Raw genomic sequence first — 231,717 nt, 5'->3', positions numbered from 1 at the left:
GAAATGAGATCTGGTGCCCTCTTCTAGCAGGCAGGCAGGCATGCGGGCAGAGCACTGTATAAGTAATAAGTAAATAAATCTAAAAAAAAAAAAAAAAAAAAAAGAAACAAAGAAAGGAGGAAGAGGAAGAGGAGAAAGTGCTCAGTTTAGAAGAATGACTGAGTTGTGTATATGAGGCTCTGGGTCTAATTCCCAATACTAATTTTTCTGGTTAAACTATGAACGTGGCCCAACCTAGAGTCACCTGGGAAGAGAGTCCTACTGAGTGGGTATCTGGAGCTGTTTGGCCTACAAGTTTGTGAGGAATTGTGGGACGATTCAGCCCACTGTGAGCAGCACCATCCCTAGGCCGGGTCCTGAACTGAATATGAAGTAGCAAGCGGGCAGCATGGATGCATTTATTTCTCTCTCTTCTTGACTGTGGGTGTGATGTGACTAGCTGTCTGCATTCCTCTCACAGCCCACCAGAAATGATGGACTGAGACTTGGAATTGTAAGATAAATAAACGCTTTTTTTTTTACCAGGGTATTTTATCATAGTAACAGAAATGAAAATAAAAAATACCAAATAAAAAGAAGGTTAAGGCACCAAATATAAATCCAAGTTTAGCCGGGCGTGGTAGTGCACACGCTTTTAATCCTAGCCCTCGGGAGGCAGAGGCAGGTGGATCGCTGTGAGTTCAAGGCCAGCCTGGTTTACAAAGTGAATCCAGGACAGCCAAGGTTACACAGAGAGACCATGTCTCAAGGGGAAAAAAAAAAAGAAAAAGAAAAAGAAAAAAGAAAAAAGAAAAAGAAATTCCAGTTTAGTTACTTTCTGTGAGGCCTCAGGAAAGACACTTAACCTCTATGAGTCATGTAACCGCTGGCAATCGCCACCCGTGCCCCAGTTCCCGAAATAACAGCTCTGAGACTTTATTATTTATGAATAAATGCCTAGGCCATAAGCTTTGGCTCATTTGACGACTGGCTCATATCTTATATTACCTGTCTATTCTAGCAGTGTATGTTACATGGCTGGTTACCTCTCCTCGGTTTCATGTATCCATCTTCCTTGGAGTCCGGTTCAATCTCCCACCTCTGACTCCATCCTAGAGCTCTTCTCTCTCCACCAGGACCCCACCTCCTATTTCCTGCCTCAGCTAACAGACCTCAGCTTTTTATTGACAGGTGATGCTTCCACGTAGTACACATATTTTTCTCATCTTTGAAAAGGGGATTATAATTCCTGCCTCATTGGGAGTGGCTGGGAGGGGGTTAGTGGCATGAAAGTCCAAGTACAGGGTCTAGTTCGCAGGAGACACTCCATGGATGAGAAAATGGATCAACAACCCTCCCCCAAAAGTGTGCAACTTAGAATCTGTTTAAAGAAATAACATTTTAACACTTTCATGCATTTTGTGTTATCTTTTACAGCTATAAGTGGTACCAGGAATAAAAAATGACATATGTCCATGAACAAGTATGACTCATGGTGAAAATGTCTAAGAATCAATTACTGGTTCCAACATCAAAGAAGAAACAGTTGAAAGATGTAAAAATGTCCCATAGCCTCGGATGTGCCAAAATTGCTGTGTGGGATAGAATTCTTAACTGACGATAAGATTCTGTTCAATCACAGTAGAAAACAAAATAAAACAAAACAAAAACTTCCCATAGGATCAGCTGAAGCCAGGCATAATGCCACACCTCTGGAAGCCCAGAATTCAGGAGGTGGAGTCAGGGAGATCAGGAAAGCAAGGTCATCCTTGCCTATGTAGTATATTTGAAGCCAGTCTTGCCTACACAAGACCCTGTATCAATACAAAGAGCAAAACTGGGTAACAACAACAACAACAAAAAGCAAGTGAGAAGACTGCTCATGGCCTTAAAATCTGGAGGCTGACCCCAAAAGCTGAGTCTCTAAACTCCTGTGCTAAGGTACCAGAGCTTGCCCAGATGCCTCCCTGCTGCTGAGGCCTACCTTTCCATCTGGGAAGATGCTTGCCACTCCCACACAATCCTGCAGCTCTCAGGTCCAAGCCCACCGGCTCCTGTCCTCTGCTGGCGCTGCCCCAGGCGCTGTCCAGTTGCTGAGAAGCAGCCGCCTCCAGGCTTAGAACTGGACTGGGAGCTGTCCAGCTTGAGGAGTGGAGCATGGAGGACCTTTCAGAGCAGCTGATGCTTACAGAGTCTAGGACTCGGAGCCTCTGACCCAAGACACCTGAGCCAGGAGGGCCCTTGGAGGCCATAGCCTAGTGTGCAAAGGAAACAGCTGAGGCCCAGAGAGGACAAGGATTGGCTCAGAACATGTCTGATCTATGGTTTCTCTCATGTCTGTGTACTGTGAGCTTCTACTACATAGAGTAAACACGCATTCACCATTGTCTATTGGAGTGCCTGGATACCATAGACCATGGTATGTGTTTACATAGTCCTTTCTCTAAAGGCGCTTTTTATCACTATCTTGCCTAATTTTTATCACTACATAGTGACTCACTATGGTAGCACTATTATCATTACCTACCCTCTCCCCGCCACCACCACCCCCCCCCCCCCCCCCCCCCGCCCCAGATACAAGAGGCAGGCACAGAGACACATGAGATGGCAAGCCCCGGGGGAACTAGCATCAGTAACGAGAGCAGTGTGCTACAGAAGGGTAGTCAGGGAGGGAACATCTAAGATGGACAGGAAGGAGACATTCACTAGGAGGGAGAGGAGGGGAGACGACACTATAGGAGCCAAAGGAATGAGTGCAGCAGGTACATGTGGCCCATGGCCGGTGGCAGAAGGGTAGATAGAAATCGTGAGTAAGATAGGGTGGTCCAACTCTCCTCTCAGCACAAGTATGTAGAAACAGAGCTTGCTCGGGAGTTCCCCTGAGAGTGCTCTTGAGGGGTATGGCTCAGCTCTCCAACTGTTTCCTTCCAAGCGAGAGTGCCAGCTGTCTCTCCCCATCTCAGCCCCCAGGACTGGGGTCCCCTGACCTCTGTTAGAAAGACTCAATGGGATAGCTGCCAAAACTCAAACCCTCTAGCTATGCCCATCACTAGAGTGATGGGCACACCTGCCTCCTTGTGTACGCGGTTGGGGGTTGGGGAAAGTATGGTTAGAGAGAGAGGGCTGATGGGAGAGAGAGCATCTCATCCTTTACAGAACGTGGCTCAGGATGGGGCCTGCAAGGAGGTAAAGAGACTTTATCCGTCATCTTGCTGGGCATTTCACTTCACTCCAAACACTTTACATGTGCTACTGTTTTGGTTTTTGAGACAGAGTCTCAAAGCAATCCTCCTGTCTCAGATTCCCAAGGGCTGGGATGGCAGGTGTGAGTTATCGCCTTTGATACCACATGTGCTCTCTTAGCCAATCTTCCTGACAGCCTTCACTTTACAATGTGGAAAGTGAGGCTCAGAGAAACGAGATAACCTGCCAATTCTTCCACAGGTTGTTCCCAGTGGGATACTAAAGCAGACCGGAAGTGAGGGGACTCCTCTGCTTAGGGACTTCCCTTCCACGCACGGCCTTGCCCACCTTTCTCGGGGTACAATGAGAAACTACCATCCAACCCTCCTTCCTTTCATCTCTTGTGTAGGACAGACCTACGAGGAGGTCTGAGTTCCCAGCAGCTCCTGCCAGCTCCCCTCCCCAACCCCCCCCCCCCCCCACAGACACACACACACTTTTGCTTCCAGGCGTTTGTCTAATGGCCTTCTGCTCATCCCATCCTGTTTCAGAGTCTGTTTCTTGGAAGAGCTGGGCTGTCACAGCAGCACAGCAAGTGGTGGCTGCCTGGGCACAGACCGCACAGTACACATCCCCCCTGCATGGCATGGCGTCCTCTGTGGCACAGTTGGACGCACCTGGAACTCACTGTGGAGTGCCTGCCTGGCTTTCCTTCAGCTCGCACATGGCAGAGTCCTTAGCCTTCTTCCCTTCAGCAGCTCCTGCCTCCTCCCAGGAGGAGTAGCTGGCTGGTTCTGGAACTGCAGAGAACCCCATGTACCTGCTGCTTCTTGCTCTCCCCTGGACTCCAGACTGAGGAAGTGGATCTGTGTGGGCTTATATGCCCCCTTGGAATGCGTCTTCACGCCTGTTTTACATCTGTCTCTCTGTTTCGGTTTTTATTGTGCCTCAGGGCTGAATAATTCTCACTACAGTGATAATGTTCAAAAATCTCCTGAGCTCCCACAGTCCCTATAACCTGAAAACAAATGAAACAGGAAGTAATCCCACAGATGGTGTAGACACCCACAGATGGGGAGGAGAGCATGGTTCCTAAAAGGCTGCACAAACAGACTCTTTCAGCAAACTGAATCAAGCTTTATAAACACAATCCTGAGTCTATAGCTTAAGTCTCCTTTTGTCCCCTAGATTGGGAAACAGAGTGGTACCAGACAAATATTTTCAGTGTGAAAAAAATTATTATCTTTAGTGGAATCATTTTGTGAGCTCAGAGTTCCTCGTGATTGGTTTCTGGAAAGCCAAATATATTATTAGCCATCAAATGGGTAAAATGAAGCAATGATGTTATTCCCTTTCACTTTTGGAAGTCTATAAAGGGACCACTGAGTTCATACCATGAAAATAATGACTTCCAAGTAGCCATGGCTGTTCCAGGCAGAGGGGATGACTGGGGCCATTTTTAGAGTCATGAGTTGGGAGGTGGGAAGACACCTGGACGAAAACTCTGCGGTTCAGCACTGGAGAGATGCTGACTATGCAATCCTGAAGACCTGCTTTTGGACCTCTGGCAGCCACATAAAAACACAGGTGTGGTGGCACACAATTGTAACCTCAGTGCTATGTAGGGTGAGTATGGGAGGATCCCTGGGGTTCACTGTCCAACCAGTCCAGCCAAGACCATGGGCTCACGGCTCAGTAAGAGACCCGGTCTGAAAAACTAAGGAGGAGGATGACCAAGAAAGGCACACAATATTGCCTTCTGACATCCAAATACACCCAAATTAGCATATACATTAGCCCACACATGAATACACACATACATATACATGCACACGCATGCTGCCTTTGTACATCCTGATACCAACCGCCACAGTTTATATGTCCTGGTCTAGTCAGTGATCACAAGTGCCACTCCATGCTGACCTTACCCACAGAGTGTCAGGCCTAGATCAGCAAATGAGAAGCTGCCAAGGAATCCAGCTGAAGCTCAGAAAAAAATGGGGCTCATGGAGCAACTGGGTGTAACAAGAATGAGGAGAAAGGGAGGATACTAAAGACACAGGTGCCCCCTTACCCCAAAAGAGTGAGAGAGCATGGTTCTTGAAAAGCTGCATAAACACACACCACATATTAAATCAAACTTCATAAAAAGAACTCTAGATGTATGATTTAAACCCCAGCTTTTGTTCTCCAGACCCAGATAATACACACTGTGTACTGGGTAAATGTTTCTAGTGTGATTGACTGACTAACGGAGTCACAGTATAAGCTAAGATTTTTGTATGACTTATTTCTGAGAAGCATAATATACTATGGAAATAGCGCACGCACGCGTGTGTGTGTGTGTGTGTGTGTGTGTGTGTGTGTGTGTGTGTGTGTATTCCTAACATGATAGCCTGGCCCAGGCCATGCTCTCTTTTCCTGAATGTGCTTTTTGCTTGTTTTTCCTGACCCATCAACTAGCAACTCTCCACCTATTGTTTTCTTAAATTAGTCTTTGTAATACTATTGACAGTGAACAGAAAAAGCCCCTCTATAATCCAACTATTCCACCCAAGAAAGCAGCCACAGACTACAGCAGCAGCCATCCTTGTCCCTGGAATCTCCCTTCTCCCTTAGACAAGGCAGCCAAGCCCAGATACGACCAACCAGTATATACCAGTTTGAACCTCAGGAAGTCAGTTCTTTCCTTCTGCCAGAAGGGTCCTGATGAAGACTCAGGTCACTGGACTTGGTGGCAAGCATTTTTTCACACTGAGCCGTTTCACAGACGCCTATTAGTCTTAACAACAGATCAAAGGAGGTTTGGAGAGGTGGCTCAGTGGTTAAGATCACTAGCTGCACTTCTAGAGGACCCAGTTCAATTCCCCAGGCTCCCAGTGGCGGCTCAGAACCATCTGTCACTCCACTTCTAAGAAATCCAGTGCCCTCTTCTAGCCTCTGTAGGTACCAGGTACACATGCAGTACACCCATACACATAAAATAAATTATTTTTTTTAAAGCGTTTCAAGGCTGAATGAGGTAGATAAGTTGGCAAGGTGCTTGCTGTGCAGGCCTGAGGACTGGAACTTAATTCTCAGAATCCACGATAAGATCCCTTATCAAATCCCTGAGCACACAATACATGCCTCCTGAAACAGGAGCCATAGCAAGATCAGCGCATGCCTGGGAAGATGAGCACGAATCAGAACCAGGCAAGCCTCACCGAGGCTCAGCGCAGGATGGAGCAGGATGCAAACACCGGCCAGGGTGCCAGACATCATGTGAGACACATACCGCTATAAGGCCACGTTTCCTTGCTGCATTTTTAAATAGTTGAGAGCCTATACACCATGTCACGTGTGAACGGGACTGGGAGCTACATGAAGTCCACCTGACCTAGCAAAGTCGTTGATAAGTATTTCAGTCAGCTGGTGACAATTTCTAAGCCAGCAAGTTTGAAGGAGAGGAAGTTCTAAATCCCATCCTTCCGCCTAAGATAGTGGGGACTTATCACGCTCATGTCCTTGTCTACATGTAGCTTATTAAAGAACAGATACGAAAACATTGTCACGGGGCCTTGTAAAGTATTTAAGCAAAGGATGGACACCAGCAACTAATGATGGGTCACAGAGGATCCAGATGATCGAAGAATTGGAGTCAGTGCTTGACCAAGAACCACACAGGTGAAATACACCTGCTCATACCTCACGTTAGATTTTCAGTCAGCCAGTATTAAACTGACCAAACAACCACCCTCCGTGGCCGATTAATAAAATGATCCTGAGATAATGTCTCCCAGTCATTAGGAATCCTGTCTTCCGATATAATGTAACCAACTGAACCCATGTGTGTTTGATGGGTCACCATTGTTAATAGCAAGCCATTGATGGCAGAGACCGGTTCAGTTGATAATATGGCACTCAGTGAGGCTCTCATCACTGGATCTTCAGGCATTGTCAGTAAACACCTGCCTGAAATGAAAGGCATTGTCTCTGTGTTTTGTAGTGCCATCTTTAGTGATCGCTTGTAAACCTTTTCCCTGTACCGATCAGGCTACAGAACCTCGCCCGTCTTTGGTCTGCCTTGTCTCCCTGGGAAGATGGCTGGGGAGGAAGTGTGCCTCTTCTGATACAGTGTCCGGCTGATGAAGTATCACATGACGAAAAGTCTGAAATAGTGTGACCAGTTAAGAGTCCCTGTTCTTCCTAACCCTCAGGACCAGAGGGTCTCCAACTGTGCCAGCTTTCCTGGATTTCATAAGTCTGTGATTCACCCTCTTGGAAGACTGAAAAACTACCCATCAATCAAGGTGTTAACCAACCTGCAAACACTCCTGTTAAGTCTAGTATGGACTACCTGTGTACCAAAGAGTTCTGGGTGAGCAGCCCTATATTCAAATGTCCCAAATCATTTATCTTGTGTGGTGGTTGCTGTGGCTTTAATGAGAAATTCCTTCCATAGACTCATATAACTGATCTCTGGGTCCCCAGCTGCTGGTGGCATTGTTTGAGGAGAACCTTTAAAAAGTAGAGGAAGTGGGGCTGGAGAGATGGCTCAGAGGTTAAGAGCACTGACTGCTCTTCCGAAGGTCATGAGTTCAATTCCCAGCAACCACATGGTGGCTCACAACCATCACTTCTGGCCTGCAGGCAGAATGCTGTATACATAATAAAATAAATAAATCTTAAAAAAAAAAAAGTAGAGGAAATATGTCACAGGAAATGGGCTTTGAGTCTTTATAACCTTGCTCTACTTCCTGCTTTCTCACCCATGCTCCCCCCCTCCCCCGGCCCACGCACCCCTACCCCACTTTGTGCTAACAAAATGTGATCAGACAGCTTCCTGTTCCTCCTCTCAGGCCTTCCCTGCCATTGAGGACTCCAGCTTTCTCGAAGTACGAGGCAAAATAAGCTATCTCCTCTTTAAGTTGCTTCTGGTTGTGGTGTTTGATCACAGCAACAGAAAAGTAGTAACCAATATAACAAACGGTCTACTCAGAAAAGACATTACTGAAGTCAGAATCCACGTCCTCTCCAGGCATATGTCACTGAAATCATCATATGAAAAGTGCATGGGTGGAGCCTAACATTTGAGGACACGCATGCTAACTATGAGTCACACCACCAGATGTGATGCTGACTGTGGGCCAGTCCCCAGGTTTTGATGGGTGTCCCTTGGGGCTAAGAAGGCACTGAGGAGTTTCTTCCCGTATGTTTCAAGTGCTGGTGGTGATTGAGCATCAGTTTGGCATCTTGTGAGACTCCTTCATCCTTCTGACTTGTGTGTCACAATCGGTTCCAGTGCAGGGCGCCTCCCGGGCCTGGACCATCACCAAATAGGCCAACCTAGGTGACCAGCAAGCTTCCCGGGATCCAGTTCTCTGATCTTCTTATCTCATCAGTGCTGGGATTTTAATTGCATTACCATACCTGGCCTTTTGTGTGGGTTCTGTGTTAGGATTCTGACCCAGTCTGCCTGTGATGTCATTGCCTACCTGCCACTGGGCGTGGCCCTGCCCAGGGCTATAGGAAAGGACAGACCCACCTGGCCTTCCCTCACCTCTTCTTCTCTTCCTCATCTTCCTCTCTTGCTGTCTCTATCTCTCTGCCTCTCTGTCTTTCTCAGGGGTACCCCTCCCCCTTTCTGCTCTCCCATGCTCATTTAATAAACCTATCTATGTACTACCTGCTGAATCTTATTTTTTACGTCATTAAAATTCTGGGGACTATAAGGCAAGCCCTTTGTCAACTGAGCTTTGGTTTTGGGGGGTTGGGGTATTGTTTTTGTTATTGGTTTGGTTTAGTTTTGGGGTTTTGGCTTTTTTGGTGGTTGTTTTTTGTTTTTATCCGGGGTCTAGCTATGTAGCCTAGGCTGGCTTCAAAACCACAATCCTCTTTTCTCAGTCTCCCAAGTGCTTGTTCCATTAATGCTTGGCTCTGCTGAGTCATTGTTGGTGTGTGTGTGTGTGTGTGTGTGTGTGTGTGTGTGTTGTATTCATATGCAGGTACATTAGGCTATTCATGCCCACAGTTCAGGCTAAAAGGGTGTTTTCTTCCTTCTCTTTCTACCTTATTTTTTCCCATAGGGTCTCTTGCTGAACCTAGAGCTCACAGTTTTAGACAGGCCAGTCAGCCTATCTCCAGATCCCACTGTGCCATTCCATTCCCAGCTTTTATGTAAGTGCTGGGGACTTGAACTCAGGTCCCCAGGCTTGCACTGTACTCACTGAGCCACCTACCCAGAGGCGCTACTGAATTTTTGAGCTGGTTGGTTATACAGCAATATGTGTTAATAACTAGTAAACAACATGACACATGCTTAACAGTGGACAAAAAATAGAAACTACAGATATTCAAAAGAAAAAAATAGGACAAAGAGACACCCATCACCCAGAATAAGTGCTGTTAACACTGTGGTGCACGACACAACTCCTGATGATTCTGTACCCCATGGCAAAGGTGTCAGCACACATACTTTTAAAACTTCATTTTAATACCAACACACTGTAAAAGCACCTTTCTAAGCCTGTGAGCATGTCAGCGTCACCTTCTTAGCCCTCCTGACAACCCCATGAACCAGGTTCAGAGAGGCCACCTGATTAGGTCAAAGTCACACCTCTGGGCACAGAGGAGTCTTGTGTAACTTCAAGCTTAGCACTTATTCCACCTGGTCAGTTCTCTCGGGGGGGGGGGGGGGGGGGTGCTTATTAGCATTTTTGTCATCTGCCAAAGTCTGCTCATCCTCAACAAGAACAAAGCAAAGCCTTTATCTTATCTGAAGGAGAGCAGCAGGGGTCAGTTTCCTCTGTTCACTTGATCCTGAGCAGCACCCCACTCCAGGGCCTGAGCCAGCTTGCACTGCAGGTGACTGGGAAACCTGGTTTCTGGCTGGATTGGAGGAAGGCAAGAGATAAAGCAGCCTCCCAGCTCCACCCCCCCCCCCCCCGTGTGTGTGTGTGTGTGTGTGTGTGTGTGTGTGTGTGTGTGCACTCCTCCTCTTGTCTCTGTACCTCTCACACATCCTTCCTCACCCTCTCTCTCCCATTCCCCCTGGTCTCTGCTTTCTCTCCCCCCCCTCAGTCTTTCTCCCTATGTATCTTCCTCCCTTCCCTCCTCAACCTTCTTCCTCTCTCTGTGTCTCTTTCTCCTCCTCTCACTTCTTCTTCCCTGTTGCAGCCTGCTTGCCAGACAAGCACTCTCCCACTTAGCAATGCCCCATCCTGGGATGTATTTTCCGAAGCCCAGATGTTTCCAGGGCTATCAGCACATTCTTGTGAGCAGGACTGAAGCACACAGTACTTTCCCTTCCTGCAGAACAACTAGCCTAGGAGCGTCTGGCAGTAACCTGAGAGAGAAGCCCACGAGGCCGGGCTGCATTGCCAGCTGCAAACAGCTGCTGCAAAAGGGACTCCAATGGAGGTTGGAGAAAGGAGCACAACATGACCAGATTAACAACTGTGGTTATTCACCTGAGCAGAAAGCCAGGACTCAGAGACGAATAACCTCCGTCTTCTGGTCGCCAGAACACTATGTTTTCTCATCCGTAGGATGGGGAGCCTATTGAACCCTCTCTTCTGACACAACAAGACAAGGCTGTTGCGAGGATGGGATGAAATAAACAGGAAAACTCTGCAGACCCATGAGGGCAGGAGACTCCCAGAATCCCAGCAAGCTGGACCTCCTTGGGCAAGCTGAGGAGCCAGGACATATTGGTCCTCATCTAATAAGCCGAGAAGTAGCCTGGCTGTGGAGAGCCAGATGGGGAAAGACTTGACTCTGGAGAAACCCTAGAAGTCCTCAGAGACTAGGCCCAGTCACAGGAGATGGTGTGGAGAGGCTCCCTGGGCCATCCAAGGTCGCATAGTTGGAATTCAGTCCAGTCCTCTTTGGCTCTGAAGCAGGTGCCCTCTCTGCCTTCCGCAGCCTCTGTGTCTGGGTTGCCTTGCTCTTTCTCTTCCTACAGAGAAGCTGCACGTGATATAAGGTTGAGACAGGAAGCTGGGCATGGTGGCACACACCTGTAATCCCAGCACTCTGGAGGCAGAGGCCAACCTGATCTACAAAATGAGTCCTGGACAGTAAGGGCTACAACAGGGAAACCTTGTCTCGAAAAACAAAAAGCAAAAAAGAATGAGGCAGATGGCCGTTCTTCAGCTGGGCAAGCTTTTCCATGTCCTACCTGTAATACATACAAGGACTTCCTGTCACTACCTTCAGAGCCCAACAAACCTGCCACCGAATTTCCCCAGTGGTGTGACTTTGGGTGATTTAAGGAGCTTTTCCAGCCTTGATTGTTTTGTCAGGGAAAGGGGTACTTACTTTTCAAAAAGTTTGTGGGGGCTGGGGAGATAGTGAGGCATGAAAACTTGAGTTCAATGCCCAGAACATGCGAAACGAGCCAGGTGTGACAGTGCATGCTTGTCATCCCAGCACTGGGGACGCAGAGGTTGGGGTGTCCTTCAGTTTGTGAGCCAGCGACGCTAGTCAAACCAGTGAGCTTCAAGTCTATGAAGTGGCTCTGTCTCATAAGACAAGATGATGTCACCTGAGGACATATGACATTGGCTTCTGGTCTCTGTATACATTAACACACACACACACACACACACACACACACACACACACACTCATAAAAGTGGCCATTTTCACAATGTCTGGCAAACAGCAGGGAGCAAGCATTCCCAAGCTGGCCAGAGAATTGGTGAACCATGTCTCCAGATTCTACACCCAGCCCCACAGCTCTAATTTTCTCCTCGGAACTATGGAACAATTTGGTGACTTAACTGACTCTTGTCACCAAGGACACCTACAGGTTGAGTCCACGGGGAACTTCTAGGCACAGCCTCCCTCCCTTAAGATCCCAGTTGCCAAGGCTGCTTCTCACTGAGACCAGAAACAGGTAGGCTTGCTCTTCCCCTGGGCTGGAAGCAGTGCTCTGCGGACAAGGACGGCCCTGGTGGCCATCCTCCCCGCCAGACACACAGGGGAGCCGTGGGGAATCTGCCAACCAAAGCCTGGCCCAGAAGCTGCTCCCCAAACCTAGTGGCCTGAGCTCCACAGTTCTGCCCCTGGAGTCGGCAGAGAAGAGGGGTCTTCAGAGAGCTGCCCAGAGAGGCTGAGCCCTCCACTGCAGACCTGGGGACCACTCTACCCCGCCCCCCAAAAAACATCAGCAGAATTTGAGATCATGCTGGAGGACCCAAGTTAGAACCTGGGAGCGTCTACTGCCCTGCCGGGAAACCCCATCTGAGCTTTTATCCACCTGCACATAAAGCCTTTATCTCTGGGTACCACACACAGAGACGGTTCCTACTTCATCTCCCAGCCCCTTCATGATGACAACGCAGCCACCAGCACCAGGCAGGGAGCCAGCTGCAAGGCACTTAGGAAATGGGCTTTGAGTTCAGAGGAAAGAAACTCAGCTGGACTCTGGGTGATCGCAAGGATACCTGGGCGATCCTTGTCAGACTCCTTGTTGCTGTCACAAATACCTGATGAGCGTAACATAACAGGAGACCTGTTTCAACTCCCATTTTCTGAGGTGTCCATTCAGGGCCTGCTTATCCCACCGCTTCCAGTGCTGCGGTGAAATGGAGGGAGCGTCTTTAAGCAGAGAAATGCTTCTCCTTGTGCCAGCTAAGAAGCAGAGAAGGGAAAACAGGAAGGGACCAGGGCAAAATAGAAGGCCATGCCCCCAGGGACCTGCTTCCTCTAATTCGGCTCTACTTTCTCCCTTTCACCACCACCACGTAATGCTGCCATCTTTTTCTTTTTCTTTTTTTTTTTTGGTTTTCGAGACAGAGTTTCTCTGTGTAGCCTTGGCTGTCCTGGACTCACTTTGTAGACCAGGCTGGCCTCGAAATCACAGAGATCCGCCTGCCTCTGCCTCCCGAGTGCTGGGATTACAGGTGTGCTCCTCTGAACCCAATAAGAAATCAAATCTTGATCCGTAAGCAAGAGGCAGAAAGCAGACTGAGCATGGCTGAGTCTTTTGAAACCTCCAGCCACACACCTCCTCCAACAAGGCCACACCTCCGAATCCTTCCCAAACAGTGCCACCAATGAAAGGCCAAGTATTCAAACATATGTGTCTGTGGGAGCCATTCTCATTCAAACCATCCCAGCCCCTCATCTGGAAGCTAGGTTCTAGTACGTAAGCCCGCGGGGGACATTTTACATTGAAACAATAAGTTCACAGGGGTAAAATGAGCAAGGGAAGGTTAGGAGGCATTTGAACTGTTTATCCTGTGATAAGAACCTGCCAATAAAATAATACAGGTCTTAATACTTTAAAGACAAAGGGCAGCTAGCATTGTAGCTCACTTGGTAAAGTGCTTGCCCAGCATTCGTGAGGCCCTGGGTTCCATTCCCAGCCCCACATGAACAGGGCATCGTTGTACACAAGACTTAGTCTTTACTGGCTGAGCCATCTCACTAGCCAGGCCTCAAGTATTTTAGATAAGGAATACTCAGTCTGTATACACGTATTATGTGTTTGCGTTTGAGTCATAACACACATGTCGCTGTTAGTACTCAGCATGTAAACTTGTAATCATTTGCAAAATATAGAGCAATATATAAACTAACTATACATAGGATCTACAAATTCTATATCAATATGAGCTATGTATAAGTTAATGTGTGAGTACCTTTCTCTATATACTTCTCTGCAGTGCTGGAGACTGCACCAAGGGCCTCGTGCACAATACACAGTGTCATGCCATGGGCTGTACTCAGTCAGAAGTGAGTTATCTTTCAGCCATCCTGGACCTTTTAGCAGCATGACAATTGGAACCCAAGTCCCTTTGGGATGCAAACCTCAGACTCTTAGAGGCTAGATAGGTTTGTGGCTTGGGTCAGAGGTCAGGGAGTGACACATGAGGGAGTTTAACTTCCAGAAATGGGAGAAAGGGTATCATTAGCTACTTAGCATCTACTCTGTACTGAGCCAGAGGTGATTCACAGATCGTGTGTGTGTGTGTGTGTGTGTGTGTCTGTCTGTCTGTCTGTCTGTCTGTATCTGTGTGTATATGGTGCATGTGTGGTATGTGTGTATCTGTCTCTCTGTGTATATTTTATGTGTCTATCTGTGTGTGTGTCTGTATGTGTCTCTCTGTATGTTTCTGTATCTGTATATGTGTGTTGTGTCTGTATCTGTGTGTGTCTGTGTTGTCTGTCTGTCTCTGTGTGGTGTGTGTGTGTGTGGTATGTATGTGATATGTGTGTGTCTGTGTCTGTGTGTGTGTCTCATGTGTCTATCTCTATGTGTAGTGTGTGTGGTGTGTGTGTCTGTATGTTTCTCTCTGTATGTGTCTGTATCTGTATATGTGTGTTGTGTGTGTGTGGTGTGTGTGTCTGTCTCTGTCTGTGTGTGGTGTGTGTGTGTGTGTGGTGTGTGTTTCTGTCTCTGTCGTGTGTGTGTGTGTGTGTGTGTGTGGTGTGTGTGTGTGTGGTGTGTGTGTCTGTCTCTGTCGTGTGTGTGTGTGTGTGTGTGGTGTGGTGTGTGTGCTCACTTTCTCCACCTGTGCTCTGGGAAGACACTGGTAACTCTTGAAGTTGCTGCCTACTAGACTCTTTCAGTTGATTGGCTCTTTCTGTACTCACAACTGTCCATCTTTAAGGCCATGCCCCCATTTTACCACTTAGAAGCCAGGACTTGCAGAGATGACATTTATGTCTCTCCAAGCACTCCACGGTAGAGCCAGGACTCACTCCCAGTCTATCAGAATCCTAACCCTGAATTTCTCCTCTCTCCTTAAGCCTGGAGATCGTGGGAGAGATGATTCCATCACACCTGCCCCTGGAAGCTCCACAGTACTTTCTTTATTTTGCTGAGACAAGGCTTCATGTAGTACAGACTGGCTGGGTCCCAAACTCAGCATGTAACAGAAGATGACCTTGACCTTCCGATCTTCCTCCTTTACTTCCAGAGTGCTGAGATCGTGGGTGTGTGCTGCTACTCCTGTGTATGTGGTGCTGAGCATCCAGCTCAGCCTCATGCACCCTAGGTAAGCACCGTGCACATTGGACGTGGGAGGTCGGACATCTAAGGCCAGTGTTGTTCTGTCCCAGTGTTGACCTCTAGCCTGGCCTAGAGCCAACCAGGAAGGGCCATAGGGAAATTGGCTCCTGGAAAATTTTCAGTGAGACTTAAGGGGAAAAGCCTCAACTTTAGGAGAAAATTCCAAAAGAAATCGTCCAATTAAAATTCTTCCTATGGTGTAGGCCATCCCAGGACATCCAGGGTCATCTCAGGCTGTATGTGAAGCAGGAGTAAGTCAGACTTGGACCCTTATCTTGGGAAATTGAACTCCATTGTGAAAGAGTTTCCCTGTGCAAATTTTTAAGGAGTTTTTTAAGAAGTCATTTTATTTATGTGTATGAGAGTTTTACCTACACGTATGTCTGTGTACCAGTTGCCTGCCTGGCATTTGTGAAGGCCAAAGGAAGACATTGGATGCCCTGGTACTGGAGTTATAGACAGTTCTGAGCCACCATAGATGATGATGATGATACGAATAAAATCTTAGTCCTCTGGAAGACAAGCCAACACTCTTAACCTCCGAGGCATCTCTCCAGCTCCACTCTGGATTTTTTCCAGAAACTAAGGTGGGATTTTCAAGCTCAAAGACCTTAGGCCAACCAGTAGGTGCCGATCTGGGAGGCTGAGCAGCACGGAGCTTCAAGCCTGGGTTTCCTCACAAGTCAGCTGGGTGAGTTAACTCTCCCAGTGTTAGTTTCATTATTTCCCAAGGTGGGGAATATTAACTTCAAGTCGATAAGATGATGGGTGGAGACACTTGGTGTGGAATGAGTGCTTAGTCACTGACTGAGGGGTCACAGCAGGTGCCACCCCTATAGCAGCACAGAAGAGCAAAGCACCATGAATTTGTTGCAAGTTTCATGTGACATTGAAGTCATCATAGACGAAGACCCAAAGACTTGGAAGAACTCTCCATTTTTCTTCTCCGTAGGCTCAATGGAGAATGGACTAGCATGTAGAAGTGGAATTGGGCAGAAGTGCCAGGTCTTAATGGTAACAGAAAGATATCCAGCAAAGCTTGCTTGTTCAGATCCCTAACCTCTGCATCGTTCCCACCCGCTCACAGAGGCCAGACACCTGTCATCTGAGTGTCTTCGGGGAAGGAAGGTAAGCGTGGCCTTGCTAGGGCTTTCTCTTTGTTTCTTCCTTCCTTCCTTCCTTCCTTCTTTTCTTTTCTTTCCCTTTGGTTTTCAAGACAGGGTTTCTCTGCTTAGCCTTGGCTGTCCTGGAACTCACTCTGTAGACCAGGCTGGCCTTGAACTCACAGAGATCTGCGTACCTCTGCCTCCCAAGCGCTGGGATTAAAGGCATGCGCCACCACTACTCCGTGGCCTTTCTAGGTTTTGTGGCTTGTTTATTTCTATGACTTCCTGGGGAGAAGTAAAAAAAAAAAAAAAAAAAGGAAAAAGATGGGGGGGGGGCTTCCAATATCTCTCACAGGTACTTAGCATGCCAAAGCTGAGCATTCGGGGTGTCATATTCCAATGCCCACACTTCACGTGGCCCCATCCCCACCCTGTGATGGTCTACTATCTAGGGACAAGGTATGGCTTGAGTGGTCAGCAGCTGTGATTACCACAGGAGACTTGTGCAAGACTGGGTGCATTACTTTTCCATCACTGGGAGGGTGTATCACAGGTCTGGCTTCTTGCCAAGGATTACAGACAGTTAACAGCTAGTAGGAGGGGGATGGGTAACTTTCTTCAATGGTACAGTTGCCCACACTCTCATAAGTAAGTTCAACTAAACTCCCTGGCTCACCGAGCTACACAGGGATAGAATCGTTTGTTTCTGTCCCTGTGTAGATGAGGACTTTCTCCTTCCCTTTTCTTTGTGAGCCTGACTTTGACAGCCTTTTAGCCTGGCATGAGGGTGCACGCCTTTAATCCCAGCACTCGGGAGACAGAGGCAGGAGGATCGTTGTGAGTTTGAGGCCAGCCTGGTCTACATAGTGAGTCCAGGACAGCCAGGGTGACACAGAGAAACTTTGTCTCAGGGGGAAAAAAAAGCGTAACAGCAAAACTCTCCCCAGCTCGCTCCCTTCCTTACCCCTTTCTTTATCACAGAGGGTGCTGGTTCTTGTCAGAGCTGGCCCGAGACCTGGACAACAGTCTCAGTGCACCTAGAGGCCTGGCAGCGTTCTGGGTGCTTTAACCAAAACCAAAGCTGGATGCTGGAGCAGAGCATCCGCTGGGTTATCTGGGACTGGCTTGAGCAAGTGATAGCATCATTCGAGCCATTTTGCCAAGTGGGGCTTGAACTTGAGGTCAGCGGCCTGAAGTCAGTGGGACAGAGTTCACCACCTGGGGGTACTCAGGGATTGGCAGGGATTAGCACTCTGCTCTGGGCCCTGCTTCTAGGCTCAAGGAACATCCTTCTCCAGGAAGGCAGAGAGACCTTAACTAGTATTGGGAAAAAAAAAAACCTATGAGGTGCAGATCATATAAAGCAACTTTGTCTGGGACTATGGTGTTGTATTAACCTTTAAAAAAAAATAGATTTTAAATAATTTGGTAGTGTGTGTTGAGAGAGAGTGTGTGTGTGTTTCTGTTGTGTTTGTGTGTGCCCGTGCCTACAAAGGTCAGAAGAGGGGGCTGGATCCCTTGTATTTGTGAGGCACCCAGCCTGGGTGCTGGGAGCCAAACTCCGATCCTCATGGCTGAATAGTAAGTGCTCTGAACTGCTGAGCCGCCTTCCAACCCTGCATTAACTTTTACTGGGTCCTATATAAACAAGTATCTGTTTCCTCCAGATAGGATACAAATGAGAGACCAAAGTAACGATTCTGGCAAGGTGAGCCAATGAGTGAGGAGTTACAGGAGTGTGAATGATCTCCAAGCCACCAATCACATCACTCCAGCATGGACGGTGATTTCCACAGCTGCACAGATGGAGTCTCTCCTTCAGAAACCTGCCACAGTTAATAAACTGAGCATTCCCCATGCGCCTCTGGGGAATTGTTGCATAGAGCTGGCAGGGAGGCATGTATGGCTGACATCACAGGTGAGGTGAGGGCGAGGTGACCTTCCCTTTAACTTCCTTCTGTGAGGGAAAAGCAACAGGCCTGATCTTGGGAGTCTCTTTTGGTGTATCACAACTGCTCAGATTGTATAGTGATGGCTATTATGTATTCTATAAAACAGCGTAGGGGAGGCAGGACAGTCTGGTTCCTGCTCCCTTCCCCCACCCTGGTCAATAGCTGCAACTGCACAAAATCTCATTACTTATGCTGGGGGCAGGAATGTACCATAGGCAACACTACAAGGAAATGAAGAATTGGAAGGTTGGGGTTGGGGGGTGCACGATAAATAAGAAAATACTAATATCTCATTTACTCAGAGTTTTTCAGGCCAGTTGGAATGGTGAATATTCAAATGCATAATAGACAAAGTATAAATGAGAAATTCCCAAAAGGAGTTACAAATTCCCATTACATAGCTAAACACACACTCAGCCTTATTTTCACATTAGTGAAAATTAAAGTGAGATTTTTTGTCATTATACTTTGGGCTCATTTTGTGGAAGTCAATATTTGTGTTTCTGTATTTTTAAAAAATACAAGTTCTAAACTTTCCCCAACATTTAAATGTAGTGAAATTATGAGAACTTGGAGGGCTTCGCTTATTTTTTATTTTTTTCCAAATTTTCTATACTAAGTGAAGTTGACTCTCCCCTATTCATGGGCAACCAACCTTTGACCAAAAACATGGCAGGAACTCAGTGATAGTGCTTGCCTGTACATACCAGGCCCTGAGTTCAATCCCAAAACTCCGTGAAACAGGGTACAATGTTTCATGCTAAGGCAGGAAGATGACATGAACGCAAGACCTTGAGGCCAGTCTAGGCAACATAGTGAAACCTTCTCCATCAAAAAGACTAAAAAAAGTAAAATCCATCTTTACTGAACATGTGGGTTCTGTGTGCATGAAGACGTGATGTGAGTGCAAACGCGTATGTGCTGGCCAGAGGCCACCCTCAGGAATCCTTCTCAGGAGCAATCCACTGTGTCTGTCAGTGCCAGAAGCTCACCAAGGAGACCAGGCCACCAGCCAGCCCTAGGGGGTCTGTGTCCCTGTCTCCATCACCTCAACCTTGGGCGTTGTAAGTAAATGTGCTACCATACCTGGATTATTTTACATGAGTTCTGGGGATTGGACTCAGATCCTTAGCAAGCAGCCTTTTACCAACTGAGCTATAGTCTCAGGGCTTATACAAATCTTGTCAGTATTCTCTAAAGAAAATGGTGTAACTACTGTTTGCATAAAATTTGTGTCACATTAGGCATTATAAGTGATCAGGAGCTGATGGGAGTACCCAGAAGGCTGTGCAGAGGTTATAAGCAAATGCTGCACCATTGTAAAAAAGAAGAGACTTGCAGAGCTGAGAATCTCAGAAAGACCTTCCTGTGTCTCATGTCCCTTGTCAGCTCCCTTACCTCTGGGTACTCTGTGGGTGCATGATCCTTCCCATGGACCCCAGAGGTTTGTCCTTGAGAATGGGCCCTCCTAAGTATATTCCTATCTTACTCTCAGTAACGGAAACAACTTGTTGTAATGCTTAAGGAAACATCAAAGAGGATAATTTCTTATTTTTCTTTTTCCAAGACAGGATTTCTCTGCAGTAGCCTTGGCTGTCCTGGACTTGCTTTGTAGACTAGGCTGGCCTCAAACTCACATAGATCCACCTGCCTCTGCTTCCCCAAGTGCTGGGATTCCAGGTGTGTGCCACCTCACCTGGCTAAAGAGGATAATTTCTAACTCAGAGCACAGATGTCACCAAACAGGACCAGGGGTATTTGAACAGACAGCATGCCTCTGAAGCATTGAAAACTTTCCCACAGTGACTAGCCCTATGTCAAGGCAAGAGTCCCTGAGCAGAAGATTAAATCATGTGCTGCAACATTCTGTAGGGAAAGGACAAGGCAGATGGGCCTGAACAGACTGGCCTCACACTGATGGGGCACAGGATCCAGGATCAAGAGGCATTGCCCCAGCTTGGCCTCCTTCTGATAAGTCATTCCTCTCTGTGGCTACTTTCTGAAGATCCCTGAGAGCAGAGAAATGACAGTAGTGACCAGAGCCCCTTGGCCTTCAGAAGGAAAATCAGACATGCAAATAATTCCCCCATCAGAACCAGGAGAGTTGGCAGGGCCATCAAAATGACTGCTGCCCTCTACTGAGCATGTGCATATGCCAGCCTTGCTCAGCATCTTCCTAGCCACTGGTCCCCATGGACAGATGCTTCTCCAGGTTGTAGGAGGCAACTCTCCTGAATGGACTTCTCAGTAATCAGGGCTGCCCTGGAGCCAATGGAGATGGCGGGGTTAAAGGGGAGTAGGGACTGCCGTCTGGAGGGACAGAGTTTAAATTTGCTTCCCTTCACTTTATTCAAACAAGACAGAAGAAGCAATGGCGCTCAGTTGGCAGAACACTTGGTGTCCTAGTTCCCTTCCCGTTGCTCTGACAGACGCCATGACCAAAAGCAATGTGGGGAGGAAGGCTTTATTTTAGTTTGTAGACTACAGTCTATCATCGACGGAAGTCAGAACAGCAACTCAAGGCAGGAACTAGAGGCAGGAACTGAAGCAGACAGAGGAGAAACACTGCCTATTAGCTTGGTCTCTACAATTTGTTCAGTTTACTTCCTGCCCAGGGGTGACACTCTCACTATGCGCTCGACCCTCCTACATCAACCATGAATCAAATAAAATGGCCCACAGACTTATCCATGGGCCAATCTGATGGGAGCAGTTCTTACTGAGGGCTGTAGTAGCAAGTTAACAAAAGCTAACCAGCCTATTTGCCCAGCATGCAAGAAGCCTGGGTTTGAGTCTACACATTGGACAAACCAGGCATATTAGGGGCTTGCTTGTAATCCTAGCAGTTGGCAAGGGAGAAGCAAGAGGACCAAAATTCAAGGTCATGGCTAGTTACACAGTTGAGTTTGAGGCTACACGAGACCCTATCTCAAAACAACAACAACAACAACAACACACACACACACACACACACACACACAAAACCCTATAAGTAATTTGGCTTTGAACAAACAGTGCCAACATGCCAGCTGTAAACCAGGCTGTTCAAACTTGAAGCCTAGAAAAATTATGGCCATAACTCTAGAGACAGACAAGCAAAGCACAAGAATATCAGGATTGTCTTACCTTCCAGAGCCTGCACTTACACCTGTTTCCCTGTCCCTGTTACAGCTTCCTCTGGGACACAGGTGCTGTGACCTCAAGGTGTCTGACAGTAGTTAAAAAGGGCCCTGTAAGACTTCTGGCCCCACTTCACACTTGCATGCCACCAAATCACATTCCCTACTCAGAAGAACTCACCTCAACCTTGGCAAAACAGACATGCAGAGTTTCGGAGCCCAGTCCCACCTGACACATCTACAGCACAGCACAGCTCCTGCTCCTATGGCTCAGAGATCATTGTGGAAGAGAGGGCGGAAAGACTGTAAGGACCAGAGGAACAGGGAGTTTGCTGTTAGAGTGTGTCTCTAGAAATGTCAGAAGTGACATCCATGCAGTCTCCTCAACATAGCTGCCTAAACGTAACCTGGATAAGGATGACACCAAGAGTCATGCTGATGTGAACAGGGAAAGTGTGCGAGGCCTCACCCTACACAAAGGAACAGAGGCAACTAAGGAACACTGAGGGTGAGCAATGGTCTTCCCCAGGGAAAACAACAGCAACTGGCTATTCAATACCAAAGGGTGAGCTCCTGTGAGGCTCATCTTCGGGGTGTCAGTGATGGGGAGCTATTGTGAGGCTCATCTTTGGGGAGTCAGTACTTTCTTCTCGCTGCTGCCTCTAGAAACTGAGCCCATGTCATCAGGCTTGCACAGCAAGTGTGTGAATCTCACTAGCCTTTGCTTTATTAAACACACACAAACAAGTAACATTATATTTCCTGAGCACATTGTATTTATGTATTTAGGAATATTTACACACACACACACACACACATACACACACACACACCACCACCACCACCACCACCACTACCAGCAGCGTCACCAATAACCACAATTAAAGAAAAAAAGAAAAAGAGACCATAAATTTGAAAAAGTGTGTTTGTGTGTGTGTGTGTGTGTGTGTGTGTGTGTGTGCGTGCGCATGCATGCATGTGTGTGCATGGAATGTAGCGTGAGGAACAACAGGTGAGCTATAATATAAGTTCAAAGGACATCTTTCAGAAGTCAGTTCTCTTCTCCCACTTCTGGATCAGAGGCAAACAGGCCTCTGCAATCTGGAGTTAGGGCCTGCAGGTCCCTGTGGCTGGGAAATGGTAGCTGTCATGCCTGCATCCCCAAGGGATTAGAAAATGTGCAGCCACAGTTTGGCATCATCAAATAACGGGAGGTTATGGGCTTTGTTCCCAAAGTCCACCAAAGACCAAAGTGCTGAGAAACATCTGGAAGGAATCCACAGTAGTCATCACAAACATTGTGCAACTGTGGTTCCCAGTAAGTCGCATGAGCAGCCCCACTTGAAAGCTGAGTCCCAGGGACAGCATAGCGACTGAAGGGTTTTGCACATCCTGGGCCCACACAGAGCAAGGATGTCACATGAGAGCTCACCATCAACACTGACAGATGACAAGCTCAGAGGCCCAGACTATAAGGCACTCTTAAATCCACAACCTGAGATCAACCAATCAGAATCAAGCAAGCCCAGGCAAGCCCACTCAGCAGATTCACACACTGGCTGTGCAAGCCTGATGACCTGAGTTCAGTTTCTAGAGCCAGCAGAGGAAGAAAAGTCCTGACTCTCCAAAGATGTCCTTTGACCTTACATTGTAACATACCCATGTCCCCTACCCTATACTCCATGTACACACACACATAATAATAATAATAATAATAATAATAATAATAATAATAATAATAATAGTAATAATAATAGTAATAATAATAATTTTAATTCAAGCAAGCTGGACACTAAGCTGAGTCGGTAGAACGCTTTCTCAGCATGCACACATCCTGGGTTTGATGCCCAGCACCCTGAGAACTGGAAACAATGGTGCATACCTTTAATCTCAATACTTGGCAGCTGGAGGCAAGAAGATCAAGAGTTCAAGATCAGCTTTGGCTATATATCAAGTTCAAAGCCAGCCTGCACTACATAAGATCCTGTCTCAAAAACCAAAACCAAGCCAATTGAATTTTTAAAGGATTATGGCAGTTATACAGTTCTATATAAAATTAACATCTATTGCTCATTAACATTTTTACTCGTTTTACCTTTGTTTCTGTTGGAAAACAAAATATATAAATTACTCCTATTTTGTTACTTTAAAATATGTTCATCTTGCATTGTTTTTAATGCATACATTAAAAATTTTCAAACAGAGTATGGCTAAGATCACTAACTTCCTTTCTTTAAATGCCAGGGAGTCTTCTTGAATGGAGGACTACAGTGAATCTTTTTATCCCTAGAAGGAAGGAAACACGTGTGTACATGCATGTGGGACGCAGCATGTGTGAAGGCCAGAGGACAACTTGCTGAAGTCAATCGTCTTCTCCCATCGTTTAGGTTTGTTGTTGTTTTTGAGACAGGGTCTCACTACGTAACCTTGGTTAGCCTGTAGCTCACTCTCCTGAGTGCTAGACTTAAAGGCATGCACCACCACGCCTCACTTCCTGGCATCATTTGGATCCTGGAGATGAAACCTGGGATTTTCCTATGAGCCATCATGATGGTCCCCCAAAGCAGGGTTCTTTTATTTTGTTTCTTTGAGACAGGGTTTCTCTGTGTAGCCCTGGCTATCCTGGAACTCACTCCGTAAATCAGGCTGGCCTCAAAATCAGAGATCCACCTGCCTCTGCCTCCCAAGTTCTGGGATTAAAGGCATGTGCCATTACCACCCAGATAGGTTGTTTTTTTTTTTTTAAGCAACCATCTGTTTAAAAAGAAGAAATATATATGTGTGTGTGTGTCCCCATATAGCCACATTTCTGTGTAAAATATATATTCATATATAATCTTATACAGAGATGATTATATTATGTCCATATGTATAAAATTTAAAGGACTCACAAGTAACCAATAGTGAACATTTACAGCAGTAGATGTTTTCTATATGCCTTTTTTTTTTTCCAGTTTTTTGAGACAAGGTTTCTCTGTGTAGCCTTAGCTGTCCTGTATTCCCTTTGTACACCAGGCTGGCCTCGAACTCAGAAAGATCCACCTGCCTCTGCTTCCTGAGTGCTGAGATTAAAGGCGTATGCCACCACACCTGGCAATTCTACATGCTTTATATATATATATATATATGTATATGTATATATATATATATATAGTGTGTGTGTGTGTGTGTGTGTGTGTGCGCGCGCGCGCACGCACATGTGTACTGGAGACTGAACCCAGAATCATGTGCTTACAAAGCAGGCACTGAGATAAACACCCAGGTTCCTGTTTTATACTTGAAAATTATTTTGCTGACTATGAAAATTAAAACATTTAAAAAATCTTGGCCGATTCCCCACAAAGCCTATGCAAAATACTAAAGCAGCCTCTCAGGGTGTTGGCCTGTGGTTTGTTGGTTTGTTTGTTTGTTTCCCTAGAACCCTAGAACTTCCATTTTAGGAACCTGGTACACCCTAGGTGTTGGAAGAACTGCAGGATTCCAGATCTCAATGTGAACGTCCCAGCCCTTGCAGTGCCACCTGGTGGCCATGGTCTGGTATGGTTCCAAGCTTTTCTCAGAACTATCTTTGGGTGTGCCTGTGACCTTGACAGTGGGCAACAAGGCACTGCGCCCATAAACAGGCTGAGGTTGGTCCCAGCTGACACATGATGGACATCCAGGACTGCCTGGTGTGGGTGGTATGCCATGCAACTCCTGAAGTTTCGTGACCTCTGTCCCCAAGGAGACCCTCAAAGGCAGCTTACAGTAACAGCACAAGGACTTCAAAGTCCAGAGCCAAACCCTGGCTCCACTCTGCGAGCCTTGCTTAGTGCAGCGTAATTTCTAAGCCCTCTGCGTTATCATCTGCAAAGGTGGTATGCACAAGTCAGGGGAACCACACACAAGAGGTTAGAACAACGCCTTCGTATGGCAGGGTCTTGATAAACACAAGTTCTCTTCCTAGTATTAATTATTGATAATCATCTAGTTCTCTCTGTATCCAAGAAAACAGCCTGGTCCCTAGGCAGGCTCAAGCCTTGGAAGTATTGAGGAAGAAGTCTGTGTGCTTCTGGTGTTTCTAAATCCTTGCTTTCTTCTTCCTCCTCCTCTTCCTCCTCCTAATTACATTCTTTTTTCCTTTTTTTTTTTTTTCCCAGAGAGGGTTTCTCTGTGTAGCCTTGACTGTCCTGGATTCACATTGTAGACCAGGCTGGCCTCAAACTCACAGAGATCCACCAGCCTGTGCCTCCCAAGTGCTGGGATTAAAGGCGTGTGCCACCACGCCCGGCTACCTTATTTTTTTCTTTAATGTGTATGTGTGTGTGTGTATGTGTGTGTGTGTGTGTGTGTGTGTGTGTGTGTGTGTGTGTGTGTGTGTGTGTGTAGGTCAGAGGACAATTTGCAAAAGTTATTTCCTTCCTTCCACCGTTTGGATCCTGGAGATGAAACTAAGGCCATCAAGCTTGGCAGCCGGCGCCTTTACCCACTGAGCCATCTCACTGCCCCCCTCCCCTCCCCCACCCCCGTTTCTTCTTTAGTTCGAGGTCTGGCCATGGGGGAGAGCTCAAAAGCAGCTGCAGCCCACAAGGAAGGGCAGGCAGCCCTAGTGCTGCCCAGGTGCTCCATCCAGCAAGACTGGCCTGGGAAGCAAAGCTCAGTCCCTGTCTCCAGGCAACCCACTGCCTGAAGAAGAATCAGAGAGATAGGAAATCACAAGGAATACGCCAGAAGTTGGGGGCACTCAGGAAAACTAATTGTGAAGTTGGCCATCTGTTCTTGAAAAAGTCTATGAACCTATTAATCTCTCATCCACAGCATCACAGTGCCTCTTCCCTTTTAAATCATCTCAAAGATGCAGAGCCCAGGTTAGAAAGATGGCTCAATGATTAAGAGAAATAACTGCTCTTCCAGAGGACAAGGGTTCAAGTCCCAACTTCCTTGTCTGTAACTCCAGGTGATCTGGTGCCCTCTTCTGGCCTCTGTAGGAACTGCATACACATAGTGCACAGACATATGTATAAACAAAACACCCATAAATATTAAGAAGAAAAAAGATGCAGGACCCTAGGAAGCTATGTTAATTTTGCTTTAATATGGAGTCTAATGTAGCTCAGGCTAGTCTTGAACTCACTATGTAGCAAAAGATAACTTTGAATTCCTGGTCTACTTCTTCTGCCTTCAGAGTGCCAGGATTGCAGGCATGCACCCGCATACGTGGTTTATGTAGTGCTGGGGGCTACTAAGGCCCTTAGGCAACCAGTCAACTTTCCATTGCTGTGACACTACCTAAGATAATCAACATAAAAGGAAGAAAGGTTTATTTGGGGTCACAGTTTGGAAAGTTTACGTCTGTCGTTGCTTGCCTCTGATGCTTTGGGGTCTATGGTGAGACAGCACATCCTGACAGAAGCTTCTCACTATATGACAATAGGAAAGCAAAAAGACAGAAATAGCCAGGCACAGTACACACATGGAATCCCAGCCCAGGGGAGGCTGAGGCAGGAGGGTTGCAAGTTCAAGGCCGGCCTGAGGTACATAGTGACACTTTGTCTCCAAAAAAAAAAAAAAAAGTGCCACTCTCCTCCAAGCCTTAGTTTCCTGGCCCATAAGACAGAAGCCAGAGCCGGGTGGTGGTGGCGCACACCTTTAATCTCAGCACTTGGGAGGCAGAGGCAGGTGGATCCCTGTGAATTCAAGGACAGCCTGGTCTACAAAGTGAGTCCAGGACAGCCAAGACGGCACAGAGAAGCCCTGTCTCAAAAAACAAACAAATGAAAAAAAGAAAAGAAAAAAAAAAAACAAAAAAAACAAAAAAACAGAGACCAGAGCTTTCTCAGAATTGCTGTGAGAACAAAAGGTAAAGAAAACCGGGTGTGCAGTTGGTGTTTCTAGAACGCAAACCACAGGGGCGAGAGTGGGTGGGCAGGACCTCAGTTGCTGCTCTCTAGCGAGGCTCCTTTGCATTTGATGGCAGCAGGCAGCTGAAGGGGCCAGACAGGTGGGAGCGAAGGCACTTTGCAGCTGGGCAGTGAGGTTACTTAATCAACCACAGCTCACAGAGTGTGCAGGATGTGGGGCCGCGCCCAGCACGCAATGAGGAAAGGCAGAGGACGAAAAGCAAGAGGCATGTCATGGCAAGGGGCTCGCTCAACACACATTTGCTGCCACCAGAGTGGTCAGCAGAGGCAGCAACACTGCGGGGACTTCATCCCCTTTTTGCAATTGCTCCAGGTCACTCACTCATTTTCACATTTATGTTTTACTGTTGCTCATAGGCGTGGTTGTTATGACAGAAGCCAGTTTCTGAGTGCAACACACTAAGAGGCGGCATGCAGTAGCTAACGCACCTGAACAGTCATAAAGAGAGTTTCATGCCCATTTTACAAGTGGGAAAACTAAGGCCCAATACCCTGGCTTTAAAAAAAAAAAAAAATCACCCTGGCAAGAACTATCATTCAAACTCGGACCTCACCTGACTCTTAAGCAGTACCACAGGCCCAGGCTGGAAGACATTTTCTTCTTTTTCTTTTGCTTTTTTTGAGCCCAGGTCTCTCTACGTAACCCTGGCCAGAACATACTACATAGATCAGGCTGGTCTTGAACTCACAGAGAACCACTTGCTTTTGCCTCCTAAGTACTGACATTAAAGACGCATGCCAGCGCATCCTGCTGGAAGACACTTTTCAGGGAACAGAGGTAAGCACCTACAGGCTTTGGAGGAGCAGGGAAGCCCACTGCTTGGGCAAATGTCAGGTGGGAAGCGGGAAAGAGACATGCCTACTATCACCTAGCAGGGGAGCATGGGGGCAGGTACCACACCCCTGTATCAATGCCCTTTCGCTCAGCAAAGACCTCAGCTGTGTGCTAGCAGTTTTGATGGAAACTAATTGTGCCCTGGCCTCTACGGCCCTAGGCCTCAGGTTTAAGCAAATCACGGTTTATCCTGGTCCCTCCACTCTTGGTCTAGAGATGAGCATGGAGAGGAAAAAAGGCTTTGCTGTGGTTTCAGAACACCTCTGCTCACTTCCTCACTCCCTGCAAAGCCACATGCAAATCACTTTTCTTGATCCTGTGACTAAACACCTGACCAGAAGCAACTTAAAGCTAGGCATGGTGGCTCACACCTTTGATCCCAGAACTTGGGAGGCAGAAGCAGGCAGATAGGCCTCTGTGGGTTTGTGAATCTCAGGCATGCCTGCCAGGGCTACCTAGTGAGATCCTGTCTCAAAAACAAAACAAACAACAACAAAACAAACAAACCTAAAACAAACAAGCAAACAAAACCCCGTGTTTGTTTGGCTTACAGTTTGAAGCGATACATTCCATCACGGCAAAGGCGTACAAGCAGGAGTGTGACGTGGCTGGTCACATCGTGTCTGCTGTGTGGAAGCAGAGACAGACAAATACTGGAGTTCAGCTAGATTTCTTGTTTTACAGTCCAGAGCCCCAGGCCCCGGAACCGTATCACCCACAGCTACGGTGGGATTTTCCATCTCCGTTAACCTAAAGTCTCCCCCCACTGACATGCCCAGAGATTTGTTTGCTAAGTGATTCTAAATCCTGTGGTCAGCTTGGCAAGTTTACTATCGAGGTATCCATGGGTAACTTTTGTCTGATACTGTCAGTTCAGTAAACATAGTAAAACCTCTCTGCCTCCCCCCTCGGCATGAAGTGGGATAAAGAAGAAAAATTCTGGTCTGTTTAAACTATTCAACCTGTTGGGAAGGTGAGAGGCGTGGGTCCTGCCATTCCCCACCCCCCACCTCCCCCACATAGAGGCCTGGGCTGAAGCATCAAGAGCTCTGCAGAGACATCACAGATACTCTAGAATTCCTGGCTCAGTGAAGCCACCCAGGCGGCAGGCCAGGGCCCTGGGTATTTTCAGCTTCCAGCAGCATCAGCAAGGTCTGAGGGACAGGAGCCTTATTGTATTTCAGGTGACCCAGGCACCTGGCCAGCAGCAGGACCAGAGGGGGCTGCTGTCTTTATGCCCTTGTCTGGGCCTTTCCTTGCTTCTGCTGATCCACAGGGCCAGGCCACGGGGAGGGTTGAGGAAGGAGCATCTTCTAAGCTAAACGGGCACTTTCTAGAAATGGGTGGCAAGAGAGACGGGCAACTTTAGATGGCCCTAAAGTGCTTGGGAACCAGCGTAGGACCCCTCATCAACTCCATCCTTTACCCGGTCCCTTCCTAAACACCCTAACAAATGTTTCTTTCTGAACACCGTGCCATGCAGTAAGGTGACCAAATGTCCAGCCGCGCACTGGACGTACCTAGATGTGCCATTGTTGAGAAAATTTCTTCTTTAGGGAGATTTAAACAGCATCTACTCTCTCTTCATAAGGTTCCCATGGCAAGCCAAAGCATAGTTCACAGTGAGTTTATTGGGCTTCCTCATGGAGCACGGCTGAGGGTTACTGGCCGAATCGTGAGTGATCCAAAGTCTTCAGCAAGCTTAGATGCTGGCTTCTCACAGCCACATCCTCCTCAGCGTCTGTTCCCTAACACCTATGGAGAACGTCAGGCCTCATGTAATTACAGTAGAATTGCATACACCCGGCTGGGAGGTGTGGCTGGGATCTCAGGTGGGGCGCAGTAAGCCTAATCTTTTCCCTCCTTCTGTGAGGGGTCGTCAACAGGCCTGATCTTGATGGGGAGGGTGGGGGTGGGGGAGGATGTGCCTTGCCACAGGCGCGGCTGACCCATGACGTTGACTGTGGTGGTTTTGCTTAGGGGGCCGTCTTCTGCAATAGCTCTGTCCCATGAAAGCTCTCAGGCCCAGGCAAGCTTGGACAGTTGGGTGCTCCGCTTGAGAGCGCTGCTGGCAGTGTTTCCCATTCGCCCTTCCATCCATCCTCCAGCCGATTCCTTTCCGAAGATGGGCACTGAGGCCTATCCGCCTTGCCCACAGCTGTGTAAGCTAATAGGCGAAGAAGCTGACACAGGAACCCAAAATCTATCTGGCTCCATCTGTTCCCTCCCTAGCTCAGGTCCTTGCCTGTCTCCTTTAGATTACCCCAATAGCCTGAATCGTGCCCTCTACAGGCTGCCCCACCCAGTCCAATATGTGCAGGCACCTATGGAGTCCAGAGGTTAACCTTGGGTGTTGTTCCTCAGAAGCCTCATGTATATTTTATTTTATTTTATTTTATTTTTTGAGACAGGGTCTCTCACTGGGACCTGGGACTCACCAATTAGGCTAGGGTTTCTGCCTCCCTAGTGCTGGGATTAGTTCATACATGTTGCCTCACCTGTCTTTCTTGTGTGGATTCTAGAAACTGAGCTTGGTTCTCATGCTTGAGTTGCAGGCACCTGACAAACTGAGCCATCTTCCTAGCCTCTCACATTGGCTGTTCTAAAGTGTCTTAGCAGAATCTCCCAAGCAACTTGATAAACACGTCCCCTCCCCCCCAACACACACTTCTAACACAGGAAGGACCAGGTGATTTAAGAGAATGGTTTCCACTTCTGGCCAGAGACCACACTAAGAAACGCTGATCTGAACCCTGGCTCTAAGAAGATTCAGCCCCGCACCACCGGGAGGCTCAAGGCTACGTTCGAAGCCTTTTTGTCCAGTGCCGTCAGCCCCACGGGGCTCTCTACCCAAGCTTGTCCTGCCACCCACATCCTCAGGAGGTATAAGCTCTTCTCCTGGGTCTCTGCTCAGGCTGGTCCTGGCTTAGATTCTGCAGACCCTGTACAAAGGCAAGGCCTCTTGCCCTTCAGGTGCGTCTCCAAAGCTCAGCAGAGCGAAGTCTCCTTCCTCAGCTCCTGGCTTAGTTCCTATTTCATCCAGTCACTAAACTGTGGGTTCCTGGGGGACTCCTGTTCCCACTTGTGTCTACACATTTGTTAAGTGCAAGTGACTGCCGAAGACAGAACAGGGGTGATGGATGGATCTTTGGGGAGATAGATTTGGGCTCAACCAGAGAAAGAACCTGTCAAATGTTGTCAAATGTGAATAATTTGGTACCAGCTTCTTCCCCACTCCCCCGCCCCCCAAGACAGTGTTTCTCTGTGTAACAGCCCTGGCTGTGCTGGAACCAGGCTAGCCTACAATTTACAGAGACCCGCCTGCCTCTGCCTCCCTAGTGCTGGGATTAAAGGTGTGCGCCACCGCACCAGGCTTAATATAAGCGTCTGAGGGTCCTGTCACACTGCACACTACCAAGCCTCGGAAGCCTTTGTTTAGGTCATAAACTGCCCATCTTAACCTCCTTCTCCCGCTCCCGCGTCTTAGCAGGCAAGCATGGTAAGACCCTTTGTCGGTGGCCCTCGCTGACGGGATACAGGGAACAGCTAGAGAGGACAGCTTCCTGTTCAAGACAGCCTCCTTGTCACCCCGGAAGGACAAGTTCCATCTTTACACATTCATCCTGCCATCCTATGCCCGCCTTACAAGGCTGGAGCAAGTGGCTTATTTACCAGAGATCTACAGCCACTCTCCAGCCCGGGTTCCTGGGAAAGCAGGCCATCACTTTACAGCAGGGGTAGCCAATCTTTTGACATTACAGCATGACATTGTGATCTACAGATGTGCTGGGACACGTGGCGTAGCTATCCTGGGGCATATGCAGCCCGTTGGCTACAGGTCAGACATGCTACAGTCACATATTTATAGTGTGTGTGTGCATGTGTGTATGTATGTATGTACATATGTATGTATGTGTATTATATGTGTTTGTGTACACGCATATGTGCACATGCGTGTGTGCACATGCTACTATGCTTACATGGAGGCCAGAGGTTGCTTCCTTCCTTCTACCATGTGGGTCCTGGGGACCAAACTGATATTATCAGACTTGCGGGCAAGCACCCTCAACTCCAGAACCTTCTCAATGGCCCTGGGATGTGCTTTTACCTCCGACACAGTGCTTGAAGCCTCTCGTCCATGGCGCCTTCCTAGATGCATAGACGTGCATAAATGCTCTCCGGTCCTTTCCCATCTGCAGTTGGGAAGGAACCAATAAAATCCATCCCAACCTTGAATCCTATGACCCGGGACCACATTCTCTGGGGTAAATTTCACTGTTAATATCAGATAAGCTTGCAAGACTCTGTGGGTTACACTGTGGCTAAGCAGATCAGCTCGTGTGCCTGGTTATTTGCTGCCTGACTGAAGAGAGAAGGGAGAATTTTCCAGAATATCTCTTACAGCTTGGTGGGGCCTTCCAGGGTTAGTGTTGAGTGAAAGAGTCTGATGAGGTCCTACAGTTTATACCGTTCAGGAAAGTCTGCCCTGCTTCCTCCCCCACCAGGAAATTCGCCCTCAGTTCCAAAGCCCACAGCTTCATTATTGCAAAGGTCTGAGAAAGCCACGACCCAGGACCCAGCTGGGGAGCACCAAGGTCTCAGTTTGACGACCTCTGTCAGCCTGGAGCTCTCAGGAGCTTTCCTGTTTCCGTTCCTTCCCGTGTTAGCCAAGGTTACAACCTTCTGGAAGAATGCAGGGTCAGCCAGCTGGGCTGCAATTTCCTCTCCCTGTGTGTGAAAGGAGATATGTCCAACTGTGACTACACAGAGCCACGCATCCTGTGACTCAGCAGATGTAAGCGTCCTCAGTCCCATCCCCTGGAACATCAAACAGACAACTTCAGAGCTCTGATACAGTTGCCACAGATGCTGCCGAGCCTCAGTCCCATCCCCTGGAACATCAAACAGACAACTTCAGAGCTCTGATACAGTTGCCACAGATGCTGCCGAGCCTGGACTAACAGGTATCTCCCCCAGACTCTTTTTTTTTTTTTTTTTATTCTTTTTTTGATGTTTTGAAACAGGGTTTCTCTGTGTAGCCTTGGCTGTCCTGGACTAATTTTGTAGGCTAGCCTGGCCTCAAACTCACAGCAATCCACCTGTCTCTGCCTCTGCCTCCCGAGTGTTGGGATTAAAGGTGTGCACCACCACAGCCCGACCCGCCCCCAAACTCAGGCTAACACTGAAGACGGTCACACTTACCCCTGTCTATCCCAGTGCTGGGAACTGAATCCAGGGCTTTGCACATTCGAGGAGAGCACTTGGCCACTGACCTAAGCCCTCGCCCGTGTTTGAGGTATTTTTTAATGGACTGTATCGTGTTTACTTCCTCTAAAGTCATATATGGAACTCTTAATCACCTGTATTTCAGAAAGTAACAATATTTAAACATAGAATCTTTATAGGGGTCAGTGGATAAGACGAAGATATGGAATGAGCACTGATCTAACATGACAGGTAACCTTGTTTTTGTTTTTTTTTCACCTCCCCCCTTCCCCTTCCCCCTGCCCCCCTCAGCCCCCCCCCCTGCTTGGGACAGGGTTTCTCTATGTAGCCTTGGCTGTCCTGGACTCACTTTGTAGACCAGGTTGGCTTCAAACTCACCTGTCTCTGCCTCCCAAGTGCTGGCGTGCACCACCACCTGTATTCAAAAAAAAAAAAAAAAAAAAAAAAAAAGACAAAAACATCTACCAGGAGAGATGACAAACTAAGGAGAGACACTTCAGAGAAGCCAATGCTACTGACACCCTGCAGCCTCTAAAGCTGAGAAAGTAAATTTCTACTGCATAAGTCACCCAGATTCTGTTATTTTGTTATGACATTTTCCACTAATGCAATACCACCAACAAAAACAAGGAAACGGAGCAGAGGAACTTGATGGAGCCACGCTTCAGTGGCTGACTGCTTGGCTAGCACAATCAAGGGCCAGTACTGCGAGAAAACAAAAGCAGAAAAGCAGACCCCTGAGCAGCAGCCTGTGCCCACCTCGCCCCTCCCTCATTGCAGCTGCCCTAAAGTACAGTGTTATTATGTATAGATTTTGCACCTAAAAAAAAGTTACCATACTGTATGTGGTTTTCCAGGATTTTCTCTTTCTATTTTTCCTTTCCTTTCTTTTTTTCTATTTATTGCCCACACACACAGACAGAGAGAGAAAAGTAGAAAGAATGTGAATTCTGGGTAAGCAAATCTGGGCTGGGATCCAGACCCCAAGTGCTCCAGCTGGGAGAAGGCAGACAGTTCTCAACTTTGCTGAGGCTCACTTCGTCCTCATTATAAATGGAGCTCATTTCTCTTACAAGGAAGGCCGTGAGCAGGGCTAGAGGAGACCGCCCCACCGACACATTGCCCCCTCAAAATCATTGCCCGCCCCCTTTTGTTGTTGTTTTTCTTTAACTGAGGATTGAATGGCAGATCTTACAATATCATTTTGTCCCTAGATAATATAATCAACTGTTTTCTAGATTAAGGCCTAGGGCTGGGAGTTGCTCAGTGAGTTAAAGGGCTTAGAAAGATCCCTGTCCACCTATCCGCGCGCGCGATGCCCGATTGGAGGGCAGCAGTGGGAGGGAGGGGAAAACCAAGAGGAGAAAAGCGTGAAGGAAGCTCACCAACTGTGCCCGGGGCCTTTGAAATACCAATTAGCCACTGTTGGAAGCTTTTCTACTGTTATGGTCCCTAAGCCTGTAATGGTTTGCTGAGAACGGGACCTTCTCAACAGATGCCAAGCGCGAAATTTCGGGGGTTGCAGCAACCGTGAATAGAACAGTATGGGGCTGACATCAGACTGAGGGCGGAGCCGGGTGGGCTGACTGGGAAAGAAAATTCTCTCAGCCTCTGGTAGTTGCTGTTCCTTTCAACAGCCCAGTTTTCACATGTGCCTGCTTTGATTTTTCCATGGAGCACAGGGCTTGGGTTGTCTTTCTAAAGACCTCCTGGTTTGCTTGCTTATTTAGCTGTGACCTTCGTTTGCTTCCAAAATATGCTGGGGGTTTTTTTTTTGTTTGTTTTCTTTAGTTGGCAAGTAAATGTATGATTGGAAAAGACAAATGGGATCTAAGATCTGCAGTCAGGGAAAATAGTGAGATCGACATTAAAGCATAGTGCATGCTAAAATATTTATTTATATGTGTGCTTGTGGGGTATTAATGTGGCATCCAGCAAGCGCACAGGCAGATGCTGTGGGGCTGACACTTCTCTCACAGAACGCGGTTTTCATTTCAGCCTTGAGGTGTCAGCTCATCAGCGCCTCTCCCACCTCAGAGCCAAGGGAACACATCTGTCTCCCTTCAGTTCATGCATCCATCTAGCAGAGGGAGGCCACAGGGACCCGGCAGTGTGTGTGGGGGCAGGGCGGGGTGGGGCGGAGCATGGCCTCCATTTGCTGTGCTTTCCTGGAACTAGAGCCATTCTGTTCTTGGGGCACCATTTTGCTCTAGATCCATGAGGGAAGCCTGGCTGACTCTTGCCATGTGGTTGAAACTTACTGTTGACCTCGAGTATGAAGGCGCCAGCATTCAGGAGACAGAGAGAGGCAGGAGGGTTTAAGGGCAGCCTGTGCTAAATAAGACCCTGTTTCAAAACAAAACAGGGGCTAGTTAGAGGCTCAGCAGCTGAGGGTGCTTACTGACAAGCCTGACGACTTGAGGTCACCTGAAATCGATCCCCAGGACTCACATGGGAGAAGAGAACTGCTTCTCGAAAGTTGTTCTCTGAGCTCCATATGCATGCCATAGAATATGCACTCCCACACACAAATCACCAATCAATAATCAATGTAAAAAAATATACAAAGAAAAACAAAATCCCTCACTGTTAACAAAAGGAATTAATGCCATACTCACCCCTCGGCTTTCCATTCTTCACATGCATGCACTCACGCACACACACGTACACGCATGCACTCACGCACACACACGTACACGCATGCACTCACACACACACACGTACACGCATGCACATAGATGCTGTACTTCCTGGCTTATTTCCTGAGCTCGACTCATTCACTCACCTTCCCGACTTCCTTCTTTGCTTTCTTTCTTTCTTTTTCTTTTTCTTTTTTTTTTTTAAGACAGGGTTTCTCTGTGTAGCCTTTGCTCTGTAGACCAGGCTGGCCTCAAACTCACAGCTATCCACCTGCCTCTGCCTCCTGAGTGCTGGGATTATAAAGGCGTGTGCCACCACGCCCGGTGTAACAAAGCCATTCTTATGGGTTTGTATGCAGTAGAAATTTCCTTACTAACTTCACTCATCTTTTTCTCGTCTTTCTCTCTCACTTCCCCTAGTGGGCCCTTCTTTGCCCTCCTCTGTCTAGACTGTTAGGCATGCCCCTGGCTCTCTTGTGTGTGGTTGACAGGTCAGTGGTTTGCCAGCACTGGCATAACACAGTGCCCCAGACTAGATCGCTTAAACAACAGAAGTTTATTTTCTCACAGTGGGGACCAGACAGCTGAGATTCCGAATGGGTTGATTGCTGGCCTCCACCCCCATCCTTCGGTTTTTTGAGACAGGGTCTTGCTATGTAGCTCTGGATGGCCTGCAATTCAATGTGTAGACCAGGGTGCCCTCAAATTTGTAGCATGATCCTCCTGTCTTTGCCTCCCAAGTGTTGGGATCACAGGCTTACAGCGCTGCATCCAGTAGCTGGCTTTTTCTAATGCCGCTCGACTGGGCTTGTAGATGCCATTTCCCCACTGTGTTCTTTTTTTTGTGTCTTAATCTCCTCCTCCTCCTCTTCCTCCTCCTCCTCCTCTTCCTCCTCCTCCTCTTCCTCCTCCTCCTCCTCTTCCTCCTTCTCCTCCTCCTCTTCCCTGTTGCCCAGGCTGTTTCTAATCCTGGGCTCAAGTAATCCTTCTTCCTCAGGGTCCCAAGTAGTTAGAATTTACAGGTCCTACTGCAGTACCTGTGGCTTACTTATGGTAAGCCTTCCCCATATCCCAGTCTGGACTTGAACTCATGGCAATCCCCCTGCCTTAACCTTCTAAGTGCTCAGATTACAGGCCTGAGAGACCATGCCTGGAGGAAATCTCCTCTTATTGTTGTGTTTTAAATTTGTATGTTTGCATGAGTGCCTGCACATATGTGCCTAGTGTCTGTGGAGAGCAGAAGCCATTGGATCCCAGGGAACTGGAGTCACAGGAGGTTGTGAGCTGCTCCTTGTGCGTGCTGGCACTAGAACCTGGGTCCTCTGCAAAAGGAGAAACTGCTCTTAACTAGTGGGCCATCTCTCCAGCCCTCAATTCTCCCCCTTTTTGTAAGGATATTAGCCATACCATATTAGGGTTTGCCTTGATGGCCTCACTTTAATTTAATGACCCACCTTATCACTCCATCTCAAGGGACAGTGATTGTCTGTGACACTGAGGGTTAGGGCTTCAACTTATGAAGTTAAGAAAGCTACAAGTCAACTCCTAACAGGAGGGCTGACAGCGTGCTGGTGGATGGGTCACAGCTTTCTGTGATGGGAGGAGGGGGGCACTTTCAAGGGAGGATGCAGAAGGCCCACATTTTGTCTTTAAAAAAAAAAAAAAAAGGCTGCTCAGAATCACCTCGTGAGGTTCTGCCCACTTAGCAGCCAATCCCTGTGCTCCCCAAACTTGGGGTCTTGGGCTATGGGAAACCAGATGGAGATAGCCCCTAAAACAACCAAGCATTAGATAAACAAGAAGTTTAATAATAAAAATGAGAAAAAAAAATTATAACACAGCGGGCTGGCAAGAGGCTGGCAAGAGTCTGACGCTGAATATCCCGCTGGGAAGTCACAGGATTGGTCCCTCACTCTAGAGATTCTCTTCACTCACATGTCCTAATAGGGTAGGCTTCTGTCTTCCTGGTATGACTGCTGCTCCGGTTGGTTCTGAACTCTGTCACCTTGTGAGGAAAGCTGCCTAAATCTGACCTTTAACCTGTGGTAAAAAAAAAATAATGATATTCCTTTACGTCCATTTCCTCGGTCCACACCCTGTCCCAGCTTCTGAGGATAGCAGATGGTGAAAGCCACTTTTCTGGAGAACTTAAAGCTCGGGGAATGCTGGAGGCTTCCCACCAGGAGACGGCCACAGCTCCCAGGGTCTCCTGAAGGTTTCGAGTCCTGCAGACTCCTCTCTCTTGCAATGTGCTCAGGAACACAGAATGTCTGGATCCTGGTGACAAGCAGGGTCCAATAGCTTGCACAGAAGGGACACGGACCTCCCTGGCAGCCACAGCAAGCCGGGCCAGTTAAGAGGTACTGCTCCTCCTCCGGGGGTGAAGGGCTTTCCTCCTGGCGATGTCCTCCTCTGTGTCACTCTCGCAGTTCCTCTGGGGAGGGGGAAAAGAGGCTCAGGGCAGGGCATCGTAGGGTGACATGACTGGAGCAGCCTCAGTTCATACACCCAAGTGAGGGGCCTAGAAGCTGGGGGAGGTGGGCCATGTCAAAGGGATGCCCTTAGCTCTCCATTCCAGAGACCTCTGCTATACACGAAGGGGGCAGGACTTGAAATAAGGCCACACAGTCTGCATTGAGGCCTCCTTCTTGGGGCATCCATGGAAAAACAGGTGCTGGGGGTCCCAAGTATAACAGTGAAAATGTCATCTGGTGCCACTTGTGCCTGCCAATAGTTGAGGCCACTTGGAAATGTAGTTTGTGAGGGGCATTGTGTCTCCTGGGCTCAGACTGTGGGGAAGTGGTTGATTGGCCATCACTCCAGGCCCTTGGCCTCAACTGGTTTACATCAAGCCTTCAGCAAGCTTCTCTGCAAAGCCTTTGGAAGGGAATGACTTCTGAACAAAATGTAACCAGCCAGGATCAACCACCTAGAGGTTATAATCTCTTCCAATGGGTCCCACTAACCTAAGCTAAAAATCACTGATTGTTGGAAGATGTTTTGTTTGCTTAAAATATAAAGTTTTTTTTTTAATTTTGCATGTGTGCCTGAGTAAATGCATATATATGATATGCATGTAAATGCCCGTGGAGGTCAGAAGAGGGCGTTGGATCCTCTAGAATTGGAGAGACAGATGGTTATGAGTCACCATGTAGGTTCTAGGAACCAAACTCGCGCCTTCTGCAAGAGCAGGAAGCACTCTTAACCACTGAGCCATCTGTCCAGCTCCAGTTAAGAAATAAATCAGATTTAAATGAGTATAAAAATGTTTCATCTCTATCCTTCCTAAACAGAAACGTTCTCCGCCCGCCCCCCCCCCCACAGGGTTTCTTTGTTACACATAGCCTTGGCTGTCCTGGATTATCTTTGTAGACCAGGCTGGCCTCGAATTCACAGCATCTGCCTGTCTCTGCTTGCCGAGTGTTGGGATTAAAGGCATGTGCCACCACACCAGGCTAACAAAAGTTCTTGTCATTGTCTTTCTGGAAAAAAAAAAAAAATTTAAAGAAGTGCCAATAGGAAAAGCCATATAACATGTGTGTGGGACCCAGTCTGTTTCTTCCTGTAGGATAAGTCACTGAGCAGGTGGTCAGGATTTCTGAGTTAAAAAAAAAAAGAAAGACACAAGAAAGAAAGGCAGGCAGACAACAATGTTTTTGTAAATGTAGGAGAGAAATTTAAAATCTTTTACATCCCTTTCGGCCACTACATCATATCGAGGCAAAAGGTCCAGAACTTATTTTGAAAGGCACGCCTGCTGCCTGTCGCCTGTCATATACTCCTCCAGGCAAGCCTGAGCCAGCAGGAAATCTGAGGTCAAAATCAACGTGAGCCAAATACATCCTGGACCAACTCTGACTAGGACAACAAAAATAACTCAAGCTTTGCCGACCAGCGACTTTTTGGTATGAGTCAGAGCCAAACAATGAGAGATAAGCTGGATAAAATCGCCCATGACAAACAGGGGTTCTCAGAAGCAGCGAAGTCAGTGCCCTTCGAAGTCCGTGAGGCTGGTGGCCATAAGAGGGACTACTGAAGTGTTGAAAAGCCACATCAGCCTCTAGAGCAACCAACTCTCAAGTTGTGGCAAGAGCAGAAATAAACAGGAGCTCAGCCTGAAGGAGGAGGACCACAAAGGTCATGCTGGGGCTAGGGGAAGGTCAGGGGTATGCTGGGAACATCCCAGGGTGTGAGCCCACTCTAAGCATCTTCAGTTTACACAGGATGACTGCCAGCCCCTTGCTGAGCAAGGAGTCACCTTTTCTCCTAATTTATGCCTTCCGGATACTCCTGCTGTCTCCACTCAGTGAGCAGCAAGGACGATCTCGCCAGCACGCCTTGAGCACTTACCCACCACGCATTAAGGACAGGCCTAATCACTATCCAGCCATAGAGGAACTGTCATTACCCCCACTTTACAAATAATGACATTTGGAAGAGAGAGATTAAGTAACCTCTTCAAGGCCACACAGCAGGTAAGTGGCAGATCTGAATTCTGGAAGACTGGCTCTAGAGGCCATCCCATTGATGAGCATATGGCCATTATAAGCTTTTAGTATAAACATACACTAAAGGGTCAAGGACATAGCTCAAGAGTACAGCATTTGCCTAGCATATTAAAAGTAACATATCAACAACCATTATCGTTAGAGGCCATCTAAAACAAAAGAGAAAGGGGAAATTGCTGAGGGGATAATAAAGCAGCAATTCTAAAGAAGAGCCAGGATTGTCAGAAATGAACCTTTTGAGGTACGGTGGTTTGAAATAAGGTCTCAAGTCATCTAGGCTCACCTGTACCTGCCTGCTGGGATGTAGGGGTACACTATCATACTTGGCCAGAATAAGTTTTAGATGGTCTATGGCACTCATTTCCACAGTCCCCAGGGGGGCTGCTGGGCCTCAGGTAGGGCTGTGGTGGAGTGGCAGCAGTGGTCCCTTAAAGAGGCCATGGGAAAGGACGGATCCCTGGTGGCTCCTCAAACATCGCCCTCCACTGGCCGCCCTGCAGCCTTCAGGGCTGAAGAGGGCAGGACCTGAAGGACAGGCTGGAAATAGTTACTATGCTCCTCCCCCCCACTCCCACAGTCCAGGAGTTGTGCCCAAGCAGAGGGCTCTGCGCGCACTCACCAGGTCCTCGCTGGCCCTCAAGTGCACCTTCTTCATCAGGGAGCGTGTGAGGTGGTTACACAAGGAGACAATGCTGAAGGACAGCTGAGGGAAGAGAGAAGAGAGCTGCCAGGTGACGTGTGCACAGAGACCTGGGGAGAAGCAGGGAGCCCCGCTAGGTCCCTGCCCTGAGCCCTGAGCCCTGACGCACCTTCCACCGCCTGCGGACATACTGCTTCTTAAAGTTTTCCAGGTTGACCACGGACTCCCTGCGCACCATGGCTTGCTGGTTGTCCACTGGCTGAGAGACAAAACAGAGTGACGGTGTCAACTGGGTCTCAAACGGCAACTACCCATCTCCCCACAGAATCCTGGACTACACACCATCCTCAGCCTGCCCCTGGTACCTCCTCCTCCAGAAAGGCGTGCAGTGGGGGAGGTCGAATGTCACAGTAAGGGTGATGCTACAAATGTCTCCTGCCCAGAAGGTATCCTGGGTGCCCCGGGCTATTATTACCACAGTGCAGTGCATGCATATACAAAGAGAGAGAGAGAGAGAGAGAGAGAGAGAGAGAGAGAGAGAGAGAGAGAGAGAATGGGGGGGCAGGGGGAGGAGCCATCTCTCAGTGAGAAAAGCTGGAAGCAAAAGCCATCAGTATCACTTTGGAGAGAGGGTCATTTTGTGGGATGCCTCTGGCTTTGGGGAGATGCATGCCTGTCGGCAGGTGTGGCCCTGGTACTCCTCTAGTATTAGAAATGGAAGGAAATAAGCGACACAATGGGGTGGGGGTGGGGCAAGGGGCGTCAAATGAGAACAGATACACAGTGGTCATTCATTGCCCGCAAGGAGCCTGCGGTGACTTCTCTGGGCCTCGGCTGTCTCATGGAGGGTATGGACGTTATAGGGCAGAGCTGGTGAGACTGAATGAAGCTGTGGGTATAAAATACTTAAGGCAGGAGCACGCTGCAAACAGCAATAATCTGACTGCCGTTGGCCTCCTCAGTTTCCTTTTTGCAAAATAGTAAAATAAGGGTTTCCTAGGTGAAGAGGGAGTTTGGGGACTTCTGTGGACATCCTGAAATGGTTTGTCTATTTTGAGTGTAACCTGTATCGTGAACGGTCAGAGCAGCCCCATGCTTTCGTTTAATGACATCTCTTTATTTACCAGTGGGAGTGGGGGGCAGATGTGTGTGGAGGTCAGAGGGCAGCTTGTCTGAGCCGGTTCTCGCCTTCTACCAGGCAGGTCTCAGGAGGAGAACTCAGGCAGTCAGGCTTGGCAGCAAGGACTGCCCTGCCGAGCCATCTCTCCAGCTCCAGCACCTTCCCTCAGGGTGTCTGGAGGTCCTAACACGCGAGCAAAACGACGCATACATCTTCCCTACAGGGAACGCCATCTTTGGCCAGGTACCCAGCTTTGGGAGACATGCCCATAGAACACTGAGGAAGGAAAGGACCTCCCCACCCAGTCAGCCAGACCAACCTCAATAAGTGACAGACATCACAGCCAGGTCACCTTTATGTCCAGAGCAGCATGACTCTTAAGAACCAAAAAAAGTGGAAACAACCGAAAAGCATATCGGCCAGTGCACAGATAAATAAAATATGACATGTCCATAAAATGTGATACTAATTAGGAACATTAATCACGAAAACAGGTAATATATCTGTACATTTTACAACATGAATAAAGTTTGGAAATGTGTTAAAAGGACAAAGCCAGACAAGGTCAACTATGTGTGATTCTATTTGTATGAAGTGGCCAGAACAAGCTGGGCATGGTGGTGCATGCCTGTAACCCCAGCACTTGGGAGGCAGAGGCAGGTGGATCACTGTGAGTTCAAGGCCAGCCTGGTCTACAAAGCAACTCCAGGACAGCCAGGACTACAGGAAACCCTGTCTTGAAAAACAAAACAGAAAAGAAAAGAAGAAAGAAAGAGCCAGAACAGACAAATAGAGAGAGATAGGAAATAGATTAGGTAAGTTACTAGGTGGGGCCAGGAGAGAATGTAGAATAACTATGAAAAAAAAAAAAAGTTCCTGGGGCTGGAGAGACGGCTTAGCGGTTAAGAGTGAATACTGTTCTTGCAAAGGATCAGACTTCGATTCCCAGCACCCATGTCTGGCAGCTCACAACCACCTGCAACTCCAGCTTTAAGGGATCCAATGCCTCTGGCCACCTCGGCAACCTCGGCCACCTGACTCACATGCACCTTCCCCCTCCATATACACATAATTAAAGATAAAATGCAGCAAGCACTCCTGCCTGCTGAGTGACCTCTCCAGCCCCAAGAATATGCTTTCCTTTCGGGTGAATGAAAATGTTCTAGGATTAGAAACTGACAGTGGCTGTATAATCTTAGAAAAATATTAAGAACCAACGAATTGCACAGTTTATGATGTATTAGTTATGGAAGTAAAAGTGTGTGTGTGTGCGTGTGTGTGCATGTGTGCGTGTGCGTGTGTGTGTGTGCATGTGTGTGTGTGTGCGCGTGTGTGCATGTGTGCATGTGTGCGTGTGTGTGTGCATGTGTGTGTGTGTGTGCGCGTGTGTGCATGTGTGCATGTGTGCGTGTGTGTGTGTGTGTGTGCGTGTGTGTGTGTGTGCATGTGTGCATGTGTGCGTGTGTGTGTGTGTGCATGTGTGTGTGTGTGCGCGCGTGTGTGCGTGTGTGTGTGTGCGTGTGTGTGTGTGTGTGTGTGCGCGTGTGTGTGTGTGTGTGCATGTGTGTGTGTGTGTGTGTGTGTGTGTGTGTTCCAAGGACAGTTGATAGTGTCCACAGATTCCCAGCCCAGGATGATTCCTCAGGCCCGTGTGGCTGTTCCCTTTCTGTTTTGACAGCCTGTGATGCGGAGGGAGGCAACCCACAGCCTCCTCAGAGCTGGTCCTCCCTAACCCCATTCAGAACACAGCTCCACTCTTACTTTCCCTCATCCACCAGGCACCAGAAGGAAGCCAGTGTCCACTGCCATCCGCACAGCGTCGGGCTGGCATCTGGCAGGGCAGGGATGCCTCACCCCAGACTCCCAAATATTTCAAAGCCTAACTTAAGCATCTTCCAGGAAATTGTCTTCTCTGATATCACCAGAGCCTCGCATGCTCTTTTACTGTGTATGGAACTTATCGTTGTCAGCTTGACAGTGGGGGTGGGGGTGAGGGTGAGGATGGGGGTGGGGGTGAGGGGGGTGTGGGGGTAGGGGATGGGGGGCCTCCCATCACTGGAAAGCAACCTGAGGACACCGGGATTTGCTCTGTGTCTGTGTCTAGACCTCCAGTCCATCCTTCCCTCCTCCACAAGCCCCTGCTTACTAGTTGCATGACTGAATTGATTCCCTGAGCTACTGACAAGACAGACTGGAATAAAGTCCCAGGACCCGGACCAACAAGATGACCCAGTGGGTAAAGGTGCTTGCTGCCAAGCCTGATGACCTGAGTTCAGGCCTAGGTTTCACATTACAAAAATTGTCCTCTGTTCTCCACATATGGACCATGGGACACTTGCATGGATAGCTACATACACACCACACACAAACATACACCGATCTCTCACACACACATACATACATACACACACACACACACCAAATAAACATAATAAAGAAATCCTAAACTTGGACCTGCTCACACCCACTAGTAAGAAGCCCAGGACACTTAGATCAGCTATCATAATACCAGTGGAGGTGCAATTCACTCAGCCATAAATGACCTTTGAGCCTAATCCAGTAGGGTGTATTTGTTTCTCATAAGGAAATCTGAACCACTGAGAGAGAGAAAGGACTGGTTCTTGTGTGCTTACTAATGGGCTTCCTCACCTAGCAGAGAAATGGTGATTCCCACCCCCTGCACCCCACCCCACCCCCATGCCCATAGCTAGAGAACAACATGAAAGCTAAGGAAATCCTATTAAGGAAAACCCCACTTGCTACTGGCTCAACAGTCATTCATGGAGCAGAAAGGCCCAGATAGAGTGTCACACGAAGCTACTCCCAGAGCTATCAGCAGGAGGTGACAGAATTACTTCTGGGGCCACTCAAGGAAGAGGCCACCTAAGCTATGACTCTGTCAGGCTGGCCTTTCCTCATTAACGGGCTCCTTGGTTGCTAAGAGCCTCTGAAAAGGCTGATGCTGTCATCGCAGCCCGGGGAGGTCAGAGGCACATAAATTCTGCAGTGAGACCAGCTCCCAGAAGGAATGTGGCATTGTTTTCGTTGAACTGGGGCTGTGGGGCTCTGCCTGCTTCCTTCAAAAGAGTGCCCATCTTCCAGGCTGTCACTGATACCAGGGAGCCCGGGCAGTCCTGGCAGGCTCCTAGGAATGTTTGGTGTCTTGAAAAAAAAAAAAATGTCAGAAAGGGAGGCAGGAAAACAGAAAGCTGTGGCTAGGGTCAGATTTTTGTTTACACAGATGCAAATGTCTTTGAAACAGGGGTGTATCCTAGGGTCTGAAATGGCACCTACAGAACAGAGAGGCAGCGGCAGCAGCTGCCACCAGCCCCAAGATGTGAGAGCAGAACTATGGCCCGGCAGTGACTTTCCTCTCAATTACAGGGCTTTCCATAGGAGCTGCAAATAAATAGACTGTAGCATTCAAAGCCCCCATCCGTGTCACCCTGACAGCCTCAGAGGCCACAGAACTCCAGGAGCACCCACTTTTCTCTCCTGTCACTCTGGGCCTTGTAGACTTCCCTTCTCTCAGTTAAGTGTCCTTCCGAGAGGCACCTCCTCCTGCCCCTTTGCTGGCCCTTTTGCTGGCTGGGGCTTGGGCCCTGCTGGCAAACATCTGTTTTCCCAGGAAGGTGTAGGTGAAATTTCTGTGGGTGTCTCTGCTCCCTCCTGCCTGGGTCGGGTGAGCAGAAAGGCTGGGTGCTCCCGAGCTGACCCTGCAGCAATCAAACAATGGGGGGAGGAGCCGCAAAGGTACTTCTCCGTGTTTTTCTGTTAGGTTTCCGCACAGACCCGTGGCCCTTGTTTTAAGCATCTTTACCAAAGCAGGCCTTTCTGTTTTCTGAACAACTTTTGTCTCTAAGAAAAACTTTCCAAAACTCTCCCTCTCGTACCCTTGAGAGAATTTGAAGGTTTCAGCTAAATGTCGTGTGTGAACTGTGCCCAGGGCCCTGATAAGAGCAAACCAACAGAATGCAGCAGCCACCCTTGCCGTGTGAGCACAGATGAGGTTTACGAGGAAGGCACGAATCGCTGATTTCCTCAGGTATGACAATGACAAGATGCTTATACAAAAGACACAACCCAGTCGGGAAAATGCTTGTGTCACAAATGTGAGGATTTGAGTTCAACCCGCAGAACCCACATAAAACTCTGGGCACAGGGGCATGCACCTGTGACTCTAGTAACAGAGAGATGGAAGGAGGAGACACGTGGAAGGCAGGAAGCTCAATGGCCGGCTAGCTGACTTCTGGGTGAGGTTCCAGGAGAAGGAGAGAGACTGTCTCAAAGAGTGGGAGGCACCCGAAGAAGATCCTGCCAGGTGGCACGCACCCTTAATCACAGCCTGTGGGAGAATTGTGAATTTAAGGCCAGGCTGGACTATACAGTGAGCTGTCTCAAAAGAGGTGGGTGGTGGCGGGGAGGGTTATAAGGTCGAGGTCAGCCTGGTCTACAAAGTCCAGGACAGCCAAGCCTAACACAGAGAGACCCTGTCTCGAAAAACAAAACCAAAAAACAAAACAAAACCAAAAAAAAAAAAAAAAAAAAAAAAGATTTTAAATACTTCAAAAGAAGCTGGAGCAGAAGATGAACGAGGTGACTGCCCTGGACTTGACCCCTGCTGAAGCAGAGCGTGACACACGTAATTCACCATACGTAACTCCTCCATACGTTTGCATAAGTTTCGAGAATTTTCCCTATAAAAGTTACACACACACACAAAAACTCTTTTTCATCTCTGTAACCTCCTTTTCCCCCTTTCACTCAACAGTTCCAAGCTCCCAGCCCAATCTGGGCCCAGCTCTCTAGATTCTAGGCAGAACCTTCTTCCTAAGGACACAGGAGGAAGCAGATGTCCCCCATGATGTGGCGGCCACCCAAGACTTCTGCAGTGCTCCGCTGTCCTTCACGCACTGCCTCAACCATAACTCATCTCTACTGTGTCACGTACCGCTAACTCAGCAGTTCTCAGCCTGCGGGTCACGACCCCTTTGGGACTCAAACAACCCTTCCATAGGGGTTGCCTGAGACCATCAGAAAGCACAGATATTTCCATCGTGATTCATAGCAGTTAGCAAAATCACAGTTACGAAGTAGCAAGAAAAATAATTTTACGGTGGGGGGATCTGTACAGTAGGAGGAGCTGTGTTAGAGGCTCGCAGCATTAGGAAGGTTGAGAACCGCGGTTCTGACTGATCGCTGGCCAAGCCTTTCCCATCTCCAGGTTGACTGGATCCCATCAGCCTGGACTGATTATTTTTTCCACACTGAGGTAATTTTTAAAATGTTTTTATTAGCACATATTGGTTTTGTTTCATTGACATTTTTATACATTACATAAGGCATTTCAACCACATTCACACACACACACACACACACACACCATTAATCTTTTTCATCTCTCCTCTACTCTCTAACCCCCTTCCTCTTTCTGACTAGTGCCTCTCTGGAGGGGATGTGGGTGTGTCCCAGTGAGCTTCATGAGTGTTGTCTACGGGAGCCTGGATGGGCTCAGCGGCTCACTAAAGAAAATCTCTCTCCCTATCAACCAGGAACTAAGCACAATGCGCCTCTTAGTCAAGGGTTGCCAAGTCCTTATCTGTCACCTCCCACTAGAGCCAGCACACAATGGGTGTTTGTTCAACTGGGCTGGCCCCTCCGATATGCCCGCTTCTCCACTTCTCCAGGGCCAAGGACCTTCTCCACAGGCCAACAATTTCACAAAGGAGAACAGCCATTCAGTTCCACAGACATTTCTAGAAAGTTGACAGGGTCATCCTATCTTGGCACAGAGCCACCTCAAGCTGGACTGTAAGAAGGGAAGCCACCACTGTCATTGTCACCTGCAGAAGGAGAAGCTGAGGAGGCGTCTCTGGTTCTTCCTGCCATGATCACTCTTGCTGCTCTGCTCCAACGCTTTCTTGTCAGCCTTCAGAGTCTGCAAAACCATCCACTACCAAGTGTGGCCGCCTTTCCTGACATACACAGGGCAGCCACGGCTGTATCTGCCTCAGAATAGTGGCTGCCTGACCAAGAAACCACCTCCCGGCTTCCTTGGAAACTGCTTTTCGCAGACAATGCTACATACCCTCCCTACCCTCTAGACAGCCTAGATGGGGTCTGCATTGAGCAGAAAGCCAAGCTTTAGTTTATAGTTTGGTAAATTAAAAATCCCCCATGAGGGCTGGGAGATGTCTTAGTCAGCCAAGGGCTTATGGCACAAGCTTGAGGGCCTGAGTTTGACCCCCATGTATGGTGATGTGTACTGGTATTCCTAGTGCTTTGGAGGCCTAAAGAAGCCGATCCCAGGGGCTCAGTGGCCAGCCAGCCTGGTCTAAGTGGTACCAATGAAAGTCCTTGTCTCAAAAAACAAGGTATAGCCGGGCGTGGTGGCGCACGCCTTTAATCCCAGCACTTGGGAGGCAGAGGCAGGCGGATCGCTGTGAGTTCGAGGCCAGCCTGGTCTACAAAGTGAGTCCAGGACAGCCAAGGCTACACAGAGAAACCCTGTCTCGGAAAAAAAAAAAAAAAAAAAACAAGGTAGAAGAGCTGGGTGTGATTATGCTTGCCTTTAATTCCAACACTGAGGAGGCAGAGGCCAGGAAATCTGTGTGGTGGAGGCCAGCCTGGTCTGTATTGTGAGCTTCAGGTTAGCCAGCGCTGTACAGACAAAGACTCTCAAAAATAAACCAAGGAAGAAGGTTCCAGAAGAATGACAACCAAGTTTAACAACCGGTTTCCATATGCACATACATACATGTTAAATGTACCTGTACATATATGCACACCTCATACACAAGTACAGCTTCCCTAAATGCAGAAGCTTTCGTGATGGCAAAGGTTCACAGAGCGGTTTGCTGATGGCTTCCTTCCTCTAGGTCCCAGTGAAGCACTCCAGTCCTCCCCCCCCCGCCTCGTCCCCTCCTGCCATGACACCCCTGTGCTCCAAATGGCTCTTAAAATGCCAGGTGTGAGAGCTGGGTGTAGTGGCACACGCCTTTAACCCCAGCACTCAGGAGGCGGAGGCAGGTGGATCTCAAGTCTGAGGCCAGCCTGGTCTACAAAGTGAGTTCTAGGAGAGCTAGGGTTACGCAGAGAAACCCTGTCTCAAAAACAAACAAACAAAAAGACAGCTGTGATCCTGAGCAAACTGGTCCACTGACTGCATTCATTTCACGGGCCTCCTCAGACACCCCTGTGCATCATCAGGTTGGGGCACCTTAGAAGAAAGGAGTTTGTGTGGCAGGTGGCACAAGAAGGTCACACAGTCTTCTCTAAGCTCCCTAAAAGTCTTGGGGTACTTTTCTCAATTCACTTTGTCTTTGCACAGTTAAGAGTCTGGCTCCAAAACATCTAAAGGACTCGTGGTCGCTAATGACTGGCCATGGACACAGGAAAACTTCACTGTTGGGGGGCAGAGGGAAACCACTTCTGGCTCTGAGCCAGCTGAGAGGCTGGCCAGCTGTGTGGCCTTGGATAAGTGCTGTCCCATAAACTGTAATATGGGGAGAGTATTGGGTAGTTCCCCTCTGAGGAATAAGAGAGTAGCTGATTCCACAAACCCAAGAAAACCGGCTCTTCCTGCCTTCGCCATCCTCCATAGTCAGATCACAGCAGCACTCAGCTTCTCCTGCATTTACTTTGGCCTTCAGAGAAGCTTCCCGCAGCATCTTTGCATCTATGGCCTTCCTCTCCTTAGGAAACCCCAGGTAAAGGTCAAGGTCTGCTGATGCAACCAAAAGGACTTTAATATTCATGGTATTTTGTACCAAGCAAGTATGGGACATCCCACGACAGGGCACACAGGGCTTTGAAGGAGCTGTAGAGCCATTTGTCTTTAGGATAAGGCACAGGGTCCTGCAGTCTTTCATTGATTCTAGGATGTGCAATGTCCGGACCTCAGACAGCAGCGGTATCTCCCAATCAATGTGCATCTCATCACTGTGGGCCTGCAGGGAGGCAGGTCATCCAGAGAAAAGAGTGCACACAGCATTGGCGAATCAGGTGGGATTACCCAGCCTTTGACTATGGGGCACAGCAGTCCCTGCTTGAGGGTCTTCTGACTTACACCAACGTGGTCCAAACCCAAAGAGCGAATGCTGCAGAGGCTTGACTGTTTCATCTTCCCCTAGAATCAGAGTGGAGCCATGTGTGTTTCCTGCTGTCTCTTCTACACAGCGGCACTGTCTCTCATTCGCCCTCTTGCTGTGGAGTATCTCCCAAAAGACTGCCTATAATGGATTTTTTTCTTTCTTAATTGTCCATAAAATAATCATGCATCCTAAAATTGTGGTTTCTTTTATTTGATTAGAATAGTTTCTATTACAGTTATTATATGTGATACTTTAGATGATCCAGCTTGCTAATTAAAAAAAAAGATAGGATTCTAGCCAGGCGTGATGTCACATGCCTGTAATCCCAGCACTCGGGAAGCAGAGGCAAGAAGAGCTCTGTGAGTTCAAGACCAGCCTGGTCTACAAAGCAAGTCCAAGATAGCCAGGGCTACACAGAGAAACCCTGTCTCGAAACAGACAGACAGACAGACAGAAAAGCAAAAGTAGCATTCTAAAGTTTGATTTTATTGGATAAAAATCTAGTCTGAGCTGCCTGCTGAGAACCTCTCCTTTAGCACGGGCCCAGGACCCACCAGTGGCTTCTGGTGACGCTGGGAATAAAGGCAGAACCCCTCAGGCCAAAGCGCCCCCCCCCCACGGTTCTGCTGGTCCTCAGGCCTCTCTATTCTACATATATACCCTCCCTCTCTCTCTCCTTTAGTTTCCATACCATTCTCATCATAGAATGTTGGCTTGATTGCCATGAGGGACGCCTCTCTCCCTGGTTTGCTTAACTGACCACAGCCCCAGTGTGGGTCCCTCCCCTGAGCAGATCAACTACCTCTCTCCCCCTCCTCTTCCCCTCCTTCTCCCTCTCTTCTTTCTTCCCATCCTCCCCCCACCCCCATCCCTCTTCCTGCCCCTCTCTCCCTCCTTCTCTGCAGCCCTTATAGTGCCACCTAGTTCTCTTTTATAGCATAGGAGCCAGCTGTCGTCCTGCAGTTGTATAGCTCTTGACTAATCCTAGATTCTGTCGCTCAACTGAGAACTCTGAGGAAGCAGAAACCCGGCTCGATATTACTTAACACCACATGCCCAGACTCAAGTCAACTTTGGAAACTGGCAGGTGCCTGCTAAACATGTCTGAATGGATGGATGCACTTGGGTACCACACACCTCCTCCTCAAGCAGAGAGTAAGTCCCTAAAGTCCAAGCAGTTAAGGGAATCAGAAAGAGTGGCAGACTCATCAGAAAGCTCCCACTTTTATCACTAATGTGGCACAGGACAAGTCACATTCTTGTGCCTCCCAAAGTTCCCTGGGGTTTCCCAGACTCCAGGGCACACTAGCCTAGTATACAGGAACAAATACCCCCTGCTGTGTGCCTCTTGTCTTCATCCTCAATGTAAAGTCAGCCCCTTAGCCGCTGGCATCCAAACTGTAATACCAAGATGGACATTTACAGCTAAGCCTTACTAATCTCCTTCCTCCGTACCTCACCTCAAAGATGGACACCCTGGGTTAGCAAGTGGCTGTGAGCTCCTATGCCACTCTCCTCTGCACCAGCTTCTTCCTCGGTTACAGGGAAATAAATAGCAATAATATCACCATTCACTGTCTCAGCTCTCAGAGCCCCGCCCACCCTGAAACACCCTGTATATCTCAGGCTGGCCTTTAACTCCAACCCCGTATGCAGCCCGAGACTCTGAACTCCCAATCCTTCTGACTCCTCTTAAGGACCAGGGATAGAGAAGTGCACCACCAAGCCCAGTTTATGCTGGGCTGGGCATCAAGCCCAAGGCTCTGTGGATGCTAGGCAAGCACTCCAGAGACAGAGCTAAATGCCAGCCCCTCATCTCACAGAGTTCTTTAAGGACCCAGTTAGGTCACAGACATAAAGACTCGATGAGTGAGAAGGCAATTCAAAAGAAAGTTAATATTTTCTCTTAAAGCCCCGACTCTGTACCAGGGAAAGCACCCTGCTGGGTGAGCTGTTCTTAGTTATGTCTGTCTTTACCCAAGGTCTTCACTCAAGCGGCCGTGCAGATGGAACGTGAGAGGTGAGCCGACCCATCATCATCACCCAGTTATCAGGTACCCCACCCCCCGCCAGAGAAGGATGTGCCGAGGGGATATTATTTTCTAATCGTTCCCACAACTGAGCTGGTTTGCCAGCGCCCTCTCAGGAAGCCAGGCTGGTGAGGGAGGTGCAGGGTAAGCCACTACCTAGCGCCCCAGTGGCCGTGGGGCCCTCTATAGGGTGCTGAAGGCAGCATACACACACCCTGCAGGATAATTCCAGCTGGACGCCCCAGAGAGGGGAAGGCAGCATTTGTCTACAAAGCGCTGGGGGCACTCTACTGACTGATCCTGGAGCTCAGAACTTCAAGCCGGCCAGGATTTCCTCCACGGGTGATCTGTTGGGCAGCTCCAATAGGGACTCATTCGTGTCCCAGCGGAACGTGGAGGCCAGGCTGTGGCCACCTGTGTGCTCGCTCCCCAGCTGGAAGCTGCCCACCAGTTCCTGCATCCATTGAATGTCTGCAGAGAGCTGCTGCTTCAGAGTCTCAAACTGCACCTGCAGATGGTCTAGCTTCCTGGCCACGCCCCCGAGGCTGTCCCCTGTGGCCCGGATGTCTTCTCTCAGGAGCTTCTTCAGGGACTCGACCTTGCGGAATTCATACTTGAGCTGGGACAGGCTGTGCCGGGCATCCTCTTTCTCTTCTCGGTACCAGGCCTCCTTGTCGTTGTAGATAGAGACCAGGGACTCCACGTCATCCCGCAGGGTATCATGGGCTCCCGCCAAGGCGTGGCATCCCTCGTCCACCCGAGCCACATCCTCTACCACGTGAGCAAAGCGTTCGAAGTTGACGTAAGTGTTGTTGGGGGGCATGCTTGAGTGGCATTTGAGGGTATACTCTCTCAGGCGTTTGGTCTTCAGCTGGACAGGTTGTGTCTTCCACTGCTCAGGGGCTCTGGCTTCTCTTTTTGACTAGTAGGTGTTCGGACAGAAGAACCAGAATATGAACATAATATGTGCTCCACAGGGCCGTCCAAGCTGCAGGCAGAAGGCACACACATGGCCTCCTAGGCATTCGCTGCTCGTCTCAAGACATGGTAGGTAGGGAGAGCCAGAGTGAGGCTAGCATTCCCCCCTTTCCAATACACAAGACCAGGAGAAACATTAAGGAATGTGAGGGATACTGCCTGCATGCTCACTTCAGGGCAGAGGGTTCTCTGGCCATTAGGGAGGGTCAACACACACATAGAATTTAATAGTAGCTCACACAGACAAGCAGGCTACAGTCAGGGCTCTGCAAACATCCACTCAAGGGCTGAAACATGCAGGCTACGGCAGGCAGAGGAAGGCTGAGGGTATCTGCCTTTCAGGAGACCTGCAGCCTTGTCAAAACCCAGCACTCTCAGCAGAAAGGAGGCCGAGAGGCTGTCTAGCTTTGGGCTCTGGACACATCAAAACCTAGAAGATGACTGACCTTCCCACCCTCCAAGGAGTGAATGACATTTTTAGAATTGTCATCTATAGGCTTCTGTGCCTCTGGCCTACACGAAGACCATCCCCCTGGGCCTTTGCAGTGAGCAGCAAAGGTCATCTGGGGTTCAGAGGTGGGGTTCAGCTCATCATCCCACAGGACTGGGGCTGGAGCCTTGCCCCGAGTCGCTTCATCTGCTTCTCACACCAGACTCCAAGACCCTGGAAGCCAGTGGGCCCTTCACTACCAGCAGGGTTAGAGGGGGTTCACTTTCCGCCCTGGCCCTCCAACAGGAAACAGAATTGTGCTAACAGGGTTTTGGCTTCTCTTCCCTACCAGGTCTCAGGACCCAGTTCCTGAGGCCGCACGGTGCCTACAGAAGCTACATGACTGACTTATGTGTCATCCTTTAGTGAGAGCCTGGAAGTCAGAGAAAGAAATACACCTGATTACAGAGTCAAGGTTTTAGTTGCCAGCGATCTGTCTACAACCCGATTTCTGCAGTGAAAAGTGACAGAGACATGACCCTGATAAAGAACATTTTATGAGACGGCCTCTGAGGAAAAAGTGTCTTCACTGTGAGGTCTCACTGGCTCTCTGAACCCACGGAATACAACCTTAAGGCAGCACAACCCTATTTTATGTATTTATTTCTGTTTGTTTTTGTGGCGCTCTGGGTAGAACTCACAGCCTCATGCAAGCGAGGCAAGCACTTTAGCACTGAGCCAGCGTAACCTCATCTGAACAAGCACAGGCCCATGGAGGAGCCTCGGCCAGTACCCGAGACCAAGCAGAGGCCACGTCACAGCTGTCTGTAGCCGCAGCCAGCCCTGGGAGCAGAAGAGGCGCCTCCTGCTCACTAGCATTCACCGCCATGCGCTTACCGTGATCCAGGGATGCCTGAGAGCCTCTTGGATCGTAAGCCGTTTCCTACAATGAAGAAGAGGAAACAGATATAGCCCATGAGGACACTTGCTGGGAGAGGCAGTCAGTGTCTCACCTTTGTTGACAATCTTTGGCCGTGCCATCAAAGCAGTATGGATGCAGAGATGGCTGAAAACCGCCTGCATTTCCAATACTCTGGGGAAAGTGATCCCAGCAGAAACCCCAATAGAGAAAGCTCACTGCCCAAGCCCTCAACTTCAGTCCCAACGCTGAAGGGCCAACTGCCCCAACTCCATTGAGCTCCCAGAGTCCTCTGTTTTGGTGTTTGCCTCCCAGGTCTCCTCCCTGCCTTTCTTTGTTCTACATGCACTCAGGTACCCCAACCCTAACCCTTCCCTAAATAGGAATATCGGGGCTTCTGCATGTCACAGGACCCCACTCTGGTTCTTCCTGAAGCCTGTGAAAACCAGAGGACATAGCCCTCTACAGTCTCTCCTGTCCCCTGCCCATCCAGGCCCTTCTCTGATGCTCACACAGAAGTCATAGCTCACTACACAGTTTCTTTACTGTCCCCTCCCCTTTTTTGGCCATACAGCCTCATGCCTCAACCCGGGACCTGAAGCAGAGGCAGGATTATAGCTCACCTCTCTGGGCCTGCCTGCCTGCACGCTCAACTTGAGCAGGCTTCAAAATGCTCATAGTTTAACCTTTCAAGCCGGAGTCCTGCATACATAGAGGGAAGACTGCAGCTAATAACCCCTGCTTTCCAAACACGCACACACATGTAAGTAAGCACGTAGGTGTGTATGCTCGTGCAGGCAAGGTCATTTGTATTTTTGCAGGAGGAGATGAAGGCAAAACAAAACAAAAGGGAAATGATGACATGAGTGCCAAGTCACGGCCCACAGTGACATTTCTCAGCACCAGACCAGACTGGACTACGTGACACAGACGGCAAAGTGAGGGCAGACTGACACAGACGGCAAAGTGAGGGCAGACTGGCATATCTTGTGACAAGCCAGTCTCTCTCTGTCCTCTTACCGGGTCTCTTTCACAAGAAGCTTCCGAATGAAGTCCTTGGCCAGCTCGCTTGTCTGGCTGAAGAATTCCTCATCGAAGTCGTAACTCACAGCAGTGATGTTTGCCAGGGTCTCTTGCTTTGTGTCTCCCAGGAAGGGGGACGCTCCGCTTAGTCTGAGCACAATAGAGAAAGAACCAGGTGACTGGGGGCGAGGGGGAGAGGAGATAGGCATAGGAGGAAAGGCCTTGGGGAACCCCAGCTTGTTCTGTCCAGGCAACCAAACAACGGATTTTGGGTGCAGTCCAATGCAATTCACTTTCCGAACCTCCGACCGAGTCCCTGACGCAGGGAGACTGTGTTTAATGGACTCGGAAGCTAAGAGAAGAGAAACGGTCCCTGGCAGAACAAAGTAAAATAAAGAAGGGGCCAGGCAAAGAACTTGGGGAGCACAGGGAAATGGGGGCAGTTGAAGTTTGCATTGACTCTATCTTAAGGAATGACTAGCCCGTCGGCAGTTAGAGCAGCCCCAGGAAGAACTTCCAGACTCAGGGAGCAACGTGAGCAAAGCTTGAGAGGCACAGAACGTGTGCAAGATCTCACCCCCTGCGGGGCTTACAAGGTTGTATCGTATCTTGACCAGCCTTTATTTGAATGCCCCTTGAGCACTGGATGCCTCTACTCACCCTGCCACCCCAACCCCGATATGCCCTGATATGCACAAACCCCATCCATGCGCTGCCTGCTGGGATTAACCACTTTCGCTCACCAATTAGCCATCTTAGAAAGAGCAGCCACTTTGGACTTAATTTCTAAGTCCCTTGGCACATTCACTCTGGGCTGAAACTTTTGCTGTTTCTATTCACCTAAGACAACTCTTGGCAGCCATTTCCCATCCCTGCCGCTGCTTTCTTAGCCAGGGAGACCGCAAGGTGTGCTGGGAAACTCCGCAGCGTTCCGTTTGAATCCACCCCTGCCGCTCATTAGCCGTGTAAGCTGAGGTAGGTTCTCAACCTTTCTGAGACGCCGTCTCCTCACTTAAAATGAGGTCAACAGCAGCCCCCACGTCATATGATTGGCATGGAGAATAAATGTATGTGGAACAGACTGGGCAGCTAGGCGTGGCACGGTAAATACCGGTGATCCCAGCACTTGGGAGATAGAAGTAGGAGAAGGAGAGTTTAAGGCCAGCCTGAGCTACATAGAGGGAGTCTGTCTCAAATGATCAAGGGAAGACTGGGCATGACAGCGCACACTTTTAATCCCAGCACTTGAAAGTGGAGGGGCAGGGAAGAATATCAATGCGAAATTAGAAAGGTCTCTATAGAGAGTGCTAGGCCAGCCCCCAACCCCAAAATCAGTGTGCATGTGTCTCAGGCATGGAGCGCTTGCCTAGCAGCTATGAGGTCTTTTAGGTCAATCCTGAGCCCTACAAGAAATACACACAAATGCCCTGTATAACCCTCATCCGTACTAGTTTTTCTACAATTAATAATCATTATTTCTGTCATTGATAAAACATAATAACCCTCTGGGAGCCCTAAGTCTCTTGTTTCCATAAGACCAGAAAGTGGTGTTCCTACCCACTTCTTCTTTCCTATCTGGGGAGTTGGTTTCATTCCATAACTCCTAGGTCAAATATATCTGTCTAGCTGTCTGTCTGTCCGTCTACCAACCTGCCTATCTCCTGCAATTCTAGCCTTCCCCTCTGTGTTCCACAGAAGTGTGTCCACTCCTCCAGTGTAACCACGCTCCCACAGGGCGGTACCAGCTATGTGGTGTGTCTCCCACAGACTCAGAGCCTGGGACAAGCACATCCAACTCTCATCCATGTCTGTACCCTGCGAGCCCGGCCCGGCACTTCTGACAGAACAAGTTTTCTTTCTTTCTTCCTTCCTTCCTTTCTTTTGTTTGGTTGAGTTTTTTTGTTTCTTTCTTCCTTTCTTTCTTTCTTTCTTTCTTTTTTTAAGATTATTTATTATGTATACAGATCTCATTATAGATGGTTGTGAGCCAACATATGGTTGCTGGGATTTGAACTCATGACCTTTGGAAGAGCAGTCAGTGCTCCTAACCTCTGAGCCATCTCTCCAGCCCCTCATTTTGTTTTTTAAGACAGGGTTTCTCCATGCAGCTCTGACTGTCCTGGAACTCTCTCTGTGGACCAGGCTGGCCTCAAACTCATAGAGATCCACTTGCCTCTGCTTCCCAAGTACCGAGATTAGAGGTGTGAGCCACCACTGGCAGGCTATAGAACAGGTTTTCTTTCTTTTCTCTATTATTTTATTTTTATTTGTTTTTTGTTTTTTGAGAGCTGTGTAACAGCTCTGGCTGTCCCAGACTCTCTTTGAAGACCAGGCTAGCCTCAAACTCACAGAGATCTGCCTGCCTCTGCCTCCCAAGTGCTGGGATTAAAGGCATGAGCCCCCACACCCAGCATTAGAACAGATTTTCAATGAAGTTTTGTCAGCCAGGCCTGGTTATATTCTATAATCCCAGATCCTCGGGAAGCTGAGGGAGGAGCATCACAAGTTCAAAGCCAGCCTGGGCAGTTTGCTAAGTCTCTATCTCAAAAAAAAAAAAAAAAAAAAAAAAAAAAAGGAAAGAAAGAAAAAAAATTAAAGGGTTTTATTATAATATATGTAAATATATATGAATTCATATGTAAATATATATGAATATAATCCAACGGTAGCACATTTGCCTAGCTATGTGCAGTTACTCTAGGTTCAATTCCTAGTGCCACAAAAATAAATCAATAAAACCTTGTCTCGAAAAAAACCAATAAATAAATAAATAAGTAAAGCCGGGACGACACAGTAAAACAAAACAAAAATAACATAAAATAAAACAAATCTCATCAAGGTCAAGGATTCATAAGAAGACTGTTTACCGCTGTAGAATTTCTTTATAGCTCAATATGAAAACTAGAATTCTAAAGAGGCCCAAGAATTAAGTACAAATAGGTGACAAATTCCTCTGGCTCTGGAATAAGAGAAGAAAGGTCCTTGGCCTTTGCTTTGCACCAGATCCAGTTGGGTTATTTAAAAGGCACCTAGGCCATGGCCCTACCCTGGTGATTCTAACCTAAGGGATATAGGGTGGGGCCTGGGCCAAGATAGGAATTAAGAGACCTGCCAAACAGCCACAGTTGGGGGCCTCAGCGGCAGCTGGGGAGTCAAGGTGCCTCTGGACAGAGCTCCTCAGCTGGGGAACACTGGCCCTGCCTGACTTTAACCAGGGAAGTGCCATGAAAATGGTATGCTCTACGTGGGCTATGGGAGGGAGGAAAACTTCTGGGAAGCACTGAGGGGCTGAGCATCAACTGACCTGCCCGTGTGATAAAGCAGAACCCAGGAAACTTGTACAAGGTAGCTCATCCCACCCTGCTTCCTGTGGCAGGAAGTCTGTGATTCCTAGTTCTCTGATAAGAAAAACAGGTCCAAAGGTTAAGTACCTGTTCATGGCTGCACAGAGGGAAAGGAACTGCAGTGGTATCCTTTCCCAGATGAGGCCTAGTGTACATGCGCGCGCGCGCACACACAGACACACAGACACACACACACACACACACACACACACACAGGAAAAACAAAACCTATGCAGGAAAAGAAAGGAGGAGAAAGGAGAGTAAATGGCCTGGGATGAGAAGAAAGGACAGCAGCAGGAGGCGCCTTCAGGGCTGTCACAAGGATTCTGGTAAAGTAACACTCTCACAGTAAACATGCAAGGCCTGTGGAAGGCTGAGCAGAGCAGCCGTAGCTTGCCACAAAGAACTTTAGAAGTGGGCTGTGTGGGAGGGAGGGCTGCTCTCCCAGACTCCTAACCGGTCTCAAGTGTATGAAGCAGAGCTCAGAGCATATCCTTAAGGTGCTGAGTAGACATGACTCATCTACTGCTGTCCTCCCTGGCCCCTCTCACTCCTCCTGAGCTAAACAGGAGCGCAGATCCAGGCTGGAGGTACTCACAGGATGTAGGTGATGACACCGATGCTCCTGCAAAGGAGAGTCATGTCAGAACTGTGTGATTCCAACCTCCAACCCCCAAGGGAGTCACCACAGCAGGGACAAGTCACTTGCTTCCCCAGGTGGCCCCTGAATGCCACCTTGAGCCCCCACCCCCTCCCCACTTCACGCTGTAACAGACTGGAATGCATTTAGAATCCTCGCTCCATGGACCCAAACTCAAGGTCTGACTTCTGTATTTGCAGACTGTCATAAGGCATGTCCCTACACCTCTGAGCCCACTTTCCTTACAAGAGGACAGTAAACAGCAAGAACAACCCCACAGGCCGGGCATGGTGGCGCACGCCTTTAATCCCGGCACTCGGGAGGCAGAGGCAGGCGGATCGCTGTGAGTTCGAGGCCAGCCTGGTCTACAAAGTGAGTCCAGGATGGCCAAGGCTACACAGAGAAACCCTGTCTCAAAAAATCAAAAAAAAAAAAGAAAAGAAAAGAAAAAAGAACAACCCCGCAGGACTGCCAGCAGGGTCTCAGAAAGCCAAGTCGTGAGCTGGGCTGACTAGAAAGGAGTGTTCAAATAAAATATGTAAGGAATCGACCACAGTGCTATTGCTAGGGCAGCACGGGCCTAGGACATAGGATGCTCCTGTGGAACACCTGATGAACTGACCAATGGAGCTCACTTAACCGCTTTCGGCTTTCTAGGCCAGCTGAGGATGTCCCAGGAAAAGCCTGCACTTGCCTCAGCCCCTCCCCTGCTGACAAAGCTCTAATTGGCCATGGACCTCCGCTTCATTCCCTCTAGGAGACTAAGAAATGAGTGTGTGAAGGACAGGTTTACACACTTGAGGGCATGCCATCGGCAACAGGGGCTGTAGGCTACCACTTACCACATGTCGGCCTCCAGTCCCAGTGGCTCATAGTTCACGATTTCAGGAGCTGGAAGAAGTCATATTCAGGATTCAAGATGGGGTAGAGATGGGAGGAGATGGTTCTAGGGGATTCTAGAGTGTTTGGGGCCAAAATGTCCATCCTGAATCTCCAATGGGGAGGAATGAATATTTGAACAGTAAATGGAAATAAAATGGGGGTAAGATGCTGAGAGAGCAGGTTGCTATGGGCTGTGTGTGTTTCTACAGAAAGTCTATGTTGAAATCTAATTCTCAGCCAACACCATAAAAAGATGGGGCCTTACAGATGATTAGGAATAGAGTCAGGTCCCAGGGAGTGTGTTCCCTCCTTTCATGTGACAACAGAGGAAGACACTGGTATCTATGTGAAAAGGTCCCTCACAAGACACCAGGCCCACTGACACCATCATCTGGGACTCTCAACCACCAGAACTGTGGTCAATATGAGTCTACTGTTTATTATCTATCCCATTTAAGGTGTTTGGTTATAGTAGGCCAGACAGGGTAAGACATGAGCTCCTGCTAACCTGGGAGAAACCACTCATGAACAAGCCTTGATGAGGAGGAAAAGGAAGAGGAACAAGGGAAGAAAGTTCCAGAAGAAGACATGACAGCTCAGCAATGACCTGCTGTGGGGAACTCTGGTGGACAGAGACTGCAGACAGGTCCATTCCTGAGAGGTCATGGGGAAGGAGGCAGAGAGAGGCTTCGTCTTCCTCTGAGTCCTGCCAGACAAGTGACTTCATCTTGGGGTGGGGAGTCACTGAGGTAAGATTGTAAGCCTGAAGGGGTGCCAAACACACCAAGGGACAGCTGGCTGCAAGGGAGGAGAGTGGGCCACACATCAGATTAGAAGCCATTAATGTACTAGTGGAAACAGAAGCTGGGCCGAGGGTATGGTGGGTGACCAAGAGAGGGCCCAGAGCAGGAGACAGGACTCCATCAAATAGACAAGAGGATGGTGCGCTGCCCAGAGAGCACCAAGGCCCCTGAAAGCCAATGCTGAATTCCACACCAACCTTGTCCAAGACTTTTAAGAATGTGGTAATGAAGAGGATGCAATAATGGCAGCACCTCACTAGAGAACGCGGGAGCTCTGCTAACTGCTGAGGCAAGAGGGGAGGCATCGGCAAGACTAAGGATTTTACCCAGATTATCCAAACCATGGCACCATTGGGTGTATCTGCTGTCCTCTCCCTACATTTCCTCCTTCAACATGTAGCCACTGCCTTTGTTTGTTTGTTTGTTTGTTTGTTTTTCTGAAACAGGGTTTCTCTGTGTAGCCTTGGCTGTCCTGGACTCACTTTGTAGACCAGGCTGGCCTCGAACTCACAGCAATCCGCCTGCCTCTGCCTCCCGAGTGCTGGGATTAAAGGCGTGCGCCACTGCGCCTGGCTCTTGATTGTGCTTGCTGTCTTCATCCACGGACTTCCACTGTCTCCTCTGTGTACTAGTCTATCCACTGTGTCGCTGTCTACCTGAACCCAGTCTTCTCTCAGGGGTCACTTGCGTGGTTTCTGCTTCTCATTATTGGTACATTTTTTTCATTTCTGCTGATGGACACATGAAAGTGTGTTCCTTTGAAAACATATTCAAATTAAGTGTGGGCCTCAAGAGATCTATGGCCTAGTCTAGTAAGATAGGTGCAGGTTTTTGGGTTTTTTCTTAGTTTTGCTTTTTTCAAGACAGAGTTTCTCTGTGTAGCCTTGGCTGTCCTGGATTTATTCTGTAGACCAGGTTGGCCTCGAACTTACAGAGATCCACCTGCCTCTGCCTCTCTTGAGTGCTGGGATTAAAGGTGTGTGCCAAGAATCTTTCTTTCTTTCTTTCTTTCTTTCTTTCTTTCTTTCTTTCTTTCTTTCTTTCTTTTTAAGTTGAGGAGCCAAGGTCTCACTACACAGCCCATGTTGGCCTCGAACTCACAATCTTCCTGTCTCAGATTACTGTAAGAGACATCAATTTTGTTTACAAACAGGATCTTATGTAGTCCAGGCTGGACGCAAAACCCCTGTACCATGGCCTTGAACTCCAGACCCTCCTGCCTCCATCTCCCAGTCACTGAGATGTACGCCACACGCTCAACAGCAAGTTACGCTCACACAGCAACGTGACATCCAACTATGACCATTTCTTTGGGAATTTAAACAGCCCCCTGCAGTGTGCGTGTGTGTGTGCGTGTGCACGCGCGTGTTCACCCTTTGAATTCCAGGCTTGGCAATCAGCTCCTGGGGACTTTCCTGTACACACATCTTGCACCTGCCTTTCAGTGGGTTCAATTCTGAGATCACACAGGCAAGTGCTTTACTTACCTTTATCTCCCCAGCCCTAGGAAATCAATCTCATTGCATCTTACTGAAAGGTGGGCTGTGGCACATGACCACATACTGAATTACTTTTTTTTTACTTACTTGTATTTCTAATTCTAAATAGATGTATGTTTCTGTGTGCATGTTGGGGGGAGTGTGTGCACATGTGAGTGCAGGTAACCCACAGAGGCCAGAGAGGGTTTTGGAGCTGGAGCTGGAGTTACAGATGATTGTGAGCTATCTGCCATGAGTGTTGGGAACTGAATTTGGGTCCTCTGCAAGAGTGTGCACTTTTAATCACTGAGTTACCTCTCCAGCCTTAAATTCCTCACTTGCCTGGTGTTTTTTATTTTTATTTTTAGTTTTTAAAGGCCTGGAACAAGGTGCCTGATAGAGAAAATAATTCAAGCCACTTTTTGAAAAGGCCACTCCCTTCATCTCTGAGATACTCCAATTCCCATAGAAGAGAAATGGTGGGCTGGTTCTCAACTCTCATTCCTTTCTTCTCTGCAGAGGGATTTTCTTGTAGTTCTCCAACCTTTGGGCCCACCACAGGGGAGTTTCCAGGCTGTGGGACAGAAAGGGCTGGGACAACGGGTAAGAGGAACCGAAGAAAGAGGGCAAGGCCAGGGCCCCTGCTGGACCTCGCAGCTCCAATGCTCAGAGGCAGGGAGGGGATCTGGCACCTGGCAGATAACTACCTCTTGCCTTGTCAGGAAATCAAAAGCTACTTCAGAGGGAGGAATTCGTGTGGGGAACCAAGACAGGGAAGTGATTTTAAATCTGCACAATAAGCTCCTTCAAGAGTAAACGGTGAAGCCAGATCTGGAAAAATTTAACCTTACACAGGCCTCTAGCCACACCTGCCTACTCTCTTTCCCTGTGGATGCTCAGAGCCCATGCCTGCCTCCTCACCCAGGGCCTACCAAGACAATTCCTCTTCAACCTTCAGTTTCTAGCGGGTATCCCAAAGCATCATTTTTTTTCAGCCTAGACATGAGGACAGATTTTATTTTTTGAGACAGTGTCTTTCACTGACCTGGAACCTGTCAGGTAGGCTCAGCTGGCTAGTCAGTGAGCCTCATTTCAACCTGTCTCTGCCTCCTCAGCACTGGGATCACACGTGTGCACAACTCTTGGCTTTCTTAGTGGATTCTGGGCCTTGAACTCAGGTCTGAACCCTCCCTCGCCTTGGTGCCAGACTGAGAGAAAAACAGCCCCAAAACTCACCAACAAATTCCGGTGTCCCAAAAATGTTTTTAAATTCAACTCCATCTTCTATTTCGTGTGCCAGGCCAAAGTCAATCAGCTTGATGTGTGGGACAGGAATGCTCTTGTCCAACAACATGATGTTTTCTGGCTGGAGAACAAACAGAAGAAGGCAGGAGAGTAGTTAAGAGTTTTGCGTTTAACTATCGGGGTGGGGTAGGGCTTCACGCTCCTTTGGGGGGGGTGAGGGGGCAGGGAAGGGAAGAGACTAAAACAGCCAAGTTCTTGTTTTTGTGTTCTAGGTCTTCTGTGAGCTCAGACCCAGCAACCAGGGTCAAAGGCCAGCTTGTACTAACCCTGTGCTGACAGTGAAACTAGAGAACCAGGCTCTAATTTCCTGTCTGTCTCCGAATGGAAGACCCCTCAGTGTGGTACCCTGCTTTCTCATCCGTCAGATGGGATCACTCGGATACCTGTAGCCACCTCCCTGCATGAGTGCGATGTGAGAGGGACACATGGCTTCCCCTAGGTCTATACAAGGCTTGCTTGCCTTGACTGCCTGTGTGACCTCCCTCTTTGGTTCTGGCCAGCCAGGTTCCTGTTGACTTTCTTTGAGACTAATCAACTTTTCTCTGTGTGTTTAACTAATTTTGGCTTTTGGCAGGACACAGGAAAAAAAATGCACCTGATTTCCAGGGAAAATACCAGCTGCCCAAGCTATTTCCGGCCTTGAAACAGCTGCTGGCCTAACACAACAATGCAGGCCTGGCTGACAGAAAAGGAGGCACTGACTAGACCCTCACAGTCCTCTTCGTCATCTTTCTCCTGGCTCCCAGGGGATCTGGGACACAGACCTGAGGTCTGCCTTCTTCATTCCCACCCAAGTCCCCAGACAAGACAGGGAATGGTCCCAACACTCAGAAGGCAGAGGCAGGTGGATCGCTGTGAGTTCAAGGCCAGCCTGGTCTACAAAATGAGTCCAGGACAACCAAGGCTGCACAGAGAAATCCTGTCTCAAAAAACAAACAAACAAACAAACAAACAAACAGGAAAGAAAGAAAACAACAAAAAAACAAAAACAAAACAACAACAACCAAAAAAAAAGACAGGAAATGAGAAGGTCCATCTGCTTAGTCATTTTTCCTTTACTCTGTCATTGTCGCAGATTCCATTTGTACTGTGCTAAAAGCTTCACACACCCAAACCCTTATATGCAACGTTCATGGCAGTATCTCCACAAGAGCCCCAAAGTATAAGATGCCCATTGGCTGATGAAGAGATAAAGTGTGACATGCCCACAGCACATATAATAATTACTTATTTTTTTTTCCAGACTGGGGACTGAGTCTAGGGCCTTTCTTATGTGAGGTGGGTAATCTCACCATCCCTAAGAAAACTATTTGATGATAAAAAGGAATGAAACAAATGAAAGATAAAAGGGAATTAAGTATTGATCTATGTTACAGTGTAGATAAGGCCTGAAAGTGTTACACTAACCAGGTGTCAGGTTGCATGCCTGAAACCCTAGAACCTGGGGTACTAAGGAGGAAGATAGAAGTGGATCTGAGGTCAGCCTGGGCTGTATCTTAAGCCTCTTTGAAAAGGAGGAGGAGGAGGAGGAGGAAAGGAAGGAGAGGAGAAAGAAAACATGCAAAAAGAGAGGAAACATACACAAAAGGGCACATAATACAGGATTCTGTTTATAAGAGATACACACAGAGACTAGGCAAATGCAGGTGGACAGAAAGTACATTTGTAGTCAAATAAGACTTGAGAAATAGGGCCAGGGAGGCGGCTCAGCATGGAAAGCAGTGGCTCTCACCTTCCTAACGCTGCGACCCTTTAATGCAGCTCCTCGCGTTGTGGTGACCCCCCGCCCCCCGCCCCGACCATGACAGTGTTTCGTTGCTACTTCATAACTGCAATTCTGCTACTGTTATGAATCATATTATAAATATCTGCTATGCAGGATGTCTGCTATGTGACCCCCAAAGGGGCCAGTACTCACAGGTTGAGAATGGCTGATGTAAGGGAATTTTCTGCCAAGCCTAAAGACGTGAGTTCAATCCTTGGGATCCACATGGAGAGACCTGACGGCACCAAGTTGATCTTTGACCTCCATGTGCACTGTAGCATGTACACAAATACACACACACACACACACACACACACACACACATATATATATATATTTTTAAGATGGGAGAGCTGCGCCGTGGTAGTGCGCACCTTTAACCCCAGCACTCAGGAGGCAGAGACAGGTGGATCTCTGTGATTTTGCGGCCAGCCTGGTCTACAGAGTGAGTTCCAGGACAGCAGAGCTATCCAGAGAAAACCTGTCTTTAAAAACAAGCAAACAACAACAAAAGTCTGAGGAACAGGTAGGGACTGCTGAAGTATATATGGTTTCTTGGAGGGGGTGATAAAAATATTCTAAAATTAACTCTAAAATTGCCCTGTGAGTAATTGTGCTTTTGGTTATAAAATCTATACTTTACATACAGCAAGCGGTAGGTTGTGTCATTTGTGGACTGCAGCTCAGGAAGGCTGTTAACCAAACAGATGTTCGAGAGGATAGGAAGCAACCACTCTCAAGAGAGCCGAGGAGTCCCACTTTGCCATAAGCGCTGATGACTGCCCACCTGTGCCTTTGCTTACACCGCTCTCTCCACCTGAAGTCTTCGGGTCCTCCTGCCCCAGGATAATCCTGCCTGGGTTTATATGTCTTCCTCAAACTTCCTCTCCCTAGAAGACATTCCTAACAGCCCTACCCAAGCCCGAGCAGACCTGGGTCACCCCTAGGCCTCTGCCTGTTGTGCTTTTTTTGTCAGGACATCTGGCTGCTCTCTGCAGTCCAGCGGCCCCTGCTCTCCTTCCTGACTCCCCGGCCAGAGCTATCCTCAACTTGAGGGAGAGCTCAGACCTAAAAGATGCCCTCCTACCCTAAATGCTGTGTGGGTCCCTCATGGTGACCCACTGAGAATGGCCCTAAACTCATGCTTAATTTAGTCTGGCCATCCCCCCACCCCCAATACATACACCAGGTGTCTCTGGTTCTCTGAAGTCTCAGTGACCTCCTGTCACCGCAGCTAGAGACTTAGACTCAAGGGAGCTAAGGTCCCCTCCCTTACAATTTTTCCACTTTTTTTTTCTTTTTTGGTTTGTTTAAATAACACATTTCCTATTGCATTTTTAAAGCTGGTTTATTTTTTTCTTCCCCTCTGGAGATTACTCTCAACTTTATTTTGAAAACGTGTCAAAGTCCTTTCCCAAGGCGGATCAGATTTTCAGCCTCTGCAGAGGGGAGTGTGAGGGCAGAGGAGGGAGGTTAGGAGACAAGATCCAGGCGGGTGGCCCCATTCTAGTGTCCCTATTCTAGTGTCCCTGGCCCCGCACCCTGATGGCTGTCACAGGAGCACCATGCTATTCCCTGCACTGAGATATATCTCCCCCCCCCACACACACACACTATCCAGCTCCTCCCTACCAGGCAGCTTCTCTTCCATGCTACCCATGTCATTAGCCAGCTTGTCAGGACCGTCGTCTCCAGGGATGAGGCCAGGAGAAGCCAGGCCCTAGACTATCCTGACTGCCTCAGCTCTGAACCCAGCCCAGTACAATAATGCAGTGGGAGCCATGGGCCACAGAGATGGACACCCCAGCCCTGGAGATCTTCAGGGGTGCAGAGCAGCAGACAGGAGGCATCAAAGAACTGAGGCTGAAATCTCTAAGGCAGTAATGCCCTGAGAGAGGAGACAGCCCCTAGCCAGGTGGGTGGCTCACGTCTGTAGCTCACGGTGCACAGGAAATGGTCTGCCCACTGGCTTGGAAGGATGGCAGAAGACTACATCTTCTTACCAGAGGCCCATTTGCTTCCAGCCCTGCCTGTTCCCCTGTCCTGCCGCCTCCCCAAAGCTGGTGCTGCCCATTCGCCTTTCAGTTAAGATGGTCAGTCTCCTCCAAGAACTCATGCCTGATGGACCCTCCCTCTCCAGCTCCCAAACACCCTGCACTTCCCCACTAGAGCACTTCCTTTAGTCTCTCATTCCAAAGTAGAGCTCCTCTGGTTACTTATGTGTCTCCCTCCAAAGGGCTTCAAGCTTCCTAAGCAATTGGTTCTAGCATCTCCCCAGAGCTTAAGACAGAGCCTGGCAGCCCCCAAGTGCTCATTAAGTATTTCCCTGAGAGAAGACAAGTACCATTTATGAAGCCGATACAATATGCAGCACCTAGTGCCAACCGAACACATGGTATAGACCCAGCACCTAGTGCCAACCAAACACACGGTATAGTTTATACCTCACTCAGCTGCCTCCAGCGCTATTATCATCCCTTTCCTGTTGAAAAAGAAGCCAAGACGCGGGCCAAGGGACATGGGGATTTAAACATTTATCTGTCATACCCAATGCTCTTGTTCCACCCTCTAGAGCAGTGGATCTCAGCCTGCCTAACGCTGCAACCCTTTAATATAAGTTCCACGTGTTGTGGTGACTCCAGTTGAGAACCACTTGAAGTGATCCCTCCCTCCCTGCTTGAGCTGGGGAACCCATGCAGCTTAGTGTCTGGAGCAGGCACCTGGCTGCCACCCACAGGATGCCTTTTCTTCTGGGGATGCTCTCATGCAGAGGAAGCATCTTCCAGACCATGTCCCTAGCCTGGGTCTCAGATCTTCAAGAGCCCCTAAGCTCAGTGCCCTCACCTCAGACAAGAAAAATGAACAGAGGAGAGGAGAATTCAGCTCAGTGCTTAAAAGCTCTTCTAAACACCTGGGTTCCTTCCTCAGCACCCATGTCAAGTTGGTCACAATAGCCTGTGATTCCAGCTCCTCCAAGGGATCTGACACCCTCTTCTGGCTTCCAAAGACACTTGCATATATGTGGCATTATACACACAGACATAAACATAAGTAAAAATAGGAAGTGGTTTGTCCTGGGAGGAGAGAACACACAAAGAGGCACGGCCGAAGGGGCATCAGCCTGGGAGGTGGCCTTCGGGACGCAGGGATACTTTGCTGAGTGGTGAGGCCTGGGATTCTTGTTTCCACCTCACCGGCTACTCAACGGGCTACTTGGATGAGATGGCCCTGTATACTCAGACCTGCCCTGGCTGGGAGCAGACAGGCCACTGGCTCTCTGCTACCAGATCGGTTATATTGCTGCTTCCAGGCCACCAAGGGGTTCCAGGCTTGCCGGAGAACATGGGCTCCCTTCTCTGGAGTGTTCCCAAGGTGCTTTTTTTTTGGGGGGGGGAGCTTTTTGAGACAGGTTCTCTCTGCATTAGCCTTGGCTGTCCTGGAGTCGCTTTGTAGACCAGGCTGGCCTCGAACTCACAGTGATCCGCCTACCTCTGCCTCTGCTGGGATTAAAGGCATACGCCACCACAGCCTGCTTCCCAAGGTTTTCTCTTGCTGTCTCAGCCTCCAGTAACAGCCTGACCATTTCCAGGGACCAGAGACTCATCTCGGTGCTCTACATGATCCTTGCAGCCAGCCTGAGAGGTTGGTGCTACTAGCGTTCCCATTCCACAGATGCAGGGAACTGAGGCACAGAGAACTAAAAGACTTGCCCAAGGCCCGTCAGCTCACAATGGCAGGCGAGCTTCCCCAGCAGTCCAGCTCCTCATCTTACATCAGCCAGTCTTGTTAAATATTCCAGTGACCACCAGAAGCCCGTTCCTATGACTGAGGCACTCATATCCCTGCTCCGCCCCGCCCCACCTACCTTTCCAGCCTTGCAGGGGACCCCACACCTGCACCCGACACCTGGACCCCACACCCAGACCCCACACCTGCACCCCACACCTGCACCCCACACCTGGACCCCACACCTGGACTCCACCCCCGGGACTGGTCCTCTCATTCAGATCACTTCTGGTCTGTCCTTGGGAGCAGCTCTATTCTTTTTCAAGATTTTATTTAATATTCATACATGCATATAACGCTTCGGTCAACCCCCACCTCCCATCCCCCGACCCCTGCCTCCACCGAGCCCATGTGGTATGCCTGTATACACGTATAGGCATGAGTAGCCTCCCTGGGCCTGCATCCCTGAGGAAAACACTCTGCCGAGCTGTAGCTGCTCTTCTCCTCGTTTTTTCCAAGCCATGCCTCACGACCCTGTTCCTTTTACTCCCTTATTTTCAAGGCTCTAATCGTCCGGAGCCAACAATGCTTGCCGGCAGTCTTAACTTGTAGGCTGTCTCTCATCTGTAATGACACTTTCCTAGGTGGGTGACCTTTTCTCCCTAGGGAAATTCAATTCAATTCAAGGCTCCCAGCATTGCTTCTGCTATCTTGCCTGCTGAATATTCCATTAATATTCACATAAATACAGTGAAAGAATTCCAGGCAGGGTTTTCATCTTTCTCTGCCTGGTATAAGCCCTTTCCCACCACCAGGAGTGCCAGAGAGCCATCCTGGCCAGAGAGCTGTTAATAGGGCCTGAAAGGAAGCCTGGGATTGGGCAAAGGGGCAGTTCCCAGGTCATGGTCTCTGATCCCACCTCCTTGAATAGAACACCGTGGTAGACAAGAGCCCAAGACTGGGACTTGGAAAGAGTTTCAGGCCCACGAGCAAAGGTGCTGAGCTTAATAAACAGACCTCCCCTTTTCTTTGGGCCCAGCTCCCAACTCTTAAGTACGCCATCAGATGCCGTCCAAAGTCCCTCTAGCAATTTTGAGGTGTCGCAAATTTCCAAGCTAGCTGGGCAAATGTCTGCTGCTCTGAGCCCCAAGGTTGGACATGAAAAGGATCCCGTGTCTATGCCTCAGGTAAGGAAGGAAATGAAATATAAGGCTGCAGTAGTGCCAGGAAGCTGTGGGTAGTCCAATTCTACCCACCCTCCTCACCTCGGTCTCCCTCCTCCAACAGTATTCACTTCGCCTACGCACCTGACATCACCCCCAAAGCATGGCTGGGGGAGGCACCACATTCTTCAGGTGCTGCTGCCCAGCCCAGAACACAGAGTGCTGCCACTGGGGGATGTGGTAGGGTGGGATTGCCCCCACCTGTCAAAACAGACATGCCCAACTTGGCCTGACAAGCAGGCAGGCCGCCTGGGAGAAGTCAACGTGCCCCTTTGTGTCCTAGCAGATCCTGCCAGAGGTGCCAGCTGTTGTACCAACTAGGAAGCTAGTCCTCTAAGGGGGACCCATGCTCCATGGGACTAGCCCAGCACGCCCAATGGTTGGGACAGGATGAAGACAACCTCAGGGACTATGACGTAAAGTGCGGAACACAAGGGCTCTGCGTTACACAGGTCTGGGTTCACCTCTCAGCTGTGCCACTGAAAATACAAAACATGGGCAAAGTCACTGGGCCTCTTGGCGGGGGTGGGGTGGGGTGGGGAACAGGACTTTCTTCCCTATCTATAAAGTGGGGGTGTGCCTAGCAGGTCATTGCATTGTTCTGAGGGTTCAGAGAAATGGTTCATACATGCAGAGGAGTACGGTCTCCAAGAGAGGCTGCAGCCCATTGGGTCCTCTCTGGGGGTGGGGCCTGAGTCTGTGAAGAACGTGCCCTTGCATGAGCCACTGTCCCCATGCTCACACTCCTGATCCCCTTCCCCACCCTGTTTTACCTCCTAGCTTTACAATGTGGGGGCTACACAGGATCTGGGCAATCTTTTAGTCAGCCATGTTGCAGGGGTGCCCAGAGAGGCCAAGGAGCTGTCAAGAAGAGTCAGAGCTCAAGTGCGCTGAGCCACAGACCAATGTCCTCCCCAGGTACCTCAGGTGGTCTGCCCCCTGCTGGTGAGACTGAGGCTTGTGTTATGGGGACAAGGACACTTCCTGGATGATCCAAGCCCAACCCCAGATTGGTCAGGTACCTCTGAGCAACCTGAGAAAGCAAGACTGGTCATAGGCAACCTTGACCCTCAAGCCTCCAGCGTAGCTAATGTCCAACACCATATTCAAAGGCTTCCTGGCCCTTTGACCCCCTACTGCCAGCTCAGCATCGACGTCATCCCACTACCTGCCACCACCGCGCCGACCAGAAGACACCCCCATCCTAACAGCCCCTCTCTGCCTCACAGTAAAAACTCAACACCCACTCAAGAATGTCTATGCCTCCAACACACTACCGGTTCTCACCCAAGGCCTGCGAAATCGCTACACATGCCTCTGGCAGAACACCGCCAGCACAACCACCACTTCCTTACATGTCCCGCCCACACTGGTTCAGGAAGGAAGTCAGGGCCTTTGCCTCCTACTGCTGTCTCTAGCGTGCAAGAGTGGCAAGTCTTGTAGTAGGTGTCCATTACTGGCTACAAGCAAGCAGATGAATAAGCCAGCACAGAGACACATGCACTTCTCACACACCCCGTTTTCAGAGAGTCGGTGTGGATAATGGCTAACAGCGCAGGCCTTGGCATCTGGGCTCGCCCTCCACTCTGCCATGAACAGCAGTCTGGCACTGGGCAAGCTACCTAACTTCTCTCATCTACAAATTAGTAACAATGATGAAAGCTACTTCTAGATCGGTGGATCTCAGCCTTCCTAATGCCGCGACCCTTTAAATACAGTTCCTCACGTTGTGGTGACCTCCCCCCAACCATAAATTTTCATTGCTACTTCATAACTGCAATTTTGTAACCATCATGGATTGTAATATAAATATCTGTGGTTCCCAGTGGTCTTGGGCGACCCCTGTGAGATCATTCAACTCTCAAAGGCATCATGACCCACAGATTCAGAACTGCTGCTTTAGAGTCTTATGAGGAAAGTCTAACATGCTATACAAAGCGGCCCATGGCCCATAGGCATTATCCTCAGCGCTGTGGCTAGGCTGTTGATTCCCTCTCAGAATGAGGGTCTGGTCATCTGCCATCCTTTCAAAAACAGCCCAAACCCTGTCTCTCCTGGGGGTCATGACCTAAATCAGCAGCCCAGCATTTCTCCTCCCCAGGCACCTGAGAGCCATTTCCACCTGTAGCACCACTGCCCCCAAGCACTCTGGGAGTAAGTTTTTTGTGGTTGTTACTTGGTTTTGGTTTTGTCTGTTTGTTTTGAGACAGGCTTTCTCTGTGTAGCCTTAGCTGTCCTGTACTCACTTTATAGACCAGGCTGGCCTCAAACTCACATGAATCTACCTGCCTCTGTCTCCTGAGTGCTGGGATTAAAGGCTTGTGCCACCATGCCTGGCTTTTGTTTTTGTTTTTGTTTTTTTGAGATAGGATCTCACTCTGTAACACAGGCTAGCCTAGAACACACGGTGATCCTGCCTCAACTTTCTGAGCACTAGGAGTGACAGGGATGAACCATCGTGCTAGGCTTCTTGCTTCCCCTATTGCATTCATATAGAAAAAATATTTTGCATGGCAAGGTGGTGCATGCCTGTAATCCAGCACTCAGGAGGCAGAGGCAGGCAGATCTCTGAGTTCAAGGCCAACCTGGTCTACAAAGCCCATCCAGGATAGCCAAGGCTACACAGAGAAAGCCTGTCTTAGAAAAAAAAGAAAAAGAAAAGAAAGAAGAAATAATATATCTTTCCAATGGTCCTCATAGCATCTAGCTAGCACATTATGTAGATGATACAGAAAAACTCTCAGAACTTAACGGTTTGTAAAGCCATCATGCTTGTCCTCTGATCGCCACTGTGTGAGACCATCCTGTCATGGTTCAGGCCACACAGATGGAAAAAAAAACGAAGGCAAGAGAGGTCAGGGGTTTGTGAAGGTGTCTCAGCCAACAGTAGGGGCTTGAGCTGAGCCTACATCTGTGTGTTCCCTGCTCTTCAGGCCCCTCCCTTCCTCTGGTGACACAGCCATGTACTGGGACCACCCGCCTGCCAGCACAGTGGGCATTTCACATTGGCTCTGGTGCCTCAGGGTGCTGCCCTGGCTCCCTGCTTTTCCCAGAAGAGCCACAGCTGTGGCTTAGGAAAGGGCTGACCCCAGCTACCCTTAGATTTGTCAAACCGCAGCCTCCACCCACTGGCCAGCAGAGGGGCCACCGTGTGGCTCTGACCCCTTGCCCTCTGTTGGGAAAAGCAGGAAAGAAAACCACCATCTGTGCTTTCTCTGCTCTACAGGGAAGGAGGAGAAGCACTTTGTTTTTGAGAAAGGTTCTCACTAGGGAGCTCTGGCTAGCCTAGAACTTGCTATGTAGACGTGGCTGGTAGTCCTCTCTGGCCTGTGCCTCCCAAGTGCTGGGATAATAGGTGTGTCACCCCATCTCACTCTAAACCTTCACAGTCAAGGCCCATGCTAGGACCACTAGTGTCCAGTGATGGGTCAGTCGGCACACAGGCTTCAGTCTGTACAGTGTGTCAACCAACCCTTGCTCTGGGATCTCCACATATAGATCCGGGGAGATACTAGGTGAGGGTGGGATTGGCTACTGCTCCCGTCTAAGCCATGAAGATCTGACCTGGACACTAATATTCTGGGTTCCATGCTGTGTCTGGGGCCCCCAACGATCCAGAGGCCAGTTGCTTCTTAGAATCTCCTGAGGACCACATTAAAAATACCAAATTAACTAACTCCAAGCCCAGGAGTGGGCTCCCAGTCAATGCTGTAAGGCAAGCTCTGCAGAGAACCACAGTGATTCTTTGTGAGTGAGCACTCAGCCTTTGTCACCAGGGATGACTCTGGCATCAGACAGACGTGGCAACGCATGTACATACTAACTATTAATGTACAGTTTTTAAATGAGACTAAAATTTTAGAAATGATGTAACCAGGTGGGAAATTAGCCACATAAAGGGAAGGTAGCCTGTCCTACCTTCAAGTTGCACAGGGATAAAAATTGAGGGAATGGCCAACCAATGACTGGCCCAGCTTGAGACCCATACCATGAGAGAGAGAGAGCCCACCTCTGACACTCTTGGTGATATTCTGCTATACTTGCAGGCAAGAGCCTAGCATAACTGTCATCTGAGAGGTTCCACCCAGCAGCTGATGGAAACAGATGCAGAGATCCACAGCCAAACATTAAGCGGAGCTTGGGAAATCCTGTGGAAGATGGGGAGGAAGAAAAGAAGGAGCCAGAGGGCTCAAGGACATGGAAAAACAAACAAACAAACTACAGAATCAACTAACCTGGGCTCGTAGGTGCTCACAGAGACTGAACAACCAGAGAGCATAGATGGATGGACCTAGGCCTTTTGTACATATAAAACAGTTGTGCGTCTCAGTCTTCATGAGGGACTCCCTAACAGCAGGACCAGGAGCTCCATCTGACTCTGCTGCCTGCCTTTGGATCCCTTTCCCCTAACTGGCTGCCTTGTCTAGCCTCCATAGGAGATGCACTTAGCCCGACTGCGACGTGATATGCCAAGGCAGGTTGATATCCATGGGAGGCCTTCCCTTTTCTGAGAAGAAAGGGAGGATGGGAGGGAGGGAAGGTGAGAGGGAGGGAGTGGGAGGAGAGGAGGAAGGGAGAGATTCCACCAGGATGTAAATAAATAAAATTAATTAATAAAAAGAAAGTTAAATAAAATGATATATTTTTTTAAAGGAATAAGACTAGGCCAGATAGCCAAGCGTGATGGCGCATGCCTTTAATCCCAGCACTCGGGAGGCAGAGGCAGGTGGATCTCTGTGAGTTTGAGCCCAGCCTGGTCTACAGAGTGAGTCCAGGACAGCCAAGGCTACACAGAGAAACCAAAAAAAAAAAATAAAAAAAATAAAAAAGATTAGGCCAGACAGTGGTGGCACACATCTGTCATCCCAGCACTCTGAGAGGCAGAAGCAGGAGGTCAGGTGTCCATGGTCATCTTTGGCTATGTGGCTAGTCTGAAGCCAGACTGGCCTACATGAGACCCTGTCTCAGAAAAACAAAACAAAAAGGACAGACAAGACCAGACCTTGGATTAACTGTGTGGCTAGCAAGTGCCACTCTGTCATCTGATACTTGTGTGCTCTTGACTGTGTTACTCTCTCTGTTTGGTTTGTAAAAAAATGACGTTACCTTCTGCTGCCATGAGGATCAAATAAGGAAAAAAGCCGTAAGCAAGCTGCACTCTAGAAAATACTATTTTTAAAGTGTCACCATTATCACTCTTATGAAAGCTTGACTAGCGGTCTCTAGGACACTGTGGCCACAAGGACAGCACTAAAGATGGTTCCGGGTGTAAAGTAGCTTGGGGTCTGGGGGGTGGATTCCTGTTCTGGAACTCACGTTCTTACTAGCGTCCATAAAGAACAAGCCTCCTCAGAGTTTTGGGCTTCCGGATTATGTACAACTTCAGTCATTCCTCAAGATTTATTATTTTTTCTTTAATATACCACCAGTCCTGGGGACCATCTTCTACTTGAGCATTCTCAGGCTAGCTTTGGCAGATGGAGAGGGAAAAGGATACACCCAGGCCCAGAGGAGAAGCTCTCTAAACTAAGTACAAGACCATATACAAACACGCTTTACAAGATATTTATTTGTACTGAGACCACGTACAAAGGTGAGGTTTGTAGGTAGCTCTGAGGCCTATTTCCTGGCGTTCTGACCTACGGACATCCTGTCTGATGGTCCCTGATACCCACAGGCAGTCAGCCTGTGTCTCTCCTAATACCCACAGGCAGTCAGCCTGTGTCTCTCCTAATAAAGTAACAACATTTATTCTTCCACCTAACCCTACCCAAGTCTGTGTCCAGTTTATCGCACGCTCGGAAATGGTCTCCTCTCTGTCTGAGGCGAAGAGCTCACTCCTTGGAAGTGGGCATGGTTAGTGGACTGAGTTATTGCAGAGGGCCTCCTCACCAAACCTCACTATGTCCATCTCTCTGAAGACATTTTGATCCTGGAAGGCAGGGACTGTGCCACACTAAGCGCTGTCCCCCTGGATTGTAGTAGGCCCTTAATAAATGTGCGCACTGGTGAACTTACTGCACCCTGCCTGTAACCTCTTTCGTACTTTCATGAAAGGATGCTGAGTTACCACAACATCCAAAGCTGCATCTGGTTGTCACTAAGGCATTCGTTCATTTGTTCATCGTTTGCTCAGCACCGAGCGACTCTCCCTACGTCAGGTACTGAGCAACAGGAAGTGATTCGCAAAGATCAGTGCTCCCAGAAGAAGTTTGCACCGAGGGCAACAGAAGCAAAGGGGCTGCCTAATTCTCAGCTACACTTTTGGCAGAGGCTTTCCAGAGGAAAGGACATTTCTGCTGGGTCTTATAGGATGAGCAGGAATGCCCTGGTCATCCACGGTCTCTAGAATTCCCTGGAAGGTGGGCCTATGCATATGATTATCTCATGTCAATGGATGTAGAGAGACCCTCAGGTACTGTGGGTGGGGCCCTCGCCTCAACATTCTCTCTCTGCTTCTTGACTCTATATGATGCCCCACTGCTTCAAAGTCCTGCTGCCATGACTTCCTGATGGACCATCCTGTGCTGTGCCCTTGAATCCTGAGCTGAAATGAACCCTTTCTCCCTCGAGAATTTTTATCACAGGCAGAGAAACTAAGGCCGCTCCCCAGGAGGTTGTTCACATCACAAAGGCAGGTCAGACAGGACAGCTCACCCTCCTCAGCCATGGCTCCTTCAAGCTGGAAAGAGGACCCAGGGAAGAGACACCAAATGGGGCAAGGAGATGGCCAGGTGGCTGCATCCCAGGGAAACCAGGCTTCCCTGTAACAGAACACAAGGCAGTTGGGGGAAAGAGCTGCTCAACGCAGACAAGGCAAGCTAAGGAGGACACGTGACTTTCAGATGGTAGGAACCAGCATGGGACTAAGAAACCTCTTCCAGGTTACCAGCCGGCTGTAGTCCTCCAAACTGGTGGAAAATTCCAGTGCAGCGGCACATTCTGGGTACACAAGGTGTCTCCACAGCCATGAGGAAAATCTGTTTGTGGTCCAGATGCTGCTCATCAGTTCTCAAAGTTGCCTTTCTGGGCCTAGGCCAAGGAACCCACGAGAAGGGGGACATCGGAAAGTTCAGGGTGGATCTGGCAGTCATGAAGCACACCTTTAATCCCATTACTTGGGAGGCAGAGGCAGGTGGATCTCTGAATGTGGGGCCAGCCTGGTTACAGAGAAAATTCCTGGATGGCCAGAGCTACTCAGAGAAACTCTGTCTTGAAAAACAAACAAAGATTTTATATATATATATATATCAATCAGACAATGGGGATGCATGGCGTGGCTATGGGTGGGCTTAGCAGCATCCTCACCCTACGTGCACCAGCAGGGTGAACTCAGACTGTCGCTAGGCCATGGAAAATGTCCAGACTGAGCCTGAGAGGCAGAAATAGCCCCGTCAGCCACCCTCGTTCACAGCAAGTATCAGCTCTCTGCATTACCGAGTTTATTTTCCTGGTCTAGCAGAGCCCAAAACATTGTAAGAAGAGTTGTGTTTTCTCTTCCACCCTTCTGGGAGGGGAGGTAACAATAACAGCACACAACACGCACTCTGTATGCATTGCTTAGCACTGCTCCCCTCTTAGGTCAACTCTGCCAGGCAGGTGGCACTATCTGCAGCAGGGCTGAAAAACCAAGGTTCGGCTGTCCGGTGTATGGCAGGGTGAAGCAGAAAGCCCAACACAGCTGACTCCAACCAAGGCTGCCCTTCACCCGAGCACACCCTCCCACTTCTAACAACCACTAGAGAAAAAACAAAGGGAGCCAGTGAAAACCCAAGAAAATAAGCTAGTTGCCCAAAGTATTGTCAGGAAGGAGGCCCAGATGGCAGTCCTGGCAGACCATTACCCACCTGGTACATCACCACCCTACTGTCCAAAAGCTTGTCCAGACCCATCCTCCACTAGAAACCCAACTTTTATTTTGTGACACCTGAGGGGACTCTGTAAGACATCTTCAGTACAAGCACCTTTTAAAAACTGTGACAACTGGTATGAGGGGGACGCATGCTAGAATAAGAGCCAGGACGGGATCTATGCACGGGAACTGCACCCGCATCCCGGTGTGGCTGCTGTGAGCCTGTGGGCATTGTCACATTCTCTCGGGATCAGTCCCTCACACCACAGCTTGGTGTCATTGTGGATCCTGTCTCCTCCTTCACATGAAATTAGGCACCTAAGCGCTTCTGAGGTTGACCTTTGTCCCTTCTCATAACTCACTGAGATTACTGCATAAGTCTTCTGGCTGAGCCCCCAGCCGCCTGGCTGCACCCATTCTACCTGTCCTCCCAGTCGGAGGGATCAAGATGAAACACATGCTTGCCACCCTGGCCCCCTCAGGTAAAGGGCATCCTCCTCGGCCCAGCTTCCGCGTCTCTCAGTTGCCTTCTGGCCTCTCCCCAGTCGTGTGCACATCTCCTTTTTCTGTACTTCACTGAGTGCGTTGTGCTGTTGCTGTGATCGTGTACGCGGCTGGTCTTCCTTCCTCAGGTGGTCCTTTCCCTCTGCAAATCCCTGTCCACTCTTTAGGAAACTCAAATGCCAGCTTTCCCAGGCAGCCCTCTCTGATAACTTCAGGATGAGTTAGAGGTCCGTCCTTTTGGCTCACCCCCACCCCACCCCTCCCCTCTATCACAACTCTTAGGATGAACGAGCTCTCTTGCACCAATCTCCTGAGGGAAGAGGAACTTGCCACACAGGTGGGTGGTGGCGCACGCCTTTAATCTTAGCACTCAGGATGCAGAGGCAGGGGAATCTATACGTTCGAGGCCAGCCTGGTCTATAGAGTGAGTTCCAGGACATCCAAAGCTGCACAGAGAAATCCTGTGCCCAAAAACCAAAAAGAAAAGAAAAAAGAAAAAGAGAAGAGCTAAGCCCAGAAAGGAAAGCTGCAGAGAGCACAGAAGAGCACAGGCGTTTCCACATGGAAGACTGCATAGGCAGCCAGATGCGCTGGTGCACGTCTGTAAGCCCAGCATGTGGGAATCAGAGGCAGGAGAGTCAAGAGTTCAAGGCCAGCCTTAGCTGAACAGCAAGTTTGAGAACAGTCTGGGCTATCTAAGAGTATGACTCAAAAGCAAACAAAGAAGCAAATAATAGCAACAAACAGCCAGCGGGTGGCCTCCATCAACAGGAATGCATTCATGAGTTGAAGGGACCACGAGGACTCAGCTATCTGCAAAGGCCCATCTGGGCCTGAGCTCAGTTACTCAGGGAGCGATTCTTCTGCCTTGGCCACAGTCGTATACTCTCTGCAGTTATACGTGGTCACGGTGAACTTTCCCGACCCTGAACACCAGTTACCACAAATGATCTGTGGGCCCTGGAAGCAGTCTTGTGGCTCTAGTTTGGGGTGAGGTCGGAGCAGGCAGCTCCTTGGGCTCCAAGATCCATAATCTTGGGTGAGGAGACACAGAAGGCCACGCTGTACTGGCTCTAGAGTGTCCGCCAACCTCAGCAATTCTGCAAACCCTGCTGGCTCTGCCCACTCATGACCTCGCTCTTCCTTTTGCCAGGAAGTTTCCTCTTGTGAAATGAGTTTTGTTTCAATGCTGCTGCTTTATTTAAAGTACGCCTCACCTGCTCCCTAGAAGAGAGCAAGTGTTTCTAGCTGATCAAAGAGCTTCTTGCAGTCGGCCGCGTGCACAGAAAGCCTGATAGGAGACGCGAAACTGAGGTGGATGTTTGCAACAGGTCGTTTCTCTCCCCAAGGTCAGGGTTTGGGGTTGAAGGAAGGGGGGGCTGGGGGGCTGGGGGGGTTGGGACTGCAGACACTGCACCCCTCCTATGGAGGATGAGGAGACAGGGTCCCTCCTACCTAAACATTCTTTCACTTTACTCCCCTGACTGACCTTGAGATCAAAGTGCGCAATTTTCTTTGTGTGGAGGTAGTTCACCCCGTCCAGGATCTGCCTAATGAAGCTGGTGGCTTCCTCCTCGCTTAAGGACTCCTTCTGGGCCAGGAAATCGAACAGTTCTCCTCCGGACACCCTGGAAGACACAGGTGGGGAGGGCCAGGCCCAGTTAGTTCTGTACACTGCGAGGCCTGGCTCATGGGTGCAGGCCCTACACCTGACTCTCAGATGGTCTAGAAGGTGGAAGCTCCCTAGTCCTGTGTGGAGCTTGGTTTAACCAGCACCAAATACTGGCTTTGCCTCTGTCTTTCTGTTAGGCCTCAAAGTAAAGAATCTCTATTAGGGTGTTCCCAGAGAGCCGGGCATGGTGGCGCACGCCTGTAATCCCAGCACTCCTGAGGCAGAGACAGTCGGATCACTGTGAGTTTGAGGCCAACCTGGTCTACAAGGTGAGTCTAGGTTAGCCAAGGCTACACAGAGAATCCTTGTCTCAAAAGAAAAAACAAACAAACAAACAACTCCCCTCTCCACAAAAAACCCAACCCAGAGAGGCCTCTGCTAGTGTTCTAGGCCCAGGTCCCTCCTTACCCTGGAAATGACCCTTTCTCTGTAGAGAGCAGACCGTGCCCTAATGGGAATTACATTTCAGATAGAGCAGCAGCTTGTCCCAAGTCACTCCATTTTGGGTATGAACGCTAATAAGGAAGAATGACCATGCATCCAGCTAGTTAGTTGGTGAGGGTGCAGCATACACGCCATGGCACACAAGCAGAAGTCAAAGGAAACCTTGCTGGAGTCCGTTCTCTCCTTCCAGCCATGTTCGTTTTGGGTTATCGGGCTTGGTAGCAAGCGAGCGTCTTTACCTGTTAAGCCACCTCCCCGGTCCCTGACTTGGTATCTCACTTACACATATGAACAAGCGCCATCTGTCCCGCACACCCAGAAGGCAGAGAAGGACAAGTGAATTATTTGCATTAAGAAAAAAATCATTTCCTGAGGCCAGGTGGTGGTGGCCCACGCCTTTAATCCCAGAACTCGGGGAGCAGAGGCAGGCAGATCACTATGAGTTCCAGGCCAGCCTGGTCTACAAAGAGAGTCTAGGACAGCCAAGGCTACACAGAGAAACCCTGTCTTGAAAAAAACAAAAACAAAACAAAACAAAAAAATTATCTCTTGAGAATTCATTGCACCCACCAGACCAATGAATGACACCATCTCCTCACTCAAGATTCACGAAAGGAGAAACCACAGACCACCCAAGGCACACCAGCCCATCACGTCATGGACCCCTCCAATATGCCTGTGCCCTGTAGACCAGCAGGTAACAAATTCCTTCTGTTCTGCTTGTGGTACCGCCCACTTGGAAGCTCTCCAGACCTAGTGTCTGATCCCATGGTGTGTTCTGCATGGGTATTGACCCTTTACACCTTGTACTGCACATGTATACATTTATGTACACATGCATGTAGAAGCAGGACACATATGACAGGTGTCTGTCTCAAGTACTCTCTGCCTTATACTTTAAGACAAGGCCTCTCGCTAACCCAGAGCTCAGGGAGTCAGCTAGCCTGGACGCCAGCAAGCTCTTCCTGTCTCCTCTTCCCCTGTGCAGAGATGAGAGATGTGTATCTTCAATGTGGGAGCTCAGGATTTGAACTTGGGTCCTTCATGCTTATGTAGCAAGCACTTTACAGCCCTGGCATCAATCTGCATTATTTTTAAAAATTCTACCAGTTAAGCCAGGCTTGGTGGTACATGCTTTTTATCTCAGAATTTAGGAGATGGGGGAAGACAGACCTTTGTGAGTTCCAAGGCTCCAGGCTATGTAGAATGATCCTATATTATCACAGAAGCATGATATCATGTGTGGTACCATATATATCATGTGTGGTACCATATATATCATGTGTGGTACCATATATATCATGTGTGGTACCATATATATCATATATGTGGTACCATATATATCATATATGTGGTACCATATATGTCATGTGTGGTACCATATATATCATGTGTGGTACCATATATATCATGTGTGGTACCATATATATCATATATGTGGTACCATATATATCATGTGTGGTACCATATATATCATGTGTGGTACCATATATATCATGTGTGGTACCATATATATCATGTGTGGTACCATATATATCATGTGTGGTACCATATATATCATATATGTGGTTTCTTTGGCTTTTCTTAGCTCTTCTGTAACTTACAAATAATTGCGTGAAGTGCGGTATGTGTAATAATTAAAATTACGTCCCCGTAGTCTCAAGCACTTGAGGGACAGAAACAGGAGGATTGTCACAAACTTGAGGCCAGCCCAGTCTATCTAGCCAGCCGGAGACAGAGTGAGACCCTAACTCAGAAAGGACAAAACCAAAATGAAACAAAAGTAATTGATGAAGAACTAGCAGTTGCTGAGGCACTAATGGGTGGGTTTGGGCTACCCTCTTTCTGTCTCCGGCCTCAGCGGTCGATATAAGTAAGTAACAGTTGCCCTGCTGTGGCTGTCTGTGAGCCCGTAATTCTCACTTCCCCAAAGGAAGCTATGTAAGCACCCTAAGCAATAAGGGGCTCAGGCAGCATTACCCTGTATGACGGACACACATATTAACTAAAGGGCCAGATCTTCCTCCTTCCCCTACCACCAAGGAATCCGACACAGCCTGACTGCAAGCGTGTGCCATGGGCTATGTCAATCACGCAGTATGACATCACTCTCTGTCCCCTCCGAGACCTACACAAGAGATCACTTGCCCCTTGTAGGCCTAAACTCTCATTAAAGCCTTTGCCAAATCTCCCTGTCTATCTACAGCCCTAATAATTCTTCTAATAAATCTCTTACCCCAAAGGACAATCTGCCCCCGCCCCGTGTTTCCTGTGAACCCCAAACAGAAACCTTTCAATTATACAGGAAGACCACCATCTATGAAGCAAGTTCCCCCAGACAAGGCTCCTGGTGCCTTGCTCTTGAATTTCCCAGCCTTGAGAAGTGTAAGAAATAAATACCAGTTTGTGGTATTTTGTCGCATAGCTGCTTGAAGACCCTAAGGTGGGATGTTTGTATTGAGTGGGGCGATACTGTGACCAAAACCCAAACAAATTAAACTAAAAATATGGAAGTGGCTTCAGAGGTAGGTAAGGCGCTGGGGCCAGATGCGTTGTGAAATGCATCCTGGGATAAGTCTTCAGTGCTGTAAGTGAACTGCAGAGGATGGTTCTGGGGAAGAGAGGGCTGGGAAGGAAAGGAGGGGAGTCCCAACACCCTGAAAGTAGCTGAGTGGTTCTGAATAGGACCCAGGGAGAAATACAGACGGTGCCGCCATTCTGATGAGGCTTGCAGATAGAAGCGAGGAGCACGGCATCAAGGGAAGTATTTTGTTACCATTCTTGTAATAAAAGAGCAGAGAAATGTCACTGGATTTCCTTCAGTGTCTTATGGAAAGTCAAACTTGTGAGTGGTGAGATTAATGTCTAAGCACAGAGCTGCTGAAGCAGTCTGGGTCCTCTCGACACAGTGAAATGTAAAAGGAGAGGAATTCTTTTTAATGTAGTGTGTGTGTGTGTGTGTGTGTGTGTGTGTGTGTGTGTGTGTGTGTGTGTGTGTGTGTGTGTGTGTGTGTGTGTGTACAACTTGCAGGAGGTGGTTCCTTCCTTCCTACCATATTGTCCCAGGGTTCAAACTCAGGTTGTCCGCCTCAGTGGCAGACACACTAACTTACCGAGCAATCTCACTGGCCTAAAGAGGAATATTTTAAAATAGAATTATGAATTTTTTAAAAGTAAGGAAACGTAAAAGTTTGGAGGTTTTTTTGTTTTGTTTTGTTTTTTTTGTTTTTGTTTTGTTTTGTTTTTTTCCAGCCTGGTCCTACCGGGAAGGAAAACACGAGAAACTGTGGAGAGAACACAGGTGGGGCTGAGGCCTGCCTGATAAGGAGATTTACATGGATCAGCAATCCCAAGCAAGGCCAGGTGTTATTCATCAAAACAATGGAGGAGATTAGTCAACTGTTACAAAGGGCCTTTTGTCTGGGACAATGAGATAGTGATTTCAAGTCACCTGGGACTTCATATAGGAAAAGAGCTCCATTCCCACCACAGGACCACACTGGGGGCCTGGAGGACAGAACCCTATCAAAGGAAGGGCCCCACAAATGCCCAGCACCAGCTCATGTTGAGGCCTTTGCTTCCTGAACTCTAGGACCACGCTCATCAGTCACCCCAGGTGTGGCTCCCACCAGTTCCTGAAGGGATTGCTTTGTGCCACGCAAAGCTGTGGGGGAGTGGCCACTTCCACCTGGATTTCAAAGGATACCTCAGAGCTTGGTGGCCCCTGAAAAGAGAACTGAGTCGGGGTGGAGGCCAACAGAGAGAGCACCTGTGCCAGTAATACCCAGCAGGCCATGGGAATGGGGCTGCCTGGAGACTCCAGACCAGTGGACCACTCTTGTCTGGAAGAACCATAGCTAGGCAACCATGGCGAGGGCTATGGTGTGGACTGCTCCCAGCGAAGAAAGAAGGCTCCCAGCAAAGAAACAAAGCTGTTATGCAGTATCTGTGCCCTGATGGGCCCGAAGAGCGAAATATTGAGCCGCACGTGGTCTTAGACTCACTTAAGACCTGTCACTCATTTTTCCTTCCCAGTTTGCTCCTTTGGAATAGGAAGGCCTATTACAACACAATGAATTTTAAAACCACAATGCCGCCGGGCATGGTGGCACATGCCTTTAATCCCAGCACTCGAGAGGCAGAGGCAGGTGGATTGATATGAGTTCGAGGCCAGTTTGATCTACAAATCCAGGACAGCCAAGGCTACACAGAGAAACCCTGTCTCAAAAACAAACAAACAAACAAAAAAACCCAAAACCAAAATAATAATAATAATAATAATAATAATAATAATAATAATAATAATAATAATAATAATAATAAATGCCCTCTTCCACCATAATCTAGGCAGGGTCCCTAACTTACACATAAGACTTAATCTCTAGAAAACTATAGAATTCGCCCTTCCCAACCTTTCCCACACCTCCATGATGGTGCACAGGAATGTCCTGGCCTGTGAACTAGCATCTTCATTTGCTGACGCCATCTCATTAACCCTCTCTGTCTAGTCCGTTCAACAACATTTAGCCACTAAACATATGTGGCTACTGAGCACTTGAAACACAGCCAATGTGACTAAGGAACTGAATTTTATTTAATTTAATTTTAATTCAAAAACTCATGCAGTGTAACTTTTCTTCACTAAGCACGAGTTTACTGTTCGCTTTAACCAGTGTAATACCTACAAGCAGATATGTGTTCCAAGTGTTGAGTCTAGATCTACTTATGTAGACTTAGAATTTATATATTACACATTAGTAACCTCACACCATCTATATATTAAAGTCAATATGTGTTGGGGGTCAATAAAATTATTATTAATACTAGTTCACCTTTTACTTTTTACTTATTTAATGTGGCTACTAGATAATTTAGAATTACATGTGGTCAATATTTAACTCTACTGGAGTGAGTGAAAAAGAGAGCGTGAGCTATGCATTAACCCTCATTGTTCTCTGACTCGAGACTGTGGCCGCAATGTGACCAGCTGGCCTTCCCTGCCACGATAGACCAACACCCTCAAACTATGAGTCGCAGTAAACCTGTCATCCCTCAAGTTGTTTTTGCCAGGGTGTTTTTCAATCACAACAGGGCTAGCGTTTATTTTAGGTTCCGGGGAGCAAGAGACACAAGGGCACACTGGAGCAAACCTGCCCTCTGTTAAGTTTCAAATCAAGGACATGTGGCTGAGGTGCCTATTTAACAAATCAAAGTAGACCTGGCCTCCAGGTTTTCCCAGCACCCCTCAGTCCCTACCTGTTACAGGTAGGGACTCTGCCCTCTACCCTGAACTTTCCAGCCCAGGGGCGGGGCTACCCTTCCTGCCCAGACATTTGGTTGCCCACTATCCTCTTGTTCTTTTGGGCTCCTGGCTGCTGAACTAACTTGGTTCCCCTCTCTCCCTTCTCTTCCCCTTGTCCTCACATGGTTCTGGGGCCATGGCCACTCTGGACTCTCCCAGATGTGCCCACCTCTGGCTCTGCTCTCCCACATGTCTATAATAAACTCTCTCCTCCACCATACCTAGGAGCACTCATGGCCTTTCCTTTCCTTTCTGCTTCTTTTCCTCATTCACTATTTATGCTGCCCGACCTCTCTGCTCCAAGTGGGCTGGGCGTGACCCTTAGAGCTGATTAGGTCCTGGAGAACAGTCCAGCACAGCATTTTCTGTCTCATGGTGACATCATCCAGCATCCTGTCCCCACCCTGACTCGGGGCAGGCACTGGAACCTCACAGTTGCTGCGAGGGACACCTTGAGTCTGTCCCCCAAAAAGGCTAGGCTGGAGGCCCAATCCTTCCATGACCTTAACCTTGGGATGGGCTGTGTGCAAGTTCCCAGATGTCAGCTTTTTTTTTTTTTTTTTCCTTGAAACAACAATGAGAAACGATGTCTCCTGGCCACCTTCAGGCTGGGAGGGATCCAGACACAAGGCTGAATCAGAGCTGGGAGGCCCTCCCTTGATAAGTCCTTGAAGTAAACACCAAGTACAGTGTCACTGCAGGCGTGCAGTGATGGAGGAGGTCTCAAGGTTTTACTTAAAGGTCACCATTCCTACAATATGCCTTCTGGAATATTCTCCCACTTGACTCTCGGATCCTCCTGGAGGAGTGCAGATTACCTCTCTATCCCTGTTTCGGATGAAACTGAGGGCCAAAGAGAGCAAGTGACTCTTCCCTGACACGGCTAGTAAGTGATAAAACCAGGATTTCAAGCCACCTCACCTGCGTGCAAGTCCAGCATGTGTTCCTGTCACCTCGCTCTCTCTACACTGTGAAGCCCAAGTGACTCAGGAAATGAGGACACCTCAAAGCCACCCAGACACTGCCTCTGAAAAGCCTCTGCAGAGGCAGCCACCATCACTCTGGGCTCCACCATGTCACTCTCCACACAGATCAGATGGCTTCTGAAACACCTTGTGTGCAGAGCCCCCTTTCAGTGGAAGTTTGGTGACTCGACTGGTACAACGCTCGCCTAGCACACAGGAAGCGTAGGTTTGCACCTATGTTTCAGAAACTCAGTGTGGGGGCACATGTCTATAATTCCAGGACTCGTGGAGACAGGAAGATCAGTAGTAGATCATGGCCATCCTTGGCTGAATGGAGAGAGAGTTCCAAGGGCTGCCACGGCCACATAAAAAGTTATATAAAAAAATTAATGGGCTGGGCATGGTGGCACACAGGAGGATCACTGTGAGTTCAAGGCCAGCCTGGTCTACAAAGAGAGTCCAGGACAGCCAAGGCTACATAGAGAAACCCTGTCTCAAAAAACAAAAACAAAAACTAATAATAATAATAATAATTAATAATAATAATAATGAAAATACATTTTTAAAAATATACAGCACTGGTGAGGGCTGGAGAGATGGCTCAGTACAAGGAACTGCTGCTCTTCCACAGGACCTGAGTTTGATTCCTAGAACTCACACGGCAGCTGAGCACTGTCCATGGTTCCAGTACCCAGAAAGCTGAAGCCTTCTTCCAGCCTCTGCAGGCATGTGTGTATATGCATATGGTAGATAAACATCCACACACATAAAATAAAATAAAACAAACACTGAGCTGGGGATTAAACCTCAAAGGTAGAAACCTGCCTAGTGTGTGAGAAGCCATGAACTCATGCTGTCCTTACAAGCCCGGCAACAGAGTTTTCACCAAGAGCCTCTCAGTTCTGCGACCTTGTCCTGGGTCATTTCCCATCTCCTTCCAAGCTTCCCTCAGCTCACACCCCAAATCAAACCCCTCCAGGTTTAATATGAAGAGCAAAGGTCGAGAGTCTAGCCTCCTACCCTCTGTAATAGTGTTCTCAGGGTCAGCCCCTTATCCCTTGCAGGTTGGAACACCTTATACCTGGAGAAACACTTTCCAGAGTTCTTCTGTGTATAAATGACCTGCATAGCCAATGATGGAACAATAAGGCTACCACAGCTGCTAGCATCACACCAGCATCACCTGGGAGCACCTGCCAGGGCATTACTCGCTGCAATCCTGGCGTCCAGGAGGCCCCAGGCATTTAGAGCTGCAAAGGGGCATTCTCCACAGATGCCGTGAGTTCAGCTACTGGGGTTTGAATGTAGGCTTAGTGCTATACAGAAGGCAACTTACACAGACAACAAATCCTTCCTAACCCTAACCCTTCAATTGCCGTGACCCAGCTCCCAAGAAGGCCGGAGGTGGGATAAAGACAGGAACAGGAGTCAGGGCTTGGCATGTCTTCCTGTACTGGCCTCTTCAGCAGAAAGTAAAGGAAGCACCATACCAGACACCAGCTGCTGAAGAGGACACTCGGACTAGAGTCAATTCACCCACCCAAACTGCGAGTGAGGGGATGGAGAAATGGCTCAGCCGGTCAGGGTGACTGTTCTACAAACACAAGGACCCGAGTTCAAATCCTCAGCACCCATGTGAAAAGCTGGGTGTTGCCATGCACACCTGTACCCTAGCTAGTACTGTGGGAGGCAGAAACAGGAGGATCCGTGAGGGCTGCTGGCTGCCAGGCCCGCTCCAGGTTCAGGGAGAGACCCTGTTTCAAGGAAGAAAATGGTATTGCAAGACACTGGATGTCCTCCTCTGGCCTCCACACACACGTGTACACATATTGAACACACGCATGTGCACACACATGTTATACACATGTGGTGACACACATCTATAAATGCATACATCTGTCATCCCATCACTTAATTGGCTGAGCTGAGAGTGTCAGGAGGTCTAGACCATCCTGGACTACATCAGCTAGAAGCCATCTGAGAAAAACACTGAAAAACAAACAAGTAAATTCTGAAAACGAACAAGTGTACACTAACACTTATGTCCTCTCAGACATACCAGAAACTTCTAGCTGAACAAGAGTCACCCCGTCCAAGCAAAAAATCTTCTAAAGTCCTCCCTAAGAAAGTCCTCCCCTGGGAAGTCCTCCTCCCCAGCCAAGTCCTCCTTAGAGCCCAGCAAGCATGGTCTGAGCATAGTCTTTTCTAATTTCATAAAGCCTCAGTGTTCCTCAGCCAGGCAGCCCAAACACAACGAGGCAAACTAGAAGTAAGAGAGGAGATAGAAACTGTGGACTGCTAGAACTCAACAAGCAAAGCAAGTCCCAGAAGAACCTGTGTGGGGACTGACATCGCCCATAGTGCACCTGCACTCAAGATGACAGCATAGAAGTACTGGCTGGTCATGAGGAGACAGGGCAGAAGCATCTTACACCCCAAATGCTGGGGTTCCACAAACAGGGGGAAACAGTCCTTTTTCCCAGTGGTTAAAGAACAGCCAATTAAAACAATAACATACTGATTTGTATGAATAAAGAAAGGCACATGTTTTAAAACAAATGACCCGCAGCTGCCAAGGCTGAGGGCAAACAGAAACACTGTCCTGCCAGGCGTGGTGGTGCACACCATTAATCCAAGCACTTGGGAGGCAGAGGCAGGCGGATCGCTGTGAGTTTGAGGCCAGCCTGGTCTACAAAATGATTCCAGGACAGCCAGGGCTACACAGAGAAACCCTGTCTTGATAAAAGCCAAAAAAAAAAAAAAAAAAAAGAGAGAGAGAGAAAGAAAGAGAAAAGAAAAGAAAGAAAGAAAGAACGCTGCCCTGTCCCTGTATCTCTATACCCTCTGGAAATGATGTCACCAAGACCGTTATATGTCTCCTGAAGATTCAGCTGAAATAACTAACTCAAAAAAAAAAAAAAAAAATGGGAGCGGGGGCGGGAAACATTGTGAAGAAAGGTTTTTAATCAGGAAAATTTGGAAAGGGTAGCAGATGGAAAATTATAAGCAAATGTGCAGCAATAAAGAAACACCTGTGTATAATTTAATAAGAGACGATACAGTTATTTAAATTGGGAAAAAAAGGCTACATATGGTACTTTGTTAGCTGGAGAAAAAAGTAAAACAGGAAATCATAAAATTATATACAAAGTGATAAAGGTTGGGAGGAACCACAGAGAAATACCAGCGGCTGTGTTTAGACTAGAGGGTTGTAGGTGTGTTTCTTTGCAGTTCCTGTGGTTTGGGGGATACAGCAGGTGATAATAGATAGCCAATTAAAGAAGTGCCTCTGGCCTTCCCAGGAAGACGGGCTTGTCACTAACTGCTGGGAATCAGCAGTGACCTTCAGCCTTAGTGCATGCCATGTGACCCTCAGCCTTAGCGCATGCCACGTGGGCAATGACTGACCATCCCTGGAGAAAGAGAGGAAGGCCCTCATCAGGCCTGTCTGGGTCAGGGAGACACACACAGTAACTAGCTCATTTTGCAAGGAGGTCCAGGGATGAAACGCAGAGGGCACTGGGCCCTAGAGGAGGGGAGAGCCAAGTTGGCGATTCCGTGCAGTTAAACACTGAGGTTACTAATATAAGAACCAAATGTGAGAAGATGCAAATTCCCATTTGCTGGGTAAATTCATATCTTGCCAGTGTGTAGATAAGTCTCAGATCAGAGAAATCTCAAATGTCACATGATCCACGGAACCTGGAAGCAGGTTAAAGAGACTTCCTGGTTCACAGGCGATTTGCCCACAGTCACAAAATCCAGGAATTCTGGGTGGGTGAGGCCACCGTGACTTGTGCCACGGCCTGACTCAGACCCTACTACCCACCAGGTTCCACTTGCCCACTGCATGGGGTCACACTCAGGAGGACATCAGAGTGGCCAGCCAAGCTGGAGTCATGGTGTCACTAAATTGAATTCCACCGCCCACTGGGAAGTCCTTCCCAGCAGGCCATCACAAGGCTGCGCCTCATGTGCACGGCTAAATAGACAGCAGTGTCGGCCTTGGTATTTCCCAGCTGTGGCATGTTGACTTCTTGGTGCTCTGATCTGTAAAATGGGTACGCTAAGAGTCCCTGTGACTGTACCACTATGAGGGTGAAATAAGGTAAATTCACAGAGTGAATGTAAAATAACCTCCCTGAGTTAGTAAGATTCCTTAAAGCCAGGACTGAGCAACATGACAAACACAAGACACCTTGCAAACACAGGGGTATAGCTGGGCTCTTCAAACAGCAGCTACTGACCAGTGAGATAGTCCATGGGTTAATAACAGCTAATACCGTAATAATGCAAGTATTAAGCACAGTGCCAGTGTGGTGGATTTTCCCCAGGGGAGGGCAAAAGAATGAGTCTGCAGAGTTGGTAGGATGTCCATCCTCCAGATTACAGCCTCTGTTACCCATGCTGCCCTCTGCTCCTGCTCACCCTCACAGATGCTCTTCTGGCCAAGAAATGAGCTAGAATCACTAGTTTCTTCTCTTTAGTCTCCAAAATCCAATGGAAGCAAGACCTGGGCCATTATTTGCTACCCCTGATATTCGGCAAGCGTGCCCCCTCCTTTGGCTCTGTTTTACGAGGGTGGAGATAAGTGAGGCAGAAGGAAACTGCCTAACACCGACTGCATCGTCTCTGGGCTGAGCTTTGGTCTGGTTGCTGTTAGCCCTGGGGGCCTGGGGCTGGAGCTCCCACTGCCGTGGCCTGTCCATGCTGCTTATCCCACCTCCTCCCTCATCATGGGTCCCAGGGCCCGACTCACAGCTCAAGGATGAGCACCACGTCGGTGCGGTTCTCATAGACGTCGTGCAGCGTGATGATGTTGGGGTGCAGCACCTGCCGCAGGATGCTCACCTCCCGCTCGATTTCCTCCCGGCACACACCCCGACGGCTGGCCCGGCTCTGCCTCTTCTTGATGAACTTGGCTGCATACTCTAGCCCTGTGCTTTTCTCCTGGCACTTCTTCACGATGGCGAACTGGCCACTGTGGGGACACAGACACAAACAACTAAGATGTAGACACTACAGAAGTAACCCTCACAGCCAGCTACCAAGACAATCACCAGGTCATTTTACCAAGACAGAAAGGCATGTTACTGGGCAATGGCCCTGTCAGGCTGACAAGCAGTGACTGAGGTAGGGCAAGGACTAGAATTTTCTATTCCCACAAGGTCTTGCAGATACCAAACCAAAGCCATTTTCTGTTCAGGGCCTGAGAACTTGACCCCCGGCCTTCCCACCCCACCCCTCCCACCCCCAGAGTTTCCAGGGAAAGACACAAATATACAGCTAGCAACTGTTCCTAGGAACATGCACCCAGGGCCAACCAATCAGAGCTACAAGTCACAGTGACCAGAACAAACAAAAATTTGCCCCCTGCAGTCTAGCCCTGGTCCCCTCGCTTAGCCCTGGTCACCCAGCCAATCAGCTTAAAGGGCAACACTTCTGTACCCGTCTGGCCTATCATGTAACAGCAAGGCTTGAAGACGGAAACCACCCCCACCCCCACCCGCCACCCCTGACCCCACCCACCCCACCCCACCCCTGCCTGCAGTATTTTTCTTCAAAAACCCTGTTTTCCTGACACTAGGGGCCGACAAAGGGGCTGACAGTCCAGGCTCTGAGCTTGACTAATAAATGAGACCCTGTGTGATTTGCTTCCGACTGACTCCTGGTGGTCTTTGGGGGTTTCACGACTTGGACATTACATTCTTTACATTTTACTTGGAGGAGATGCTAACGTTATTGTTCCCAGCATACAAAGGTGAACACCAAGGCCCTGGGAAGTATTGACTTGGTTAGGGTGACATGGCCTTGGCCTTGCAAAGCCTCAGAGCCCAAGTCTAGAGCACCAGGTAAAGTTACAATGTCCATAAAAACAGGTTGGGTCGGTGAGGATCCTGACTAGGATCGGGTTGGGGTAAAGGCTTCTTGGCAGAGTTAAACATCATCATAGTGCGAACTGGAAGTTGTAAAATTCGGAGACTGGGGCATTAGGAGAGGTCAAGTGACTCATGGCAGAATTCATAAAAAGTGGGACATCAAAGCCAGCTGCCCACAAAGCTTCTCAGACGGTTACTGACTACATGACCCTGCTCAGGCTCCTTGAGACAGAAACCATGAAATGGTGACCATGCCAGAGATCCAAGCACGCTTGAGCCAGCTTCCTAAGAGCCCTGAGGGTGGCCAGTGACTCTCCATCTCAACTCAGGCCATGAGATGGGGCAGGTCTAAATCCCCGGTGACAGCTGGCGTCCTTTCCTTACCCTCTGAGGCCTTCCCTCTCACCTTCTACGTTGCCCCATGTTTCCCCACCTCCCCCAAGTACCTACTGCCTGGATAGCTCAGAAAGGTTCATTATTTGGATAAAGTGCTTAATAAAGGGCCCAATGGACCCAGAGCCCAGGCATAGTTTCTTAGTGAATCTGGTGTAAAAGTCACAGTGGTGAGGAACTCTGGGTATCTGTCCCAACCTCAGAAAAATGTCACTGCATTTAGAGCATCCTATTTATTAAATGAAAAAAAAAAAAAAAAAACCATTACATAGATGGTCCTCTAAATGAACTGGCTAACACAAAGAGAAGCCAAGCAAGCAAGCAGATAGCCAACAGCTAAACAGCCTGTCAGGGCAAGCACCCGAGAGTTGTCGCCAAAAGCAAATTCATTCATCTCTCCACCTTTGCCCTTCACTCAACACTGGCTGTTGAATAACAAGGAACAAAGGCAGAGTCAACAGGTGCAGAGGGAGGCCTGTGGGTGAAGAGGTCCCTAGGAGTTAGGCTTGGGGCCAGATTTACATCACAGCATCCCCTAACGCTAAAGTTTCGGCTACCCAGGCTCTAAGTACTGGCTCCGAGCTGTCTGCACACCAGGGCCTAAAGCAGGTGGAGAGAGGTCAGAGTGAGCACTTTCAGCGTGATCTCTACCACAGATGGCCACTTGGAGCCACTCTGAGTCTTGGGGATATAAGGTCCCCTGAATGGGTGCCAACAAACACTTGACAAAAGCTTTTGGTCCCAGGTGGCCTGAGTCTTAGCATCAGGGCAGCATATTTCTCTCCTTCTGGGACCTCGAAGGCACTGGCAGGCCTGGCATTTCAGAGTTCCCCCCCCCCCCCACACACACACACACAGAGTCATGAGTGAGTTGAAACCCCAGGACTTTTAAGTTGTATACCTGCAGGTGGTAGCACAGGGTTAGGTCAGACAACCAAATCCCCACCCCCCCCCACCCACCCCTCCTGCCCACCCTCCCACCCCTACCCTCCCCAGCTTCAAGCTGCACTATGGGAAGACACAGAGTTGCAGAGCAGAGCTGAAGGTCACCTTGACAGTGCATCTCCTTGGTCTTAGAAGGGGAATGGAGACATCTTTCTGTCACATGACTGAAACATCCCTCAAGCTGTCAAAAAGCAAATGTTTGCTTTTGTCTATTAGTTTCTCCAGAAGAATGCCTGAATGAGAAGTGAGTAGGGGGGCAAGCCAGCTCTTCCTGCCACCAAAAGAAGGTGCTTCAGAAGTGGGCGCCTAAGACAGGGCCAAACGCCAGGCCACACCAGTCAGTCATCTTGAGGCCTCTCTTCTGTCTCGGGAAGGGCCCTCCACTTAGGAGTGGGGGGAGGGGTATCTGGAATGAGAGCCACAGCCTTGGGCTGCCTTCCCCTCATCTTTGGCTGTTTCGGGAAGAACAGAGAAAAAACTTTACACTAGGTCCATGACATGCAATGAATGGGGTCTGGGAAAATGGGACAGGTCTCAAGGTCAGACAGACCTGCTTCGGGGGGCTTCTTTATGTGGTCGTGTGGGTCAGGCCTCTACCTGCTCTGAGCATCTGCTTCCTGACCTGTGAAATATGAGCCGTGATTCACTGCTAGACGGTTGTAAAGGAAACATTTGTACTGTTGGCTCGCCATCGGTAGGAACAGCTGGCGTGGACGAGGGCTGAGTAAGAGACACCACACCGAGGGTTGGAAGGCACTCCTTCAGAATGGTCTGGAACACACGGCCAGGGAATCAACGTAAGTTTTAAAGTGCCCTTTCCCCTGACGCCAGTGCACACCCGGAGGTGGGGCCACTCCTACTCTAATTAATCGCATTAATTATTAAGAGCAATTAATTGACTCTTTCCATCCCAGAGCAGTAGGTCACAACCCTGGCAGCATTCTAGAACAACCAGGTAAATTGTAAAATAAATCCAGAGATTCTGAGTTAGCAGGCCATGACCTGGACAAATGTATTTTGTATTTGTATTTTGTCTTATTCTGGTTTTGTTTTCTGATATGGAGCCTTACTATATAGTTCGAGTAGTTCAGGCAGGTCTTAAGCTACACACACACACACACACACACACACACACACACACACACACACACACACACACACACACGTCTTAGCCTCCCAGTACTGGGATTACAGACACACACCACTGGTGACTCTCTTAGGTAGCTGGGTTGAGAACCATGCCTTACAACAGCTCTCCCTCACAGGTGAAGAGCCCCACTGGGGCAACAGCTGTCCTTGCCTTCTCAGTGATCACCGCCTGGCTAGTGAGTGGAGGGGCTGCGGATTGCACCCAGGAACTCATACAGGCAAAGCATGCACTCTGCCACTGAGCTACATCCCCCAGCCACTGAAATTCTTAAAAGAACAACAGTGTGAACAGTGTGTGTGTGTGTGTGTGTGTGTGTGTGTGTGTGTGTTTAATGATGAGGAGGGAGAAAGACAATTACTCTAGGTTGGGCGGTAAGCATGCATAGTGGCTATTCCATGGCCACTGCACATGCACAGAAGCAGAGTCTGAGGCAGTCCTTCTGTACCCATCAAGGGCACCTGCTGACTCAGGAGCAGGGAAGGAAGACAGGACGGCTACAGGTCTTTGCCCCAACAAGGCACTGCTGCCAGAAGCTGAGGTCCCCACAGTATGTAAACAACCAAGTTAGGATATAGGGGTGAAGGATAAATAGCAGGGCTCCCCTAAATTAGGACAGAGCCACTCAGGGTAGGATGCAGGAAGAAAGCAGAGACTCCTCAGTCTTGGATCATGCTAAGGAGAGTCACTGCTGCTATCAGCCCAGAGACCCAAGAACAGTTCCTGTCAGAAAACTCAACAGAGCCTGAGACAATGGGAATAGGATGGAAGGCTTCCCCTTCGTTCTCCAAAGCCCCAACGCTGAGGTGGTGTTGGAAGCCCTCCGTTTACTGCCAGTCACAAACTGTGCTCTGCCAGCACACTCACCAGCTCCCCACGTCAGAGCCTGTTAACTGACATGACCTCAAGCTGCCTATTTAACCCCCTTGTCCTCAGTGTCCTCCCTTTTCAAGGTGGGGGTGTGTGATAAGGCCTGCTCCAGCTAACTTGGAGGGTTTTCTGGGAAGTCCTATTATCTGTGAAAGGACTTGACTACCCAGGTGAGAAGAAACGATGTACTGTCAGGTGGGAACTTGGTGCCTGAAGCTGGTACCAGTCATGTAGGAGGGTTTATCAAGTGACAATGAATCTACAAAACACAAAAACTGCTGTCCGTGCTCTGCCAACATTTTCTCCTGCAATCGTGTCAGGAGCACGCCCCCTCTCTCAGGCAGAGGGCTCAGCTCCCAAGGCACCTGTTAGGACAGGGCAGGTTGCAGAGAGTGTAGGTCACCAGCAGGTAGGCCTGCTCCCAGAACTTGGCTGGGCCTGGTTGCACCTCACAAGGGCACCCTGTTATCTGCTTAGGAATCTCATTAAAAAGACTACATTTGAGATGGTGTCTCAGGGTTTGGTAATGTCCTAACCCCAATACCCAACACTGCACAGAAAATCCTGACTCAACCCTGTCAAATTCTGTACTGCCAAAAGAGAATGCCAAAATGACCCAAGTACCACACCATGAGATCGATTCATAAGGCTCCGTAGGCACGGATACACATGCAGCTATTCTCTTTAAAGGCTAATTTTATAGCCATTATATGTGTGTGTGTGTGTGTGTGTGTGTGTGTGTGTGTGTGTGTGTGTGTGTGTGTTATATACACACACATATATACACATATATATATTTCAAGACACAACCTTGGTTCCATTTTCTAGATCAGAATATTGGGGGAGCTGGCAAGATGGTTCAGTGGATAAAGTGCTTGCTGTCCAGGCATGATGATTTGAGGCTGGGTCCCAGGAACCCACAGAAATGTGGAAGAAGATTTAGCAACGTTGTCTCTGACTTCCATGCCCATACACACATCTCATATACACAGGGAATAAAAACTGGGTTTGAAGAGATGGCTCAGTGGGTAAAGCTGCCCACTGAGGTGAGGTCTCAAAGAACCCCCTACACACACACACACAGACACACACACACACAGACACACACACACACAGACACACAGAGAGACACAGACACACACACACACACACACACACACACACACAGACACACACACACAAAGAGAGACACAGACACACACACACACAGAGACACAGACACATACACACACACATACAGACACACACACAGAGACACAGACACACACACAGACACACACACACACACACACACACACACACACACACACACACCACTCAGTACCTGTGGCTCCTCCCAGAACTTCCCTCCAAAGGTTTGGCTTCCGTTTCCCTTCCCCTAGCCTGTCCCTGTATTACCTCAGCCATCTTGGTACCTCACGCTGTTTGCTCCATTCTCTCTCCTGTCTTCCTCTCCCCTTCTCCATGCCTCTCCAAACACCCTGTCATGGCCAGAGTCAGTCTAGACTCTTCCAGATGCCTCTGGCTGTGCTCTCTGTTATATCTACAATAAACTCTCTCCTCAACCTTGGAGCAGCCGTCCTCAGTTTTAGTTAACTTGCCACCAAGCCAGATTAGCTGAGCTCCGTCCCTGAGATCCAAAGGATGGAAAGAAAGAACCAGTTCCAGAAGGTTGCCTCTCTGCATGTGTTGGGCTGTGATACACACACACACACACACACACACACACACACACACACACACACACAGACACACACACTACATCAATAAATAAATGTATTTTCTAAAGAATACTAAAGGTAAAGTAAACACAAGCCCTTGGGTACAGACTGCAGCTTCGGGGTTCCCAAGGCAACTACCTGCAAGGGGGTTCCAAGCAGTGGGATGATGGCCCACCCCAGAAAAAAAAAGGTTTGTTTTGCAGTCCTGGGGATAAAATCCAGGGTCTCACTCATGCTAAGCAAGCAGTCTGCCCAGAGCTACAGTCTCCAGTCTTGTGCAGTAGCATTTTTCCCCTGGTTTGTCTAACACTGCCAGGACACAGAGATGATAAAAAGCCAAGTGATTTAAATAAACAAAAAAACACAAGGTTTCACTGCTGGCGCTAAGTTCTTAAAAGGCAGTGCAACCCTTAAGCCATGCCCAAATCAAGGCTAACTGCTCCCACCGCCCACCTGCTGCCTCCTCTCCGCCAGGCCACAGGCAGCCAGACTTGTTCTATCAGCTCCCCGGAGCCACATGCTGGAAGTCTTGTAAGTCCCATGAATAGTGGGTCTAACTTATTCCCTTTCTCAACCAACAATCAGGTGCCCATGAAGTGAGTGTCCCAAAGACAGCTTATCTGGTGGAGAAGAGGAGGAGGCAGAGCGGCAGACCCAGAGGGAGCCCATCAGGAAGGGCTCCCAGGCAGAGGGTTCTTCCTCCCGCTTCCCCACAGCCGATCCTGCAGTTCCCTTTCCCACCCCGCAGAACAATGAACCACAGTTCCTCTGGAATTACCCTGCACAGGCATCCAGGGCCATAGGGCAAGCATCAAGCTTAGAAACTCCCACTGGAGGCTATACCAGGTGCAGCCCAACAGAGGGAATAAGACCTTCAGGCAACTGTCTAAAGGCAGGAGCAGGCCAAATTACAGTCCCCCCGGAACTGGACCAGCCTAATTCTAAGGGGTACACAGCCACTCTGGAGAGGGTGTCTCTGGGGTTGGGGCTTCTCTGCTTCTACCTGGCTAGGTTCCAGTGCTGGGCTCTGCGGCTGCCCTGCTGCCCTTTTCTCATCTCCAGCTGTTTCCAGCATCACTGTCCTCCAGCGGAGCTACGCCCATGAACTCTTTTGGCTGAGGCTTTGGGGTCAGTGGTGGAGTGCTTGTCAAGCATGCACAAAGCCCAGGGTTCAATGACCAGTACTGAAAAAGAGTGTGTGAGTGAGTGTATGTGTGTGAATGAGTGTGTGTGTGTGTTCGCACATTGCCTTAGCCACCAACCTGTTTCTAATCTTATATATGTAAATTCATAAATCATAAATCATAATCACTCAAATGCAAAAATTAAAAGTCAAAAGACCCAGGATTTATATTCAGTTTTGCTGCCTTTAGAAAATCATATAGGGGGCTGGAGAGATGGCTCAGGAGTTAAGAGCACTGACTGCTCTTCCAGAGGTCCTGAGCTCAATACCCAGCAACCACATGGTGCCTCACAACCATCTATAATGTGATCTGATGCCCTCTTCTGGCCTGCAGATGTATATGCAAGTAGAGCACTGTATACATAATACATAAAGAGAAAAATCATATAAGTCATAACCTCAGTTTCTGTATACCTAACACAGATAAGAATATTCTAGCTTTACCATGCTGTACTGTGAATGAAAGGAATCTGAAAGCACCATGTATGGCAAGCTTCCATGAGTGCAAATCACCATCTCCTACTCACTAGACCGCCACACCTCCATTCCCCGCCCTGCCCACCCCCACCCCCCATCCCAGTGGATTCAGGAACTTGATTTAACCTGATGAACCCTGATGAACACCAACCTCAGCTTCAAAGTAAATACTGCTGGAAGGACTACGGCCGTTGGAGAGTCCCCTGGTGGGATTGAGATCCAAGAAGACAGAAAATCCTTAAGGACACTGGTATTCAATCAGGGCAAGCAAGCAAGGGACCATATTGTCAAGAACCCAAAGAAGAGTAAAGAAACACAAAGTTGTGCCAGGCATGGTGGCACACGCCTTTAATCCCAGCACTTGGGAGGCAGAGGCAGGCGGATCTCTGTGAGTTCAAGGCCAGCCTGGTCTACAAAGTGAGTCCAGGACAGCCAAGGCTACACATTGAGCCCCTGTATCAGAAAAGAAAAGAACAAAAGAGAGAAAAAAGAAACACAATGTTGTCAGAGGTCAGAGCAGGAGCAGGTGGGAGATAAGGAAGGGAGCAGAGCTTTGCCCAAAGCCAGGTGGCTGTGAGTCAGGAACAAAGGAAGGAGGGGCAGCCACCCACAGCAGGTGGAGGATCTGGGGCAAGGGAAACAGCAGCCAAGAGGGAACCTACAAATAGACGAGGGCCCATGGCCATTCAAAGGGTCTTTTCTGCTGCCTGAGGAATGCTTCCCCTCCTGGGCACATGGTCTTGGCATCTCCAGGCTCCTGACAATGACTTTCCCGTTTACTTGGGGGTGGAGATGCTTCTCATGAGCAAATACTTCCTAGAAGTCCTACGAAACTGATAGGAAGCCATGTTTCTTTGGTAGGAGAAATACTCTGAGCCTACCCATCTACCACTCCCACCCCTAGAAAGCCTCCCCTTTAGGGGCTTCGTGGAACCCCTAAGCTCCAGGGAGCCCCGTTTGGGAAGTACTTCTTAAAACACAGAAGCATGAATTTAGATGTTCCCAAAGGGGCTTCAAGATGCAAATGAAAACAAGAGAGAAGTAGAACATACCGGTGCTTTGCAAAATCACTTTGTCTTTTAAGAAGCACACTCGTCAAGGCAAACTCAGGGTGGAGAGTGAGCAACATGGGGCTGGAGAGATGGCCGAGCATAGCAGTTCAACAGGAATATTGCTCTTCCAGTGGACATAAGGTTGGTTCCTACCACCCACACTGGGAGGCTCACAACCACCTGTAAGTTCAGCTCCAGGGGAATCTAATGCCCTCTTCTGGCCTCTATGGGCACCTACACTCACATGTGCATACACATAAATACATACTAAAATAAATCTTAAAAAAAAAAAAAGGAATAAGAAGCTAGGCTGTGGTGCTGCACGCCTTTAATCTTTTTTTAAAGATTTAATCTTTTTTTAAAGATGTATTTATTTATTATGTATACAACATTCTGCCTGCATGTGTGCCTGCCTGCCAGAAGAGGGTAACAGATCTCATTATAAATGGCTATGAGCCACCATGTGGTTGCTGGGAATTGAACTCAGGACCTTCGGAAGAGCAGCTAGTGCTCTTAACCTCTGAGCCATCTCTCCAGCCCCAAATAAATAAATCTTTAAATGCTAACACAAACAGTTCATCTTCTTGAATATCTCCATCCCAAGATACAGACCCTACCCTCAAGCAGGCTCTCCCACAGTTCATACAAAGGGACAGGAGGCTCCAAAGAGTTAACCTAATCTCTTTGCTGAGTGATATGTTCACATTTTAATGACTTTAAAATTAGGCAAAGACTGGGCAAGTAGAGAAACTACTTAGAGACAGATCTTTTTACTCTCCCAAGACTCACACGGGGTAGATGTGAGTGTGTGTGTGTGTGTGTGTGTGTGTGTGTGTGTGTGTGTGTGTGTGCATGCGCGCACAGATCACAAACCACTTCCTTCTGGAGATTTGGAGACTCTGGCTGGCTGGCTGGTTGGTTGGTTGGTTTTGCCTTTTGCTGGTTTTGCTAGCACATCCATCTATATCCCAGCCCGGTAAGATGAGTGTTAACGCCCAAGGGTTCTTGTTACGCACCCTGGGCCTCCTGGAACTTAGCATCCTCTTGCTTCTGCTTCCCTCATGCTGGGGTTATGCTTAAGGAATTCTGGATGCAACTCCTTACTCGGTACACTTACCTGTTACAACCTAAGGGCGGGTAGTAACTCCCAGGATTTCTGTGAACGTTTTATTCACAGAAATACTTCCTCACCATTTTTTGGCTATTGCCTCTTCTCAAAACCAATCACTATGAGTGGTGAAGGCCACGTGTGAGCAAAAGACAGGGTTAGGAGTCCTGGCTCTGTCACCCAACCCTAAGCTGCTTTATCTCTTGGGGCTTAAGATCCGTCACCAGAAAATAAAGTGCTGGACCAAATATCTCCTTCAGGTCCCTAACCCCATCCCCTTTTATCCTGTTAGATTCTCTGATGCAAGTCAGAACATCACACTTACCTATCAGTAAGAAACAAAGACACACAGGCTGCTTCTGGGTTTCAGTCATGGGAATAGAATACTGAGTCTGATCAAGTCAGCCAACCCAACCCCAAGAGGCAGAAGGCAAGAGCTTCAAGCCAGCTGAGCAGCTCTCAGGCAGTCTGAGAAGCCCATGTGCCATCCATGAAGACGATCCCAAGAAACCAAGAAACATTCTGGTCATGGAAGCCCTGTGGTAGCACATGGCCTGGAGATTCAGCCTGGCCCTCAACTCTCAGCCAGCCCTTAGGAGCCAAGAGAGCCATTTCATAGGGTCCAGCCCAGCACAGGGTGCAACATGGGTCTGTAGCCAGCAAGCATAGCCGTGCTTCATATAATCTGGAGAGGCAGGAGGCGAGGTGGAAAGCCTTGTTCCCCGCAGCCAGCCCGCGGTGTCACGGGGCACTTCAGTATCCGGCTTCCTTAAAAAAGAAAACACTCTTGAATTTTCAAGTTTATAAAAGTGCATTATCTTAGGGGCCTGGAGAGATGGCTCAGAGGTTAAGAGCACTGCCTGTTCTTGCAAAGGTCCTGAGTTCAATTCCCAACAACCACATGGTGGCTCACAACCATCTATAATGAGATCTTGTGCCCTCTTTTGGTCTGCTGGCTCACAGGCAGGCAGAGTATAAATAAATAAATAAATAAACAAATCAATCTTTATAAAAATAATGAAAGTGCATTATCTTTTAAAATTACACTTATTTAGTGTGTCTGTGTGCGAGTGGAAGTCAGAGGCCAAATCGCATCAGTCAGTTCTCTCCTTGTAGGCTCCGGCAATCAAACTCAAGTCACCAGGCTGGGTAGGGAGTGCTTCTCTCTCCTAAGCCAGCTTGTCGGCCCACATGGTCATTATTTCTAAAGGAAAGGGGAGGAGGGAGAGGAAGGAGAAGAGGAGGGAGAGGAGGGGGAAGCTAAGCCTTTCCCTCCATCCTGCAATGAGGTAGCATCACTTGGGGATCTGCTCTGCTGGGATTTCTGTTTCAGCGCATGCTCTCTCTGGTCCTTTTTATTGTTTCCCCCCTTTTGCTTGACACTGGAGTTATCAAGTTAGGGCCTCACACATGCTAGGAAAACCCTGTACTGAGCTATGCCCCACCTTGTTCCCTCTTTTTATCTTGAGATGCTCTCACGAGCTGCTCCGCAGGCCTTGTACTTGAGATCCCCTCCCGAGTAGCTGGAACTACAGCCCCGCCCACCAAGCTGGCTCTTGGTAGAAGGGAGATGATGCCCTGTATACAATTTCATGGTCTTTTGTATTTGTATTTGTGTGTGTGTGTGTGTGTGTGTGTGTGTGTGTGTGTGTGTGTTGCTGCTGCTGTTGGCACTAGGAACTGGCTATTCAGCTAAAGCTGGCCTCTAACTCACCACCTTCCTTCCTCAGCCTTCCAGGCGCTGAGATGTACGGATGTCCCATCACTCTCAACCTTATTGTCTAATAACAACAGCATGTGAACATTTCTCTACTGGACTGGTTGTAGTTGTCTTATTATTGGGGAAAAGCTCTTTACATATCTGTGATATTAGACCTACCAAATACGGTCAAATAGCTCCTGGTCTCCTTATGGCAGAGTCATTGCGGGCTTAATACAAGCCTTAGGTAAAGGAGCACTAGGTGTTTTCAGCACTCACATCGGGTCCTTTTCTCGAAGCCACTGCACTCCTCTCTTGGCAATGCCCCTCATACTGGCCAAATGACAGAAAAAGTAGCATCTGTAGGTGGGCAGGTCGTCTGACAAAGGCCGGTGGTCCAAGGCCAACCAGACTCCCTTTTGGGATACAAAGCACCTCCACCCCTGAATTATCCACCAAATCGTGCAGTGTCCTCTAGGAATGTTTATTTGTTTGTTTTTACTGGTTTTACTTTTATTTATTTTTTAACAGGGTCATGCCATGTAGCCCAGGCTAGTCTCAAAGCCATGACATTCTTTCTGTCTATTAACAGATCGTGCAGTGCTGCTGGGCCACACCTGCCTTTGTTTGTTTATTTGTTTGTTTGAGACACGGTTTCTCTGGGTATCCCTTGGCTGCCTGGACTTGCTTTGTAGATCAGGCTGGCCTTGAACTCACAGAGATCTGCCTGCCTCTGCCTGCCGAGTGCTGGGATTAAAGGCGTGTGCCACCACGCCCAGCTGAGAAAGTGTTTCTCGAGTACAAGAAGGTATAAAAATGGTTGCCCCTATAGATGCAGAATTGTCATCCCTCCACTTGTGCCTGAAAAGGCTTGGTCTGACATCTAGCCTGTGGCAAGTCCTAACTTCTGACAGAAGTACTTTGATTCTCTCTGTTATCAGAGATGCATAGTAAAAAAATCCCTTCCAAAGCAGACGGTCGCCTCACAGCGATGGGACAGGCGCCTGCAGAGTGTTGGACCATGCTCCTGTGCTTAGCTTTGTGTGTCCAGAGCAGAGGGAGGAAGCCTTACTCAGCAGCCCTGTCTTCAAGGAGTGTTAGGACAAAGGACAGTAAGTTCAGCAAAGGGAGCCTCTCTGAAGGAAGGGGCAGGTAAATGCCTTCTTTCAATACTTGATGGTTCCCTGTAGATAAGGGACAGGCCCTTGTTTACTGTTGTGTCCCCGTATCCACCCAGGACGAACCCCTTCAGCTGATACTCAGCAGACACTATAGATGCGGAAGTACAGTGATGAACAAGATGGCCACATTGCTCGTTCAGGCGTTGACAGCCATAGCAGGAACATACAGGTCATCAGAATGTTCCAGAACAGCGAGAGCTGCCATGGAAAGGATTCGGAGCTGCCAGAGAGGGCACCTGTTGTCCCTGTGGTCACACTAATCCTGGCTACCTCTGGTTGGGCTTCCAGGTAAAGTCCCTGGGTCTCCACTGAGGCAGGACCAACGCCCGGCAGAAAGCCTTGCTTGGTATTAGAGCGTTGCCAGCCAGGCCCAGCCTCTGGCCGGAACTCTGAATTGGAGAGAACAGAGCAGTAGCAGGTGGCCCAAAGGGAGACAGTCTGTCCTTTGGCTGTCCTGGGTCCTGACAAGTTGAGACAAAACCTGGCTCCTCCCTCGGCTCCTGAGGGAAGCCTAGACCTGCTAATGCTCAAGATAAGGCTGGAATGTGCCTGTCTGGCCAGCCTGGGCTTGTGTGACAGCCAGGAACTGACTGTGCTTTGGGTCTGTTTCACTGGGGGTAGGGGGGATTTTCCTGGCATACTGACAAGAGGAAAGGGCAGCCTGCAGCACCCACGAGTGGAAATGTCTCCTCGGAGCCATGAAACTCGCTGTCTGATTCATTTATCTTCACCAATCATAAACCATTCTCTAAGCACCATGGGTCTTCCAGACACCAGGATTAGCGCGCGCGCACGCACACACACACACACACACACACACACACACACACACACACACACACGCACGCACACACACACACATCTTTTTACTTACATTTTTTTTTTAAACCGGGTCTCCCATCCCAGGTTAAGCTCAAACTCACCTATATATCTGAAGATGACCTTGATCTCCTGACCGTCCTATCTCTACCTCCCAAGTGCTGGGGTTACAGGCATGAGCTGCTGTGCCTTACTTTATATTCACATAATTCTAGTGTTAAATTTCCTCAGGTGTCCTACAAGGTAGGTGTGTTATTTTCATTACATAGAAAAAGAAACTGAAGCCAGAGGCCTTTATGGTTGTTAATGTTTCCTTGTGTCAGGTGCTGCCCTGGGCACCCAGGCAGATCAACACATTACATCTTTATTATAGCCTGTAAGGGGGCTGACATCCCCATCAAAAGACCAAGAAACTCACCCAGCACCCCACTAGCAGCTAAGAAACAGAACCATCCTGCAGTTTTCCTGGGGTCTGGTCCATAACTGAGGCCCCCATGCCCGAGGAGGACTGCTTGGTAAGCCCTGTGATACCAATTTTGGCCACCTCAGCAAAGACCAAAGCATCTGAAAGCAACTACAGGAACGGGAGGGGCAGAGGTGGTAGTGAGACTTGGCAGAGGAGGAGAGGCAACATTAAAGGTTAGGGCCCATTTAGGCCTCCGTTTAGGTAGATGGGGAAAAGTATTAATGGGTGTGACATGTCCCCTTCCTGTGCCCTGACAGTTCTGCTTGAAGGCAGTGCCAACTCTCAAACATTCCAGAGCACACTTAGAGGAGCCAGGTGGGAGTGGCAGCCCCAGAGGCGCCTGGGAGACGCTAATTGGCAGTGGTGATGACAGAGGAGATGGCGCAGCCACTTTGAGCTGCCTGCCCAGGAGAGGCTCTCGCCGCTGCTGCCGCCACTGCTGGCAATCAGGGCTGGGTAGAAGAGGAGTGTGGAAGGAAATTCACAGGCTTCTAAGGGGAGGGAGGCCAGGTCTTCTCCCTCCACCTTGCCCTTCAGGCTTGCCGGCGTAGGGAGCCTGGGTGTGGATCTACAGTCAAATCCCTGGAAAGGTGGGGATGAGGGAACGGCCACTCATCCAGCCTGAGAGAAGAGGTAAGGTGAGTCCACCGGACTCCTGTGGGAAATGTCTTCCACTCAGCAACCAATCAGCACAGCCACTGGAATAACTAATTGAGTGAATCGTGTTGTTGTCATTCAGAGATGTGGGCTGGCCCCCAACTTGTTATGTACCTGAGAATGGCCAGGCTTCCCTGATATTCCTGCCCCTATCTCTCAAATGCTGGGATTCCCGGCATGTACCACCAAACCCAGCTTATCGGGCAGTAGGTATCTAACTCAGGGCTTCATTCATTCAAGGCAAGAATTCTGCCAGCTAAACTACATTGCCAGCCTCTGTCTCAGTGGCCTTGCCTTACGGTGCCTTTAATACTTCAGGGCTGACTTTAACCATGTGTGTGGCTCACTGTTTCTCCCCGCGCTTGCTTCCTGAGCCAGTAGACCCTGTGTAGATGACAGCACAAGTCACTTAAGGTTCCTCCTGTTCGTGTGTGCTTGGCATGGAGGGCCAATACATAACAGGAAGCACATAGTCAAAGGCAAACTGGAAGAGAAAAAAACAAAACAAAAAAATAGAAGGCAGGTATGACAGCACCCACATCATCCCTAACACTCGGGATGCTGAGGCAGGATGATCTGGAGCCCTAGGCAAGCCTGGGCTACATAATGAAAGCACATACTCATTTTTAAAAGGATAGGCCTCTAAAGATTATGGTTTGGTAAACTGTGATAAGGCCTGAAATCCTGAATAGTAATATTCCCTAGGTGAATCTGAGAAATACCAGTGTGAAAGGAGTATGAAATATACCCAAGATCTAAGCCACAAAATTAAAGAGCTAAGAGAGACCGCTTCTCTCTTGGAGACAAGATAGGGGCCAGCTTTTCCAAGAAGGCAATCATGTTATAGTCATAATTTCTGAAATAAAAACATGGTATGAGGACTGGGTGGTGTGTGGTGCAGGCTGGGCATGGTAGCACATACCTCTTATCCCAGCACTTACAAGGGAGCAGAAGGATCAAAAGTTAAAATCAAACTTCATTTACACGGTGAGTTCAAAGCCAGCCTGTCATATATGAGACCCTTGCAATCAAACAAGCAAATAAACATTTGTTCCAAATAAAGCATAGAAGATTACCATGAATTTGAACAAATCTTGAGCTACATAGTGAGAATAAAAAATAAAATAAAAGCCAGGCATGGCTCCTAGAACTTGGAGCCCAAAGGAGGATCTATAAAATAGGTCAGAGCAAAAATGCTTTAAAGGGGAAAAACACAAGCTGGAGGGGTTTTTGTTTGGTTTTTTCCCACTATGTGCACACACATGTATCCATACATGCACGCGTGCACACAGCCACAGGCACAGAATAACTCCTAAGTCTACACCGTACAACAGTATGAAAACTGCAGTACTGCAGTGAGCCTCCCTTATATCACAGCCTCCTGCTGTCAGTGGAGGCCTACATGTCTTGCTTCCAGACAGACACACCTGCCACAGGTAGACATGAGCATTGACCACAAAGCTCTCCCCACGCCTGGACTTCTGGGGTATTATCTACAAAATGAAACTTCCAGAAAGTCTCTGAGGTTCCCTAGGGGGCAGGCTCTGACTAGGGGGACCGCGGGAGAGAAGAACTCGTGTGTTAAAACCCATACAACCACGCATAACTAGTAGTTGGTTTAGCCGTCATGCAGTCATTAATATTAATTAATTGCATTGGGGCCTACCAATTGGTAGAACTCAGATAATCTAGGGTACTAAAGGAATTTGTGGGGTGGTGGTGAGGAAGGGGGAGGAAAGGGAAGGGGGGAAGAGAGAGAGAGAGAGAGAGAGAGAGAGAGAGAGAGAGAGAGAGAGAGAGAGAGAGAGAGAGAGAGAGAGAGAGAGAGGAAGGAGAGGGAGATCCCACTGTGTAAATGGCAGACCCAGAACTTGCTGTATTAGACCAGGCCAGCCTCAAACTCACAGAGACTCATCTGCCTCTGTGTTCCAAGGACTGAGATTAAGGACATGCTTCTCCACCCCTGGCTTGTTAAAGGGAATTTTTTTCATGTGGGAGAAAGGAGGAAAAATATTGGTGATGGGAGGGAACATGGTACAGAGTAAGAGGAAAGGCTCTATCTACGCTGACAGCCTCCCAAGTGATGGGAGTACAAGTGCTTTGTGTCTGTCCCTTTCAGCCAAAACTTTGCTTTGGCCTATTTTTTTATATACTGCTCAAGGCTCCAAGTTCTTGTATGATAGGCAGGCACCACCAGGCCTAGCTCTTTATTATCATTGTAATAATAATAATAATAATAACAACAACAACTATTTATTATTATTACTCAGAAAGAGTCTCACCATGTGTTCAAATTCACAGTGATGGTCCATGCTCCGTGTGGATCCTTGGGGTGCTAGAGAGCGTGTGTGTATCCAGGAACCAGCAAGCTGAGCATCAATCAACAATGAGCAAGATAGGCTGAAATCGCCTATCTGAACCCTCTTCAGAAGTTGTAAGTCAACAGACTTCACTTCCGCCCTCCGAAAACAACCAACAAAATGCACCCGAACCCCAAAACTGTCAGTGTGCCTGGAATCTGGCGCCCTGCACGAACAGATACTAACAGGAGGAACTAACCTGTTTTCTTATCTCTAGATCACTGAGCAGCCATGGGGAAATACCGCGCGCCTCTTCACAGGACAGTCACCATATTGATGATGCAACCTCTTCCTTCCTCTTCCCAAACCCAACTGGGTCTCAAACGCTCACAACGTGTATCACCACCGTCCAAAGCTCAGAGCAAATGCCCAGGCTGGGAAAACATTAGCCTCGTCCCACCAGATGTGAGCTGGGGCATGGGCCTTCCAGAAAACCTCATGTTATGGCTCAAATAGGTCAGTGCTGTGCTTGGCCCTGCACTGCAGTCTCCTCGCCCAGCTCTGCACTTTGGCACCCTGAGAACTCTGCTTTCCCTGGATGAGCAGCATGGTAAAGGCAGACCCTGAGACCTCGCCACACCTGCTGAATTAGAACCTGCCTAGACCTCCACGGCTTGCATGCACATTAAATCCTGAGATGTAGTTTTGACAAACATAGGGAGGCCTGAACCCACTGCCCAGTAGTAGCCTCAACTTTACTCCAGATCCCCTGCAGTTTGGACCCTCTTATTGAAAATCTGTTTTCTGCCCTTGGTAAAGCCAGTATGGTGATCCAACAAATCAACATGTAGCTGCTGGATGACCTCTGTGCATAGAAAGCCTTCTACGGGGGAACCATCATCCAGAGGCTTCACCTGAGCACCCTCTTTCTCCCTCCCTCCCTCCCTCCCTCCCCTCCCCCCCCCCTCCTCTCTCTCACATACCCCCAAGACATGGTTTCTCTGTGTAGCCTTGGCTGTCCTGGACTCACTTTGTAGACCAGGCTGGCCTCGAACTTACAGTGATCCACCTGCCTCTGCCTCCCGTGTACTGGGATTAAAGGTGTGCACCACCAGGCCCGGCTACACCTTAGCTCTCTCCCTGCATGCTTGCAAGTCCTTGAAGTCTGCAGAGAGAGGACAGGACTGGAGACTCCTGTGACGGAGGAAAAGCCAAGTTCATGATCCTTAGCATTCAACATGGTAATTACCAACATGGTAATTTCAGGTCACAGAGAGGAAATATCACAGCTCCTCTGGGGTTAGTTCATGTTTACAGGAAAGGATGGGAAGTGCTGAAATGTTTTCTAGTAGCAGAGTTCACCAGGACTGCCTGATTGGACTTTCTCGGAAACAGGAGTGGCAAGCAACATCTTGTTGGTGTGCTTCGACTAAATGCTTTATTAGTAGGCGGCAGGTCTTGAAAGGTCTTACTGTGTCTCCTCCATCGTTATGTCTTCCGTGACATTTACCACAGCAATTTGCACAGCAATCGTAATCAGTAAATACTTTAAATTAAGCAATAAATGGATGAACAGATGGGTGACCACTGGAAGAGGCGATCAGAACATACCCTAAGCTCCCAGCCTCAGTTTCGTCTTTTGTAAATAGAGGGTAACGCCTGCCTATGTGAGGCTGCTGTGAGGCCAATGCGATAGTAAAAGGGATCGCTTTTGTAGATAATGAACGTCCCAACATAGCATGGAATGCACAGACATGGAGCTAAGTGGAAGAGGGCCAGTAAGATGGCTCAGTGGGTAACGGGGCTTGCTGCCAAGCCTGAGGATGAGTTCAGCCTCCAGGACCCAGACGGTGTAAGGAGAGACTCCATCTGACCTCTACATGTGACAAGCCTCTGCCCCTGAAGTAAATCCACGCCTGTCATTTCATCTTGAAAGTGTCCTCAGCCGGGCGTGGTGGCGCACGCCTTTAATCCCAGCACTCAGGAAGCAGAGGCAGGTGGATCACTGTGAGTTTGAGGCCAGCCTGGTCTACAAAGTGAGTCCAGGACAGCCAAGGCTACATAGAGAAACCCTGTCTCGAAAAACAAAAAAAAAAAAAAAAAAGTGTCCTCTCTCTTAGGAATGATGACACACACCTTCAGTCCCAGCACTCAGGAGGAAGGAGCAGGCAGATCTCTGTGAGTTCAAGGCCAGCCTGGTCTACATAGTGAGTTTTAGACCAGCCAAAACTATATATGAGCCCCTGTATCAAAAATAAATAAATAGGCCGGGCGTCGTGGCGCATACCTTTAATCCCAGCACTTGGGAGGCAGAGGGAGGTGGATCGCTGTGAGTTCAAGGCCAGCCTGGTCTACAAAGCAAGTCTAGGACAGCCAAGGCTAAACAGAGAAACCCTGTCTTGAAAAACCAAATAAATAAATAAATAAATAAATAAAATAAGTAAAACTAGTGAACAAGTAAATAAGTAAGTAAACGTCATTTCTGCTGGTCATCATACATACTTATATGCCCATTACTCAGAAGGTACAAACAGGAAGATTGCCCTCAGCTTCAATGGTGTCTTTGTGGCTAGCCTGGGCTTAATGAGACCCTGCCTCAAAACCAATGAAATTTAAAATAATAATAATAATAAAATCGAATGCCATTCCTTGCAGTCTTGGATCTTTTTCACAGAGAACTACCTAATGAATGAAACTGGGGCAGAGAGAGAGAAAGAGAGAGAGAGAGTTGTAGGTGGAGGTAGAGGTGAATCCTGAGTGAGTCCTTCATTAACTGTCCCCCCAGGAATTAGCAGGAGTGGGCTCTGGAGCCTGAGAAGGGGAGGGTAGACACAATAAGAAGGAGTAGGGAGGAACTGCCCCCACAAGAGAGATTTTCAGGTAAGAAGTTGAGTGTATCCACAAGGTCACAGAGACAGGCTTATGGCTGCCTATGGAGAACGCATGCCTTAAGGAAGGCAGTTTGCTAACTGTGCCTCAGTCTTCCCATCTTGTAAACGATATTGCACAATCTTTTTTAGAGAAGAATCTCAGATACAGACACAGACCGAGTTCAATTTCTGCCCTATGAAGGACTTTTCTAATGGAGCATGGAAAAGGAAAACAGTAACTTTCCAGGGGAAGGCCAAGCCAACAACCACCTTATCCAAACAATGGAGGTCAACATCAGCAAAGACAGGTCACACTGACTCATCAGCCCTGAGCTGAAGGGCTGAGCAAAACCCTTCCCTCTGTGTGTTACCCCCCAAAATCTATCACTTCAGTCCAGCCCCAAGAAAATCATCAGATAAACTGTGGGATCCCACAAAACCCCTGACCAGTTACTCTCCGACTCCAAACGCTCATGAAAACCAAAAAAGAGCCCAAGAATACCAATAAACCCAATGTAATAAAAGCCTGAGTAGGTTTGGTTTTTTTGTTGGTTTGGTTGGTTTGGTTTTTCAAGACAGGATTTCTCTGTGTAGCCTTGACTGTCCTGGAGTCACTTTGTAGACCAGGCTGGCCTGGAACTCACAGAGATCCACCTGCCTCTGCCTCCCAAGTGCTGGGATTAAAGATGGTATACCACCACCACCCAGCCTGGTTTTTTAAAAAAAGATCTATTTGTGTTTGGTTTTGGCTAGAAAAGGGCATTGGAGCCCCTGGAGCTAGAGTTACGGGCCATTTTAAGCCACCTAACATGGGTGCTAGGAACCAAACAGGTCCTCTGGAAGAACATAGAGGCTTCTTAACTCTGGGCCATCTTTCCAGAAAACACAAGTGGACTCTTAATTTTTGACCTTTTTCTTTTTTTTTCAAGAAGGTCTCACCATACAGTGCTTAATCTGGTTGGCCTCAAACTTTTGCTGCCTCAGCCTCCCAAGTGAAGGGATTACAGGTGTGAACCACCTTCCTTGGCTGGTTTTGACAAATGCACCATAATTATATAAGATATTAATATTAAGCGAGGTTGAGTGACAGTTCTAGGCCAGCCTGGGCTACAAGAGCTTGTCTGAAACAAAGCAAAGTAAGCAAGCAAGGCAAGACAAACCCTTCTCATTAGAAATGGGTTTTTGGTTTAGTTAGGTTTGGTTTAACGTGATTTAATTTCTGAGACAAGGTCTTGCCCTTAGCCCCGTGGGCTAGAGAGTTTTTCAGGTTTTCCCCGCCTACCTTCAACCTGACCATACTATCATACAGGTCTAGGCTCATTAAATCAAACAGAGTTGGTAATCTTAAAACATCACCGTGCTGGTTGATAATTTGTTTCTTGATATCTTTGCAGGGATGAGACAGCTCTGTTTAGACTAGGAGAGCCTTCTGAGCCAGCCTGGTCTGCAGAGTAAGTTCCAGGACAGCCACGGCTACACAGAGAAACCCTATCTTAAAAAATAGAAGAAGAAGAGGAGGAGGAGGAGAGGAGGAGGAGGAGGAAGAGGGAGAGGAGAAGGAGGAGAGGTAGAAGGAAGAGGAGAAGGAGAGGAGGAAGAGGAGGAAGAGGAGAAGGAGGAGCATCCTGAGAGTTTTGGCTCCTAAAAGATGCCCCGCCATCCAGCATGCCCAACAAGTGGAGGCAGGGTTCTCTGCTCGGCCTCCGCAGGCTCTGATGGCTGCCTGAGTGGGCCTCTTTCGTTACATCTACCTGCTGGACCCCTTTGGATCGGAGCTGTACTTTCACACAGGCTCTGGGAAACACACACAAACACACTGGGCACGTGCAGACCTGCACGCTGCACTCAGGACACGGTCCAAGGATCCAGTAACTCTGAAAGCCACGCCCTCCCTTTCAGCAGCCGGGATTTGTTCTCTGACCTCAGATCTTAGCTTTAGTGCCACATTAAATGTATGCCTATCTTTCTTCCCTTTAAAACATTGACGTCTCCTACTACTGGATTCCCTCTGAGGTGAGAATTTTCAGGAGCTTCCAAGGCACTCTTACACAATCTTCCTAGCAGAGAAGTTTCCCAAACAGGGAAACTGATCCCAAAACTTCGGCTGTTCTCCATGCTGCACCGCTCTGCCCTTAGGAGTATAAGAACACTCCTGACTTCTGACATGACAGAGGCATGCCCACATAGGGGTCTCCCACCATGTGGTCTTAAGAAAGTCAAGAAGCTCTCCTCAAGGAGGATACACAGTCCATTCGTGGCAAACCCTCCTGCCCTACTTCAGGCTCGGTGTGGAAAGCCACGCGTTTCAGTCAAGGAAGTAAACAGACACTAGCAACCATGGTATAAGCTCTTAACCTTTTTTGACCTAAGTCCCACATGCCATGTGTAGTTCAGGAAACAAGTACAGGTGCTGTAGAGGGGTGGAAAGGGATGCCTAAAGCAACTTAGAAGGTGGGAGGGTGGTCATGTGACCTTCCAAGACAGAGTGAGTCTATACCAATGTGCCGAGAGTCCCTCCTGCCTGAGGCCAACAGCAAACCCTGGGAGACAAATGGTCTGGTTGGAGGTACAAGGGGGAAACTGAGAAACTCTGCAGCCCAGAGGGGGAGGGAAATGAATTGTTAGCACTTGACCAGGAGTGGAACCAGTTCCCACAATAAAACTGAGGCAGCCGGACATGGTAGTATATACACCTTTAATCCCAATACTGGAAGGCAGAGGCAAGCTGGTCTCTGTGAGTTCAAGACCATCCAGGTCTACACAGCCAGAGATACGCACGGAGGCCCTGTCTCATAAAACCCTCGAAGGCATGGACAGAACCAGCCCACCGGCATGGCTTTCCCTGTGCCAGCTCCTGTCGCTCTTGAGGCTTTAGGTATCAATGTGCCACTCTAATGCACAGTTTCCCCAGGCTAACTTGACTTCAGGCCACTACAGCAGCACCTGCCACTGTGCTGTGTACCCACACCAGACCTGCTACATGTAACTTTTGTCAACTTATCAAAAAGTAGGCAGAGGGCTGGAGAGATGGCTTTTCTCTTCAGAGCACTGGCTGCTCTTCCAGAGGACTGATGTTTGATTCCCAGCACCCATGTGGAAGCTCACAACCACCTCTAACTCCAGCTCCTCTAACCCCCTCTCTGGTCTCCTGCACACACACACACACACACACACACACACACACACACACACACACACACACACACACACACCTACATACACTCATACATATAAATACAATTCTTTTAAAGTCAGGAACCAAAGAATCAGCACCAAGCATTGGACCCACAGGCCTCCAAACAGACCAGTCAGGAAGGAACTAGAAGCCAACATGGCCTCTTCTTCCTCATATCATGTCCTGGTCAATATGGTATGTGTCAGTTCTTGGCAACTGTTACAGTGTGAATGAGCCATCTGCACCAGACCCACGAGTCCACAGCTTGGTCCCTCTGTGGTAGATCTAGTCATTAAGAGGTGACTGAAGCGTATTTGTGCTCATGAGATGGCTCAAGGGCTAAAGGCTTCCTACCAAACCTGATGACCTGAGTTTGATCCCTAGGACTTGGCATGAAGGGAGAACTGACTCCTACAAGTTGTCCTCTGACCTCCACATATGCCAGCATGTGTGGGCACATGACCTAATCAATACATCCATCTGTTAATGGGTGGAATCATAATTTGGTGTCATTACTGACAATAGCAGAAACTTTTGGAAATAAGGCCTTGCTACAAGAAACAGGCCACTCAGGGTTGTTCCTACGGACTGAATTTTGCTCCAGGCTCCTCCTCCTCCTTCCTGGCTGCCATGAGTTGAGCAGCTCCCCCATCACAATCTCCCGGCACAATGATGTTGTGCTCAAGTCTCTTCCCTTCCAGTTGTTTCTCGCAGGCATTTGACTCAGTTAAGAAGAGCTAACGTTTGTCTCCAGCTAGGAAAGACAGCCTTGATATCTTCATTAAGAGCCCCAGAGAGGAGCTAGAGATGGCTCCGTGGCTTAAGAGCACTGGTGACTCTTCCAGAGGACCCAGATTCAATTCCCAGCACTCCAGGGATCCGACACTTTCGTACAGACATGCATGGAGACTAAACAACAGTGCACATGAAATTATTAAAAAAAAAAAAAAAGCCTCAAGAGGCACAAGCAAGCCCTGCAGATCCATGTCACGTCTACAGGGCACTGCAGAGGATTGTCTGAGATCCCCCAAGACACAGGACTGAGCAAACCACAGCACGAAGGGAACTTTTCATCCATTCATAGGTGGGGAAATGGCAGTCCGAGCAAAGTGAAGAATTTGCCATTTGCCCCAGCAGCAGATCCAAGGCCGAAGAAAGCCCCTGTCAGGCAGCCCAGGTCACTTTCTTCTCCGCCTGGCCTCATGTTTCATGCCATTCTGACTTGGCGCCTACATGGAATACAGCTGGCAGCTTCCAGAGAAGAAGGCCAAGTACACATGATATCATTGAAGCAGGTAGCCAAGAAGGAAGTGGAGACTATGTGCCCCGCCCACCCACAGGTAGCCCAGCTCCAGGAAACCAAACAGATAGAGAGAGAGAAGGCCCAAATCTCACTCAGAAAAACCTACCAACTACATGGGCAAGGACAGCTGCGGTGCAGGGGGCCTATCCTTACTTCACCATGCTCGGCACCCCCCGACCTTTGCTGGCTTCTACCCAGGAGACTGGAAGGTAGATATTGTGCAGTTTCTATCTCTAACTGCACAGTCAGTGTTACCGGCACTGCACAGACCAAAAACCTGAGGCTTGGAGAATTATGTTGACGGAGACAGTGTGTCATATCTGGAATTAAAATCAGGTTGTCTAAGTGCAGTGTTCTTTGGAAATTTAACCTATGGAAAGAATTCAGCAGGACCCAGCTTCATAGACAGTGGAGAGCTGGAAACAAGCCAGGCATCCTCTACAAGAACCAACTATGGCAATTAGATGGTCTGGGTGCAATGGATAATTACACAGATATTCAAATGTCGAAAACCGGGAAGGGCATATTTGGGCTCGTGAGATGGCTCAAGGGCTAAAGGCTTCCTACCAAACCTGATGGCCTGAGTTTGATCCCTAGGACTTGGCATGAAGAGAGTACTGACTCCTACAAGTTGTCCTCTGACCTCCACATGTGCCAGCATGTGTGGGCACAAACACACAAACACACACACACACACATAACTGAATTGATTAAAAGAAAAAAAGACAACAAACAAAATAAAATGAAATTTCCTGTGCTGTTTCAACAGTGAGGAAATGAGAAAGGGAACAGCTGGACAGTCACATCCCCTAACAAACATGGCGGAGCCCTCTCCATACCTAGTCAAGGATGAACAGGTGTCAAGGACAGGACACTGCTGCTGAGACACCAAGGGCCTTACTATGGACAGAAAGGGCCAGTCCCCACTTCCAGTCTGCAAACCTCTTCTCTGTCTACAGGAAGTTGGGCAGCATTGTTCAGTCACCACCGATCTGCCCCTTGAAGCCTTCTTTGTGTCTTTGATATGAGGTTCTCCTTCTGTGTCTGCCTCCCATGGGCACCAATGTGGCATGTTTAGTGACATGCAGCATTCCTCTATTCACCTGACTCTGAGCACCTTGGACAGAGCCCATAAATCTCCTCACTCCCCTGCCCCCACCCTACCCCCTCCCCTGCCCCCACCCTACCCCCTCCCCTGGACTCCCAGCACCTAACAGTATTTGGTGCACAGTAGGTGTGAAGTATGTGCTTTCTTAAGTTTAACTAACCAGTTAATTAATTATGAATTTGTGTGTGTGTGTGTGTGTGTGTGTGTGTGTGTGTGTGTTTGAGTTCATACGCAGGTTCCCATGGAGTCCAGAAGAGGGCACAGGATGCCTTGGAACTGGAGTTCCATGCAGTTATAAGCTGCCTGATGCAGGTGCTGGGAACTCAAGTCGGGTCCTGCACAAGAACAGTAAGTGCCCTTAACCACCGGGCCATCTCTCCAGCCCCTAATGTGTGTCGTTTTCTGGTGCCGCTATGTTCGGTTCTCTTCATCTCTTGCCTCCTTCTTCAGCTTCACTCATATACAAATGCACTTGGCACAACCCCCTGGACCAGCACTCCTAAGCCCACCCCCACCCCAGCCCACTTTCCTAGCACTCTGACATCGTCGTGTCTCCTCTACTCACTGCCACCCTCCCCTTCCCATCAATCCTGAGCTCCCTGGCTGGGCCCCAGCAGCCTTTCATCACCTGGCCCCGATCCACTTGCCCAATGGCACTCTGGCTTCCCACTAGGCACAGCACACAGCACACTCATTTCCACCTCAGGGCAGCTGCTAGTCCTGATTGCCTATCCTGGAAGAACCTCTGCTTACCCAAGACCTACCTCCTCCTGCTTAAGTTCAAGTCTCAACTCCTCCTGAAAGCCTTTGTGACCACGCCAACTCCAGGGAGCGTCACTTCTGGCAGTGGATCTGCCCCCAGAGTTGAGTACACCTAATCATCTTTTCATGCCCTTTTCTTTTTTTGTGTGTGTACTTTGCTGATTATATGTCCCTCACCCCCAAACTAGATTAATCTACTTAAGGGAAGGGCAATATCTAACACCTCATCTGTGATCTGCCACACCTGCTTGAAAGCACATTGAAAAGCTCAAGACTTAGTAACGGTTATGATTGAAAGCTATCTGGAACAGTTATGGTGAGAAAGAGCAAACATCAGGGCTGGAGAAATGGCTCAGTGGTTAAGAACATACACTGCTCTTGCAGAGGACCTGACTTCAGTTCCCAGCACCCATGTCAGGTAGCTCACAATTGCCTGTAACACCAGCTCCAGAGGATATGATGCCCTCTTCTGGTCTCCAAGGGCACCTGCACTCGTGTACACACACACACACATACACACACACACACACACACACACACTTAAAAATAAATCTTAGAAAGATATAACAAAAGTGTTCACAGAGGCAGCCAGCACAGCTGGGGCTAGGCCAGCTTGGCTTGGAAAGGGACACAGGACTGCACGCTTATGTCACTGGGACCTGAGATGAGCTCTCCCTAGCACCAGATGATAGAAATCAGTGACCCAGAGTGTGGTCCCCAGACCAGGAGACCAGCATTTGTTAGAAATAAAAAGCATTGGCCTACTGAGTCAGAAACTTGGGTGGTTCCTGTGCCCACTCAAGTTTGAGAATCACTCATCAGGACTCTCTTGGGACAGCAGATGAAGGAGTTTCTTCTCCTCTGCAGACCACCTGTGGGTGTGATTTCTTACCCACATCTTTTGGCTTCCTGCGATTCCCAATAGTCACAAGTCACTGATGGCCCAGTGCTCTGCTACCTTCCCTAATGGGTTTTCAGGAACACAAGGCTTAGAGCGCAGACTCTCTCAGTCCTTTCAGCTTGGTGAGGCTACCCGTTTGTCTCTGTCCTGAATGGTTCTCATCACTCCCTGGCCCCCTGGACCACTTTGAGCAGCGAATCTGCCCTTGATTTTCAGTTTACACTTTCATCGCTGAGTCCCCACAGTGAGTTTTAGTCTCAGGTTAGCCTATCGACCTCCACTTGTAAAAACACTGGGCCAGTCTGTCAGCATCTCTTCAGTCCTCAGGACCTGCCCTGGCTCTCTGCAGACGGCCAGGTGGGGTCGATGGCACTCAGAGTGAAAGCTCAGATTCCCATAATCTTAAAGTAATCTGTTGATACACGTCCTGACCGCCTTAGAAAAGGGCTTAGAGTTCCTGAGGAAAATCCGTGGGGCACAGCATCCTCCTATGGAGGTGAACGACTCACACTATGGGCTCTTGGTCTTGGAGTACAAATGCTTGAAGCTACTGACAGAGGGTCCTGCTCGCAGTAGGCAGAGAATCTTTGCACTCCACATGAGCCAGTGGGAAGAGTAAGGTAACCAAAGCCACCATGCATAAGAGCATTCTCAGGATAAACGGGGCAGATGGCTGTGGAGAAAACACAGGCTGGCTTTAACTGGGGCCTTGCACTCCCAGATGCTTACATGTAGACAAGTCACATACCCTGCCTGTGAGCCTCACCTCCCCGTAAATTAGAAAGCAAAGATGATCTTCGGAGCTGGGCAAGGCCCATAATCCCAGCACCTGGGAAGATGCCATGAGTTTGAGGCCTGCCTGGGCTACATAGCAAGGCCCTGTTTCAAAAAGCAAAAGAAAACAGAACAAAAAGTTAAAAACATAAGCATTGGAGTGTTTAAGAGGAAACCAGTTCTACAGCCCTGCAAATACTCCAGTCGATACTGTGGATAGAAACACTCTGCCCAAGGCAACACCAACCAGCCAAGTGTCTACCGCACACTGGAAATGGAGCTAGTATGAAACCAAAAACTAACCTGCCTGTTAAGTATTTTTATCATTCTCCTATTAATTTTAAGCCTCTGTAAGCAGTCTTGGCTACAACACTATATGGTATAATTCTAAATGACTTCATGAATATTAACAGGAAGTCCTCGAGAACTCTCCATCCATACAGAAAGTGACAAAGATAAAATGAGTGGTCCTTCCCATTTGAGGATGTTCTCATCTATATGGCAGAAATGTTGAGGGCCTTGAACTAGACCCAGGAAGCAGAGCCCTTCTGTTGGTTCCTCAGCTTAGCTTTTTCATCAACCACCTATGTGAGGAACTAGGAGTCTGTCCTCTCTAGCCACAATGACCTTGACCTCTTAATGGTCCAGTTCCTCTTACACACTGCAAAGCAGCCACTTTGACTTCCTCACACACAGCCACGAGGACAAACTGCAAAGTTGTACTGTGAGGAACTTCATAAGTACTTGAAAACACACACAACTGTGGGAGCCATCTGCCCAGGACTGCTGTACACTTTAACAATGGATAATCATACTGTGACCGGGGCCAACAAAAGAGGAGAAAACTCCAAAGCCCCACTGATTGATTCTACACTCAGTTAAATATTCTAGGGCTTTTTCATATCTTATAATTCAGTAAGTGAGCTAAATGAATCAGCTGACGGTTTCTCTTTCCAGAATTTATCTGACAAGTAACACTGATAGAAGGGTGACATGGCGTTTGGCATGTTTACTGTTCAGTCCTTACCATCTAGAGCCATACTTGGTAGATAATAGATAAGGTACATGACACCTATACAAACATGTTTGTTTCTGTTACAACCTAAAACTCTTTCAACAGACACCCTACGCAGCTGTTAAAAAAGAATGTGATACACACATATGTATACATAAGTGCATACTGACCTTGAAGAGTGTATTATTAAAAAAAAAATCAAAGCTGGGCACAGTGGTGCACACCTCTAATCCCAGCACTTAGGGCACAGAGGTAGGTAGGTGATCTCTGTGAGTTTGAGGTCATCCTGGTCTACATAGTTAGCTCCAGGACAGCCAGAACGAAATCGTGAGAGGCAGTCATAAACAAACAAACAAGCAAACAAATAACAACTTGTTGAGGCTGGAGAGACGGCTCTGTACTTAACAGTACTTAATACTCTTACAGAGGACACAGGCTCAGTTCTGGAACTCACATAGTGGTTACAACCATTTGTAACTCCTGTTCCAAGAGATCTGGCATCTTCTTCTAGACTCCACAGGCACCAGGCACACACATGGTACACATACATACATACATACATACATACATACATACATACATATAAATACTTATATACATAAAATAAAAATAAATCAATCTTCTTATGGCAGGGTCTCATTATATACCCCTAGCTAGTAGGCTGGCTTCAAATGCACAGAGAGCCACCTGACTCTGCCTTCCAAGTGCTGAGATTAAAAGTATATGCCATCAAATGCCTGGCCAATTAATAAACTTTTCTTTAAAAAAAAATAAAATTGTGGAATGATACTCTGATCCCATCTGTGTTTTCTGAGACACGGAACACGCACATGAGTGGTTGCTTATGCACAGACGATTTGCGACGAGCTATTGAAGAGACCATAGTGGTTCATGCCCTCAGGAAGCTGAAGCAGGAGATCAGGGTGAGTCTGACATTAGTCTGGGCCACGGAATGAGACCCTGTCTCAAACAAGGGAGATAACCATGATCATGTTAACGTTCTCTCTGTGGCACTGCATAACAATAGACAGATCTATAGAGGAAATGACAGAGAAACTATTGAAACTCTCACTGGGAAGAATGGATATAAAGTCTGTCTCCAATATGATCATAATCCCTGGCAAGAGAATACCCAGAAACAGAACTAGAGATGGGGGACCTGGCTTCCAGTCTGAGTATGGGGACCTTAGTTCAGATCCCCCAGCACACACATAAAAAACCATGCATGATGGCCCTTCCTGTAACCCCAGCATGGGAGGCAAAGACAGGAGGGTCCCAAGGGCTCACTAGCCAGCCAGTCTGGCCAACTGTGAGTTCTGGGTACAGTGAGAAGGCCTGTCTCAAAAGAATTAGATTAAACAAAAAAATAGAGTTAGATACTCCAGCATCAACCTCTTGCCTCTGAACATGTACACACAGGCACAGCAACTCCACACACATCAACATACAAACCACACATACATGCTCACAAGTGCTCAGGACATGCACACACACACACACACACACACACACACAGAGAGAGAGAGAGAGAGAGAGAGAGAGAGAGAGAGAGAGAGAGAGAGAGATACACACACACATACACACAGAGAGAGAGAGAGATCCCCATAAAGAGGCTGACACCCCTATCTCCCTACCACACCTGGCCCCCAGACAATCCACAAGGTGGCAACCAAGCCATGAAGAGCTGGTTCACTCTGCACCCAGAGTGCAGCAGCAGTCACAGTGACACTTCGAATGCCCCGCAAAGTGAGCTGGCTCTAACTCTCTCCTCCTGCGGGAGGGGTCTGCCAATACCTTCACAGCTCTTTGTCACTGAGGTTGGTGGATTTGAGGCTGGAGGCTGAGAGTCAGGAGGCATTGAGTGAATCTGGGTTATCTGAAGAGGCCAAGAGCCACTTAAACTACACAGGGTGCTTTCAAGTGTTAGTAATTGGGCAGAAAAGTGAAACGAGGCGAGAGGTTCCAAGAAGCTGAGATGTTCCTGATCTGGTCTGGGCTATCCTATGGAAGCAAAAGCTACAAGAAAACAGGAGGGAGGGCTAAATCTAAGTATTATTTGAGGTGCCTCAGAATCAGAAGGCAGGGGCCAAGGAGGTGCTAGTGGGCAAACACCTGTCACACAAGCATAATGACCTGGTTTGGATCTCCAGGACCCATAAAAAAAAGCTAGACATGGCCCCATGCATCTGTAACACTACCATGGAGTTGGGGTGGGGGTGGGGGGACAAGCAGATCCCAAGAGCTCATAGGCCAGCCATTCTAGACAAAACAGCAAGCTCCAAGTTCAGTAAGGCACCTTGTCTCAAAAACTAAAACAAAGAGGCCAGGGTGAGGGCCCAGTGATTAACAACACTCACTGCTGTCCCAGAGGATCTGGATTTGGTTCCCAGCACCCACATGGCAGCTCCCAACTGTCTGTAACTCCCATCCCAGTGGATCTGATGCCCTCTACTGGCCTCTGTGGGCACATGGCTCACATACATGCAAGCAAAGCATCCATTCATATCAAATTAAAAAAAAAAATCTCTTAAAGCTAAAGTGGAAAGTAATACAGGAGGAGATCTGACTTCGACTTCTGCACACACACATGCATATATGTGGGTATGTGTGCATACACACACCTATTTATATATTCATATGCCACACGCGCACACACAAAAATGATAATAACGATTAAAGGTGAGAAGAGGCCTGGAGATACATGCACCTCAGTGGTAAGGAACTTCCTAGCATTCACCTGGTTTTAACCCTCAATACTGCAATGCACTAAAGTGGGGAGGTGCTAGGTAAATGCAAGAAGAAGCACTCAAAAGTAAAGAACCTTAAGGGAGACCCACTCAACATGGGGGAAATCATGCCTGGTATTAGAAGCGTAGCCAACTACCCAGGGCTAGCGAGGTCATGGACCTTAGAGCACAACCCACTACTGGCACTTTACTAGACCCTACTGCATTCCAAAGCGTTATCCTTATACACACAGGGAAGTGCAGTTCTGCCCTGTGCAAAAGCTTTCCCTGTCTGCAGCAAATGAAGACCATCACAGAAACCACAACTGGTCACAAGGAAGAGGTCAACTGCCCATAGGGTGCCTGGCCCTGACAGATACATTTACAATATAAGCCCTGTACCTAAGGCTGAGGGAACATCGCAGAAGAGGGAATGGAAAGATTGCAGCAGCCAGAGAGGACTGGAAAGTCTGCTGTAAGACCGTGTCTCCTAGAAACACACATACACACAATAAGATTTATGGACAAAGAATAAAAGAAGCTAAGGCTTCACCTGTGATACCTCAACAATAGGGTTCCCTACAAAAGTCCAGAACAATGACAATACTGGCTCACATGCTAATGAGGAAGAGAGAAATCTAGTGGGATCCCAGCCCTAGAAAAACAACTACCTGCAACTAATGACGGCTAAGAGAGGAAGAATTAGTCTCTCTTGAGGATGAACCCACTCCTGAGTTATCCAACACAAAGTAGCCAGCTCAGAAATCTCTCTCTCTCTCTCTCTCTCTCTACACACACACACACACACACACACACACACACACACACACACACACACACCAACAATAAGCAAAGAAAAAGAGCCCACCAGTTTAAAAGGAGTAGGGGGAGCATGGAAGGGGCTGGAGGGAGGAAAGGAAAGGAGAGAGATGTAAGTGTATTTTAATTTTTATTTGTTTGTTCGGTTGGTTGGCTGGTTTGGTTTTTCAAGACAGGGTTTCTCTATGCAGCCTTGGCTGTCTTGGACTCACTTTGTAGACCAGGCTAGCTTGGATTCACCTTCCTCTGCCTCTTGAGTGCCACACCCTGCTGTATATTTTAATTTTTACAATAAGTAAAGAACATGGGTCTGGAGGATAGCTCATGGTAGACCTTGTGCTTGGTCCTTAGTTACGTCTAATCGCCAACACCAGACATGCCCCCACTACTGCAAGACAGACAGACACACACACACACTCAGACACACACCACACACATGCACACACATACAGACACATACACACACAAACACAAATTTATTGACAAAGAATAAAAGAAGCTAAGGACTAGAAAATCTCTGAGACAGCATCTAGACCAACTCTTTCACTGCCAGAGAAAGCACGGAGGCCCAGATAATAATATATACCTTCTAAAATGACCACAAACCCAAAAAGAGGGTGTTATTAAGCAGGCAGAGTTATAGGTTTTCTGGTGGTGACTGGGAAAGCAAGCTGGGTTTAAGAAATGATGGATTCTGGGAAAATGCAGCTGGCTGCACATTACATGGAAACCACGGGAAATAAGGGTCTAATCCTTCAAAGTGGCCCAGCCCTACATGAATAAATCACGAAGCCATGGTGAGCAGATTGACATCTTCTGCTTCAGGACAAATTAGTTGGTTCACTGAGCAAATGAGGGAGGCCCCAACCTTCTTTGGGTGTGGCTGAGGGGCCAGGTCCATGAGGCAGGGCTGTGGGGTTCCTGTGGAGGTTACACCAATTCAATCATGTTGTTATTGTTTTTTTTTTAACTTGGTTTTTTTTCTAACTAGTCTCCAGAATGGTCTTGACATCCCACAGAGAACATGACCCATGGGAGATGGGGGTGGCATGGAGACTACGCTGACAGTGCAGTTTGCTCTTCAGGAATACTACTTACAGAGGCATTGTTACTGTCAAGGCCAGGCTTCATTTGGGTTTCTGCGGTGATAAAACACAATGACCAAAAGCTACTTGGGGAGGAAAGGATTTATTTCACTTACACTTCCATATAGGAGTTTATCATCAAAAGCAGTTAGGACAGAAACTTAGACAGGGCAGAAACCTGGAGGCAGGAGCTGATGCAGACACAGCCCCTGGAACAGGCTGCTTCCTGACTTGCTCCTCATGGCTTGCTCAGCCTGCTTTCTTATAGAACCCAGGACCACCAGCCCAGGGATGGCACCGCCCACAGTGGGCTGGGCCTCCCTCACTACCACTAATTAAGAAAATGCCCTACAGGCCTTGCCGACAGCTTGATCTTACGGACACATTTTCTCAACTGAGATTCCTTCCTGTCAGATAACTATAGCTTCTTTTTTTTTTTTTTTTTTTTTTTTTTTGGATGGTCCAAGTTTTCTTTCTTTTTTTTTTTTTTTTTAATTTTTTATTATTAATTTATTCTTGTTACATCTCAATGGTTATCCCATTCCTTGTGTCCTCCCATTCTTCCCTCCCTCCCCTTTTCCCCTTATTCCCCTCCCCTATGACTGTTCCTGAGGGGGATTTCCTCCCCCTGTATGTGCTCATAAGGTAGCTTCTCTTGAGAGGACATGAAACTAGCCAACACAGGACCAGAGTTGAGGAGCCACTATCAGTGACCCTCCTGTGGTCATGGGGAAAACGTTCACATTGATCCAGGCCCTACTTTTCTCTGGCATGAGCCTCCAGGGAACTGAAGCCTGTTAGAGTAATCACAGAATGATCAGCTGTAAGGGACCTTCCAAAGCATCTCATAGTCCCATGCTATGGCTTTCCAAAGAAACTAGGTGACACATTCAAAGTCACCTGAAAATTTAGGAACAGAAATGGAATGAGATAACCAGGCGGGGTTGGCGCACGCCTTTAATCTCAGCACTCGAGAGGCAGAGGCAGGCGGATCACTGTGAGTTCGAGGCCAACCTGGTCTACAAAGTGAGTCCAGGACAGCCAAGGATACACAGAGAAACCCTTTCTCGAAAGAACCAAAAAAAAAAAAAAAAAAAAAAACCTAATGAACGTTTGCCTGTGCCAGATGAGCACCTGAGAAGGCAACAGCTATTTCTCAAAAGCCATACCCAGTTGTCACAGGGAAGTTTATATCTCAGCAGAGAAACAGGAACTGAGCCTCAGGTAAGGTAATACCATTAAATAAAAATAACATATGACCCAGTCATGGAAGAGAAGTAATTTACCAGGCGCATGGAGCAGGCAACAGAGAGGCACACAGTGAGTCTCAACCCTGAGAGGACGGGAGCAGGGAAAGAGCAAGGATCCAACAGAAAAACAGAGTTTCACAGAGCAACACACAGGTAAAGCTGTGGGCTGTAGGAGTGGGGGCAAGGTGGTGGTGGTCAGAGATCTGTGCCAGCGTCAATCTGGCAGGGTAACAAACTGGCCGGCTGGCCTGGAGCTCTGCCAGGCCAAGGATACTCTTTTGCCTGCCAGGACCACACAGGAAAAAGAAAAGAAAAGAAAAAGGCAGCGCAGCACAGTCAAGTAGGATCTACCACCTTGAAGTGCAAGAGCAGCTCAGCCCTGGGCTCTGTGGGTCCTTTCTACAAGGCTCACCCATTGCTGAACAACAGAGAGCCAAGGTCTACGTGACCACCGGGCCTGGGAGGGCGCAGGGGCAGAACAGCTGACATGAGTTATGGAGTGGCCTGCAGTGAGGACAATGACTCCAAAGGTCTCAGATTTGATGAGGAAACAGAGCGACGCCTAAGTTATATGACCAATGGGCCTACCCCCTGGGAAATGTGAGTGTGGCCTATATTTGTTAAGTCATCCTAGATGTAATTAAGCTGAGGATCTTGAAATGAGAGCAATTCTGAGTTACCTAGGGGAGCCCTAAACCCAGTGACAGGGAAGGGGGCAGGGGATAGACAAGAAATCAGAACTCCTGAACACACACCAAGAGGAACACCTGTTACTGCCAGGAGGGCACAGAGATGGGCACCCACTGAGGGAGAACCAACCCTGGCAACAGCTTGTTTTCCAGATTTCTGACCTCTACAACTATGAGAGAATAGATTCCTGTGGCTTTAAGCCACCCAGCCGATGATCATTTGCTATAGCAGCCTTGGGAAACTAATACAGCAAAGAGAGGGGGCTCAGGGAGTCTTCAGGGTCCACAGTGCCCACGGAATCTGGCTGCTGAGGACATTAGGCCAACTAGATACAAAGGTCATGACCGGATGGCCCTCCCTCCCCCACCCCACCCCCCACTCCCTCATTAGCTGCCAAGCAGCAGAATATGAACACCTCTCACAGATTCTCTGTCAGAGCCATGGTCCATCCTTACACCGAGCCCTGTCACACCTGACCTCTTTTTCACTGGGAGCTTCCAGAAGACACTGGCACCATCCATCCTTCTCCATCAGGTTACTTAAGGCTCATCACCATACAGAGGTGATGTGGTTCAGCAAAGACTGTTCTAGATTGATAGCCAACAGTACCCCAGTTTCAACCCTAGGGTGACTAAGAGTTTGAGTTGCATCTTTTCTGTCAAGTGAAGGCAACAGCTGCTGCCTCACAGGGTTTTCTGTGACATTCAGATTTGGCACATGTAAAATGCCTAGTATATGTCTTCTATACAGCGGGCACAAAATAAGTGCTGGCAATTACTACTGTCGTTATTTACATCATAACACACAGCAGTGGCCTGAGTCTGCCCAGTCTCGGTGCTATGGCGAACACACAGAATTGCACAGCATGGCTTTATCTCAGCAGACAGTGAACACTGTTCCCGGTTACTTTCTGTTGCTGTGATAAACACCGTGATTAAAAGCATCTTGGGAGAGGAGAGCAAAGGGTTTATTTCATCTTACACTCCCAGGTCACAGTCCTTCATCCAGAAAAGTCAGGGCAGGAATTCAAGGCAAGAACCTGAAGCAGAAGCCGGGCAGTGGTGGTGCACACCTTTAATCCCAGCACTTGGGAGGCAGAGGCAGGCGGATCGTTGTGAGTTCGAGGCCAGCCTGGTCTACAAAGCGAGTCCAGGACAACCAAGGCAACACAAAAAAACCCTGTCTCCAAAAATTATTTAAAAAAAAAAAAACCTGAAGGAGGAATGCTTGCTCGCTGGTTCATGTTCAGCTCGCTTTCTCATACGACTGAGACTCAGTGGACTGGACCCTCCCACATGAATCATCCAGACAGCCTCTTACAGACAGGGCCACAGGCCAATCTGATCTAAGCAACTCCAACAAGGTTCCACCTTCCCAGGTGGCTCTCCGTCGTGTCAAGTTGACACAAGCCAGCACAAGTACCTACTGTGTTCACTCTTGTTTGCCTTTGAGCCTTCTTCCCCAGTCACTAGCTGTGACCTCGGTCCCTAATCACTCCAACAGGTGTCTAGAGCATGTTTGTTTTGTGACTGATGAATAAATAATCATGAGTCATCCTAAAACAGTATCTTCCTCCTCTGCAAAATGGAGCCAAGACTTATCTCTCCTCCTCACTGCTTCATGGAGCAAGTGAAGATCCAGCAGCAGCAGCAGCAGTCACAAAAGATCATGGAGGCCAACGTGCCACACCAGTCCCAAACTGTTGGTCCTGCCAAGCCTGGTCCAGTCAGTAAGTTACCACACCTGCCTGTGTGCCAAGGGCTCACATCCCCATACTTGAGCAAGCCAACAAACACCTTAAAATGATCCCCACAGAAAGCCTGGCTCAACTTGACTGTCCTCTTCCACAGGGGTGCGACTGCATCCCTTAACCTCTCTGAGAGCCTTTCTGGAAATGCAGACGAAAGAGCTGAGTGAGATGGTGTTTGTGCACGTGTTCTGTCAGTTCCACAGCTCTGCTCCATGCAAAGGCAGGCTCCTTCCAACAACCACTGCCATGTTAAAAAAAAAAAAACCAGAACCCAGGCGTGAGCCTCAAAGAGGATCCAAACACCACAGTTTCTTTCTGTTTTTGCAACTTTAAAGCCTTCCCAGCATCAAATTATAAGCTTTTAACGTGGCTTTGCCAGAAAAACCAAAATTATTCTAGCCACTTCTCAAAATATCCTGACCATGGGATAAGCCATTTTTATGAGTGCTGCTGGGTTCTAATCAACTCAGCCACTTAGGTTAAAACAAACAAGCAGGCAGCCCATCCCCCCAAAACAAAACCTTCCTCCTAAGAAAATGAACTAACTGGAAACTGACTTTAAGTGATAAGAACAGACCTGAGGAACTCTGGGTAGACAGGTCCTTATCTGAGGACAAGCACTTTCCATTCACAGTGTGCAGACAGGAGATTTCTCAAGGGAAGTCCCCTGCTCTGAGGCGGGTCCTGTGGAACCAAGAGTCAATTCCTTCCTCAGACTCAGACAGGAGCTCTACAAATGCAGCTGAAAAGCTTAACAATCTTAAGACCCCTTTGCTGGTTTAGTCAACCAGGTACAAGAAAGGCCAACAAACCAACTTCTCACCTTGGAGCCTTGGTGCAGCAACCCCTACCCCTACCCGCCAGCTCCCTGCTCCCAAACAAAGTGCCTCCCCATAACCCAACAAAAGAAGGCCCTCCAGGCTGGCCAAAAGGTAGCTGGAAGGAGGCCATCTGTGCCCCACGGTTCTTACAGCCCCGCAGTCTGAACCAACTGGCATAGCAGGGTTGTCCCACAGACGGGGCCTGACACACCCAGCCCTGGCTTATACATCTGCGGCTCGCCATGTCTTACAGGGAGGGCTGCCTCTCTTCCCACAGGTCTTCATCCCAGAGAGGGACTGTACACATGCATTTGGTGGCTCAGGCTCCCTATAGGCCTCTGTTCTCTAGTGTAAGACTGTGACACACAGGAGAGGCAACCTGGCCTGGTAGAAAGTGGGAGTGCTACGCAGTCTGTGGACCTGACCAACTCTGTGGCTTTGGAGAACTAACCGCCCGGGGCCCAGGTACCCTTTTTCTTAGAGGGGAGCCCCAGCCTATCCTACAAATTTTCTGTGGGGTTAATAACAGCACCAAAGGCTCCTGGAATAATGCTAGCACCTAACCAGTGGTAATTATTCTATGGCTACTCCCAGCCCTAACCTTCAGCCTTGTGCTCCAGTTTCTAAGGCCTGCCCATCCCCCTCACCTCCATATCTGCTTCCTCCCACCTTTAGCTCTCAAGTAATCCTTCCCAGTGTGCCCTGTTGCCCTGTCCCCAAGCCTAGCACCCTGATGGAGGATGGGCCTGGCAACCAGGAAGTACTCAAGGCAACTGAATGACTATTGACATAGAAACTGCAATCCAGAAACCTGAAAGGATTGGAATTCTTGTCCCGGACACATTCCGCTCTTACAGTGACAGAGTGGCAGGTAAACATGCTGATGTTAGGCTCTGTTACACTGACTTTGTTTCGTTTTTCTAAGATTCATTTATTTATTATGTGTGCCTGCAGGCCAGAGCCAGAAGAGGACACCAGATCTCATTATAGATGGTTGTGAGCCACCATGTGGTTGCTGGGAATCAAACTCAGGACCTTTGGAAGAGCAGCCAGTGCTCTTAACCTCTGAGCCATCTCTCCAGTCCATGACAGCAGTGCAAGATGCAAAGGTACCTGCGTGATTCTGAAAGTTCCTTCAGACTTTTTGTAAGAAAAATACTATTTCCAGCCAGGCGTAGCACTCGGGAGGCCGAGACAGGCGGATTGCTGTGAGTTCGAGGCCAGCCTGGTCTACAGAGTGAGTCCAGGATAGCCAAGGCTACACAGAGAAACCCTGTCTCGAAAATTCAAAAAAAAAAAAAGAGAAAAATACTATTTTCCAATTATATTTCCAAATATAATTTTCCAATTATAAAAGATACTATGTAAGCCAGGCATGGTGCTGCACACCTTCAATCCCAGCACTCAGCAGGCAGGGCAAAGTAGATCTTTGTAAGTTTGAGGTTAGCCTGGTTTTCAGAATGAGTTCCAGAACAGCCTGTCTCAAAAGCTAAAACTAAATAAAAGATAGAACATGATCATTGTAAACAGCATAAAAACCTGGACTACAGGCAGGTGAATGGCTCGGCCAGTAAAGGTGCTTGTGGGTAAAAGTGCTTTGAACAAGTCCGACGACACAAGTTCAGTCCTGAGGACCCGGCACAGTGGAAGGAGAGAACTGACTCCTGCAAGTTGTCTCTGACCTCCACATGCACTGTGGCAAGTGTACGGGTGCAAATAAATAAACAAATGTAATCTTTGAAAAGCAAATGGGAAATCACATTATTTTTCCTGTGTGCTTGTCTATTGTTTTTTTTACGTGGCATTCATTTTCAAACTAGCAATTAAGTCACAGAACTGGCCAGCCGTTGGCTGTGCCTGGAAGGCTTTCTTCTTTTTCACTCTCTCCACTCTTAAACAACTTATTTGTTGGGGAGGGCAACCCTCCCCTTGCAGAACCTCATCTTGTGTTATCGGGGATGGGTGAACTTCTCTCCTCTTAATGAGTTAATGCAGTCATCTCTCCTTTCCATGTTCACACCACAGAGTCAATATTTACCACGTTGCTAAAACAGGCACTGGTCACAGACATGGTGCCAAGTCACCTTGTCTAATCACAGCAGCCACAGCAGCCTTGGTGGCACCCGCAGGCTTTGCTGTACCACAGGCCACAGCACCAGGGGAGTGAGTCCGGCCCTCTCTGCGCAGGTGGCTGCCAGCCAGCAAGGATGCTCCACGTAAGCATGACATGACAGGAATGCTAGAAAGCACTTCAAGAAAATGGAGAAACTAGGGCTGGGTGTGGTGGCGTACGCCTTAAATCTCAGCACTCGGAGGCAGAGGCAGCTGGATCTTTGTGAGGACATGGCCAGTTTGGGCTGTTATACAGAGAAACCCTGTCTCGAAATATAAAAAATAAAGAAAATGGAGAAACTAACTGAGGTTGATGGTGCACTCAAGAGGTAGAGGCAGGTGGATTGATATGAGTTCAAGGCCACTCTGGTCTACATAGTGAGATCCTGGAGGTGGGGGGAGGGGGGGAGAAGAAGAAGAAGAAGAGGAAGAGGAAGAGGAGGAGGAGAGAGACAGAAACAGAGACAGACAGACAGACAGAGAGGAGAGAGACAGAGAGACTGACTCTTTGGCAGGAAAGGGCCTGCCTGGCACACACAGTCCAGGACCAAAGCCAGGACTCTTCTGCTCCTGTGTTAATGCTCTCTAACGTCTTGCCTCATTGAGTACATCAACATGGAGAGATAGCATAGGCCAAGCTCTCTGACAGGATCCATTTCTCACAAGGATCTTCCCAGAGTGGCCTGGGTTCTTGCAATAATGATTAGGGTGATACCATGGCTCCCTCAGTTCTCTACCTGGCATTAAATCTTTTTTTGTTTTGTTTTGTTTTGTTTTGTTTTTCCCCAAGACAGAGTCTTTCTGTGTTAGCCTTGGCTGTCCTGGACCCGCTTTGTAGACCAGGCTGGCCTCGAACTCACAGTGATCCACCTGCCTCTACCTCCTGAGTGCTGGGATTAAAAGTGCGCACCACCACACCCGGCTAGTGCTTATTTTATTGTGTGTGGTCTTACACATGTCACAGCATACATGTTGAAGTCAGAGGAGCATAACTTTCAATCCACCACATGGGTCCTGAGGATTGAACTCAGGTCGTTGGACTCAATGGTAAGCACCTCTATCCGCTGTACCATCTAGCCAGCCCCTCACTCATATTGTGTTATGTGCCAGTGATGGAAATATGCCTCTCCAAGGCAACACTAGTCTGCCCATCTCTCCTGGAAGACTGTCAAGAAATATATCCACTGGATAATCCAAGGAAGTCTAAGGACTGGAGGAAAACACCTATAGAGAGGAAGAGTAGGAGGGTCATGGCTTGGGGGAGTCCTACAACACCAAGACTCTGGAATAAGGTCCTTTTCTCAAGGGCACCTTGGGAAACAAAAGGAACAAATTAAGGTGACTTTTTGTGACACATTACATTTCTGTGAAGAAGTGGAAACAGTAAGGAAACTGGAAAGAGGAAACTTGTGTTCAGATTCTGCTTCTGCCACCAAAATGGGCAGTGAGGGACCCTGATGTCAAGGTTGAAGTCTGGCGTTTCCAGATAGCCTCTGGGCTTGGGACAAGATGACAGACTTGCTTTCTCAGCTGGGTTCCCTCTCCACCTGATCTGGGGAACCCCAGAACCTCTAAGGAGTGTCATACAGCCCTCAGGGGGATTACAAGCCCAGTTATTTCTCCTGATAAGAAACTTGTTCAGGTGCGGGGCATGACGGTGCATGCCTTTAATCCCAGCACTTGGGAGGCAGAGGCAGGTGGATCCCTGTAAGTTCAAGACCAGCCTGGTCTACAAAGTGAGTCCAGGACAGCCAAGGCTGCACAGAGAGACCTGTCTCGAAAAACCAAAAAAGAAAAAGAAAGAAAGAAGAGAAACTTGTTCAGTGTGCACCTGGGTATGCTAATGAGATGTCTTGGTGTCTTTAACTGTACCTGGGTTTCTTCCCCCACCCATAGGATAATTACGTACTGCTCCCCCCCTCTTATGATAGGGCTGGGTTGTTACATGGAGGTGAAGTATCCCTGATGCCCCTAGCCCCAGTGAATCAAACCCACTCACTCTCAAAACCTCTCCCACTGCCCAAAGTTTATAAGTCTCTGATTTCATATGAAATAAATGTGCTAACATCAGCTTTTCCCATGACCGTCTGAGATTCGTCACTTATTCTGGGGAAGAAAGGGTGCTCCTCCTTGCTGAAGAATCGCCGCTGGACCCCTGGGCTTAGCTGCCAATCAGGCAGCCACTCACCCAGTTGCTGCAAACTTCTGGGCTCCCAGGCTTGGCTGCTGACCAGGCAGCCATAGCTGCCTTGGTTGTCGCTGTAGCCTGCCCTACTGCTGTGAGCACAGTGCTAATCTCCAGAGAAGCAGCCACCTAGATCAGCATCTTACTGGGCCCGCATCCGGCCAACGTGTGTTCTGGCTTTGAACTGACCAGGCATGGGCTTTTGCCTGCACCCCTTACCCTTCATATAGAGCCTTAACAAAAGCTGTAACACTTCAGTATTGTCACAGGCTTTGGAACACCTGAGTTTCCACTTGTGTCTGGTACCAGCAATCTCACTTAAAAGAGCAAACTGTAACACCCAGTAGAAAATGCACTTCCACCTCCACCCCCACCCCCACCACCCCGTGAGACAGGAAAGTACCTTATTCAAGGGCACACAATGTATTGGTTGGTAAACTCGTATCTGAACCAAGTTCTCCATTCCAAGTCTATGGCTGTTGGCCCAGAGAACACGGCTGAGTCTTATTCTATTCTTCTAATCCTTGGATAGTCCCAAGAAAACCACAGCCCTGATCTGGAGCATCTGTAGCAACAGGATTTCTTTTCTTCTTCTTCTTCCTGCTCAGATGGGAGTGGGCTCTGCCTACAAAGGAAGGATTCCTGGTATCCCAGCTCCCAAAGAGAAGGTGCTTCCAGCTGGGTCCAAAGAACATGGCACTGCCTAGGGTTAATGAGACAAGTCAGGACAAGGGTCACCAGGCCCACTCCGGTGCAGAAAGATGTTGCAATGCAAGATGACCCTGGGGCACTAAAAAGTGCACAAGTAAATATTCTACCTAGCCATAGGGATGCCAAACAGTTCCACATCCAGACAAGAAAACAATAATGGTTGTGGGACAAGGTCTTGACGAAAAGCCTCCTCCCAGGAGGCATCTCTACCTTCACCTTGGTACAGACACAAATTCATAGCCCTTGGCAGCTCAGCAATGGCCGGACACAGCCTGTGACAGTGCCAGCCCATGTGCATTGAATGCCCAATGTGGATAGACCCAATGACCTACCAAAAGTCCCAAAGACACTAAGAAGACGAACACTTGGCCCTGTCTTCAAAGGGCTCACAATCTAGCCTGGAAAGCAGCCTGCACCCTAGAAAACACGATGCTTACAACAGCATGAAACACAGACTCTAAGGGCCACGGATGGGGCAGGGAAGACCCACGTGACGGTCTCAGAGGGAAAAGAGGTATTTGTACAGTGTGAGGGCTGAGAGGGATTAGGAAGGGACAGGAGGAACAAGAGTAGAGAACCAGGAGAAAAAGAACAATTCGTTGGACTCAGAGCAGCTGGAGGGAGAGGTCATGTCTCCAAACGCAGCAACTGCTGTAGGTATACTGCTTTGAGATGGGTTTTAAAGATGCGTTTATTTTTATTTTATGTGTATGAGCATTTTGCCTGTGTGTGTGTGTGTGTGTGTGTGTGTGTGTGTGTGTGTGTGTGTGTGTGTGTGTACATGCATAACACCTGCATAATGCCTGTAGAGGCCAGAAAAGGGCATCAGATTCTCTGGAACTGGAGTTACAGACAGTTGTGGGAATCGAACCCAGATCCACTTGCTGCAAGAGCGGGAGTGTCCTTACCTCCAGCCCGAGATGGGCTTTTCTTTCTCTCTCTTTCTTTCTTTCTTTTTTCTTTTCTTTTGTTTTTGTTTTCCAAGATGGAGTTTCTGTGTTGTAGCCTTGGCTGTCCTGGATTTGCTTTGTAGACCAGGCTGGCCTTGAACTCACATAGATCCACTTGCCTCTGCCTCCCTGAGTGCTGGGGTTACAGGTGTGCGCCATCGCAACCGGCCTGCAGGATGGACTTTTAGATCTCTTCTCCTCAGGAATCACTTCAGATGGGTCCATGGGCTTCTGTTTTGACACAGACCCTTGTCCCTACTCACCTGGCCTCTCAGCTCTCCAGGGCAGAGCCTGGACCTTTGTGTGTGAAACAATGGCTTCCTACCACCCACTAGCAGTCAAGGCAGGGACAGTCACGATCAAATGCAGCGATAGAGGAAAACTGCTCAGCCCAGCTCTTCAAAACAACTGACCACCTCTTAAGATAAAGGTTTTGATATCTGTGGCCACTTGCTGAGCACTTCGTACCTAACAAGCTTTGCCCTAAATCTGAAACAAGAACAGAAAAAGTGCTGTTCAGAAGGATGATCAAAGTAGCTACCTATCACCTGCTACTGGAGGTGTAGGATGCCATTGTCTGGGGCATCAGAGCTAGCTGTTCTGTTGGATTTGTTGGTGGTGGTGGTGTTGGTGGTGGTGGTGGTGGTGGTGGTGGTGGTGGTGGTGGTGGTGTGTGTGTGTGTGTGTGCGCGCGCGCGCACGTGCATGGAAGCCAGAGGTCAATACTGAGTCATGTCCCTAAGGGTCCACCCACCGTGCATGGAGAGTATTTTACTGACAGTATCTCCCCAAGAATTGGCTTTCTTTTAGGGAAAAATATCAAAGTCCCTTTGAATATACCAAAGAAGTGGGTGTGGTGGCACATGCCTGTAATCTCAGTATACCGGAGAAGAATGAATTTAAGGCCAGTCTGGGCTATACTGTGAGAACCTAACTCAAGAAGAAAAGATCCAGCCAGGCAGTTGTGGTGCATGCCTTTAATCCCAGCATTCAGGAGGAAAAGGCAGGAAGATCTCTGAGCTTGAGGCTAACCTGGTCTACCAAGTGAGCCCCAGGACAGCCAGGGCTACACAGAGAAGCAAGCCTCCTGTCTAGGAAACAAAACAAAAGATCCAGTGTCGGCTCAGGAGAGGTTGCTTGGTTGGTTGTTTGGTTGGTTTTTTGAGACAAAGTTTCTGTGTAGCTTTGGCTGTCCTGGAACTCACTTTGTAGACCAAGCTGGCCTCGAACTCAGAGATCTACCTGTTTCTGCCTGCCTAGTGCTAGGATTAAAAGCATGTGCCACCTCCACCCAGCACAGGGAGAGGTTGTTAACAATGGAGTTCAGTTGCCTAAATGTGGACAGGTACAAGAAATGCTAGCAGCAGCATGGCAGAGAGCACAAGTCACATATCACCCAGCCGGAAGCCATTTTCTTATCTGTGCAGAAATTCCTCTCAGCACCTCTGACCATGGCACGAAACTCAGTTGACCCTGCAACCATCCCAGAGATGAAGGGCAGATTCAGATTTGGGCCTTGGTCCCTGCCTGAGTTAGGTCATGGAGAAAGGGAAGCCTTATCTCCAAGAGGGAGGTCCCACCTTTTTGACAGCCTGAGTGTGGAAGAGGAAACACTCCCTGCGCCCTTGGAAAGGCTAGGTCAGGTAACCGGATTTCCTGGTGCCCTGGGACTGAACACTTTTTGTTTGTTTGTTTTGTTTTGTTCTATTTTGTTTTTCGAGACAGAGTTTCTCTGTGAAACCTTGGCTGTCCTGGACTCCCTTTGTAAGACCAGGCTGGCCTTGAACTCACAGCGATCTGCTTGCCTCTGCCTCCCGCGTGCTGGGATTAAAGGTGTGCGCCACCACCACCTGGCTGGAACACTCTTTTTGTTTATTTTGGTTTTTTGGTTTTTTGAGACAGGGTTTCTCTGTGTAGCCTTGCCTGTCCTGGACTTGCTTTGAAGACCAGGCTGGCCTCAAACTCACAGCGATCCGCCTGCCTCTGCCTCCTGAGTGCTGGGATTAAAGGCACATGCCACTATGCCCAGCTCGGAACACAATTTTTAAAAAATATTTTTGTATTATATATGTATGTGTGAACACCTGCATGCATATGTGTGCACCATATGCATGCCTAATACATGTGGAAGGCAGAAGATGTCTGATCCTCTGGAACGGGAGTTAAAAACTGTTCTAAGTCACTAGGCGAGTATTGGAAGCCAAAGCCAAATTCTCTGCAAGAGCAACAAATACTCTTAATTGCTGAGCCATCACTCCAGAAACCCACAAACAACACTGTTGCTGCCGCTGCCGCCATCTATTGATGAGACAGGGTCTCACTATGTAGCCCTGGCTATCCTAGAACTCAGTCTGTAGACCAGGCTAGCTTCAAACTCAGAATGCCTACCTCTGCCTCCTGGTGTTGGGATGAAAGGTTGTGCCACCAGGCCAGGAACGTTTGTTTTCATTTGGACATTGGATGCTAAAGGCTGGGGATTCCAAAAACATAAAACAAAACCAGAAGACTCATACTGTGCATGTGGTGTTTTGATAGCCCTGTGAGTTAGCGACCGACCCAGGACAAGTAAACAAAGCCTAGAAGACAGCCAAGCTGCTCACATCAAACACTTCACAGTGGCTGAGCCTGGATCATGTGTGGACTCAGTGACTCCAGAGCTCAAAAGTAGTGCTGCTAAGCCAGGCGCTGTGGTGCACACGGGTAATCCCAGGACTTGAGGAAGCAGAGGCTGGCAGATCTCTGTGAGTTTGAGGCCAGCCTGGTCTACAAAGTGAGTCCAGGACAGCCAAGGTTATTACACAAACCCTCTCTTGGAGACCTTGTACTTAAGACAGCCGTGCCCACAACCCAAGCATCCTTGGGACCCCACTAGCCACCATATGGTGCTAACTTCCCAATTAGCTGCTTGAATGTGTTTTTAAGGCTCCATCACAAGCCCCAAGGGGTCCTGGGTTGGTTTCATGTTTACCAACAATGCTCTTTACCTAGCAGGGAAGCCAACGCAATTGTAAAAACGACCATCCACTTCATTTGGGTTCTGTCCATCATGCTAGGCTGAAGAGAATGTCCAGTCCTGACTCACTGATAAAGTTTCTCCCAATAGCTTGTTTGTTTTTCAACATAGGATTTCTCCATGAGGCCTTGGCTGTTCTGGAACTCACTCTGTAGACCAGTCTGGCCTTGAACTCACAGAGATCCCCAGTACTAGGATTAAAAGCATGTGTGACCACCGTCCTGCTTCTTTCGATTCTATTTTTATTTATTTTTTTTAAAGATTTATTTATGTATCATGTATACAGTGTGTGCCTGCATGTATACCTGCACCACAGAAGAGGGCACCAGATCTCATTATAGATGGTTGTGAGCCACCATGTGGTTGCTGGGAATTGAACTCAGGACCTTTGGAAGAGCAGCCAGTGCTGTTAACCTCTGAGCCATCTCTCCAGCCCTTCTCCTGATTTTAAATACACTGGAACTTGCAGTGTGGGGGCACTGCCTGGTGTTCCTCAGGGTTAGTGATGCCCATGGGTAAAGGATAGACTGGGAAACCAGACCTCCCCCCTACCTCTCACCTACAACAGCCAGTAAAATAGACATTCCCTAGTGTCTTTTCCACCAAGCGCCTAAAAGATTTTTAAATCGATGTTATCAGCAGTCAATATTTTTGTGTACGAAAATGCGGTGTTGGGGGTGTTTCCAACAAATTTTAATATTTCTGCTTTGCCTTTTGTGGAATTAAATTATTTATGATAATTTAAAGGAGGAGGGGAAGGGCGGGGGGTGGGGAGTGCTGGACCAGCGCCAGGAGTCACTGTCAATTCCCAGCTCTGACTCACAGTGGCTAGTTCATTATGTTCTCTAAGCCTCTGCTCTAAGCAGAACATAAAAAAGGAAGATTTCCCAGCACCCAGACTGCTGTAAGGATTAAGGCAGACCATGCGACCTGTGCCTAGTGCAGACTGGAGTCTAGAGAGGACAACCCCTGATGCCCAAGTCTCCTTCCCTTCTTCCGGCCTCAGCCCCTCTCCGAAAATGGGAGGATTCACCTGGGTGTACTGGGGTTCTGAAAAGAGGCTGCTATGAGCCCTGAATGCCAGGTGACCCTGTGGGGAGAGTGAGGGGGACAACAGAGCAGGGGCCTGGAGGCCTCTGCCGGCTTTTCTTCCCCTTCCTCTTTCACTAAGACCTGTTTACGGCCTGCTTCCTTCTCTCCCCTCTGGCTGCCCACTTTAAGTTCTGCTGTGTAAACAGTCAGCTCTCCTGAAGGGGAGCAGGAGCAGGCACATTTTTCTCAGCAAAGGGCCAAGTGGTAAATATTTGAGGCACTGGAGACCGAAAAACAAGATCCACGTGAGAAACATCCAAACTTCTGCAAGTTTTTAAGTGTTGTAATTCTACATATACTAAGTAACTGAAGACTTCTTTTTTTTTTATGATAATGGTTCCCAGTTGAAAATGGGGGTACAGATAACATTTTCCTTGCTTAGGGTTCTAGGTTAGAGTTTCCTAACATCAAATACACTGGGAAATTTTACTTATAAAACCTACCCTAGGACAAGAGGCAGAGGTAGGTGGACCTCTTTAAGTTCTAGGCCAGCCAGTCAGAGTGACAAAGTGAAAGACTTTGACACACACACACACACACACACACACACACACTTGAATAAAAACAAAGCAAAACAAAAAACAATCCTAATGTCTTAGTTAGGGTTTCTATTGCTGCAACAAAACACCATGTCCAAAAAGCAAGCTGGGAGTTAAAGGGTTATTCAGCTTACACTTCCACATTGCTGCTCATCACCAAAGGAAGTCAGACAGGAACTCAAGCAGGGCAGGATCCTGGAGGCAGAAGCTGACAGAAAGGCCATGGAAGGGGTGCTGCTTACCCAGTGGCTTCACAGGGCTTGCTCAGCCTGCTTTCTTCTTTTGTTTTTGTTGTTTGGTTTTTTGAGACGGAGTTTCTCTGTGTTATCTTGGCTGTTCTAGACTCACTCTGTAGACCAAGCTGGCCTCGAACTCACAGCGATCCGCCTGCCTCTGCCTCCTGAGTGCTGGGATTAAAGGCGTGTGCCACCACGCCAGGCCCTCTGCCTGCTTTCTTATAGAACCCAGGACCACTAGCCCAGAGATGGCACCACCCAAAATAGGCCGGGCCTTCCCCCATTGATCACTAATTGAGAAAATGCTTTATGGCTGGATCTCATGGAGGCATTTCCTCAACTGAGGCTCCTTCCTCTCTGATGACTGTAGCTTGTGTCAAGTTGACACACAAAACCAGCCAGTATACCTGATAAGCTCCAAGGCCTGTCACACACAGGTCAATTTAAATTTTTTTGTGTAGGACTATAGTTTTCTGTCCCCTGGACTAGTCAATGTGGAATGAAGTCCTTAGGTTCAAAAGTCTACTTTGGGACTGGGCAATACGAAGAGGCAGAAAGCTATGGCTGTCCCTTTGTGGGGAGGCCCTGGGTGGCAGGGCCTGGCAGGACTCTCCCTCTTGCACTGCTTGCACATTGAGCCCTGGATGCTTTACTGCAGTTGGTGGGGAGCCTCAAAGCCCCAGACCTGGTCTCCCCAGCAAGGGGGGAATGAGAGCTCACTCCTGTTTCCTTTCAAAAGCACCCCTTCCTCAACCACCTACTTTTAATGATTAAAAGATAAGATGCCAGCCATCAGATACTATATAGAGGGGTTTGTTATAAAAGTGTGGGAGAGCAGGGAAGTGAGGGGGTACCCCAGAGAGACAGGGAGATAGGGAGATAAAGATAGAAAAAGAGGAAGAGGGAGGAAGAGAATATGAGTGATGGGCGAGGTGGGTCTGTCCTTTCCTATAGCCCTGGGCAGGGCCACGCCCAGTGGCAGGTAGGCAATGACATCACAGGTAGGCAGCCTAGCGCAGACTCCTAACACCCACTCTCCCAATGGCACTCTGCCTGCATGCATCTGAGCGAGCGAGCGGAAGCCTGGGACTAGCATTCTGGGCTCCCTTTGACATCATCCCTTTGACAGCTGGGGAAAGGAGCAGCTCTGCCTTCCCCACCCCCCACATCCCCCACCCCAGTCCTGGCCAGCCTGCGTCAGTGGAGCGCCTTGCCTCCCTCATCCGTGAAACAAGGATAATTGTATGTGCCCTACCTTCCTTGCTGTCCCTAGAGCTTCACATTATCCATGAAATGTAGCAAAATGAAACAGAAATACTATAGGGGGAAAAGTAAAGAAACAAAGACAATAAAGTTTACAGTTAAGGGAAAAGTAAACAAGATTTTAACTACTTGAAACCCCCATTGAAAATATCTTAACATTCCTTCACAAAACTCCTTAACTGTTACACACACACAAACACACACACACACACACCAATGAGTGAGAACTGGCAAAGCCACGAGATGCACACTTGTTGGAGACATAGCACACTGCTTACTATTTCTCTTTCAACCTCTAAGCAAATCAGCCATCCCTAACTCTTGCTTTGGTATGCCACCTCTGGGGACACGCCCAACAGAAATAATGCCAAGAATGGATATTGAGCAAATGAGTTCACAGAAACACTCTTATTTTTAACATAAAAGCAAAAGCAAAAAACAAAAAATTGGACATGGTGGCACACGTTTTTAATCCCAGCACTCAGAAGGATCACTGTGAGTTCAAGGCCAGCCTGGTTTGCAAAGTGAGCCTGGGATAGCCAAGGCTACACAAAGAAACCCTGTCTTGAAAAACCAAAACAACAACAAACCAGAAATGCTAATTGAGAATGTTTAGAGAGGAGAGAAGAGAATAGAACGAAGTTAACCAAGCTTACTTACTTTTTAAAAGGCCAGTCTTTAAAAAATACCAGTATCACATAGTACAAAATTAAAGATGGCTAGAGAGCTGTGACAATGAAATGCCACACTTACTCCTGTATGGGGTCTTGTAAAGGAGGGAGAGATGCTACAAGAAACACTGGCAGGCACTCAGTTGCCAGCGTGCTTGCCTACCATGCACAAAGTCGTGGGTTCCATCCCTAGCCCCTACATAAGCCCAGCATGCTGTAACCACTCAGGAAGCAAAGGAGGAGGAAAAGTCAGGTCAAAGTCATCCTCAGCTACAATAGCAAGTTCAAAGCTGGCCTGGGATATATAAGAGTCTGTCTTAAGAAAAAAGAAAACACCAATGGGAGAGTCAGGCTGGTGACATGTACCTGTAGTCTCAGCACCCAGAAGACAGGGCCAGCAGGAATGCTAGTTTGAGACCAGCCTGAGTTATACAGCAAATCCAAGGCAAGCCTGGGCTACTTAGTGAGATTCTCTCTCTCTCTCTCTCTCTCTCTCTCTCTCTCTCTCTCTCTCTCTCTCTCTCTCTCAAAACAAACAAACAAACAAAACCATAAATGGAAAGGTTGAGAGAGAAAAAAGGGGGTAGTAAGAATATGGTAAAAGTTGGGGTATTAGCAAGCAAAGGCCCTTATTCCCACGCCTGACGAACTGAATTCCATCCCTGAGACCCACGTGGTGGAAGAGAACTGACTTCCTCAAGTTGTCCTCCGACTTACACACACACATACACACACACACACACACACACACAAAATAAAATAAAATAAATATTTTAATTTGGGTGATATCTAGGTGAAAGTTCACAGGAGTTCCATAATTTTTTTTTTTTTTACAATTTTTCTATTACATTTGAAAATTAAATATATGAACTCTGGGTATACACAAAGGTATATATATATATATTGCGGAGGGGGGGTTGGCCTTTCAAGACAGGGTTTCTCTATCTAGCCTTGACTGTCCTGGACTCGCTTTGTCGACCAGGATGGCTTTGAACTCACAGCAATCTGCTTGCCTCTGCCTCCTGAGTGCTGGGATTAAAGGTGTGCAACCCTACACCTGGCTTTTTTTTTTTAAGGTTTTTCTAGACATGGTTTCTCTGTGTAACATGCCTGGCTGTCCTAGACTGCTTGGTAGACCAGGCTGGCCTTGAACTCACAAAGATCCAACTGCCTCTGCCTCTAGAATGCTGGGATTAAAGGCATGCTCCACCATGCCCAACTCAATAATTTTGTTTGTTTGTTTGTTTTTCGAGACAGGGTTTCTCTGTGTAGCCTTGGCTGTCCTGGACTCAATTTGTAGACCAGGCTGGCCTTGAACTCACAGCGATCCGCCTGCCTCTGCCTCCTGAGTGCTGGGATTAAAGGTGTGTGCCACCATGCCCGGCAATAATTTTTTTTTTAATGAGTCAAAAAACCCACACAAAATCTACATGCTGATAATATACAAATAGAAAATAAAATACAAGCCGGGGGTGATGGTGCACGCCTGTAATCCCAGCACTAGGGGAGGCAGAGGCAGGTGGATTTCTGTTTGAGACCAGGACAGCCAAACAACAACAAGAAAACAAATTTTTAAAAAAGGAAGAAAGAAAGTAAAGAGCATCCATAAATCCAGGGTAGATGATGATGGCTTCAAAGAACCCTCAGGAGAACATCTCAGCTCTTAGGTTCTCACATGCAACTGGGCTCCTTGAGACCCACCCACCATGGGGAACAATTTGCATGTATGCTGAGCTCCTTGCAGCTACTTTGTTTGAGTGGCTTTGTGCTTTGTTTTCCTCACAATGGGTGATGAGCAGGCCTCCCTCCCTCGTCTAGGGCTCTTCTGCCATCCAGGGCTCTCTTCAGGCAGCCCTGGCTCTCCACCCTGTTTTGCTCTTTTACACAAGCCCAGGTCCACCACTCCTGAGCCCTGACACAGTCCTCACTTTATGGATCTCTTCCCTTCCCACAAGCTCTGGGTAGTCATGAGAAGGTGCCCCTCCCAAGGTGGTAGCTTTCTCCTCTAAACTCCTGGTACATGTTTTTGGGGTCCCTCCATTAGCACATGATCTACTCCATATGCTCATTTCATTTGCTTTTCAGAATACCCCTGGGCCCGAGTTGAGCCTTAAGCTCTGTGGGGCAAGAACTGAGCCCCAACTCTCCTGTGCTAGCACTGCCCAATAGACAATAGGTACCTCGGGAACCCATACATCTACACACACACACACACACACACACACACACACACACACCCCTTATAGAAGCCACTGGATTATAGTCTAGGGCACAGCTACAGCCCAGAAGTCTTCCTTGATGCCAACACCAAGCATGTCTACACTAGGCCCCGGAAGCTCAGACCCACCAAAGGTGACAAGAAGGACTTCACTCTGCTGTGTCATTTCACATCCATCTGGCTCACATTGGCCTCCAACCTTCAAAGACCCTTGATTTGTTTCATAGGCCAAGAGCTCCAAGAGACCCATGGGACAGGCAATCCCCCATCAAAGTTTACTGTGGAGCTAGCAGGACCAGAGATAGACAGGGACATGTCATGCTTGCTCCCAAGAGTCGAAAGGGCTGCTGCTGGCTCCCTTCATCCACTTCTCCTGAGCTGGGCCACAGTTGTGTAGCTAAAAGACTCCCATGATTAAAAACGACAACAACTGCTGGGTGGCGGTGGCACACGCCTTTAATCCCAGCACTCGGGAGGCAGAGGCAGGCAGATCGCTGTGAGTTCGAGGCCAACCTGGTCTACAATGCGAGTCCAGGACAGGCAAGGCTACACAGAGAAACCCTGTCTCCAAAAACAAAACAAAGCAAAACAAAAACAAAAAGGTCAACAACAACAACCATGGAAGCTACAGAGCAGACTCTCACCAAGGAACTTTGCGGCCTGCTCCGCTCCTCACTCCTACCTTACACATTCGATGGGTCAGTTTGTTCTGCCATTCTACTCTTTTCGGCCCTCAGCAAGTCTCAGCCCTTACCCTCACCACCTTGAGCCCTGGCCTCCACTAGAACAGATGACTTAAGAATAATCCTGATCAACTCCGATTAAATTATGGAGGCAGGGAGGTGGAGGAACAGCTCAACAATTAAGAGCATCTTTCTCTTGCAGAAGGCCCAGGTTCAGTTCCCAGCACCCACATGGTAGTTCGTAACCATCCCTAAAGCCAGTTACAGGGGCTCCAACCCCCTTCTCTGACCTCCAGGGGGCATCAGGCACACACAGGGTCACAATGTACATGTAGGTAAACACTCATACACATAAAATAAAATAAGCTACTGAGCGGTGGTGGCGTATGCCTTTAATCCCTTTGGAGGCAGAGGCAGGTGGATCCCTGTGAGTTCAAGGCCAACCTGGTCTACAATGCAAGTCCAGGACAGCCAAGGCTACACAGAGAAACCCTGTCTCGAAAAACAAGCAAACAAAATAAATAAATAAGTCAATCCCAATGTGACAGGCCTACAGTGGAGTCCTGGCTGCCCTCCTCAGACAGTGTGACATTAGGCATATAACTTCACTTCTCTTGTTTCCCTCAACTGTCAAAAGAGAACCTTGAGTCCGCTTGCACTGATCTTCCAGGACAGGGAGGACTCTGAGGAGGCTCTGACAAAGACAGAAGATGGCTGACACGGGCCATTCACTTCACGTTCTCAGAGGCAGAAAATGCCAGTACAAAGCTCCAGAGCAAGGTGATGGACAGGGCGCTACCTAGAGAGAGCTCCCGGATTTCAGCCCCGGTGTTCTCTGAGATTTGCTGGGCCTCCTGACTTCTGTGGTAGCACAATTCTGTTCCCTGAGGAACTCTACGCTCTAGGGCTGAGCTGCTTCATCCGTAGGCTGAGGATCACCCCTGGATCACATGGCGGTGTAAGAATTAAATACAAGATGGTGTAGTGGCTAAAGCCGCCTGCTGCCTAAGCCTGACAGCCTGAGTTCAGTCTCCAGGACCCACATGACGGAAGGAGAGAACCAACTCCCACAGGTTGCCCCCACATGTATGCATAAATACACATACACAGAAAAACTATCTAATTAAATAATTAAAAGAACTAAATACAATGGGGCTGGGGAGATGGCTCCGGGCTAAGAACCTGAGTCCTTTGGTCAGTTCATGTAACCTCTTAGAACTCTAGCTGGAGGGGATCTGATGCATCTTGTCTCTAGAACACTCACACTCATGTGTACACACACACACACACACACAAATAAACAAATAGGTGAATCTTTTTTTTTTTAAACCAAAGAATTAGTGGTGAGTGCTCTGTGGAAGGAAGTGGGTCCTCTTTTCTACTCTACCTGAATCCCAGGGCTTATGAGAGCAAGGGCGTGACTCAGGCTGTCTAAGCCATGTTTAACTCGGAGCAGCTTCTAGATAGCTCTGTGCTTAATTACAGAGGGGTGGGGTAGGGAAGTCGGGGGAAGGGGGGCTGTGTGTGGAGGCCAATGGGTTAAGGCTGAAGCACACAGAAGCCTGCGTGGAGGTGGAAGACCTTCAGTGCAACAGGGAAACACTTTTGTGTAATATGAAGTGTGGTATAAAAGATGGGAGGTTCGAGACTAAAAGCTGATAATTATTTAGGAAGAGTATGGGATGGTAGTCTCAGCACTCGGGAGGCAGTGGCAGGTGTCTGTGAGTTCGAGGCCAGCCTAGTGTACAAAGCGAGTCCAGAACAGCCAAGGCTACACACAGAAACCCTGTCTCAAAACACAAAACAAGCAAAAAACAAAAAGAATATGGAATGGGATTGTGGGGGCGGGGGTTCATAGTAAGCTGTTGGGGAGGCAGCAATTAATTTGGATTTTAAGAAAAAAGTAAACCCTGCTTCCAAAAACAAAAACAAAAAACAAACAAAAAGAAAAAAGTATAATTATTTTCATGTGTGTAGGTGTTTTTCATGCATATATGTCTGTGTGCCATGCATGTGTGGCGCTGTGGAAGGCAGAAGAAGATAGCGGATCCCTTAGAACTGAAGTTATAGGCAGTTGTGAGCAGCCTCGTGGCTGCGGGGAATTGAACTAAGGTCTTTTGGAAGAGCAGCCAGTGCTCTTAACCTCTAAGCCACCTCTACAGCACCCTAAAAGTATACATTTTAAGAGAGGAACAGCAAGGGGAAAAAAGAAAGAAAAAAAAAGTCACAGAAGTTTAGGGGACCTCTGGTCTCAGTTTCATTGTGGCCTGATGCCTAAGATAGGAAGCTAGCTGTGGGCCTGACTTAAAGAGGCCCGGCCTCTCCCCGAGCTGCCTGCTCCTCTTTGCCATCCCAGCCAGGCCATCATAGCTCTTGGAGGAATGTGAAATCCCAGCAGAAGTGGGCACAAAAGAGGAGGGGTGTGTACAAGATCGAGACACACCCTCGGCAAGATTACAGGAAGGGCTCAGAAGTAAAAATAGCCGATGACTTCATCGTTGTTGTTGTTGTTTGGGCCTTTGTCTTGTTTTGTTGGTTTTTGAGGCAGGGTCTTACCAGGTAACTGACCAGCTGGCTTCCAACACACCGAGACCCTGCCTTTTGCTGCCTCCGAGCCTGGAGATTAGGGTGCACACCATGCACCTGGCTGTTTGTTTTGGGACACAGAGGTCTTATTATGTGGCTAACATTAGCCCCAAACACTTACTTTCAACGACAAACAGAAAAAGGAAGAGAAAACAACTGCCCTACCTTATATCTCTCCCACTCCCCAGGAGCATTCAAATAAATGGAAATGGCTCGGTGTTTGTGGGTCTTTTATGTGCCATAGGCTATGACCCCAAACTAGATCACCAGTCCTACCTTCACCCCATCACACATGCAGTCTGCGGTCTGGGAAAAGCCAACGGTCATCGCCTCGTGTGTAAAACAATGGGTTAAGGGGGATTCTCTTTATGCACTCTGCTCCAGTCAGTATTTCCCTGTTCTGCCCCACTGGTCCTTATGAAGGATGGAGGAGGCCAAACTATGTAAGCTAGCATTTCTCTAAACACTCTAGAAACTGGAACCGAGGTTGTGTGTACAGCCGGATACCCAGAGCTCAGAGTCCAGCAGCTGTCCTGGACTCACTCTGTAGACCAGGCTGGCCTCGAACTCACAGGGATCCACCTGCCTCTGCCTCCCAAGTGCAGGGATTAAAGGCATGCACCACCACACTTGGCTTACACTGACCCATTTTATTTTATTTTCCTTTTTATTTTTTGGGTTTTTTTCGAGACAGGGTTTCTCTGTGTTGCCTTGACTGTCCTGGACTCACTTTGTAGACCAGGCTGGCGTCAAACTCACAGCGATCCATCTGCCTCTGCCTCCCGAGTGCTGGGATTAAAGGCATGTGCCACCACCACCCGGCTACCTGGCCCATTTTAAATCTATCTCCCATTATTCTCCCTTAAGCAACCTGTCCTCTCTCTTCATCTCTAACCTGACCATGACTCATCTTCTGTAATCCACTTGTTACTGCCTTGCTACATCAATAAATTACAGACTGCAAGAAGACACGACACGCATTTTACTTGCTTCTGCTTTAGGCGATGCCTGGCACAGGTGGTCCTCAACGATATGTAAAGTGGCGAGAGCAAAGCTAATCTTTTTACAAGCTGAGTGGTTATAGGCTTGGAGCTTCGCATAGTCACTAGAGCATTCCCCATAGCATGCATGAGGATGCTGGGCTGGGTGCCCCAGCACCTCCTACCCCTAAAGCAACTGTGTGGTTACCTCAAAGCAGCTCTAACTCCAGCCCATTCTATAGCTCCCTGCAGGAGCCTTTGCTACCTTGAACCTCAGTTACAGCTGTCAAAAGGGGATCCTGGAAGGAGGGACTTTTTTTTTTTTTTTTAATGTATACAGTGCTCTGCCTGCATGTACACCTGCAGGTTAGAAGAGGGCATCAGACCACATTGTAGATGTTTGTGGGTTGCTGGGAATTGAACTCAAGACCTCTGGAAGAGCACTCAGTATTCTTAACCTATGAGCCATCTCTCCTGCCCAGAAGGAAGGACTTTCAATGGCCGTCTAGTGTATCTGGCCTCCAGCCAACTCCTGGCATGTTTGACCACAGCACAGGTCCCTCCCAGTCTCTGCCAACTCTCCCCAGCTTTTGGAAGAGAAGACCCCAGGCTGTGAGGCACATGCAGTCTTCACACTTGCAGCAAGGGGGGTGGGGCAAAACACAATTGTCTCCCAGTTCTAATAGCACATGTCCAAAGTGGTGGGGAGGCAAGGCAAGGACAGAGTGACAAGAATTCCCCAGGAACAGCCTCTGCATCCTTCTCCAGGGGCCCTTGCCCTGCCAGCTGCTCAATTTCTCTGCCCCTCAGACACCCAGTCCAGTCCCCCTGGCCTTGTCATCAAGCATGCCTCTAGCCAGGCTGGAGTTCAGGAGGGACACATAGTCCCTTGCTCATTCTTGTGCCCATGGCACAGAACACAGGCCAAGGCAAGGACACCGACTCAAACACCTCTGGCAGTTCCCTGCCAGGAGATGCTATTTCCCAGGTAGGGGATGGGGGGTACTGAAAGGCCTGAAGCAGGGGGACCCTGATTTTCCATTCAGTGGCAAGCTCCAGCAGAGCACCCACAGTTTCTTTCTATCCTTCTCGCACCCCTTTTCAAGGTCCAAAATTAGCAACCAAAGGCTGAGGAGCTCTGGAAGTCTGCAGACATTTGCTCGCCAACCCAACCAGCCTGCTGCGTCAGTTACTCCCTGGCCTGTGCCCCCATCCCCACCCCCCTTACCCCCACTGCCTGGCATTGTTCCGTTTACCTCTAAAAACAGAGGAGATAAGAATTAGCGCTAATTCAACCGTTCTGAAGACGGAGAGAGGCCTCCTGTTTTACCTGTCTGCTTCTATGGGCACCCTAAACAGCCTGTGGTTTTACTCTGCTGGGTGTCTAAAGGGCTTAGGTGGAGTACCCTGGGGAATATAGTTGAGTGTGCAAGTGCTTTGCACACAGGAAAGAGCAGGACAGGTGTGCAGGGACAAACTGGACAGGTCAGGACAGCTGCTTTTGTTTCTTGCTGTCCTCTGCAAATTTAAGAAACTCACTTAAACCCTGCTCCACCATCTCCCACCTCTAAGACCAGGGTGAAGGCAGCTTCTATCCTCGACATGGTTTTGAGACCAGGACTTCGGGACTAGTGTACTGTAACCACTAAAATCCCATCTAAATATCAACCATTCTTAGAACTGGAAGTCCGGGGACTCGGGGTGGGGTGGGGGTGGGGGGAGCTTCAGAAAATCCAGCCTCTCATCTCACAGAATACAGACTGAGATGACGCAGCCCTGCTGTGGGCTGAGCAAACGCGACAACTCAGATCCCAGAAACTTCCTGAGGAGGCTGGTGTGGCAATACAAATCCCTCCTCGGGAGGATTTCTTCACCTCCCACTCAGACTCCAGACCACCAAGAACAAAACCCAACAGGTCAGATGTCCAGCCAGTTTTGTGGGGTCACAAAAGCGTCAAGCTTCTTGAAGATTTCCCACAGCTGTCAGTTAGCGTGTATACGGAGATCGCAGCCCCCAGCTGTGCACCGCTGCTGCGGGCATCACCCACAAGAATGAATAAGCCTTGGGCCTGCTTTGAAAGCTTCCCCAGAGCGCCGTAACACGCTTTACAACCCTAACCAGCCAAGAGAAGAGTAAGTGCGGCCGCCTTCCTCGCCGCCACGTCTCACGCAATCTCTTACCTCCCCAGCTCCTCTCCAATATCATAAAAGTCATCCACCCTCTGCTGCTTGAACGTCTCCATGTTTGTGCTCCTCATGGAGGCCTGGACCACACAATCCTGAAACACAAGGAAACCGAAGCTTAGGATGGCCGCGCAAATCAGAACAAGCCAGAGTCTGAGTTTGAAAAGCAACCAACTGCAAGGGAGAAAAAAAAGTTTACGTTGCCCACGGCCGGCCTGTGTATACTTTCGTGGTTTGGGGGTAGGGGAAGGGGGACGGGGCGTGTCACCACAACATGAGGAATTGTATTAAAAGGTCAGAGCATTAGGGAAAGTTGAGAGCCACTGGGGGTATATAGCATCCTGGCTAATTTTATGTCAACTTGACACAAGCTAGAGTAATCCAAAAAGAAAGAACCTCAGCTGCCTTCATAAGATCTGGGGAGGGAAAAAACAAAAAACGAAAAAACAAAGCAAAACCAAAAAGATCTAAGGAGGGTCCAGCCCATGATGGGTGGTGTCACCCCTGGGCTGCTGGTCCTGGTTTCTATAAGAAATCAGGCTAAGCAAGCTACTGGGAGCAAGCCAGTAAGCAGCACCCCTCCATGGCCTCTGCATCAGCTCCTGCCTCCAGGTTCCTGCCCCTGACTTCCTTCAGTGATGAGGTAACATGGAAGTGTGAACCAAATAAACCCTTTGCTCCTCAAGTTTCTTTGGTCATGGTGTTTCATTCCAACAATAGCAACTCTAAGACATATCATTTTTTTAAAATATTTTTATTTAATTTTTAAATTTATGTGCATTGGTGTGAGGGTGTCAGATCTTGGAGTTATGGACAGTTGTGAGCTGCCATGTGGGTGCTGGGAATTGAACCTGGGACCTTTGGAAGTGCAGACGGTGCTCTTAACCACTGAGCCAACTCTCTAGCCCCAGACATATTATTTTTATTGCTCTCTTAAATTTTATTTTATTTATGTTTATGTGTATGCGTGTGTTTATGGGTACATGCACACGAGTGCAGGTGCCAAGCAGGCCAGGGGAGGGTAGCAGATGCCGAAGCAATGGTGTTACAGGCAGTTGTGGGCCATTCCATACGTGTTCTGGAAACTCAACTCAGGTCCTCTGGAAGAGCAGGAGCAAGAGTAAGAGCTCTTAATTGCTGAGCCATCTCCCCAAACCCATTACTTGGTTCCTCTTTTTTTTTTTTTTTTTAATTTCTTATTTCTGTCGATTGGTTTTTGACACAGGGTCTTCCTACGGGCCTATGCTGGTCTAGAACTCATTAGCTGGCCTTAAATTTGCAGTAATCCTCCTGTCTCAGCCTCCCCAGGTCTGACATCTCAAGCATGTACCACCACACCTGTCTCCAACTTGTTAAAGAAATGGGAAAAGGGGCCCCCTGTTTGCTCAGATCCGTCTGAAGAGGTTCACCAAAAGCCAGGACCGCGGGAACTTCAGCCACTTGTCCTCACTAAGTGCAGCTCTACTGAGAAAAGAGGTGTCTGCAGCTGGGAACCTATGACCCCGGGAGGATGGAAGGCTCAAAGGCAGCCTTGACTAAACAGTGAAACCCTATCCCAAAAAGCCAAGAACCAGGGCTGGAGAGATGGCTGGAGAATGGTTAAGAGCTTGTTGCTCTTCCAGAGGTCCCAGGTTCCATTCCCAGCTCCCACATAGTAGGTCGCCATCATATGTAGCTCTAGCTCTGGGGATCTGATGCCCCGTTCTGGCCTCAGCTAGCACTGTGTGCCTGTCATATGCAGGCGCATAAAATATTTTTTTAGTATTTTATTCAATTTATGTGTGCTGGTGTGAGGGTGTCAGATCTTGGGGTCAAAGACAGTTGTGAGCTGCCATGCGAGTGCTGGGATTTGAACCTGGGTCCTTTGGAAGAGCAGGCAGTGCTCTTAACCACTGAGTCATCTCTCCAGCCTCACATCAAATATTTTTAAAGCCAAAATATAGGGATGCAGCACAGAGGTAGATAGAATATTTATCCAGCATGTAAAGTCCAGTTCTGCTTGTGTAAATTGTTTAAGTTACCAGACACTTAGCTTTCCCATCTGTAAAAGGGGGCCAATACTGTTAAAAATCAATTTCAAGGCATGAAATTGTTTCGTGAATGATTAAATGCTGTGGAAAGACAAGGGATTATCATGACCTCAGATGGCGGCGAGTCTGAACAGATTGGCAGGCTCTCATTCATCACCTCAGAGGGAACATGGGTGGGGACAGTGTGACAAACTAAAACAGCACCAGGAGTCAGGAGCCTGAGGTGATGGATCCAGTGCTACCCACACCCAGCTTTGTGACCTCATCACTTGGCAGAGGCCGTTTCTTCCTCTGTGGAACATGGCCACCTCTGCCTGACACAGGGCAGTTTGCGCCCCAGGGAGTCTTCATTGTGGGAGTCCTCACTGTGGGGCTTGCATCTTCGTCCGCAGTCCCCCTCCCTAAGTAGCCCACCTAAGGACAGCATCCTGAGGGCGGGGCCCCATTACAGAGATAGGACCAGCCTGCCTATGGATGCTTCACTCAAGAGTCCTCAGCAAAGGTCTCTCGTCCCATTCTGGTTAACATGGACAGGTTTTCTTCCAATCAAATGCCAACCACACTCAAGACATGACCATGAAAGACTGTCCTCTCTAGAGATAAGGGAGGAGAGAGGGTTATCATATGTGACAAGTCTTACCAACATCGGGAGACTGGGGCTGTTCCAGATTTCAAGGGATATATGTATTTCTCCTTCTCACAAACCAGGGCCCCGTTACCAAAATGCCTCCCTTAATCCCCCCTTCTGTCAAAGCACACAGATCCCTGAGAACTGTGACCCCCTCAAACAGAGCTGGCCAGGCTCTCAGGTCTCACCCTTAGGGCCACCAGCCCGTGGACACCCATGAGCTTTCATGTAACCTTCTCCTTCGTGCCCACTGTGCAGCCAGGGAGGGCCTGGGTGTGCACAGATACTAAACAGGGGCAAGCCTAGGCGCAGGGCTAGGTTGCTGTACATTATCACTGTCACCCACAGCAGACTGGCACTCTTGCTCATCCTCAGCCTCCTCTAAACAGAGTCACCCCTATAATTCCTGACATCTACTTCATATACCAGTGTGGGGATCCAGTGCAAAAATGAAAAACAAAAAAAAAGACCCAAGACACTGTACAAGTAAAGAGGATGGCTTTGTCATTACTTCACTTACCCTAGGCCACTGGGTCTCTGCTTCCCATAGCTTGGAGACAACCAGTTCAACTCCCTTCTCAGGAAAAGATTTTTATTGTTTGACATGACCGGAGTCAGAAACTGAACCTGTGTTCACTCTTACATCCCTGCAAGCCTCCTGAAACCAACACTCATTCCAACAAACCATCTGTCCAGCTCTTAGAGGAGGGCACCAATCTCACACAGAGAGATAAAAGCAAAAAACTCCTCGAAACGCTGCTGACAGGAACATGAAACATGAGTCCCAGGGCAGCTATGAGCTTTCCTTTGGTGAGAGGCCAGCTCCGTTTATCATCAGGAACTGAACTGGGTTCAAAGAAGCCACAGGTTCCCCAGAAAAAAAAAAAAAAATGGCCAAGGGTGGAGTGGAGGACAAGGGAACTCGGACACGGCTTAACACCCTGGCCCACATATCGTATGTTCCAGCCACAGTGGGCCTTTCCTGTCCTGGTTCACCTGCCTGTCACACCTCCAGAAAGGAGGGCTCTTTTCATGAGAATCTCACCTGACAGCTGCTCCAACCCCTCAAGGTCTAGTGGCCCAAGTGCCACCTTCTCTGTGAGGCTCCAGGACTCTGTTCTTCCCCTCCTCAAATACAAGAAAAATCCTCTTACTGGGATTAGGTTAGAATTTTCTCATCCTGGTTTATAACCTGTGCCTATCTCAAAAAGAAAGGCAAAGAGACTAGAGAGGTGGCTCAGGGGTTAAGAGCACGGACCGCTCTTGCAAAGGACCTAAGTTTAATTTCCAGCATCCACATGGAAACTGTAGCTATAGTTTCAGGGGAACTGGCACCCTCTCCTGGCCTCCACAGGCACCAGGCACAAATGTGGCGCACAGACATACATGCAGGCAAGGCACTCATACACATAAAATAAAAATAAATCTGAAAGAGAGAGAGAGAGAGAGGGAGGGAAGGAGAGAGAGTCACACAGGCTCAGATTCAGATCTGAGTTCTGTCACTTATGACCACATTGCCCTTAGCTGAGCACAAGGTAGCTTTCCTGGCCTTCACACTACCTTCATTGGAAAACGGTCCTGCTGTGGGTGAGCATGTACAACAACCAGAGCACCCAGACACTGCCAGGGGGTACACACTGGGGAAAATCACTCTGAATACTGTGGGACCATTTTTGGGAGGATATTGTGTCCAGAATGATCCATGCAGCAACAACTAAACTACTAGCAAAAACCAAAAATTGAAACCAATCAAATGCCCATCAATAGAAGAATAGATAGACCCAATGAATACACACACACACACACACACACACACACACACACAATGAGTAGTGGCTACACACGTGTGAATTAGTACAGTACTTCACAAGCATGAAGAACAAAAGCAATCAGATCCTCAGTTTGGAGGAGACTCTTTCACAGGGCTGAAGCTGTATCTTAGGCGTCAGGGTATGTCTGCAGCATGCACAAAGCCCTGGCTTCCAGCCCCAGCACCAAATGCATGGGTATGTTTGGCACACGCGTGTAATCTCAGCACTCAGGAGGTACATTGAGTTTCAGGCCAGTGTGGGCTATAGTGAAAAACCCTCTCTCCAAGAAGAAAGAGAAACGGGAAAATAAAAGTGCTGGGGACATAGTTCAGTTTGTAGAGTACTTGCCTAGCAGACACAAGCAGCCCTGGCTTCAACCCTCAGCACGCCATAAACCAGGTATGGTGGCTCACACCTATCATCTCAGCACTCCAGGGGCGGAGGCAGGGAAACCAGAAGTTCAAGGTCATCCTCAGCTATATAATGAGTTCAAGGCCAGCCTGGGATATATGAGATCCTGCTGGGGGAGGGGGATGGAGTAAACTAATATCTACTTTATCTCTTAAACTGCTTTTTAGATTTATTTCTCTGTATGGATATGGTTGCTTTGCCTGCGTGTAGTCTATGCGCCACATGTGTGCAGTACCCAAAGAGACCAGAAGAGGGCATCAGATCCTCTGAACTAGAGTTACAGATGGCTGTGAGCCATGGCATGGGTGCTTGTTATCAAACCCAGGTCCCCTGGAAGAGCCCCAGTGCTGTTAACTACTGAGCCATCTCTTCAGTACCCTAATAATGATCTACTTTGTAAAGAAGATGGCATATATGAAATGTTTCTGGAGCCTCATGAAGCCAAAGGGTGTAACCTTCTCTCTCACCTCTGTCCCCTTGTAGTAGCTAACACGCAGCAGGCACCCAATAAATGGTGATTTGCAGTTGATGCCTCAGCCTCCTTTCTCGAAGCCACAGCATGGATACTTTGCTGTCAAGTAAAACACCCTTCTGTGACACCTCCACAAGATCCATTTGTGTCTGAATTGGTAAACTGTCAGAGCCAAGCACAGCGATTCGGAAAAGCTGAAGCCACACATCAGAGGCAAGGGGCACGGCTACAACTTTTGACCAGAGACTTAGGCTGCCAGCACCAGACATTGCAAAGATGACACCATCGGGGTGTCCATACTTCTCCCAGGGGGGCCCTGGGAACTCACCTTCCTGCCCGTGGCCCTAACACCAAGCAACACTCTAGGAGGTAACACAGACATCCTAGGAGCCCACGGGAAGGGACCCTCCTGTGTACCTTTGCGGTTTAAAGTCTTCCTCAGAAGTCAGCAGGCTGAGGAAGTGGGCCCGAACACTCCCATGCTATCCTTGCTGTGGACTGGGGTGTTGGGTAAAAACTCACCTCAAAACAAAAGTCTGAACCTGCTGGGGTCCAGTCTGACTCACTTGTTTGACAAAAGGCGGACTGTGTCGTCCAGACGGGAAGGGACGCACCCACCATCACCCAGCGAGGCCATCAAGCTCCAAGGGTGGCTTCTGAGAGGACAACTCCATGGTAGAAGGTGCTCAGGTCCGGACCACCACCCCACACTCCCTAAGTCTTCCCTACTAGTCAGAGCTCAATGTGCAGTGTTAACTGTGAACTTCTCACTCCACCTCAATTTCAGAAAGAGAAACCAGGCTATGGCAGGATCAGGCAGTGGTTTGGCACGCACACACGCACACACGCACACACACACCTATAAAGAGTCCTCAGACTCAGGCTCTCTTTTGGGCAGCTGCCGGCAGAAGGGAGGGGACTCTTAGCATCACAGAACCCCTTTGGACAATCCCTGATAAGGAAGCTGAGGCTCAGAGAGGATCAGCCTCCTGCCTGAGCTGACATCAGAAAAACTCCGTTTTTTGCTAAAAGGTTCAGTTTCTCTAGGCACCCGCCGGATTGTCTGCCTGTCCATCTAGCAGAATGGAAGGCTCTAGGGAAGTGGTCAGAGTCAGCGGGCTCTTATTCCTGACAGCAGAAAGCTTGCTGTTCAAGCCTCCGTGGAAGCTACTAGGCTATCAACGCCAAAAACTTAACAGCGGGTGGATGGGGCAGAAAACCGGCTTTGAACTGAGCCCTGAAGCAACTGAGGTGCCAGCCCCTCTTAGTCAACGACACTCCCGAGGATGCCAAGGCAGTTGGGAACCAATGTCAGAAACCAAAAGAGCTGCCCACAGCTGCCTTCAGATTCGAGGAGTCATGGAGTGGCCCTCCACCTGCCCAAAGCTCATTAGGCTACACTAGAGGTTCACTTCACAGGAAGCAACCTCCTGAGCCGAGATGGGAGGAGGTGTGAGCCCACAGAGGCTAAGCTTGTCTCTCCTGCCGGGTATTGCTCCCCTTTAAGGGGGCCAAACTTGATAGGTGTGGTTGTTTCCCTTCTCCTGCCCAGGTGCCAGGCCTCTGACAGACTCTCCACCCCGTCTCTGAGATCAGAGTGCCAAGCTTAGGAGGCACCCCGAGGTAGCGGCGTGCAGACTGGCCTCCGGGTGCGGCCACAGCGCACAAACCACAGGAGGGCCCTATCGTAGACAGGCAAGCAATGCCGGGCCACCCCAGCCCCTGCTGCCGTCGAGCCCCGCGGCCCAGGCGCTACTCACGGTGAAAGACTGCGTTGCATGCGCGACGGGCAGGACAGGCACCCAGGCGCCGCGGGGTGCACGGCGCTCAGCTCAGCTCTGCTCCCTGCGCCCAGCGTCCGACCGCAGAGCCGCAGGGGAGCCTAGGGGGCGGAGCGGCCAGTCCCGTCCCAGGCGCGGGCTGGAGGTGCGCCCGGACACTCGGCCCGGAGCTCGGGGCGCCCCCTGCTGGAACCCTAGCGGAACCGCCCCGAGGTGAGGGCTCCGATGCTCAGGAGACCAGCTGGGTCCCCTGAGTACTTTCTCGCCCTGTCTCTCACAGCTGGGCCAGCTGTGGCGAATCAACTTGAGTGAGCTGATGATCCACGCACTACACAGCCCCGCACAACTGCCCAGAAAATAGCATTTCTCTGCCCTTTGTCACCACCCACGCACACCCTGAGGAAATCCCAGTATCCCACCGCCCCAACTCCCAGCTCCAGAATCCCCGGACTACATAGATTCTCTACGGACCTCACCCACCTTGATTCACAAAGGGCAGGAAGTTCTCATGCCCTCACTGATCCCCAGACCAGCTTGGGGCTTGTCCGCATTTGTGCTTTCCTCACCAGCCCTGGCCCCATTCCTGAGTGCAGCCCGTCTGTCAGCATTAAGTTTGTCTTTTTTTGTTTGTTTGTTTGTTTGTTTAGTTTTTTTGTTTTTCGAGACAGGGTCTCTCTGTGTAGCCTTGGCTGTCCTGGACCCGCTTTGTAGACCAGGCTGGCCTCGAACTCACAGCGATCCACCTGCCTCTGCCTCCCGAGTGCTGGGATTATAGGCATGAGCCACCCCGCCCAGTTTAGCATTAAGTTTGTCTTAATGAAGGACTCTGGAGTGGATTCTTCTCTCTTCTTTCTGACAGAAAATATCAGAAGAGAAAAGAAATCGCGTGGTAGTGTTGGTGTCTGGGGACAAAACTGAAGCCAAGTTAGTGATCTCAGTTCGAGACCAGGGGCCTTTCAAGGAGGGGAACTGAAGTCTGCCACCTAGGAGCGTCCAGCCCTAAGTCACTGAGACTTGGCTGGATCTAGAGCCACCTAGGAGATAATGCTCTGCGCATGCCCATAGGAATTTCTACATTGAGTTACCTGAGCTTTGGGGAGACCCACCCTAGATGTGGACCAGCAATATTCCATGAACTGGAATCCAGGACTTTGAAAAGTGGGGCGGGGAGAAACAGCGGATAGGTGATTGCCTCCTTCTCTCTCTCTCTCTCTCTCTCTCTCTCTCTCTCTCTCTCTCTCTCTCTCACTCTGTCTGTCTCCCTCCCTCCCTCCCTCCCTATCTCCCTCCTTCTGACTTGGAGTACACTGTAACCAGCTCCTCACACTCTCGCTGCTAGGACCCTCCAACTATGAGCCAAAATAAGCCGTTTCTTGAGCTGCTTTCTCCACCACATGGGTGTTTTTCTCACAACAACAAGAAAAGTAACACAGTCACCCTTAGGCACACTTGGTGCCAGATAGGTTGGCAGAACCTAATGACCTCCTAACAAAGAGGGAGAGGAGGCATGGAACTGGTGTACGCGTTGGGCATGCTAAGCAACACTGGGGCTTTGAGGGCTAAGGAAGGATTACAGGTAGATCCGAGCTGGAAGTTTACTTACTGCGTGACCCCAGGCAGATGACTTGATTTCTCTGTGCCTCATCTCCGGAAGTCAAGTGGAGCTGAAAATAGCATGTTGTGTTGGTTTTCAACACCTTTGAACATCTTAGGTCAGTGCCTTTTAGGTCTGCGAGTTTTCGCCCTCTCTGTTATTCTGTAAGTGTCCCCGGTGTGAGCTCCCTTGGGGTGAAGATACATCTTACTCACCTTTGCACCCACTCCACCCTGCCCCCCCCCCCCCCCCGCCCAGAGCAGGTTTCTAGGAAGTACCAAATAAAGTCTGGAATGTAGACTTCTTGGCAATGGGTCCAGTGCTGACACTTCTTGTAGACTGTCAGTAGTCAGGTCAGGTGGTTCCTCCACAGCTGGTTCCCTGCTCAGGTGGCAGACAGGAAGCCACTTCTTCCCAAAGGTGGCCTAGAGACTTGGCTTTCTGGCCCTGCCTGCCCAGCTCCCCCATCCTCTGCTCCTACTAGAAGGCAGCCCCCACCCCCCCCCCCCCCCACCCTCTACACCCAACCATGCAGGACTCGGGTGTGGTGCAAACTGCACCAGAAGAGGAGGTCCTGGGGCTTTTGTAACTAACTACAACCTGCTGGACTCGGGCAAGGCCTTGAGCCCACTGTGGGAGGGGCCAGAGAGAGGAGGAAGGAGCTAGGAGGCTTGGAGGAGAGGGGTTTCCTGGGGTGTGTGTGTGTGTGTGTGTGTGTGTGTGTGTGTGTGTGTGTGTGTGTGTGTGTGAGCTGATTCGCCCTGCAAGCGTTGCTCAGAACTTGCGGAGTCCTGACTGAGGAGAAGTGGAGGCCCAGGGCTTAAGAGTCACGTCGATCCTGTGAGAGGTCTGGAGAAAAAGGGAACCTGGAGTCAGGCTTGAAAGAAGAGCTGTGTTGGTAGGAGGGACCAGAAGAGGATGCTGGGATGTGGAAAATGGGAACCTCTGTGTGCATAGAAATGTCTGTGGGTGTGAAACCACCTGTCATGGCCTGCCCAGACTTCCTGACCAGCAGAGAGGCCACAGTGAATAATCTTGACCCAAGCATCTGCCCTCTACAGGGGCTGGTGATACTGTACTTGACCAAGGCCCCAACCCATGGCTACTCACTGATGAGTTTATGTGGAGGAGTAACACGGGTCTATTTGTATCTTCTTTTTCAAGACAGGGTTTCTCTGCGTAGCCTTGGCTATCCTGGACTTACTTTGTAGACCAGGCTGGCCTCGAACTCACAGCGATCCACCTGCCTCTGCCTCCCGAGTGCTGGGATGAAAGGCGTGCGCCACCACACCCCGCCCCTCTTCTCTTCTTTGAGGTGTGGTTGCCTCATCTGTGAAATGAGAATAACTGTACCTTCAGGGATAATGTTAGGACTCTCTCTCTCTCCTTCTCTCCTTCTCTCCATCACACACACACACACACACACACACCCTCACACTCACACACACACACAGAGCCAAACACTTGAGAAAATAACAATATAAATTTCAGCATCCCTTCCCTGACCCCGGGCCCCCACCTTGAGACAGTCTGCCCTGTGTGTCTCTCTTCTTTCCTCCTTCATCCATCCACCTCATGCATTCAGACCTTCCTTAGGGTCCACCACAGGTACCCTGAACTGCTCCCATAGAGAAACGAAGACCTAAGCTAGGGCGGGAACTCAGGGACAAGGAGAGGAGCTATCCTAGGAACAGATGTGGAATTCTGCATTCTGGGGCCAGGCCAGGGTCTGGGCAGAGCCCCACAGGGGCCCAGAGATGAGAGGGAAGGATGCTGAGTCCCTGGGCAGGAACCAAGTAGAGAGGCTCCCAGAGGACAGGAACTCTTCCCTGAGTTCACAGTCATATATGCAAAGCTGAAGATCCAATTTCACATCCCTGTATTTGCTAACAGGCCCTTGAATCCTGTCCCCCTTCTGTGCCAATCACACAGTGGAGTCCAGCACATGGGAAGGGCAGAAACGCCAACATTTCCACCCTAGCCTTCCCCAATGAGGGCTAGACCTGTGACTTCAGGATGGCTCCCCACACACCCTTGGCTGACCCTTGACCCCTGCATGTCCTGGCTCTTCCTGTTCTGCCCTTCTAAGTCTGCACGGTGACTCCATCTCAACCCACCCCACGTCCTGACCCCATTAAGTACAGCTGCATCCTGGAAAACGATGTCCACCCATTTGCAGTGGCCTCTGTCCCAAGCAGGCCTGGGCTCCATCCTTTTCAGACCTGTTCTCTAGGCTGAAGGGCCCAGGCTCCCCTAGCTCCTTCCTTTGGTGGGAGCTGCCTGATCCCCAGTCTTGTCGCCATCATCTCAGCCACACAGAAGGTTCATCCTTCAACCCGGATCGCGTCAACGATGAGTTCATCGGAGCCAGTAAAATCATTATATTTTCTATATTCTCAGAAATAGAGAATCAAAAAAAGTGCAAATATTTGCACTCACTGGCGTGGTCCAATCTCTCTTCCTATTTGGGTGCGTTCCAGGCCAGAAGGACTGTGAGATCCGAGAGAGAGGGAGAGAGGGAACCAGGTGACAAGTATAATTAATCTCTAAAAATACTATAAGTTAGCTGGACATGGTGGCACATGCCTGTAAATCCCAGCACTCAGGAGGCAGAGGCAGGCAGATCTCTGAGTTCGAGGCCAGCCTGGTCTACAGAGTGAGTCCAAAATAGCCAAGTCTACACAGAGAAACTCTGTCTAAGAAAAAAAAAAAAAACCTGACCTATCAAGTGAAATATTAGAACTCTAAGGATAGAGAAAACATTTAAAGGAACTAAGAAGGAAGGCATTTTATCTTAACAATACAAACCAGACTAACACTGACTTTATTTTCCTCCAAATTCAAGATTTAGGGAAATAAAATTTAGAAACCACAAGTGGCGCACGCCTTTAATCCCAGCACTCGGGAGGCAGAGGCAGGCAGATCGCTGTGAGTTCGAGCCCGGCCTGGTCTACAAAGCAAGTCCAGGACAGCCAGGGTTAACACAGAGAGACCTTGTCTGGAAAACACCACCCCCCCAAAAAAAGAAAGAAAGAAACCACAAGGAAAACTAAAATTAAACATTGTTGAAGGTGGTTTCTTTAGCAGTTGGCTTGGTCCTTTTGGGTCTATGACAAATTCCTTAAACTAAGAAGCATCTAAAAAGTAGAAATGTTGCCAGGCGTAGTGGCACTTGCCTTTAATCCCAGCACTCAGGAGGCAGAGGCAGGTGGATCTCTGTGAGTTCGAGGCCAGCCTGGTCTACAAAGTGAATCTAGGACAGCCAAGGCTACACAGAGAAACCCTGTCTCAAAAAACCAAACCAAACCAAAACAACAACAACAAAACAGTAGAAATGCTGCCACTTACAGCTCAGGAGGTGAGCAACTCTAAGCTGGGGGTCTTGGTGGATTTTCTTTTTCCTTTTCTTTTTCTTTTTTTTTTTGTTGTTGTTGTTGTTGTTGTCATTGGTGGTGGTGGGTGGTTGTGTTTGCAGACAGCGTTTCCCTGTGTAGCCCTGGCTGTCCTGGATCCCACTCTGTAGACCAGGCTGGCCTCGAACTCACAAAGATCCTCCTGCTTCTTCCTGCTGAGTGCTGGGGTTTAAGGGTGTGCGCCACCACTGCACAGCTGAGTGCTCACTTTCTTGTCCATAAATGGTGCTTTCTTGTTAAAGGCGGAAAGGGCAAGATCTATGGGACTTTTTCTTTTTTTAAATAGCAATTTTTGGTTTTGTTTTTTCTTTTTTTCTTTTTTTTTTTTTTTTTTTTTTTGGTTTTTCGAGACAGAGTTTCTCCGTGTAGCCTTGGCCATCCTGGACTCACTTTGTAGACCAGGCTGGCCTCGAACTCACAGCGATCCGCCTGCCTCTGCCTCCCGAGTGCTGGGATTAAAGGCGTGTGCCACCATGCCCGGCTTTGTTTTTTCTTTTTTAATGTATTTATTTATTATGTACACAGTGTTCTGCCTGCATGTATACCTGCAGGCCAGAAGAGGGCACCAGATCTCATTTTAGACTGTTATGCGCCATCAGGTGGTTGCTGGGAGTTGAACTCAGGACTTTAGGAAGAGCAGCCAGTGCTCTTAACCTCTGAGCCATCTCTCCAGCCCATGGGACCTTTTAAAAATATTTCTTTTTATTTTTTCTTCACCAAGTTTTTTTTTTTTCAAGACAGGGTTTCTCTGTGTAGCCTTGGCTGTCCTGGACTCACTTTGTAGAGCAGGCTGGCCTAGAACTCACAGCAATCTGCCTGCCTCTGCCTCCACAAATGCTGGGATTAAAGGCGTGTGCCACCACACCCGCTCGGCAACTTCTTTTTTAATTTACTTTATGTGTGGGGGCTGGAGAGATGGCTCAGAGGTTAAGAGCACTAGCTGCTCTTCCAGAGGTCCTGAGTTCAATTCCCAGAAACCACATGGTGGCTCACAACCATCTACAATGTGATCTGCTGGTGTGCAGGTGTTCACGCAGGCAGAGCACTGTACATATAATAATAGATAATAGATAAATAAATATTTAAAAAATAATAATAGTTTCCAGGCATGGTGGCACATGCCTTTAGTCCCAGCACTTGAGAAGCAGAGGCAGGCAGATCGCTGTGAGGCCAGCCTGGTCTACAAAAGGGAGTTCAGGACACTGTGTGCTCTTTCTAGACTTACCTTCTTCTTCTTTTTTTTTTTTTTTTTTTTTTTTTTGGTTTTTTGGTTTTTTTGAGAGAGGGTTTCTCTGTATAGCTTTGGCTGTCTTGAACTCACTTTGTAGACCAGGCTGTCCTCAAACTCACAGGGATCCACCTGTCTCTGCCTCCTGAGTGTTGGGATTAAAAGCTAGATTTACTTATTTTATGTGAATTTATTTTAAAACGTTTTGCAGCCTGGCATGGTGGCACACGCCTTTAATCCCAGCACTGGGGAGGCAGAGGCAGGCGGATTGTTGTGAGTTCAAGGCCAGCCTGGTCTATAAAGCGAGTCCAGGACAGCCAGGGCCACACAGAGAGACCCTGTCTCAAAAAAAAAAAAAAAGGTTTTGCCCAGATATATGCATATATGTCACATAAGTGCCTGGTGCCCAAGGAAGGAACTAGACCCTTGGAACTGGACTTTTAGGTGGTTCTGAGATACCACATGGGTTCTGGAGGCAGAGGCGGGAGGATCAGAGGTTCAAGATAATCCTAGGGATGTCATGTTTGAGGCCAGTCTGGTCTAAGTGAGACCCTATTATGACATTCTGGCCTGCATCTATGGTTAAACCATTTAATAACTTGTCCATTGGTTGATTCTAACAATTAAAACTAGCTAGGTGGGCATGGTGGCATACCCCTTTAATCCCAGCACTTCGGAGGCTGAGGCAAGCAGGTCACTGTGAGTTCAAAGCCAGCCCGATCTACAAAGCAAGTCCAGGACAGTGAAGGCTACACAGAGAAACCTTGTCTCGAAAAGAAACCAAACAATAACAATAAAAATAAAATAAAACTTGCGGGTCACCTGAGTTGTAGAGAACTGGAGAACTGGCTTGGTGACTAAAAACACTTGCTCTTAGGGGCCAGGCATGGGGGCACACACCTTTAATCCCAGCACTTTGGGAGGCAGAGGCAGGGGAATCAATGTGAGTTTGAGGCCAGCCTGGTCTACAAAAAAGTTTAGGACAGCCAAGGCTACACAGAGAAACCCTGTCTAAAAAAAACAAAACAAAACAAACAAACAAGCAAACAAAAAACCAAACGCTTGCTCTAGCAGAGGACCCTGGGCTCAGTTCCAACACCTATGTGGCAACTTAAAACTGTTGACAAGCCCAGTTCTAGGAAATTCAATGCCCTCTTTTCTGGCTTTCTCAGGTCCCAGGTACACACATAGTACATGGAGACAAACATCCATATACATAGAGTAATAATAAAAAAAAACTTTAAAAAAATGAATAGTAGGATTAGACTATGTGGAACCGTCCTCGGAGTTCCTTGTGGAGAAACCTGCAAGGCAGCCTGGAGCTGCGCACACATAGTCACATGTGCTGACTCACCTGAGAAACTTCCCCTAACACAGCAAGAGAACCCTGATGTGAAAGCCCGGGGCTCCGGCGATGGGGACAGTCTGCTGCTCTGACCCACGTCAGCTCACCAAGCCCAACTAGAACACCAGCAGTAGCAGCAGCAGCAGCAGCAGCAGCAAATCCCTAACAAACAACATATTCTCAAGAAATTACAACGGGGGCTGGCAAGATGCAGGAAAGGCACTTGCCACCGAGCCCAGACACCTGAGTTTTATCCCTGAGACCTACATGGTGGAAAGGAGAGAACCAAACCTTGCAAGTTGTCCTGACTTCCACAGGCACACACAGAAACTAATTAATGTAAAAACTGAAAACACACACACACAACCATAGGCAGGGTACACGCACTCAGGGAGGCAGAGGCAGGCCGACTACACAGTCTGCTGCTATCTGCCTAAATAACAGCCATATACTCTTTGCCCGCTATCCCATTCCAGAAATTTACCTTAGAAATCACTTGTACGTAACAAATATGAGGAGTGTCTAGAGTTGCCTACTGTGGTACAGTTTATAGCTGTAATATGCTGGAAATGACCTAAATGTCCACCAGTGCGATACACACAATGAAACTCTCTGAAACTATCAAATGAGCAAGCCCTTTGTAAACGGATATGGGGGGTATACAAAAGATACATTGTTAATTTTAAAAGAATAAAGGAAACACAGAGCGGAGCGGCCCTGCATGGCGTGTGCTAGAGGGGCATGTGTGCTATGATGTGTACCAAAGCAAGAACCCTCTAGAACCCTCCAGAGTGAGTAAGAAATGGCCAAGCAGAGAGGGAGGGAACTGGTGTGGGAAAGAGGCTTTTCACTCTATACACTCCTGTGATTTGTGCTGTTGACTCCTGCTATGGCATTGCTTATTCACGCGGGGAATAAGTCACGGTAAACATGTTTACTTGTTGGTTTTTCTTTTTTTTAAGATTTCTTCATTATCTAACTGTATGCGTGTGTGCCTTCATGAGTCTGTGCCACATGTGTGCAGGTCACACAAAGAGCAGAAGAGGGCATCAGATCCCCTGAGGCTGGAGTTACAGGAGATTTCTTTTCTTTCTTTCTTTCTTTCTTTTTTTAAATATTTATTTATTATGTATACAGTGCTCTGCCTGCACATACACCTGCAGGCCAGAAGAGGGCACCAGATCTCATTATAGATGGCTGTGAGCCACTATGTGGTTGCTGGGAATTGAACCCAGGACCTTTGGAAGAACAGTTAGTGCTCTTAATCTCTGAGCCATCTCTCCAGCCTTACAGGAGATTTCTTTTTTTTTTTTTTTTTTTTTTTTTTTTTTTTTGGTTTTTTTTGAGACAGGGTTTCTCTGTGTAGCCTTGGCCATCCTGGACTCACTTTGTAGTCCAGGCTGGCCTTGAACTCACAGTGATCCACCTGCCTCTGCCTCCCGAGTGCTGGGATTAAAGGCGTGCGCCACCACGCCCGGCTACAGGAGATTTCTTAACCACTGGAGCCATCACTTAGGTAAGCAAAAAATTGAAAAGCAAATCCACAGTATAGGAAACCAAATATAAGTGACTGCAGGGGTCTCTGCAAGCACTAGGGCTGCAGAGTAATGATCCACTCAGTAACGGGGGAGTTATTTTAGACATATTGAAGCACAGCATAGTTTTGGGGAAAAGAGATTCCTGGTGACAACTAATTCACTCCCACTTTGTGTACTGCAAAGATTTTAAGACAGATTTTAAGCTAGATTTTAAATGGAAACTATTTTTTCTCTGTTTGTTTTTTATTTTTCCAGACAGGGTTTCTCTGTGTAGACCAGGACGGCCTTGAACTCACAGAGATCTGCCTGCCTCTGCCTCCAGAGTGCTGGGACTAAAGGCGTGTGCCACCACCACGCCAGGCTCAGAGTCTATGAGTCAGGAGTGGCCTGACCCTACAGACAGCACAGAAGTTACCTAAGGCTATTGTAAAGTTCAAGCGACCTCTCCCTTAAGGGCGTTCAAGATAAAGGTCTAAGCCGGGCGTGGTGGCACATACCTTTAGTCCCAGCACTCTGGAGGCAGAGGCAGGCAGATCTTTGTGAGTTTGAGGCCAGCCTAGTCTACAAAGTGAGTCTAGGCAGCTAAGGCCTAGACCAAAAACAAGATAAAGGTCTAATGAGGAAGACTTTTGGGATAAACAAGCATAAGAGTCCGGGGAATTCAAGTGTGACCTGCCCTGCAGACAGCTCTGGTTACCCGGATACTAACAACACCCATTTCTAGCAGAAGGAAAACAACCCTGCATGCTTAACATTCCCGGTTTCCTTAATGTTTGTCTGTGAGCACAGGGTTTCTCTGTGTAGCCCTGGCTGTCCCGGACTGTCTTTGTAGACCAGGCTGGCCTAGAACTCACAGAGATCTGGGATTAAAGTCATGTGCCACCACACCCTGCAGATGTCTGTGTAAGTCAAGGTCTCACCATGGCTAACTTGAAACTCACTTTTGTAGGCCAATATGCCCTCAAAATCGCAAAGATCTGTGCCTCTGCTTCCAGAATGCACGGTCAGGCTTCATCTCTGTGTGTGTGTCTGTCTGTCTGTCTGACTGTCTGTCTACCTGCCTGTCTGTCTCTCACACACACATGCAACCTGCTCAGTCCATATAATGTTACCCGTCTGTAAGTGACCTCAGGGATAACCCACTGAAGGGGGTGGGGCTCTCCCCTGGGGAAGCCCATCCCCCCACTCTCAGCATGCTCCACTTGCAGGTAGTTCTTTGTATAGGGCTGAGACTCCAAGAGCTTTCCTGCATCCATTGGTGTCATCACCTTTTCCCCCTCCTCCACTCCACCCCAGACAGGGTTTCTCTGTATAGCTTTGGCTGTCCTGGACTCATTTTGTAGACCAGGCAGGCCTTGAACTCACAGAGATCCGCCTGCCTCTGCCTCCCGAGTGCTGGGATTAAAGGCATGTGCCACCACTGCACGGCTGGTGTCATCACTTTTCAGGTCTTGTTGAGGCATCCGTGTAGATGGCAATTCATGTGTGTAGCCTCTCTGATATTTCTAGGACACACAATCTCACAACAAATTTCCCATTCCTCTGGCTCTTACAATCTTCCTGTTCCCTCTTCTGCAATGCGCCTTGAGTGCAGCAGCCTTGAGTGCTGTAGATGTGTTCCTTGGGACTGGGCCCTGCGTGATCTCTTGTTCTGTCCACTTTAGTGAACCTGAAACTCACTATCTTGGCTAAGCTGGCTGCCCAGCAAGCCCAGGGATCCTCCAGTCTCTAGTGCCCAGCACTGAGATTACAGGCGCAGGCTACCACGCCAGCTTTTACTGTTTTTACACAGGTGCTGAGGACCTGAACTCAAGTCCTCAAGCTGACATAGCAAGCACTGTATCCACTGAGTCATCTCTCCAGTCCCTATGGTTAGGTCCAAAAGCTGAAAATCTCCGTACGAAAGTAGACAAGTAATAGCACATATCCTTTGAGGTACGTAATGTTCCCCTGGTGGGAATTTAAGATATTTAATCTTAGCAAACAAACACAAACAGAAATATGTATTTTTTTTCATCCCTCACCTTGGGCAATTTTCTAAAGTAATAAACTCCAATGTTAATGCACGGCTGGGACACACAGTCTTGGTCTCTATCTGCACATCTGCAGAGTGATGGCAACACGTATCAGTGCCTCAGAAAGAGTCATGATCTGGCTGGAGAGATGCCCAACAGTTAAAGGCAGTGGCTGCTCCTCTGGAGGTCTTGGTTTCAAATCCCAGCCCCCACACAGTGAAAGCCATTGCTGTACAGACATACAGGCCCGCAAAACATCCATATGCATAAAATAATCGCAAATCTTTGATGAAAAAATTCTATGCTTAGCCGGGCGTGGTGGCGCACGCCTTTAATCCCACCACTCGGGAGGCAGAGGCAGGTGGATTGATGTGAGTTTGAGGGCAGCCTGGTCTACAAAGTGAGTCCTGGACAGCCAAGGCTACACAGAGAAATCTTGTCTTGAAAAACCAACCAATCAACCAACCAACCAAAAAAAATCTATGACTAAGAAAGTCTCCAGTTATCCACCCCAATCAGAATAAAGGAGCAAAACGCAGAGCCCATACAAAGCTGTGGGATTAATCTGATGGAAGCTGGGGGGGTGGGCGGCGGAGGGGATGCGGGGCGCGCCTGGCCTCAATGCTCTCAAGAGTCATGCTTTGCTGCCATCTAGTGTTCTTCTCAAGTAATTGCGACTAGTCAAGAGAACCCAGTTGCCTCTGCAGGCCTTTGTACCAAACATCTTTTCTTCCTTCCTTCCTTCCTTCCTTCCTTCCTTCCTTCCTTCCTTCCTTCCTTCCTTCCTTCCTTCCCTTCCCTCCCTCTTGTCACTCTCCCTCTCCCTCCCTCTCTCCCCACCTCTCTCTCTCTCTGTTTTTGTTTTGTAATTTAGTTCTTCGAGACAGGGTTTCTCTTGATAGTCCTAGAACTTGCTCTGAAGACCCTCAAACTCAAGAGATTCACCTGCCTCTGCCTCCCAAGTGCTAGGATTAAAAAGGCCTGCGCCACCACACCTGCCTCTTCTCTTCTATTTTTTAACACAGCATAAACTAGGTTTTCCAGCACAGTGCCCTGCATTCTTTCTTTTAATCCTCACACCGTCCTGAAAACATAGGTAGTGTTGTTGACATGCATAGACAGGGGATGGAAAATAGGTGTTAGGCAGCTTGCTGCTGGTCAGACACCTTGCTCATAGTCCAGGATTAGCACAAGGTACAGTTCTACCCTGAGGTCTGTGATCTTAGTCACTTGCCCCATGAGGGCCAAGGGTCTATGTGGCACACGGAGCGAGCCTTACACTGCAAGGGCAACACCCTCAGGACAACTGTCCCAAATAAGATAGCACCAGGACCAAGTTCACCTCTGTCCTATGGACAATCTGACGGGCACAAAAATGTGCAAGGGATGACAAGTCTCCAGGGCCTGGAAGCCCCAGTGCTGACAGCAGGGACCCAGCAGTGGTGGATCTGAAGCCCTGGCTTCTTTTGTGCTGTCTCATTAATACCGCAGGGACAGCAGCTGGCTGTGGAAGCCCTGTGATTTCTGTAGCAATCCTTCCCTTCCTCGTGACACTGCACTGTATCCTGCTGGAAACAGCCAGTTTGGGTAACAGCACTTTCTTCACATGTGTTGAGAAGGACTCTAACAAGGTACCCATCGGGAGGGTCATTAGGGCAGCAATCCCATCATTTGTTTGGTTTCGTTGTTGTTGTTTTGGCTTTGGGAGCCTGTGGTTCACTCTAGTCCAAGCGGGGCAAACTTACAATGTAACCCAGGCTGGCCTCAAACTCAGGGGATTCTTCCTGCCTCGGCCTCTTAAGTGCTTGTGTCACAGCTATGAGCCTCCACTGTTTCAGCACTGTTTTTTGTAGCCCAGGGCTGTTAACTTGGGGCTCACCGGCTTCAGGTATCTTGGAGTCAGCTTCATTTTTGTAAATTCCCTTTCCTTTATCCCTTAGGGAGAAGGTAAATTTTGTACATTTTGACTGATCTCAAACTGGTTTGAGACCATCCAAAGGGGTCAAATGTACTTCAGCGTGTGTTTCCCCCGACTCCCCAGACAGGCTTTCTCTGTGTAGCCTTGGTTGGTCTGGACTCTCTTTGTAGACCAGGCTGGCCCCAATCTCACACCTCTGCCTCCTGGGTGCTGGAATTAAAGGTATGAGCTACCACACCTGGCCCAGTGCTTGTTTTTATATAATCCTCAAACTAAGACAGGTTCAACGTTTTTAAGTGATTGAGATTGAGGGGAGGGGAGAATTCAGGACACATAAAAATCACGCGGAATTAAAATTTCTACCAGTTGCTATGACAAGTGCTTGTTATCTCTGAGGTTAGAAGGCAAAAATAGGTAAATTGCTCTAAGTTTGAGTCCAGCCAGGGATATATAATGTGACCCTGTCTAAAAAAATAATTTTAAGCCAGGTGTGGCAGCACATGCCTTTAATCCCAGGACTTGGGAGGCAGAGGCAGGTGGATCACTGTGAGTTTGAGACCAGCCTGATCTACAAAGCGAGTCCAGGACAACCAAGATAACATAGAGAAACCCTGTCTCAAAAAACAAAAAATAAAGAAATAAAATGAAATAATAATTTTAATAATAATGATGAGATAATGATGGTTTAGGTTATGTTCATGAATAAACTCGTGTGAAAAAAAAATGAATAAACTCGTGTGTGTGTGTGTGTGTGTGTGTGTGTGTGTGTGTGTGTGTGTGTTTGAAACAAGATCTCAAACTTACTACGTAGCCTAAGATGACTTACCCTCTGATCCCCATCCTTCTGCCCCCCTGAACACTGGGATTAGAGGTGTGGCCCACCACTCCTGGGTTTTGTGATGCTGGGGATTAGACCCTATGCTTCACCTGCACTGACTGGGCAAGCACTCTGCCAACTGAGCCATATCTCCAGCCCCACATAGGGACGTTATTGGAACTCTGACACTGTTTACCTGTTATCCTAGCTGCTGTTACTCGGACGGGGTGGAGTCAAGCAGTTCTACTAGAGCAAACAGTTCGAAGTCTCAATCAAGCCTTCTTATTCTGTCTCTCATTCACTTTTGTTTAGATGGGGTCTGTGCTGGATTGTTCTATGTCAATTTGACACAAGCTAAAGTCATCTAAGGGGAGAGAACCTCAATTAAGAAAATGCCTCAGCTCGGCACCATGATGCACGCCTTCAATCCCAGCACTTGGGAGGCAGAGGCAGGCAAATCTCTGTGAATTCAAGGGCAGCCTGGTCTACAAAGTGAGTTCGGGACAGCCAAGAGAGGAAACCCTGTCTCCAAAAACAAAGAAAGAAAGAAAGAAAGAAAGAAAGAAAGAAAGAAAGAAAGAAAGAAAGAAAATGCCTCCATAAGGTCAAGCTGTACTCAAGCCTATAGGATATTTTCTTTCTTTCTTTTTTTTGAAATCCTGTCTCAAAAAAACAAAAACAAAAACAAAAATAAATCAATAAGTAAAATAAAATAAAATAAAAAGAAAAGGTGTTATCCTGAGACCCAGTGTGTCTTTCTCTGCCTGTGGACCAGGATGTAGCTTTTACCCCGTGCCTGGCTGGCTGCCACCGTGCTCCCACTGTGATGATAATGGAACAGCCCTCTGAAACTGTGAGCTAGCCCTCAGTTAAGTGCTTTCTTTGATGAGAATTCCTTAGTCATGGTGTCTCTTCACAGCAACAGAACAACAAGACAGGGTATTTACACGTAGCACAGGCTGGTCCTAAAGCCTGGATCCTCCTGTCTTTCTCAAGTACATCCGCCACCACCGCTGGCACCCACCACCGCTGGCACCCACCACCGCTGGCACTCACCATCACTGGCACCCACCACCGCTGGCACCCACCACCACTGGCACCCACCACCACTGGCACTCACCATCACTGGCACCCACCACCGCTGGCACCCACCACCACTGGCACCCACCACCGCTGGCACCCACCACCGCTGGCACCCACCACCACTGGCACCCACCACCACTGGCACCCACCACCGCTGGCACCCACCACCGCTGGCACCCACCACCACTGGCACCCACCACCACTGGCACCCACCACCACTGGCACTTTTCCCACAGTGCTGGGATGGAACCCAAGCCTTGTGTGTACGAGGCAAGTGCTCTTCCACAGAGCGAGAGCCTCAGCTGCCCTAAAATGTTTCCTATCTCATCTGTCTTAAAGAAATGTCTCTGCCAGAGATGCACAGAGGTGTAGGGCAGTCTGTCTGCCTGTCTGTCTGTCCAGGCTCTTCTTGGATTCTCTGTAGCGGTCCTTCCTTCAGGGAATGGGACAGGACAATCTGAAGCAAGGATCTTATTGTCGGATGAGGTAGAACAGCTTTATGCTCAGCTCCTAAGCAGTGAGAGGGGTCATTCCAGGACCTGCCTGCGCTGTGGACAAAAAAAACCTGGTTTCTTTGACTTCAGAAGAGAGAGCAACAGAGGCATAGGACACAGGGTGAAGGGAAAAACTTGGTTTTTAAGGCACTCTCTTAATTAATTACCTTTGGAGCTAAGAAAGGGTCTCACTCCTTAGTCCAGACTGGCCTTGAACTCATGGCAATCCCCCTGCCTTAGTTCCAGGGCCCTGGGATGAGTCATCATGTCTGACTTTGGTTTCCTTAGTTTACAGTACTCGGTCAAAACACATTTTTGGGGGGTGGGGTGGGGTGAGGGGTTCAAGACAGGGTTTCTCTGTGTAGTCTTGGCTGTCTTGGACTCACCTTGTAGACCAGTCTGGCCTTGAACTCACAGAGATTTGCCTGCCTCTTCCTCCCGAGTGCTGGGATTAAAGGCGCATGCCACCACACCCAGCTGGCCGAAACACATTTTGAGTATTGCTTCCTGAGCCCCTGTGGGAACCAGGCCTGACTGGGCTGCCTGCCTGTCTTGCTGTTGCATGTCCTGTTTTTAGCAGCTTCCGTGTGGGTGCTTATGTTGGTCAGCTAGTCATGGTTACTGCTCTGAGAACGCACCCCTCCCCTTCTTGGGGACTTTCCCTTGTGTGTGCTATCACCTCTTGAGGGATTTCACCTGCGAGTGGCATGCCTGCTTTGCTGCCTATAAAAAGGCTCTTTGGACACTGAATAAAAGCTGCCACCGCTGCTGCCTTCTTAGCATGAAGGACCTGCTGTTTTATTGTGTGTTAAATCCGCAATCCCTCGCTCTTGACTCGGTACCTCGGTGGCACAGGCGCCACAAGCCCCAACACCACAAGTCTCAAAGATCCCTTCAGACAATGGCTGTTCTATCTTCTAGAACAGTGGTTCTCGTTCTTCTGCATGTCGTGGTGAGCCCAGCCATAAAATTACTTCCACTGCTACTTTGTAACTGTAATTTTGCTGTTATAAATCGTAATGTAAATGTCTGGTATGACATTGTTTGACCTTCAAGGGCTCATCACCCATAGACTGAGTACCACTGTTCTAGAAGCAAGCACCAGTTGAACTGGCAGGTGTATGCAGGCCTGTGAATTAGGCTGGGGAACACAGACCAGGGAAGGTATCAGGTACGTTTGCCCTGGCTTTGCTTCACAGACTGCCAAGAAGAAACTTACTGCTAGTGCCAAGCACTGTTTTGTAGTAAATTGTAACTTAGAAAGAGGTGTTTACAGTGATGACTGACAAACAGGAACACAAGCTAGGTACAGCGGCACATGCCAGGAGTCCCAAACTCTGTAAGAGGCTGGGGCAGGGGGATGTCTTGAGTCTAGTTTGAGGACAATCTGGGCAATATAGTGAGACCTCATCCCAAAGTAAATAAATATATAATGAAAGAAGCTATAGCCTAACAAAACATAATGAACATTTCTTAAGAAAAGAAAAAAAAGAGAAAGCCAAGGGGTTAGAGAGATGTCTCAGTACTTAAGAGCACTTGCTGTTCTTGCAGAGACACAGATTCGGTTCCCAGTACCCACATGGCAGCTCACAAGGGCCTATAACTCCAGTTCCAGGAACCTTCTTCTAGCATCTGTGTACACCAGAAATGCACACAGTGTGCAATAAATATATACATATGTATTATATATAAGCAAGAACTATGTATAGTAGCTGGGTGTGGTGGCGCACGCCTTTAATCCCAGCACTCGGGAGGCAGAGGTAGGCGGATCGCTGTGAGTTCGAGGCCAGCCTGGTCTACAAAGTGAGTCCAGGATGGCCAAGGCTACACAGAGAAACCCTGTCTCGAAAAACAAAAACAAAACAAACAAACAAAAACTATGTATAGTATACAGTATATATACATATATAAATGCAAGAAATACAAAAAGTAAATCTTTTGAAAAAGTTTACTGCCAAAAAATCAGGAATATTTCACTATTTACATATGCTAGGTAACAGACTTTTGTTTGGGTGGTTCTTGGGGCCAGTCTTAAGCTCCCTCTGTAGTTAAGGCTGAACTCCTGATCTTCCTGCCTCCACCTCCTGAGAGCTGGGTTATAGGCAGGCACGTCACTTCTGGTTCTGGTAATACGTTTTGCAAGAGCTGGAAGAGAAAGAGAAGCTAATGGGAACTTACCCACTGCGTCCCAGAAAGCTAGCGTTTCAGTGGGAAGGAGGGAGGGTGTGGCAGAGCTGTGCTGTCGGCGTCTCAGCAGAAACTTCTACAGCCTCTCAGGAACTAGCTGTAGTTTTGACCCTTCCCGTGCCCCACTGAAGCTCTTTTCGGAGAGCACTGGTTTTTCTATGTCCATGGGTGATGATTTCAAACACACATGGCTTTTTTGACTGATTTGTTCATTTGTACATGGTAGTGGTGCGTGGTTACGCCTGCTGGCCACACCCTTTATCCCTGAGCTGCTGCTTCAGCTGCTTCCTGCTTTTTTTTTTTTTTTTTTTGGTTTTTCGAGAAAGTTTCTCTGTGTAGCCTTGGCTGTCCTGGACTCGCTTTGTAGACCAAGCTGGCCTCAAACTCACAGCAATCCACCTGCCTCTGCCTCCCAAGTGCTAGAATTAAAGGCGTGCACCACCACGCCCAGCTCATTTTTGTTTTTTAATTACACTTTATTGATTCTATGTGCAGGTGTGTGGAGGTCAGAGGACAACTTGGGGGAATTGGTTTTCTCCTTCTACTATGGGGGTCCCTGGCATTGACCCTGGGCTGTCAGCCTTGGCAACAGAAGGCCTTACCAGCTGAGGTACCCAGCCTGCCCACCTGTCACTTTACCCTACAATGTCATTTCAAAGTATCCAGTCACATCTCATACTTGGAGCTACAAACCTGGCATTAAGTCTCTTTCTTCAGACTTGAACCTCTAGTGAGAAAAGGATCCTCTCTCTTTTCTTTTTTTGCTGCCCTTCCATCGATCCCTGGGCACCAGGCAGCACATGTCCGGCTTCTTTCTGCTGAGGTTTCTTTAGCCCTGCTGACAGCCTGTTGGATGGTATCAATTATGACTGCGCCGGGCGTGGTGGCGCACGCCTTTAATCCCAGGACTCGGGAGGCAGAGGCAGGCGGATCACTGTGAGTTCAAGGCCAGCCTGGTCTACAGAGTGAGTCCAGGACAGCCAAGGTCCTGTCTGGGGTGGGGGCTGGGGGGCGGGGGAGAAAATTGGTGCATGGTGACTGCAGAAGGCCTTGGGGTCTCCTCTACCTCTGAAAATCTCCCCAGGTATGCTTGAGTGTTCTCAGGTTATGCCAGCCAGATTCTGGCAGAGGGAGCAGTTCTAAAACCAAGGCACAAGCGCCAAGACCCATTCTAATCTACATCCAGAAGTCACACACTGTCCTTCTGCCATTTCTAATTGGGTCTGCCCACCAGCTCTGACTCAGATGCCAGGTAATGAGGAACATTAGGGTCTGTTGCAAGCTGTCTGCCACACCCTTTTACACTTCAAATGAGGGTTTTTCCCCCTTATCCAGCTGAGCCAAGTATTAAAAAAAGAACAGACCATCTAGATTGATTCATTAAAAACAAAACAAACAAAAAGAGAGCCGGGCGTGGTGGCGCATGCCTTTAATCCCAGCACTCGGGAGGCAGAGGCAGGCGGATCGCTGTGAGTTCGAGGCCAGCCTGGTCTACAAAGTGAGTCCAGGATGGCCAAGGCTACACAGAGAAACCCTGTCTCGAAAAACCAAAAAAAAAAAAAAAAAAAAAAAAAAACAAACAAACAAAAAGAAACCTTTGGTTCAATTACTTCATTGTGCTTTTTTGGGGGGGAGAGGTAGTTTGAAGTCAGGTGCTTGACCTTGCAAAGCACAACACTTTCCCTGTGCTGTGTCCTTGGCTCTTCTTTGGGAGACTTCTTTAAAACTGTCTCAGTACGAAGCTGGAGAGATGGCTCGGCAGTTAAGGGCACCCAACTGCACTGTTCTACCCCAGCCCCACATGGTGTGTAACTGCGGTCCCAGGGGATTTGATCCCTTTGGGCTCCTCAGACAGCAGGCAAGCATGTGGTGTAAATATATACATGCGTGTAGGCAAAACAATCATACACATAAAATAAAATAAATTATTTAAAATTGTAGAAGTCATCTTACCCTCTCCACATACATCCCTCAGCTCTGAATGGGTCCAGGGTTCTCCAAAACAGAAGGCAGAGTCTCACCTGAAGCATTCCTTTTCATTTTTGTTTTCTTGGTTTTCATTTTTAAACTTCACTCTACATAATAACCAGTGACCACAGCTTCAGAGATGTCTGTTAGAAGTTCACAGTTCAAGGCCAAACTCAGCTACATGGATGAAAGCCAGGTAGGGCTACAGAGCGAGGCCCTGACCAATAAATAGTGGACGGTGCTTCCCGCTATTCCAGCACACAGAAAGCTAAGGCAGAGAAACTGGCCTGAGGTTAAGGAAGTCTGGACTAGACGGTGAGTCCCAGGTCAGCCTGGGCTACAGTATGAGAGACAGCTGGCACAGTGGCGCACACCTTAGTCTCACCCCTGGGGAGGCAGAGGGATGCTCTAAGCTCAAGGTAAAAAAAACGAAGCGGGGCTGGAGAGCTGGCTCAGTGGTTAAGCACACTGATTGCTCTTCCAGAGGTCCTGAGTTCAAGTCCCAGCAACCACATGGTGGCTCACAACCATCTATAATGTGATCTGATGCCCTCTTCTGGCCTGCAGGTGCATCTACAGAGAGAGCACTGTCTATATAATAATAAATAAACCTTTAATTAAGAAAAAAAAAAAAACCAACGAAGGAGGGAGACAGGAAAGGAGGTGTGCTTGGTGATGCACGCCTTTAATCCTAGCACTGGGGAGTAGAGGCAGGTGGATCTCTGTGAATTCAAGGCCAGCCTGGTCTACAAAGTGAGTCCAGGACAGCCAGGGCTATACAGAGAAACCCTATCTCAAAAAAAAAAAAAAAAAAAAAAAAAATTCACAATCACATTAGAATTTACAGTTCATTAGGAACCTAAGGTGAGCCACTATAAGAATCATCTGTTATATTTATTTTAGAATGATGATTAAAATCAATACATTTGGGCACAGTAAATATTTGACATGAAAAGCAGTTGTATCAGAATGGTCATCAGAAAAATAGCAACATTTTACACATAATAACTAGAAAATATTTTTCTGTCTGATCACTTGAGTTAAAAATCCTGAGAATGTCACTCACTGAACAGTTAAGTTTTGCCTCATAACTGAAATCTGCTCAGAAAGAATCCTTTAAAAAAAAAAAATGCTGAGGCCTGGGCAGTGGTGGCACACGCCTTTAATCCCAGCACTCAGGAGGCAGAGGCAGGCAGATCGCTGAGGCCAGCCTAGTCTACGGAGTGAGTCCAGGATAGCCAAGGCTACACAGAGAAACCCAGTCTCAAAAAACAAACAAAACAAAAAAAGGTCTGATGTACAAATCACCTACATATTCAACAGGAGCCCTCTACATTTTACAAGGGGTTTAAACAAATAGGTCAAACTCGTATAGGCCTCTGGCTCTGAAGACGGCATCAGTCTGGCTCCAGGACACACTGCTCCACGATTTCCCGCAGGTTGGGGTTCTCCATTGCAGCTGCCACTCGCTCTTTGTCATTTATCTGCTTGTTGACTGCAAAACACGTGGACAAAAGTTAACAGAACTGTGTCAACAGAGACATCAGACAAAGAATTTAACTCCTTGAGAACTTAACAGTTAATTACTAAGAACTTCAGCTAATTACACATCAGGCAGTTTCTTGTAAGTTTTTTTCTCTTGTGTGTGCACACAGAGGTATGTGCACTGCTCACAAGTGCTTAGGGAGGTAAGAACAGGGCACTGGATCCCCTGGGGCTGAAGGTTAAGTGGCTGCGAGCTGCCGGATATGCGTACGAGAAACTGGACCCCAGTGCTCTGGAAGGGCAGCGAGCACTCTTACCCAGCCCATCTGCATGCAATGCCATTGCTCTCCTACTCTGCAATAAACTGCAACTCTAATTTTTTCTTGGCATCATCAATACACATATTTCTATACAGCTGCATTCAGAGTGAAATTCAAAAGTACTGCTTGCCCCACTTAATCTTGTTTGGTTTGGTTTGGTTTTTCAAGACAAGGTTTCTCTGTGTAGCCTTGGCTATCCTGGATTCACTTTGTAGACCAGGCTGGCCTAGAAGTCACAGAAATCCGCCAGATTCTGCCTCCTTAATGCTGGGGTTAAAGGCATGTGACACCATCCCAGCTTTGTTTTTTAAACTATAGTGCTGCTTACATGGCAAAAATTCTATGTGTCTGGCTAGGCATGGTGGTACCTACCTCTATCCAGCACTCAGGGGCAGAAGGATCTCTTTGAGTTCAAGGCCAGCTTGGTCTACATAGTAAGGCCAAGTCTCATAAACAAACAAGCAAATAAACAAATAAAATGGACTGCGGTTGCAGCTCAATGGCACAGCTTTAGCCTTCCACATATGAGGCCTTGGGTTCAATCCCCAGTGCTACAAAAAATAAATAAAATTAAGTGAGAGTTGAAGAGATGGCTCAGAGATTAAGAGAACCCATATGGCAGTTAATAACTGTAACTCCAGGTCCAGGGTCTGATGTCCTCTTCTGGCCTCTGCAGGCATTGGAGGCATGCAAGTACAGACATGCATGCAGGTAAAACAGCCATACACATGAAATAAAAATAAGTAAGTAAATAAACAAAGTGAGAGAGAAAACCTTTCAACTTACGGGGTTTGGTGCATTTATCCCCCAGGGAACTGTAAAACTGGGACATAGTTTTTCTTTTTTTATTCTTTTTTTTTTTTTTTTTTGAGACAGGGTTTCTCTGTGTAGCCTTGGCTGTCTGTAGACCAGGCTGGCCTCAAACTCACAGCAATCCACCAGCTTCTGACTCCCAAGTGCTGGGATTAAAGACGTGTGCCACCACCCCCGAGCCAGGACATCATTTTCTTTTCTTTTCTTTTTTTAAAAATGTATAGAGTGTTCTGCCTGCATGCCAAAAGACACCAGATCTCATTATAGATGGTTGTGAGCCACCATGTGGTTGCTGGGAATTGAACTCAGGACTTCTGGAAGAGCAGGCGGTGCTCTTAACCTCTGAGCCATCTCTCCAGCCCGGGACATGGTTTTCGCTGTTCTCCTACAGTACCTGACAGGCTTCTAGGGCAGGCTGGAGGGAGGGCAGGCTGGAGGGAGGGCAGGCTGGAGGGCCACCCCTGGGAAACAGCAAGCATTCTCTCCCCATCTCTCTTCTATTATTTCATAGTGTCAGGCTCATCATCTTCCATCTCACCTTAGCCATCACTGCCCCACTGTTTCCATCTGCACTTCTCTGCCTTTTCAACCTATCTAGTGATCAAAACTAAACAAATAAACACCTTTTTTTTTTTTGGTTTCTTGAGACAGGGTTTCTCTCTGTTATCTTGGCTGTCCTGGACTCACTTTGTAGACCAGGCTGGCCTCAAACTCACAGAGATCCACCTGCCTCTGCCTCCCGAGTGCTGGGAGTAAAGGTGTGAGCCACCACCACCTGATACAAACAAGCACTTTTATCATTTGCGTATTTACTTGAGACAGAGTGTCACTATGACTGGCTGGAACTCACTCTGTAGACCAGGCTAGCTTCACACTCAGACCCGCCTGCCTGTCTCCTGAGTGCGGATACTGAAGGCATGTGCGGTCAGGCCTGGCAGAAAACAAGCATTTCCAATGTTCTTCTTACTTGTTTTCCATCATTTGTATAAAATTCTGTTTTCCATGTAACACATGACTGGTTAGGAACCTTTTGTCTTTTGCTGTTCTCAAATCCCACCTCTACAATTTTCAAATGACTATTGGTCGGCTTCTCTCTGCAGACTGGGGGATCCTAAGTGTAAAGTTACCCCCAACTCCCATCCTAGCGTAGTAACTCAGACAGCCCCCTCCCCTCAATATTCCCTAAGGGTGACTTGTCAGACTCTCATTTTCAACTTCGCACGTAGCTAAGGGGCCAGAGCAGAACCACGCCTTCAGAGCTCAGGGTCTCCAGGGTGGAAATGTTTACAGATCTGTGTGTAGCCTGAGGCCAGAGCCAGTTAACCCACAGCCACAGTGAAAACCGACTTCCTCTGAATGTCTGGGCTTCACAGCCTGTGAGGAAGAATGTAACTGATGGTGTCCCCTCTTTTTTGCAGGGCGCCCCAACAGATAGATGGTTGATAAATAACCTAGTACCCAGGACAAAAGTATCAGTTGTAGTGTTTTCACTTACTGTCTTCTTCAGTTGAGTGAGTTCCTTCAGAAATGTAGATTTCCAACTGGAGAGAAGAGAGACAGAAGCCACGTATCAGAGCTCAGGTGCGGGTGTGCAGGGTCAGGCCTAGGACGGAGGGCGAAGCCCAAACCCCGGACAGAATGGACAGTAGCATTTCCACCAACTGGCCTGCAGGAGGCGTGCCCCTGGATTTCTGTATGATGCACAGAAATTTCTCGTGATCTTTGCCCTGCCCTCACCCTATCTCCAAATCTGTATCTAATCTGCCCTCTGTCCCATCACCCAGGGGCACCACACCAGCATCCTAGTGTACTTTCTTCTTCCTCTTCTCTACACACATACACCCTTACTTTTCTTTTCTTTTATGCATATTTTGTATACATGCATACAAAGTTACTGTGTTACAAAATGAGAAAAATATGTTGTTTTTTGCATTCTCCTTTTCCTCTGTTATCTTGCTAAATTTATTTCCAAGTGTTAATACCAGTAAAGCCGTCTCCTCTAGCCTTGCTAGCCCTACAAATTAGTCAACCCCTAAGCACATAAGCTTTTGATACAACCACAAGACTTCTGCAAATCCTGTGGCTGAGGCAAGCCTGTGCAGAGGGCAGCATAGAACCGCCACAGAGATCAGTGCTTTCAAGTGGAAGCATTAGAACCTGTTATAGCTAATAGGGACCTTAGAGACCCTCTACTTCCCCTCCCTCCCTCCCTCGCCCCCCCCCCCCGCCTCTCTCTCTCTCTCTCTCTATCTCGTCTTTGTTGTTGTTTGTTTGCTTGCTTTTTTGAGACAGGGTTTCTCTGTGTAACAGCCCTGGCTGTCCTAGAATCCACTTTATAAACCAGGATGGTCTCGAACTCAGAAATCCAAGTGCTGGGATTAAAGGTGTGCACCACCACACCCAGCTTAATTCAGTTTCTTTTAAAAACATTTACCTTGGGCTGGTGAGATGGCTCAGTATGTGGAAGTGTTTGCCACACAAGCCTGATGACCTGACATAACACTCACAACTCACATGGACGGAGAGAACAGACTCCTGAAAGTTGTCCTCTGACCTCCAGTCCTGTGCCATGGCATACCCACATCCACACTCACACACACACAACTGGAAAGACCACCATCCAGATTCCCCCAGTGGCACAAAACTCTTACTGAACCCATGAATAAAAATAAAATACAAAATAAATAAAGAGCCGGGCATGGTGGCGCACTCCTTTAATCCCAGCACTGGGGAGGCAGAGGCAGGCGGATCACTGTGAGTTCAAGGCCAGCCAGGTCTACATAGCGAGTCCAGGACAACCAAGGCTACACAGAGAAACTCTGTCTCGAAAAACAAAAACAAAAAACAAACAAACAAAAATTTTAAACTTTGGTTAAAAATTACATATGACTAATTATGCTGAAATAGCCATAGGTTGGGCATAGTGGCAGATGCCTTTTAATCCCAGCATTTGAGAGGCACAGGTGGATCTCTGTGAGTTCAAGGCCAACCCTGTCAACATAGTGAGTTCTAAGCTAGCTAGAGCTATATAGTGAGTCCCGTCTGGGGTGGGGGGTGGGGAGCAGGCTGATAGAGGTGAAGAATCGAGTCAAGCATTTCCTCCTATTCCTATGTGATTTATTAATAGTTCAGTATAACAAAACAGTTAGTGGGGCAACTGTCATCAATCAGACAAAGAAAGTAAAACTATAGCCTCTTCATGTCAGGTAATGAAAACATATTTATTCTCATTTCTTGCCAAAAATGAGTAACAATCTAACCATGAAACGTCTGAAAACCCAATTTGAGAGAGAACCTATAAAATGTCTATACTCTTCAGCTGGGCATGGCGGTGCATGCCTTTAATCCCAGCATGTGCGCTGGGAGGCAGGCGGGGTCACTGTGAGTTTAAGGTCAATCTGGTCTACAAGAGAGACCAGAACAGCTAAGGCTACACAAAGAAACCCTGTCTTGAAAAACAAAAACAAAAAATAAATAAATAAACAAAATGAAACAAGAACAAAAAAAAATTTCTACACTCTTCAGAAGTGTCGCAATCACCAGTTGTGCCGATGGGTACTTATAAATCCCAGCACTTGGGAAGCTGAGGCAGGAGGACAGCCATGAGTTCAAGGCCAGCCTGGACTACATAATGAGGTCCTGTCTCAACAACAACAAATCAAAATCATGAAAGAGAGAGAGTAAGGAACTACTCCCGCCTAAGTGAACGCCAGGAACTATTGAGATCCAGTGATGGGAGAGGAGGGGCAGTAATGAGAGGCACACTCCCACAAAGAATATAACTGGGTGAGAGGGAAACAAGGACATATTTTTGAAGATTTATTTATCTTATTTTTTGTATATGAATGTTTTACCTGCATGTATGTATGTATACCATGTGCCAACAGAAGTCAAAAAAAGAAATGCAGTTACAGATGGTTGTGGGCCACCATGTGGATGCTGGGAATTGAACTCAGGTCCTCTGCAAGAGCAGCCAGTGCCCTTAACCAGTCAGTGGGCCATCTCCTGAGCCCCAAAACAACACTTTTAACAAAACGTGGGGACAACTCAATTGTCTAAAAACTGATAAGAAAGTAAAATAAAACACGGTCTCTTCATATAATGGAGTATTATAGGACAATATAAAGAATGAAACATTTACACATTTTAAAATATAAACACTGAAAATACACCAAGTCAAAGAATCTACACACTGGGTAACTTCATTAAAATGAACTGTCCAAAGGCAAATCATGAAGACAGGAAGTAGATGGTTGTTCCGGTACAGAGAGGGGAACGGAGTAAGAGTGGAAGACTCCTAATAAGTGTAGGCTGACCTTCTTCCTTTCCTCCCCTCCACTTCCCTTCTGTCCCCTCCCCTCCCTCCCTCCCTCCCTTTTTAAAAAAATATAAAACCCAAACAAACAAAAAAGGCAGCCTGGCCTAGGGATGTGGCTCAGTGGCAGGGCACTGGCGTAGGGATGTGGCTCAGTGGCAGGGCACTGGCGTAGGGATGTGGCTCAGTGGCAGGGCACTGGCGTAGGGATGTGGCTCAGTGGCAGGGCACTGGCGTAGGGATGTGGCTCAGTGGCAGGGCACTGGCCTAGGGATGTGGCTCAGTGGCAGGGCACTGGCCTAGGGATGTGGCTCAGTGGCAGGGCACTGGCCTAGGGATGAGGCTCAGTGGCAAGGCACTGGCCTAGGGATGTGGCTCAGTGGCAGGGCACTGGCCTAGGGATGTGGCTCAGTGGCAGGGCACTGGCCTAGGGATGTGGCTCAGTGGCAGGGCACTGGCCTAGGGATGTGGCTCAGTGGCAGGGCACTGGCCTAGCTCACATGAGGCTCTGGGTTTAAGATAGTAAGGAGCTTTCTTACCTTGTGTTTGAATGGCAGACACCGCTGAAGTTTTACTCTTAAGCACAGTCCTATGACAGGAGGGGAAAAAATTCTTCTGTTATCTTTTTATCTCTTCTTACTGGTTCTAGAAAAAGAATAAAGCTCAAGACTGTGTCCACATACTATATGACAGCTGAAAACAGTCCTGCTCATCCCAGTGTGGGTCTCCTGTGAGCTTCGTACCATGAGGAAATTTTAAATAGAGTTTCACAGTTCCTCTAAGAAATCCAGGGAGCTGGGTGCATTCTACACATGGTGAACCAAGGTCACAGTGGAACCTGCCCAAGACTGCGTTGGGGTAACACAGCAGAGTAGGAACTGACAAGGACAAAGGAGCAGCACAAAGGCCAGGCCTTTTCTGCTATGCCAACTGGCACCCAAGCAAAATGGATTAATTCATTAGGCTTTATTAAATGCCAATGGTAGGCCATGATATGCAAAAATATAAAACCAACTATATTTAAGGCCATTAACAGCCATCAAGATGGCTTAGCAGGTAAAAGAAATTGCTAACAAAGTGAGACTTGAGTTCTATGCCCAGAACCCACATAAAGGCGAATAAAGAACTGGACTCCTAAGCCGGGTGTGGTGGCGCACGCCTTTAATCCCAGCACTTGGGAGGCAGAGGCAGGAGAATCTCTCTAAGTTCGAGGCCAGCTTGGTCTACAAAGTGAATTCCAGGATAGCCAGGGCTACACAGAGAAATCCTGTCTCGAAAAAACAAAAAAAAAAGGTCAGGCATGGTGGCACACGCCTTTAATCCCAGCACTCGGGAGGCAGAGGCAGATGGATCGCTTTGAGGATTTGAGTTCGAGGCCAGCCTGGTCTACAAAGCAAGTCTAGGACAGCCAAGGCTACACAGAGAGACCCTGTCTCAAAAAAACAAACAAAAAAACAAAAAACAAACAAAAAAAACAAAACACTGACTCCTATAAATTGTCATTTGACGTCCACACATGTGCCATGGCATAAGCACACCCACACATATACACACATAAATAATTAGTAAATTAGAGGTTAAGAAAGGGGGCTCAGTGGTCACTTGTTGCTCTTTCAGAGAACCCAGGCAGTTCCCAGCACTCACAGGATGGCTCATAGCCATCTCTAATCCCAGTTTTAGGGAACCAGACGCCCTCTTCTGACCTTTTCAGGCACCAGGTATGCCCATGTGCTCATACACACGTGCAGGCAAGACATTCACAGACATAAAAGAAACTAAAAAATAAAGTTTCTAAAATAATACAATAAGGACATTAAAAAAAAAGAGGCCCACCCCTACCCAGATCTAGCCAATGGACAGGACATTCTCCACAGTTGAGTGGAGAGTGGGGACTGACTTTCACACGACCTCTGATGCCCCATATTTGACCATGTCCCCTGGAAGAGGAGGCCTGGTGGCACTCAGAGGAAGGATAGCAGGCTACCAAGAAGAGATTTGATACCCTATGAGCATATACAGGGGGAGGAGGTCCCCCTCAGTCACAGTCACAAGGGAAAGGAGTAACGGGAAATGGGAGAAAGGGAGGAATGGGAGGATAAAAGGGATGGGATAACAATTGAGATGTAATATGAATAAATTAATAAAATATATTTAAAAAAAAGACATCAACAATCTCAATTGCTCGCTCTCTCTCGCTCTCTCTCTCTCTCTCTCTCTCTCTCTCTCTCTCACACACACACACACACACACACACACACTTCTTGGATGAAACAAGAAAAGCTCCAATGAGTGCAGTTATAAAGACATAATCAAAGCTGGGCATGGTGGCACACACCTTTAACCTCAGCAGTAGGGAGGCAAAGGCAGGTGGATTGCTGTGAGTTCAAGGCCAGCCTGGTCTACAAAGCAATTCCAAGACAGCCAAAGCTACACAGAGAAACCCTGCCTCAAAAATAAATAAATAAATGAATAAATAGAAGAATTCATACATGTTGGGCATGGCTGATGCACACCTTTAATCCCAGCACTTGGAAGGCAGAGGCAGGCAGATCCCTAAGTTTGAGGCCAGCCTGGTAAATAGTACATAGTGAGTTCTTAGACAGCTAGGGATACATAGTAAGACCCTGTTACTTACACACACACACACACACACACACACACACACACACACACACAAAGAAAGAAAGAAAAAGAAAGAGAGGAAATATAATTCACACGCCTGGGGCTGGAGAGAATGCACAGAGGTTAAGAGCACTCGCCGGTTCCAGAGGACCTGGGTTAGACTCCAAGCACCAACATGGGCAGCTCACACTGTCCATAGCTCCAGTCCAGGGGATCTGATACCCTCTTCCGGCCTCTGCTGGTACTGCATGCACATGGGGCACAGACATACATGCAGATAAAACATCCATAGACACACACACACACACACACACACACACACACACACACACACACACACACACACACTCCCTTACCAATGAGAGTTGCCAAAGAGCAATGAGGTACCGTTGGTGTGAACTTGATAATAACCAAATAGTCTTCTTCATTTATTTCTTGAACCTCCACACAGCTCTCTGTCACCACTTCCAGTTCTTCTAAAGTGTTGGGTTTTTCTGGGTCCCGGATAGTTCGAATCAAATCTAGAGGCATCAGAAACAAAGGATTAAGCTAAACTGTAAAGATCCTAAGTGAGGCTGAGTCTTCTCTCAAATGAAGGCCTGACTATGTTCAAAGATTTATTTTGATCTTACGTGTATGTTTTGCCTCCATCTATGTCTGTGCCTTATGTGTGTGCAGTGCCCCCCAGAAGCCAGGAGTGGGCCTCAGGTCCCCTGGAATGAGAGTTATGGACAGCTCTGAGTTGTCATGTGGTTGCGGGGAACTGAACCCAGGTCCTCTACAAGAATAGCCAGTGTTGAGCCATCTCTCCAGCCCCGACCACCAGACCCTAACTATCTTTTAAACAAATATTTCAGCCAAAATAATAATAATAATAATAATAATAATAATAATAATAATAATAATTTCAGTAACTCCCAAGTTTCTGACAGAAATTTCCACTACCAGTTTCCTTTGAGTCAACAATTTTCTTGGATCATTTAAACTGAAGGAAAGAACCACTGGGCATTTCCTTAGTTTGCCTCCAGTGAAGGAAAGAAGGGTGGGGCCCAACCACCAGGGTCTTTCACAACTAGCCACAGGCAACAGGGATTCCTCAAGAGATTTAGAACAAGGAAATGGAAAGAACAGTGCTGTACTGTCAGAGGCTAATTTACTCACACCAGCTGCAAGACACAAAACCAAAGAGCAGAGCTAAAGGCTGCCACTGAAAAGCTAGGCCTAAAATCAGCACATGAAAACAGGGACGTGGACAGGACTAAGTTGGTTCAAAGCAACTGCCTTGTGGCACCTCTTTGCTTCTGGAAGACAAGACCAGAGAGCAAAGGCCGATGACTCAGATTTGAAGTTCAGCATTTGAGAGAGTACCGTTAGGATAAAAACCGGGTCACGAGGGCTGGCTGAGGAAGGTAAGAGTGTTGTAGCCGAGCCTCAAGACCTGAGTTTCCCCACGCGGTGGGAAGACAACAGCTATTAGCTCAATGTCACAAAGACGGTCCAGCAAACGCTGAGCTGTTGCAAGTGCTGAGTGCACACCAAGTCTAGAATAGTTGTGGAACTCATGAAATCCATCAAGAAAGAGAAGCACAGCTGGGCGTGGTGGCGCACACGTTTAGTCATGGGCTCAGGAACGCAGAGGCAGGCAGATCCATGTGAGTTCAAGGCCAACCTGGTCTATAGAGTAAGTCCAGGACAGCCAACTACACAGAGAAACTCTGTCCTAAAAAACCAAAATAAATAAGTAACGAAAGAAACAAAGAAAGAGGGAGAGGGAAGCACTTGGCTGAATATTGCTTTGAAACAAAACGTGCTGTCTGGGTCCTACCCTCGGCACGTTGACTTAACAGGCTTAAAGCACGCCCTGAACAGATGGAGTTTTACACATTGAAACTATTTTCCTAAAACGTTGTTGTTGTTCCTGCTTCTATGTGTATGGATGTTTGCCTATACGTATCTGTGTGCACCAGGTGCAGGCGGTCTGAAGATGGCTTCAGATCCCCTGGAACCGGAAGTTAGGATAGCTGTGAGGCACCCAGTGGATACTGGGAACGGAACGCTGGCCCTAACTATTGAAGTATCCAGCCCTCTCAGGTTATTCTTTTACGAAGCCTAGTTTGAGACTCCTTGGTGTAAAGAGAAGGAAACCCCCGAACATTTCCTTGAGAAGCTGGCTGTGGTGGCGCGTGCCTATAGTCCTGGCACTCTGGAGGCTCAGGCATGAGGCTGGTGGTGGCTAGGCCACCTAGCCGACACACTAAGACCCTGCCTCAAAAGAAAAGGCCCAAAAGGAAAAGAAAATAGAGACAGGAAGTGAGAAGGGTTTAACAACATCAAATGCTACAGGAAAAACTGAGGGGAAAGGGGATTGAAATTCAAGGCCATCCCGGGCTACACAGTGAGACTCTCAAAAAGAAAAAAAAAGAACCAGAAGAGGAAAGACAGAGGTGGTTAGCACTAAAACACTCCAGAAGCGCAGGCTAAAGTGCTCTTTGATTGTTACTCAGCAAGTCACTTGCAAGAAAGCAGTCAGGTAGAGAGTGAGGCACAAAGAGGGGAGCCAAGGGGAAGACAGTGCATTCCTCAGGCCTTGGGGGTGGGGGCGGAGGCTTTATATGCAAGCTAGAACCTTGGCAGAGATTAGGGACATTTGGGTTTGTTTCTTAGCTCAAAGAGAAGGAGGAAAGAAGGGAGATCAAAACTACGGAAGGAGACTGGTAAAGCGAAGCAGAACAGAAGGGAGTTAAAAATGCTGGGCCTTGCACTAGGGCTGGCGAGGACGAGAGTTCATCCTATCTTGAACCTACAGGGGAAAAGGAGACTTATCAAGACAAAGCGAGGACAGAAGAGAGAAGCAGAATTTAAGAGGAGATGGGCGTGGTGCTCTCAGGAGCCCGAGGCCTGTTTTCTTACACATACCTTACTCCCCACTTCACACTCCTCCTCGCCCCGCCCCAACATAAAAGCAGCTAAGAAAACAAATCAATCAAACCTCTGGTCTTACCAGTAAAATAGAAAATGATTTTGGAAACACAGGCAGGAAAGAGGATAAAATTTCTTCTCACTTGTCATGCTATTATGGGATTTGGGAAAGCAGGGTTTTCCTTCTTCTATCTTAGGCTTTTCCTTCTAAGCTTAATTTGTAAAAGCTGTATTATGTTATTTGACTACTACTAAATCCTGAAATTAAACCTTAGCCCTTATTAAACATCTCCAGCTTTCTAGTGATGTGAGAAGTTTCATTTCTCTCTTTTTTTTTTTTTTTTTTTTTAATATTTATTTATTATTATTTTATACAGTGTTGTCTGCTTGTACACTTGCAGGCCAGAAGAAGGCATCAGATCACATTATAGATGGTTGTGAGCCACCATGTGGTTGCTGAGAATTGAACTCAGGACCTTTGGAAGAGCAGGCGGTGCTCTTAACCACTGAGCCATCTCTCCAGCCCCGAAGTTTCATTTCTTTATAAAGACACCAAGCTTGTTCTCATATAACTCTCCCATACTCGACTCACCCCCAGCTAAAAGTTTTTGTGGCTCTGTACTGACATTAAGGTCTGCTCTTCCAGAGGACCTAAGTCCAGGTCTCAGCGTCCACAGCTGGCGGGACATCAGTTCCTGTAACGCCAGCTTCAGGGAGAGCCGATGCTGCTGGCCTCCATGGACACACACACTCACAAACTTTAGGAAAAAAACGTTTAGCCGGGCAGTGGTGGTGCACACCTTTAATCCCAGCACTCGGGAGGCAGAGGCAGGCGTGTTGCTGTGAGTTGGAGGCCAGCATGGTCTACAAAGTGAATCCAGGACAGCCACGGCTACACAGAGAAACCCTGTCTCAAAAAACCAAAAAAAAAGAAAAGAAGTTTAATATTTAAAAAGAAGATTCATTTATATTTAAAATTTTCAAGGCAGGGGTGTGTGTGTGTGTGTGTGCACGCACACTCAGAGTTTAGAGGGCCTGCCTAATCTCTTGGGTTCAATCCCCAGGATCCACTTGGTGGAAGGAAAAAATTGACTGCAGCAAGTTGTCCTCTGACCTCCATATTTGCACTGTGACATGCATATGAATGTACAAATACACACTAAGTAATAAACACAATAAAACTCACTTAAAACTTTAGTATTCAGGGAGGCGGTGGTGCACACGCCTTTAATCCCAGCACTTGGGAGGCAGAGGCAGGTGGATCTCTGGTGGGTTTGAGGCCAGCCTGGTCTACAAAGCAAGTCCAGGACAGTCAGGGCTGTTACACAGAGAAACCTTGTCTCAAAACAAAACAAAAACAAAAACAAAACCTTCAGTATTCCAATGCAGAAACAGCCAACCGGACTGTAGCGATAGCTCAGAGGTTAAGAGCACTGGCTGCTCTTCCAGAGGTCCTGAGTTCAATTCCCAGCAACCACATGGTGGCTCACAACCATCTATAATGTGATTTGATGCCCTCTTCTGGTGTGCAGTTGTACTTGCAGGCAGAGCACTGTATATATAATAAATACATCTTTTAAAAAAGCAGCCAACCACACCTCCACCTGCAATCACTGACTGTATTAGGCACCTTTCTTTCTTTCTTTCTTTCTTTCCTGGAACTCTCTTTGTAGACCAGGCTGGCCTCCAACTCACAGAGATCTGACTGCCTCTACCTCCAGAGTGCTGGGACTAAAGGTGTGCGCCACCACGCCCAGCAGGTACTTCTTTCTAAACAGCTAAGTCCCTGTGTCCACTCAGCTCCATATTTTACTCATTTCTTCAGCTTCTATAACCTCTGACATATCCAGGTCCATATCTTCAGGGCCCAACTCAAGTAACTCCCTAACATCTTTCCAGATGTTTCTAGTCAGTTTACTGTTTCACCTCCTACTTAAGCTTATGACCTCCTACTGTCCACTATTTATTTGCATATGTAAGTGTCATTCAATATAAACTTGAGAACTAGAATCATCTCTCTTGCAGAGCTGTATCTCCAGTGCCCAGAAGTCTCCAGATTGCACATAGGTACTGGGAGGACAGCAATGTTTTGTGGAGATAGCAATTATCTTCTGCCTGGGCTTAAGTCAGTCTTGCCTCTCCCAAGAGATAAAGGAAACCTGCTTAGCTCCCAGGCTTTTCCATGCTTGCAATCCTCCTTCCCCGGCCTAAAAGACCTACCCAATTTGTACTTGCATGACTATATCCTTTAGTGCTATATCTAGGCCTTTTTGTTTTCAAAAATAGAGCTAGAAGTGGAGCACACCGAGCTTGCGTGAGACCCTGGGTTTTCTCCCCAATACAAACTGTCGGTAGAGGGTTAGGGAGGGGCTGGCGTTGGAGGAGGAAAGAGGTGCAGAGGGAGAGGTGGCGCAAGTCTTTTATCCCAGCACTCGGGAGGCAGAGGCAGGAGGATCTCTGTGAGTTCGAGGCCAGCCTGGTCTACAAAACAAGTCCAGGACAGCCAGGGCTACACAGAGAAACCCTGTCTCGAAAAACCAAAAAAAAAAAAAAAAACAAAAACAAAAACAAAAAACAAAAAAACCAGACAGTACACTTGGAATCACAAGTTTGGTTTTCTCTGTTCCTTACTGACAATGTGACCTCCGGGTACTTGTTAACACACTCCCCCGCCCCACCCCCATCCGTACAATGAAGACCGTCACTCAAAGTTTAAAGTATCTGAGAGAATACACACACACACACACACACACACACACACACACACACACACACACCTTGACTGTGTAAGAGAATTGTAAATTCGCCTATCCCCACCTCTTCACTTCCTATTGACACTGTCAGGGAAGAGAGTGGCTGTGACCTTGGGCCGGTTCCCAGCTCCGTCATCACCCAACAGTGGCCTCAGTTATGGCGGGAGGAGCGCGTGTCCAGAAGTTAAAGAAGGAAAAACTCTGGAGTAGTGCAATCTGAGGCCAGTTTCACTTGTTCCCCACTGGAGGTTCATCTGCCTACACGTCTTGACATAGTCCCTAGGGCAGTGGGCAGTCCAGGGGAATGAAGCGGGTTTTTTTTAGTTCCAGGCTCAATTTCTCAGCAGGTTTAGGAATTGTCTGAGTCCTAGAATGACCGACATTACTGTGTAATTTAAGACCCGGAAGAACACGCTTCCTTCTAGGTCTAGCAAAATCCCCCAAGTGTCCAACTCCAGCCCAAACGTGAGGCCCTCCTCCACCCTCTCCAAAGCCGCCCCTGTGGATAACGCCAAAAGCTGCTTTGGGTAAAGTTAATTACCATAAACTTCTAGCGCTTTCTCTTCCATGATTCGGGGCTGCCGGGCAGCTCCCTGCTCAGAAAAGCCTGAGAGCCATAGGACCCTGCTCAGCGTCCAGGAGAGCAGCCCAGACACTTGCTCCATCCTCACGTTCCGCCATCCCTGGCGACTGTCCCAATCGAGCCACCGTCTCTCCGCAGCCGGCCTCAGGAGCTATCAACTTCCTGGTCTTCAAATAAACCAAGACATGTGTAAAGGTTTAGGGAGCAGAGACTAGGCGGGACTCAAAACAGTAACGCGAAGGACCTAGGGAAATTAACTGCAGAGACTACATGTCCCAGCATGCTTTGCTCGGTTTCGATGGGACAGATAAAAACCACCCTCCTAGCCCGTTAGGTGCATTGCATGCTGGGATGTCTGAAGGAAAGGTAGTTGAGTGGCGGCGAAATGCGTTCTGGGACTTGTAGTCTCAGCGAAAAGATCATTTAACGGACTGTTAGGCGTCACCAAGTGCTCCTAGGAAGAATTAAAGATGAATGCTGGAGAGGTAGGGGAAAGGAGATCAAGGTTACTAATGTTGGAGGAAATTCTAGAGGAAGCCGCTTTCCAGTCAAATCTTTCTTACTTCCTGACCAGGCCGGAAGTGGGTTTCCTTTGCGGTTAAAGGGGATATTTTGGGAGACCAGTGTTACAGTGTTGATAGTTGTCTTTTTTTTTTTTTTTTTTTTTTTTTTTTTGCTTTTCCTAGAAACTTAGTCCACCTCAACTCCCCTCCACGGGGAGTATTTCTACCAAACACCGCCTAATTTACATCGAAAGAACTTTGTATTTCACTATGTGTAGTGATTATAATGGTTATCACTATCCTAAAAAAGCATTTAAGCTTTCTTGTGTTCATGGCTGTGATGGGTGCCAGTTACAGGGTTAATTGTGTTTCAAGGCTCAGATATTTATTAGGCACTTAATTTGCCATACACGATGTGTATGCAGGAATAAAAATTGCAAGCTCCTAAGACACTCTCCCGACCCTCAAGAAGCTTACGGTCTGTGAAGGAGGTCATCCCTGATGTTGAGTTTGCAGTCGCCAAGAACGAACTTCCTAAGTTAATTCCGGCACTTGGGAGGCCAAGGGAGGGGCATGGCGACGAGCTCGTGGCCCCTGAGACCTTGCTTCAACCAGAAAAGCAAGCCTCTTCTGTTGGTGTGAGTGGCAAGTTTCATCTCCTTGAAAAGAAAGGGTCAGCTTGCAGAATTAGCCCAGTGATCACATAACCTACGTTATCTTGAAACTCTAGTTGACTTCGACTCACCAACTTGTGATTAGGTCCCAGGAAATTTGGATCCAGTCTCAACAATATCCCTGCCGTTTCACTTCCTAGCCATTGAAAGGGTCACACCAAATTATTAATGAATTTAATACACTGAGATCTCTCCTTTGTGTGAAGCCTGTCTGCTCCCAAAAGAACCCATGACTTTATTGTTGCGAACTATAACACTGTGTTTAAATTGTTGACTTACAAGACTGTAAGCGCTCATTAAACCTGTGAGCCAGGAGCTTTTGTATTTGTTTCTTGTTTTTCGAGACAGGGTTTCTCTGTGTATCGTTGACTACACTGGATTGGCTTTGTAGACCAGGCTGGCCTCAAACACACAGCAAACCACCTGCCTCTGCCTCCCGAGTGCTGGGATTGAAGGCGCACGCCACCACCGCCAGGCGCTTTTATATTTGTATTTGAAGCGCACAGTAAGGTGCCAAACTCCTAGTGGATTCTCTGTATATATTGAATGAATTAATGTTGTCCAAAGACTAAATGGCAAAACTTCCCTCAGTACTCTCAGACTGCAATCAAAAATATTTATTGAATCTCTGTGAGCGCACTGTGCTTGGCATGAGCAGGTGGCATGTAGAGGTTTTCAAACATTTTTAGTCACACATTTTTCTTTTCTTTTTTTCTTTTAATTCAAACAAAACCTTAGAAGCGTGACAGGTAACGATGTGCAGGGCACAAAGACCCGGAGGAACTGGGCAGCTTCTGGCTCCTCCCTTGCCTGTGTGGCCCGCAGCGTTGCGGTCCCGGGCTCCGATTGGCTGGACGGTAGCCCAGGCCCCGCCCCAAGTACCTCCCCCAGGCCCCGCCCCGCTGGTCCCTCCGGGTCCGTAACGGCCCTCCAGCACCTCACACCGCTGGAGCGCTTTGCTCGCGGCACTGTCTATAAAGTTGTTGTTGCTGCTTCCGCCACGGGTAGAGGAAGATGGCGTCCGGAGGTGGTGGCTGTAGCGCTTCGGAGCGACTCCCTCCGCCCTTCCCTGGCATGGATCCGGAGTCCGAAGGGGCTGCCGGGGGCTCAGAACCCGAGGCTGGGGACAGCGACACCGAGGGGGAGGATATTTTCACTGGCGCCGCCGCAGCCGTGAGTTTCCACCCTTTGGGGCAGCAGACTGGAGAGCGCCCCCCAAAAGAGAAGAGCAGCTTACCGAGGGTTCGAGGGCTCAGAGGATAGTGGGCCTTGTGGGAAGTCGTCGCCCGGCGTCAGCAGTCAGGACTCCAGGGGCCTGAGTGGGAAACGAGCCTAGAACCTGGCTGTCCAAGCTCGGGCGGGAAGAGGGCGTGAGGGGTGTGGTGGCTTCACTGTGGAGCCTTAAGAGCCAAGAGCAGCCTAGGCCGTCCTCTGGCCCTGTGATGTGGTTACCTCAGAGATGCACCGGGCATCAGTTTCCATGCCATACCGTCCCGAAAGTGACCTAGGGTAGTCTAGGATCGTGACCCGCCCACTCGCCAGCTTGTTACACCCAGCACTTCCTGGTCATTACCAAAAGCCTATTCTGGATCCTAGTTTATGAAAGTTAGGTTGTGACTCCTTTGATCTCTCGAAGAATCTGGCCAAAAGCCAGTTGAGAGAAGGCGCTGCCAGATAAATTACACGGACCAGAAAGCTTTGTTTCTGTTAAAAGAACACATTAAAGTGCTTGGAAACAGATCTGTACATATGAAGGGGAAAGATGTCTCTCACACTAAATATCCAGGTTTCAAATGAGAGCTAGCTGCTGGCAAAACAAACAAAGTCTCCTCGTCTTTATATGTGGACTAGCATGAGTTAACAGTAGCAGGAGAGATGTTTTGGGCTGTTTTATGAGAACACTGACTCACACCACTTGGTACAGTTAGTTCCAGCTTATAAACGTCTTCAGTACTGAGTCTATGGATTTATCTTTCTATCTTGGTCATTGTTTCTCTTAGAGAAGCTCATCAGTCAGTATCTGACTGAGTTAAACAACTTGAAATTCTGTATACAGCATGTGTCTGAAAACTTTGAGACAGTCCTTATGTCAGAAAAAGTTTAGATTCTGGAGGCATTTCTTCCGTGACTATGGACTTTTTTTAAAAAAAAGATTTTATTTAATTTTTTTGGCATATACATTTATATCATTACATGTAAATTTTAAAAAATTACATACAGCAAGAAGAACCACGAAACTGTCAGGGATTATATGAGTGTTACATTTATGGCGTTTTGGCTAATTGTATTTGGCAACCTTGTAGAAAATAACTTTCCTATCATGGTGATTCTAAGAGACCATAGACTTTTACTGTGTTGAGAAATCGAAGGCCATAATCGCAGCTCATAAAGTGGTGGCTAATAACAGCAGATTGTCTAATGACGTCTGCTACTCTGAAAATGAATAACTTGATGCTAATGTAGTCTTTAGTTCTGTCGTAAGAATCTTCGTATAGTTGCTCTCACAAATCATGGAGAGCAGACACTATTAGCAACTGCTGGGGTGCTGGGCGAAATACCTGAGGATTGAGGCTGGCACTGAGGGGCTTTCGTCTAGAGTTCTGAGTGGAATTCTCGAAGCTGTGACTGTATTGACCTCCTCTAGTTAGTTGATAGAGGCATGATACTTCCTCCCCACCCCCCATCCTCCACCACACCCCCGAGACAGGGTCCCTCTGTGTAATAGCCCTGGCTGTTCCAGAACTGTCTTTGTAGACTAGGCTAGCCTCCGACTCAGAGATCCACCTGCCTCTGCCTCCCGAGTGCGTCTTTGCCTCCTTCACAAAGAAATGAGGGAGGGAAGGTCCACACTACTTTGGTCTGCCACAGAAAGCCGGTGCTGGGTCAAGCGCAGACCCAGCAAATAGACAAACAGTCTGTCACTGAACTCCATTATCAGTAGCTAATTATCTTTAGATTTGACCCAGAATACTAATCTTCAAGAAACCAAGGTTTAGCTAAGTGTGGTGGCACTTTTAATCTCAGCACTGAGGAACTCTGTGAGTTGGAGGCCAGCCTGGTCTACAAAGTAAATTCCAGGAAACCTTGTCTTTAAAAAATAAAAAAACAGGCTGGGTGTGGTAGCCCACGCCTTTAATCCCAGCACTTGGGAGGCAGAGGCAGGTGGATCACTGTGAGTTTGAGGTCAGCCTGGTCTACAGAGTGAGTCTAGGACAGACAAGGCAACACAGAGAAACCCTGTCTCGAAAAACAAAAAAAAGAGTAGACATTGAAATCTGATGTTAATCTAGGCTGTACTTCTTGCTAGTTTAACTTTGGTTTTTGTTTTGCTGTTATTATTTGAGACAGGATCTTGTACAGCCAAGGTTGGCTTGAATTCCCAATCGATCTTGCTGCCTCCACCTCTGAATGGGAGGATAGGCATGCTTCACCAAGCTTAGTTTTGTTAACTTAACTTTGGGTAAAGTATGCCGTAAACTACATTTCTTCACTTCCTGAGCCCCCCCCCCAAAAAAAAGTAAGTATCTGAGTGTGGTAAAATCCCAACCCTTTGGAGACTGAAGCCAAAGGATCAAGAGGCCACCTTGGACTTAATGAGACATTGTCTCAGGACACTAAATAAATAAATAGGGACGTGAGCATCTTGAGGAATGGGCAGGGTGAGAGGGCTATATTAGACACACACACACACACACACACATACACACACACACACACACACACAGACACACACACCAACAGAGGGGAGCTATATTTACTATTGTTTTTATGAGGGTTAAGTTAGGATGTGAAATACTGGCAACAATTGTTTCCACACAATAAATATTTAAAGAACCTTAACTCTTTTTAGAGAGCTTGGGCTGTATCTGTTGATGAGCTTTTCTGAGTCAAAATCCGACAAAACTTATAATTCATTATTATGAATTAGAAAAAATTAATCTTAGAGTGGTTAATAGTTTATCAGAATCAAAGCTAACGAATAAGATTGATTTGATCAACTAAAAGTCATCAGAATAGGCAGTTGATGACTTAAGTGGCTTCTTACTGTTTTGAATTAATCTCGTGTGTGTGTGTGTGTGTGTGTGTGTGTGTGTGTGAGAGAGAGAGAGAGAGAGAGAGAGAGAGAGAGAGAGAGAGAGAGAGAGAGAGAGAGAAAGGGGAGAAAGGGAGAGAGTGAACCTGGGGTCTCAGGTATTCTGCCGTTGAGCCTACATCCCAGCCCGAGTTAACCTTCCAGTTGTGCTTTACTAACGTTTTAGAGACAAAGAACTCGGCATTAAAGAACTGGAAAGCTGAGGCATGTAACATTTAAAACTAATTCATGGTATGCATGCAATTTTCTGGACAGCTGCTGCTGTTAATCATCCATCTGCTGTCTTCTACAGCCAAGAAGCCATGGCACTACAGTAATAAAAATGTGACGTGTAATCAAAAGATAGGCCCATAAGGTACATCTCAAAATACAGAAGACATAAGCCATTCATTTGAGTAGGAGATCCTGCGATTGACAGAATCATGAAAACAAATCCAAAGTCATTAATAAAAAGTTTGGAACTGTATCCAGATCTTTGGTGTGGACTTGAATCTGAATAATCACTTAGAGCTTTATTCTAGGGTAAGGTTTGTCTCTCCATAAAACAAAGGGCTGAACTGGAGCCCTTGGCATTTGTAGGTTCTTCATGTTATGTTGTTCCAAAGGCATGTGGGTTTTTACATGTCAGTGACTGGCCTGCTTGCTGTAAGTAAAGGGTTAAAACAGAAGCAGATCGCTTTGGCCTCCCAAGTCTTATCTGCTCATCTCTTCAGCAGCCAGAACCACAGAGAGTTCTCTTCCAGATAAAAAGGGAGAACTATGGTGGCTTTTCTTACGCTGAGAGAAAGGAAGAACACAGAAAGAAATGATGTCATTGGCTCAGATTTTGGCCAAAGCTGGCAATGTCTTCATTTGGTGATACGTTAAGCCAATTAGGAATTTTTTTCTCTCATTTGTGAACTAAACCTGACTAAAGAAAGGTATAGGAAATTAAAATGGGATAAAGAAGGGACTGGCAAGGGAGTAGAAAAGTCATAAGCTTAACAATTTGTCTTTGATTAGTCTAATACTACTTGCAGAGCCACGTGCAAATGCTGCATGCTGGTAGTCCCAGCCCTTGGGAGGCTGAGGCAAGAAGGTCACAAGTTCAAGGCCAGATTATGTTACATAGCAGACCCTGTCTTAAAACAAAAACAACAAAAAGAGTTATATATGCCTTCTGGTATTTAAGATTAATGAGGGAGCATACTTTCCTTTTTTTTCTGTTTTTGGTTTTGTTGTTTTGATTTTTTTTTTCCCCCCCAGACAGTTTCTCTGTGTAACAGTTCTAGCTGTCCTGGAACTCACTCTGTAGACCAGGCTGTCCTGAACTCACAGAGATCCTCCTGCCTCTGCCTCCCAAGTGCTGGGATTAAAGGCTAGTGCCACCACCACCCAGTTTTTCCTTTTTTTTTTTTTTTTCCCCTTTTTTTTTTTTCTTTTCTTTTTTTTTTCAAGACAGGGTTTCTCTGGGTAGCCTTGGCTGTCCTGGATTCACTTTGTAGACCAGGCTGGCGTCAAACTCACAGTGATCCACCTGCCTCTGCCTCCCTAGTGCTGGGATTAAAGGTGTGCGCCACCACGCCCGGTGTTCCTTTTTCTTTTTTTGTTTATGTTTTTGTTTGTTTTTCGAGACAGGGTTTCTCTGTAGCCTTGGCTGTCCTGGACTCCCTTTGTACACCAGGCTGGCCTCGAACTCACAGCGATCCACCTGCGTCTGCCTCCCTAGTGCTGGGATTAAAGGCGTGCGCCACCACGCCTGGATAATTTACTTTTATAAACATAAAAATTTAAAAATCTTAGATAGTAGGTCATCAAGATAAAGTTGCTTGCTGCCAACCCTGCCAAACTGAGTTGGCCCTCGGCTCCCAGGAGAGAACTAATTCTTGAAAGTTGCCCTCTGACCTCCACATATATGCTGCAGTGCACGCTTGTGCATGTGTGCTCTTACATATACACACAAACTAATGCAATGTAATTTTTAATTAAAAAAGAACACCAACTCTTGGATAGCCATGCCTCCTGATGAACAGAATTAGCATTTAATCAGGAAAGGGCGTGGACTTCTTGGACCTGACCCTGGGATTAGTACAGCAGGATGCTGGGGTGGGACTCTTGGATAGCCATGCCTCCTGATGAACAGAATTAGCATTTAATCAGGAAAGGGCGTGGACTTCTTGGACCTGACCCTGGGATTAGTACAGCAGGATGCTGGGGTGGGACTATGAAACTTTAACAGAGACTGTGGTAAGAGCTAATAAAGTTTATCATATTTTTAATTTGTAAATTAAGTAAATTCACTTAGCCTTGGCTGTCCTGGACTTGCTTTGTAGACCAGGCTGGCCTCAAACTCACAGAGTTCCCCCTGTCTCTGCCTCCTGAGTGCTGGGATCAAAGGCGTGCGCCTCCACACCCAGCTCAGTCTGTGTCTTTTTGTGGAGGCTTATTTTGCTAAGTATAATATTCTCAAGGTTCATCCATATTGTGGCATGTTTCGGTACTTTATTTAGGATAGATAATATACCATCCTATATCTTACCGTTTTATTCATTTTTATGCCATTAGACATGGGTTACTTTTACATTTTGGCTATTCTGAAATGTGCTTCTGAGCAAGAGTGTGCAAACATAAAGTTCCTCTTTCACTTCTTCTAAATCTATTCCTAGTAGTGGTATCGCTAGACCATATGGTGACTTTAAAAATACAAAAAAAAAAAAAAAAAAAATTCTTTTAAGAACCTCTGTATTTATACCATTTACAATCTCAACTCAGCTCTTTTTCAACCATGAGTACATATAGAATAAGTTCTTTCAGTCTGGACATAATTTGGTAATGTTCTTTAAAAAAACAAAACATGAGAAGAGTGACAGTTTCCCTGGCCAATATTTTAATTCTGTAGCCTGTGAAGCATGCACAATGGTTGTTCCCAAATGTTTAGCCTGTCTTTAATAAATTTGTGGGGGCCAGATGTGGTGGTGCATACTTTTAATCCCAGCACTAAGGGAAGTAGAGGAAGGCAGATAGATCTCTGTGAGTTTGAGGCCAGCCTGGTCTATGAAGCGAGTTTAGGACAGCCAGGGCTACACAGAGAAACCCTGTCTCAAAAAACAAAACAAAACAAAACAACATGTTGTGGTCACTCCCAACCATAAAACTAATCTCATTGCTACTTCATAATTGTAATTCTGCTACTGTAATGTAATATATCTATTTGATATGCAGTATACCTAATAAGGTGACCCTGTAAAGGGGTCATTGGATTTCCATGGGGTTATGACCCACAGGTTGAGAGCTGCTGGTCTACAGTGTAGTTCCATGAAAGTCAAGGCTACATAAAGAGACCCTTGTCTCAAAACACAAGAATAATAATAGTAATACAGTTCAAAAGTTGAAATTACACATTCTGATACAAATTTACTTGAGGTTAGTGAAGGGCGCTAATATCAAAGCTTCACTTTTTTCAGTACAAATAATAAACAGTCATATTTTTCTGAAGTACACAGACTTTAAAATGTTATATGCCAGGCTGGAGAGATGGCTTAGAGGTTAGGAGCACTGGCTGCTCTTCCAAAGATCCTGAGCTCAGTTTCCAGCAACCGTATGGTGGCTCACAACCATCTATAGTGAGATCTGGTGCCCTCTTCTGAACTGTAGGCATATATTCAGGCAGAAGATTATATACATAATAAATAAAAACAAATCTGAAAAAAGATTTATATGTTGCTGGGTGTGGTGGCACACACTTTTAGTCCTAGCACTCAGGAGGCAGAGGCAGAGGCAGGTGGATCTCTATGAGTTCAAGGCTAGCCTGATCTACAGAGTGAGTTCCAGGACAGCCAAGGCTACACAAAGAAACTCTGTCATCCCCTGCCCCTCCCCCCCAAAAAAGCCATTAAATTGTTGTGGCAGTTTACTTAGTTCCCAGCATTATACAGGAAGTAGTTAGAAAACACTTGTCAAGGAGGAGAGAAGACTTCTCAAGATGGCTATAAGAACCCAACATAAATTTTATTTAGAATTGTCATATGGAGCATCTGAGAAATAACAAAGGCTATGGCCAGACTTCTAGTCTCAGAGAGAGCTTCTGCCTTTCTGTTTACTCGGTGTCAGGTCAGCTCTCATGACTTGGCTGTTGGGAGCAAGGAGAGGAAAAAGAACATTGTGATTTCCCTCCACTGGTCCTCAAAGCTTCTTGTCACTCTGAGGTTACTTTTGGCATGACTAAGTCATGGGTAGCGGCTGCAGAGGACAGCACAAGTGCCTCATCTCCTGAAAAAGCCTGTTGCTCAACTGCTTCTGGCTCTGCTCTGCTTAGTCACACGGCCAGCTGCGGCTTCTTCCCTCCCTCAGGACAGATTGGATCTGCCTTTGCCTTTTCCACAGAGGAGCCCATCCACAGTGTCGCCAGCCTCCTGTAGTGTTCCCCACCCAGAGGTGGTCAGTTTGAAGTGAGGAAAGGGGACTACAGCAGGGAGGGAAGCCGAAAGTCTGCAGGTCTGTTTCGGCTAATGACAGCAGCCTTTCCACACCGAGACCACAGTGGCCTTGTTGTAATCTTCCTTAACTAGCAAAATGGTCAACTTCAGGCTCATTGTCTGCACCCTTCCAGAACTCCTCCTCCTTTTCCTTTGCCCTGCTTCTCTCTAGTTCAGGAGTCTACCTTTGGGTGTGTTGTAGACTCACTGTGTAGACCCATTCTCAAAACAAAATATTTTAATACATAAAATATGTAGGCTTACAAAGGAAACCATCTAATTAGTAACATATAGTGCTTTGTCTGTTTTTGAAAAGGGTCTCACTATACAGCTCAAGCCGGCCGTGAGCGCCACACGGTCCTCCTGCCTCTGCCCCTCAATGCTGAGCTTGTAAGCATGAAGTTCCACATCCACCTTGGCTTAGCCTTTCTGGTGACTGAAATAATAAAACCCAGAAATACATATAACTGCCACAACTTTAAAATAAAGATAAGCACAGATGACGCGTTGGTATTTGTAGCAAGTACGTCATAGAACAAGATCTCCTGTTGGGCTGTGGGTGTGGCTCACTGGTGAAGTGCTCGCCCTGCACAGTTAAGATTCTGAGTTCTAGTCCTAGTACTTCAAAACAGAACAAAACCACCTAACATCCGTTAGTCATTGTCTCAAGTGCTGTTGTTGTGATTATACCTTCCTTTATGAGCAAAGAAAATGGTGCATTTGGGCCAGAGGTTAGAGAAAGTAAAATTGTAATTTTGTTCCCATCCAAGTTCAGAGACCAACCCTCGAAATTCTATGCTTTATGAAGCCAAAGACACATGCGGACAGGGAGGTGCTAAAGCTTAGAGAGAAGGTAATACTCTGAAATACTTAAATTAACCATTTATTTACCCAGTTTGTAGACTAAGATGCACCCAGATTCCAACTGACAAAATGTTCATTTTCTCAAGTACAGATGTAATCACTGCTAAACATGATTCTGGAGGCTAGGCGTGGTGGTGCATGCCTTTAATCCCAGCACTTGGGAGGAAGAGGCCGGCAGATCGCTGCCAGTTCGAGACCAGCCTAGTCTACAGAGTGAGTCCAGGACAGCCATGGCTGCACAGAGAAACCCTGTTTCGAAAAACTAACAAACAAACAAACAACAACAAAGAAACTGTATGACATTGATGTGGCCGAAGTCCATACCCTGCTAAGGCCTGACAGAGAAGAAAGCATGTGTTCCGTTCCACTGCCTCCTGATCATGATGCTCTGGGTGTTGCCGATGAGACTGGGATCATCTAGACTGAGTCCAGCTGGCTAATTCTAAATACACACTTTTCCCACCATTACAAAAAAAAAAAGTACTTTAGAACTAGGCGTGGTGGCACATGCCTTTAATTGCAGCAAGCACTCGGGAGGCAGAGGCAGGGGGATCTCTGTGTGTTCAAGACTAGCCTGGTCTACAAAGTGACGCTAGGACAGACAAGGCTACACAGAGAAACCTTGTCTCTGAAAAAAAAAAAAAAAAGGTACTTTAGCCCTCCAAAAGCTGTATCACTGCAGCATTTAATTTGTGTTGGGCCTGGAAGTACAAATGTAGATTTTGGCCGAGTGTGATGGTGCACACCTCTGGAGGCAGAGGCAGGTGGATTGCTGTAAATTCAAGGCCAGCCTGGTCTACAAAGTGAGTCTAGTACAGCCAAGGCTACACAGAGAAACCCTGTCTCAAAAAACAAAACAAAACACAAAACAAACAAATAAAAACAAATGTGGGATTTTAAAATGCAGTTACCTAAATTTATCACATTTATTTTATGTGTGGGTGCTCACATGTGTATGCATACCACTGCCCACATGTGGAGGTCAGAGGTCAACTCTCACATGTGTATGCATACCACTGCCCACATGTGGAGGTCAGAGGTCAACTCTCACATGTGTGTGCATACCACTGCCCACATGTGAAGGTCAGATTTCGTTCCACCATGTAAATCTCAGGGATTGAACTCAGGTCATCAGGCTTACTGGCAGACACCTTTATATGCTGAGCCATCTTTCCAGCCCTGGTTGAGAGTTTCCACAAACGCTTTTGAGGTACCTTAAATGTAATTTATAAGTTCTGTGTGGAGCAAAGAGCAGTTAAGCAACAAGAGGAAAAAAGCACAGCTGCTAACCTCACAAGACGTTTCCCGGAATCCCAGCAGGGGTTTTCAGTCCAGACTAGTTGCATGAGGTCCAAGGAGCCCACATTTGGCTTCCTAAACTAAAAAAACCATGCTTACTGCCTGTGCCTTAGAGTTTGAGGCTGATACTTGGTAAGAAATAACCATCTGAGCCAGGTGTAGTGGCGCACACCTTTAATCCCAGCACTCAGGAGGCAGAGGCAGGTGGATTGCTGTGAGTTCGAGGCCAGCCTGGTCTACAAAGTGAGTGTAGGACAGCCAAGGCTACACAGAGAGACCCTGTCTTGGAAAAACAAAACAAAAGGAAAAGAAAAGAAAAGAAAAACAACCACTTGTTCTAAACAAAAGTGCCCTTTTCCTGCAAGATCTCTCTACTACCCCTCTAAGATTAGTGTTGACCCATTTCTCTGTTCTTAAAGTAATAAGCAGGAGCTTTTAGACAGGCGTATCAGTGGAACCACCTGCTAGAATTAACAGCCAGAAGGAGTGTGCAGGTGTTGGATGTCCTAGCTAGGAGCCCTATCTGCTGACAAAGGAAGACGTTGCTTTCATGTGAAAAGGGCAAGGGGAGATCGGCAGGATGGTTCCCCAGCTTGATTTACTACAACTACTGTTTTCCTCTGTTGCCTAGAAATGCTCCTTCCTCTTTCACACTGTAACTTACCACCAAGGAGCTGGTATGTTTTTGAAACAGCGTCTTTCCAAGTAGTTCAGTCTGGGTTTGAACTTGCTGTCCTCCTGCCTTAGGCTCTCAGAGTGCTGGGATTACAGCAGTGGCTTTCAGCTTGTGGGTCATGACCCTTTGGGAGGGGTCGCATATCAGATAACCTGCACATCAAATATTTACATGATGATTCATAACAGTAGCAAAATTACAGTATGGAGTAGCAACAAAAGTAATTTTATGGTTGGGCTCCCCACAACATGAACTGTACTAGAGGGTCCCAGCGTTAGGAAGATTGAGAACCTGCTCACTAAAGTCTTGGAAGTATGACGTACAGAGCATTAGTGTCAGTTCTGCCATTCCTTCTCCAAAAATAAGTTCATCCTGGAATTTTACCTCTTCAAAGCTAGCTAGCTTTCTTTCTTTCTTTCTTTTTCTTTTGTTTTTTTGAGACAGGGTTTCTCTGTGTAACAGCCCTGGCTGTCCTGAACTCACTTTGTAGGACAGACTGGCCTCGAATTCACAAAGATCCACCTGCCTCTGCCTCCAGAGTGCATGGGCTAAAGGTGCGCACCACAACAGCCCTCCTCTCCACCATTTAAATGAAGGCTCTGGAGCTCACCAATTGACTAGGCTAGCTGGCCACCAAGCCCCCACGCTCTTCTGTCTCTGCCTGCTCCTACATGTCCTTAGTTTTTTAAGTGTGTGTTGAGAATCTGCAATTGGGCCCTCAGGCCTGTGTGGTCAGCACTTTGCCCACTGAACCATCTCCCCAGCCCTGAGAAAAGAGCCTTATACCTTTATATATAAATGTCCATATAAACATACCATTACAAAAAAAGTACAGATAACCATTAGAGTAGCAGTGCGGCAACTATCTTCAGTTGTCTTTGTGTTCAGCCATGAGTGTTTGGGTGTTGGGCCCCTGGAATCTGTGAGAACAGCCACCTAGCTGTTCTCACAGCTCACCTAGCTCACTAAGAGCACAAATCTTGTTTCAGTCTCAGATTCCATCAAACTTAGGATCTGTGGCTTGCTTAGCAGAGAGAACAAACTGCTGTCCTAATGCTGCTTCACTGCACAGTCTTAATCGCAGCCCTTCCAAGATCAGAGGTGGAGTTATTCATCCACAAATCACAGTAGGAGATTCTTTTAAGTGTGTTTAAAAAGGAAATGCCAGCAGGGCCTTTTATCTTACATTAGTTTTCCTTCTGGTGTACCTTGTCCTGGGTGCCTACTGAGTTTTAATCTCTGGGTTTTCCATCCGAAGAGGGCTGGTGCCAGTGGGAAAGAAGTTAACAGAGACCCGGTGGCTTCTGAGACCAGACTGAGTGAGAGTGGAGGGAGGAAGTGGTTGTGTAGGAAGGTGGCCAGCAGTGTTTGAGGCAGGAAGTGCTAGATTTGTTTTCCTTCTGTTTCTTTGTCTTCTCTGTTTTCTTCTTCACAATTGGAAGCTGCTGGAGGAGGGGCCACTGTCCCTGACTTATTAGTATAGTGTCTGAGTATCCCCATGGAACAGCCCAGGAAACGCGTGGCTGCTGGTACAAACCAGATGCAGCTGAAATTGTCTTCACTGGAAAGGGAAGGACCAAGATGGTGAGGACGCTGTTTGCATGGCAAACTCAGAGGGTACCCCAAAAAAGCTGTCACTTCACTTTGTTCTCATGGGTCAGAAAAGGCCTGTCCAAGGGACCAACGCCCTCAGATTTGCTACGGGAATGTTTTATGAAAGGTTCCTTAAGTCGGGTCTTTTAACTGACTTGGCCTTAGGGTCTGACTTCAAAACCCTGCAGTAGCATAAGCCGGCTCTCTGTAGATGTGCCGCACAATCCGGCTTTGTTCACTCTGCTACTGGCCTGGGGAGCCTCCCTACCTTTGTTTGTGACCCTGCATTGAGCTTTTTTTTTTTTTTTTTTTTTTTTTTCCCTTTCTTTTTTGGTTTTTCAAGACAGAGTTTCTCTGTGTAGCCTTTACGGTCTTGAACTCACTTTGTAGACCAGGCTGGCCTCAAACTCACAGAGATCTGCCTGCCTCTGCCTCCCAGAGAGCTGGGATTACAGCCGCTTGGCTCACATTGAGCTTTTAATAAAGGCCAAGGACCAAGTGTGTTTTCACCATGTGCCTAGTAGGCCAAGCATAACTGGGGCTTATTCTTCAGCCTACCATAGAGTGTGGCCAAAATTTTTGTCCATGTAAGCTGCATATGAAAAACCAAACCATATTTATAAGCAGCATTAGATAGAAAGTCATGTCTCCCTGTGTCTGTCAGGTGGGTTAGGAATGTCTAAGCTTCAGTTAACAATTAGCCAACACTACAAAGGAAGCCTGGGATCAGAGCTTGAATTTGAACTCCAATGTGGTGTCCTTGTCACTAGAATATGCTGTCAGCACTTGAAATAAAAAAGGTCATCAGCTGAGAAACCCATGTTGGCATCATGTGGTTTGGAGTAATCGTATTCCAACAAGATACCACTTATAAAAATTAACCCTGAGTCGTGTGAACTTAGCCCAGTGGTCACCTGAGCATCAGCATTCTCAACTCTAGCAATGATTTGCCACTTTCTGAGCTGGCTAACTAGCAGGCCTGTCTTCCTGTAAACACCTGTGGGAGCAAAGGGGCACACAATCACTTCCTAGATAGGCTTATTTTGTTTCCAAAGGCTCTGTTTTATTCAAATTATCCTTTTGTTTTCAGAGTAAGCCCCACTCTCCAAAGAAAACCACAGCCCCTTCTCCTGTCAAAAACGGGTCCAAAGAGAATGGGATCCACGAGGAACAAGACCACGAGCCGCGGGATCTCTTTGCAGGCAAGTAGAGACTCAGAATATAGGCTCTTCTAGTCATCCTTAGTGAGTTATGAGTTGTTGAGGTCAAAACCACCAGACATACGCATAGGTTTGAAAGTTTAAGCACAGCACAGTAGCGTCTATGTCTATGATCTCAGCACTGGGGAGGGGGAGGCAGGAAGCTCTGGAATCCAGGGTTGTTCTTGGCTACGTAGCAAGTTAAAGGCCAGCGTGGCCTAAATGAGACCTCAAAAAAAAAACAAAAACAAAAACAAAAACCCATAAACAAACAAACAAACAAAAAATCTAGTTTTTAAGACCATGAGTTAAATATAGAAGTGTAGCCGTAGCCGGAGGAACTACAGAAGTATTCTATCACAGGAACTCACAGGAGTGTGACGTTACTGACCGTTGCTGCAGTAGCGCTAGACTTTTATTTGACATACATAGTCCCTCTGTGTAAATTGGCCTAGAACTCATAATCCCCCTGCATCAGCTTCTCAAATAGTTGGGTTGTAGGAACATGATATCACTTTTGGCCTTATTTAATTAATCTGAAACACCATCTTACTGTGTGGTCTTTGCCAACCTGGAATTTGCTGTGTGGCTAGGCTGGCCTCAAACTTGTGACCATGTCTCTGCCTCCCAAGAGCTTGAATTATAGACAGAGCCCCTGTGCCCAGCCCTTAGAACCATGGAAACAGAGAGAGAGGCTCGAGGGGGTGGAGCATATATGAGTCTTATGTGAATCTGACTTTAGAGGGAAAGGGAAAGTTTGTTTAGATCTTAATATTTTAAACTTGAGTATAAAGAAAAACACAGATGGTATGAACTGTCTGGGGAAAGAAAGAATTATACAACCTCGTGTTATAACTCACACCTGTGATTCCAGTACTCAGGAGGCTGAGGCAGGAGGATCTCTACAAGTTCCATTAAGACCCTGTCTGTAAAAACAAAACTAAAGAGAGAGAGCTGTGGATACCTGGATGGGTCCTGTTCCTAGAGGTGGGAATGGAAGCTGCTGTGTGAGTGAGGTTTTCAGAGCAGAAAACAGTAAGGAAAGAGAGAGACAGTTCTGAAGGATAGGACCCCGAGGGGCCTCTCCCAGGTAGGAGACCTAAAGACCACGTGGGGGACAAAGAGGCTTGAAGAATGTAGCGATTTAGAGGATTTTCCACTTCATCTGGCCTCTGAAACCTTAACATGCACACTATGCTTTCTGGGGAGCATGTTTTAGATAAAAGAAAAATAATAAGCCGGGAATGGTGGTGCACGCCTTTAATCCCAGCACTCGGGAGGCAGAGGCAGGCGGATCGCTGTGAGTTCGAGGCCAGCCTGGTCTACAAAGTGAGTCCAGGATGGCCAAGGCTACACAGAGAAACCCTGTCTTGAAAAACCAAAAAAGAAAAAAGAAAAATAATAAAATACAAATAATGGGTTGTCTTTACTGTAGCACACTGAAAAGGTAAACATTCTGTGTATGAGCCTTTGACATTTATAATCTTTCCTTACACAACCTGAAGTCTTTGTGCCGCAGTCATGTCTGCGGTTGCCTTTCTCTGTGAGTGTATAGATCTTACAGGTTTTCTCAGCACGGTTGTTTTGGTTTATGCCATCTGCTGCCATCGTCCTGGGCAGCCAGTTGCTGCCTCACTATGAGATGGGAACAGATGCCTGTAGGAAAGGACTCTGCCGTGAGACATGCTATTTTCAAGACTTTAGTTGTTCTTAGGTGTTTATAGTAAATTAATAATTGACTGAAAATTTAAAGCTTAGGTTTATTTTCTGCAAGATTACCATAGTGTGCACTGGACCCTCTAGATGGCAAACATATTCTTGCTAGGAAGGCAAAGGATAGAAGCCCATAGCTTCATGCGTAGCAGGCTTACAGTTTTGTTAACGCATAGTAATTTCAATAGGAAATGCTCAGGTTATGTTTATATGTTTGTTGGTTGGTTGGTTTTTCAAGATAAGGTTTCTCTGTGTAGCCTTGGCTGTCCTGAATTCGATTTGTAGACCAGGCTGGCCTCCAACTCACAGTGATTTGCCTGCCTCTGCCTCCCAAGTGCTGGGATTAAAGGCGTGTGCCACCACACCTGGCCGAAATGCTCTTTTTCAAAGGGCTTTTACTATTACTCTAACAAACCATAGATAGTTTTGTTCTATTTTGCATTCTGAAGACAGTGTCCAGGACCTTTGAGCATGAAAGCACTCTGCACTGAGCTGCATCTTCCCCCTTGCTTTGGTTTGAGACAAGATTCTACTGTATAGCCCAGGCTGGCCTAGCGCTAGCCTCCGTGTTTTGTGGTTTTGGTTTTTGGGTTTTTTGTTTATTTGTTTTGTGTTTTGAGACAAAGTGTCTTTGGCTCTTTTGAAATCTCTCTCTCTCGTCTTCCCCTTGTCCCTCTCCCTCATCACTCTGTGGCCCAGGCTAGCTTTAAACTCATGGCAATCTTTCTGCCTCAGCCTCCCAAGTCTGAGGGTATAAGCATGCATCTTGGATTATACCATGGCAAGACAAAACAGGGTCCTCTTGTGTCGCCAGGACGACTTCAAAGTCCCGATCATTTGCTCACCCTACTTCAGCTTCTTAGGGTATTTCTTTTTTATGGTACTGGGGATTGATGCTATCTCCTCACATAATTAGGCAAGTACCCTTTCACAGAATTAGGCCTCCAGCTGTGTAGGCTTAGGTTTCTGTTACTGCGATGAAACACCACAGCCTGCCGGGCATGGTGGCGCACACCTTTAATCCCAGCACTCAGGAGGCAGAGGCAGGAGGATTGCTGTGAGTTCAAGGCCAGTCTGGTCTACAAATGAGTCCAAGACAGCCAAGGCTACACAGAGAAACCCTGTCTCAGAAAAACAAAACAAAAACACAATAGTCAGACCAAACCCCACAAGTGAGTATGTGTGTTTTTCTTTAGTAGAAAAAAAGCCAACAAACTAGTTAGGGTTAGAACGTCTGGCTTCACTGCTCCACACTGGAAGTGCATTTGCATAAGACATTTTAATGTCTAAAAATGGTACAAAATGCTATTTTAGAAGTCATTTCTCTGGAACATGCAGAGAACAAACTGTCCTGCTCAACTGCATCTTCTCCAGATAGAGCCGCTCTTAGAGCCGGGCCTTCGCTCCAGAAGCTGCTCTGGCCGGAAGTCCTCTCAGTCTGCTGCACTCTCTCCCCGTCTTGATGGCCTTAGAAACTGGAGCTTCCTCTTCAGGCATATAGCTGTGCTGCCCTCAGGGTCACTGTGCATTTTCTAGTTGGTTTTTTCCCCTGAGGCTTCCTCTGGTGGGTACTTGCCTTTTCTGTCATGCTGTTCATAAGCAGACAAGCAAAGGAGCTCTCTTGTACAAACAACTAAAAACAAGAGCAAATAAGTTTCATGTAAGGTTTTGAGTGATTACTGCCAAGAGTAATATTATTTGACACTTTATTTTGGCTATGGAGTTTTGTTTTGTTTTGTTAAATTCCTGGTTCTTTGGCCTAAGGTAGCCAAACAATTGTGTCTGAAAAAGAAAGGGAGAAGTTGCTCTACCAATCCTGTGCTAAAAGACCACCATCAGTGCCCTCTCCTTTGATCCATGTGTAAACTGCGTGCCTCTTGGGTTTTGTTGTATTGGGTGCTTGCTGTTTTTCCTGTGGGCCTCACCCTCTAGGCCTTCAGAGCCCCGTATTGACACTCATTTTAAAATATCAACTATTTTAGACGCCACAGTGGAACTATCCCTGGACAGCACACAAAATAACCAGAAGATGATGCCAGCCAAAACGCTTATTTCTCATTCTCCGCAAGAAGCCACAAATTCTCCTAAGCCACAGGCAAGCTATGAGGAGGTGAGAATGCGTACTCTTGGTCTTCTTGCTTGTGGGTCTTTGGGACTGTGTGCTGGCAGTCTGGAATTCCGCTGGATGTGAGCCCTGAGAGAACATTCACAGCTCTTGAAGGAGACCTATGGTTAGTGCACAGCATGAACCCAAACACGGACTCTTCCTTACACAGTGTCTGCCCCCAAGGGCAGCATAAAGGTTCCCTGGCCACAGATGCTGTCTGCAGCTCCCATATGCAGGAATACAGCCTCTCCCTACTCCTTCTGCAACCCAGAGGAGGCCAAGTCTACCAAAGTCCTGTAACCACTTATCATGGGGCTCACTGTGAACAGGACCTGTGAACTGGTCCACAGCTTAAACTGTGGGCCTGGCTCACAGGTGTCACTGGGAGGGGACAGGAAAGAGCACTGGGAAGACCACCTTGATTCTGTGCTGTTGACAGGTGGGGAATACATGGTAATGCCTACACTTCTTTATATCAACTCTCTCGCTTTTTCTTTTAAAAGCTGGAGGAGGAAGAACAGGAAGACCACTTTGACTTGACAGTTGGCATCACTGACCCTGAGAAGATTGGTACGTGTCCTTGGGACTCCTGCGCTGTTACCGTGGGCCCTGACTAGCTAGTTAGGGAACGGCTCTCAACAGAGCTGAACGTGATCAAATGTGAGGTGCTTCCTCAGCATCTTTCCTAACAATGCGGCACGTTACTCAGATTTTTCCTTATTTTTAGGAAGAAAAGCCAAAAATGTGAAATATAATTATAATCTTTTTAAAAAATCTCAAATGAGCCGGGCGTGGTGGCGCACGCCTTTAATCCCAGCACTCGGGAGGCAGAGGCAGGCGGATCGCTGTGAGTTCGAGGCCAGCCTGGTCTACAAAGTGAGTCCAGGGTGGCCAAGGCTACACAGAGAAACCCTTTCTCGGAAAACCAAAAAAAAAATCTCAAATGGGTGTATGTAGATTACCGAGGGCACCTGCAGCCAAGCCTCACAACTTGAGTTCGTTCCCCAGAGCCCACACGTAGAGGGATAGAGCTAACTCCGAAAGTTGTTTTCTGACTCCGCTGTGTAGCATGGCATGGCCATGCCCACATGCATACATACAAATGCAAAATTAATTAATAAAAAGCGGCCTGGAGAGATGGCTCTGCAGTTAAAAGCACCCACTACTCTTGCAGAGGACCCAGCGCCTACACTGGGTGGCTCACCAGTGCCGGCTACATTGGCAGGGGGTTTCTAGGCATCTTGTTCAGTTCCTTCACCTATCAGATGAGGAAGTGAGGACCAAGCAGAGCAGTGCTCCTGCCAGGGCACGGTGTTGGGTAGTGTAGAAGCAGGACCAGGGCTATGGGTTACACATCTAGGAATCTCTTGCCTACAAATATTCCTTAATACCTTAATTCTAAGCTTAGCTGCCTAAATCCTTTGTAGAATGATACAAATTACAAATGGTATTAATTGTTTGAACATTTACTGTTGTAATTTTGAACCAGGAGAGGGAATGTGTTAGTTACCCAGCGCTGCTGCAGCAAAGAACCAATAAGCTACAGGGGCTAGAGAGATGGCTCAGAGGTTAAGAGCACTATCTGTTCTTCCAAAGGTCCTGAGTTCAATTCCCAGCAACCACATGGTGGCTCCCAACCATATACAATGAGATCTGGTGCCCTCTTCTGGCAGGCAGGCACATATTTAGGCACAATATTGAATGAATAAATAAATAAATAAATAAATAAATAGAAATAAGCTACGGTCACACGTACTGCTCACACTTGAATGATGAAGCAGGAGGAGTGCCATTGGTCTGAGGCTGACCTAAGGGGCAGAATGAAGCCTATCTCAAAAACAAAAGCCAGACTTCCTCACAGTTGTGAGTCAGGAAGCCATGGGCCTCTGAAATGGAAGGAAGGAAGGCCCTGGCCTGCCGTCTCAGTGTGCCTTGGTCTGAAGATGCCTCAGTACATTGTCATCACCGTCCCATGTCATTCTAAGTGTCTGCACATCAAAGCCCTCTAGGGATGCCTGTCTGAGCTGTGCTTGACTCACCCTAGTGACATTTTATCTGTGAAGACAGTGTTTTCAAATAAAGTCGTATTGTGAAGTCTGGACAGTTTATCTAGAGGGGCATACTTCTAGATAAACCAGCTCACAGACCAGATTTTAACAAATTGCTTTCAGTGCTAAGCTTTCATCTGCTTATTCTATATTCTTAGTTGTGTTGATTCCAAGAAACCAGCTAATTAAAACATTGTCCTAACGAGGACCCCATCTTTGTAACAGCATGTTGTTTGTGTGGGCTGTTTAGTCAACATGCGATTCGCATTGCAGCACATGTCTAAATAAATTAAAATTGCACATTTATCAGGGTATTCTTTTTAGAAACTCAGCAGTTTACATATGCCATCTCCAACTTGGAAGTTATTTAGGAGTTGAACTGTGTGCATTTTTCAGACTGTTGTGTGACTAGCCAGATTTCAGGGCTTCTGTACTGTTAGCCAGCTACTTCTCTACACATGCTGCCTTAGCTGGAGCAGGGTCTGGAGGCCGCGCTTGGCCTTTGTGCTCAGTGGACATGGGCACTTATATTCCTCTCCTGTGGCTACTAAATTATGGGAGTGGACATGACTATTCTATGGTGGGAAACTTTTGATTAAATTTTTTAAAAGTGGTAAAGAGCCTTAGCACTGGGTAGTGTGTGTTGTAAGTGAGTGTTATAAAGGTGGTAAAGAGCCTTAGCACTGGGTAGTGTGTGTTGTAAGTGAGTGTTATAAAGGTGGTAAAGAGCCTCAGCACTGGGTAGTGTGTTGTGAGTGAGTGTTATAAGGGTGGTAGTTAGTGTAAGGGCATTGCTGTAGCTTAGCTTGTAGCTCCTGTTTTGCACACCCTTTTTGGTAGAAGTTGGTGAAATAGTAAGTGTATGCCTCCTATTTCTGTATACTTTTGTGTGCACGTGCACGAGTGTGTGTACTTACAAATAACAGCAAGCATTTCTTTGGGGCTGGAGAGGTGGCTCAGTGGCCCAGAGGACCCAGGTTCAAATCTCAGTACCCACATGGCAGCTCACAACTGTCTGTAACTCCAAGATCTGATAGTCTCATATATACATACATGCAAGCAAAACACCAATGCACATAAAGTAAAGGTAAATAATTTTTTTAAATATTTAAAAAAAAAAAAAAAAAAGCAAGCATTTCCACCCATGGCAGTGAAATGATGTTGCAGAGTGTGACCCTGCTGGTCCAGTTCTGCCCCTTGTCCTTGGCCTCTCACTCCAGAATCGGATCAGAAGCAAAGGAAACTGGGAATTGTTGACCTAGGCTTTCCTGTTTCATGAGGGGAGGAACCAGGGGCAAGGAAGAAGGGTGAACAAACCAACTCTAAACCCATGTCCAGCACTGGGGCTTTGTCTGCGCTCCAATATATGTCTTTTCAAGGCTGAGGGAGTCAATGGTGCCTTTATCTCCCTAAGTGGTCTAGGTCAGGACCCTACCACAGAGAGAAACAGTTGCTTGAATCCCAGATTATTTAACAGTCAATGGCTTTTCATAAAAATAATTCCTCCAGGAAAGGGAGGTTTCTGTGACATCAGGCAGCCCAAGTGTCTTCCTGCCAAGCCCTTTGCTCTGGGTAAGCATGCTGGATCAGAGAGGTCAGTGTGTGCCAGCGCCAGTGCTAGGACCTCTGAAAGAGCAGACCAAGCCTGGAGCTAGCCTTGGCTAGAGCGGCTTGTTTCCTTTTACATCAGTCGCTTCTTTCTCCTGCTTTATACAGCAAGAGAATTGTTTGGTTTTGGACAGATGTGTGTAACCAGCCCAAATATTGGCACGGTAACAACTGATGACTTGTCAGTATCCAGTGCTGCTTTGTGGAGGGTATAAATGGAGCCTGGCTTTGGAACAGGGGACTGGCTCTCTTGTCTCACTCAAACTGGGCCTCAGCCAGCATCCGTAGGGGCATATGTACCACACGGCCCCCGAGGCACAGGAAAAACTGGACTTTAGGATTGTGTATAAAGCCTGGAAATGAAACAAGCCCTTCTAATATAGGGCTTCTGTGGCCATGGTCTCTGGTCAAACATTATGGGGTTCGCTTTCCTTTCTTTGTTAAGAGACTAAGCCCCTGCTCCTCCTTGTTCTCCCACAGGAGACGGTATGAATGCCTATGTAGCCTACAAAGTCACAACACAGGTGAGTGCCCACGACTGCTTGCACCAAGGTTAACAGTTAGATTATTTCTGGGTGCCTTTTTGTTTCCTTCCCAGTAACCTATCTACTCAAGCTATAGCAAGTCTTCAGGGTTAAACTTTGCAAGGTTTAAGATGTGCAGCATAAGCCAGTTGTGGTGGCGCACGCCTTTAATCCCCGTACTTGGGAGGCAGAGGCAGGTGGATCTCTGTGAGTTTGAGGTTAGCCCGGTCTATAGAATGAGTTCTGGATGGCCAGAGAAGTCCTGTCTTTAAAAAAAAAAAAAAAAAAAAAAACGAAAACCAGAAAAGAAAAGAAAAAGAAGGAAAGAAAAAAAAAAGGCTGTGCAGTATATCTGATTTTTACCCCTTCCCTCTTAGGAAGTACATGACTGGAGCTAATTAGATTGCCTCAGGTGAAGAGTAATTATCTGTTTGCAGGTTTTCCGTTCTTCGGCCAGACACGGTGGCCTACGTCTGTAATCCTAGACTAGGGAGGCGAAGCAGGAGGATCAGGAGTTTGAGAAGGGCCTGGGGTATTTAGTGAGGTGGCACCAGCAGAAGTGAGGAATCTGGGGATGGTCGCTCTTGGGGACGAGACCTCCCTTTGTAGCCCACACTGGCCTCAAGCTTGAGATACACTCGCCTGAGCCTCTTTAGCATTGGAATTACAAGTGTACACCACCACACCTGACACAAAGCCAGACTGTCCTTGAACTTAGGATCCTCCTGCCTCAGTCTCCCAAGTGCTGGAATCATAGGCATCTGCCACTGTACCTGGCCTTCTTTTAATACTTTCTGTAACTTTTGCTCCTCAAATCTGGCCCTCCCCCACCCCCACACCTTTTTTTTTTTTTTTTTTTTTTTTTTTTTTTCAGTTTTTCTAGGCAGGATTTCTCTGTGTAGCCTTGGCTGTCATGGACTCGCTTTGTAGACCAGGCTGGCCTCGAACTCACAGCAATCCATCTGCCTCTGCCTCCCAAGTGCTGGGTTAAAGGCGTGTGCCACTACACCCAGCTTGGCCCTTTCTTTGTTAAATATTATTTTGTACGCTAGTGAAACAGAGCAGTGAAGCTACCAGCAGCACCGCTCTGCCTTCCTGCCTGTCTCTGCTGGAGCCACTGCTGTGACCTCAGAAGCAGTTATTCCCTCTGTAACCTCACTTCCTTTATCCAAAGGAAGTGTGTATCTTTAAGTAATGTGATGCTTTGCACTGAGTTTCATAAAAATAACCTGCTGAAGATAGTGATTCCGTTATGTAGCATGGTTTCCCAGACAGGTCCTTGCTGGGAACAGCAATAGTTAGTCTGCTACGTAATACACCATAGCATACAAACCTGTTTCCCTAAACACTTCCAGTTCTCATAACTGCACTCTCTGTGTACTTCCTCTAATGTCCCTGGTGCCCCATGAACATGTTTCTCAAGATATATGAATAACTAGGAGATATTGAATGCAAGGACTATAAACTTTAATGTCTTTGTACCAATTTATACAAAAATTTTCCAAAATTTCTCATTGATTCATTTCCTTGACAATAACTGGCAGAGCCAACCTCTCTAAATTTTGCCAATCTGGTGAATATAAGGTTATGTGTATTCCCTAGCTTTCCTCCTTTTTTTCTTAATTAAAAAGGTTTGTATATATAGTGATTATATGTTTATATGTATGTTGGATCTCCTGGGACTGGAGTTACAGATGGTTGTGATCAGCCATGTGGGAGCTGGGAATTGAGCCCTGGTCCTCTGGAAGAGCAGCCAGTGCTCTTTACTACTGAGCCTTTACCTTAGCCTTTTTTTTTTTTTTTTTTTTTTAAACTTTTACTAGAAGACTTCTTTATGTTTCTTTCTACTACTTCTGGGCCTTCCTGTGAGCGCTAAACCCCACGACACTTTAAAGGTTCCTGTCTACAGACATGTCATCTGAGTCCTTCCTCGTGTGTCTTGTTTTGTCGTCTGCTTTGATGCTAGTAGCTGATGCCCTTAAATAAGCCAATAAATGGCATATTGGGTACAGATGACCATAATTCTATCTTCTAACTAGAATTCAGTATTAGTTTAATTAGAGCAAGTGTTCTATCCTAGGAATGAAACTATATTTGAATTTCATATATACATGAGTGAGCGTGCAAGTGTGCGTACTCATGTATGTCCAAGTGGAAGTACAAAAGATGTTGGTTGCCTTCATCTGTGGCTCTCTGTCTTACTGCCTGAGACTTTTTGGCAGACTAGTTGGCTAGAAGGCAGTAGGCACCTACCTGACTCCATCCCTCCTCCCCAGTGCTGAGGGAAAGACAGGCATGCGCAGCCTTGCACAGCTCTTTTTTTTTTTTTTTTTTTTTTTTTTTTTGTTGTTGGTTGGTTGGTTTGGTTTCGGTTTGAGTTTTTGTTTGTTGTTTGGTTGATTGGTTTTGGTTTTTCAGGACAGGGTGTCTCTGGGTAACCCTGACTGTCCTTGAACTCACTCTGTAGACCAGGCTGCTTAAACTCAGAGATTTGCCTGCTTCTTCTTCCCAAGTGCTGGGATTAAAGGCGTGTGCCACCACCAATCACACCCAGCTTTTTCGGTGGACACTGAGGATTCAAACTGGTCCTTATGTTTACAGAGCAAGTGTTTATACCCACTGAGCCATCCCCCAAGTCCCATAATCCTATTATTTTTTAAAAATTTTATGCACTTAAAATTATTACTCTAGTGTTGGCACACGCCTTTAATCCCAGCACTTGTGAGGCAGGGGCAGGTGAATCACTGTGAGCCACAAGCCAGCCTGGTCTACAAAGTTCAGGACAGCCAGGATAACACAGAAAAACTCTGTCTCAAAAAACGAAAACAAAAACAAACAAAAAATTATTACTCTAAGTAAGGTTTCTTAGCTCTCAGGCTGCCAAAAAAGAACAGCTTCTGTTTTGGACAGAGTTACTTGCCAGTGTCTAGAGGGCAGGGATCTGGGGAATCCTTTATCCGGCAGGATAAATACTCACCTGGATTTGGAGTGATGTTGCCTTGTGTTTTTTCCATGCCCAAGACGAGCTCACCAATGTTCAGAAGTCAGCACTTTGCTGTGAAAAGACGATTCAGTGACTTTCTGGGTCTTTATGAGAAGCTTTCGGAGAAGCACTCTCAGCACGGCTTCATCGTCCCTCCTCCACCTGAGAAGAGCCTGATAGGTAAGCCTGTGCTCTGCAGTCACCTCGGTTTTAACACGTGGGGACTGGAGAGCTAGCCCGGCTACTTCTGTATCCTTTTTCCTTGGATGCTAGAGATGGCTCTGGTGTTAGCCTTCAGTTTGGTAGTGTTTGTTTCCTTTTGGAAAGTCTTACTATCCCCCAGGTGACCTCAGACTCACTGTATAGCCTGGGTTGGCCTCCATATGAGTGCTAGAATCACAGGCATCCACCACCACAACCAAGGAAGAAGGAAGTATCCTGTGTGTACTTTCCATGCGTTTAAATACAAGGCCTGCCTCAACATACACTCTGCCACTAAGCTACACCCTCAATCTCAGGACTCTTTTTTTTTTTTTTGTTTGTTGGTTGGTTGGTTTTGTTTTGTTTTGCTTTGATTTTCAAGACAAGGTTTCTCTGTATAATAGCCCCGGCTGTCCTGGACTCCGTAGACCAGGCTGGCCTCGGACTTGGCCACCACACCCGGCCCAATCTCAGGACTCTTAATGACTGCTCTTCCTGCCAGATTGAAATTACACTGGGGACTAGGGGAGGAGCCTTCTTATTGCCATCAAGTCATTATTAGTCTATACTTAGAATCTCAGAGCATTTCTTCCATTATTATTTTATTTTTAACTTTATGTGTCTGGGGTTTTGCCTGCCTACATGTATGTGAACCACGTGTGTGCTGGGCACCTAAGGAATAGAGAAGAGGCTGTCGAGTCCCTTGGAACTAGAGTTGTGTGTTGCCATGTGGGTGCTGGGCGAGCAGCCAGCACTCATAACCCCTGAGCCAGCGCTCCCGACCCCCACCCCCGGGACTCACTATGTACAACAGGCTGGCCTTGAACTAACAGAAATAGATTCCTTGTATGTGCCACCACACCCAGTATTAATTTTTTTTTTCAATTTTTTGGTTTTTCGAGACAGGGTTTCTCTGTGTAGCCTTGGCTGCCCTGGACTTGCTTTGTAGACCAGGCTGGCCTCGAACTCACAGAGATCTGCCTGCCTCTGCCTCCCCAGTGCTGGGATTAAAGGCGTGCACCACCACCACCCGGCTTATGAATTTTTTTTAAATGACAATGTACATGCTAAGTCCCATTTCACTGCCCCCAGCACGTACAGAACTCACGCAGACTTAATTAGATGGTGCTGTGTAGAGCTGTCCTGTGGTCTTTCATTTAGATGACTCTTTATAAAATGTAGATGTTTCCTTTTTACTGTTTCTGGCCATTCTGTTTCTTAAACTCCACTCTAGGAATGACAAAGGTGAAGGTTGGGAAGGAAGATTCTTCTTCTGCAGAATTTCTTGAAAAACGGAGGGCTGCTCTGGAAAGGTGGGTGCTCACCTGAACTGAGGTGAAGTACAGCCTCACCTCCCTCCTCCTGATCACTTTCCCTGAGGTTTTACCTTCCTACCTGAGTCATAAACCATCATCTCTGCTCCGTCCCCACCGACCCATCATATCTCCTTCTTGCATAACCTAGTGAATGTTCTGGGGTCTTTCTGATGAGTCAGTTTTCTATATATTGGAAATGTGAAAAACATGAAGTTTTGAATACTTACAAGCAGAGATTTGCTTAAGTGCCTTATTCAAGGATATTTTATTTTATTTATTTATTTTGGTTTTTCAAGACAGGGTTTCTCTGTGTAGCCTTGGCTGTCCTAGACTCACTTTGTAGACCAGGCTGGCCTCGAACTCAAAGTGACCCGCCTGCCTCTGCCTCCCGAGTGCTGAGATTAAAGGCGTGCACCATCCTGCCTGGCTTGAGGACATTTTAAATAGTAAAAGACACAAGTACCTGACAGCATTGTGCAACACCCCAAACCTTCAGACTCCTAACCAGAACTAGGAGGTGGTGGTACACTCCTTTAGTCCCAGCACTCGGGAGGCAGAAGCTAGCTGATCTTTGAGTTCAAGGCCAGCCTGGTCTACAGAGGTAGTTCCAGGACAGCCAGAGCTACACACAGAAACCCTGTCTTGAAACAAAATGAGAAAACAGAGTCCTAACCAGTTGGTGATTTTCGTCCTTTAGGTACCTTCAAAGAATTGTGAGCCACCCTACCATGTTACAAGACCCAGATGTCAGGGAGTTTTTGGAAAAAGAAGAGGTTAGTGTTACACAAAGCTCCACTTCGTCACCTTTGTCTTCCCTAAATGAGACAAACTGGTTCATTTGGCAAACACAGCCACAGAGCAAAAGGGCTGACTGAAGTGCACAGGGTTTTGTTGGTTTGTTTTTGGTTTTGGTTTTTGGTTTTTCGAGACAGGGTTTCTCTGTGTAGCCTTGCCTGTCCTTACGTCCTTTACTTCTACCTCTGGATGTTTCTAATCTATTTTCCTCACTCTAACCCTAGAGTGGGGTCTGTCTTTGGGGTCTGTCCTGTGCTGTAAGATGCTTAGCACATGAGGAACCTCTACCCACTAGATGCCAGCAGCGTTCCCTCCCAGCTGGACCAACCATCATCCCCAGTGCTGTCACATGTCCCTCCAGAGCAGAACGCTCTCAACCTGAGAAGTGCTGTATAAACTCCTCAGCACCTGAGACACTGTAACAGAGGTTTACTGTGTTAGAATACACTCCTATCCTTAGACATTCCTTCACTGGGGAAACTGAAGCTATGAGTCCCCTTCTGTGCAGAGTACAAGGTCCTTTGACTCCCTACATAGCCCTGACTGCGCTGGGATTTCATGCCCTGCAGGCGCCTCTGACTCTAACAAAGGAATTCAGTGCTCTGCAGGGGAAAGTGCTTGCCCTAGATTCCTGCTGACCTGAGGTAGATCTAAGGAGAGAGCTGACTCGCACACAGCGCTTCCCTCTGACCTCTGTATGTGTGCTGTGGTGCATGCACACACACAAAATGATTTTTAAAATGTTAAAAAATAAATTCTTTTTTTTTTTTTTTTTTTTTAAAGATGGCCTGGGTTTTAAGTAGTTCACATCTGGGTGGGCAGACAGTCTTGGTGTGAGGTTGCCTGACCGCACAACATTCAGTCTACTTTCTCTCTATGAATAATATAAAAGCTGAACTTTTGGTTGATTCTTACTGACATGTGCTTTGGTCTTGCTTGTGTACATATTAGTTTTAGATTACTGTAACTGCCTTAGAACAAAGCAGTTTAGAGTCAAGTAACTTGTTAACAAGTTTTGGGCTTGCCATCTGGTGGGTACCAATTCTTCTGAACCTGAAATAGGAGCAGCAGGTAACTGCCATCCCCGCCTTCTTGGTCTTGTAGCTGCCGCGCGCTGTGGGTACGCAGGCTTTGAGCAGTGCTGGTCTCCTTAAGATGTTCAACAAGGCTACAGATGCAGTCAGCAAAATGACCATCAAGATGAATGAATCAGACATCGTGAGTAGCCCTGAGAAGTCCTGACATTTCTGAGATCACTTTCTTTTTAATTTAAAAAAACAAAACAAACAAAAACAACCCTTGGGGATAAAAGATTCTAAAGAAAGCTGCTGTCTGCACACTGCTGAACATTTTCAAGCCAGCTGTGGGCCGTGTGTTTCCAGTGGTTCGAGGAGAAGCTCCAGGAGGTGGAGTGTGAGGAACAGCGCCTCCGGAAGCTGCACGCTGTGGTGGAGACTCTAGTCAACCATAGGAAAGGTAACTGCTCGCCTGGACACAGCAGCCTGCGGTGGGCTGGAGATGAGAGGCACGCTGTCCTCAGCCCACCTGTCGCATGATGTTCTGATAAGCAAGACAGGCCCTGGTCTCCTGGCAAGAAACATGGCTCAAACCGCTGTGGGCAGGGGGTGGAGGGGGCTGCCTGGGTACACTCTGCTTCTGGTGATGGGAGTCGAGGCTTACGTTCATGGTCAAACGAGCACAGTATAAACGCAGAGAAGCCATCTGTGTCTTCTTCCCTCCCCTTTAGTGAGCTTGCTTAATTGGGAACTGGTGAAAGTTTCCAAATTTGAAAGCTTTCCTTCTGTGTCTTAAACATACTGCTAGCAAGAAATCTAAAAGACCATTAGTGCCAGTGTCAGGGCTGGCAAGCTATGGCATGGCTGAGAGCACAGATTTGGCCTTGGACCCTGTTGCTATGAGAAGAGTACGCTGCAGAGACAGTGTGTGGCCTGCAGAGCCTAAGGCACTGACTGGCCCCGTACAGAAAGTTTGCTCTACTCTAGAAAGTAGGAGAGCGTGTGTGTGTGTGTGTGTGTGTGTGTGTGTGTGTGCGCGCGCGCGCGCGTGTGCGTGCGTGCGTGCGTGTGTGTGAGTGTGTGTGTATGTGAGAGAGAGAGATTCGATGCATATAGGCGACAGCTCATGAGTTTCAACATAATCCCTCGGCCTGGTGACATGAGCTAGTGAAGCACTGGAGCTGCGTCCCTCAGGTGGCCAGACTGGTCACATGTAGACAACAAGAGCTTTTGCCTCCCAATCCTGGGACCAGCTGAGGCTGCTTTCCCTTCAGTCTGAGTTTGGAGAGTGGGTTCCAGAGCCCTCAGGTGTCAGGTATGCAGGGGCCAGAATTGCTAGGACATGCTATGGGGGGGGGTCAACCGCCTCTTCCCCTTTCCCGAGAGGTCAGAAGCCTCGCTGTCTTTGCCTCCTTCTAGAGCTAGCGCTGAACACAGCCCAGTTTGCCAAGAGTCTAGCCATGCTTGGGAGCTCTGAGGACAACACAGCGCTGTCTCGAGCACTCTCCCAGCTGGCTGAGGTAGAAGAAAAGATTGAGCAGCTCCATCAGGAACAGGCCAACAATGACTTCTTCCTCCTCGCTGAACTCCTGAGTGACTACATCCGCCTCCTGGCCATCGTCCGAGTAAGCCTCACTTCCTTTCCCTTGCAGCTGTCCTCTGCTGTTCACTTCCTAAGAAAAGGTCATCCCACTTTAGCTTCAGAAAGCCCTCTAGACCCAGCAACCCGCCCAAAGGAGCCAGGTACCTGGAGCTATCCTGAGGCCCACAGCAGCCCACTCTTGGATTTCCAAGTTGGCCCCTTACTGTTGAGGACAGTGTTCTGCGTGCGCCTCTCTCCAAGCAAGGCTTATTACAGACTGCTGCTTGGCCCCTGGAGCAGTGACTCTTCAAGTCCTTTGGTCTTTGCCCTGATAAGAGCTCTTGCTGGCTTCCACTTGCCTTTCCAGTGTGAGTAGTCAGGTAATGACACAGAACTGGCTTGGTGTTGCATGGAGGAGTGTGCCGAGAGAGCTTGTCACCAGGGCCCTCCTTGTGCTGTGCTAACCACACTGGTAGCAACACTGCACGCTGCTCCTCTGGTCAGACACCTCACTCCTCTTGGTGACTAGGGTGGTCTGTTTCCAGAGCTCTCATATCAGTTAAGGCAGCTTGACTGGGCAGTATTAGCTCTTGCATGGCCTCCTTGATAAAGGAAGAAACCAAGAGGAAGCTGGCACCTGCACCGTAAGGACTGATTCTGCACGGTATCAGGCTGCATGAGCCCTACTCCTCTCCGCCCACTGGGGAGCTTCTGTGCTGTGTCAAGGGCTGAGCTGCCCCTGGGGTCTCACTTCCGTGCAGTCCCAGATGATCCTGGCCTTCTGCTAACTCCAGAGAGATGAGAAAGAGAGCTGCTGTGGGGATTCTTAGAGCCAGGTAGACCACTCAGGCTGGAGAGCCGCTGGGGAAGGGCTGTCTGGGGGAAACTTTCTGTGAGGAGCACTGTTTTGGGTTGGGGCTGAGGTTCCCTAGAGAGCACGGCTTTTGGATGTGACTCCACACAAGGTGACAAAGCGAAGCTGAGCCCGGCTCTCCCTGGGCTGGAGCGGCAGCCTGGGAACACAGAGCTATGAGTGGCTCTTTTCTCAGGAAGCCTGTGCCGCCTTGACACGTGAATGGAGAGATGAGCAAAGGCTTCTTTTGTGTCCTTCCCTGAAGCCCTGCTAGCCCAAAGGGATAGGCTTAAGCCTTTCCTGGATAAAGAGTTGCCCTGTACCTGAACTTTTGACAGTGAGGTGCTAAGAAATTTCAGGAGCCGGGTATGGAAACACTTGCCTCTAATCCCAGCAGCTGAGAGGCTGAAGCAAGAGGATCATGGTAAATTCTGGGCCAGCCTGTGCTACATAGTGAGTTTACTGGATGCATAGTGAAACCTGTCTTGAGAAACAGCAGCAGGGCTAGGAAAGTGAATCCGGGGCACTGCACTCTGCATTACCAGGGTTATGTTTTTGCCCAAGGCTGTCCTGAGGACACCTAGGAAATATCCAGGGACCCTTTGTAGGGAATGAGGAGCAAATACACAAGGTGAGGAGGCTAGCCCCAGTACTGTGCTCTGATGTGCACTGCCTTTGATGCCTGCAGAGTGCAGGGGGGAGGGGAGGTGGTGAGGCCAACTGCCCTTCTCTGAAATTGCTAATTCTGTTCAGAAGACTAGAAACAGGAGGCAAATAATGACCTTTGGAGAGCTTCTTCAGGCCTTGATAGTCTAGAGCAGGTGAGTGAGTGAGTGGGTGAGGTGAAGGCAGTAAATAGGTCGTGTAACCATTTTAAGAGCTGATATAAAGACTCCTTAAGCTGCCAGCGTGGTGACTCATGCCAGTAATGCCAGCACTTGAGAGACTGAGGGACGAGGCACCAGAGTTCAAGGTCATCCTCAGATGACCTTGTAATGAGAGCAGGCCTGCCTGGCCTACCTGAGACCTTGTCTTAAAAGAAACAAAACCAACATTCTCTTACCAAGCCTGTTGTTTGTGTCAGTTTGAAAGGCTGCGTCCTTGCTGCATACTTAGAGCTCCAGGGTTGGGCCTGTGAAGTTCGGCGCCCGCCTATTTCCCCGGTATTCTGGAAGTGTGTGAACATCTACTGTAATCACTAACACCATGCTGGCTTTTCCAGGCTATGTTCCTTAAGAGTTGGACGATATGGTTCACTTCTACTGTATTCTTAGCTCCTTACACGTGGCACACTCAGGAACACATGTAGACTCTTGGTCTCACTTTGGCTGAGCTAGGCAGTTTAGAACTTACTCGCGTCAGGTATTGGCATCAGGGCACCCTCTGTGCTCCGGTCACCAGCCCTGGGCGTAGCATGGCGCTGGCCCACTGGAAGCTTAAGGAGGACCTGACGCAAGCTGGTGCTTTTAGACATTAAATGCCCCACTGGGCACAACGGTGGCTGCGAACCTGCCCTTGCTCAGTGCTTCTCTGGCACGGCTGCTGAGAGATCCTCCTCCTAAGGCAGAGCCAGCCAGGGTTCCTGAGGAGCTAGCTGTGCTCCTCCCAACTGCCCTTCCCCATAGGCCGCCTTCGACCAGCGCATGAAGACATGGCAGCGCTGGCAGGATGCTCAAGCCACGCTGCAGAAGAAGCGGGAGTCCGAGGCCCGGCTGCTGTGGGCCAACAAGCCTGACAAACTGCAGCAGGCTAAGGATGAGATCACAGAGGTGAGCTCCCTGCCCGAATTAGCCCAGCATGAGTACACTGCTGCTTCCTCTGCGAACACTGTTCCCATCCTGACCAACAGGCAAGAGAGCTAACTGAAATGCCACAGCGTTGATGGGCCGGCAGCTGAGAATGACTTCAGGGCAGCCTTGAGGCCTGGCTCTCCACCAGACTGCTTTATTTTTAAATTATTTTTTCATATTTATGGGTGTTTTGCCTGCATGTATGTCTGTGCGCTGTGTGCATGCCTAACACCTGAAAAGGCCAGAAAGGGTGTTAAATACCTAGAAACTCATGAGCCACCGTGTGGATGCTGAGATTTGAGCCTGCATCATCTGAAAAAGTAGCCAGTGCTTTTAACCTCTGGGGGAACTCTAGCTCCGTGCATGAACCTTGAAAAGCTCCCTAGGTGATTCCGACGTGCCCCTCCAGGAAAGAGCTAACCCAAGTTTTCTGGGCTTTGTGCCCTGCTTATGAGTCCCTGAACCAGGAGTTGTTATGGTGCCAGAGTGTTCTCAAAAGCCAGGCTTGCCTCCACCTCCCTCCCAGTGGCCTGCAGGCCTGTGATCTACAATGCTGAATCCCTCAGGTATCCCACACCTCCCAAAGGACCCATTGATTACACCGTGATGTCAAATGACACTGCCCGGCACCGTGCTTGTCAGTGATGCTGGAGCTTAAACCCAGTCTCCCCACACACTAGCCAAGCGCTGTGCTCCTGAGCGGCACCCACACCTCAAGCAGCCTTTCTTTCCTCTTCCCAGTGGGAGTCTCGGGTGACTCAGTACGAACGGGACTTTGAAAGGATTTCAACAGTTGTCCGAAAAGAAGTGACACGATTTGAGGTGAGATAGAACATGTGTGACCTTGTGTGTACATGTGTATCTGCACTCTATGCTAGTTCCTGAAGCGTGGCTGCCTTAACATTTGCTGCTGGACCAAAGCAATTAGACACCAAGCTAAGCCAGTAGCTGCCGAGTGTCCACTCTCTTCCGCCCCATCCCTGCCCTCTCAGAAGGCTTGCAGAGCTTCGGCAGGGGCCCTTCGGCTGGAAACTGCAGCTGTTTAAGCTGCTGGCTCTACTTTCCAAGGCTGTGCTTGACCTTGGTCAGCAGTAAACACCACCATCCCACCAAAATGGGAAGGAACACCTGTCTGGGAGGTCAGTGTAGAATCCTGTCTCCTATAGAAAGAGAAATCCAAGGACTTCAAAACCCACGTGATCAAGTACCTGCAGACACTCCTACATTCCCAGCAGCAGGTATGTAGTTATGTGCAGCTCTGGTCCCCCATTTCCTACCCCACATGACAGCTGTCTGCTTGGGGCTCTGGTGAGTACACTCGGGGTCCCGCTTCTGAGGGAGGAGGCTTTGCTGTAGCTGATAGTTGGAAAGGGGCCTTCAGGGCTCCACTTCAGTCCGGGCCCTTTGCTCTGTTGCTCGCCTTACCCACTGAGCCGCCTCACCTCGCCTCCCACCACTGCCATCGGTTTACAGTCCATGTTGAGGGACTTTCATCTCATCTTTCACTAATGAGCCCCTTATCCCCTGAGTGCCCACCCTGTGGTACTGTCTACCCCTCTGGTTCCTGAGGCTCCTGTCAATCTGTGAAACAATGGTAGCATTGTGAGGTGCCACAGAGCTGTGGTCTTCAGAGACCGTCTTTGAACTTGGGACAGGCACTGATGCCTCCTTAAGTCGAGAGGGAGGAGGAAGAGTCCACCTTTGCATCTGCCCCGCACGCACGCCTTCCTCTTGAATGGCACTGAACCTGCATCCCTCCCAGGCTAGCTCAGCCTCTGCCACTAGGTGGAGGTACTTGCTTACTGTCTCCCTACTTCTTTGCAGCTGGCAAAATACTGGGAAGCCTTCCTTCCTGAGGCAAAGGCCATCTCCTGAGGGACCAAGAACACCAGAGCCTACCTGCGTGACGCTGCCTTTTTATACACTGTCCTCCTCCCCTCATGGACCCCACTGACGCACCCTGCCTTGCTGGACTTAGCCCTTCCACCCTGCCCCCACAAAAACTGTCCCCAGTTACTCTAACCAGTACTTCATCTAGCTCCCACATATATTTTCTTACCTAAGAGAATAGTTTCCTGCTTTAAGCAAAAGACCTACAGTAGGTGGTGGAATGACGGTTAGGGGTGGAGTGCTGGTATAAATATATAAATACAAATGTATATTTTTCAGGATGTGGTTTAGGAACTGGGAATAACGTTTTCTGTTACTCCTGATGGTGCCATGAAAGATTATGTAATAAAATATTTGAAAATCAGGTCACAGGACTCGGCATGGTAGCACGTTGTGCTTTCTGGGAAGCAGGTATAGAGCACTCATGACTGAGAAGGGCCGGGTCTAGTAGGTTCCCTCCCTAACCACTTGGCTGCCCTTCTAGGGACCAGTTCCTTCTCCGCCTGCTTCCTCTCCCTGCTCAGAGAGTGACAAACTTCTCTAGAGTAAGAAGCTAACAGAAGGCTCATTTGGTCTTCCAACCCTGCCTCCCTAGGCCTGAAGAGCTCCCTGCCCTATCGTTTGTTCTAATCCTTTTTAGTTCCTATCAAAACAGGTCCTCAGGCTGGAGGGAGGGGTGTATCCAGCTGCAGCTGGGTTCCTGCTTGCTTAGCATGTGAAGGGAGTGGGCCCAGGCCCCAACACCACAGAAGGAAAGCCAGCCACCTCATCTTCAGAGGTGTCCCTGTTCCTGTGGAAGAAGTGTTAAGGACTGGCTGCATTATCCCTCCAGACAGGGTAGTCACGGAGTGCCTGAGCCATTCAAAGTTCTAAGAAGCTTTACTGATGTGCCTGGAAGCGAGCACGCCCCCTAGAGCCTGAAGTGCGTGAGCACAACCAGGGGTGTTTAGACCAGCCTGGGTCTGGTCAGGGAAGGTTGGAGTCTCAGACCACTACCCAGCTTCCCCTCAGCAACACCCACAGCTGCCTCAGTGGTGCGAGCTTGAGAGGAGGCTCCTGGGGAGAGAAAAGAATGGAAAGCCCGTTGTGGGGATCCTGCTTTCTAGCCCCACAACCTCCAAAGATTCCCCCACACAGGCTGCTGCTTCTCACACTGGCACCAGGGGAGGTGCTAGCGCTGTAACTGCGATGTCAGCAGGCTAACTGTAGAAAAGGTAGTCCGTCCCCAGCTGCAGCCCCAGGCCCTGTTACCACCTTTGATTTTCTCTCTGTCCTCTGCACGCTGGCTTTTATGTAGTTAAAATTACACAACGTAGTCCATGTCCTGCTTTTGTCACTCAACATGTATGTCCCAAGCTTTTTCCTTCCACGTCTTTATATATCTTCACAAACTTGATTTGTAACTATGTCATTTTTCAGGCTTCCATGACTAGGT

The 231,717-nt window shown here is 48.0% G+C and overlaps 4 protein-coding genes across 6 annotated transcripts; 1 reads left to right on the top strand and 3 right to left on the bottom strand.

Annotated features, from left to right (window-relative positions):
* Positions 1-40,855: 40,855 nt before the first annotated feature.
* LOC127198642 (death-associated protein kinase 2-like) lies at positions 40,856-41,469 on the bottom strand. Its single transcript, XM_051156682.1, has 3 exons — positions 41,434-41,469; positions 41,261-41,350; positions 40,856-41,154 (listed from the first exon to the last, which is right to left on the bottom strand). The coding sequence occupies exons 1-3, from the start codon at positions 41,434-41,436 to the stop codon at positions 41,002-41,004; spliced, it is 246 nt and encodes an 81-aa protein (XP_051012639.1). The 5' UTR covers positions 41,437-41,469; the 3' UTR covers positions 40,856-41,001.
* An 11,167-nt stretch (positions 41,470-52,636) lies between these two features.
* On the bottom strand, positions 52,637-159,243 carry LOC127198621 (death-associated protein kinase 2-like). 3 transcript variants are annotated; one of them, XM_051156658.1, is made up of 10 exons: positions 159,071-159,216; positions 151,956-152,053; positions 92,349-92,570; positions 80,696-80,834; positions 64,068-64,197; positions 60,511-60,559; positions 59,627-59,653; positions 55,682-55,834; positions 54,640-54,685; positions 52,637-53,256 (listed from the first exon to the last, which is right to left on the bottom strand). In XM_051156658.1, the coding sequence occupies exons 2-10, from the start codon at positions 152,030-152,032 to the stop codon at positions 52,642-52,644; spliced, it is 1,458 nt and encodes a 485-aa protein (XP_051012615.1). In that variant the 5' UTR covers positions 152,033-152,053; positions 159,071-159,216; the 3' UTR covers positions 52,637-52,641. The 3 variants fall into 3 exon arrangements, with proteins under 3 accessions (XP_051012615.1, XP_051012617.1, XP_051012616.1); XM_051156660.1 differs by lacking the exon at positions 80,696-80,834 and having other exon boundaries at positions 92,441-92,570; positions 159,071-159,243; XM_051156659.1 differs by lacking the exon at positions 159,071-159,216 and having other exon boundaries at positions 92,441-92,570.
* A 20,845-nt stretch (positions 159,244-180,088) lies between these two features.
* On the bottom strand, positions 180,089-194,776 carry Ciao2a (cytosolic iron-sulfur assembly component 2A). Its single transcript, XM_051156677.1, has 5 exons — positions 194,460-194,776; positions 188,603-188,767; positions 186,164-186,213; positions 182,805-182,850; positions 180,089-180,186 (listed from the first exon to the last, which is right to left on the bottom strand). Exons 1-5 carry the CDS (start codon positions 194,581-194,583, stop codon positions 180,089-180,091), a joined length of 483 nt encoding a protein of 160 aa, XP_051012634.1. The 5' UTR covers positions 194,584-194,776.
* Positions 194,777-196,589: 1,813 nt separating this feature from the next.
* Snx1 (sorting nexin 1) lies at positions 196,590-230,401 on the top strand. Its single transcript, XM_051156690.1, has 15 exons — positions 196,590-196,851; positions 209,748-209,859; positions 213,552-213,679; positions 214,180-214,246; positions 217,813-217,856; positions 220,878-221,019; positions 222,275-222,353; positions 223,054-223,129; positions 224,256-224,369; positions 224,534-224,627; positions 225,587-225,792; positions 228,228-228,371; positions 229,134-229,214; positions 229,559-229,630; positions 230,217-230,401. The coding sequence occupies exons 1-15, from the start codon at positions 196,693-196,695 to the stop codon at positions 230,265-230,267; spliced, it is 1,569 nt and encodes a 522-aa protein (XP_051012647.1). The 5' UTR covers positions 196,590-196,692; the 3' UTR covers positions 230,268-230,401.
* The last annotated feature ends 1,316 nt before the right edge of the window (positions 230,402-231,717 follow it).

Source organism: Acomys russatus, chromosome 14, assembly GCF_903995435.1.
Source record: "Acomys russatus chromosome 14, mAcoRus1.1, whole genome shotgun sequence".
In the NCBI taxonomy this organism is placed as follows: domain Eukaryota; kingdom Metazoa; phylum Chordata; class Mammalia; order Rodentia; family Muridae; genus Acomys; species Acomys russatus.
Note: the sequence above shows the minus strand (reverse complement) of the source record. Positions and strands in the feature narration are given on the sequence as shown.

Excerpts from the sequence above, each read along its gene's own strand:
- LOC127198642 (XM_051156682.1), bottom strand. Across the intron at positions 41,155-41,260 it reads ATGTCCGCAGGCGGTGGAAG|CTGTCCTTCAGCATTGTCTC; the intron begins GTGCGTCAGGGC and ends CTCTTCCCTCAG.
- LOC127198621 (XM_051156658.1), bottom strand. The coding sequence starts at position 152,032 with ATGAGGAGCACAAACATGGAGACGTTCAAGCAGCAGAGGGTGGATGAC. Across the intron at positions 64,198-80,695 it reads TTGCGCACTTTGATCTCAAG|CCAGAAAACATCATGTTGTT; the intron begins GTCAGTCAGGGG and ends TTTGTTCTCCAG. Across the intron at positions 55,835-59,626 it reads GGTGTCATCACCTACATCCT|ACTAAGCGGAGCGTCCCCCT; the intron begins GTGAGTACCTCC and ends TATTGTGCTCAG.
- Ciao2a (XM_051156677.1), bottom strand. The coding sequence starts at position 194,583 with ATGGAGCAAGTGTCTGGGCTGCTCTCCTGGACGCTGAGCAGGGTCCTA. Across the intron at positions 188,768-194,459 it reads GAAAGCGCTAGAAGTTTATG|ATTTGATTCGAACTATCCGG; the intron begins GTAATTAACTTT and ends TGATGCCTCTAG. Across the intron at positions 180,187-182,804 it reads TCACTCAACTGAAGAAGACA|TCAACAAGCAGATAAATGAC; the intron begins GTAAGTGAAAAC and ends CGTGTTTTGCAG.
- Snx1 (XM_051156690.1), top strand. The coding sequence starts at position 196,693 with ATGGCGTCCGGAGGTGGTGGCTGTAGCGCTTCGGAGCGACTCCCTCCG. Across the intron at positions 209,860-213,551 it reads GCCGCGGGATCTCTTTGCAG|ACGCCACAGTGGAACTATCC; the intron begins GCAAGTAGAGAC and ends CAACTATTTTAG. Across the intron at positions 225,793-228,227 it reads GCCTCCTGGCCATCGTCCGA|GCCGCCTTCGACCAGCGCAT; the intron begins GTAAGCCTCACT and ends CCTTCCCCATAG.